Source organism: Abramis brama (assembly GCF_963993115.1).
Source record: "Abramis brama genome assembly, chromosome: 13".
Taxonomy (NCBI): Eukaryota; Metazoa; Chordata; class Actinopteri; order Cypriniformes; family Leuciscidae; genus Abramis; species Abramis brama.
In genome coordinates, this window is record NC_139975.1 from 31874114 (window position 1) to 32117988 (window position 243875).

Here is a 243875-nt window from a genome sequence, read left to right on the forward strand (position 1 = left end):
CCTGGCGAGGCCTGTAACCTGGCGACCACCGTGTATGGGAGCTCATATTCAGGAAGGCCTGGTGAGGCCTATAACTTGATAACCACAGAATGTGGGAGCTCATATTCAACCACAGTATGTGGGAGCTCATTTTCAGGAAGGCCTAGTGAGGCCTATGACCTGATAACCACATTATATGGGAGCTATATTCAAGAAGGCCTGGAGGGGCCTATAACTTGATAACCACAGTATGTGGGAGCTCATATTCAGGAAGGCCTAGTGAGGCCTATGACCTGATAACCATAATATGTGGGAGCTCATTCAACCATAGTATGTGGAAGCTCATATTCAGGAAGGCCTAGTGAGGCCTATAACCTGATAACCACATTACTCCTTGACAGTCAATTCCTGGGAGCTCACCTCAGGGAGGCCCAAGCGCTGTCCGGTTGCAAAATGGGGACGGTCTGGTCAAGGAGGCCTGATAAGACCTACTACCTGACCATCGAAAAAATCTTAGATTTACTTTCTTACCCACAACATTTTGCCCCAGACTCTAAAACAGGAAACGTGGTCTGAAAAGAAACAGAAATATGTTAATTTCACATTTTACAAAAAGACCAGAATTACACCTGCTCTTTTTGTTCACTGCTCATCATTTTAATTCCTTAATTAAAATGCAGCCAAAAACACTGGATAACGCGATCTGGATGATAGGCTGAATTACTAAATATCTAACTTCATAAAAGTCAGATAATATTCCATCATTTTAATTCATAGAATTAAATGCAGCCATAATCACCAGACAATACTGTTTTAACATTTATACGTTCTCGTAGTCTACACACTGCCTCGGCAAGCGCGAGAAACGAGCCGTTAAATATATTTGGCTTTCATCCCTCGAGAAGAAAGTCAACAGGTGCGAGGTTGAAACATCCGACAGCGCACAGATTTTTTTCTTTCTCACGCGCGCCGAGATATTTCTTAATGAACACTGCCAGCACCCTCAGGAACTGACTGTGAACGCCTCGTACCCAAACAGTATTGTTTACACAGATCGCCACAGGGCTCAGATGCTGAACCCTCCTCCCTCGAGAAAAGGGTCAGACGAGAGCGGAGCATCTTTGAATGAAAAACGCTCACAGTTTGCACTCGAGAGAGCCTCCCGCGCTTCAGCGATATTCTCAAAACAGACAAACAGTCCCTGAAGACGAAAAGATGTTGTCATGTGTGCAAGGCTCCCCTTTATACATCCAGGTCGCGCGTTAATCATCAAGCTGATGATTCACGGGCTGTCGCCGGTCAACATGATTGACGTGAGTTGATATTTATTTCAGACACCTGTCACGCCTGAGGCGTTCCCCATAGCGTCATTCTGACGTAGTGTAGAGTTCCCTTTCGAAAGGGAACTGAGATCTTTCTGTCACTCCATTGACAGTCTACACAATTTGCCCAATAACATGCATTTCTGTAAAAAAGCAGAAAGACACAATAATTATTAAATGCTGGGAGTGCATCTGTTTCACCCCAGCCATTATCTTCTGTTTTTACATGTTACCAGTGCATCTTTTTTTTTTTAATTTATGTGAATAAACAAATATTTTTTTTTATACAAAAACAGCTTTTTATGTAAAATTCACTTTATAAAAGACCCACACTTATAACTTTCATTCATGGTTTAGTGTAAGATTTTTGCCCATCTTGTGGAAAATGCTGTTTTAAAAGTTAAAAATTATCACTTTAACCAGTAGATCGCTGCAGAGCTCAACTATTTGCTATTTGACTAACTGAAATAATCTTTTCAAAAGTTTTTCCAGTTGGATTCATGTCTACATATTATAAGATCACAATTATAACAATAAAATTACTTTGTCAAAGGGTAGCATTTTTTGTACTGATATAGCAAATAGTGGAGCTCTGCAGTACTTTTTTACTTTTAAAACAGATTTCCAAAAAATTATACACTAAACCATGTCAAATTATCCATGTTATCCCCATGAATGAAAGTTAGAAATGTGGGTCTTTTAAGTGAATTTTACATAAAAAGCTGTTTTTGTATAAAAAACATTTGTTTATTTATATAAAATTTTAAATGTATAATAAATCCTCCAAAAACTGCACAAATGTGGAGTAAAAACATTAATAAACTGAGTAAAATTAGGCTATATTTTGTTGCCTGGGGTCTCTGGAGACCCCAAACAACCCGAGTGTAAACCACAAACGAACAGCGCCCAAGGGTTAACGTTTGTGGAGCACAATTTGATGGAAGAGCAAAAACTAACAGTTCATTTTCATTAGTTTTTTAGCGCAATTTTCCACCGGACAAAATTGCGATTGTTAACTCATGATTTCTGTTCTGTCTGTGCGCACCAATCTTGCACTTCTATCTCCTCCTCAACCAGACCACCTAGAGACTTCGGGTTTTCGGCATTATGTTAAGGAAGGTCTAATCTCGGGAACGCAAAAAAAAAAAAAAAAAAAAAAAATTCCAGGAAAAGATTAACTATCTCTTAGTGTTGTGATCCCATGACATCAGAAAATTGCGCTAAAACACTCGGTGAGTTTTTATTACTTGTTTTTTGCTACGGGTCATTAGATCTTGCATTCTGCACACTCAGCATTCAGGCAACAGAGATAAATGAGTGTGGTTGGATTACATTTATTTGAATGAATAAACGAGGGAGAGAGAGAAAGATTGTGCATATGTGAATTACCTGTGTCTGTGCAGCATCACTCTAGTGAAGCTGTCAGTTTAATTACTCCAAAAACAGCAACGTTAAGACCTTGTTGCTTAGAAATATGTTTCTGTGTGAGAGGGACTGTATGTGTGTGTGTTAGAGTAAAGCAGCACATTAATTCAGAATGATGATTAATCTGACTGTAACTATCTGTGCATTCATTATTTGAATGCACACCTTCCAGTCAATCAGAATCGAGTATTCAAACAGACTATGCTATAATACAAAAGAAGAGAGTCCACGAGCAAACTGTTGAGAAATTATGTTTAGTACTGTGAATAATTGCTGAGGTAGAACTAGATTTCATTACCTTTCCACTCCTTCAGCTCTCTCTCGGTCGGTTTTTATCCTGAATCTGCGCTAATATTGTAAATCTTCTTTTAGCTCTTTGATTTCATTTTTTCAATCTCAACCTCAATCTCTTCACATCTGAATTCTTTAATGGCTGAGGAAACGGAGGACTTCATACACTTGATTCCTCCAGCATTCCCTTGGTTCCTGAAGTACAATTTTAGTCATTATGTATTCTAAACTATAAAGATAATAGTTTATAAAAGGTATAATAAAGAATGTAGCTTACCATTATTTGAGTGCATCTTTGTTTAAAGGAGAAGTTCACTTTTAAAATGAAAATTCTGTCATCATATACTCACCCTCATGTTGTTTCAAACCTGTATGAATTTCTTTCTTCTGATGAACAGAAAAGAAGATATTTAGAAGATTATCAGTAACCAGACAGTTTTTGGGTCCCAATGACTTCCATAGTAGGAAAAAAAATACTATGGAAGTCAATGGGACCCAAAAACTGTCTGGTAAATGACATTCTTCCAAATATCTTCTTTTCTGTTCAGCAGTCATCCAAAGCGGTCATATAGGGATTGTCAAAGTTTTTTTTTTTTTTTTTTTCGTCATCTACTGAATTTTTTCGTCAACGATACCAGGGACACCGAAACACCGGGGAACATGAAATTTGGTGGGCATGTAGCCCCACTAGACTTTTACGGAAAAATTTCGTTTGGTCCCCGGGGGCCACTCCCCCCCCGCGCTGGGCCCCCCCAAACCCAAAAAATGCAGTTTTTCCTAAATAACTACCTGAACCTTGGCACCGAGGATGAAGAATTTTTTATGGTATGTTGGTCTACTAGACTTTTACGGAAAAATTTCATTTGGTCCCCGGGGGCCACTTACCCCCCCGCGCTGGGCCCCCCGTGAATTTTTCGTCAACGATACCAGGGACACCGAAACACCGGGGAACATGAAATTTGGTGGGCATGTAGCCCCACTATAGATTTTACGGAAAAATTTCGTTTGGTCCCCGGGGGCCACTCCCCCCCCCGCGCTGGGCCCCCCGTGAATTTTTCGTCAACGATACCAGGGACACGGAAACACCGGGGAACATGAAATTTGGTGGGCATGTAGCCCCACTAGACTTTTACGGAAAAATTTCGTTTGGTCCCCGGGGGCCACTCCCCCCCCCCCCCCGCGCTGGGCCCCCCGTGAATTTTTTTTTGGTATGTTGGTCTACTAGACTTTTACGGAAAAATTTCATTTGGTCCCCGGGGGCCACTTACCCCCCCGCGCTGGGCCCCCCGTGAATTTTTCGTCAACGATACCAGGGACACCGAAACACCGGGGAACATGAAATTTGGTGGGCATGTAGCCCCACTATAGATTTTACGGAAAAATTTCGTTTGGTCCCCGGGGGCCACTCCCCCCCCCGCGCTGGGCCCCCCGTGAATTTTTCGTCAACGATACCAGGGACACGGAAACACCGGGGAACATGAAATTTGGTGGGCATGTAGCCCCACTAGACTTTTACGGAAAAATTTCGTTTGGTCCCCGGGGGCCACTCCCCCCCCCCCCCGCGCTGGGCCCCCCGTGAATTTTTCGTCAACGATACCAGGGACACCGAAACACCGGGGAACATGAAATTTGGTGGGCATGTAGCCCCACTAGACTTTTAGGGAAAAATTTTGTTTGGTCCCCGGGGGCCACTCCCCCCCCGCGCTGGGCCCCCCCAAACCCAAAAAATGCAGTTTTTCCTAAATAACTACCTGAATCGTGGCACCGAGGATGAAGAATTTTTTATGGTATGTTGGTCTACTAGACTTTTACGGAAAAATTTCGTTTGGTCCCCGGGGGCCACTTCCCCCCCCCGCGCTGGGGCCCCCGTGAATTTTTCGTCAACGATACCAGGGACACCGAAACACCGGGGAACATGAAATTTGGTGGGCATGTAGCCCCACTAGACTTTTACGGAAAAATTTCGTTTGGTCCCCGGGGGCCACTCCCCCCCGCGCTGGGCCCCCCCAAACCCAAAAAATGCAGTTTTTCCTAAATAACTACTTGAACCGTGGAACCGAGGATGAAGAAATTTTTATGGTATGTTGGTCTTAAGGGCCCACATCAACCTAGCCCATAATCACTCATTTGTGATTTGCGCCCCTCCCATAAAAAATGAAAATGCAATATTATTTTGCTTTAATCGCCCCTATCTTCAGTGGAGATGTTCAGAACTGCACCATATTTCATGTGTATGATTAATTTGACATCCTCTGGGGGTATGCTAAGTTTCGTAGAATTTTATCCATGGGGGGGTATAAAATAAATTAATTTATGTGCACATTTAGTGACTGTACACTCATCGGCCTGTAGATGGTGCTGTTGAGCGAAGGGTTGCTGGTTTAGGATGATACTGTCACACACACACATGCAGGAATACAAACAAATGCAAGCATGCACACACACTGACATCCACAGGCACAGACACACACCCATACACACACATACAAATCCACATGCACAGACACACACACACAAACACACACACACACGCACACACATGAACGCACGCACACATACAGACACACACATACACAAACACACACACATACACACACACACAGACAGACATGCACATACTACTACTTTTTTTAGGTATCAGCCATATACCCGATTTACCAATACCCAATGTGTTATGCTTGGGCAGTATACTAATGACGTGGGTGGGACATGTTTCATGCCATGTTAGATCACATCCTGAGAGTCTACGCTTTCAGAAAATATATAGTTTATATAGTTGAATCAGTTTTCTCTTCATGGTACAGACCAAAATGTATTATGTGTACACTTTTGTCACGGTGTGACAAAAACAATTAGAAAAGAGATTAATAACCCTCGTGAATAGTGTTATTTGGAGACCTCCTGTGGATACCCGTCTCATCACACCGCAAATCTGTTGCTATGGCAGCGAGGCCAATTGCCCGATTGACAGCAGGTGTGGAGAAATTAACAGAGAGCGTTGGGAGAGGAACACAGCTTCAGATGGGGCTTTAAAAAGAGAGAGGAAACAGACTGTCGTGTGGTTCTCCTCCCGTGAGTGTGGTTCTCCTCCCGTGAGTGTGGTTCTCCTCCCGTGAGTGTGGTTCTCCTCCCGTGAGATACTGTGTTTTGTCGGCGGGTTGTTTATATTTGAAGCTGGACTGTGCAGCAGGGCGAAGATTGAAGCCGAGAAATGGAAAGGAGAGAGTGAAGTTTTGTCAACGAAAACCCAAGGGATATCGTCAGCAGTGGGAGAGATGCAAAGTGATGAGTATTTGATCCGTTGTTTATATGCACTGACACTGAAGTGGTGTGGAGAGTCTGGAAAGCGTGTGGCACGAGTGAACTATTACACCGAGTGAATTATTGATCTGTCTCCAACCTTTGTTCTTCCTTCACTGAATGTGACGATTGCTACATCCGTTTTGGCTGTCTCTGAGAGAAGTTGAGCCCGTGTGAGAGACGAGAGTCGATCTGGTGGGAGAAAGACCGGTGGGTGAGTGCTGGCCCGAACGCACGGTGTGCGAGTGGAATGCAGTGCCTGAAGTGACGATTCACACGGTTTGTGTTATGGAGTGAAGTTTATCGTGTGGAGAAGTATTAATAGTCTGCTGTGCACTCTCTTCTATAGTCTTTCACCCGCTGTTTCTGAACGGGGTTTGTCACATCAAGCGCCCAACTTACCATTCGAGACAGCCCCGCTCTGTTACTGCTGCTGATCCATGAATTCCTGTTACATTGTTACAGCGCACAGCTGAACTGGAGCGTCTTGCTTAAAGCATCCTTCCCGTCTGGTGGTCACCACACGTCCCTATCGAAAGCCGCTGCCCTGGTTCGAACGAGAGAAGGTATTGCCGTTGAATGTTTCATCCACTGTTGAATGGTCAAATCCTGTTGCATTGTTACAGCGCACAGCTGAACTGGAGCGTCTTGCTTAAAGCATCCTTCCCGTCTGGTGGTCTCCACACGTCCCTATCAAAAGCCGCTGCCTGGTTGGAACGAGAGAAGGTATTGCAGCTGAATGTTTCATTACTGCTGAATGGTCAAATCCTGTTGCATCGATACAGTGTACAGCTGAAGTGGAGTGTCTTGCTTAGAGCATCCTTTCCGTCTGGTGGTCTCCACATGCCCCATCGAAAGTCGCTGTCCTGTTCGGAAAAGGAAAAGGTATTTGAAATGAACGTTTGATATGCTGTTGAATAGTTAAACCCTGCTACCTGGTTACAGTGCACAGTCGAAGTGGAGTGTCCCGCTCAAGTGTCCTCTCCGCTTGGTGGTCTCCACATGTCCCATTGAAGGCTTGTCCTGTTCAGAACGAGAGAAGGTATTTCAATTGAACGTTCCATATGCTGTTGGAAAGTTAAACCCTGTTACCTGGTTACAGTGTACGGTCAAGGGAGTGTCTCCCTCGAAGTGTCCTCTCTGCGTGGTGGTCTCCACATGCCCTATTGAAGGTTTCCGCCCTGTTCAGAAAGAGAGAAGGTATTTCAATTGAACGTTTCATATGCTGTTGGGAAGTTAAATCCTGTTACCTGGTTACAGTGCACAGTCAAGTGGAGTGTCTACCTCAAAGCGTCCTCTCCGCCTGGTGGTTCCCACCTGTCCCCACTGAAAGCCTCCGCCCTGTTCAGAAGGAGAGAAGGTATCACTGTTGAGCGTCACATCTTGTTGAACCATTGAACCCTGTTGTATTGTTGCAGGGCACAGCCAAAGTGAAGTGTCCTCTTGCCGGGTGGCCCTCCGTGCCCGTGTTGCAAATTGTTGCCGCTGTTCAGAAGGAAGGAGAATAGCTGCGGCACATGCCTCGATCAAAGTGTCGTCCTGCTGTCCACGGTCCCCTCCTGGCCCGGCCCGCTCGCCACCTGCGTCCCTGTGACCCGTCTGAGTTGAGGATCCCCGTCCTCTGGATACTTACCTCTGGGCAGCCTCCGGCACTTGTTCCATTCTCACCGCGAGTATTTACCTGGTTCCAGTCCGAATGGGGTCCGGGTAGCCAAGATTTCCTTGTGAGCCCTGTAAAGAGTACTTACCCAGTGACCTACCTGGATGGTGTGCGTCCTCCTTTGATTCCTCTCCGACGAGCCGCAGGGTGTTCATGAACGTCCATCTCGCTCCGGTCCAGGGGGCCCATCGAATTGCTTCTGGCGACAAGAAGGAAGATTTTAATTAGGACTTTTCAAATTATCTGCTTTTAACTCAATAAAGAAATTGTTATTCCTTTATCCTCTGTTTGCTGTTTGGTTCCTTGACACGCTCCTCGAGGTGGTACCCGGTCTCCAGGGGTGGGTGCAGTCTGGCTTGGCCCACCCCGACCTGTGACAGAACTTGGCGTAGTCGGCAGGATTACCGTCTCGAGTGGAGCGATCAAGGTCCTAAATGGCCGAGGAAGAAGAGCCAGTGGCCAGACAGCCGGTTATGCCCTTCTTTATGGGGGCCCCGTGGGCCCAGAAGTACGGAGGTCCGGGGTCAGAATTAAGCCTGTCAGCATGGAAGGCCCAGGTGGAATACCTGGCAGGGCTCCAAGGGCTGAACGCCCTGCAGAAGGTACAGTTTGTATTAAATTCACTAGAGGGAGAAGCAAGAAGAGAAGTACAGGCAGCACCGGAAGCAACCCGCACCACAGTCCGAGCCATCTTTGATTTCCTCACGTTACAATACGGAGATACCACCCCGGTAGCTGTCCTGAGAACCCAATTCTTTAATTGTAGGCAAGGGCCTCGACAAACTGTTCGGCCATTCGCGTTGCAACTGAGGGAACAGTTTACCAGGCTAAGGGGAAGACAGGACCACGGCCTGGGCGACGAGGAGACCCTACTGCGAGATCAGTTTCTGCTAGGATTACGGGAGGGCCCAGTACGTCAGAGTCTGCGGGTGCAGTTGAGACGAAATCCTGGTCGTTTCGCCCGATCCATGGGTCCACGATTCCAGTGGGATGAACAGGGGCGTCCTATCTGTAACGGTTGTGGAGAAGCTGGACATTACATCCGTCAGTGCCCTTCCAGACGCGCTTCACAAGGGGGTTTTTAGAGTCTCCGGCCACTGTGGGTCAAGTGGTCGGGACCCCCTTTTCAGACCCTTCTTCTCCTGGACTGTCTAAAGAACGCCTGGTGGGCCGCTGTCCGGTTATTACGATCCGAGTCAACAGCAAGAAGGTGCAGTGTTTGTTGGACACGGGGTCGCAAGTCACTCTGTTTGCGGAGAGCCTAGTTCAGGAACTATTCGGCACCCAGGGCCGGCCGACGACTGAGGCCCCCTGGTTAACTCTGCGAGGGGCCAATGGGCTCGATATCCCGTATGTGGGTTATGTAGTGACAGACCTGGAGATCCACGGTATGGTTGTACCCCAGAAAGGAGTGGTGGTGGTTCGTGACGTGTGTCTGGGGTCTCATCACGCCCTCCTGGGCATGAATGTCATCTCCGACTGCTGGGAAGAGCTGTTCCAGCGTGGGCCGGCCCGAGCGACTGTGACACCTGAGGGCAGGGAATGGGAGCGTATTCGGGCAGACTGTCGCCGAGTTTGCCTGGCCGAGCAGCAGGAGGACCGGGAGAGCACTGGGAGAGTGGCTTGCCGTTACGCTTTGTCCGTCCCGGCTCGAAGCGAGGCGATGGTCTGGGTCAGGGTGCCCCCTAGACTTTACCACCCGGAGGAGTGGGTGCTGGTGGAACCACACAACGAAGGTCCTAAGGTGGAGGTGGCTAGAGGACTGGCATCCGCCCAAAGAGGCCGAATTCGGGTGAGAGTTCGGAACACGAATCCTTTTCCAATCCAACTGTATCGTCATCAGTGTCTAGCCCGAGTCATCTCGGTGAAACCGCAGCAAGTGCAAGAGCCAGGAGAAGTCAAGTTCAGCCAAGTAGGCCCATCCGTAGTGGAGGTTGCTTTGGCGCAGACGGGGATGCACAGCAGAGAGGCTGGAGAAGGACTGCCGGCCCACCTTGGAGGTGAGTCCCTACGGGGAGAAGGGCTGGAGGAGGATCAGACAAGGCGGCTTAAGGCTTTCCTATCAAAATGGCCACAGTTGTTCTCCACCCACGATGAGGATTATGGGTGTACTAACATCGTTAAGCATCAAATTCCCACGGGAGGGGCCACACCCAGTAGAGAGCGCTACCGACCGGTGCCCCCGACATTGTACTCTGAGGTTCGTGCTCTGTTGCGAGGGATGCTGGATAGAGGGATCATCCGCGAGAGCAGCAGCCCTTGGGCGGCCCCGATCGTACTGGTGAGGAAGAAGACAGGCGCATGGAGATTCTGTGTGGATTATCGGAAGTTGAACCTAGTGACAAAGCGGGATGCTTTCCCATTGCCTCGAGTCGAGGATTCCCTTACTAGCCTCACACGGGCGGCCTGGTATTCCACACTAGACTTGGCGAGCGGCTACTGGCAGGTGCAGGTGGACGAGCGGGACCGGGAGAAGACGGCCTTCACGACCCCCTTTGGGTTATACGAGTGGGACCGGATGCCCTTCGGCCTCTGCAACGCCCCTGCCACGTTCCAGCGACTAATGCAGCGCTGTTTAGGGAGCCAGCTGATGGATACCACCCTGGTGTACCTGGATGACGTGATTATCTATTCCCCCGATTTTGAGTCTCACCTTCAGCACCTGCAGCAGGTGTTCCGCTCTCTGGAGAAGTACGGGCTGAAGCTCCAACCGGATAAATGCCAGCTTTTCCGGAAGGAGGTAAAGTTCCTGGGCCATATTGTGAGTGCGGCAGGGATCGCTGTGGACCCAGAGAAAGTGTCGGCCGTACAGGGGTGGGCGGCCCCAAAGACTGTGCGCCAGGTTCGATCCTTCCTCGGTTTCGTGGGGTACTATAGGAGATTCATCAAGGATTTCTCCAAGATCGCCAAACCCATGAACCAGTTGCTGGGTGGAACGGGACATGTCCGGGGCCGAGGGTCCCCAGTGGTGGAGTGGGACCAGGCATGCGAGATTGCTTTTCAGAAGCTCAAGCAAGAGTTGTTACAAGCACCCATTCTGGCATATGCCGATTTCACACAGCCCTTCATTCTTTACACGGACGCTAGCCATCTGGGCTTGGGGGCTGTCTTGGCCCAGAAACAACAGGAGGAAGAGAGAGTCATCGCTTATGCTAGTCGGAGTCTACACCCTGCGGAGAGAAACGATGCCAACTATAGTTCCTTTAAGCTCGAGTTACTGGCCATGAAGTGGGCGCTCAGTGAGAAGTTCAAGGACTACCTATGGGGAGCAAAGGTAACCGTGGTGACCGATAACAATCCGCTGGTACACCTGCAAACCGCCAAGCTGGGGGCGGTAGAACAGAGGTGGGTGGCTCAATTGGCCAACTTTGATTATCAGCTTCAGTATCGGCCAGGAAGGGAACATACCAACGCAGACGTGCTGTCTAGGTGGCCTGAAGGAGGGTCGGAAGATCCGAGACCCACGCTGGAGGCCGACCGGGACGAGGGAATGATGGTGGGCATTGTGGAGGCACCGGGGCAGCCACCGGAGGAGCCGCCTGCAAGTTGGGGATGGGATCCACAGCGTTGGAGGATGTGGCAGGGCGAAGACGAGGACTTGTTAATGGTCCGGGCCTGGTTGGAGCAGGGCAATTGGCCGGAGGGTGCGGAACGCCGGGCTCAAAATCGAATTGTGAGAGGCCTGCTGGGCCAGAAGGAGAGGCTCCATCTGAAGGAGGGGGTGATTTGTCGGTCCCTCCAGGACTCTCACTCGGGTGACTCGGTCTGTCAGGTAGTGGTTCCCGAGGGGAGGTGTCATGCCCTGCTGGAGGCTTATCACACCAGGCTTGGTCATCAGGGGCAGGAGAGGACGACGGCACTCTTGCGACGCCACTTCTACTGGCCTGGGATGGAGGGAACTACGAGGGCCTACCTGCGGGGCTGTCCGCGCTGCACCCTGTTTAAAGTCAGGAAAGAGCCTCGAGCTCCAATGGTCCCCATTCGAGCCAAAGCACCGATGCATATCATCGCTATGGACTATCTGACGTTGGGTAGGCCGGTCGACCGTATCCAAAACATCTTAGTGATCACAGACCTATTCACTAAATATGCCTGGGCCATCCCAACTCTGGATCAGACCGCCATCACTACCGCTAATGCCCTGTGGAGGTATGTCATCCAGCCCTTCGGGTGCCCTGAAGTGTTCCATTCGGATCAAGGACCCAATTTCGAATCCAGGGTAGTACATGAGTTGTGTCAATTGTATGGATGTAGGAAGACCCATACGACGCCCTATCATCCTCAAGGGAACGGAGGGTGTGAGAGGTTTAACCAGACGCTGATTGGTCTTTTGGGGACTTTGGAAGGTGACCAACAGGGACATTGGGTGGATAACCTCCCGGCGATGGTACAGGCATATAATAACAGCATTCATAGTACGACCGGCTACGCACCAACTTACCTGATGTTCGGAAGGCATGTGAGGCTACCAGCGGACCTACTGCTGGGGACTGCGGCGGCTGAAGAAGGAGGCAGCGTAACGGGGTGGGTGACCAGACACCATCAACGCCTTCAACTGGCCTATGAACGGGTCTCGGACCGAATCAACCAAGCCGCAGCCAAGAACAAGAGGTTGTATGACCGTACGGCTCGAAGTGCACCGCTACTGCCTGGCGAGAGAGTTCTAGTTCGAGACAACCGACGACAAGGAAAGGGTAAGCTCAGTGATCGGTGGGAGTCCCAGCCGTATGTGATCCAACGACAGCCGCATCTCGATCAGCCTGTGTATGCCATTCGTCCCGAAGGGAGAGCAGGGCCAGAGCGGGTGCTCCACCGCAATCTGATGCGCCCTTGTCCAAATTACCCCAAACCAGCTGTAGAGAGACCGCCTACTGAACCAGTGTGGATGCCTCCCGTTGTGGGATGGGCTGTGGTCCCTCGGAGAGTGGGGATAGGGCCAAGGCCCGAGGAACCTAATTCCCCGCCAAGACGGTCCCAAAGGGAGAACCGGGGACAACCCCCATCCAGGTATGGAGATTGGGTGTCCGAACCGTTCTAGGGACTAGAACGGTTTGGCAGGGGGGTATGTCACGGTGTGACAAAAACAATTAGAAAAGAGATTAATAACCCTCGTGAATAGTGTTATTTGGAGATCTCCTGTGGATACCCGTCTCATCACACCGCAAATCTGTTGCTATGGCAGCGAGGCCAATTGCCCGATTGACAGCAGGTGTGGAGAAATTAACAGAGAGCGTTGGGAGAGGAACACAGCTTCAGATGGGGCTTTAAAAAGAGAGAGGAAACAGACTGTCGTGTGGTTCTCCTCCCGTGAGTGTGGTTCTCCTCCCGTGAGTGTGGTTCTCCTCCCGTGAGTGTGGTTCTCCTCCCGTGAGATACTGTGTTTTGTCGGCGGGTTGTTTATATTTGAAGCTGGACTGTGCAGCAGGGCGAAGATTGAAGCCGAGAAATGGAAAGGAGAGAGTGAAGTTTTGTCAACGAAAACCCAAGGGATATCGTCAGCAGTGGGAGAGATGCAAAGTGATGAGTATTTGATCCGTTGTTTATATGCACTGACACTGAAGTGGTGTGGAGAGTCTGGAAAGCGTGTGGCACGAGTGAACTATTACACCGAGTGAATTATTGATCTGTCTCCAACCTTTGAATTCTTCCTTCACTGAATGTGACGATTGCTACATCCGTTTTGGCTGTCTCTGAGAGAAGTTGAGCCCGTGTGAGAGACGAGAGTCGATCTGGTGGGAGAAAGACCGGTGGGTGAGTGCTGGCCCGAACGCACGGTGTGCGAGTGGAATGCAGTGCCTGAAGTGACGATTCACACGGTTTGTGTTATGGAGTGAAGTTTATCGTGTGGTGAAGTATTAATAGTCTGCTGTGCACTCTCTTCTATAGTCTTTCACCCGCTGTTTCTGAACGGGGTTTGTCACATCAAGCGCCCAACTTACCATTCGAGACAGCCCCGCTCTGTTACTGCTGCTGATCCATTAATTCCTGTTACATTGTTACAGCGCACAGCTGAACTGGAGCGTCTTGCTTAAAGCATCCTTCCCGTCTGGTGGTCACCACACGTCCCTATCGAAAGCCGCTGCCCTGGTTCGAACGAGAGAAGGTATTGCCGTTGAATGTTTCATCCACTGTTGAATGGTCAAATCCTGTTGCATTGTTACAGCGCACAGCTGAACTGGAGCGTCTTGCTTAAAGCATCCTTCCCGTCTGGTGGTCTCCACACGTCCCTATCAAAAGCCGCTGCCTGGTTGGAACGAGAGAAGGTATTGCAGCTGAATGTTTCATTACTGCTGAATGGTCAAATCCTGTTGCATCGATACAGTGTACAGCTGAAGTGGAGTGTCTTGCTTAGAGCATCCTTTCCGTCTGGTGGTCTCCACATGCCCCATCGAAAGTCGCTGTCCTGTTCGGAAAAGGAAAAGGTATTTGAAATGAACGTTTGATATGCTGTTGAATAGTTAAACCCTGCTACCTGGTTACAGTGCACAGTCGAAGTGGAGTGTCCCGCTCAAGTGTCCTCTCCGCTTGGTGGTCTCCACATGTCCCATTGAAGGCTTGTCCTGTTCAGAACGAGAGAAGGTATTTCAATTGAACGTTCCATATGCTGTTGGAAAGTTAAACCCTGTTACCTGGTTACAGTGTACGGTCAAGGGAGTGTCTCCCTCGAAGTGTCCTCTCTGCGTGGTGGTCTCCACATGCCCTATTGAAGGTTTCCGCCCTGTTCAGAAAGAGAGAAGGTATTTCAATTGAACGTTTCATATGCTGTTGGGAAGTTAAATCCTGTTACCTGGTTACAGTGCACAGTCAAGTGGAGTGTCTCCCTCAAAGCGTCCTCTCCGCCTGGTGGTTCCCACCTGTCCCCACTGAAAGCCTCCGCCCTGTTCAGAAGGAGAGAAGGTATCACTGTTGAGCGTCACATCTTGTTGAACCATTGAACCCTGTTGTATTGTTGCAGGGCACAGCCAAAGTGAAGTGTCCTCTTGCCGGGTGGCCCTCCGTGCCCGTGTTGCAAATTGTTGCCGCTGTTCAGAAGGAAGGAGAATAGCTGCGGCACGTGCCTCGATCAAAGTGTCGTCCTGCTGTCCACGGTCCCCTCCTGGCCCGGCCCGCTCGCCACCTGGCCCTGTGACCCGTCTGAGTTGAGGATCCCCGTCCTCTGGATACTTACCTCTGGGCAGCCTCCGGCACTTGTTCCATTCTCACCGCGAGTATTTACCTGGTTCCAGTCCGAATGGGGTCCGGGTAGCCAAGATTTCCTTGTGAGCCCTGTAAAGAGTACTTACCCAGTGACCTACCTGGATGGTGTGCGTCCTCCTTTGATTCCTCTCCGACGAGCCGCAGGGTGTTCACGAACGTCCATCTCGCTCCGGTCCAGGGGGCCCATCGAATTGCTTCTGGCGACAAGAAGGAAGATTTTAATTAGGACTTTTCAAATTATCTGCTTTTAACTCAATAAAGAAATTGTTATTCCTTTATCCTCTGTTTGCTGTTTGGTTCCTTGACACGCTCCTCGAGGTGGTACCCGGTCTCCAGGGGTGGGTGCAGTCTGGCTTGGCCCACCCCGACCTGTGACACTTTCTTCACCTAAATCCATAAAATCCCATTAATTTCAATGGGACATTTACTTAAGTGTTCTACTAGGTACAGTGGGAATGAGTTTAATTTTGTTAACATTGTTTTTTTTAAACTCTGGGACCAGGGCTACAAGATAAAACCACTTTTTTGGGGAAAAAATGTTTTTTATTTCAGTAAAACACAACAAACCCATGCCAGATAACTGACTTTTACCATCAACAGGCACCTCAACCGTTTGGTAGAGGTTTGTATAAATTGAATGGGAGGGTCCTTTGAAAAAAAAAACACACAGATTTTTCATACTTAGTATGTATAAGTATATATACTATTTTGATCCCGTGAGGGAAATTTGGTCTCTGCATTTATCCCAATCCGTGAATTAGTGAAACACACTCAGCACACAGTGAACACACAGTGAGGTGAAGCACACACTAATCTCGGCGCAGTGAGCTGCCTGCAACAACAGCGGTGCTCGGGGAGCAGTGAGGGGTTAGGTGCCTTGCTCAAGGGCACTTCAGTCGCTTTTTACTGTTAACCACTGTTATGGATGTGACGTTTACACATTATGGATGTTAAGTGTCTAAACTAATGACTTTTGATATAAAACTTAAATAGTAATGGCAAATAATTACAAAACTCTAAATTATCCATGATCCACAGGAATACTCCAGACAGTCTTTTAAAATATACAACTTATATACATAAACACGCAATACAGCCAAATTGCTACAAATTGGTACATCTAGTTTTCTGTTGGATTACATTTTTGGTCTTCTGTTTTTAGTTGTTACCAGAGCATTTTCCTGAAAATAGCAATCACACAATAAAAAGTATTTCTAAAAGAAAAATCCTTTTCTGCACATTAATGTCAAACTATTTAACATAATTGGTCAGCATTAATAATGGCTTTGAACACTCCAAGTAAAAGTAGTTCAAGTAGTTAGTTCATCCAAAAACGAAAATTATGTCATTAATTACTCACCCTCATGTCGTTCCAATCCAAGACGTTCGTTCAATCTTTTTGATGAAATCTGAGATCTTTCTATCACTCCATTGACAGTCTACACAACTTGCACAATAACATGCATTTCTGAAGAAAAGCAGAAAGACACGATCATTTTTAAATACTTTGAGTGAATCTGTTTCCCCACAACCTGTGACTTGACAAGGCCAACCTCGCTTATTGAACTTCTTTTCTTCCAGAAAACGCTTCTCTTCCGTTCCACTTGTGAATGACCACGGGTTGTATTTCTGTCATGTCTTTGTGTTTTAATTGTGAGAGTTCACAAATATGAACGTATATGAATGATATCGTCAGTGAATAATCAACCAAACCGTATTTTATGGAGCAGACACTACGGGAAAATACACTGACTGACCCGTAACCCGTTACGAGCATCAGCTGATCTCGAGACTCGTTGTCAGGACAACGACCGCTGGAAGGAAGGAAGAAGAAGAAGATCAGGGGCACGTTCAAGTTCAAAACGGTGCGCAACGTTTTGCTACTGTTTCCGGGTTGAACGTCATGTTTCCTGGAAACGGCGTGCACCGGTGTGCAACGGGGTTTGAGATACGTTTTCTCTTGTTTGGTGGGTGTGTCAGAACTGCAGTCCAATCAGCAGCAACATGCATGTAAAGCACGTGGTATTAAAGTGAACTCGCACAATGGGTTCAAGGAAAGTAATTTACAAATGTGTTCGATACAGCTCGGTATACGCAACAACTGAGGATATTAGAAGACATGTTTGTCGTAAGTTTTATTGTAAAAATATAGGATATCAACATAATGATGTAGTTGTTTATATTTTTAGCTTCATTGCAAGTGTATGACATTTGGTATAGAGAAATAAACAATGGTGGTGTAATATCGTGCTTTTCCTAAAAATGAGAAAGAAAATACAGGGTATTAAAACAGTATGAACTACAAATAAAGTCAGTATGTGAGGCTAAATAGGCCTAGATGTTTTTTAGTCTGAATTAGGTCAAATGTGTGCTTCCATTTCAGTTTCCACAAATCCCTTCACTCGATTGGGATGTTCTCTTTTGTTCTGGGCGGCAAGTGCAGTAACTGTAACATCGGGCATATTTTGTAGCATTAAACACATAATTATACCGACTTCATCAGGCTCAGAAAATTATTCACAAAGAACACAAAGAATGGCCTTCTCAGCTGCCATAGTTGCAACTCATGCGTCATCAGAACAGTGTGTTCAACGCATCACCGTTTCTGTTTAAAAAACGTTGTGCAACGTTTTGTCGGGGCTGAACGCAGCCCTGGTCACGTGCGGGCAATTTATGCGGGTGAAAAAGTTTGTCACAATACAGCATAACTGCAGTACAGATACAAACGGTAGACCTATGAAGACTTAAGATGCAAAAACCAAAAAGTCCATCTGAAGGTTTTTTATTTATTTAAATAAGTTTTTTTTATTATTTTTTTATAAAGCTCCTTTATTTAGGTTCAATAATTTCACTTTAATGGCAACTAAAATGACCTTATTGCCATCAAAATGAAAAAATTACTAAACCTAAACATGTTATAAAAACTTTTTTTTTTTTTTTTGGTGCGTTCCCGAGATTAGACCTTCCTTAACATAATGCCGAAAACCCGAAGTCTCTAGGTGGTCTGGTTGAGGAGTAGATAGAAGTGCAAGATTGGTGCGCACAGACAGAACAGAAATCATGAGTTAACAATCGCAATTTTGTCCGGTGGAAAATTGCGCTAAAAAGCTCAAAAGTCAGATGAGGTTTTTGCATTTAAAGTCTTCTCATGCATATCAGTACATCAGTGTTATTGTTTCAGTCTGGTTTCAATACTTCATTATACTGCAGATCTACAGTTGTACTGCAGTTATACTTCACTATAATTAAGTTGTACTTTTTGTACTGCAGTTTTACTGCTGTTGAACTTCAATGTACTGCAGTTATATTGTATCTATACTTCGTTATACTGCAAATCTACAGGTGTACTTTTCATTGTACTGCAATTATACTGCTTTGAACTAAAGTTTTACTGCAGTTGTACTTCATTGTACTGCAGTTATTTTTTGTAAGCTCTCTAGGTAAAGAAAAGACACAGAGGTTAAAAACGCACCCAGTGAGAGTCTATACGGCTCTCCTCTCCTCTCAGCTGATTTGGAGTAAATTATGTAAGGCACAAATAGATCTGTTTGCTTCCCGGGAATCCTCCCAGTGCCTTCTGTGGTATTAAGTGTGTTGTGTATTTACAAAATGCAAATTGACCTTTCTGTGTTTCCTTATACCCTCCTATGTTACGTGATTATTCTACGTCAACACCGTAGAATTTCAGTGTTGAAATAAAACGGCAAGCGCTGGTTTACGCTTACTCCTGCCTCTCGTGTATTTATCTAGAAAATATAAGAATATATAACATAATTGGCGACGAGGACCCTTCGTACCACGTTAAGTTTTGTTATTTTGAACGTTAGTCGAAGTTTCAAGGCTAAAGATGTTCGTGACGCGGATTCCACACCCCGACCGCGCCATTCTCCATGAGGGAGAGTGAGTGTGGATGCACGCCGAATCCAAAAACAGCCGCGACAGTCGGAACAGAACGAGTTGTCTTCGCTGGAAGGAAATAGAGTGAAAGACAGGAAAAAGAAGTTGACGACGCAACGCAGATCAGGAAAAAAGGGAAGGAATCACAACAGCTGACGAACTGAAACAAGAGGGGAGTGAGTAAAAAAAAAAAAAAAACATGGCTGGATTAATTGGTTGTATTGGACCGTTTGATGAATCAGTAGAGCAGAGGAGTGCTTACACCGAACGTTTTGACTACTTTGTGCTGGCAAAGGAAATAAAAGATGAAACAATTGTGCCAACATTTCTAAGTGTCATGGGTGTGAAAACGTTTAATCTGCTGCGCAGTTTAACTCAGCCACAGAAACCAGGCGACAAATCATATGAGGAAATAGTGGGCTTACTCAAGGATCACTATTCACCCAAAACACTGATTATCGCAGAGAGATTTCGCTTCCATAAAAGAAATCAGCAAGATGGTGAATCCATCTCACAATTCGTGGCTGTGTTGAAACGATTGTCCGAACATTGTGAATTTGGCCAGTCATTGAGTGACAACATACATGAAGGGCTTGTCTGAGGTCTTCGATGTGAGGCTATACAAAACCGACTACTAACTGAAAGTAACTTAACTTTACAGAAGGCCATAGAGATAAGCACGTCAATGGAAATGGCCGCAAAAGAGGCACAACAACTAAGTGCATCCACCCATGTGCACAAAGTGTATGCTGATTCAAAGAACAAGTCAAACTCAGCTGTGGAAAAGTGGGCCACCAGCCTGAAGATTGTTGGTGCAAGGACATGAACTGTAGAAATTGTGGCAAGAAAGGCCACATTGAACGTGCCTGCAAAAACAAAAAGACACAACCAAGCAAAAATGCTGGCCCAAAAAAGAAAAGTTACCAGAAATTTAAACAAAAGCATGTGAACCAAATGGAAAATGCCCGGCACACACACACAGTGATTCTGGATCTGAGGAAGAAGATGCCTTGTGTGTTTTATCTGTTTCAGGAGATGAGCAGGGCTATTGGGTGACTCCTCTTCTAGATGGGAAACCAGTACGGATGCAGGTGGACACAGGAGCTGCGGTATCACTGGTGTCAGTGACGACATTCAATGAAAAGCTGCCACATCTCACACTTCTGCCATCAAACATTACCCTGAAGACCTACACAGGTGAGATTGTTCCTGTTAAAGGGGTAATTGAGGTGACAGTTGAACTAAATATGCAAAAAAAGAAACTACCACTGTACATTATTGAAGGCAATCACCCAGCTTTGCTAGGAAGGACTTGGCTGGAGAGGATTAAGTTGGATTGGCAAGAGGTCCATCCGGTCAGTGAAAATTCAAAACTCCAAGGGATTCTAAATAAGTATTCGGATGTGTTCAGTGACGAACTAGGAAGTATGAAGGACATTGCAGTGAAAATGATGGTAAAACCAAACAGTCAACCAAAGTGTTTAAAAGCCAGACTGTTGGCCTACGCAATTAAACCCAAGGTTGAAGCTGAATTAGAGAGACTAGTAAAGGCTGGAGTTCTGCGACCAGTACACACGAGTGAGTGGGCCACGCCAATTGTGCCCGTCATAAAAAAGGACGGGTCCCTTCGACTATGTGGAGATTTTAAGGTGACCGTGAATCCGGTTCTGACCCCGGAGCAGTATCCCCTGCCTCGTATTGAGGATCTTTTTTCTGGTCTCGCTGGGGGCCAACGGTTCAGTAAGATTGACTTGTGCCAGGCATACTTGCAGATGCACGTGGACCCGAATTCACAAGAACTTCTTACCATTGTGACCCATAAGGGGATGTACCAATATCAGCGGCTTCCTTTTGGGATTACCTCGGCGCCGGCACTGTTCCAAAGAACAATGGACCAGATTCTCAGTGGGCTGACCGGGGTGCAGTGTTACCTTGATGATTTGCTTATCACTGGAAAGGATGAGACAGAACACTTGAGTAACCTAGAAGCCACCTTGCAGAGACTGTAAAGCTTTGGACTGAGAGTCAGGAAGGACAAGTGTGAGTTTTTCTGCCCTTCTGTTGAATATTTGGGCCACGTGATTGATAGTTCGGGACTTCATAAGGCACCCTCGAAAGTGAAGGCAATAGTGGAAGCGCCAGCTCCACAAAACGTCAGTCAGCTTCGATCCTTTTTGGGGTTGTTGACTTATTATGCGAAATTTGTGCCAAATCTAGCTAACAGGCTGAAACCGTTGCACGAGCTACTGAACAAATCCAAAAAGTGGGAATGGACTAAACAATGTGAAGAATCTTTTAATGAGGTGAAAACAGCCTTAGCCCAGTCTGAAGCTCTCACTCATTTCAACCCCGCTCTGCCAGTGCAGCTGGCATGTGACGCATCGCCCTATGGTGTCGGGGCGGTGGTGTCACACATCATGCCATCGGGTGAGGAAAAACCCATCGCTTTTGCTTCTCGAACTTTGAGCAAGGCAGAATGTAACTATGCCCAAATTGAACGTGAGGCACTTGCTATTGTCTTTGGGGTGAAGAAATTTAATCAATTCTTGTTTGGTAGAAGATTTACACTCCTAACTGATCACAGACCTCTCACCTCCATCTTTGGCCCACATTCAGGTATTCTTTCACTTGCTGCCGCAAGAATGCAGCGTTGGGTCCTTCTTCTGTCTGCACATCAGTATGATATCAAGTACAGAAGATCGGAACATCATGCTAATGCTGACGGGCTCTCCCGACTGCCATTGCCCACTACACATCCAGAACCAGCAAAGGCAGAAATGTTCTACTTCAAAGAGGTAGACAATTCCCCTGTAACGGCAGCGCAGGTAAAAAAGCACACACGTACTGACCCAGTGATGTCCAAGGTTTTGGATCTCGTGCTCAGAGGGGAAGTGGGAGAAATGTCTCCGTTCCTAAGGCCTTATGTGATCAGGAGAAATGAGCTTACAGTTGAATCTGGATGTCTACTGTGGGGCTCAAGGGTCATTATTCCACCACCATTGAGACAATGAGTACTGGAGGAACTTCATTCTGGACACTGTGGAGTTGTTCGGATGAAGGAGATTGCCCGTAGCTACCTTTGGTGGCCAGGTGTGGACTCTGAGATTGAAGAAAAAGCAAAAATGTGCAGTGCATGTCAAAAGCTGAGAAATACCCCTCAACCAGCCCCGTTACACCCCTGGCAATGGCCCGAGGAACCATGGGTGAGAGTCCATATTGATTTTGCAGGGCCATTGGAAGACCATATGTTTTTAGTTCTTCTTGATGCCCACAGCAAATGGCCAGAGGTTGAGGTAATGAAATGCACGTCATCAATGAAAACTGTGGAAGCCCTTCGTTCAATTTTTGGTCGGTTTGGCTTGCCACAACAACTTGTCAGTGACAATGGGCCTCAGCTGGTCTCGGAGGAGTTTGAGGCTTTTATGAAGACCAACGGGATTCAACACATTCGATCAGCACTGTATCACCCGTCCACTAACGGTCTTGCTGAGCGGTTTGTCCAGACAATGAAGCAAGCTCTTAAGTCGACACAGGGTAAAGGATCGCTGAATCAACGCCTCAACACTTTTCTACTTTCTTAGAGAAACACCCCACATGCCATCACCAAAGTGTCTCCTGCCACCGCTATGTTCAAAAGACAACTTCGCACACGTCTGGATTTGTTGAAACCCCTGAAAACAAAACAGACCGTTCAAGTGCAACAACACCTTCAGATGGAACGACGTCTAAAAGCAAAACATCGTTGTTTCAGACCTGGAGACAAAGTGCTAGCTCGTAACTATGGGAAAGGTGTCAAATGGCTACCAGCAGTAGTGATTGCACAAACAGGGCCAGTGTCTTACACGGTTGAGCTGGCTGATGGTCATCTCATCTGGAAAAGGCATGTAGACCAGTTATTAGCTGCAAATTCATGTGACAACTCGGGAGAACAGGTGACGATAGATCCTTACCTGGAAATTGCTTCAGAATACCATGATCTGTCTGAGAATTCTTCCACACCAACCCTCGAGAATGCACAGACTGAGACTCTACCAAGTCAGGCGAAAGAGACTGTTCCAGGTACAAGTCAGTCAGTGCCCTTGTCAAACCAAACCCCTGCGAAAGAGACTGTAACTGTGAATGTACCTACTGTTCGGCCATATCCTAAAAGAGAACGTCGACCTCCAAATAGACTGACACTCTAGTTAGTGACAAACCCACAACAATGGGGCAGAATAATCCCCGGGGTTATGTCTGGGAATAGAGGTAGTCTACCCTCTTTCCCTAGTTCGAAAAAAAAAAAATAGATCCTTCTGGATATTGTATGCATCTGAAGCTAAGAGAAAATGTTCCTGTTGAAGTAATGTTTTTTTTTTCTACTAAAAATTTAGGAGGGAGGAATATGTTGTGTATTTACAAAATGCAAATTGACCTTTCTGTGTTTCCTTATACCCTCCTATGTTACGTGATTATTCTACGTCAACACCGTAGAATTTCAGTGTTGAAATAAAACGGCAAGCGCTGGTTTACGCTTACTCCTGCCTCTCGTGTATTTATCTAGAAAATATAAGAATATATAACAAAGTGACCTAGCCCTCAGCATCAACGCACTGTCACACAGCTGGCCCAGGGGTCTGCACAAGTATGCGAATCAGGGAGAAGGACAAGAAGTCCTATTAGTTGCACAATCTGGCACCTGCATCCAGAACACTGGAACCTCCATGTCTGGTCCCTGGATGGGACATAGAGGAATTCAGGGGGCTATCACCAGCAGTGATAGATACAATCATTCAGGCAAGAACCCCCTCTACTAGACGGCTATATGCTTTGAAGTGGCGTCTTTTCACTACATGGTGTTCTTTCCGAGATTAAGATCCACGGAGGCATTGGATCAGTGCTTTCCTTCCTTCTGTGAACTGTTGTGTTAACAGTCAATAACCATTAACATAAACTGTGCTTTGCATGAAGTTGAAGTGGATGTTTTGCAGTTTATATTAGTTTAAGGCCTTCAAACATATATATGAATGGATTAAGATAGGTCTCTGTGGCCTCTCTCTTTGCTTCTGATTTCTTGCCTAAACCCTAGGAATGAGTTTGGTTGTTAGAGTCCACCTGTGACCAATAGGAAGTCCTCTCCTTGGTGGTGGTGGGTGCAGAAGGTCCCCCTTCCTGTCCGGTAAGAGGTATCTGGTAGTTGTCTTATCATCTTATCTGATGTTGCTGAACATTTCATTCACCAAGGATCCAATCACAGTGTGGCACATCCTCTTCCACATCGGCAGTTAGAAGGGCCTTGCCATAAACTGGTCCCTGCAATGCCATCTTAACTGATTTTCACCACAATAGCTACCATGAAAATACTATGTTGTTGTTGTTGTTTTTAAAAGTCAGTGGATCAGTTACACAAAAGAGAGTCAATATTAAAATTAATGATTTTAAATATATTCATAGATTTAATAATGACGGCTGGCATTAAAGATGCTGAAGCAAAGTGTTAAAACTTAAGCCTAAAAGAAACAAAAAAGTGTTATTATCAGTGTCCGGACCACTCATAAGCATTAGAGACCCCCTATAAGGACCAGAACAAATAAAATTAATTGAAAATAGAATACTAGAAACATAAAACTAGATGTTTCTTGTTTTTATTTCATTATTGCTGAAAGATAAGTTATTTTCCACGTTTCTGAACAGATGGGATGCATTTCCCTTTTCTGACAGTAGATGGCAGGGTTGCTCACGCTCTCACACCACACAGTGTATAAACGCGACTATACGCTGACAGACAAGACATAGCAGGATACTTTCGATAAGTAACAAAGTCTCAGCCTTTAAATGTTGTACATTTTATTACGAAAAAAAAAATGCATATTGTGCACGCAATTGTGTACAAATCAGTTATTAAATTAACCTTTAATAATAATGTACCAGCCGAACCACAGAGTTCACAGTATAGTTTTTCCCCTTGAGAAAAATTAACATACTATGTGTATGTATATCCAAATGAATAGATATTGAATCAACATTGATTCACAAACTTGATGCTCACTCCATGCTGAACTGGAAGATGGTGATGTAAGTTTTCCTAAAAAATAAAATAAAAACCCTCTGAATTCAGAAGCACATACTAGTACACTACTCGTACTACATTTACCATATGCTTTTATGGCAGAAATATGAAGAGTAGTATGCTTGTATGCTGTCTAAATTCTGCTAATGATACTGTAACGTGCCAGAGAAAGCAGGAGAAGGTGAGGATCTAAATGCAGTTTTTTTTTTTTTTTTTTTTTTTAACACAAGGTAAATAAAGTAAAACAGATATCAACATGAAAAACTACAAAGGACTACAAAACATGGCACAGAACAGGAAATAACATTAGTCCACACAAAACAAGGGGAACACAAGACAGGAATCATGACAGATACCATCCATGACGCACTTTGGTGGAATATGTCAATGCTTTTCTTTGACCAAAGCATCACACCCTTAGGATGAAGGATCAGTTTCTGGATAACCTCATCCGGCTCATCTCTTTTTTCTTCAACCATCATCTGGAGACTGAGTGTTTCATTTTTATGTTTCCTGTCCTTCATTCTTTGTCTCCAGGAAATGGATTTCAGAACACCTGGCGATGGAGCCTCATCTCGACAGCCAGACTCTACCACAGATTCTTTAAGGTTTTCCATTTTCTTAAGATAGAGAGCCCTTGGTAGTGTTGTTTGCAATTGCTGATTTATTTCCTTTTGGTCACCAGCTCTTATGGGTCGCCTTTGCAGCTCTGTTTTATTGTGAACTACCATGTCACCTCTGAACGACACCTGTGCTTTAAGTGTGTTCTCACTGTGCACAACAACATCAACTTCTACTGGGCAGTGAACAAGCAATTATAGCCAGAGCATTTAAAAGCAGGTGTGTGCCTGGTTGATCCCTGTATTTTAACCCTGTGGCCTGTAAAAACAAAACTGCAATGTGGATGGATTGTGCGAATGCCTGAAGAGATAATGTTAGTCCACTGCAATCCCTTGAAGTGATCCCTTTTTGTTTTTTTATTAGGCCATGTCCACACTAATAGGTTTTTGTTTGAAAACGTAGCCTATATTTTTCTCTCCGTTTTGGCCTTCCGTCCACACTGAGACAGCGTTTTTATTATGAAAACGAAGCTTTTTTGAAAACGGACTCCAAAGCGGATACATTTGAAAACGCCGTTTTCACGTTGTAGTGTGGACTGTGAAACCGGTGGTATTTAAAAACGATGACGTAAATTTAGTCATGTGACACATATTGTACCAATAGATATTCATGTTTATACCAGTATTGTGCCTGTTATGTGCTATTCACTTTCACACTGTTGCTAAAACTATTCTACATTGCACACTCTTCATATCACAGTCCTGCTAAGATGACAGAATTTACTCACATTTGCTGTCCTGCGGCAATACATGAGAGCAGTTTTAGCATTTCAGACCAAACATATGGTGACTGCGTGCGACCTGGACCGCATCAGTGAATGCTGAGATATTTTACTAAATAAAATGATCCTGTCAGAAGAAATGCGCGATAACTTCATGATTTATTTTATAACTATTTATAACTATAACTATTTATTTTTCCATCTGAATCATGTCAGTGATCTTTTGTGGGGTTTTACGCATGCACAGTAAAGGTGAATTTAGTGTTTTCAGGCGTTTTTCAAAAGTTTCTCATCCACACTGATACGTCCGAAAACGCCTGAAAACGCTAGTGTGGACGGAGTGCGTTTATAAACAAAAACGCCGTTTTCAAATGTATCCGGATTAATGTAGACGTAGGTGCAGGAACACTCTCTGTAAAGGATTCATCTTCTTTGGCAAGACTGACTTCATTGTAAGTGTCACTCCAACTGTCTCTGTCTTCCACCTTGGGATCTTTGTTGTGGACCTACAAGAGAATAAACAGTAAAAATAGAAAGTCATGTAATATATCATTTTAAATCATTTCATTTGTGTTTCAACATCTGTGGTAGTTTTCTAAAACAGCATACTTGTGGTATGCATAGTAGTAAATGTGTATAAGTTTAAATGTAAATAATATAATGTCATCCCTTACATCTTCCTCCTGCTGACCATTTTTCATTTCCTGTGCAGTGTCCACTGTTAAATCTTCATCCTCTTGAATTAAGTCCTTCTCCCTCATATGTTCTTTTTCATCTTCCTTTTGAAATGTAGTCATCTCTTGTGTAACTACTTCCTTCTTTGCGCCTTCAATCTCTGGTACATCTTCCTCTCCATCTTCCTCTTTTAGCGCTGTCTTCACCTCCTTTGAGTCCTCTTTCTTTACATCCACTGGCCCAAACTCTTTCTTTCTTTTTTTCAGATTCTTTCTTTCCCTCTTCTGCTTTTAAATCTTCCTCATCTTGTATGATGTCCTTCTCTTTAATATGTTCTTTTTCATCTTTCTTTTGAAAATCATTAATGTCTTGTGTAACTTCTTCCGCTTGTGCAACCTCTGGTGCATCTTCCTTCACATCTTTGTCCGTTTGAACCTTTTTCACATTTTCATCTTTGTATGCCCTTTTTAGTTGATATCTATTTTGGGGATGTATTTGATACAGCCAAATCTGCCCAGAATTTGTGATCTTGCTGAAGACATTCCCACGTTTTTTGCTCAGGTAAGGACTCCTGAAGCTCTTGAATTTGTTTGAAAATATCTTCAAAAAATATATATCGTTTTCTGGACTATAAAAGTAAATTTTTTGGTTGACAAGTGTGTTTTACATACATACTGTCAATAACACAGCAGAAATTTATAGTTTAATATAGGCCTAATGCTAAAAATGCTAAATTACTTCCATTAAAATAAAAACATTATACTATAGTTCTTACCTTTCCAAATGTTTTGAAGACAATTCTGTATATAAAATTGAAATAAAACACACAATTAATGTTTTTCTTTACTTGAGTATTTGAGTATTTTTAACATTTTAAAATTTTATCCTATAATGTGGTTTAGTTGGGGTGCTATTTGATATAGTGCTAGTTACATTAGTTACAGGAGGCTATACTGTACGTTCTCGCACCAGTCGGCTCAGGGAGAGGTTCTTCACTCAGGCTGTGACCCTGCTGAACTCCATACCACAACTCTAACTGCTCCTATCACTCATACAGCACTGCTTCAGTACTTTACTGGACATATTATTTGCACTATTTGTATTTTGCACAGACTGACTGAACACCTGTTTAATATTGCTCTATACATATAACCAACTGTATATGTTGCTATACTCTGCAAACTACATGTAGTCTACTTTGCATAATGACAAAAAAAGTTGAATGTATTCAAGTATGATCTGCAGTCATATTCTCAGGAAACGAATGATAACAATCATATTAACTAGAAAAAAAAGTATGTTGAGACAAACTTTAAGTTGGCTTGAGAAAGCCGGACCAGAGAGTTTGAAGAAGTTAAAAGTAGTTAGAAGTCTTAAGTAGTTTGAAGTTTAAAGTTGTTTAAATTTTGATTGATAAATTAGTTAGAAAGAAAGAATAGTTAGAAAGAAAAAAGATTAGTTAGAAAGAAAAAGAAAGAAAGAAAGAAAGAAAGAAAGAAAGAAAGAAAGAAAGAAAGAAAGAAAGAAAGATGGATTAGTTAGAAAGAAAGAAAGAAAGAAAGAAAGAAAGAAAGAAAGAAAGAAAGAAAGATAGATTAGCTAGAATGAAAGAAAGAGTGAATGGTGGATTAGTTGGTTAGAAAGAAAGAAAGATGGATTAGTAAGAAGAAAAATGGATTAGTTAGAAAGAAAGAAAGATGGATTAGTTAATTAGAAAGAAAGATAGATAAGTTAGTTAGAAAGATAGATAGATTAGTAAGAAAGAAAGAAAGATATAAGTTAGTTAGAAAGATAGATAGATTAGTAAGAAAGAAAGAAAGAAAGATAGATAGATAGATTAGTTAGAAAGAAAGATAGATAAGTTAGTTAGAAAGATAGATTAGTAAGAAAGATAGAAAGACAGATAGATAAGTTAGTTAGAAAGATAGATAGATTAGTAAGAAAGATAGATAGATAAGTTAGTTAGAAAGATAGATAGATTAGTAAGAAAGATAGATAGATACATTAGTTAAAAAGATAGATAGATTAGTTAGAAAGAAAGATAGATAAGTTAGTTAGAAAGATAGATTAGTAAGAAAGATAGAAAGATAGATAGATAAGTTAGTTAGAAAGATAGATAGATTAGTAAGAAAGATAGATAGATACATTAGTTAAAAAGATAGATAGATTAGTAAGAAAGATAGATAAGTTAGTTAGAAAGATAGATAGATTAGTAAGAAAGAAAGAAAGATAAGTTAGTTAGAAAGATAGATAGATTAGTTAGAAATAAATAAATAAAGATAGATAAGTTAGTTAGAAAGATAGATAGATTAGTAAGAAAGAAAGATAAGTTAGTTAGAAAGATAGATAGATTAGATAGAAAGAAAGAAAGAAAGAAAGAAAGATAGATAGATACATTAGTTAAAAAGATAGATAGATTAGTAAGAAAGATAGATAAGTTAGTTAGAAAGATAGATAGATTAGTTAGAAAGAAAGATAGATAAGTTAGTTAGAAAGATAGATTAGTAAGAAAGATAGAAAGATAGATAGATAAGTTAGTTAGAAAGATAGATAGATTAGTAAGAAAGATAGATAGATACATTAGTTAAAAAGATAGATAGATTAGTAAGAAAGATAGATAAGTTAGTTAGAAAGATAGATAGATTAGTAAGAAAGAAAGAAAGATAAGTTAGTTAGAAAGATAGATAGATTAGTTAGAAATAAATAAATAAAGATAGATAAGTTAGTTAGAAAGATAGATAGATTAGTAAGAAAGAAAGAAAGATAAGTTAGTTAGAAAGATAGATAGATTAGTTAGAAATAAATAAATAAAGATAGATAAGTTAGTTAGAAAGATAGATAGATTAGTAAGAAAGAAAGAAAGATAAGTTAGTTAGAAAGATAGATAGATTAGTTAGAAATAAATAAATAAAGATAGATAAGTTAGTTAGAAAGATAGATAGATTAGTAAGAAAGAAAGATAAGTTAGTTAGAAAGATAGATAGATTAGATAGAAAGAAAGAAAGAAAGAAAGAAAGATAGATAGATAGATAAGTTAGAAAGATAGATAGATTAGTAAGAAAGATAGAAAGAAAGATAGATAAGTTAGTTAGAAAGATAGATAGATTAGATAGAAAGAAAGAAAGAAAGAAAGAAAGAAAGATAGATAGATAGATAAGTTAGAAAGATAGATAGATTAGTAAGAAAGATAGAAAGAAAGATAGATAAGTTAGTTAGAAAGATAGATTAGTAAGAAAGATAGAAAGACAGATAGATAAGTTAGTTAGAAAGATAGATAGATTAGTAAGAAAGAAAGAAAGAAAGAAAGAAAGAAAGATAGATAGATAGATAAGTTAGAAAGATAGATAGATTAGTAAGAAAGATAGAAAGAAAGATAGATAAGTTAGTTAGAAAGATAGATTAGTAAGAAAGATAGAAAGACAGATAGATAAGTTAGTTAGAAAGATAGATAGATTAGTAAGAAAGAAAGAAAGAAAGATATAAGTTAGTTAGAAAGATAGATAGATTAGTAAGAAAGAAAGAAAGATATAAGTTAGTTAGAAAGATAGATAGATTAGTAAGAAAGAAAGATAAGTTCGTTAGAAAGATAGATTAGTAAGAAAGATAGATAGATAAGTTAGAAAGATAGATAGAAAGATAGATTAGTAAGAACGATAGATAGATAAGTTAGTTAGAAAGATAGATAGATTAGTAAGAAAGAAAGATAGATAGATAGATAGATAGATAGATAGATAGATAGATAGATAGATAGATAGATAGATTTAGAATGGTAGTTTAATTGAGTCTATGGCTTCAGAGAGTTTAGATTTGAGTTTTTGGCTTGTACACTAATGGGCCACCATAGTCTTGGCTCAATTTGAGCACTCTGCAATGTAAGTCAATGGGATTTTTATGATTTTTAATATTAATTTTTAAGAAAACTGAAATTCAAATCAGTCTGAAAAGATATAGCAACTCAAGTCAGAACAGTCTGAAAGTCTGACCCGAGTTTGGAGTTTGTAGAGTTAAAGCTCTAGGAGGAGTTAGTGTCAGAAAATTTTGGGTCAGAAGAATAATAATAAGTTTAAATAGGATTTCAGTAAGTTGGCTTTCTCAAGCCAACTTAATTAACAAAGAAGCAATAAACATTATTCAAAACAACTACAGTGAAATATATTTGAAATAAGCAAAAATGAACTCATCCATTTTTTCATCCCTTTGTCATTACTTTCTTCTGATCAAGTCAATTTCGCTCGGTAATATTTAGGCCACAATAGCCTTAGGTTTCACAACTAATAGTTTTAACTAAATGTAAATTTGAAAATGAACGGTATTCGTATCTTAAAAGATAAAGTGAAAAATAAGGAGGAACTGTCGTTTAAATTACTTAACTTACACCGTTAAGCAAAGCTATAGGAGTTAAAATATAGTATAAAATATAATAGGCCGGGAGCCAGGTCCACTCCTCAGGATGTTTTTGCTACCTTTTTTTCACTATTATTTCCTATTATCTTAACGGCTTCATGTTTTTACTATTATCTCATTTCATATCATCATAACAAATGGAAACATTTGAAGTAACATGATAATCAATATATTTTTCTCTAGCTTAGTTGTTACTGAAATATTTTGGAAGATTTATAAGCTGCTATGGTTATTGTAATTATTATTTTATGCAGCACTGCGCATAGCCAACAAATAGGCACAACAAACCTGGTGTTCATTATATTATATATTGTTGGAAACATTTATGTGTGTGTGTATGTGTGTATTCTGTGAATTTTAAAAAGCAATTTTAACCAGAAAAATCTAAAATGTATTCCCAAAATCGTGCAGGCCTATAGTTTCTCTTGATATCAGTATGTTCACTTTTTTTTTTCAGGGCCCAGATGCCACTCCTGCTGACTTCAACATTCACATGAGTCTCTGTACATGAACATGGTAAAGTGAAAATCAAACACCTTGGAAATGAAAGGTATGTACAATGTTTTTAGGAATGGCACAAAGGTCTCTGTCTTTGGATAATTGTTTTCAATGAGTGCTTTTTTGTCATTTGTTTTGTATTTTAGGATTATGTTGTGTTGTAAATAAATCCAAAAAATCTAAAAGCCATTCTTTTTTAAATCTCCTCATTCTTTGTGCAAGGTTGCTCAGAATGATAGGGCCTGATAGCTCCTAATAGGGCCGTTAGGGGAGGGTCTTTGTCTTTCTCAGGTTTGAAAAGCTTACATATTAATTATTTCAGTGAGATTTTTTTTTTTTGTATTTTCACAAACCACGCATAAATGTCATTATCTCAAAACAACAAACTTTTACACACATGCTGCTGATATATTATTGTAGCAGAGTTTGTGCTGAATACAGTGTAATTAGACTTTAGCCATGAAAATGTCACAAGTAACAGAAATAAGCACAAATGTCAGAGCATGTCAGAACACCTCCAAGGCCCAGAAAACACCTCAGACCCCAGAGGGTTAAGTGCTGGTAGTCTGTTAACAGCCAGAACCAATACGAAATACCATGTTGTTGTTGAAAAAGGAACAGATTTTTGATCTGATTATAATGACGATATTAGAGAAGCTGTTTCACACCTTAACTGTCAGGCAAACACACTAATTTCACATGAGGCAAAAGTGAAAGGGACTAAATACAAAAAAAAAATATATGTTTCTTGTGCTGGATCAAATTGATGATGGAATTGTGTTTGGCAAAATAAAAGCCATTCTCATTCAGGGAGATTACATCAACTTCATCACAGAAATATATAACTCTTCAACTCTCATTGATCATGGCCTTCATTGCATTTCCGAGAAACCTGCAAAAAGGCTGTGTTGTGTCAGCCAAAGAAAACCTATTAGACTATTATCCCTTGCCCATGTACAAATTGTGTGGCCTGTCAGTGCTTGCTCTTCACCGCTCTTTTCCTTCTCTAGAATGATGTCTGCAACTGTGGGGGAGGAAGTAAAAAAGGTCATTTCCAAAGCGCTTCCTGGTCTTCTTGAAGAAAAGAAGGAACAGTTGATGCAGAGAGTCATTAGCTGGGGTGTGGAGAGCACAGATGATCTAAAGTATGTAGAGGGGGCCTGGAGTGGACCTGTCTGATTTACTCCCGCCCATCCAGATTCGCAAACTGCTAGACAGCTTTAACAGAGGTAATTTTGACATTCTGTATATGTATAAAGTATATTTTTTGTTACACTGTAAATAGTTGTTTTTCTGATAACAGATATATTAGCACAGTTACATAACACTGACTTGGTGATGATGTATTTTCTTTTTCTATTAGCTGGAGAACACAATATATCTAGTGATGTCCCTTCAACAACAACTCCGCCTTCCTCCACTGTCACCTTAGACACAATTAGCCCACCAAGCCTTTCTTCAACCAGGTTCCTTGGAACCAAATGCCGAGCGAATTACACATTGCAGTAACAAATGGAAAGAGACCACCCCCCCCCCCCCCCCCTGATCGCCGCAAAATGATTCACATCATTGTTGATGAAATTAGGAAACATGAAAAGTGTACTGTCCCTGTCTGTGTGTGAGCTAGGTGCGTGAACACAGACTCAACAGCAAGCCAAACTCGTTTCCACGAGCCAGGACGCGAGCGCCTTGCTCCTTTATTTTCCAACGTTGCAAGTGAAAATCGAGTAAAACTGTAATAAACAGAATACAAAATATACTTAGGAGCCTGCCTCACAAGTACAAGATATAACTTTCACCATTTACCAGCTTTAAACAGTCACGTTAGCTTAATAGAAAATGTACAATAACTAGCACACTAACAGAGTATGAGTTAGCTAATTAGCAAAAGACGAACATTAACAACGTAACGTAGCTACTGATATACATTCTCAAGTTGACGTTACATCGTGCTCATTAAGTTTACCTCTACACAAAACATACAATATACATCATCACTCAAGTTAGACACTTACAGACATTGCCGCCTTACGAGTGTGGGACAAACAAGATTCGGGAGCGAAACGACGCGCTTCGTGCCGGTAACATTACGGTTCTGGCAAGCTCAAGGACCGGAAGCTCATGGGATCACCCATACGTAAACAGGAAGGTAATGTCAAAATAAAAGCTCTTTCAAAATAAAGACTCTTCTTACATTACAAAATACCTGTGTCTCTTTTCTTATAATAAACAAAATAATTATCAAGCATGAAATTGAACTTATAGCAAAAAACAATTTACAAACTGAGGACAGAACAAAAAGAATCCAAGCAATGCACAGTGCCTTGCTGTTGTTCTCAAAATTGTCAAACAGTATCCACAGAGCTTTTCTGATTTTGATGATGACAGGGAGGGGTGTTTGTGCCTTAATGAAGGAAACTTACTATTTGCAAAGAAAGACAATATTACCCGAAGTAAACTATCTCTTCTCAATGACCCCAATACAACCAACCACTTCTTGGTTTAAATCTCTAAACTCAGCAATCACAAAAATTATCCACCCTTTAAAAACCAAAGAACCACCAAATTTCGCTTTATACTGTTTGAAAAATCATCTTCAGTATGTACATAGATGGACTCACCCCAATCAATCCAATATCACCTGATTAGACTTAGAACAAAATATCTGCAATAACTTCCAGATCTCAGACCTGCCCTTCCTTACCCCGACAATTAAAAAAAACATCCCTGTTTCAAAGTGACTACAAATTAGCTCTAGTCTGACAGCCTGGTGGAAATTCCACAACATTACTAACACAAAGCTTTCACCTTCGAAACTCACCCCAATTTGGAATAACCCCGATTTCACTTGCAACAACAAAACACTCAACTTTCACACCTGGAAAGACAGAGGCATTACTCATCTGCAACATATTTTTCTCAATGGCATTTTCTCCACATTTGCGGACTTGGTCCAGAAATTTGGCACACCAACACTTCCTACAATACCTACAGATTAAATCAGCAATTACATCAGCAATTAGAACAACCACCAACACTCCAATGGTCAACTTAGAACTTGCCATACCTATCTCGCAGCTAATCAGTATACTATCCTCAAAAAAACTACTATCCAAAATCTACAGAACTGTGACGCAAACAGAGATCACCATAAGTCTTCCCATTGACAAATGGGAATCGGATCTATCTATTCCCATTGATGCCAATTTCTGGACCCAAGTCTGCAAAAATACATTTCTCATGACCAAAAACACTAACCTGCAGCTAATACAATACAAAACTATCCACAGGACTCACCTTACTGGACGCAAATTATTTCATATGGGCTCCACTTCAGACATCTGTCCCCACTGCCCGGACACATATATTCATGAACTTTGGCACTGTACTCCTATAAAACAGTTCTTGGAAAAGATTACTGGGACCCTTTCTACCTTCTTTGGCTGCTGCATACCAATGTCCCCATCTCTCTGTCTGCTTGGAGACATCTCCACAATCAACCTGAATCACCTTAACAGTAAAACTCTGCTAGTCGCACTTGCTGTCGCCAAGAAAACCATATTCATGAACTGGAAATCAAAAAAACAAAGCTCCCTGCCACCACGCCTCCGCAGCCCTCCTCTTCCCCAGTGATTGCCAAGGCCGGCTCTACTCTGTACACCTCACTTTTTAATGCTCCTCATGATAGATGTCCTACACTCACACCCACATTTAAGAAAACAATAACTAAATCAACTAGGAATAGGGCCGGGTGGGGTGCTCTGTGGAGGGCCTGAAGAGGACCTGCACAGGCGTGCCCCACCTCTTTTTTAATGCATCTCATATTAGAGGGGGCACACAATCAATCCATAGGTAGGGCAAGGGCAGTGCCTGAGGGGAGACCTGAATAAGTTTTCCCCCCTGCTCTGCACCTCTTTTAACCCCCTGGGGTCGGCAGTATCGGTATACCAATGTTCTTTTTTTTAATGAATTTATAGCACAGATGGCGTGACCGCAGTCACCAACTGTTTCATTGAAAATAGAGGGTTTTCACGACACGTGAAATCACGAGATTCCGGAAGTTGATTATTGCTTCTGAAAAATGGTCGAGTTTTGGTCTGTACTAATCGGTCGCACCGAGAAAAAACATTTCTAGTTCTATAGACTGCTGAAAGTTAAAGAGAAGAGTGCAAAACACTGATGAAAGATGGCGTTTGTGGTTGAGAGAAGCACAGCATCAGCCACATGTGTAAATGCAGCATTGACTATGGCTAAAATGTTGACGTAAAATAGTTAACTATGGGTACATTCACACTGTCGGTACAAATCCGATTATCTTTGTATCCGATTGGAATATGATCTAAAATGATGTCCACACTGTATCGCAACTGTTCAGACCCGATTTGTGTGTCCACACAGCTCTTTGACAATACGGCAATGATGTTGCGTTGATGGAGGGGTTTGCATTTGCAATATAAATGTTTTCTTATTTAAATTTTACAATATGGAAATGTATAGCCGCCGCGCTGGACTACTGCGTCTTGAGCCTTCAAAATACTTTTCAAAAATAATAATTTTCTGCTCGTCCGGCACTTTGCAACAACACATCCTTGTTTCGGCTGCAACTTTCAGCATGTTCCCTATAACAACTTCTGATGTTTACATTTTACGTGGCGTGAGAAAGTCACATAAACCACGCGAAAGAGCGTTCAGACTGGTGGATTTCCTGATATGTGATTTGAATAGGATTTTAAACCACATATGGATGTAACTTGAAACGGATTTCATGTGCTTTTTTTGGGGTGGCTGACAATCTGAACGTAGCCAATGTCGGGATACGAAATAGAGGGAAGAATTGCAGTAAGGACTAGAGAAGCTAACTTAGCTCGTTCAGATCTTTACCACATATTACCTTAAGTTTGTCAACATTTTGAGCTTACTAAGTCCTTCTCTATATGATTTTGCAGCTTCCATGTGTTTTTTCCGTGGTTTAGACATCAGAAATTAGTGTAACAATGTGTTCAGTAGTACATAAAAAGTGCAATCCATGCCATTGTTTACATTCGAGTACCTCCAATATGGCCGCGCATCCAGGTAACTGACCAAATCGTGACGTAGGTGAAAACCCTCTATAGAATACTAGAAACATAAAACAAGATATTTCTTATTTTTGTTTCATTATTGCTGACAGGATACGTTTTTTCCACGTTTCTGATCAGATGGGATGCATTTCCCTTTTCTGACAGTAGATGGCAGGGTTGCTCACTCTCTCACGCCACACAGTGAATAAACATGCGACTATACGCTGACAGACAAGACATAGCAGGATACTTTCGATAAGCAACAAAGTCTCAGCCTTCAGATTTTGCAAGTTTTATTACTAAATTCAATAAATAGGCCTACTGTTTTGCCACTCTTAATGTGGCATTGACAGATCAACTAGTCAAGTCAAGTTATGTCATCTTCATTTATATATAGCGCCTTTAACAATGTAGATTGTTCCAAAGTGGCTTTACAGTTAAAGTAACAGAGATTGTTTTGGCTTTATAGCAGCTCTAGAATAAAGTTATTGTCCAGCTAAAGTTAGTTTTGATTTATTCACTTCCGTCGCAACGATCATTAGTTATTAATAGGGCTGTCAAAGTTAGCGCGTTAATAACGCGTTAACGCAAAATCATATTAACGGCACTAATTTTTTTAACGGCCGATTAACGCAGCGTATATTTTCTGTTTGACCCGTGGCCCAACCTGTAGTTGGAGAAATGGAGATACACAGTGTTGGCAACTTAGCGACATTGCAGACCACTTTAGCGATTTTTTTTCCTTCAACAAAGCGCCCAAACCTTATTTAGTTTCTGAGAATCTACCGGTACCGCTCTCTCAGCAGGCGCGCACACGCGCCTCTCTCTCTCTCTCTCTCTCTCTCTCTCTCTCTCTCTCTGCCTCTCTCTGCGTCTCACGCGGAGGAGCAGCGCTTTAATTCAGTTAAACAGATATTATGTTGCTTCTCTAATTTTACAAATATACACGGATATTGAGAGACAAACTACAATGTAATAATAAATTACAAATGTACATTTAGCATTTTTCAGAAGAGCTGCCCTGTCATGCAAAAATCTAAACATTTTTTTGTTAGTAAATTGCTCAGTGCAAAGAAAGAGAAGCAATGGGAACATGGTATTTCTTTGTTCTTTCTACATGCATCTAATAGACATGAACAAGTTCTTTGAAAAAACATCTATGAACTTTGAAACATGTCTCGTCTTCATGCTTTATATTGACTATGGTTTCAATAATAAACATACATTTGCATAAAGCATCTATATTTATCCATGCCCACGTTGATTAGAGTATTACAAACTTGAAAAGTATTAATTTAAGGTACATTTAGAACAAATAAAAAAATGTACGATTAAATGCGATTAATCACGAGTTAACTCACGACAATCATGTGATTAATCGATTAAAAATTTTAATCGATTGACAGCCCTAGTTATTAACTTAGGGACCGCTAACACGACACCGTTTTAACAGAAAACTCTCAAGTTCTTTCAACGCAAACTTCAAAAACGAGAACCTGTGAGAACGCTGATGGCGTGCACATGCGTATTACGAGTTCAGTCTATAGGTATGCATGTTTGAATATATGTGCGCAGGCGTGTAGTCCTTCCCTACAAACCAACCCTCAACAAACTACTGGCCTTAAAATGTATTATAAATGTAAGAACACTAGCCCAAGTGAGGGGAATGTACAGTTATTGTTTACTAATTTTCAATTATGAATTATTAGTAAATCAATAACTAATCATACTGGCTATCACTTACATCATTTAAAATCACCCACAAAGGTAATACACAGCCCATGTAGTTGGATCTCTGTATATAAACAATTAATCACAACGAATTACAATTAATTATAAATGTACAGAGGGGCTATATCAAATCTTGTGAATGCCTACCAAATCAAATTGTATCAGATAATCCGTCTGTCCGCCAGACGAATTATGCAATGAACGAGGAGTGGTTTACACCTGAGAATACAAAGTCCCACCCACTCTGCATAATGAGCCATTCATTCAGGTGTGACACTGACTGAGCCAAGAATGAATGCAAGGACAAAAGATATATTTAGAAGAAGACTTATATTGACCATTTAAGATTTTGCTTACATCTATCTTGTAAATATGTTTTGCTATTTTATTAAAAAGGTTACAATTACAACAATAATTACAATTTCAACAATATTTCAAGTGTACTCTTTCTTTGTAAAAAAAATGATTATAGGCCTACATTTTATCATATGTATTCATTAGTTTGAATATAGCCAACATTGGAACATCTAACATCTTAGTTGATGACTTTATTTTTGACAAAAATAGTATATATATATATATATATATATTTTTTTTTTTTTTTTTTTTTGATGTGGCAGTATATTCTACAGTAAAAACTGTACCCAAATCTAGTCAACAAAATGTTGTCTTTCATATTTCGCCTGACTATAACGCTGTTTTTATGAAATATTAGGGCATATAAATGTTAATTTGCAGTTTAATATGTTGCTTATACAGACATTTTATTTCAACATATTTCAGTCGATTTTTACTCATCTCAGTATAGCCAAGCATTTTAGTTGATTAAAGCGGTTTATTCTTTCACACACAGACACGCGATTCATATTTAGGTCAAACAGGCAAACATTCTGTTTCAAACAGGCAAACATTCATTCGCGGTATTCAAACGCAAATTCTGAGAACCTGAAGGGTACATATCTTTACAAATATGTACCCATTTTCAGAAACGCAATTCATCTTTTTGCGGTTAATATAGGCCTACACTAACGTTATTTCATAACGTTATTCCACATTAACACTTGAGAAAAGATAACTTAGCCTACCTCACTCCTCAGCGGGATCTATTGCTCCTCATATCAGCACTGTTCTGAGGAAACTTTTCTCCAGGATTATTAGGTAGGCTATATTATGCATCACTCGCGACGCGCTGTGTTTACAGCTGATGGGCGTTTCACAGGATTGAAATGGTTCTCAGAATTTGCGTTTGAATAGCGCGCGCTCTCCGGGGTGTGGTCACATTACATTTGAATGAGCGCTAATGAGCTCTACTGGAATCGCTCTCTTTTAATACAGATTTCACAAGCTGGGAATATTTGTTTTTTATAAAAATTACTTCATTTAAAAGATGCGATCTCAAGCTTGATGCCCGTGGGTATGTTTGCCTGTTTGACTGAATTTTCGCGGAGTTACAGATCATTTTCGAACGCGTTTCAAATTGGAGTTCACAGACAGAGAGAGTGCAGAACTCGCATCATGTTAATTTTTCTTTATTTGGCAAAAAGCAAAACACTTTATTTTTATTGTGAGTACACAGAAAAAAAATAGAAACTGAACAGGATCGATTGATGTATAACATGAAAATGAAAGATCAAAATTAACAGAGCATTATGAACTTAATTTACATTGCTAAAAAAAAAAACTAGCAAAACGCGTGGGCGCGTTTTTGGTCCCCAGAGGGTTAAGAGGTCTTTGTTCTGTGAGCAGCAGACAGAGACAATCAGGAGTATAATAGTTTTTTTTTAATAGAATGCGATTATGAAAGTAACGTTACAACTACATCTAACAAAGAATGTATATATGGGACAGTAAAATGAAAGTAAAATGAACAGAAAGGGAAAAACAACAGATTACAGAATAGTAAACAAATCACAATGTGCCTTTGAGAACCAGCAAAGTATCAAAATCACCTAGGGAAATGTAATACGCATTTAAGTCTTGGTAAGAGATCAAAAATACTTGCATTGAAAACCTTGTGGTTGAAGGGGGACGGCGAGTAGCCGATGCTTGCATGTCCGTTTGAAGCATTCTTTGGCTCTTCCTGAGTGCGCGTGCACGTGTGAGCTGCTAAGACTTGATTTAAGTTCGTTTCACTTTGAGGTGTAAGTGAATGAACACTAGACTATTAAAATAAGAAGTCGGAGTTACGACTAAAACAAAACAAAGTTTAAGTAAAATAAAATAAAGAGACTCGTACGAGAAAGGAAAATAACGAAAAAGCAGGAACAAAACAAGACGAAAGAAATACAGAACAGAACTGGCTGAAACACGGAGTGTAACCGCTTTTCTAGGATACAGAAATTTCACTCCTCCCTGGCGCTTGGGCCAATTGGAACGCGAAATTCCAGGCGGGAGAAATTTTCTTTGTCTCACTTAGGAGTTTAATTTGCATGTTTTATGGCAGTCTTAGGATCATGTCATTTCTACTTTAAACAATTATAACTATGGTAAAATGCATTTTATCATAATTTGATACCCATATCTTTCCTACGGGTATATAGAGGTTCAATTCAAGACCACATTTGGTATGTTTAAAAGATACGGCCTAGAAGTACCTTCTTACTCTGTAAGATAAGTATTAAAAATTCGACTAACAAACTAGGAATAAGACTAACCTAAAATGTGATGTGCATTGGCAAATGGGAATGGAGATTGGACTTTAAAAAAATACCACATGACATACCTTATGATTTCGCAACAGTGTGCACCTCTGAAACATTATGCCTTTAAGGTTTACAAGAATACAAAAACACATCACAGAGAAGAACAATCGTGGAAAAGAGAAATTCCATTCAGGTTTACATATTTCTTAAGTGGTTATACATATATAATACATAGGATTAACAGTTTCTTTCTATTCTGCTAGCATCTTAGTGGAATTTCCAGCTTGCTGACATTCCGTTTAGAGCCATAAAATCTCTATCAACCTAAGTAAAGGGGGAGGTCTGTTTACCCGAGGATGCTGGTGAACATTCTTAAACCAGAACATTTATGATTCAAGGCTACACATTAGAAAGTCACACCTCTATTATAAAGCAAAACTAATCACACACATGAATATACAGTAGGAAGGTACATACATTAAAAGGATATTTCTGTACTAGGTTACATACAAAGGACGTTTGTGTGTGTGTGTGTGTGTGTGCGTGTGTGTGTGTGTGTGTGTGTTGGTTTTGAGGATTACAAGGTCTTTCCACCAGTTTACATACCAGCATTATAAGGACATTTGGGATTATAAGGACAAAGGACATGTCCTTGTAATTCAAACACCGTCAAATCATCAGTTTGAGCCTGAGGAACAACCTCCTGCTTTTTTATTAGATGTCCCTTTAAGTAGTTTTTTTTTAATAGAATGCGATTATGAAGGTAACTTGGCCTATTTGATATAAAGTTAGCCAATTTTATAGAGATTTTATAAGATATTGTATGCTACCTGCACCAGTGGCTCCAAAGCACTTAGGCCTATCACATAATGCTAATCATTTTAGCAAACTTATATATATATATATATATATATATATATATATATATATATATATATATATATATATATATATATATAAACTGTTCAGGTACACACTACATACAATATACAATGTGTTCTTTTTGTTGGTAGTTGTTGAACATGCTACAGTGCAATGTTAAAATGGTAAGACAATGAGGCTCTTATATTAAATATGTTTTTTCATCTTTCAGGACGAGGAGTGTTCACCAAGCAATTCATTTTAAAAGGGGATTTTGTGGTTGAGTATAAAGGCCTATTCACACAGGAACAAGAATCCTCTGGAGTGTTTCTTTTTGACTTTCCATGGAAAGGAATTGGTAATTTATCCTTGATTGATACTTTGATAACATAATGACAAAAACTCGCAATATAGGCCCTGTCCCTAATGGCACACTTCATGCTCACATGTATCTTGAGGGCTTACAATCGTGTCCGTTAAGTCCACAAGACCGTAGGGTGTCCCATTCTTCATTTGCTCGTGAGTGCCCCCTTTGCGGCTGCTATGCGTCCTCGATTTGCACTTCTGTTGAGCCTGTGAGCTCCACTGCAGACTTCTACCCCACAGTCAAAGCGGAATTACATCATGAAAGTGTGGACTCTGAGGAAGACCGCAAGGGTTTAGGGTGCCATTTGGGACAGGGCCAATGTTCAACATGTTTAGAGTAATTTTTTTTTTTAGAGATGCACCGATTGATTGCCTGGTGACCGGATTTGGCCTATTTTTATGTGATCAGTCTGACATTTTCGGCGTGCATGTTAATCAATGAGCGCATTCACACCGCGAGCAGGAGCAGTGCGTGAGCAGCAGTGAAGTGGGGTTTCGGCGCCGAGTCTATTTGTGCTGCGCTGCTCACGCTCAGTTAAAGTGAAAGCACACTTTTGATGGACAAAATAAATATGATTTCACACAAAAAGTGCCCAAAAATTAAAAGAATTTGTATGTCTAGTGTGTTTTACCAAGAACTGGAGTAGGCTCAGAAAAGAAAATGAAGATTTAAAAAACATTTTTTACCCATTTAAACTTGTTTTTATTATTCAGTTTGGGTAAAAGTATATGGTGGTTTATAAAAACAAAACAAAAAGGGAATCGGCTAAAATCGGCAGGTCAGACTCAATGAGAAATTGGAATCGGCCTAGAAAATTGTAATTGGTGCATCTCTAATTTTTTTGTTTTTGTTTCTTTCTCCAGAAGATGAAGTTCGTACATGTTCATCTTCAAACATCATTGTCATGTTCTACTATTTGTCATTTTATTTATAATGATATGGACCTTTTTTATGCAGCATGGATGCATCTGAGGAGGATGGAAGTCTGGGAAGGCTAGTAAATGACAGTAACAAACCTAACTGCAAAATGAAGGTTGTGACTGTCAATAACAGCCCACACTAGTGCCTTTTTGCTATTTTGGATATTTTTCCTGGGGAAGAAGTCACCTACAACTACGGACTATCAGAATGGCCGTGGAGATCCCAGGTAAAGAATGTTCTCTCCCAATATGCAGTATTTTCAAAGAATCTAGACAATGTAAGATTGTTGTTGTGTACACATTTGTCTTTATATTCATTATTTTGCAGAGTACCATTACTATCACAGCTTGGATGTCTGAATAACATGAAAGATTTCCTTTACATCAAACTTTGCTTCAGTGGTCTGAAAGTTTGTTGATATTGATTTTTAGCGGACCTTGTAGTGTTCTTGCTCAGTTTTCCTTATTTGTTATATCCCTAAAACAAGTATTGTTCATATCAATATCAAAATAAGGTTGCTTCAACCCAGTTAAATAAAAATAAGGTTTATTCAATTCATATTTTAAATGAATAACTTCAACAATAAATGTAAACAGTAAAAAATGTAAGTTACAAAACCATTCAACTGTAGTGTTTGTGCTTATGTGATTATTTTAATATCCAGGTGTTCATTTTACATTATGACCATATAAAAAATAGCATAGAAACAGTCAAGTTTTGTATTGAAGGCAAAGGTGTTCAAGACGTAGTTTCAGTTTGTTGCCACAACCAGACTTAAACATCTACATTTGGTGTTGTTTTTATCCTGCAGCTTCTTTAGCTCTAGCAAATGTCTACAACGGTATTTATTTTCATTCTGTCCTTTACAGATGAATACAGACGTTGCAGACACAACACCCTGTTTGGCAGAAGCAAGTGCAAAACAGGTATTGTGTAGTTTTGTAAGAGACATTAATATAAAAAATCCACCTGGAATACATGTTAAAGTTTGTTCATTATAGTTAAGTGCTTATTATACATCTGCAAAGTAGAAAGTTGATATAGAGACTTGATGTAGAGCCAAGCACTGTGTGAACCTGAAAACACACTGCATTGTGGGGACAGAGCGTTTACTAGGACATTGTGGTGTGTTAGTTTAGTTATGTAGGAAACAATAGGCAAGAGATTGTGTGAACCTGAAAACACACTGCATTGTGAGGACTTAATGGTTTACTAGGACGTTGTAGTGTGTTAGTTTAGTTATGTAGGAAAAAATAGGCCTTATTCGCAAACACCGGAAGTAGCTAACCGTGGCCATATTGTTGATTTGACATCTGTCCTCCCCTTAGCCGCACGCAGATTTGAGTTGAGGGGAGCAGTAGCCTAATGGCTTCATCTTGTCGGTATCAAGAGAAAATAAGCTTGATTGGTGTGGACCCATATCAAATAGACCCAATGGTCTTAAGTAAAGATCTGTCTTTATTGACAGCCATAACTTATCCGGATATTTATCAGAGCTGCCAACTCTCATGCATTTAGCGTGAGACACACGCAATTGACCCTTTTCACACGCTCTCACGCCACACATCCATTTTCTCATGCACAGAAAAATCGCGAAGCAAAGAGGACACGGAGACCGACAGACTAGACAGAGAAGTTACTTATAAAAAAATATCTCCGCTCTCAGGTTCTGTCACTTTTATTACAAAATTCAAACAATAAATATCGTTTTGGCGCTTGTAAATGTGATGTGACAGATCCCTAGCGGCACGTGAACCGATCATATCTAGCTAGTAAATAAACACGAATGAGCAATGTTGAAAGATACAGTACAACTTACCGAAATCGAAATGTATATTCCTCATACATAATATCGACCAATCAATCAAACAAAGGGGTCAATAAAACAGCTGGAGAACAATTATGTCACATAACATTTGGTTTAATGACCATAATATATAGGCTGTAGCAAGTTAGTTGGCTAGAAAAAAAAAGAGTAACAGTTATAGAGAGTATTTTGCTAAATATGTGTACTTTTTTACTTATATCATTAAATAAAGTTGTTATTATAATAATACTAATAAACGCATTATATCTCTCTCTGTATTCTTACAGCATTAGGTGAGTTGTTTTTTTCTTGAGAAAAATGACTGCCTATCTTGTGTAGCCTACCTAATATTTATCCAAATGATAGGATCAGACTTTGCTGTGGGGAAAGTCTCTCCTGCGCTGGCTCAACTCCTCTGTCTTCTTCCCTTCACGTTTTCTGACAGTCGGTATATCATAAAAACTAACTCCGCGGTACTTATTGCTGTTGTTAGAACAGCGGGTATTACACAACACACCATCGCGCTGTTAAAAAAAAAGAAAAAAAAGCGATAATGCCATTGATAATACCGACGCTGATTCGCTGGTCAATTGTCAGACTGATAGTAGCCATGGTTTCTATTGGTGCTTTTCCACTACACAGTACCAGCTCGCCTCGACTCGACTCGGCTCTGTTTGGTTTTCCACTGTGTAAAAGTTGTACCTGTACCTGCTTCCAGGTACTTTTTTTCGTACCACCTCCGGCGAGGTTCTGAGCGAGCTGAGGCGATACTAAAATGTGACGTTAAAACAAGGCAGACTGCTGATTGGTCAGAGAGAATCGTCACTATTCACTGCGTCATCATTGCACGCGCCAGACGGAGTATCCTGAATAAAAAAACAGCAAAAACAAAAACATCCAAAAACAGCATACTCTCGATTTCCTCCAGTGTCCTGTGTGTGTGGGTAGCGGGTGTGTCTTGCGTAAAATATTAAGTCACGGCAGTTTCCTGCGGCTTCGCTATGACGACCAGGTACTATTGTGGAGGTACAATCTGCAATGGAAAACAGAGTGAAAAGCGAGCCGAGCCGAGTCGAGTCGAGTCGAGCTGAGCTGGCACTGGTAATGGAAAAGCGCCATTAGTTTAGTTATGTAGGAAACAATAGGCACGAGATTGTGTGAACCTGAAAACACACTGCATTGTGGGGACAGAGCGTTTACTAGGACGTTGTAGTGTGTTAGTTTAGTTATGTAGGAAACAATAGGCACGAGATTGTGTGAACCTGAAAACACACTGCATTGTGAGGACTTAATGGTTTACAAGGACGTTGTAGTGTGTTAGTTATGTAGGAAACAATAAGCATGAGATTGTGTTAAACTGACGACACAGTAGCAGCTTCTTTAGCTCTAGCAAATGTCTACAACGGTATTTATTTTCATTCTCTCCTTTACAGATGAATACAGACGTTGCAGACACAACACCCTGTTTGGCAGAAGCAAGTGCAGAACAGGTATTGTGTAGTTTTGTAAGAGACATTAACATTTATTCCAGGTGGATTTTTTATATTAAAGTATGTTCATTATTAGGGCTGTGAACCGACATGGTCTCACGGTTCGGTTCGATTACGATTATCAAGTCATTGATTCAGTTCAATTCAGTTCAATATAACCTTCATACATACATATATATATATATATATATTAGGGCTGGGTATCACAAATTTCACAATTCGATTCGATTTCGATTCACAAGCTTGCAATTCGATTCGATTACGATTCGATTCGATTCATTATCGATTATTTTGGATATCAGGTACAATACATAGCAAATCTTCTCAAGGAAAACAAATCTAACTATTATTGTAAACTATGGGAGTCAGTTGTAGCCTACAGGCAATATTGAAGGTAAAAATTAAATTAAAATTTGTATACAAACACTTAAAATACACTTATTTATTTTTATAATAATAAAGTTATGAAATTATATAAAAATGTAAAAGGTGGCTGTCATAAACTTTCCAGATTTATTCAAACATGCATTAAATATTGAAGAACATTAAAAATGATAATGAACATGTAATAGAGTATGGTGCATATATTTAACAAAATGCTCCTAGAGTTAATTTTTCTAGCTGACTAACAAGTTTATGGTCACTGCTGGATTTTTTTTCTGAGGTAAATGTGACGTTACATGATATTGTTTACTAACGTCTTTCCATGGTTGAAACACTGATTGAGCAATTCCATGTGACATGATACGGACTTCGATAAGTTGTACTCTATCTTTTAACACACTTTCAGATGCTCTTTCATGTTTATTTCGCGCTGTAACTGATATTATTCAGGCGGAAGAGAAGATCATGTGCGCTCCGCGTTGCTGCTTCTCCTGAGCTGAGCCAGAGCGATCTCACGCCACAGCGCCAAAACGGTATTTATGTTTTTGAATTTCGTAAGAAGATGGATGTAATTTGAAATCTGAGGCTTTGTTTCATATCAATAATAACAAAGCACAAAGAATATTGCGATGTATTGGATGGGATGCGCACAACAATGTTCCATTCATTCATCAACTGAAAACAGGATGACTAATCGATTCTTGGGATTTAAGAATCGATATCGTTTGGTAAAAATGCGAATCGATTAAAATCGAGAAATCGATATTTTTTACCCAGCCCTATATATATATATATTGGTAAAAAAATTAAAAAAAATAAAAAAATAAAAAAAAATAAAACCTTGGTCATCCAAAACTAACTATAAATAAATGAATATAATAATAATAATAACTCTTTACAAAATAAAATCACAGGTACAAAAAGGTGCTAAACATACTGAGCACAGCCGACAGGGTACCAATCTATATACCGGGGGAGGAAAATAATTACTACCAGAGGAGATGTGTAGTCAGGTGAATGAAGGCCTTTCATTTTCCTACATATCCTAGGAAAGGTCCCCAAATTCTATTGAAATTATCAGAGGATTTCTTCATTGTGTGTCTGATTTTTTCTAGTTTAATAAAATGGAAAATATCTTTAATCCATAAAGAATGAGTAGGAGGTTTAGGCGATTTCCAGTTTAATAAAATTAAACGCCTTGCCAGCAGAGTGACAAAGGCTACAAAGTCAGACTTGAATGTAGGCATATCAAGAGAAGGGGGAAGAGTACCGAATAAAGCAATGAAAGCCAGAGGTTAAATATGATTTGTAAGAACTTCAGATAATGTTTTAAAAATTTGGGACCAATAATTTTGTAGGGAGGGACAGGACCAAAACATGTGTGCAGTAGTTGCGTGGGCCTGGTGACAACGGTCACATGTGGGATCCACTTCAGGATATATTTTTGAGAGTCTGACTTTGGTCCAGTGTGAACGGTGGAGAATTTTAAACTGAATCAGAGAATGTCTGGCACAAAAAGATGAAGAGTGCACACGCCGTAAAATCTTTTCCCACTGTTCTTCTGAAATGTTTTCTCCAATGTCCTCCTCCCACTGAGATTTAATAGTTGCAAGTGGGCATTCACGCAAAGTGCAAATTGCATTATAAAGATATGAGATCATACTCTTCATAATATGGGTGGGCTTGAAAAACAAGTAATAAAAACTCGGTGAGTGTTTTAGCGCAATTTTCTCACCTCATGTTATCACAACACTAAGAGATAGTAAATCTTTTCCGTTTTTTTTTTTTTTTTTTTTTTTTTTGTGTGCGTTCCCGAGATTAGACCTTCCTTAAACAACCTGTTCTGGGGCCGTATTCACAAAGCATTTTATCTTACCACTAGGAGTACTCCTAAATCGCACTAAAAGATTTTAGCTAGGAGTTTTCTCTTAAAAGTTATTCACAACGCCTTTCAGACCTACTCTTAGTAAAGAAAAATGACAACTCCTAAACTAAGAGTGAGTCTTCGTTGCTATGGATGACGTCATTACTCATGCACGAGCTTGACTGAAGTGACCACCTTGATTGGCTGATGATTGTAACGCGGGAATGATTCCAAACCCCTTCCCTACGATGATGAGTGACAGGTCTGAGAATGCGTGCGCTACACAAGTAGTGCGAAGGACGGAAGATGATGAATAACTGAATAAATAGCCTAAATGAATAAAGAGTAAGGCAAAACAAATAGCCTAGTAGCCTAATGAAACATATGGATTGATGCAATATCTTTGCAACATTATTGATTAATCTGTCACTATATGCCTCTGCCTACGTTTGCAAAGAGAAGAACATTTTAATTTGATTCACAATCAAACGTTACGATTAGTTTACATGCAATGAATGAGTAGCCTAGTTTTGGTTGTTGTTGGTGGCGTTATTGCATCCCTAGTTATGCCTACAATGCAAAATTGTTCCCTCGCGATCGGAAGCTCCTGTAGCTCCGCATACGCATTTCAAAACATCGCAACGTGAAATGCCACAAAAAGCGGTTTGTGAATAGGTCTTAGTGAGTTAGGAGTCCTCTCGACTTCTTTTAAGCTGTCCCAGGCTTAGGTGATACTTTTAGGGCTAAAATGCTTTGTGAATTACTCTTAGTCAAAAAAATTAGGAGTCCTAAAGTTACGAGTGACACGCCCATTATTTTTAGGAGTTGCTCCTAAATTCGCCAGTTAGTAGCTACTTTTAGCCTTAAAATTCTTTGTGAATACGGCCCCTGGTGATATTGGTGACTTTCCCCGCTCCCCCCAGCGTTCCCAGGCAGAAAACCAACCTTGCAACTTGTTCACTACCGTCCCGGCAAGATAGAAATTGGAAGTCTCGTGAGAAGCGAGAACTAGAACGAGAACGAGCGCGAAACACAAATTGCTTTACGGCAATTCGACATAAACACACACGCATGTATGATGTATTACCAGATTACCCACCTCGGTAGACATAGCTCCACGCGATACAGTTGGCTTGCTCCGATCAAAACAAACGCACATGAGCAGCGGTAGAGAGCGGGAGGAGGCCGCCGCAAGTGAGTTTTTTACGACTGTGTTGTGAAATATACGCCCCCCCACAGCTGTAGGGGGAGCTCGTGGGGAAAACATGCGACAACAAAAGGGAAAATCAGCAAAGAAGTGACTAGAGTTCGCTAGAGTTTCCGAGTTCTCCTTTAAAAGTTAAAAGCTTTCCCAAAATTTATAATGACAAGTAATCATGAGTCCTGTCCATACGCTACATAAAGAATTTTATCGCTTCTGTGTAGCCACACGAACCAGAATTATCCCGACAACGCTTTATCTGTAGAGAGGTAAAGGGAGGGGAGGGAGGGAGGCCTTCACAGGGGAGAGACTAGTTGACACTTCAGGACTGTGTTGCATCTTTTTCTCTTACTTCTAGTTAAAGTACAAAATAAACATGAATGAACATCAGAAGATATGTTGAAAGAACTAGTACAACCTACTGAAATAAATCATGTCTCGTAATTGCTCGACCAGTGCTTCAACCACTGATAAAACAGCTTGTAAACAATGTGTCAATGGAGGACCCCCCAGTCCCCCCCCCCCTCCACACATACACACACACAGACAGACACACACACACGCGCGCGCACACACACACATTGACAGCCTCACTCTAAATAGGCCAAATATATTTTATTAAACTTATTTTGTTTTACATTATTAAATTATCTTATAATCTTTTTTATGCTACAGATTATCACTTGATTTTTTATCCAGTTCATTGAGTACATAATATGCTTGAAAGCACAAATACAAAAATAAAGATAAATAAAGATAAAACTATACATCGAGTAACTCCACCCTCTTACAAAACCAACCAGGAAGTGACTAGTCATTATTTACTTTCATTTTTACTGAAAGCTAAAACGAGTCAGTGTTGTGAAGAACAGAGGAGGACACATTATATTATAGCATTTTTGTTTATTTCTGAATTAACCCAGATTTTGATTGTAATAGTTGTTTACTCTTTAAACCAAAGTTCAGAAAGTGAAAGTAAATTGTAGATCATTGGATCTTTTACAAGACGAGGAAATGGATTCAAAATCTGTGCAAGAGCTTTCTTGTCCTGTTTGCTGTGAAATCTTCAAGACTCCTGTTATTCTGTCCTGTAGTCACAGTATTTGTAAAGAGTGTCTACAACAGTTCTGGAGAACTAAGGAAACTCAGGAGTGTCCTGTCTGCAGGAGAAGATCCTCAAAAGTTGAACCTTTAGTTAATCTTGCGTTAAAAAACTTGTGTGATTCATTGATAAAGGAGGGAAATGAGAAACGCTCATCAGGATCTGAGGAGATCTGCAGTTTACACAGTGAGAAACTCAAACTCTTCTGTCTGGAGGACAAACAGCCTGTGTGTTTAGTGTGCAGAGACTCAGAGAAACACACCAATCACACATTCAGACCCATCAGTGAAGTGCTTTCATCTTACAAGGTAAGACAAATATCTCTGATTTCATGCTGAATACAGTGCTAAACATAGAGTATTATTTGTGTTTACAATAGACCAGAATTTATTTTTGCTCAGACTAAATCTTTATATCTCTCTGATATAAAATTCTGCTCTAATCTTCAACCGTCTAATGTTCAAATCTTCTTGAATGTAACAGCATTGGCACAAAACATCTTTTGAAAAAAATATTTGCACAACCACAAATTTACAACTGCATGGATATAATAATTAAGAATTGGGCATGATGATTTCTTGATGTTTCTTGATGTCCTGCAATTTTCACACACAAATGCTTCCTTGAGAATGACCCATTCAACATATAAATAATATAACAATAAAAACATCCAAACATCCAATGTTTAAACCTCTTATAGCTGCATAAGTTTCACAGATTTTCATCTTAACCTGTAGGAGGAATTTAATACAGCTCTGACGTCCTTACAAAACAAGCTCAAACATGGAGAACAAATGAAGAAAAAGTGTGATGAAACAATTGAACACATCAAGGTGAGGATATAAAGAGTTAAATACTCAACATTCACACGCAGTTTATTATTGACATTAGTGGAGTGTGTGTTCATACAGCGCTGACTGAAGTGAATGTGATTTGATTTCAGTCTCAAGCTGAGCACACAGAGCGTCAGATTAAAGAAGAGTTTGAGAAGCTTCATCAGTTTCTCAGAGACGAAGAAGAAGCTACAATCACTGCACTGAGAGAGGAAGAGGAGCAGAAGAAGCAGAGGATGAAGGAGAAGCTGGAGGAGATGAACACACACATCTCAGCTCTTTCACACACAATCAGAGACATGGAGGAGATGATGAAAGTCAATGACGTCTCGTTTCTAAAGGTGACAAATCAATCTGGCTTCATTCTCTGTGCATAAAACAACTTGTATAGAGAGACTCATTGACACTGAGAGTGTTTGATAAGATATTAAAATGTTTTCAAACTCTATATTTTCCAGAACTATAAAGTCATGATGGAAAGGTGAGTGAGCTGCTCGTATCTCTTCTCTCAGTGGATCTGAACTCAAATTCACTGCAGTTCTGACTCCTGAATGTTCCTCAGAGTCCAGATCTCACAGCCGGATCCACGGATGAGTTCTGGAGCTTTGATTCATGTGTCGCGTTATCTGGGTAACCTGCCGTTCAGAGTCTGGAAGAAGATGCTGGAAACTGTCCAACACAGTGAGTCTCAGCAACATTAATATTTGATATATTTAATAATTTCCAAGTGAATCTGAACTGTATTTCAGAAAATCATCAGATCATACAGTGAACTCATAATGAAAAGTCTATTCCTCATGGTCTATGTTTATGTATTAGGATACAATAGTGTTTATTGAATACTGATATTAAACCTGAAGCCTCAATCCATTCTGACAGTAACTGAGAGACCATTGTTATGAGAGCATGATTTATGATTTCTTTTAACAAAGTCTTTATGTGTTTTACATTTACATTTCTAATACATCATATTTCATCCTGTAATCTGATGTTATTCTCTTTGCAGCTCCGTTGACTCTGGATCCAAACACAGCAGAACCTCGGCTCACACTCTCTGCTGATCTGACGAGTGTGTCGTTCAGTGATGGAGATAAAACACTTCCTGATAATCCAGAGAGGTTTGACAGGTTTGCATGTGTCCTGGGATCTGAGGGCTTTAACTCAGGAACACACTGCTGGGATGTGGAGTTTGGAGACAATACAAGCTGGAGTCTTGGAATAACCACAGCATCAAACCAAAGGAAGGGACTGGTTTTCTTTAAGTCTAATGTCTGGTGTGTGGATTACAGGAACAGCAAATACAGCTCAAAATCCCCAGAGCAAAGCCACACTGTCTTTACTGTTAAACAGAAGCTTCAGCGTGTGAGAGTTCAGCTGGACTATGACAGAGGAACAGTGTCATTCTCTGATCCTGTAACTAACACACATTTACTCACATTCACATCCACCTTCAACGACACAGTCTTTCCATTCTTATATAATCGCTGTACAACTCCTCTGAGGATCTTACCAGTTAAACTCTTTATTACAGCAGAAAATCACAATTAAATCTGATTCTGCTTATAGATTAATTCAGTTTTGCAAATTATGCTTCAATAACAACACAAAGGGTCACGTTCATCAATCACACTTAAATGTTAAATTTTGAGCCGACTTAACACTTGTGTGTCCTAAAGGACATTTTTGTCTTTTTCAGTTTAGTTTTTTTATGTTCCTGTGTTAATGCCAACTGCATCAATTTTGACACAAGTGTGTAATTTTTTTTGGAATTTTCTTATTTCACCCTCATCTTTTTCATCCACTAATCACACTTTACACTCAGGACCTTACAGACAAAAAATTCATCATTGAAACCCATTAAAATGGCTATTTTAACTACAAAATGATGCAGTCTTTGTTAATGGGCTTTTGTTCTGTTGGAAAGGCTTCAAAAAAAGGTTACTCTTTTTTTACAAGCCGTTTTCTCAGGTTAGGTCTTTAAAGCAAATACTCACTTTTTTCCTGTTTTCTACATCTGCATATTAGAGTCAATTGGATAAATTATTGTGTAATAATTGTGTGCATTTACCAAAAAAAAATATATATATATATTGTGCATGTAATATTTGATCAAGAAAAATTCTACTGTACTATAAATATAGCAAAATCCCAGTGGAGCTTTGCAGGCATTCAATGGGAAAAGTTTGGTACTGAACCCAAACAAACTTTTTAAACTTTTTAACTTTAAATTTGAAACTTATTTAGATTTATGGCTTTGATTTTATAGCAGGTTTGACTTTTCATAAATAAATATTAATAAATATTTGTATCTTCTTTATTTAAAAAACAAAATATATATAATCTGACATGGGTCTTCTTGAAAATGAGAGCAAACGTAAGTCTGTGTTTTCTGACACTTACATTTTTGTCCTCTAAGGACCTCAGAGTAACTTTTTTTAATTGACGCATAAGGGTTAAAAATCTGACTTCTGTTAAGTCATTCTGTTTAATTATTATTATTATTATTATTATTATAAATTCAATAAGTCATATAATGATGTTATAATGAAAGCATGTTTAAATTCACATTTACAATATTTAAGACAACAAAGTAGAGAGACATTTTAGTAATCTTCTTGCCACTGAAATCCTCATATGTTCATATGTACAGGTCCTTCTAAATAAATTAGCATATTGTGATAAAGTTCATTATTTTCAATAATGTAATGATAAAAATTAAACTTTTATATATTTTAGATTCATTGCACACCAACTGAACTATTTCAGGTCTTTTATTGTTTTAATACTGATGATTTTGGCATACAGCTCATGAAAACCCAAAATACCTATCTCAATAAATTAGCATATCATGAAAAGGTTCTCTAAACAAGCTATTAACCTAATCATCTGAATCAGCTAATTAACTCTAAACACCTGCAAAAGATTCCTGAGGCTTTTAAAAACTCCCAGCCTGGTTCATTACTCAAAACCGCAATCATGGGTAAGACTGCTGACCAGAAGGCCATCATTGACACCCTCAAGCAAGAGGGTAAGACACAGAAAGAAATTTCTGAACGAATAGGCTGTTCCCAGAGTGCTGTATCAAGGCACCTCAGTGGCAAGTCTGTGGAAAGGAAAAAGTGTGGCAAAAAACGCTGCACAATGAGAAGAGGTGACCGGACCCTGGGTGACCCTGAGGAAGATTGTGGAGAAGGACCGATTCCAGACCTTGGGGGACCTGCGGAAGCAGTGGACTGAGTCTGGAGTAGAAACATCCAGAGCCACCGTGCACAGGCGTGTGCAGGAAATGGGCTACAGGTGCCGCATTCCCCAGGTCAAGCCACTTTTGAACCAGAAACAGCGGCAGAAGCGCCTGACCTGGGCTACAGAGAAGCAGCACTGGACTTTTGGACAAATTTTGCATGTCATTCGGAAATCAAGGTGCCAGAGTCTGGAGGAAGACTGGGGAGAAGGAAATGCCAAAATGCCAGTGTCAAGTACCCACAGTCAGTGATGGTCTGGGGTGCCATGTCAGCTGCTGGTGTTGGTCCACTGTGTTTTATCAAGGGCAGGGTCAATGCAGCTAGCTATCAGGAGATTTTGGAGCACTTCATGCTTCCATCTGCTGAAAAGCTTTATGGAGATGAAGATTTCATTTTTCAGCACGACCTGGCACCTGCTCACAGTGCCAAAACCACTGGTAAATGGTTTACTGACCATGGTATTACTGTGCTCAATTGGCCTGCCAACTCTCCTGACCTGAACCCCATAGAGAATCTGTGGGATATTGTGAAGAGAAAGTTGAGAGACGCAAGACCCAACACTCTGGATGAGCTTAAGGCCGCTATCGAAGCATCCTGGGCCTCCATAACACCTCAGCAGTGCCACAGGCTGATTGCCTCCATGCCACGCCGCATTGAAGCAGTCATTTCTGCAAAAGGATTCCCGACCAAGTATTGAGTGCATAACTGAACATAATTATTTGAAGGTTGACTTTTTTTGTATTAAAAACACTTTTCTTTTATTGATCGGATGAAATATGCTAATTTATTGAGATATGTATTTATTTGGGTTTTCATGAGCTGTATGCCAAAATCATCAGTATTAAAACAATAAAAGACCTGAAATATTTCAGTTGGTGTGCAATGAATCTAAAATATATGAAAGTTTAATTTTTATCATTACATTATGGAAAATAATGAACTTTATCACAATATGCTAATTTATTGAGAAGGACCTGTATATTATTCTATAACCTCGAGATCTGAAACATATGAATGCACTGTGAGGCAAGCAACTGTTTATATATTTATGCAAAATGATTGACAGAATAACAAGCAAAGTAGATACTTTCTATAGTGTATATATATGTGTGTGTGTGTGTGTGTGTATACAGTATATGTATGTATAGAGCACCATATGCAAACTAATGCACTTCAATTTATTTTAAGTACATCTGCAGTGACAAATATAAGTCATAACACCATGAATAAAACAAAATGTCCACTGATGATGTAACAGGACCCGTTCTCCGCACCAGTGACTTCAGTGCATGCTGGGATTTGGTGACAGTAACATTAACATGACACTGTTATTGAACTGAATGAATCAGTGTTGAACTGACTCAAAATAACATTATTATCTTCTGTAGAGCTGCTTATAGATGAACTGAACTCATTTCAGAGTTGATGATCTTCACACAGTAATTGAACTGAACTGAATCAACACTGAACAGACTTCAGCTGAACAATGACACTGTTGTCTTTTTAGATCTGGTTTGCATCATTGATCATTATTTTCCTGTTTATCTGTAAAGCTGCTTTGAAACATTATGTATTGTATAAAGTGTGGTAAAAATAAAGGTGAATGACCTAAAGTCACAATTAAAAGGAAATAGTGAAACTTTTCTTACATATTGTGACACACATCCAAGTGTAACATAATAAAAAAAGAAATAGTGCAGGGCAGGTTCATCAGTTGTTAATGAATCAGATGTTGAGATGTGGATGTTGCACTCAAAAATGAATGTGAGCTAACAGTCGATTGTAGAGTTTAAGGAGAATAAATGATTGGATTAAATATTACAAAAAGTAAAAAAAAAAAAAAAAAAAAACGTGTACATGGATGAATCGTTTACAATAAGATCTGCGCTTTTTCAAATTAAATTTGATTTTATTATTTATTTATTTTTTTTACTTTTATATGCACTTGTCACAATAATCCTGTGTAAATTAAATTTTTACTGCATAAAAGTTCAAAGTTAAAAGATTTTCTCTACTCTTCCTCTTCCCTGAGTCAAAGGAAAATTGATAAGGAACTTGATATAAGGACATCATGTAAGTATTAACAGTGTTGTTGTCAACTCTTCACTATAAAGTAGTTCTTTTTTTTTTAACTTCGCTCGGTGTTTCACCATGGGAATCGCTTTGGGCGTGACCAACTACGGAAGCTCCTATGCCACCAGTGTTGCCAGATGTACGATAATTATCATATTTGTACGATAATTTTGACCTCTGTACGATGTAAGATCAATAATGGAAAAAAAATCCCATAATGTACGATAATTTCAGAGTTTTCAGTCGTTCGTCCAAACGCACATACCGCTTCTCTCTGACCCTGAATCATTTCGCAGGCTCGCCTGCCTGCACGCAAGCACGTATACACACACACACACCACACGGTGTCGCCCGCACAGTGTTGCCAGATACATCCGATGATGACAGCGACTTATAGGTCAAATTTGAATCTTTCTAGTGTTAATTGTGCACTTTTTTTCTCTCCTTATCATAGTTTAATTATGGTCTAGTTCAAAATGTGGACTGTCGGCATATCTTTTGCACTTTGGCAAAAAAAAAGTTAAGTAGCCACTTCCTCCAGTTAGTGTGAGCGTATTACACAGCTTGTTTAAATTGGCTGTAAAATTATTTGGAAAATAAAATTGTTGGAAAATAGCTATATTTTATGCGTTTGGTTCGTGTACGATCATTTTTCTCAAAAAACGCTAATTTTGAGGTTTTGGTACCATACTTCGAGATTTCTAATCTGGCAACACTGTATGCCACCACGTCTGTCTTTGACAGACAGGTCGATCTGAGATCAGGCTCTGCCCCACCTATATAACTCAGGTCGACCCCTAACAAAGTCATTATTCTCGCTTTCTTCCTGTGAGGGACTACAACAAGTTCTCTCAGCACGTCCAACCTTTTCGCTGATTTCGCTTTTACTGTTCAACAAGCGGACCGTCATTGGATTACGCTACCGAACGCGACATCAGTGGATTGGACTGTGTTAAGTGTCACACCGAATAGTGTACGCGTCAAGGCGAGCTATTCTGTTTGGACTATCGCGTATTATCACGACGGTAGGATTTTCAGTGGTGTCAAGCCACCGTTAGGCTTTACACGTCAGGTGAGCCGCGAAAAGGGCTAACTAACGTTACCCTGTGAACCATCGGACTAACGTGTTGTGACGAGTCTTTGAATCACTCCTTCTCTCTCCAGCCGTTATGTTGACAGTCATTACCCCCGCCAAAGGGAATGAGTCGAAAAGCAAGGAGCCTGCACCCCGCCCGTGTCCATCGTCATGTGGAGCAACCGTCTCGGGCAGGGACCCCCATCCCATGTGCATCGTGTGCATGGGCTCTAAACATGCTCAAACGTCGCTTGCGGACCCACAAACGTGTGTTCACTGTGCATCATTGCCGGTAAAAATTTTGGAGAGAAGGCTGAGAGTCGCGAAACCTAAGGCTACTGACCATCAGCGAGCTACCATGACGAGCTGGGCTGATATGATGGAAGCCGAATCCCCGGATATGCCTCCTCTTTCCGAGGGCCTTCTCACACACGAGGAGGGCGATGCTAACTCTGACCTCCTCGATTTGGACATGGACGACGAGGAGGAGGAAGACAACTCTCTCTTCCCTGTCCAACAGTCTAGACCCCCTAGCGCGACTGACTCGGGCTCTCAGGCAGACGGTAACCTGCACAAGGTGTGCAAGCGAGCAAAACTGGGCCTAGCGTGGCCCGCGGCTCAGGATTCAGAAGGAGCAGAGAGGGACCTTTATGACTGGAAAAGGCTACCGCCTGCTCAAACCACAACGAGACAACTCCTACCCACCGTGCCGGCGTGCATGAAGGAGATGTCCCGCCATTGGAGTAGCCCCTTTAAGAGCAAGACCCTTTTGGCCGTTTCAGGAGAGAGAGCGTTATGGCTGAACCTGTCTGGATTAAGCGACGCTCAAAAAGCGGAGGTGATGGACGCTGCATTCGACCCAACGAAGGGCTTATTCGGACCAGCTCTCGAGAAAATGAGAGAAACCAGCACCCTCAGGAAACAGGAGGATTAAGCTTTTAACTTCTGTTTACCACGCAAGCAAACACACGGCAGGGCTTTGCAGCAGCCGCTGCTGCGAGAGGGAGACAGACGGGGGCTAAGAATGTGAGACCGGCTCCCAGCGGGCAGCAATCTGGCCATCGTCCGAGATCTGATAGCTCCGGACCCTGGGGGAAACATTAATTTGCGTCCGCGGCGGCGAGGAACCGCCCACCCCACCCCGAGGATCGGAAGAAAAAGCGTGCGACCTGACACGCGAATGTTCCCCTGCACTTCTCTCTCTGCCCGTAAAGAGAAGGAGGGAGTCCAGCCCTGTTCTCAGTTCAGTAAGGGCTCTAGCTATACGCTATCAAGGTCAAAATGTTCTCCAGTGTCACCAAGCACTCACACGGGGTTTTCAAACGCCTATCAGTTCAGGGGAATGTTTAATAAAAATTACATTATCGCATCCAAGCCACAAGCTAAGGGCGATATGCTCCCCGAATTCAATAAACACAATAAATGTTTCACTATCGCAGCCAGGCAGACAGCCGAGGGCGATAGATTACAAAAAAATCCAAACATTGAAACGTGTATCCCTAGCCTCTCCGCCGGAGGAAGCGCGCGCGCCTCTAGAAGGGGTCAGCGCGGAGATGGTAATGACATCATCAAAGCGCGCCTGTGTTGGGGAAGTATACAGGGGACCTCTCTCGGCTCGCATACTCAGTTGGCGCGCATGTGCAGCTCATCCGTGGGTTGTAAACACGATTTCACGGGGATACAGACTTCAATTTGCCATGAAACCACCCAGATTCAATGGTATGATAGTCTCAGTGGCTGAGGGAGAATCATCTCGCGTCCTGACGGCCAAGATAGACACTCTTTTAGACAAACGAGCCATCAGAGTGGTGCCAAAGGAAGTGAGCTGTCAGGGTTTTTATTCCCGTTACTTTGTGATTCCAAAGAAGGAGAGCACATCTCTGCATCCAATTCTAGATCTCCGTGTGTTAAACAAACACCTACGGAAGTATTCATTCAAAATGTATTCACACAAAACACTTTGTCGATCCATCCGCCAGAACGACTGGTTTGTGACGATCGATCTGTCAGACGCGTATTTTCACATAGATGTATACCCGTCTCACAGAAAGTATCTCAGGTTTGCATTTCGAGACACTGCTTACGAATTTCAGACAATGCCCTTTGGTCTGTCTCTAGCACCAAGAGTATTCAGCAAATGTGTGGAAGCAGCACTTTTCCCGTTGAGAAACAAGGGGATAAGAATACTGTCATACATAGACGATTATCCGATATGCGCCTCGTCGAAAGAGCAAGCAATCAAAGATGCAGACATGGTGTTAATGCATCTCGACAGTTTGGGATTCAGAATAAACATGGAAAAGATTGCTCCTGTCTGCCTCGCTGCCTGCTGTGAGTTTGTTTGCTTCGGTGCTGTAAGCTCCGTCTTAGCCTCGTATTTCTTTGTTTTGAACCATCATTTACTACAATTTGTAGTTGTTTATACTAAATACAGCTTACCCAACATCTCAGATTAACCTGACATCGCTAGCTTCCGTTACTACTAGCACAACCCGCTAGTAATTCGCTACTGCTAACCTGTTAACGCGCCTCCCGTGCGCTCAGCTATTTTTTTTATTTATTTATTTTTCTCTTGCGCGCCTTTGAGTTCATAAAAAGCTCAGGTGAGTAAGAATCAGTCAACAAACACGGTGAGTAATGTCTTGTCCTGTTATTGTCACCTGCACTTCATGTCACATGTTTAGCATAGCCTTCTCTGTTGGCAATATAGGATTTATATGTGATAAATGCAAGGAGTCAGTTAGGCTGACGGAGAAGATTTCAGAACTAGAAACACGCATCCAAACTTTAATTGAGGATAGTAAGAGTGCTAGAGCTTTAGATACTATTTTGGATGCGCCTAGCGTGAACTCTTTACATGGTGTGGTTCGAGCTGAAGTAGTGCCTGAGCAGCCGGGCAAATGGGTGACAGTGAGGGATCGCTCTAGTCGCGGATCAAAAAAACACTCTTCCGTTCCGATTACCATAACAAATCGATTTGCCCCGCTCAGTGAAACACCCACTGAGAATTCTGTTGATTGTGCCCTAGTAATTGGTGATTCGATCACACGGAACGTGAAAATAGAGACACCAGCCACCATAGTCACATGTTTGCCGAGAGCCAGAGCGCCTGACATCAAAGCAAATTTAAAAGTGCTGGCTAATGCTAATCGTAAATTCTCTAAGATCATTATTCACGTCGGCACTAATGATGTTCATATCACCAAAATTAATATTAAAGAGGTGTGTGAACTCGCAAGTACGATGTCAAGCACTGTAATTTGCTCTGGCCCCCTTCCTGTTCGCAGGAGTGATGAGATAGTTAGTAGATTGTGTTCACTGAATCGCTGGCTGTCTAAGTGGTGTCCACGTAATAATATAGAATTCATAGACAATTGGAAAAGTTTTTGGGGCAAATCTGACCTGTTGAAAAGAGATGGTATTCATCCCTCCTGGGATGGTGCTGCTCTTCTCTCTAGTAATATGGCTCATAGTCTTAGAGCTCAAACATGACAAATTGGGCACCAGGTCAGGAAGCAGACAGACTGGCTAAACCGACCGTCTGCTAGCGGCCTCACGTCACCCAGGTCAGATAAATCCCATCACATAGAGCCTCTTTCACCTAGCTATCATCATATAGAGACTGTGTCTGTTCCCCGAATTTGGAAATCCAAAAAACGTTTAAACCCATCTAAGGTTAAAAATTTTATTGATGTTCAACAAATAAAAATCAGCCATAATACAGATGAGCAAATGCTAAAGCTTGGGTTGCTGAATATTTGATCGCTTACTTCAAAAGAACTCATTGTTAATGATATGATTTCAGATAATAACCTAGATGTGCTGTGTTTGACAGAAACCTGGCTAAAACCAAACGATTACATTACTTTAAATGAGTCCACCCCGCAAGATTACTCTTATAAACATGAGCCTCGTCTGAAACGCAAAGGGGGTGGTGTTGCTGTAATTTATAGTAATATTTTCAAAACCACTAAGAAATCAAGTTTTAAATATAATTCTTTTGAAGTGTTAGTGCTTAATGTAAAAATATATAGTATAAATGATAAAACACATTTGAGATTTGTGCTGGCTACTGTGTACAGGCCACCAGGGCACCATACAGACTTTATCAAAGAATTTGCGGACTTTCTATCAGAGTTAGTATTGGCTGCAGATAAAGTACTAATTGTTGGTGATTTTAATATACACATCGATAATGAAAAAGATGCATTGGGTTTGGCATTTAAAGACATTGTAAACTCAATTGGAGTTAGACAACACGTGTCAGGACCTACTCATCATCGTAATCATACTCTAGATCTAATATTATCACATGGAATAGATGTTGATGCCGATGAAATTCTGCAGCAGAGCGATGACATCTCAGATCATTACCTAGTCTCGTGTAAATTACATTTAGCCAAGGCTGCAAAGCCGACTCCGTGTTTCAAATATGTTAGACCTATCACTTCTGCCACTAAAGATTGCTTTATTAATAATCTTCCTGATCAGTTTCATCATCTTAGCATCCCAGATAGCTTAGAAGAACTTGATATTGCAACAGAAACTTTTAACTCTCTCTTTTCCAGCACCTTAGACACAGTTGCTCCTTTGCGCTTAAAGAAGATTAAAGAAAATAATCCAACGCCGTGGTACAACGAGCACACTCAGGCCCTTAAGAGAGCAGCCAGAAAAATGGAACGCAACTGGAAGAAAACAAAACTAGAGGTATTTCACATTTCATGGAAGGAGAGCTCGATTGCATACAGAGAGGCTTTAAAAGCTGCTAGATCTGCTTATTTTTCAACCCTATTTGAAGAAAATAAACATAATCCTAGGTTTTTATTTGAAACAGTGGCTAAACTAACGAAAAAGAAAGCTTCAAACACAGAAGTTTCCAAGCAGCACAGCAGTAATGATTTTATGAACTTCTTCACTTATAAGATTGATAATATCAGGGACAAAATTATAACTATGCAACCGTCTACTACAGTATCGCATCAGGCAGTGCATTGCAGTCTCCCTGAGGAAAAATTTGATTCATTCGTTGCTATAGGAGAGGAAGAATTTACTAAACTCGTTAAATCATCTAAATCGACAACATGTATGTTAGACCCTATACCGACTAAGCTACTGAAAGAGATGCTCCCAGAGGTCATAGATCCTCTTCTTAATATCATTAATTCGTCTTTGTCTCTAGGATACATACCAAAAAACTTTAAGCTGGCTATGATTAAACCGCTTGTTAAAAAGACGCAACTTGATCCTACAGAATTAGTCAATTACAGGCCGATCTCGAATCTACCTTTTCTGTCAAAGATACTAGAAAAGGCAGTATCTTCACAACTGTGTTCCTTTTTAGAAAGAAATGATATCTGTGAGGATTTTCAGTCCGGATTTAGACCGTACCATAGTACTGAGACAGCTCTCGTTAGAGTCACAAATGACTTGCTCTTATCATCCGATCGTGGTTGTATCTCTCTATTAGTGTTACTTGATCTTAGTGCTGCGTTTGACACCATTGACCACAACATTCTTTTAAATAAACTAGACAACTATGTTGGCATTATTTTTTTTATTTTTTTTAAAAAAAAAAAAAAAAAAAAAAACAACTATGTTGGCATTAGTGGAATTGCACTAGCATGGTTTAAATCATACTTATCTGACCGTTATCAATTTGTAGCAGTAAATGAAGAGATGTCTCATTGATCACAAGTTCAGTATGGCGTACCACAAGGCTCAGTACTAGGACCGCTGCTGTTGACTCTGTACATGCTACCATTAGGAGATATCATTAGGAAACATGGAATTAGCTTCCACTGTTATGCCGACGATACTCAGATCTATTTCTTCAAAACCGAACGAAACTTACCAATTCACTAAATTAACAGAATGCATAGCGGATATAAAAAATTGGATGACTCGCAATTTCCTACTTCTAAATTCTGAAAAAACAGAGATTCTAATTACTGGACAAAAAACTTCCTCACGTAATAACCTAGAATACTGTCTAACACTTGATGGCTGCTCTGTTAAGTCTTCGTCGTCGGTTAGGAACCTGGGTGTGCTCTTTGATACCAATCTTTCATTTGAAAGTCACGTGTCTAGTATCTGTAAAACTGCATTTTTCCATCTTAAAAATATATCTAAATTACGTCATATGCTCTCATTGACAAATGCGGAACAATTAGTTCATGCTTTCATGACACTAAGGCTAGATTATTGTAATGCTCTACTGGGTGGTTGTCCTGCACGCTTAATAAACAAACTACAGCTAGTTTAAAACGCAGCAGCTCGAGTTCTTACCAGAACCAGGAAGTATGACCATATTAGCCCAGTTCTGTCAAAACTGCACTGGCTCCCTATTAAACATCGCATCAATTTTAAAATATTGCTGATTACTTACAAAGCACTAAATGGTTTAGCTCCGCAGTACTTGAGCGAGCTCTTAACGCATTATAGTCCTTCACGTCTATTGCGATCTCAAAATTCTGGCCAGTTGATAATACCTAGAATATCAAAATCGACTGCTGGCGGTAGATCCTTTTCCTATTTAGCACCAAAACTTTGGAACAACCTTCCTAACATTGTCCGGGAAGCAGACACAGTCTGTCAGTTCAAAGCTAAATTAAAGACACATCTCTTTGACATAGCATTCACATAATACATTATAGACTTCTATAATTCAATGTTAGGCTGCATAGATTAGGTCAGCTGGAACCGGGAACACTTCCCATAAATCCTGATGTATTCGTTACATCATGAGAAGAATGGCATCTACACTAATTTAGTGTCTTTGTTTATCCCGAGGTTTTCCCGCAGCCTGCCGGATCCAGGCCGTATCCAGATCTGATGAAGGGCCTTCGCCTGGACCCGATGACAACGCAGTGCTGAAGTGCCACCTAGTCTCTCCCAATGGAGGATCCCTTTCCCACTCTACAGATAAAGCGTCGTCGGGAAAACTCAATTTGCGTATCTACCCCGAATTGATAAAATAAAATTCTGAATCAAAACTATAAGGAAACACTAGTAATTTGTTTAGGCTTGGTTTGTAGGGAATTACAAACCTGCACACATATATTCAAACGCACATAACTATAGAACCAATTCTTAATGCGCATGTGAACGCCATCAGCGTTTCTCACAGGATCACGTCTTGGCGGCCCCTAATTTAATAACAAATGATCGTTGCGATGGAAGTGAATCAATCAAAACTAACTTTAGCTGGAAAATAACGTTATTAAAGAACCGCTATAAAGCCAAAACAATCTTACCTTAAATATTCAGGTTTGATGTTTATTACCATTTTGGATTGACTGAGAGCACTGTGGTTGTTCAATAATAAAATGAAGCCTCAAAAATACAACTTGCCTAATTGTAAGGATTGCTCAGAGTTGGTAAGATCCATTTGCAGCTTTTATTTGATTTAAGCAGACAATAGTAGAAGGGGCTAGGCTAAGAGTACTCAAATACACAGGCGTAGAAGTCCAGGCCAGGCAGAGATTCGTCAAACACGTTAAACAGTCCAGGATCGAGGGAGCCAGAGTATAATCGTAAGCCGGGAGACAGTCCAAGGTCAAGGTAGCCAGAGAGTGATCGGGATATCCACAAACAGTCCGAGATCTAAACCAGCAAGAGAAAACACGTAGATAATGCTCAGTAAGAACGCCAGGGCAATTACAATACTTCACACTGAATGAGGGTAGAGAGCTGGTTATATACAAGAGCAAATGGGATACAGGTGTGAGGGCAATCAGTGGTTAACAGGTGAGTGTGTTTAATCCAGATAGGCTGCATGATGGGAATTGTAGTTGTTAATACTCAGGAGACGGTTCCCTGCGTGGATGTAATGGAGGTGATGTAGGAAACTCCTGCGTTACACTAATAATTGTGCGCACAGTGTATAGAGAGGGAAGCCCTTCATATTTTGCGTGCTATCAGGAGTTACATATAATTAGATTTTATAAATGCATGGATATAATAATTAAGAATTGGCCATTGAAAAAAACATATATGTTTGATGAAAACATGATTTCTTGATGTTCATCTTTTCCAAATTAAATAATTAAAAAATATATCTCCTGCCAATTTCAGACACAAATGCTTCCATGACAATGACCCATTCAACATATGAATAATATAACAATAAAAACATCCAAAAATACAATGTTTAAACCTCTTAGAGCTGAATAAGTTTCACAGATTTTCATCTTAACCTGTAGGAGGAATTTAATACAGCACTGACGTCCTTACAAGACAAGCTCAAACATGGAGAAGAAATGAAAGAAGAGTGTAATAAAACAATCAAACGCATCAAGGTGAGGATATAAAGAGTTAATACTCAACATTCACACACAGAGTTTATTATTGACATTAGTGGAGTGTGTTCATACAGCGCTGACTGAAGTGAATGTGATTTGATTTCAGTCTCAAGCTGAGCACACAGAGCGTCAGATTAAAGAAGAGTTTGAGAAGCTTCATCAGTTTCTCAGAGACGAAGAAGCTACAATCACTGCACTGAGAGAGGAAGAGGAGCAGAAGAAGCAGAGGATGAAGGAGAAGCTGGAGGAGATGAACACACACATCTCAGCTCTTTCACACACAATCAGAGACATGGAGGAGATGATGAAAGACAATGACGTCTCGTTTCTAAAGGTGACAAATCAATCTGGCGTCATTCTCTGTGCATAAAACAACTTGTATAGAGAGACTCATTGACACTGAGAGTGTTTGATAAGATATTAAAATGTTTTCAAACTCTATATTTTCCAGAACTATAAAGTCACGATGGAAAGGTGAGTGAGCTGCTCGTATCTCTTCTCTCAGTGGATCTGAACTCAAATTCACTGCAGTTCTGACTCCTGAATGTTCCTCAGAGTCCAGATCTCACAGCCGGATCCACGGATGAGTTCTGGAGCTTTGATTCATGTGTCGCGTTATCTGGGTAACCTGCCGTTCAGAGTCTGGAAGAAGATGCTGGAAACTGTCCAACACAGTGAGTCTCAGCAGATTTGACACCAGTGCAGAAGATAGTTCACATATAAACACACACAATATCAACATTTGATAGAAATATATTTAATAATCACTTGAATTACTAAGTGAATCTGAACTGTATTTCAGAAAATCATCAGATCATATAGTGAACTCATAATGAAAAGTCTATTCCTCATGGTTTATGTTTATGTATTAGGATAAAATAGTGTTTATTGAATACTGATATCAAACCTGAAGCCTCAATCAATTATGACAGTAACTGAGAGACCATTGTTATCATTTATGAATTCTTTCAACAAAATCTTTGTGTTTAACATTTACATTTCTAATAACATATTTCATCCTGTAATCTGATGTTATTCTCTTTGCAGCTCCGTTGACTCTGGATCCAAACACAGCAAATCCTCATCTCACACTCTCTGCTGATCTGACAAATGTGTCTTTCAGTGATGGAGATAAAACACTTCCTGATAATCCAGAGAGGTTTGACTATTATTCATGTGTCCTGGGATCTGAGGGCTTTAACTCAGGAACACACTACTGGGATGTGGAGGTTGGAGACAATACATTCTGGACTCTTGGATTAACCTGTCACAGTGTGGGTTTTGTGTCTTGTTCCTTGTTAGTGTCTGTCATATTATTCCCTGCTTGTCATGTGATCCTGCCATGTGTCTTGTCATGTTAAGTTGTTCCCCGTTATGTTGATTAGTCTTCACAGGTGTTTCAGTTTACCACGCCCCCTTGTTATCTTGTTTAGCTTGTGTTCCCTGTGTATATATACCCTGTCTGTTTTAGTATGTGTCACGGAGTCCTTGTCTATTTTTCACACCACTTCCGTATTCTGCCTTGTTGCCGGTTTTGTATTTGTTTTATGTTTTGGACTGCTTCTTTGGTTTTGACCCCTGCCTGGACTGTTTGTGAGTAAGGATTTCCCTATTAAACATTTCATACTGCACCCTTGGATCTTTCCCTTCTTCCCGAGTGTGGATCGTGACAGAAGGACTCCGTCATGTCAAGATCCAGCAGTATGTTTACCAGTGCCTCTTCCCCAGCCACCGAGCGGGAGAGGGGGCAAGGTTTTGAGGGGACCCGATTGGTCATTTTTCGCGGGACCCGTGGAGGCCGCAGTAGAGGAGGTGGACGAGAGAAAGACCAACACCACTCTCCACTCTGGCCCCTCTTCGACCCTGGGTTGGTGGTTTCCAGCCCAGTTCCAGTGGTCCCGAGGCTGGTGGTCCCGAGGCCGGTGGTCCCGAGGCCGGCGGTCCCGAGGCCGGTGGTCCCGAGGCCGGTGGTCCCGAGGCCGGTGGTCCCGAGGCCGGTGGTCCCAGAGCCGGTGCCTGAGTCAGTGGTGCCAGTTCCAGTGCCTGAGTCGGTGGTGCCAGTTCCAGTGCCTGAGCCGGTGCCTGTTCCTGGGCCGGTGGTGTCTGTTCCTGGGCCGGTGGTGTCTGTTCCTGAGCCGGTGGTGTCGGAGCCGGTGGTGTCTGTTCCTAAACCGGTGCCTGTTCCCGAGCCGGTGGTGTCTGAGCCGGTGGTGTCTGTTCCTGGGCCGGTGGTATCTGTTCCTGAACCGGTGGTGTCTGAACCGGTGGTGTCTGTTCCTGAGCCGGTGGTGTCTGAGCCGGTGGTGTCTGTTCCTGAGCCGGTGCCTGTTCCTTGGCCGCCCGAGGGAAAGTCTCCGCCCTGGCCGCCCGAGGGAAAGTCTCCGCCCTGGCCACCCGAGGGAAAGTCTCCGCCCTGGCCGCCCGATGGACTGTCTGCTCCGCCCTGGCCGCCCGATGGACTGTCTGCTCCGCCCTGGCCGCCAGATGAACTGTCACTCCCTGTCCCCGTTTCCCTCCATGGACCTGGCCCCCCTTCCCTCCCCCTGATCCTCCACCACTCCACCTCCCACCTGGATTTTTGTTTGGTCTGTCACGTCTTGTAGCGTCTGGTAGCCGCTCCGTAGAGGGGAGGTTATGTCACGGTGTGGGTTTTGTGTCTTGTTCCTTGTTAGTGTCTGTCATATTATTCCCTGCTTGTCATGTGATCCTGCCATGTGTCTTGTCATGTTCAGTTGTTCCCCGTTATGTTGATTAGTCTTCACAGGTGTTTCAGTTTACCACGCCCCCTTGTTATCTTGTTTAGCTTGTGTTCCCTGTGTATATATACCCTGTCTGTTTTAGTACAGTATGTGTCACGGAGTCCTTGTCTATTTTTCACACCACTTCCGTATTCTGCCTTGTTGCCGGTTTTGTATTTGTTTTATGTTTTGGACTGCTTCTTTGGTTTTGACCCCTGCCTGGACTGTTTGTGAGTAAGGATTTCCCTATTAAACATTTCATACTGCACCCTTGGATCTTTCCCTTCTTCCCGAGTGTGGATCGTGACATAACCACAGCATCAAACCAAAGGAAGGGAGATTCTTTAAGTCTAATGTCTGGCGTGTGCGGTACATAAACAGCGAATACACCTCACAATACCCAGAGCAACGCCTCACTGTCTTCACTGTTAAACAGAAGCTTCAGCGTGTGAGAGTTCAGCTGGACTATGACAGAGGAACAGTGTCATTCTCTGATCTTGTAACTAACACACATTTACTCACATTCACATCCACCTTCAACGACACAGTCTTTCCATTCTTATATAATCTCTGCACAACTCCTCTGAGGATCTTACCAGTTAAACTGTTTATTACAGCAGAAAATCACAGTTAAATCTGATTCTGCTTCTAGACTAATTCAGTTTTGCAAATTATGCTTCAATAATAACACTGTAATAAAAGGGTCTCATTGATCAATCACACTTAAATGTAAAATTTAGAGCCAACTTAACACTTGTGTGTCCTTAAGCCGGGTGCACACTGTGCGATGTATAATAGTCCTTTACGATTGTTGCTTGTCAGACTGTACGAACATGATCATCGCTGTAATCCATGTCACACTGTAAGATCGCAGTTGTCATAAATGTCAGATTGTACGACAGTCACAACAGACGCGCTAAAAATGGACACGCAAGAAAACTTGTCTGGAGTTTTACATAATCAATCAATGACCCGTTCGGTGACAGTGAGCTGAATCACACACCGGATTGAAATGGTGACTACAAAGAAATCACAGTTACACTTTATTTTAAGGTGTCATTGTTACAGTGTAATTATACATTTAAGTACTGAGTAATAATAACTAACTACATGTACTTTCTATAGCGTTAGGGTAGGATTAGGATTAGGTTGAGGGTTAGTTGCATGTAATTATGCATAATTTACTGCTATTACTACTGTATGGTAAGTACATGTAACATACATATGTAACAAGGACACTGTAAAAGTGTTACCAAAATCTGTTATGTTGAAAACGAAGACAATATGACGTCCGTCTTTAGGAGAAGCTTTTTATTTCACTCTCATCTTTTTCTTTCATAAATCAATTTTACACTAGTAACACAAAATATTTACACTCAAGACCTTAAGGACAAAAATATCCCCACTGAAAACTACATTTCTTTTATTTTATCCCATGGCCATTTAACAAACAAAAATGTAACATTTTTATTCTGTTGGTAAAGAATTTTTTTTTTAATTTGGACTTTTTTCACAAGATGGCGCCATTTTCTCAGGTTTGGCCTATAAAGCAAATACTCGCTTTATTCATGTTTTCTTCTTCTGCGTATTTGCGTATCAATTGGATAAATTATGCAGATATAATTTGTGTGGATGTCAGTGTGGTTTGTATGCATGTACTAGAAAAATGGTGTGTGTGTGTGTGTGTGTGTGTGTGTGTAATATGCAATAGAGAAAATTTCTACTGTACTGCAAATCACAAATCCCAGCGTTGATTATACCAGTGCTGGCATTTAATGGGGAAAGTTTAGTCCTGAACCCAAACTAAATCTCACTGAAAGCTTTTTTTTTTTTTTTAGATTTAAAACACAACTTGTTTAGATTCATGGCTTTTATTTGGTAGCAGTTTTGAGTTTAACATGTTTTTTTTCACTTTTGTAACTTTTTTCAACAATAATCTTCCAAGAGTTTTCTTCTTCTCGAGGGTCTTCAGAATTAAATTTGTGCTCCGAAGCTTCAAATGTTTATGACAGTTTATTTATTGACACGGAAATTTTTGTCCTCTAAATCCTCCGAGTAATTAAGTAACCATTAAAAGGATTATAAAATAATGAAAGTATGTTTAAATCCACGTTTACAATATGTAAGACAACATAAAGTGTTGACACATTTTAGTCATAGACCCTTTTCAGATTTCCGGGTTTCTCAGAAGCAGAAGTCGTCATATTTGGGGAAACTTCTATAGCGGTGAATGAGAGACTACATTAAATACATTTTTCGTGTTTCCATTTGTTCAAATGGCAAAAGAGTTTTCACAACTTTCAAAAAGAGGGAAAAAATAGAGAGGGATTGATAACAGCAGTCAGAAGAGAGAAAGATGTCAGTTTATCCGTCACTCCCACAGTCACTGCATTAGAAAACCCTCACAGCAGTAACTCTTTTTTTCTTTTCTTTTTTTCTTTTTTGATGCAAAGGTAATATAATACAATGTATAGTGTTATAAATGTAAATACATTAAAAAAAAGGAAATATAAAAAACTTTGCTGGATTTACGTGTCACGGTTGCTCTGTCGATGAAGAGATGAAGATGAAGATGAAGAGTTTCCAAGGTAATACAGACTCTACCAGAGACCAGACAATGGCTGCGTTCCAAACCGCATACTTCCCTACTATTTAGTATGGGAAAAAGAGTAGGCGAGCGAAAAAGTATGTACGAATCCAAAAGAGTAGGCGAGAATTACCTGGGTGACGTACTAATTATAGCGAGATTCGGACTTAAGTGCGTTCGAATATGCCTACTTTCCTACTATATAGTAGGCGAAAACAGTACGTGAAGGAAGCAGTACGTTCGAAACATCAGTATTCATAAAAGAGTAGGCGAGAAGTTCCCGGATGGCTTACTGCTTTCGGCCAGATTTTTGAGTGCTCAACCGATGGATACTCTTCTATCCCAGGAGGCCACGCGAGAGGATATGTCATTATCAAACATCGCAGAGATCGGCGACGGGGGTGCTTTCAAATGTGAGTAAACACAGTTCCTTTTGTTAAAATTGCATGTGTTGAACTACTGTAGAGTAAACTGTTGAATTGTTGAAGGTGTAAAGACGTTACACAGTATAGTATAGTTGTGATTTTGCTGTAAAAACACGTTTTATTATGTATAACGTTAGATTAGCTAACAGGGGAGCTCCAGTAAGGACACGTAAGTTACGTCTCTAAAGTGGATTTACATAAACCATATACATCTTAAAGACGCTTATTTTAAATGTCTATTTACATCTGACAGGAAAATCTTGAAATATCACAACATGAAATAGACATCTGAGTGATGAATGTGTGCTATTATGTAGAACAAATCTATAAAGTAACTAACGTTAAACATAAGTTATCTATTTTATTTGTCCATTAGTAGTTAATAAATTGAGGAACATTTATGTTGGAAAAAAAGTTAAAACAACCTCAACATTTAAATGTAGTGTTGAGCTCATAAATCACAGAGGTAACGTGAATCTTGTCTGGATGTTACAGGGACAGATGAACAGATGTGTGTTTATCCGGTGGAGAGTGGCTGAAGAAGGCTTTGAGTGAGTAAACTACAGAAATGAATAACAACTATTTAAATCTTAAGTTGTAGTTTATTTTAATTATTGTAATTTCACTATTACAATAGCTATTACAGCACCTTTCTGATTCTTGATTTCTGTGCATTTGCTGCAGATCTTTTGTGGTGGAGCAGGACCTGCCAGGAAAGATGATGGCGGCATTTGTGGAAAAAAAGCGTTTTGTCTTCTAAATAATACTGAAATCAAATGACATTGTGTGGTTAAAATTACTGCTTTTGTGTTATGTTTGTGCATTTTGTAGGATCTGAAATGTCAGCAGGCTGGTGTGAGCACTGAGGATGAGAAGCCCAGAGATGAATCCTGGAGATGGTGCCATGGATGAGACCCTCCATCACTCCACTTGCCCTTATGAGACCCTCCATCACTCCACCTGCCCTTATTGGCCTCAGATTGTGAAGCACAACACATCACGCAACAACCTCCGGCACGAAGGCACAGCTCACCTCTGGCGGTCAGCTGAGTCATCAGAATAAAGCCGCAGAATGGGAACCGCTGTGTTGAGATGGTAGAAGGATGTGGTTCAGCGCCTGTAGCCTACATACATGATTGTAGTTTGAATAAAGCTTTGTTTCATGTGTTGACTTATGCATTTGTTTATTGTGTGATGGTGACTTTCATTAATTATTTTACTAATTTATTAATATTTCTCATTGTTGTCAGTAAATAAAATATAATTATTTAATTAATGTTTTATTTAATTGTTTGAAAGAAAATGTAGATATGTTCATTATATACACATCTAGAGTGTATTCAATCATGCATAGCTATGTCATATGACATACATTACATTTTGTTTGTTTTATTGAATTATATAATTTTCAGTAAAAAGTATTATAATTAAGTATTGGTCAGCATTTATCGTTGTTGTTATTGTATGTTTTGGGGTGGGATAGCAATGCAATTCATTCTGAGGTAATATTAATTTTTATTATTAATGATACTTAAATTTTTCGAGTATAAAATAAACAGTTTTCCTCCAAAGGCGAATCTTCGAAAAGCTGCCCTTTGTGGAGACATTACAAACGCTGAGGAAACCCATTCTAGGTAGGGCTGTCGAGTTACTGATGTTATGAGATCTGTAAAAAATCTCATTAAGTATGCAAACCCATAATATATATATATATATATATATATATATATATATATGTTTTGCATACATAGTATGAGATTTTTTTACACAGGAAAAAAGAACCTACAAGGTTGAATATCTTAACATATATTTTCTTAAATAATTAATTATATAATTCAAAAAAAAACATTTTTTGTTATTTGTAGGCCTGAGGGATGAAACGACAGTTAAATTCAACAAGAAAAAGAGGAAAAAATAAAGCAGTTAGCCACTTTTGCTTGTGGATGAAAAGGTTTGGATAAAAAAAATAAAAAATTAACAACATATTCAAGAGATGACAATTTTGGGATTTCGTAATAAAAATAAATAATATCGTTAAGGATAAAACGGTGGGTCACATTAGTAGGGTTAAATATAAGAACTTAAATCAACCCTAAATGTATTCACAAAATAAATGGGCAGCAGTTTCTTCAAAAAGACCACAAAATGAGCAAGTTTAATCAATATCAAGATATTTACAGATAGATGAATTAAACGTGTCGTTCAAATCTTTTAAGTTGTTGCGCGTGTGATAACGCGTTGTAGGTCACATGATAACTTCAACATGGCAGATGTCCGGTTCTCATTCATACTCAACGAGATCTGGCAATAAAGTACCTACTCTTTTAGCGCTCGTTAAGTAAGTACTTATTGAAATTAAGTACCTACTCATTGAGTATGCGGTTTGGAACGCAGCCAATGAACAGCAGACATGCAGGAACTTATAAGTAGTGCAGATAACGAGGTGCTAATTAAACACAGCTGAACTAAACTAACTCATAATGCTCGTGACCATGGAGATATGATGAAACAAACTAAAAGTCCAAACTGTGACATTACGATGCTGATGACTGTTAAAACAGTTTAGAGTCAATTGGATAAACTATTTATTTTACAGAAATCACTGTGAAAACGGTTCTTCTTCTTGCCAGTGAAATCCTCATTATGTTCATATGTAGCCTATATTATCCTATTACTTGACCTCTGAAAATGAATTCACTGTGAGGCAAGCAGCTGTTAATACAGTATATTCATGCAAAATGATTGACAGAATAACAAGACTAGATGCTTTCAGACCGTTATTTAGAACATGTTTAATGTTTTTAATTTAATACGCTCTTGTGTGTAGGACTCATTTCTTATGCCACTCACTTCATCTCATCCCAAGCCTCCATTGCTTTCTCAATTGTTCATGTTAACTTAAGACATAAATGACTCATTTTACTTGAAAATACATGTAACTTTGACTCATAGGTACTGTATGTGTATTTAAACGGTTCAAGCTCAATTAGTTAAGCACTCAGTTCAGTTCTTACACAGTTCTCTTTTGTTTTTTGTTGTTGTTTTTTTGCTGTTGAAGTCTGTTTGACTTTTGAAATAATTGAAATCATGTGGCGAAGTGATATGGAACTGTAGGGGCCGATCACACCTGACGCGTTTTTCAGGTTCGAAAACGCGAGGTGCACAGCACTTTACATTACACAGAACGAGCAGTGCGCTGCGTTTTTTATGTTGCTAGGCAACCAATGAAACAGCTGTCCTGTCAGTCAAGAAAACGTCAAATCAGCCTTTTATTACCTTTATTTACTTTCTGTTAACATTGTGGTAGTTACGGTTCGTGAAGTCGTTAAGCTCCTGGTAACCTGCGAGAGCACCACAAGTTTATCCTCTATCATAGCACTCTCCTGGCGTTCAAGCAACTGTAGTCTCAGCCTCAGACGTCACGCCCACGGAACGTTGGCTAAACGTCTGATGCATATGGTACACTTAACTGGAAACACTTCAGGAATGTCGAAGTCGTCATCTGATTGGTTGAATTTTATCGGATTTCCGGGGGGGGCGCGAGTGTCGCGTTTATTTTCGGTCCGCCGGGAAACAAAGCGCACACGTGTAATTGCGTTTCCTACTGATTTACTCGGTGTTTTGATCAGATGTGGTAATGCAGACGCCATTGTTGTTATACGTGCACGAACAGATCAATGACTTACTGCTTGTTTTCTTCTCCTTTTTTGATTTTCTATGCTGACTGACTTGTTGCACGCCGGTCTGTTGTTGTGGGGACATTTCCACGCAACGAAATGTGACGCTGAACGAAACGAACTGTAATTGGTTGTTTGACATGTCGGTCAAACGGCCTTATGGGCGGGCCTTGGCCAAAGAAAGCTGCTATGAATTCCAGACCTTCAGCCGTCAGTTTCAGCTTTCATCACTTAAACGGAAGGCCCGCCTCTCACTTCATTCGATTGGACAGTGGAAAAAAACGCAATGACGTCGGGCGCTTTTTCCACTCAGAGTTGCTTTTTTTTTCAACTTCAAAAACGTGAGGCGCAGCAGGCGCATAAACAGCGCGCAGAACGCTCGCTGCCATAGGAAACCAATTGAAAATAGGCGGCTCTCACTGCAAAAAACGCGTCAGGTGTGATCAGCCCCTAATGTGGTCAAGACCTGCCTGGAACTACTTTAGCCGTGCATTTCCCTAAAAATAATTGCGCACCTAGAATATTCATCAACCAATCAGATTCAAGATTTCAACAGCTCCATAGTATAAATAAAGATAATTCAGCACAGCACACATTCTATTCTTATTTTACAACAGGGCTGAGTGATTACTGGAATGTTTCCTAAGTTGTGTTAAGTAAGAGTGATCTACTTTTTGACCACAATAATTGTGGTTATTTTTGCCAAAAGCAAAATTTAGTTTTGCTAACAATCACTTACCTTTGCATCTCCTGCTGCGCCGTGGCTGGTCTTACAGGTCTGCTGCTGGTAGGAACAGTAGCAGTAGGCTGAGCAATGGTGTTTTGATGTGACGGAGGTCTTTCCCTTTCACTTTGTATGCAGTTTAGAAGCACACGGACTGCTGACTCAATGTTTGTCTTCTGTTCATTTAGAGAAGTCTGGGTTACATTTAATTAGACGTACTTAGAAAATGGAATCATGTAAATTTTAGTCTTGACTATATAGACACACGATTTGTCTCTGATGCCTAAACCAACATAATTTTAATTGTCAAGAGTATATAAGATCAAATAACAAAGTAAGGAGGCAGGAAGCGCCTGTTTCTAAGTAGTTAAGCATCTGTTGCAGGTCAGCTGATTTGTGACACTGCAGGGCACATGGGAGTGAACTAACTATTCTTAAACTATGTAAATAGTGATTTTATATTTCATGGAACACCAATTTGCAGTAATTTTGGATTTAAAACATGCTTTAAATTGGCTTTATAGAATGTTAATTAACCTGCTCTGTGACTCACTGCAGCTTCCAATTATGCCTACTGGGCAAATAAAATACCTTTACTTTACTATGGTATTCCTATAAATGTTATCATCCACCAAAAACAAACCAAACCAAAAGAAAGAAAAACATTGTACACATTTGATATGATATGATACTGACCTGCGAAGACCCACTCTGTTCTGTCATTTTTCTAGAAGGTAAAGCAGAAGAGAATATAAGGAATACATCGTTTAATGAGAGTATCTTTAATTATGAGACGATTTTTAATAGCAAACTTAACAGTACAGATACGTTAGGCTAGCGTTAGCGTTAGTGTAACTTACATTTCGGGAAACAATAAAGGCTAACCCAACTAAGAAACAATGATGATTACCAACTTAGCCGACCAGAGCACATATTAAAATTACTTAAACAAATGTATAACGGTGAATGATTGCAGGGGGAAGATAAGAAGAAAAAAAAACATACCTTTATTGGTCCCTCAGATCGCCACCGCGGGAAGATGGTCACGTTTTTTTTCCCCTTTCTCGGTCGCGCGCCGACGGCTCAAACAAGCTCTTCTGATTGGCCGAAATTCTCTGCTCTCTGAACAGGGCCTGCCGCTGCCTCACAGATGCACAAATCACTGTTGCTCCACATTTCACGGAGTATATGGTGCAAAAGTGAGAGCGCGCGGAACTTGTCATTTAAAGACGAAAAAACTTCAAGTTTACAACTCCTAAAAATGTTTCTCTGTGACTTCAAATTTATTGATACACATGTGTGGGTATGCTCTACAGCTACAAATTCCGCTCTCACATGTGTTCAGTAGTTTTGCACCAAAAATACCTTCATAGGGTGCGGTCCTGTCCCAGGAGATGGAGGGTGCAGAGCGGCCGGTGCTGTACATCAGTCATAAGTTCTCTAAGAGGGAGACGATGTACAGCACCATAGAGAAGGAGTGTTTGGCCATCAGATGGGCCGTTCTCACCCTCTGCTATTATCTCTTGGGATGGGCCTCTGTTCGGACCACGCTCTCCTGCAGTGGCTTATTAATTATTAGTTATTAATAGCAGTCTGTCCTCGGGAGTGGTAATTTTAAACATGCCATTGTGCAGCCCTTGTTAAAAAAAACCTGGGCTGGATCCTACTGTTTTGGATAATTTTAGGCCTATTTCCAAATTGCCTTTCCTTTCAAAAATTTTGGAAAAGATTGTCTATTCCCAGCTCATGGACTTTATAAATGAACATAAAGGGCACCTATTATGACTCTTTTTACAAGATGTAAAATAAGTCTCTGATGTCCCCAGAGTATATATGTGAAGTTTTAGCTCAAAATACCCAACAGATCATTTTTTACAGCATGTTTAAATTGTAATTTTTTGGGGCTCAGAAAAACGCACTGTTTTAGTGTGTGCCCTTTGCAAATTAACTGCTGCTGCGCTGAATCTGAGAACAGCTCATTCTGAGACAGTGCTTATGATTTATTGAGATTGTAAAAAAAACCACTGGGTGGATTTTTATCATTCTAGGGTGGTTTTGCTCACACACTGCCAACACACATTTATGTTCAAACACCATGTAAAAGTGAATTTTGCATAATAGGTGCCCTTTAATATTATTGAGATTTTCCAATCCGGTTTTAAATCATTACATAGCACCGAATCAGCACTTTTAAGAGTTTTTAATGACATCTTTTTAGCTACTGACTCGGGTCACTGTGTTGTCCTTGTACTTTTAGATTTGACTGCTGCTTTTGATACAGTGGATCATGAAATACTGATTACTCGTTTGGAGCAGTGGGTGGGCATCAGTGGCACAGCGTTAGAATGGTTTAGGTCCTACTTGTCCCAGCGAACTTTCTGTGTTGGCCTTGCTGACTCTGTTTCCTTGACTGCTCCCCTGTGGGGTGCCACAGGGCTCTGTGCTTGGCCCTCTCTTATTTTCCCTCTATCTACTCCCACTTGGTTCAATTCTCAGGAAGCATGGTATTTATTTTCATTGCTATGCAGATGACAGTCAGATCTATGTCCCTCTTAGAAAGTCAGACTCCTACTGTGTTAAGCCATTGCTAGAGTGTTTACATGACATTAAAGGAACCGTATGTAGGATTGTGGTCAAAACTGGTACTGCAATCACTTTAAAAATACTGTAGAGCGGTGTATCCCCTCCCCCTCCCCCCTGACTCGAGGTTGCCAGATAAGCTGCAGGATTCAGCAGAAACGTAGGCTGCTTCAATGAGCTTCCAATGGCAAGTGACGACGAGACGTACACAGTAAGTTTTTTTTCTGTTAATTATGTTTATGCTTCATGAGAGTTATTTTGATAAGTAATTATGTATTTAAAAAATGTACTAATTGTCATTAGTTAAATATAATCGTAAAGATTAAAAAAAACCTCGATTTACAAGTACTAAAGTTTTTGTCATAAGTAGGCTAACAAATAACCAAAACATTTGCCACAGCAATTATAACGCGGGACAAATTCAATATCACCAATGGCTATCACAGGGTTGTTTTCAGTCCCATCAGAAAATATTGTTAGAGTAACTAAATTACATTAGCAATGGTCATACAGGTCAACTTGCAGCATGTGTAACTTAGTCCACGATATACTGTACGTGAAGAACGAATGAAGAATCATTTTTTCTGAGGTAAAGTTAGGCTTCTGTCTCAATTACGTTTCAAATTGCCGTAATGGGCGTGCTAATGTTGTTTTCCTCAGCGTCTCAGCAAAATGACAGAGAAACGGGCTCCTATAATGCATTGCTAATGTTAGCATACGTCCATGTGAGCTAATGTTACGATACTTTGCACGAACATGCATAACTTTGTTCGACTGTCATGAATATATGAAATGTCCATTGACATCAAGTACAAGTTAGCCAAGCATAGATGAATCTTACCTGTCCAGGAGAAAATTAGCAACGTTGGCAACTGTGTTCAAATTCTTCTCCGTTTTCAGCCGTCTCCATCTTTCAAAAGCATCTCCAATACAAATTCTGGTTTTATTTCGGACTTTGTCACGACGAATTTCTGAATTATAACGAGGTCTACGTTAGACATTTTTATCCGACTAGAGTTAGGGTAGGTTAGAGCAAAGCTGGCAACCCGGATCCCGAAACACTACTGACTTCGTGATTGGTAGATAGGTGGAGGGAGGCGCGTCAGGCCAAAACACAAAATGACAACATCAACATCAGTTGAGGGCTGCAAGTCCACTTTTTAAATGACAATATCCTAGCCCATACTACTGTTGTCATTTTATGATTAATTGAAATAGATTTCTTACATACAGCTCCTTTAAGGCCTGGATGTCTCTTAATTTTTTTAATTTTAATGAAAAAAAGACAGAAGTCTGGGTTCCTTAGCACAGTATCACAAGCAAATCATTACTAATCTAGGGATAAAGGTGGACACTGACCTTAAGTTTGACACCCAGATTAAAGCCGTAGTGAAGTCCAGCTTTTTCCAGTTAAGGCAGCTGGCAAAAATTAAACCAGTCCTTCAGAGACAGCACTTTGAGACAGTAATTCACGCCTTTGTGACCACTCGGCTGGATTACTGCAATGCACTTATTTGGGGGTTAGTGGGTCCTCCATTGGCTGTCTGCAACTGGTTCAAAATGCTGCTGCTCGTCTTTTAACTGGCACAAGAAAGTATGAGCACATTTCACCTATTTTAGCTTCACTCCACTGGCTGCCTGTTCATTTTAGGATTCATTTTAAACTCCTCTTATTTGCTTTTAAAGCCTTGAATGACCTTGCCCCACCGTACCTCACCGAGTTGCTGCACCCCTACATTCTCAGCTGCTCTCTCAGGTCAGCTGACCAGCTGCTCCTGACAGTGCCTAGAACTAGGCTTAAACTCAGAGGAGAAAGAGCTTTTGCTGTTGCAGCTCCAAAACTATGGAATGTATTGCGACTACACATCAGACAAACCTCCTCACTGTTTCATTTTAAATCTCTGCTTAAACCCCATCTTTTTACTCTGGCTTTTAACACCAGGTAATCGTGATTGATGTGATTTAAATGTGTTGTGTGGGCATTTTTTTTGCAAAGTCTGTAGCCGGTGAGAGAGGAGGGAGCCGAGCGGTGAGTAAGTAGGTCAAGTGCAGATGATGAACACCTGTGTCTGAGGTCTGATTGCAGTAATTGGCGTGAAGAGACCGCATATAAACCAGCTGGAACGAGAGAGAGGGAGAGAGTTGGACTGGGACCTTGCATGCTACTGCCTGTCGGAGAGAACGGCGAAAGAGAAACTAGATTGTTGTTTTGTTTGTGCTGTGCCTGTCACGGTGAACGCGCTGTCACGCGCCCTTTTTGTTTTGTTTCGAGTATTTTGAATAAAACGCGAGTCCCAGTCACGCCTACCCCTGTCTTCTTCCTTCCACACCACTACAACGCTGAACTATGGGGGTATTATGGTATGCAATATTCCAAATAAATAGATTAATATTCACAAATAAATGTAAAGAGATTCACAAAAATGTATCGAATTCACAAATAAATAGATTAAGATCCACAAATAAATGTAAAGTGTTTCACAAAAAATTATAAAATTCACAAATAAATAAAATGAGATTTGCAAATAAATAAAATATTTACAAATAATTTATTATTTTACAAACACAACTCTGCCTGGCATTTATTTGTGAACCGCTTTCTGTGCATTTGTAAATCACTGCACACATTTGTGAATCGGTTCCTGTGCATTTGTGAATCCCCTCACGCATTTGTGGATTTTGAAACACTTCTAGCGTCAACGTGCAGACAGATCCACAAATAAGTGGACTCCGCCCACCGCCTACTCAAGCCAATCAGATAACGGCCACATCGAGCTGGCCAATCGTAGCACGTTCTCGCTTCAACCAATCACGTTTGGCTTTACACTCGGGGCGGGAACTGATTCTTGCATTCTTGAAAGGAGCAGTAGCGCTCATAGACAGTATAAGAAGGTAGCGCTGAACTGTTTGTGTGGTAAAAAACACTCTGTTTTCAAAAGATTGTTGGAGTTTAAGGCCTCTTTATATTTCCATCAGGATACACTCAGGGAATTATGATAATCAGAGATCCCGAGCATCATGAACAGTTTCTACACCGGCAAGAGGCTCGACACAGCGCGTTAAAAGCAAATAGGCACCATCTATTCACTGCTGCCGTAGTAGCAGTTTCAAATAATGTAAAACTAGCATGTTTGAAATGTTAACACATATTCCCCTATGTGACGTCTGCTTAGCTGCAGACATGTCTGCATAATCGTCCTCTTAACGGCTCGATCGTAGCCTACTTATTGACTAGTGCTGGTTAAAATCATATTTCGTGATAGTGTCCTGGACGCGGGGCATTCATTGATAGTAAACGGATGCCCGCATTTAATCTAGATAGATAGAAGATAGATTAGAAGATAGATAGATTCTTCTAGATAGATAGCCTCGCACGGGGTAGACACGATGCAAGAAATTACAGGACATACGATTTTGCCTTTTAAAGCACAATCGCGGTGACAAATAGCAATAGGACATAAATAAATGTCATGTAGAATACCAAATATGAGCCCAAATGACCACCCAATATGTAACAGTACGAGCCTCAGCATTAGCGTGTGCTGCAAATAAAAATCTTGCAATGCAAATTAAAAACTCGTGTAGCTATTTATGGGTTGAACCCAGTTATTCATTAGTCAGATACTTGATGCTTTTCTGTTCTATCTTGAATAACGTGACGCGTCCATAATGCGTTGTTCCCATAACAGATATGTAAAGGGCTGTTTCTCTGGCTTTTTTCAAGGCTCATAAAAATTGTGGCTTGGCTTGACAAGCAGTCTAATGGTGTAATTCTAACAAAATTCAAGATCGCCGAGTGTAAAGCCAAACGTGATTGGTTGAAGCGAGAACGTGCTACGATTGGCCAGCTCGATGTGGCCATTATCAGATTGGCTTGAGTAGGCGGTGGGCGGAGTCCACTTATTTGTGGATCTGTCTGCACATTGACGCTAGAAGTGTTTCAAAATCCACAAATGCGTGAGGGGATTCACAAATGCACAGGAACCGATTCACAAATGTGTGCAGCGATTTACAAATGCACAGAAAGCGGTTCACAAATAAATGCCAGGCAGAGTTGTGTTTGTAAAATTATAAATTATTTGTAAATATTTTATTTATTTGCAAATCTCATTTTATTTATTTGTGTATTTTATATTTTTTTGTGAAACTCTTTACATTTATTTGTTGGATCTTAATCTATTTATTTGGAATATTGCAACAATAATACCCCCATACTGAACCTTATCACAAAATGTTAATCAGAATAAACTATATTAACAAATATGTTTTAACTGTCAGAACCCCAAATGAGAATTATTTGTAACGCTGGGGGTCCCGCTCCATGTGGAATAAAACATTATTATTATTATTATTATTATTTTGTAGTTTTTCTAGAAGACTAATATGAGTCCTCATCTCATGTGGGTATACACAAGTTTAATTGTATTTGTCAGAAGTACGGTTATTTTTTTATGTGGGATTTTTTTTTATTTTGGAAAACATCACACAATAAGCAATCAAAGTACAGGCAGGATGGCCAAAAACATAAGGAAATTATGTTATTTTGTATTTAAGTATGACGTATTGTCGCAATTTTGCGACTTTGGCGCTTAGAGGGTTAATTTTGGGTGCGATTAATCTCAGTGTGAGGTTAATTCATTAATTTGTTTAATCGGTTGACAGCAATAGTTTCTGCATTTTTGATATGGTCAAAATATTATGTCATCACAACGAGTCCACCTTAGCAGACTAGCTCAGACTAAACTGGTCCTGTCGGGTTGAGATGTCTGAACACTGAGATTCTGCCTGCAGACCAACACACACACGAGAGGGTCTGAAATCAATCTCACACTCACCAAGATACGAGGAATAAACACAACTTGAAGAGGCAGAGGAAAATATGGAGCAAAGACTAAGAAGAGACTGAGTAAAACATTAGTCAGAAAAAGCACCAGCAGAGTGAATATGAACACAACCCAAATATGACGATCTGGTTTTCTGGATGTGTGAGAGTGACGATCAGTAAAATACAAAGCTAAACTAGATATTATCCATGTGATCACTGATATAATGAACACTAAAACATCAACCAAAAAATAATATTGCAACGAATACAAAAACCCAAACAAAAACAATAAAATCTCACTGAGAATGATACAGAGAAACGCCAGTATGTAGAAAGTGATAAAACAGGGTGAAGAGAAAACCAAAGCAGTGTACAGTGGATATTTCACTGAGAGAATTCCCTCTAGCGCCACCAGCTGGTTCAGGAGGAGACCACAGAGTCTTGATGAGGACAATAAAGATACAAAAACACGAAATGTCCAATCTTCATTCCTGTAGAACTTATTTAAGAACAGTTTTAACAGTATATAGGGACTCAAGAAAATCTCAACACAGTCAGTGAGGAGGAGGAGGATGATGAAGGCTGAAATATGGTGTCCATTCTTTCTGTGATGAATTAGATCGCTGGCAGACCAAACAAGAGCTGGTAGACCTGCACACACACCGATGGTGATGAATATGGACCATCTGACCCTTATCTGTTGCGGGACCAGATCCCAGAGAAATAGATGCTTTTCCATATTCCAGTCTGTCTTTGATCTGTTTGCGATATCCAGCTGAAAATATGCAATTAAATAAATGAAAAAGTGAAAAATTAGTATCTGCTGAATAAATGCTGAGCAGCTTTCAGAAGACACAAAGCTCATTCCAGCTAAACATACAACTGAAAATATTCAGACTGTAAATATTAATGCATTCTACCCTTATGAAACAAAAATATATGAGAATATACTGCAAAATATTATGCGATATATTACATAATGCATTTCCATATATGGGAAACTAGTGCTTGTATTTTTCAATATGCTGCAATATATGCACTGACTGTATATGTGTCAGGTTTAGAGATGAGTCAGACAGGTGATGAAATCAAACAGTAGTTTTATTTGGAACAGAAGCACGGAATCATCAGATGTTGTAAAGAATTGATAAATGAACTTAGTTGGAAAAATAACAGAATGTCCTTTGCAGATGGAGGTTGACCAGGCTGGTGAATGGAGGATGAAGGAAATCAACGGTGATGGCAGATGGTAAACAGGAACACTGACTGAAGATGAGTATCGCAGGTAAGTAGAACAGGTAAGTCATGAGAGTGAGTCTTGCTTGTCTTGGTGTAGACGAGACCAGTCAGTGAACTGAAGGAAATGTGGTGTTATATAGGATGCTGATGATGAGGTGAATCAGTATTCAGGGGAGAGTTAACGAGTTGGCGGAGTGTGCAGATCTAGTGAAACCGTGACCCCCCCCCACCCCATGGGCGGCTCCTGACAACTGGGTGAGAGACGATGACGACGAGGTCTATCACGACCTCTGGGAGCTGGTCGATCTGGATGATCAGTGTGAAACTGGGTGAGGATTCCTGGATCTAAAATGTCATCACGAGGAACCCATGAACGTTCCTCAGGACCATAATCCTCCCAGTCGATGAGATATTCAATTCGGGGATGGTAGCAGGGTACGAACTCGGTAGATGGTCTCTTCTTCGACTAGGTTGGGAGGAGGAGGTATGTCGGCAACACCAGGACCTGTGGGAGGAGAGGTGACAGGATCAGTATGAGGTTTTAAGAGTGACACATGGAAGGAAGGTGAAATTCTGTATTGAGGTGGTAAGTTGAGTCTGTAGGTGACCTTGTTGAGCTGCCTCTGCACGGTGAAAGGGCCAATATATCGAGGACTCAGCTTACAGCAAGGCAGGCAGAGGCGGATGTCCCGGGTTGAGAGCCAAACCTTCTGTCCAGGCTGGTAATGCGGGGTCGAAGTACGGCGACGGTCAGCTTGAATCTTGTGCCTCCGCACTGCCTGCTGGAGGTGCAAGTGAGCCGAGTGGAATAGGGAGTGGAACCAGTTTGCCTTCTGGGAGCTTCCTCTGGGTATTGGTAACGGCACAAACTGAACAACCCTTAATTGCTCAGATATCCTGAGGCATGGAGGGCCACCAGTAGCGTTGACATAGGAGTGAGAGGGTACGCCTGCTACCTGGGCGTCCAGAGCCCGGAGAGGTGTGAGCCGAGTCCAGAAGACCTCCCGGCGGAGCAGGGTTGTTGAGGACTGACAATCATGCCTGGAGGGAGAATGGGTTCCGGATGGTTTTCTTCAGGAGAAGGATGATGAAGACGAGAAAGTGCATCAGCTTTGCCATTCTTGATGCCTGGGCGATATGTGACGGTGAAATTGAAAAGGGTGAAAACAACGCCCAACGAGCCTGACGTGGATTCAGTCTTTTTGCCTCTCTGAGATATTCTAAGTTGCGGTGGTCGGTGATAACTTCAAACTGGTGGTTTGCTCCCTCCAGCCAATGTCTCCACTCTTCTAAGGCAAGCTTGATGGCGAGAGGTTCTCTTAACAATGTCGTAGTTCTGCTCTGCCTGGGATAGCTTCTTAGAATAGAAGGCACATGGATGGAGTTTAGGAGGATCACCCTGCCGCTGGGATAGGACTGCTCCAACCCCAGTAGAGGAGGCATCTACCTCGACGATGAAGGGGAGATCTGGATTTGGATGAGCCAGGATCGGAGCAGTCTGAAAAGCTTCTTGTAGCTGCTGAAAGGATTTGGAGGCTTCTGGGGTGAAGGACAGAGACTTGGGCCAGCCTTTGAGGGTAGAAGTCAGAGGTGAGCTGATGAGGCTGTAATTATTTATGAATCTTCTGTAGAAGTTGGCGAATCCTAGGAAACATTGAAGTTCTTCGACTGAAGAAGGTTGAGGCCAGTTCCGGATGGTGTCCACCTTCCTCTGGTCCATCTGGATTCCGTGTTGGTCGATGACATATCCCAGGAACTGGACAGAGGTGGTGTGGAACTCGCACTTCTCTAGTTTGAGGTAAAGTTGGTGAGCTCAAAGTTTCTCAAGGACCTGCGTAATGTGGTGTCAATGTTCAGAGAGGTCTCGGGAGTAAATGAGGATGTCATCAATGTATACCACCACAAATCGATTGAGGAACTCCCGAAATACCTCATTCATGTAGCCCTGGAATACCGCTGGAGCGTTGGACAGGCCAAAGGGCATAACCCAGTATTCATAGTGCCCAGAGGGTGTGATGAAGGCCGTCTTCCATTCATCACCTCGACGGATGCGGATCAGATTGTAGGCACTACGCAGGTCAAACTTAGATAAAGATACAAGCTCCTCTGAGTTGTTCAAGAGCAGACAGGACCAGAGGAAGAGGATAACTGAATTTAACTGTGTGAATTGAGATGACGGTAGTCAATGCACGGCCTCAAGCCTCGGTCCTTCTTGGAAACGAAAAAGAAGCTTGAAGCGGCAAGGAAGTAGATGGACGGATGAACTGTTGTTGCAGGGCTTCCTCAATATACTCCTCCATGGCCTTCTGCTCCGGGATGGACAATGGGTATACTCTACCCTTAGGTAATGTGGCTCCAGGTAGCAGGTCGATAGCACAGTCCCATGGCCGATGAGGTGGTAATTTGGTAGCCAGCTGCTTACTGAAGACATCCTGGAAAGCCTGGTATTCGTCAGGTATCTCCACTTTATGGGTGACTTCAGGACTCTTGACGGAAGTGGAGTTAATGGTGAGATTCTGACTATTTCGAGTTGATGAAGAGGAAGATGAGTTAATGGATATCTTCTGAACAGTGGAGAGACAGGATTGGAAACAGCTTTCGCTCCATTGAAGAATCTCACCAGAGACCCAGTTGATGAGTGGTTGGTGTTGGATCATCCACGGGCGTCCCAGGATGAGATCAGCAGTGGACTCTTCCAGCACCATGAAAGTGATGTCCTCAGAGTGTAGACATCCAATGCGGAGCGTCAGAATGGGGGAGAAGTGACGAATACGACCCTTGCCCAGCGGTTTTCCTTGAATGGTGTGTATACGTAGATCCAGTGAACTTCGCTTCTTGGGTGCATTCAATTTCTGAAGTAGATGGGTTGAGATGAAGTTCCCCACTGAGGCGGAGTCGGTGAGGTCTTGCACTGAGACACATATATCAGAGGTTAAGACATGTAAAGTAGTGCGGGACAGTGTTTCAATTTTAGGAGGTAACTGGATAGTACTCACCGCCGGGCGTTGGGGTCGTACAGGACAGTTGTTGATAGCATAGTTTTCTCCCCCACAGTATAAGCACAGATGATGTTGAATCCGGCATTGACGCTCCGCATGGGTCAGGTGGTAAGCGTCTATTTGCATGGGTTCAGGTGCTGGAAGTGCGACAGATGGTGTCGTGGGCGGAGGACATGCAGCAGAAGGTGGAGTAGCACAGGCAGTGAGGCGTTGGGAAACTCGGATAGTTTTTTGTATGAAGTTTTCAAGGCCCATCGAGTCATCATAAACAACCATAAGTTGACGAATGTTAGCATTGAGTCCATGGCGGAAAGCTGTAAGCAATGCGGTCTCGTTCCAGAGTGCGGAACTGAAGAGCATATGAACATACTGATTGTTTACCTTGACGGAGGTTGAAGAGCTGATCATGTATGGATAACTCAGATGCCGTTTGGCCGAAGACTTCTTTGAAGTGATGAATGAAGTTGGTAAGTGAGTTAATGACTTGAGCGTTAGAATTCCATAGAGATTGAGCCCACTGGAGAGCGCGACCGGACAGTAGGGAAATTATAAACGCCACTTTGGCTGAATCGCTGGTGAACTGATGAGCTTGCATCTCAAAATAGAGAGAACATTGAAGGATGAAACCGCTGCAGTCCTCCGCCTCACCGGTGAATGTCGCTGGTCGGGCCATGGGACTGGCAGAAGTGACTGGCGTACGGCGTGAAGGACATCTGCGGGAATGGTGGGTGGGTTATCAGGAGATGATGGTTGTAAAGATAAACGGACAGCTTGTACCAACTGAGCGAATGGATCACGTTGTGCATCCATTGCTGTTTCCAGGCACGTGCACACATAGACATCAAAGGGGGCTTGAGCACCTGCCCTTTTTATTCCTGGAGAGAAAGTGCCCTTTTTTCTGGGGTGCTTTTTTTTGTTATTTTTGTTATTTTTTGTTATTTCTTGTTATCAAGAAATAACAGACCGCATTCTACATTGGAATTCAACCAAGCCATGTAATAAAATAAGTTAGTAATAAAATAAGCATATATCACCACAAGGTGATATGCTTTAGTTATTTTGTTTATCCTATTTACCTGCATTGCCCTGTCAATTAGATGCAAATGTGCGCATTTTAACTAGTTGACGCCTAATTTGCATACAGAACGTCCCCAGTTAATGACTTACATCAAGAGTCTTTCCCCCTGAAATTTAGAAATCTAAATTGGTGAATTTAGAAGAAATCTACAGATGCAAACAGATGGAGGATACAAAAATGTAGTAAATCTGAGTAACTGCATCTGGTACATTAATAAATAAAACTGAGTAGAAATAAGTTAACATTAAACATTACAAATAACAATATTTATAAATTAACTTTTTATTTATGAGTAATTAATCAATTAGCAGATTTTGCTATCTGTAACAAAATAGCAGCAACAGCCCTCTTCAGTTTAGAGTGAATATTTGTGTTGATTTTAAAGTGTTATGTATTCTGATAACACCAAAATAATTAAAATGATGTAGTGCCTTGTGCAAAAATAAACAAATTATTAGTAAAACACGCCCCTCTGCTTGATGCAGTTATTTAGGTTATTCTAAATATATACTTGAAACTAGTAGCATAGATAATGTTTTCAAAACATGCACATTGTGGAATGGTTTCCTTTGCTGCTCTATAAACCTAGTGAATACTAAGGAGACCATGGTTTCTGTGTGAACTGACTATTTTGTAGACATCTTTTGAAAATGAAACAATTGTGTGAGTTTGAGGAAGATAAAATTAATTAACTTTTTTAATTAATTTTTTAAAAAGGAAGTCAGAGTTGCGTTAATATATACTTTTTTGTTTAAAAAAAAGAAAAAAAAATACGTAATTATGAGAAGTGCCCTTTATTTCACTTGAGCCCCTGCCCCTAAAAATGTCTGTGCACGTCCCTGGCTGGTTCCATGGGGTTCTGCATATGGTCTGGTCTTCTGTCAGGTTTAGAGATGAGTCAGACAGGTGATGAAATCAAACAGTAGTTCTATTTGGAACAGAAGCACGGAATCATCAGATGTTGTAAATAATTGATAAATGAACTTAGCTGGAGAAATAACAGAATGTCCTTCGAAATAACAGAAATAACAGATGAAGGAGATCAACGGTGATGGCAGATGGTAAACAGGAACACAGACTGAAGATGAGTATCGCAGGTAAGTAGAACAGGTAAGTCTTGAGAGTGAGTCTTGCATGTCTTGGTATAGACGAGACCAGACAGTGAACTGAAGGTGAAGTGGTGTTATATAGGATGCTGATGATGTTGAGGTGCAGGTGAGGTGAATCAGTAATCAGGGGAGAGTGAACGAGTTGGCGGAGTGTGCAGATCTGGTGAAACCCTGACAGTATGGCTGTATATTAATACATATAAAATATTTATAAATGAAGACAAAAATAACATTACATGTAATATTCACAAAGTTGTATTGTGTACAAATACTGCACATACATGTTCCCATATATGAATGTATGTTCACACACACACACACACATTCACGGAATGAGTTACATCAGATTTCTAGTTCCCAGCATGCTTTGCTTCTGACTGTTAAAAGAGAGCAAATGTTAAAATGAAGTGTTATTTAATGTGTTTTGAGATCTGCTAGTGTTTAATGCTCTATTATTTTGGAGTTTAAAAGGTTTTCTGGTATGTGTGTGTTTTTGGGGTCATTGTGCTGAAGAGTAGAGCCTGTGGTTCGGTTCACGATTGGCCAAACATTATTAAGACTATAATTATTATATTGTAAAAGTAATGTCTGTGCACTCTTCAACACAGTGATAGTCTCTTGGCTAAATACTTTAGTACATGTAGGTATTCTGGTGCTTTTGAAAATATGAAACATTTATAATGTAAATAATTAAAAAATAATAATAAATATATTACAATATATTTTTCTTTACATATGTGTGTTTATGTTGCATGAGTAAATATATCTGCAATATATTACACATGCAGTACCATATCTGCTCATGTATACATCTATATATTATGAAATGTTTTACTGAATATAAAATACATTATGATTTAATAGTAAATATTTTGTCACATTTTTCGATATATAAAAAGCTGCAATTCCTTATGTATTATTCAATATATTGTAATATATGAACACAACATATTTCTCTGTATATTTTCAAATATACTGTAAAACCATTTCATATATTGATCATTCATATATAGGGAATTATATATTTTCATAAGGGTAGTCTGTATCACATCATGTCAGTTCATTTTTAATAACTAAAAGTGAAGTAAAATAAACAACCATGTCTTACCTAGATATATTCAGGAGATTTCTGCAGCGCTGTGCTCATGGCATAAGAACGTTTGCAGTCTTGCTTGATTTCGTCTCTCGTTATGACTGTGTTTTTGCTCTTTCTTCTCTTTTCTAATGCTGGTTTCTGGTTTATAAGCTGGTTTCTGATTTATCTGCTGGTTTGATCTCAGATCTCACATCTGATCTCTGACTGTGGTTTCAGTAAGAAACACGGATAATATCTACTTAAACCATCTCTACTTAAATGCTTAAAAGCTTTAAGTGAAATTATATAGCACCTCTGTAAATGTAGTGTAGATAAATTAACTCTTTCCCCACCATTTTCTGTTATTCATTAAGGTTTTTTTATTTTTTTATTAAGTTTTATCATCATACTGGGAATTTGTCCTCTGCATTTAACCCATCCAAGTAAGTGCACACACATTAGGAGCATTGAGTAGTGACATTACCTATCATTCTTGAGAATGGAACCTGCGACCTTTGTGTTACAAGTCTGACTCTCTAATCATTAGGCCCCCAATAGAGAAAAGATCATATTAATATAATAGACACAGACTTGTAGTGGAAATAACATTAATTGACATACCCTTGACGTTTAATTGATGTAAAAAAAGGCCTATCACTGAAACCACAGTCAGAATTTGTGAGCTGAGAACTGCAACCACACAGAGTTCAAAACCACCAGATAAAACCACCAGAAACCAGTGGAAGAGCAACACATTCTTACTCTTACATTCTTCTTCTTAAGATGTCAAAAACTGAGACATGGTAAGTGCTTTGCACATCACTATTGTAGTTCAATAGGCAATTCATAATTAATTTACAATTCAGTGAGGGCCACTTTCGTCAAATGTATATTTATTATAATGATGCATACAGTTAGTGTTGGCGGTATAGTTCTGTTATGGGCAAAATCCACGTGCCCGTCTATGCAGCCATCCCTGAACAGAGCGGTGAGAGCAGCAAGTAAAAACCCCTGGGGTAACTTAACACATCCAGTAATCATGCATACATAATTACAATCACAATTTGCACGAGTGTTGTAAACAAGCCAGAATACATGAAAGATGATACAATGAAATGAACTATGACAGTACAGAATTTATTATATTACAGATTCAGCTAGGTGGAGCTGGGGATGGAGGGGGAGTTAGATGCAGCGTGCAGATAAGCAATAGAGAGGCCGAATCAATAATAGTATACATTATACTAAGACTAGTGTAGTATCTAGTAAGAATCTATTCTATACTAACAATGCATTATATCACATTACACATTAACCTGTTAGCCTGCACCCCCACTTCTGAAAAATGCCCAGAAATGGCATACCCAAACTAAAACAGATATAGTTCATGAACCCTTTGCACTAAAAGCACAAGTATGGTCTCATTTGAAAGCTGACACTTGGCAGTGTATTGTAAATTTAGAACTGTAAAACAAAATTGTTATAAATAGCTTCAAAGTTTTGTAAAGTTATTAGAAATATGAAATATCTTCATGAAAATAATATTGAAGCTGGCATTGTATCAATCTAGAAATGCACTGCAGCTAAAGCCACATGTCTGAACATGTTATATTTAAAATCTGTAGATGATAAGTCTAAAACCAGAGGCGGACAGAGTACACAGCTACATTACTTGAGTAAAAGTACAGATACCCCTTGCTAAATTTTACTCAAGTACAAATAAAAGTACTACAGTCAGATGTCTACTTAAGTAAAAGTACTAACAGGGTTCCCACTCTTTTCTTGAAATGATTTTCCAGGACTTTTCCAGGACATTTTCAAGACTTTTTCAGCTGCTACAGTGCGAGTCAAGTTATCACAACTATGGCTGGGCGATATACCGATATTATCATATCGAGATATATTTTGAAACAGAGTGAAACAATGTGATATTGTACCTATACCGTTATATCTGTATTATAGTTGTGCAAAGATTGTTGTCTTTCACAATGCCACCTGCTTTCCTCTACTTGCAATGCCACACTACTAAAACAGAAGTTATTCTCTACTTTAGTTCATACACTGCTATTTTACTTGCTGATATCAGTTTAAAAGTCCAAACTCTCACAGTCAAGCTGTATTCGCAATCAGTCACTAACGTTAGAAAATATTAACTATTATCGGACTTCTAAATTAATTGCATTTGCTCGCACCAAGGCACATTACGCATCTGGTATACATAATGGCATAAACTGATGAGTTATGTGTTTTTGACTCTAAATTATTTTGATTTATCAAATCTTTGTAACCGTTTTTGTCAATTATATTGCTGAAATGGATAGACCTTTTGTAAAGCTAAATGTGTTTAAATGCTGAATCCATTTAGCCTACTGGTGTTGTGTATGAAATGGATCTGAAGTAAAATATTCTGACAAACTAGGGTAAAATACCGGTATATATCATATATCCCAAGCTTTGGAGAATTGCTATTTTCTACAGTTGTACCTTATATTTTGTACATTTAACCAGATTGCTTAAATGTTTATTCATCTCAATCTTTCTCTCTTGTACTTTCTCCACAAAATATTTTATGTTCAATAAATCACCAAAACAAAATTTACGTTTAAACAACTGTGTTCAAATGAACATGCAAGTCTTCAGTTCTCACTGCCTCTTCTCTGCGGTCTGTGTATCTAGCTAAAAACAGCATGAAAAGTTGGGGCTCTGTGCACATACACAGTATTTTGATAGAGCTGAATTCATGACGTTTTTCTCATTCACATGTTTTTTGTTTCTGCTGTCGGACAATAGAACAAGTATGAAATACTGAGTGGAACGTGGCCCGGTAAGACTACCTGTTACCCGTCGCTATCTTGAAGCTGTCATCGTGCTCGCTACGGCTCCACTAAAACCAAAAATATATTTCACGCAAAGGTATGAGTGACGACACGCCCACAGCTCTCCACTGCTCCTCTGTCACTCAACAGAGAGAGGGAGAACAACCTCTCACTCGATATACTGCCATACAGCAACACTCTTTAACAGAAAGTCGCTAGCTTTTGGCAGACTTTTGCAACTCCATTACTTTGCACGCAGTAATTTCCCCATTCACTGGCTAGAAATTGGTTATAAAAAACAAACAATAAAACCTATATTTTTGATTACAATACTTTTAATAAAGAAAATATAGACATTTTGTACTGTACTGGCCACAATCTTTAAATGTTTTTTGCCCTCCACATGGCGTCGACAGTCTGCAAAACAAACACACACACACACACACGCACACACATGTGTGTGAGCGGACCTGCCAGCTTTTGGTAAATGTGAACCGTTACGCGTAAGGTTACTTTCACTGTGGAAACATTCAAGCCGAAGTCTGAAAAAAGAAAAATAAAGTTTTGGGAGGTGTTTTTTCTTAGGAAAATCTATCAATCATGTTCAGCAGCAGACCTGCTGAACAAGTGTGTGTGTGTGCGCGCGTACACATACACACACAGTTTACCTTTTTAAGCCCAGCTGCAGCAAATGGGGAACGGGGTACAGAGAGTGAGGCAGAGCAGTGCCATTGAGTAGAGCGGTGCTGAGGCAGAGGGCAGGAGGAGAGGGACGGGAATGTTACGTTGTAGGTTCGGTAGACTCGTTATTCTCCGCTTTTCTACAATGATTAGCTGAAACTGCTTCACCACGCTGCTGCATCATGTTGTCAGACAGGAGTACCGCACGTGCACATTTGCCACAGAACTCACATGTCCGTAGTTTAGAGGGGCAAGTTTTACCAGCGTACTGAGATGTCAAATTGCATACTTGCTACGCAAAATGTGTACATATTGGCAGGTTTGTGTCACGTGGGCCGCTGTGCTGGCTACATGCAGAAATGAAAGCAGACCAGCGCTCCAGCCCAATATTACCCGTTGAAGGCAGCTGAAAACAGACATTCATGCGTAAAATGTTTAACCCGTTTGCATTCATCCACAAGGAGGGAAAATTATTTTCCAGGACAACCCAAACGTTTCCAGGACATTTTACTTTTTTTCCCATTTTCCATGTGTTTTCCAGGACTGGAAAATTGGTCTTTCATTTTCCAGGTTTTCCAGGTTTTCCAGGACGCGTGGGAACCCTGTACTAAGTATTTTTAAAAGTACTTGAGTATCAAGAGTACATTTTCTAAATATTGCATTACTACTGCCACAGTGCTTACATTGGTAAACAAAGCAAACACTTGAAGCGAAAACTATCATTAACTTGTTCAGAAAATTGAAATAGTCTGGCGAGGTGGGGCCACGGGTTGGCACATTCGCAGGATGCAATATTTTTTTTCCCAGGATGGTAGGGGAAGACTCATGAATATTCATTAGGGAAGTCATCCCTGATTGGTCTGATGACCTACCCCTAACCCCACCCCTAAACCTACCCGTCACTGGGGTTAAGACCAATCAGGGATGACTTCCCTAATGAATATTCATGAGTCTTCCCCTACCATCCTGGGAAAAAAAATATCGCTCCCGGGATGGACCTGCTGCGTCTTCATCCATTGTTTCGTCCATGGTTTCGTCTCTTATCTAAATCTGACCATGGAGTTGACTTTGGTGGAAAGCTGAAGGTGATTGCTGATAGGCTGTCCCAATCAGTGGCGCCTGCACAATCCAATCACATTTGAGAGGGTTTCCGAGATGTTTCTTTTATCCTTTTTTTTTTTTTCAGAAGAAGAAGTAACGGGTACTCACAGTTATGGATAGAAATGTAGTGGAGTAAAGAGTACAATATTTGCCTCTCAAATGTACTTGAGTAAAGTCATGAGCACTCCCCAAAAATGATACTTGAGTAAAGTACAGATCCCTCAAAATTGTACTTAAGTACTGTACTCAAGTAAATGTACTCAGTTACTGTCCGGCTCTGTCTAAAACTCTATATTTAATTAAATTTTTCTAAAGATCATGCACACATCCACACCTCTCCAGCCAGGTTATGGCTGTAAATATGTTTTTCCATGTCAATATGAACAACACACTATCTAACTTTACCCCGTATGTGAGATGTCATACTAGAGAGGAGAGGACCCTGGACCTGCTGTATGCTAACATTAAGGATGCTTACAGCTCTTCCTCTTGTTTTTTACTTCTCCAGTGCTTTCAACACCATCCGGCCGGTCTTGCTGGGTGAGAAGCTGACAGCGATGCAGGTGGACGCCCCCCTCGTGTCCTGGATTGTTGACTACCTGACTGGCAGACCACAGTATGTTCGCCTGCAACACTGTGTATCGGACAGCATAGTCAGCAACACCGAGGCCCCGCAGGGGACTGTCAACAAACTATATTGCTATACTGAGATGAGTAAAAATCGACTGAAATATGTTGAGATAAAATGTATTTGTATATAAGCAACGTATTAAACTGCAAATTAACATTTATATGCCCTATCATAAAAACAGACATATGAAAGACAACATTTCATTGACTAGTTTCGGATAGATTATAAAGTTTTTACTGTAAAATATCTGCCACATCAAATAAGCTTTTGTTTGCCAATTTTTGCTCATATGTTAAATATAGTATGTTTGGTCAAAAATAAATTCATCAACTAATATGTTATTATAGTGTTTGTTCCAATGTAGGCTATATTCAAAGTAATGAATCCTTAACTTTGAAATATGTATGATAAAATGTATAGCCTACTTTAGTTTTTACAAAGAAAGATTACACTTGAATTGTTGTTGTAATTGTAACCTTTTTAATAAAATAGCAAAAAATATATATTTAAAAGGTAGATGTAAACAAAATATTAAAAGGTAAATATAAGCCTTTTCTTTAAATAATTTTTATTGTGTTTTATTAGTGACAAATTTGGGGAGAGGATTCATATTCCAAAACTTTCTGAAAATACAGTATGTGAATTAACTGCACAATTACTAGACATGTTTACCTTGGATATTATACAATTTGCAAGCACAATTTGTGGAAAAAAATTTAGATGCTTCCAACTGTGAACCAATTTTGTAGAAATATATACAGTATATACACTCACCTAAAGGATTATTAGGAACACCTGTTCAATTTCTCATTAACCCTCTGGGGTCTGAGGGATAAACATATTAATGGCAAAGGTGTAATTACACTATTTAGCACAAACAGGGCTACCATAATATGTGAGCAACATGCATGTACATGTTTGTATTTTTGAGAGAATAATGTTATGCATGGTTATTGAAAAAACTAAAAACTAAAGTTTCTGAAATAAGGCCACAAAACACATATTAAATATGTGTCAATAAGACTTTTGACTAATGGATGTCGTTGCCTAGAGTTTCTTCTTCAAAATGATGTGAAAATCCTGCCTAATCATTCACATAAAACAATACATTGATTTAAATCTTGTAAAACACTTTTTGTTTGGAAAGGCAATATGCGCAAAGGGCGTCAACGATCCAACACCATCATGCATATTTAGTGATTCACACCTGAGGAGACAATGGGGCCCGCATACTTAATGAGCCATTCATTCAGGTGTGTGACTGAGCCACAAGAAAGAATGTGTCACGGTACACACACAGGAAACAGGTAGGTCCAATTGCAGTATGTTTTATTTAAGTGTAATCCAATCTCATAGTCATCCAGGCAGGGGTCAAAATCCGTAAAATCAAATCCAAACACAAGAAACAACACAAAAACAGCCAAGGAAAACAGACGACAGACGTGCAGTGACAATATACAAGGACTCTGTAACAAACACTAAACAGGCAGGGTATTTATAACACAGAACTAGAATGATAATGGGGAACAGCTGAGTGCAATGATGATGGGGAACAGCTGAGTGCAATGATACAGTGATGAGTCCAGACAGGGATTGTGGGAAATGCAGTTCAAGAAGTAAATGACACCATGAGGGACAGAGGACCTCTAGTGGTCACCAGGAAAACACAAACCAGACACTGTGACATAACCCCCCCTCTACGGAGCGGCTACCAGACGCTCCAAGACCCACAAAAAACAAACAAAACAAGAGTCCAGGAGGGAGGTGGAACGGTGGAGGATCAGGGGGAGGGATGGAGGGTCAGGACCATGGAGGGGAACAGAGACAGGGGGTGCTGGCTAAGCCGGCGGGCAGGGTGAAGTAGACAGTCCATCGGGTGGCCAGGGCGGAGCAGACAGTTTATCAAGCAGCCAGGGTGGAGCAGATAGTCCATCGGGTGGCCAGGGCGGAGACGACCCTTCAGGCGGCCAGGGCGGAGCAGACAGTCCATCTGGCGGCCAGGGCAGAGACTTTCCCTCGGGCGGCCAGGGCGGAGCGGACTGTTCATCGGGTGGCCACGGCGGAGACGACCCCTCGGGCGGCCATGGAACAGACACCGGCTCAGGAACAGGAACAGGCTCAGGAACAGATACGGACACCTGTTCAGGAACAGGAACAGATCAAATCAAATCAAATCAAATCAAGTATATTTGTATAGCGCTTTTCACAATACAGATTGTATCAAAGCAGCTTCACAGTATTAAAATAAAATAATACAACAAAGTTTGTTTCTAGTGGAATTTATTGATTGATAGAATAAAATTAAATATCCCCAAAATATCCCCAACAGATAAGGGGGTTAAGGGAAAATTTGACAAATGCTGTATATATTTCCCTATGTTGAAAACATTGCATTACCAAAAAAAAAAAAAAAAACACACATACACACCATACACAAACAATTAACACACCATGAAATATTTTTTAATTGACTTGATAACGGGTTAAGGTTAACAACCTTTTTTTTTTACTGTGTATTTGTATTTGATTTAACTATTTCACTACCTGCATGAATGGGCTGTCCTGACTTATTGTTTAATTTATTAATTAAATGTTCTATTTATTGTGTATTGACATGATTAAAATCTTGCATTAAGGCCTGTTTCTATTTCATAATTCCACCTGTAATAGCAGTATTGAGTCTAATTAGTCGTTACTGCTTGAATCACCTAAAGAAGAAACATGAACTGGTTAACTGGAGTTTACTGGAAGTTTACTTTTCTTTTCTGCAATACAATAAGTAGGCCTAACTTTATCGAGGTAAAAGTTTCCCCGCTGTCACCAGACGTAGGTCTAGGAGTGGAGAGAAGAGTGACAAAATCACGGTAGGACTGTGCAAACAAAGTAGGCTATCTGTCTAGCATTGCCATGTCAGTGTATTGATTCATTGTCCCTTCATAGTTTGTAAGAGACATTTCAGGTTGGATGTATTTAATAAACTGAGCAAAGCCTATTCATCTGTTAATATGAAATGCGACTTGGCCATTGTAATTAAGGCTACAGCACATCTTGTACAACTTAAACCCTTGGTAGCTAGGTAACGATAAACAAACTGAAAGACCGCAATTCCTGATTTCGCTTTCGTTCACTAAACAAAGACTATGGAAATTAAACATCACTTTTCCATCAAAAAACGTGTTGTAAAAAACATAACTTATTAGATTTAAGACCTAGGTTCGCTAGCTAGTTCTGTGCCTGGCTGCCTGCCTGTGTGCGCTATGGTGCGCGCTGACCCTGGTCGACGAGAACCCGCATGAGAGATGTGATGCAGGACGTAACCCCGCCCCCCGGGCGAGATGCCCCAAAATTTATGAATCCCCAAGCTCGGCGGCGGCTATCTTGTCTGGAAACACTGGCTTGGCATATGTGACCTGAACGGTCTCTGGATCGGCAGACAGGACCTGAACGGTCTCTGGATCGGCAGACGGGACCTGAATGGTCTCTGGATCGGCAGACGGGACCTGAACGGTCTCTGGATCGGCAGACCTGCTGTGTCTCCTCCAAGCACGCAGTACTGCTACTGCATAAAAGAGGAAGACAGCCTTCTTTGCCGTGGCAGGACTGATGGTGGGTATCTCCGGGATGATCTCTGGGATGACAGCGGGCTGCACGGGGACGACCTCTGGGATGACAGCGGACTGCACGGGGATGACCTCCGGGATGACAGCAGGCTGCACAGGGACTATCTCCGGGATGACAGCGGGCTGCACGAGGACGATCTCCGGGATGACAGTGGGCTGCACGGGGACGGTCTCCGGGACGACAGCGGGCTGTTTGGGGACGTTAGGAAGGCAGGAAGTCTTCCTTCTCCCCCGCCGTCTTCTAGAGTGAGTAGCCGCTACTGTCTCTCCGGAATCCACAGGGAGCACAGTGGTCTCCTCAGTGATTCGAGCCCACAATGCAAAGCACTCGAAAATATTCATACAGGCGGAACCTCTCCAGATTGGGAATTCCCCCTTTGCTGCCTCCTCTCCCTCTCGGTGGCTGGGGAAGAGACATGAGAAACCATACCGTTGGATCTATGCATGACGGAGTCCTTCTGTCACGGTACACACACGGGAAACAGGTAGATCCAATTGCAGTATGTTTTATTTAAGTGTAATCCAATCTCGTAGTCATCCAGGCAGGGGTCACAATCCATAAAATCAAATCCAAACACAAGAAACAACACAAAAACAGCCAAGGAAATCAGACGACAGAAGTGCAGTGACAATATACAAGGACTCTGTAACAAACACTAAACAGGCAGGGTATATATAACACAGAACTAGAATGATAATTGGGAACAGCTGAGTGCAATGATGATGGGGAACAGCTGAGTGCAATGATACAGTGATGAGTCCAGACAGGGATTGTGGGAAATGCAGTTCAAGAAGTAAATGACACCGTGAGGGAAAGACGACCTCTAGTGGTCACCAGGAAAACACAAACCAGACACTGTGACAGAATGCAAGAGCAATATATATATATATATATATATATATATATATATATATATTAGGGCTGGGCAAGTTAACGCCGACAATTTTTTTATCGCACGTTAACGCAGTTTTTTTTTAATTATTATTTTGAAAGTCCGTTGCTCACCGGCTCTGAATACACATAGGCCTATACAGTCAAACCATGGGTCACAGGAGGGGTGGGATGTTGGTCAGCCAGCAAATAACCCTCCCAAACCAGCAGTGGAGGGAGGTTTCGGCAGGTTCTCTCAGGTGAACAAAGGGAGACAGCGCTCCGCGAGTGAACGGCAAACGCTCTATGGATAGTAACCGCATGGCAACGGCTTCATTGCGCAGCTGCAGCCTTTTTAACTTGAATTAAAATTATACATAACTTTACCTGATAGGCCTGCGTTTAGTTTAGCGGGGATGCTCTGCCATGTGAATTTCCTCCTGTTGATGTCCTGATAACTATTTAGATTCTGGAAACTCACAAACAGCGAGGATCAGTCTCTCTTCCAATAATTTGTGCTGCGCGTTGTGTACAAAAAGTTCAAGACAATTCAACTTCGGCAGCGGGCGGGCGTGTGCAAACAACCGCGACAGTTTCACGGGAACGCACCCGCTTGTTGCTGCACCTTGTGTTCGACCACTTCACCTCACTCTATGGTGCCACACCAAACGCGAATAGAGCGTCTGGCGCGACTTTTGCTTTTTACGCGCGTCAATTTCGCTCTGGACGCGCGAATGGATTCAAAATGTTCAAGCGTTCAACTAGACGCGGTAGACGTGAATTTGACACGTTATTCGCGTTTGGTGTGAAGCACATTAATAACAGGGAAACTTGCTACTGAACACAGACTGTTTCTGCTGCTCCCTGATGAAAGATACCTGTTGATACCTGTTCAGAAAAAAACAAGAAAACAGGACTCTGATGGTAACTTGTTTAACAAGCTAGATAAAAGGTAATGCCCTGGCAGTGGCAAATAGCTATGGTTTAATATTTGATTTGATTACATTAATGTTTAAGTTGAGATTTACAAGAAATATTTTATTGCTACTGTGTAAAGGGAATTAGATCAAAAGTGTGCAAAAAAAAAGAAAATCATGCGATTAATCACGATTAAAAATTTTAATCGTTGCCCAGCACTATATTAAACTAATTTTATTTTAGGTTTAGATTTAGATTTTGGCTTCCAATGATTATAAAAAAGAAGATATTTGAAGTATAACCATTAAAAACTAAAGCTGCATTCTGTCTAGCGCAACTTCCTTACCTTCACTGCGGTGCGCTGTCATTTCTCCCTAAAACTCAAACGTAACGTCAGAATCTGCACGATCGGTGATTGTTGTAAAATGTAGTCTATACTGTTGCTAAACTGCGGGACGCGTTTGATAATAAAGTCCATTCTGAAACGCGTCCGAAAATGAACCATAACTCAGCGAATACTCAGTCAAACAAGCATACAGACACACAGGCATTAAGCTTGAATTCTCTTCTTTTAAATGAAGTAATTTTTATTATAAAAAAATATTCTCTGTTTATGTAATTTTTATGAAAAGAGAGAGATTTCAGTCGTTCTCATCTCAGCTCATTACGTTGTAATCTGCCCCGCCCACGGAGAGCGCGCGCTATTCAAATGCAAATGAATGAGGCAATCCATGCAAACTGTGAACGCCTCCCATATCAGCTCGAGAAAACACATCAAGCTTATTCAGATCATTGTACTTGTTGACACTGTCTCGCAGCGCTGTGAGGAATAATAATAATGGAAAATGTAACTCAGAAGTGCTGGTATTTCGAGGAGCAACGGATGGAATACTGTATGTAGTAAGTTTTTTTCATTCTCAAGTAAATCGCGTTTCTGTGTGAATGAATGAACGGCAGAGATGGGCTGTTTATCACAACTCGCAAAAAGACGGTTTAAATTTGAATTGTGTTTCTGTGTGTGAATGAATGATCCACTTTTAGCAAACTATTTTGCTATACTGAGTAAAAATCGACTGAAATATGTTGAAATAAAATGTATTTGTATAAGCAACGTATTAAACTGCAAATTAACATTTATATTCCTTATAATAAAAACGAAAGACCTATGTTACAGACATATGAAAGACAACATTTCGTTGACTAGTTTTGGATAGATTACACATTTTTTATGTAAAATATCTGCCACCTCAAAAAAGCTTTTGTTTGCCAATTTTTGCTAATATGTTAAATATAGTATGTTTTGTCAATGTAGGCTATATTCAAAGTAATGAATCCTTAACTTTGAAATATGTATGATAAAATGTATACTTTAGTTTTTACAAAGAAAGATTACACTATAATTGTTTTTGTAATTGTAACCTTTTTAATAAAAAAATAAATTTACAAGGTAGATGTAAACAAATTTTAAAAGGTAAATATAAGCCTTTTCTTTAAATTATTTTTATTGTGTTTTATTATTGACAAATTTGGGGAGAGGATACATATTCCAAAACTGAAAATACAGTATGAGAACTGCACAATTACTAGACATGTTTCCTTGGATATTATACAATTTGAAAGCACAATTTGTGAAAAAAAATATATATATATTGAGGTGCTTCCAACTGTGAACCAATTTGGTAGAATATATATATATATGTATATATATTTCTCTTGCATTCTTTCTTGTGGCTATAGGTGACACACCTGAATGAATGGCTCATTAAGTATGTGGGCACCATTGTCTCCTCAGGTGTGAATCACTAAATATGCATGATGGTGTTGGATTGTTGACGCCCCTTGCGCATATGGCCTTTCCAAACAAAAAGTGTTTTACAAGATTTAAATCAATGTATTGTGTTTTGTGAATGATTAGGCAGGGTGATTTTCAAAACAAAAAAAACTCTAGGCAACGACATCCATTAGTCAAAAGTCTTATTGAAACATATTTAATATGTGTTTTGTGGCCTTATTTCAGAAACTTTAGTTTTTAGTTTTTTCAAAAACCATGCATAAACATTATTCTCTCAAAAATACAAACATGTACATGCATGTTGTTTACATATTATGGTAGCCCTGTTTGTGCTAAATAGAGTTTAATTACACCTTTGCCATTAATATGTTTATAAGCCACTGAAAAAAGCACAAATGTCAGGGCATGTCAGAACATCTCAAGGACCCCAAAAACCCCTCAGACCCCAGAGGGTTAAATATTACAGACATGTAATTGTTTCACACACACTGACTTCGCCCCAGATAAAGTCTCACCCAAAAGAGAAGCCTCCCCCAGAGGTGCTGCTCTGAGTCTGGGCTCCGAAGCTGAATCCACCCTGTGTGCTTCCATTGTTCTGCGTGGGCTGTGCGAGCAGTCCTGCGATCTGAGACTGCGGCGGGGGGTTTCCGAAGGTCTGGGTCTGGGGTTGGGTAAATGTTTGAGTCTGGGGTTGGGTAAAGGTCTGGGTCTGGGGTTGGTTAAAGGTCTGGGTCTGGGGTTGGCTGGCCCCGAAAGAGAAGCCCCCCCCGTTGCAGGAGCGCTGCAGTCCAAAGCCCGTCGGGGCCGCAGCCGTAGTTTTGGGGGGTCCAAAGCTGAAGCCCCCAGTGCCCGCTTGTCCGAAGTTAAACACCATAGTGCTGCAAAAGACCCTGTAAATGACGACAGGAGGGGGAAAATGTGTGAAATAACAGTAGCTATGTTGTTCATCCACCTATTTATATGCGCATTTTGGAATATCTCTAGCCTGACTTCGTCATACTCATATTCTAGTCAGAATGTGAGTCTGATACTGCTCAATAGAGCTTTGATTATGAGGCGTGTCTTAACCGAACCAGGAAAAGAAAAACTCTGCACTCAGTTGGATAGACCTACAACCAATCAGAGCAACGCAGTAGTAAGTGATGTATGTTGATGTCATGAAAACTAAAGAAAACTAAGGGAAGGACTCAATTGCAGAAAAAGAATTAATAAACAAACTGAAACAGAAATCGAAACCAAAAACCCACAAGGGGGAAAACAAGAACTCAACAAAACAACAACTTTAGAAACAACACATACCAGGGTTACACATGAAGCGGGAGACGTAAACCAGACAACGATCCGACAAAGACTGCAAACACAAAGGAGCTTATAAAAGGGAACAAATCAGGCAGGATAATGAAAGAACAGGTGGGACAAATGAAACCAATAATGAGATAACAAGGAAGGGTGGGGTCAAAACAGAGACAGGAACACAAACACCACATGTGCTACACGAGACAGGACAGGCATGTGACATTACCCCCTCCTTACGGAGCGGCTACCAGACGCTCCACTAGGGACGGGAGGGACGGACCAGGGCGGAATGGGAGGGACAGACCAGGATGGAACAGGGGGAACAGGAAGGACAGACCAGGGTGGAGCAGGGGAAATGGACAGTTCAGGAGGCCAGGGCGGATCACAGAGTTCGGGAGGCCAGGGCGGAAATGTCAGTCCATCTGGCGGCCAGGGCAGAAACTCTCCCTCGGGCGGGCAGGGAAAGGGAAGTTCGTGCAGTCAGCCAGGGCCGAGACGACCCGTCGGGTGGCCATGACGGAGACGACCCCCTCAGGCGGCCATGGCGGAGACGACCTTTCGGGTGGCCACGGCGGAGACGACCCCTCAGGCGACCAGGGCGGAGACGACCCCTCAGGCGGCCATGGCGGAGACGACCCCTCAGGCGGCCATGGCGGAGACGACCCCTCAGGCGGCCAGGGCGGAGACGACCTTTCGGGTGGCCATGGCGGAGACTTTCCCTCGGGCGGCCAGGGCGGAGACTTTCCCTCGGGTGGAGACTTTCCCTCGGGCGGCTCAGGAACTGGAACAGACACCACCGGCTCAGGAACTGGAACAGACACCACCGGCTCAGGAACTGGAACAGACACCCCCGGCTCAGGAACTGGAACAGACACCACCGGCTCAGGAACAGACACCACTGGCTTAGGAACAGACACCACCGGCTCAGGAACTGGAACAGACACCCCCGGCTCAGGAACTGGAACAGACACCACCGGCTCAGGAACTGGAACAGACACCCCCGGCTCAGGAACTGGAACAGACACCACCGGCTCAGGAACAGACACCACTGGCTCAGGAACAGACACCACCGGCTCAGGAACAGACACCGGCTCGGCGGCGGCCATCTTGTCCGAAGACACAGGCTCGGCAGACGTGACGTGAACAGCCTCTGTGGCGGCCATCTTGTCCGAAGACACAGGCTCGGCAAACGTGACGTGAACAGGCTCAGCGTCGGCCATCTTGTCTGAAGACATAGGCTCGGCAGACGTGAAGTGAACAGTCTCTGTGGCGGCCATCTTGTCCGAAGACACAGGCTCGGCAGACGTGACGTGAACAGGCTCGGCGTCGGCCATCTTGTCTGAAGACACAGGCTCGGCAGACGTGACGTGAACAGTCTCTGTGGCGGCCATCTTGTCCGAAGACACATGCCCGGCAGACGTGACGTGAACAGTCTCTGGCTGGGCAGACGTGACGGATCACTGGGGTGGTGCAGGCAGTGCGAGCAGCTCGGGCGGGGCCAGTAGAGCATGACACCTGGGCGGCGCGGGCAGAGCAAGACGCCTGGGCGGTGCGTCAGGGACAGCAGTCACCTCCGGGATGGTCTCCGTGTTAGGAGCCACCGGACTCGGGACCACCGGACTTGGAACCACTGGACCCGGGACCACCGGACTCGGGACCACCGGACTCGGGACCACCGGAACTGGGACCACCGGAAACGGGTCCACCGGAAACGGGACCACCGGAACTGGGACCACCGGAACTGGCATGGAGGAAGTCTTCCTTCTCCTCCTCCGTTTCAGGACCACCGGAACTGGGACCACCGGACTCGTGACCACCGGACTCGGGACCACCGGAACTGGGACCACCGGAACTGGGACCACCGGACTCGGGACCACTGGAACAGGGGCCACCTTCCTGGCCTCCCGCTCCTGAAAGCGAGCGAGACCCTCCACCATAGCCTCAAAGGTAAACCCATCATACGCCCTGCTGAGAACCCAATCCATTGGCTCATTAAGAGCGTAAAAAAAAAAAGGTCCTTAAGAGGCCCGTCATTAAGTATTAAACCCTCCGCCGCTCTAAGGAATTCCCTAGCGAACTTCCTCAGGTCAGTTCCTTGTTGGCGGAGGGCACTTAATGACTGGAAACGTACAATGCGTTGGTAGTGGGGGCACGAGACAGGAGGGCCTGGTGGGTGACGTGACTCTTTCTGCTGAATCCTAGACATGGTCGGATCGTTCTGTCATGAAAACTAAAGAAAACTAAGGGAAGGACTCAATTGCAGAAAAAGAATTTATTAACAAACTGAAACAGAAATCGAAACCAAAAACCCACAAGGGGGAAAACAAGAACAACTTTAGAAACAACACATACCAGGGTTACACATGAAGCGGGAGACGTAAACCAGACAACGATCCGACAAAGACTGCAAACACAAAGGAGCTTATAAAAGGGAACAAATCAGGCAGGATAATGAAGGAATAGGTGGGACAAATGAAACCAATAATGAGATAACAAGGAAGGGTGGGGTCAAAACAGAGACAGGAACACAAACACCACATGTGCTACACGAGACAGGACAGGCATGTGACAGTTGAGCGATGCATTTTTTTTTTTTTTATTGAAAATCAAAAATATTACAATACTTGAAAATTAATAAGGGGGGATACGGACAATATAACATGTAGATATACGGGCAACATAAATCATCATGGTATATCATCACAACAGATACCTTACGCGACGCATAGTTGTCAACAGAGCTCAACTGCACACACGCAGGAAGTAGTAGGAAGTAATGAGTAAAGTAATAATAAAAGAGAAACCACAATGACCACAGGGTTTTCATTGCATCCCATCTTCTTAGAGACCATCGGAGCCAGCTGATCAATTAAACTTTTGCAGAATCCCGTAGGAAGGACGGCAAACACATCTTTCCGATCGACAGATGCTTGATTCTCTGTTTGTCTTTTAAAATTAATCCGCTGTCGATTTCTCTTATAACAGACGCGATAGCGGAATCTAAACATCTCCTGCTGCAGTCAACCCAAGCGCTCTCTGGTGACGTGGGTGATTACGTAACCGCAGATCATCTGTCCATCATCAATTAAAGCCCACCCAGGCAATTTGATTGGCTTGGCCTTCTGCGAGCTGAGCATAATTACTCCTTAATGGATCGAGTCCAGACCGAACTTCCCGACCAAAAAATGTTGTGGGCGGGGTTCGGGCTGGCACCCAGGCTAGAATATCTCATAAAATAACGCTGGATGTAAACACCAAGATGCTCATTTGTGGATAAATTATAAAAGCGGACTGATCTCGTTGCACAGCATCTGAGGCGAAATTATTATATAGTGGCTTCTCCTACTGCAGCAATTTCCTTTTTTCTTGGTGATATTTAGTGCCAGTTTATCAGGAAGAGACAATTTTGTTCTCCTCGGCTCACTGGATGGAAACGATTTGCAAATGTTTTATGCGATATTCCAATTTTGCACATAAGTTAATTTAGCAACTTTGGATGGAAACATAGCTAGTGTTAGCTTGCTTTTCTTACAGTGGACCTGTAAATGACTATAATATGTGCAGGGATTCAAAGTCTCTGTTGTAACAATGAATTCCCATCAATTTGATTGCAGAGAAGATATGTATGAGATCAGTGCTGATCGGGATCATTGGGGCAAAAATGCCACAAAAAAAAGAATTCATGCTTTATGTCCACTTGTTTCTTAGGAAAAATCCACCAGATTAGATTCTAATCTTCAATTCTTCAGTTTTAAGAGTAGTGGTTAAACACCACTGTGTGATAATCAGCTAAGACAGTATAAACATATGCAAGTCAAATGGAAAGCTAAATGTGAAATATATTATGACACATTAGAGTTGCTGAGTCTCAAAACATACTTTAGCTGCCTACCTAGACTGAATGTTTGTATTGGCCATAGTACTGTAGATGTGTGCTGGGTCAACTATTAGCTCATTAACTTAGACTATGATGCCCAAAAATGTTATCTATGTAGTCAGCTCATTATATTACACAGCAAAATGCATCTAGATACGCACCCTGACACTAACGGCACAAAAACGCTGCCTAAGTAGACTAGGCGGTGGGCCGGACCTCGAAATTACGAATTGAATACTTACCTCACAGCTGTCTTCTTTTTTTTGCTTAGGTCATGTAATAAAATTGTATAAGTACTATAGACATTGTTTCCAACTTTGTTGTATGCACATTTGACGCAAAATGTCCTTACAAACTCTTACTTTTTTAAACCGGCAAAGAAGCAGGAGTACTAATCATAACGTTAGAAAACCTCCCGTTTCCTTGACAACCAATGTAAATAATGAACACAGATTCTACAGCGGAGGCATATAATCTTTGTCAGTGACCAGAAAGCTGGGCCATATAGTGAAACTGACGCATAGCTTGTCTAACGGCAGATGAAGTAAAACCGTAAATCTCTGTAAAGTCCTAATCATAAATACAGTGCATGTTCACAATAACGGTTTAAATAAATAAAATAATACATGTTTTACCTCTGATATAAACATTTAGATTAAATATGCCATTCTCATTAATGGTGTTAAACACTTTAACTACATGAAATAATTACTGAGAAGTTACAACATTTTTATATTCAATAAATATAAATATTTGTTGTAGATGCAATGCTTTTGAACACTTCTCCTCTGGCATGCTGTGTTTTAATGTTTGAACTAATTGCTTATGATAATAGCAGATTGTCTGAGAAAATGGTTTCGTGCAAATAATGCACAAGGTCTATTTGTTTCCATTAAAAATAGAAATCAATTAAAAATACTATTTGGCCAGTGGAAAAGATTGAGAAAAAAATTCTCTGAAATGTATTTTACACTATTTGATTTATTCATTCAAAAACAAGGCAAGGATAGGCTACTAAATTATTTGTATTAATAAAATGAGAGCATATGAATAAAGCGGAGCGGTGTGACGCTTAAATATAAGTTAAAAAACTTAAACATACGTTTAATTTATATAAGTTTAACCCCTTACTAGTCAGCCCCAATTTTGGCAAGTGATGCATACATGACATACCCAAAATAAAAAGGTAGCTGCTCAGAAGTCATTCTGAATTGACACAACCAATATATATTTAAAAATCCAACCCTTGAGAGTTTACAATTCAAGACTCAAAATTAACCAGACTGTTATTAATATTGAGATATATAAGCTCAAACATAGAAACGAAAACAACAAATATTAAGAATATATTTATTAAATGTATAAAAAATTTATGTGAATTTAGGATTGCAACTTATAACCACAACTAAAACATGGGGATTTTTTAAAGACAATCATCCCGCACATCCTATTCTATAATAAAATCAGCTAATCGAATATTCGAAAATCGTGACTCATCCCTAATTAATATAGTGTTATTGTGTAAGTGGATGACATGACAAGCAGCAAAAGGCAGTGCAATTTGTGTGTAAGTGGGGTCAAATGTTCATAGCAAATTTCAAAATAAACCAATGTAGCAGCATCATAGTGTAAACTACCAGTGTATTTGTGCAAGAGTCAATCAGCTGCCCTTAGGTTATTGGAGGGTGGGGGTGGAAGGAAGAGGCTCTCTATGATTCCCCTATAGAAAGTTAAGAGGATGGATTTTTGGGAGATGAGCCTTCCTCAACTGTGGGAGGAAGTGCAGAGGTTTTTGGACTTTCTTGGCCAGGTTCAGTTGTTGGTGTCGATAGATCAAGATGGGTCATCTGTGATGTGGATACTAAGCAACTCCGTGATCTTGACCTGGGGCCTGTACCATGAAGGTAGCTGAACAAACTCGGGGTTACAGGATTAGTTTTGAGTTGACAAAACCAAACCGATGCAATCAGGCTTTATTGGTACCATGATGCAGCTCATCAACTTTCTCTGTCAACTCAGGCTTTGATCCTCAAGCTATGATTACTCCACGCGCGCGTGCACATAAAAGAGTGACGTCGGCACTGAACAACCAATTGCGGGTAGAGCGAGAGCGATATATTTTTCCGCGGAGGAACGAGAGATAATCATTCAGAATTACGATGAATTTAAATATGTATTTCAAGCTCGAAACAATACGTTCTCTGCTGCCAAAGCAAGAGAAGACTGTTGGAGAAAGATTGCTGATTCATGTTAATGTGTAAGTTAAACAAATACGTTATATATTTATGTAAAATTATGTATGTGTAGCCTATACGTGTAATATAGCCTATAGCCTATTTTTATAATATATAAAAATGTGCATGGATGTACTAAGAAAGATTAATATTCATTGATTTTTAGATGCAACCCCAACTCCAAATGTTCTTGGCAGCAGATAAAGACAAAATATAAAAATATAATTCAAAGTGGTGATTATTTACTGCAACCTTTTATTACTTTTGTGAACATTTTATCATAAACACTTGTTTGCAGCAAACAGAAATAAAGAGTTAAATTCAGAAAACCAGAATACACTGTGGCGGAGGAGTTGTCTCTGAGTAGGCAATAAGGGACGGCCGATTATGGATGTGATTACAGGTGCTGTACAGTCTGACCCTGGTGCTGGCTCCTCTAAGCAAGTAACACTGGGTACGTGTGCAATACATTACTACTTTTTTAAGTTTTAAATATGGCTGACTGTATGTTCTGCAGTAGAGGGAAATACAGTGTCCCTGTTGAAGCCAGCACACATACACACACACACACACACACAGTCTCCCACACAGAGGTCAGTATGCAGCAAACAGAACACCAAACATAACCTGCTTTACAACAGTTATGCTTTACATTGGCCTATTTTTATTTATTAGGGTGGAGGAAATGAAGACACTCTGTCTGTGTGTTCTCAGACAGTTTCTGATGTGAATGCACTGGGCTTTTTATTATGGCAAACATTTAAATGTGTGGCATAAAAAAGGGACTGGCCCTTACACATCTCTTTTATTGTAGGATTTTTCAGAACCTGCCCCAGAAATGGAGGCCTCTACCTCAATGGGCTTCAGAAGAAATGTGTAAGGATTTAAAACCCTTGACATAAATTACAGTCAGTCCTGTGTTTGTAGGAAGTCAAGGAACTTTTTCTGAGCCTCCAGAAAACTTGTAATGATCATGTTTGTGGTGGAATTATGTTTTAGGTGGAAACAGACTCAGTCAGGGCCCTGTACAAAATGAGTCTTGAACTAGACTGCACACTAAAGGAGTCTTGAACTAGACTGCTCACTAAAGGAGACTTGAACTAGACTGCTCACTAAAGGAGACTTGAACTAGACTGCTCACTAAAGGAGACTTGAACTAGACTGCTCACTAAAGGAGTCTTGAACTAGACTGTTCACTAAAGGAGTCTTGAACTAGACTGCTCACTAAAGGAGACTTGAACTAGACTGCTCACTAAAGGAGACTTGAACTAGACTGCTCACTAAAGGAGTCTTGAACTAGACTGCACACTAAAGGAGTCTTGAACTAGACTGCTCACTAAAGGAGACTTGAACTAGACTGCTCACTAAAGGAGACTTGAACTAGACTGCTCACTAAAGGAGTCTTGAACTAGACTGTTCACTAAAGGAGACGAACTAGACTGGACTGTGAGCTGAGAAGGCTCCAAAAAAAAAAAAATATTGGAGATCAAACAGCTGGATAAAACTGATCTCAGTATGTGAATTTATTTAACCAAGTAACACTTTAGTATGAATATTTATTAATGCAACTTTCTCTTGCTCTTTCTCCCTCCCATCCCACAAAACCAATAAAACAGTTTGAGACCTATCTGCAGTTTCAATGTGCTTTTATTAAGTGTAATATTGTATGGTGATTGCCTCTACATCTGCACCAGCTGGGTGGGCCGCTCTGGTGACTCTGAAGCGCCGAACACAGTTGAAATGTGCCTTTAGGATGCCAAAGGTCATCTCTATCTTCACTCTGGTTTTACTGAGGGCCACATTGAAGCGGTGCTGTGGCCCTGTCTGAGGGTCATGATAGGGGGTTATTGTGTAGGTTTTTCTATCTCAGTTCAAATTAACAGTGTTTTGTACTGTACCAAATTTAACTTGCTTTCCTCAAAGCGCTGACACAACAAAGACTCACGGAAAATTTGTGAGACAAGCACTGGAGCCAGGCCATTTGGCATCCAAACTTGTGATCATACATTCATGACCACAAGTCGTCTGCAGATGAAATGTTTAGTAGATCATTGTTATATCTGTTAATGTTAGGCTACTATTAATTTAAAGATTCATCTCTCAGAAAATAATCATCTCACATATTCACATCATCTCTACTTGAACATTAAGGCTGTGATAGGACTTCCTATTAACATAATCTGCCTCATGTTCCCCTAGAGCAGTGGAGATTGGAGCAATAGACTGCATGTTGCAATGACTCTAGGGAATCCTATCATAAGATTAACAGAATAATAATAAAAAATATTTAAAATAATTCTTAACATGTATTGTATAGTAGCCTACATTTGTGAAATTTGCTTCTTTTAAAAAAAAAAAAAAAAGTGTTCATGTGATGTCACCCTATCAATATATCTTACCGGCAATTTTATAAAAGTCCTCTTTTATGGACATGGTCGATAAATGTCCGGGAAACACTATTAATGAAACTATTAATGTACTCCTGCAGAGCGAGGACCACCTTGCGAATGGTTCGACAAACATATGTTTTCCCCTAGCTTCTGTGCGTCACCCACCGTGCAAGAATGTACCACTTGCAAAAAAAAAAAAACGCAACGCAATATTTGCGGTACAGTAAGTGCATGAATTCGACGTGTTAAATTCTTTATGTGCGGCTCAAGAAGTTCGTAAAGATAAGACATTGCTTCCGCGGAAAATCTGTATCTTTCATACAAATAATTATCAGGAAAGGCAAGGGGATTTTGTCATGCTAAAAATTATTTCTTTACGAAGTACTCGTCTAACAATTTGCGCTGAGATGTCACCGGATTTGGAAGAAAAGGTGAATAAGTTACGTCACCTATATGTTTCTTTGCTCTCAGCTGATTGGTCAAACTTCAGTCTGAGATCTCGAATCCAGAACATAACCTGCCCCGGAGCAGGTTAGCCGTGCAGCGTAAGATACCATGGCAACGAACACCGATTAAAGCCGAGCTACTTTCATAGTACCTAAAACCCAGGGTTGGCGGAAACTAAACTGAAACATAGCTGGCTAGCCACCTAAACCGGCTTCATGGTACAGGCCCCTGCTCCATCATGCTGCTGTTGATGTGATGATTGTCAACGATCACCTCTGTAGTCATTTGGGTGTGAAGAGATATGATGTTGTCCTGTCCGTGTCTGTGAGTTAGATAAACAACTGAATTATATTCAGATAAATAAACACAGAAAGCGCACATTACTCATTTTAAATCACACTTTTCATCTTGACATTTGTATTAAGATGCTAACCATCTTAAACGAGCTTGCCAAGACTACTGCAGTTCTGACCACAAATAATTTTGTTAAATAACTCAAAAACAGCCATCTTTAACTAAAATATTTTTCCACCATACAGTATACCTGTTCTGTTATGTAGGTGAAGCCCAACCACTATCAATCGTGACAATCAACCATAACTGTCTTAAATAACTCCATGACTACCACTATAAAGTTGATTTGAAATCATTTCTTTGTTTTGGTTTGCACTCTTTTTAGCTGATAATTAGTCTAGCTTACTTGTAGCCTAGGTAGCTTGCTGTAACCAACCTGGACATAAGTTACCGTTTACCGTTTACCCCGTGATTCTCCCTTACTAGTCAGACTTATTTCCTGCTGTCTTCCCGTTTAAATATTTTTCCCGTAATTATCCCGTATTTGAATACTCTTTGCTTAGTTCATCGTGTATGTACCGAATGATTATTTTGGATTAGCCTAAGCAACATAACGTTACCGTTAGACCTAACGTCAGCTTTACTGCTCCACTACCCACATTCTTTCGTGGCTAACGTTACTGTTTTCATCAAAAAAACATTTTATAGCTTGCAGTCTTAAATACAACTTATATGAAAAGCATTAAGATATAGGGGTGTATAATCATTGCAAAACAAATCTTACCTTGACGTTGTCTTGCCGAGACACACCGGTCTCTCCAGGGTGGGTTGATTTGGCTTCAGACTGACGCGACGCCGGTTCAACGAATAACGTGATTGGCCAAATCAATTCAACAAGGTAACAACACGAGCGTTGATTGGATGTCACTCCGGCCAACGTTTGTGATCAGCTAGCGAAATTAAATCTATTTTTATACTTTAATGTGCAACAATTGGCGTTGGAAACAATCGGTAATCTTTTTGTGAATTATTCATACAGACAAATAAAAAAAAAAATGAGCCAGACAGCTGCTGGGTAACTGTCAAATCAAAAACTAAACGAGATAGACGGACTTGGCCCACTGCCTAGACAGTTCACAAGGTTTTGCGTCCAAAAAATGTATTTTAGGTTTACTAGGCTTTGAGACTAAAATGAATCATACAGTCTATGAAGGCAAATCACTAGGTTTGGAGAAAACCAGTGTTTTGGTGTCCAACTAACGTTAGCCTCTCTTTTATATTCAGTGATAACATGATATTAAAATCAAATGATAACAAACTAAAGCATTAGATCAGCGTATGTGTTTCTTTAGAGATAAATATGTATAGAGTATAATATTGTTGGTTCTTTAAAACTGATGAATGCGATAAAAGAACCGATACTGTTAAACATCAGTGATAGATACAGCTAACGTTAGCTGACATCTCACTGAACACCCTCTTCTGCACAATCACATCGCCAACGTTCTTATTTTAAAACTATGACAAACTCACTAAATTATGTATTACTAGTGCAAAATGCCCGTGCAAAATCAGTTTTTAAGTGTGTTTTTAGTAATTGTTGGTTTGGTGTGTTTGAGTGCACATTGTTACAATTACACAGCAAAAGTTCAGTGACATTTTTATTTGTGCATGGTAGAAAACAACGTGAATTCCGAGAAAACGCTACATTTTGCAAACATTTTGTGAATAGGCAACTACAAATGATGCCCGTGAAAGAGAATGTGAACGCACTGAAAAGGATATGTTTAGTTGTGAATAGCATTTACACAGTAGCCTAGCGATAACGTTAAGCGCACCAGAATGAAATATAATATTCAGAAGTAAACAGCAAAGCTGACTTATAGATTCAGTTTACATCCACAAATGAATAAGCACGCGTTGATTCAGGGAGCAGTGCAAAGTGCCCGTGCAAAATCAGTTTTTGTGAGCTGATCGCTGAACAAAAAAGTTCAGGAGATATTTCTTAGTGATGGCTGATTTCAACAGTTTCAATATGATAAAAAATAACTTTTATATTGATTCAATGGATTAATTGCATTTTGGAAAAAAAAAGTGTCATGAATTTATTGCATTTTTGGGAAAAAATAATCCGTTTTTATAATAAGTCTTTGAAAATCAAAATCTGGATTTGAATTTTTTATGTTATTATAACCTAAAGATGCTATGTGAAAGTTTGAAACAAAATATTGGTTTTCATCTTGCCACTTTCTTGGTAAAGAAAACACATTTTTACTCAAATTAATCAAAATGGATTTATCACGTTCTGGAACCAAACTATAATATTCAGAAGTAAACAGTAGCTGACAGTGTTTATGTCAGAATGCTTATTTTTAAACCACAACCTTCTTGGGGCTTCTTTGAACGATACAACCCTCTAATGTCAGAATGTTTATTTTTAAACCACAACCTTCTAAAAATGATATATTTAATGATATATTTTGCATTTCTCATCCAAACAACGTCAAACTTGGCACTGCACTTACTCGTGCCCGTGGCAAGACACCTGTCGAATTTGAAATCCATCGGACTAATGGTTCGAGAGATATGCGTTTAACAGACACACACACACACACACACACACACACACACACAGAGACAGACGTTTCTGTAATTTATAGATAGATAAGGTGGAATAAAACACTTCATGTCGGGGGAAAATACAATTAAAACTTACGTACAGGGGTCCGTTCTTCGTACGTCACTAGCTCAGTTAGCTGGATTTGATTGTTGATGATTTGGCATGATCTTGGATTGTTTGGTTCTTCGAAGCTCATCCTGGACTTGCTGTCATAGAAACAGGTACGCAAGCTTAAACCTGCTCAGGAGCAGGCTTATTTCATGTAAACAGGATTAGACTGCGGCTTCATAAGCGGAGCTGATAGGGGAAGTCCAGCGCAGCGCGATAGTACACTTTCTGAGAGATATATTTTTTCTCGTGACTCGTGAGATTGTCGTTTACATTATTAATTTGTTGGAAACGCACATTTATTTTCGACTTGTCGGAGTCGGGCTTTAACTACAGCACAAACTGTTTGCATTGCCCTAAGATTATTTGCAAGTGGCTCTTTCCTTTACACTATTGGAGATGCGGAGAACTCGATGGAAAGTGCTGTCTGTCGTGTCATTCGGAGTTTACTTGGCGCTTTTAGGTTTAAAAAACAGTTTTAGTTTTTTTTGTGGAATTTCCAAGCCACTGAAGACCCAATGTTGTAAAGCAGTTTTTTAAAGCAGTTTTTTATTTATTTATTTATTTATTTATTTATTTATTTATTAGGCTATCATATTTTTTTATGAAGATCATGCAATCATGACCATGCTGATTACAGTAAATGTCACTCAGGCATATAGGCTAGACCATAGACTGCCATCAAGGCCTCAATGAAGGGGATTATGTGAACAGAAAGGGGGTTCACAATGTAAATGTGCAGCCCAGTTACTATTGTGATTCTTAATATTCCAGATTAATAATATTATATCAAATTAAAAAAAAGGCAGTTGACAAATCTTCCATATCACAAATGTGAAAGCAAAATGGCAGGATCTGTGCATGACTTAAGAATTTTCAGAGATTCACATTTATGCACATTATTTGAAAGTGGTAAGAAAAGTTAAATATCAAGCTCACTGTATTACATACACTTATGCTGATCCTAACAGAACTGCATTTTTTCATAGGTGATTATGACATGTTCCTGCCTGCAGACAGGTGTTTTATGACCCCATTCCCTGACCTAAACCAGTTACAATGCAGCTCTAGCCAGGACAAGGGCACACAATGAAATGAACTTTGGCTAACTAAAGGGAAGATTTCAGTGTCTGAAAAGTCTGAGGGTTGCACACCTGACAGGGCCTGTGACATTGTTGCATGTGCCATATTACACAACATTGCCCCCCCAAAAAACACTTTTCATTAAATGTTTAATAAAACACAAATATGCTTAGTTCCTTGAGTTTTATTTCAATTGTTCTTTGTAAAGAGAAGGCAGTGGTCTAGTCAAGTGCCTGCAACAAGAGATATTAGACACATGCCTCATGCAACAAATAAAAAGGAAAAGTTGGCTATACACTGCCCACCTGTAGGCCTATGTCTCCTCTGTCTGTGCAGACTCTTCTATACTAGGCCTTTCTGTAGATGTGGAATCCTGCAACTTATATTGCAGCCATAAAGCATACAAGTATAAATTAAGTAAAGTTATTTATGCACCTGCAGGTAGGCTAGTTCCTCCATATGAAAGTTATATGAGAGGGTTTATTCACTGTCCAGTGCAATGGAAACAAATGGACATTACAAAGTCTTATACTTTCTTTCCTTTGGAAAGTTAGAAAATGTCCACTTACTGCACATATTTCAGCCACCACTTTCTTGGGAACAGATACAAGTGTTGGTGTATTATGTAAAAGTGCACAAAAGAGGAAAACACAATGACATTGCAATGAACTACACTCTGGAAACATGTGATCAATAACTCATGGCAAAATATTTTTACATTAACATAAGTTTCACAAGTCAAAGCAATGCATCATTACTCAAGATTTAACAGTTGAAATGACTATACAGCCTTAATTTAATGCAGCAAAAATTATTTTACAGTGTAGGCTACTAAGATCTTTTCTTTTTTTCAGCCTTTTTCTTGGTTGCTTTTATAAACAGAACACCATTTATTTAACAGTGCCTTTTATAAAAGAGACTATAATATAACTAAAAATTACCATTATGTAGAATATTTTTGTACTCACTTTTATTTGTTCCCATGTTCTAGTGTGGTGATTCTGACATTACAATGAACAAAGTAATTATGCAATTATTAAAATACAAATAAGGCTAATAAGTGATAAAAACATCTAACATGGCCACTTCTAACGGATTTAAATTGTCTGCTACTTTTTGCCAGCCCTCTCTCCTGGCTTTTGCAGACTTTGAGGTGTTCCCTGGCGTTTTGATTAAACATTAAAATTCCGAATAAACTTCGACTATTAGTTCTTGCTCTGCTGAGGAGAAAAACTGAGCGCTCTTTGGCCACGCTGAGCAGCCAATAGCAGCGTTGCTGATCAATGTTTCTACTATCGATACATATCCCCTTTTAAACCAGCGCATGAACGCGCAGTTATCTCAGATACTCAATCCAGCGATACTAATCATCATAAACAACAGGTGAGTTCGAAGAACCCAATTAGCCGGATCATGATTAGCACGATGATATCATCTTGGATGTGTCATTTGATCTCGGATGTAATAAGCAACGTACGAAGAACGAGCCCCAGTACTTCACTGTAGCTCACACGCGCAATATTCGTCGTCACATCACATGCGCTTCCGCTCTGAGGACCTCACTTCAACTGTCTAAAATACTGCCTGATCGAAATTACAGATCTCATCCAGGGGGGCAGCGTTTCATATTATTTTGAAGGTACCCCCGGGAGCCGCCATTGGCTAACAAGCCTTCACCTGCTGTTAGCATCCCATTGACTCCCATTCATTTTGGCGTCACTTTGACAGCGAATAACTTTACATCTGAGGCGTTTAAAGACTCCATTTGTCCATGGTTTATTTCTAAAGAAACACGACAATATATAAAAGGCTCCATTACCTTGTATCTTACGTTATGGCCCCGTAGAAGCAGTTTTTGTAAAAGTAGGCTAACGATTGCGTCATAACCACGCGACTCTCTGGAAATTACCGTAGAGACAGGAAGAGAAGCTCGCAGTCAATCGGGGGGACGTGGAGGCATAAAGTCCGATAAAGTCAAGGGAGAAGCCCATAGAGAGTCATGACGTTGCTCCTGCTCCTAGCTCATGGACAGATCCTACTCACGCCTTCCCACTCTGCAAGATTCGGAAGGGAATGGTTCAGATTTCGTTTGGCACAGCTACTAGAAAACTTACAACTGTCAGGCAGGTTGCTCACGTCACATCCACGTCGTCAAGCTCAGTTTGAGTCTGCGCAGTACGCTCGGCAATCAGGAAATGAGGGCTTCTAATGTGCTTCACTTCTCTCTGTTGAAACCTATGGGGTCGCTGTGTCCAGTTTATATACTGTCTATGATCTCATCTCACACATGCTACTGGCAAGTTAGCCATATCAAACTACAGAGACAAAATAAACTGTCGCACCAGATATCTTTTTTTATATCTTTTTACTTATTGCAGTATTTAGTTTCAGTTATGATTACATCAAAAAGAGCCAAAAGTAGCTTCCATGATAATACTATGTTGTTGTTGTTGTTTTACAACAAGTCAGTATCTACACACAATTTAAGTCAATATTTAAAAAATTACGGATTTGAATGGATTCATACATTGTATAGACAATAATGACTGGTGGTATCAAAGATTATGAAGCAATAATAACTAATATAACTGAACTTATAATAAAAGCCTAAATTAGGTTAAAGTTTTAAAACTTTAAATCTAAAAAAAAAGTTGTTATTATCAGTGTTTAGACAGCTCATAAGCATTAGGGACTCCCTAGGGACCGGAACAAATAATTATATAATATTATAAAATAATAACATAATTATAAAATAATAATACTTAGGCTGACTGTGACCTCTATGCATGAAAGGGTTAAAGAAAAAATGTGATTACTAACTTGTAAGACTAGTTTCAGCAGCACCTAGTTTCGACACCTGAGGCTCCAAAAGATCATCAGAAACTCCACCCTCTTACAAAACCTAGCAGGAAGTGACTAGTCTTTATTTCTATCTTTCATTTTCAATGAATGCTAAAACGAGTTGTGAAGAACAGACGAGGACACATTATATTAGGGTTTTTGTGTATTTCTGAATTAATCCAGATTAGATTTTGATTGTAATGGTGATTTACTTTTCAAACCAACGTTCAAAGAGTGAAAGTAAATTGTAGATCATTGGATCTTTTTCAAGACGAGGAAATGGATTCAAATTCTGTGGAAGAGCTTTCTTGTCCTGTTTGCTGTGAAATCTTCAAGACTCCTGTTTTTCTGTCCTGTAGTCACAGTATTTGTAAAGAGTGTCTACAACAGTTCTGGAAAACTAAGGAAACTCAGGAGTGTCCTCTCTGCAGGAGAAGATCATCTAAACATGATCCTCCAATTAATCTCACATTAAAAAACTTGTGTGATTCATTGATAAAGGAGGGAAATGAGAAACGTTCATCAGGATCTGAGGAGATCTGCAGTTTACACAGTGAGAAACTCAAACTCTTCTGTCTGGAGGACAAACAGCCTGTGTGTTTAGTGTGCAGAGACTCAGAGAAACACACCAATCACACATTCAGACCCATCAGTGAAGTGCTTTCATCTTACAAGGTAAGACAAATGTCTCTCATGCCATATGCTAAATACAGTGTTAAACATAAACAGTTCCCTTTCGATTCGGCTCACTTCGACATTGCGTTTGCTAATGCTTACTCCAGCCTTTGTAACGTAGTTCGTAGTTGTTATGGGAAGAAGGAGGCGAGAACTGGTGAACATATAAACACATAAAGACAGCAGCCCCTCACGGATAACTTCCACCACACATAATAAAACAAAATATCAAATAAAACAGTCCAGGCCTGGTCCTCTCTCATCCTTCACGATCATCGCTCCTCCGTGAGAGACACAAGACCGGTGCGGTGCGCAGGTGTCACTCATCAGCAATCACACCACTTGCCTTGCGCCGTTCTCGGCCTCGTCCTGCTCACCACAGCCTGATTTAATCATTGCAGTAACACTGGCCAATGGTGTTCAAACAAAATATGTGGGGCTTCCTTCTCTATAAGGCGGCATTTGGACGTCATTCATTCTGAATCTTTTCCTTCAGCCAACCTTCTGCAAGAAGCCTATCATCAAAGGGCACATTCCAAATGGTGTTTTTGCACCTTGTAGGGCACCTTATTGTAGGTGACCTTGAAGGGCACCTCGGGCCATTTGTAGGGGTGTTCCAAACGAAACGTGTTCCAAACGAAAGTGAACAACTGGTTTCCTTCACAAAGGGCCCTTCCACAAGGCTGTTATAGTGAAGGGTACATGCGATGATCACTTCAAGGAAGTAATTTTATCATTTATGGTCATGTGACCCAGCGACAACTCATGATTCAAGCTAGATGGCGGGAGAGTTCGAGTTAACTTACAAACAGAGCAATTCAAGTTTCATACATTTTTGTCATGTCATGTTTAAATAAGTTTTAAATAAGCTGTCCCTTCTGCTGCTGCTCGGTGTGAGCATAAACCGGTGGTGAGACCAAGATAGCCGTAGCCGAAGCATCGTCATGGCTCGAAGAGTCAGAGGCCCCGTCCTGACAGGGACAGCAGGCCTGACGCTGTCTCTCAGGGAAGGAAAGCTGCACCCAGCGCTGAAGACGAGCTTCTGAAGAAGTCTGGACGTGGTCAGAAACGGAGAAGTCGTGGCAAAAAAACTGTCTGGATCTCCGTGCCGTACAGCTAGCGCTCGTGTGCTTTCTCCCAGACATTCTCCACCGTCACTTTCTCTTCAGGACGGACAACATGACAGTAGTAGCATTTATAAATCAGCAAGGGGGTGTGAGCTCGCGGCCTCTGCTAGGGAAGGACCTTCTTCTTTGGGCAGATCAACACCTCCTCTCCATTCAGGCTTTACATGTCCTCGGATGCCTAAAAATCGGCGAGGACATGCAATCAAGGGGCTGGGTGATCCACGGAGAGTGGAGACTACACCCTTTGACTGTCAATATGATTTAGAGTGCATTCAGAGGGACAGAGGTGGATCTCTTTGCATCCATGGAGGACACTCACTGCCCGGTGTTTTATTCGTTGACACAGTCTCCCCTGGGGGTAGATGCACTCGCTCACAGCTGGCCAAAAGCACACCACAAGTATGCCTTTCCTCCAGTGAAACTTCTGCCTTGTGTGCTTTGCAAAATCAGAGAGGAGAGAGAATCAGTTCTGTTAGTGGCACTGAAATGATCCAACCAGCCGTGGTTCCCAGAACTGGTGGAGATGCTGACAGCCCCTCTGTGGACTATCCCCCTGAGGAGAGACCTCCTCCTCAAGCACTCCCTCCCTCATGATATACCCCAACCCAGAGTCAAGAAATCTCCATGTCTGGCCGCTCGACGGAGCTTTCCAGCCTCAGATGTGGTCTCTCAGAGCTGTTGAACACTATCTCTGAGCTCAGGGCTTCTTCCACAAGGTGTCTTTTGTTGTGGCAAAATTTCTATTAAATTATCATCACTGCGTGAGAAACACTCTGAATCATATGGTCTTTTAAAAGTATTTATTCTTGCAAGAAGGTTCAGTCTACCACACAGAAGTTACGCTGTAGGGTGAGTGACACACAGGCAGGAAGAGATGGGCCTTTATACCCTGTTTCAAGGTTCCTTCCCAGCGGCTGTTTCTTTGAGCCATATAGATAAGGGACCCGTTGCTGTTCAAGTTTCTATACCTAAAGACACAAACTGTCAGATACTAGGGTCAAAGATCCTGTCCCATATGTTACTGAAGTGGCACACCAAGCCCCTCCCCAGGCACGCACATACATATATCTTGTTTCACACATTTACAATATAGACACGTGACACATTACTTTGCAATATATGTTGAAGATCAATGGAAATCAAATTTTTCCATTACACTTTGCACACGTAAATAGAGAGTTTTCACAAATTGGTGCAGGTCGTGGGTAGAAGACCCATTTAACTGCCCAACACCAATAATTATTGCTTTCCTTGATAGAGGCCGTATGCCATCCACAGTGAAAGTGTATGTGGCCGCTATAACAGCATTCCACGTGCACGTCTATAATCGCCCAGTCGTTAGAAATTACCTAGTGGTACGATTTTTAACTCTTTCCCCACCATTGTCGAAAATTTCTGCCATTTGTTAAAAAAAAAAAAAAAAGCTTCCCCGCCATTGATAGAATTTCCTGATTTCTGTGTTTTCACTGTTATACGCACTATTACGCATCTTCTGAAAGAGTAATGAATCTCCTGACTAAAACATATGCGAAGAAGATGCAGAAACAAAGAAACAAGCGATTTCATATATGCAATCATATGCATATGTAAAATGATGTGATCACCGACATTAAACAGCATATAAATCAAACCTGCCAAATGTTACTGAATGAAATGTCGACCGAGGATGAGGTATAGGACTGTGCAAGCATTAGGGGTGTTGATGGACTCGACGTACTCCATCTGTGTTTTGATCTTCGTTCTGAATCGTCCAGATGTAGTCTTAAACAAAAGCATGATTTTCTCAGCTTTTTGCTCAAAATTTAGCTTTTTTTTATGAAACTTACCCACATTACCCAAGTATTGATAAAAAAAGAATGCATGAAGATTTTTATTTATTTTTTTTTGCATGAAGAAGTTTCTATTTAAAACCAGAGGGTCAGTTCTTTCTATTGATATATTGCATGTTCAGATATTTACAAACAAATTTTCTGGGGGCCATGAAATGTTTGTGAAAATGATCAAAAACACTGGCGAAGGCTGGCAACTTTTTTTTTTTAAACGTTGGCATAGAAAGAGTTAAAGGGAGCAAGAAAGCTGAGCCGCCACCTTCCTCGACAGCCTCTGTAGTCCCATTTAGCCACTTGTTAGCAACAGCCTTTTTCAAGATGTAACAGCTTAAAAAAAAATCACAAGTGGGGTAATACTGATGTATTTTATGTCATAGAATAAAACCTGAAAGTGTCTTGAACTTGTGTTCACCACAGACCTTATTTCAGGCATTTAAACAAAATCCCATTCAAAAAATCCATTGACTTCGGGACGATGGAACCGGAAGTGCCAAAATGCAACTCGCTTCCGCGTTTTGGCCTACAAAGTGTTGTCATACCTGCACCACTCTATTGCCACGCTCATTTCGATCTGTGTGTGAAACTTGACATACTTAGTCGAGCCAGGATCCCTTGCTGTTACACAGTGTGATTTTATACGTTCCCCATAAGCGTTAGCAAAGAGATTCTTATGGGGACCTAACTCAGGATCTTACAATGCCAAGTTGCTTCAGTCAAGATTCTGAATGAATGACGTCCAAGCGCACTGTGTGCAGAATTATTAGGCAAGTGAGTATTTTTTTATGCATTTTTTCCAACTCCAAGCTATATAAACTTGAATGCTTACTGGATTTAAGCATATCAGGTGATGTGTATGTGTGTAATGAGGGAGGGTGTGGCCTAAGGAGATCAACACCCTATATCAAGGTGTGCAAAATTAACTGATTTAACTGACTCTGAAAAGTCAAAAATTTAAAAAAAGTCTTTCAGAGGATTGCAGCACTCTTTAAAATTGCACAGAGCTCCACTCCAGACGACAGCAAGGTGCTCCATCGCATGCATCAATGTACTAGCCAGTAAATGCCTTAAAAATGAAAGAATAATGACCCCATGGCCCCCTTCCTCACATGTTCTAAACCCTATTGATAACTTGTGGGTCCTTCTAAAAACGGGAGATTTACGGTGAAGGGAAACAGTACACCTCTCTGAACAGTGTATGGGAGGCTATGGCTGCTGCACAAAAAATTGATCATCAACAGATCAAGAAATTGACAGACTCCATGAATGGACGGCTTATAACTGTTATTGAAAAGAAGGGTGGCTTCTTTTCAATAACATCAATATTGGTCACTCATTCTTTTCTTTAAATCTCAGAAATGTTTATCTGTAAAGTGAGTTGTTTATTTATTATTCTCACTTTAACAGATGAAAATAAACAAGTGAGATGGGAAATTTTTCATTTTTCTGCATAATAATTCTGCACACTAAGAGTTGCCTAGTAATTGTGCACACATAGAAATTGTCCTAAGAAAGCTAAAACCTCACTTTTACTTCCTTAAATATTCAGGTTTGAGGTTTATTAACATTTTGGATTGACTGAGAGCACTGTGGTTGTTCAATAATAAAATTAATCCTCAAAAATACAACTTGCCTATTAATTGTGCTCACAGTGTAAAGAGAGGGAAGCCCTTCATATTTTGCGTGAGTTACATATAATTAGATAGAGTAAAGGATATGCGTATTTGGCGTGCTGTCCGAGGGGAATTTGGCCTGAACCCAGAGTACTCCCCCATCCCAGGTTTGGGATAGCAGTAAGTGAGGAGATGGGGTGGTGGAGTGATGCTGGAAAACTGTCATAGAATAGTGGTAAAAACTGCTGTATATAACTTAAAACCTCCTGATGTTAATTGAGTTGACTGACTGGATGAACTCCTCCCATGACAATTAGGTTAATTATCTGAACGTGCTTCTCCCGAACTTTGTTAGTAAAACATAATTTAAAAAATAGAAAATTTTCTGGGTTAATAATTTTTTTCCCCATTAATAATATGTGATTTATTACAAGACACACCAAAAAGTGAGTAATACTAGCATTCTTTCACTTTCTGTATTTGTATTTACACAACCACAAATGTATAAATGCGTGGATATAATAATTAAGAATTGGCCATTTCAAAAAACATATTTGTTTAATGAAAACACGATTTCTTGATGTTCATCCTTTCCAAAATTAAATAATTAAAAAATATATGGCCTGCCATTTTCAGGCACAAATGCTTCCTGAGAATGACCCATTTGTAACGATGACTGACTCGGATGAATGTTTGAATCCATATGCAGTGCTTTATTTCACACAGCAGTACAAACAAATAGATAATCAAGGTGAGTATCATAGTCAAAAAATGCAGGGTCGATAACAGTAGAAGCAGTCCAAAATAGCAAACAAGTCCAAATCCGATAATCCAAGAATCGTGGTCACAAACAGGCAATATCACAAAACCAAAATAGGGATAAGCAAAACACTCGAAAGAGACAGGGTAAACGTCTCCGGTTACTATCGTAACCTCGGTTCCCTGAGAGGCGGGAACGAGACATTACGTCACTGAAGTATATGGGAACTCCTTCCTTCTCCATTTCACTGAAATCTTATAGGCTAACGCCAGCTGGAGACAGCTGGCCAATTGACGCGAACATGCAAATGCTGACCGACCGCGGGCAGTATAAATAGCGTGGGCGCGACAATTACGTCAGAATCAAGACTGAACGCTAGCACAGCTGATCAAACGGCGAGCACGGCGGCTGACGTAATGTCTCGTTCCCGCCTCTCAGGGAACCGAGGTTACGATAGTAACCGGAGACGTTCCCTTTCAAGGCGGTCACTTCGACATTACGTCACTGACGTATATGGGAACTGTATAGAATCCCGCCGTGAGCGCAGTGAAGATAAGCCCTGAACGGGGTCAAGCCACACTCCCACGAGAGACAACAGTTCTAAGCCAGCAGCACCGCTAGGAGCACTCGAACTGATAGGCAAAACTAGACCAAGAAACATCTGATCCGACCTTACCAAGTTGCATATCCAATGCAATGAAGCGAAGGCTGCACTGGACAGGGCAGCACAACACCATAAGCATTCAAACACAAGAGTTAACACAGTGTCGACGGCAATAGCGGTGACAGCTGCATAACCTATAGCCATACACAGAGTAACAGTTTATAGAAAACTACTGCGTAATGCGGAAACAGCCGTGAAACCTTAAGTCATAACACAGAGTTAGCAGCAATGGTAACTCCGCATAATGCAGACCACTGCACAGCTGGTGGTAACAGTTCATGAGTACACTTAATAAAACTCACCGAACCCACGACGCTATAGGCAGTGCACCAAAATTGAAACCCTGGCGAATGTGTTCTGAGAAGACAGCCAGCATACCTAAATCCCGTAGGCATTAAGCCAACATTGAAAGCGTCGAATTTAGGAGAAAGTCTCAGTATAAAACAGCACGTCCCTAGTACCATCCACCAAGCACACAAACAGCTAGTCAGACTGCTGCCTAGTGATCCACGTACATCCGCAAAGCCCTTACAGGGCCAACAGCACTCTGAGCATCGGCATCATGCGAGGCTGACGGCTCAGCAGATAAGGCGGGCAGGGATCAAACTGTGCTCTGAACGGTGTAAGCGACTTCGGAACGCAGCTTGGTATCGGATGGGGAGTGACGCTGCAGTCACCAGGTCCGAGACAATGCAACATCCTTCACTTAGAATGAGCGTAGGTCTCCAAAGTGCTTCGCTGGGGCGAGAGCAGGTGGAAGGCCATATTCAAGGAAGCTCTCAGCACTTATTAGTGTGAAGTGTCTTGCTCAACTATGGACCCAGCAGCGGACACACAAGAAGGTTCCACAGCTTGGGGCTGGGGTGCCAATCGTGCCGATCACCTGTAGAAGCAGGACCTTCCTGAGGGGGATTGTCATGGGGGAGCCCCATAACTCTCAGGTCCATGAACCGGGGATGAAAGGCCAGTAAGGGGGTCACAAGGAAACTGACACTCCCTTGTAGAACATAGCCGATGTTCTATAGCCGATGTACGGAAGTTCAAATTAACACATAATTGAATGTACATAAACACAGTGCTAGTGGCCGTAGCGACAACAACTGTGAATATACGCAGTTAGATAATAGCCCCATAATAGCATAGAACCTCAGAAGTACACAAACACAGTCGTAGCCGTAGCTAGAACTGTGAGTATACGAGTTAGTACAGAATAGTCAGTTGCACTGAAGGCAACGGGGCAACATAACAGCGTAGCACATGTACATAACAGCATTGGTCGCTGTAGCGCCAACTTAACGCAGTAGCTCAGTATAGGCACTGAAGGATACGGGGCAACACCGCAGCATGAACACATCCATGTGCAATTAAATGCAGCGCAGGTCGCCGTATATCGACAGAGACTGTGAATATGCACAGTTCGACTGGGATAGCTAGTTGCACTAAGATACAGGGCAACATGACAGCATAACACAAGTGCGCAAGAATAGCGCATCCATGTATGTACATAAATCCAGCGTAGTCGCCGTAGCGACAGAAACTGTGTAGAGACAGAACTGAGATGCACAGTTAGATCAGGATGGCTAGCTGCACTGAAGGAAACAGGGCAGCATTACAGCATAACGCATCCATGTATGTACATACATCCAGAAATTGTGAATATGCACGGTTAGATAAGACAGCTAGTTTTGCACTGAAGGAAACAGGGCAACAAAATAGCAAAAACACATCCTTGTACGTACATAAGTGCAGTGTAGTCGCCGTAGCGACAGAACTGTGAATATGCACAGTTAGATAGGACAGCTGGTTGTTGCACTGAAGGATAGAGGGCAACATAACAGCATAACACATCAGTGTGCACTTTTAAAACATCTGTGTGTATAATGCAGCGCAAGTCGTCGAAGCGACTGAAACTGCATGAATATGCGCAGTTCAAACGCAATGGTCGGTTACGTTGAAGGGCAACATAACAGCATAACGCTTCAGTGTGTACACAGATGCAGCGCAAGTCGCCGTAGCGACAAACTGTGACTATGCACAGCAACAACGACTGTAAATACGTAGTAACCAGAATAGCCGGTTGCACTGAGGATACAGGGCAATATATAACGGCATAAGTCATAGACACATATCAATGTACATAACACAGCGTCAGTGGCATTGCACAGCAACTGTGAATACACAGCAATCAGAATAGCCATTTGCACTGAAGGATACAGGGCAATATATAACGGCAAAATTCATAACACATATCAGTGTGTAGTGTGTACGTATACATAGCGTCAGTTGCATCGCACGACAACTGTGAATACGCACTGCATAGTAATCAGAAAAGCCATTTGCACTGAATGACACAGGGCAATATACAATGGCATAGATCATAGCACATAACAGAGTGCGGTGTGTACGTAACGCAGCACCAGTTGCATAGCGCAACAACTGTGAATACGTAGTAGTCAGAATAGCCATTTGCACTGAAGGATACAGGGCAATATACAACGGCAAAATTCATAACACATGTCAGTGTGTAGTGTGTACGTAAACACAGCGTCAGTTGCATCACGCAACAACTGTGAATACGCACTGCGTAGTAATCAGAATAGCCATTGCACTGAAGGATAAAGCGCAATATACAACGGCACAAATCATAGCACATATCAGTGTGTAGTGTGTCCATAAACACAGCGTGAGTTGCATCGCGCAACAACTGTGAATACGCACTGCGTAGTAATCAGAATAGCCATTGCACTGAAGGATACAGGGCAATATACAACGGCAAAATTATAACACATCAGTGTGTAGTGTGTACATAAACACAGAGTCATTTGCGTTGCACAACAACTGTGAACATGCGGTAATCAGAATAGCCATTTGCACTGAAGGATACAGGGCAATATATAACGGCACAAATCATAACACATTAGTGTGCAGTGTGTACATAAACACAGCGTCAGTGGCGTAGCGACAACAACTGTGAATACGTAGTTGAATGGCCAGTTGCACTGAAGGATACAGTGCAATATATAACGGCACAAATCATAACACATATTAGTGTGCAGTGTGTACATAAACACAGCGTCAGTGGCGTAGCGACAACAACTGTGCATACGTAGTTGAATGGCCAGTTGCACTGAAGGATACAGTGCAATATATAACGGCACAAATCATAACACATATATCAGTGTGCGGTGTGTCCATAAACACAGCGTCAGTTGCATCGCGCAACAACGGTGAATACGCACTGCGTAGTAATCAGAATAGCCATTGCACTGAAGGATACAGGGCAATATACAACGGCAAAATTATAACATATCAGTGTGCAGTGTGTACATAAACACAGCGTCAGTGGCGTAGCGACGACAACTGTGAATACGTAGTTGCATGGCCAGTTGCACTGAAAGATACAGGGCAGCCTGACAACATAAGCTGTAAACACATCAATATGTAAAGTTACGTAGGCCCAGCGTCAACAGCATAAGCGGTAACGACTGCGCAACCCCGTAGTCAAGACTGACTAGAAGGGGGGTAAACACTCACCGGATTGCGGCTGTGCACTTTCCATTGTCAGAGCGGGGCGTCAGAGACTCATAACATCCACACTTCCCTTTTAGACTCGGCCATGCCTTTGCCTCGTCTCTCTAGACGTGCGTCTTGCGCACGACTACCACTTTTAGGACGTTGTGGAAGACGGAGTCTTTCGTGAAGTAGCCTGTTCTTTAGAAGTTTTGGTGGAAGTCCGGCCGCAGCGGGACTTGAACACCGTCATTTCCCTAGACTGGCTAGGAAGACTTGAGTTGCTATAGAAACAGTGTTTGGGTGCAGGCGAGCGGGTTGTACAACGCGCTCGTTGGCTGCTGCTGAGATACCGGGCTAAAGTATCGTCTTGGGCGGGAGAGGGCCCACCAGCGGCCTGCTGGCGGCAGTGGGCCTCATCCCCGCTGATGCCCGGGTTTATTCCTCTGAGGGCGCGCACTGTCCGGCACGTGCCTGTCGTCCTTAAGTGCGGCCTCGGTTGATCCTTGAGGGTGGAGCGAGTCAATAGGACCCGCACATATCTGCATGTAGTAGCAGCCATCGGATGCGGGGAGGGTACGTGGTGAGTAACCTCTATTGCAACTTCCACGATGACTTCAGATAAGACTTCTAGCGTGAAGAAAAAGAGTCTGACGTAATTGTCGCGCCCACGCTATTTATACTGCCCGCGGTCGGTCAGCATTTGCATGTTCGCGTCAATTGGCCAGCTGTCTCCAGCTGGCGTTAGCCTATAAGATTTCAGTGAAATGGAGAAGGAAGGAGTTCCCATATACGTCAGTGACGTAATGTCGAAGTGACCGCCTTGAAAGGGAACTGGCAATACTTCGCAACATGATGTACAAACAACATTGCTTATAACCAGAGCCCGTCTACGGAGAGCCTTGGCACTTCCTATTAGCCCCATTGTATCGATCTTGGTTGCAGTTCCATTAGAATTCCACTGGAGGTGATCGCGGGCGAGTGCAGAATGAATGGGAGTCAATGGGGCTAGACGGCTAAATGTGTCTCTTTCACCCGATTACCGTTGAGAAATCTCAGATTTTATTGTAAATTTTGCAAGTTCAACATGGGTTATAGGTCGAAAGTTGAATGAACGAGTACTTATTTCTTTTCGATTTCTTACAGGTTGAGTTGTTGTTGCCCATAACACGCTAGCATTCTGCTAATGACGTCAGCATTCTGACGTCATTGACATTTTAAAAGACTTTTTAAACCAAATAAGTGACTCTAAAAAATCTAACACCCAGCAATGTGTAATTTCTTTGCATCTCCTTTCGAATACAACATTCAAATTACTAGACAAAAAATTATATCCTGAGAAAATTGGATTTTGAGTTTTTTTTGCCATAGACCTCCATTCATTCTGCACTCGCCTGCGAGCGCCCCCGCATGGACAGAGACGTGTTACTGCAGCCAGTCCAGAAACCGGAAGTAAGCAGAGAGTGCCAATTCTCTTCCTATTAGACATTCTCTGTTATAACTGATAGGAACAGGAAGTGATGTGGCAGTATTCAGTATTCAGGGGATGGCTCCCTCTGGCGGTTGAAGGACTGAATGGCAGATGCAGATGTTACACCATTCAACATATAAATAATATAACAATAAAAACATCCAAACATACAATGTTTAAATCTCTTAGAGCTGCATAAGTTTCACAGATTTTCATCTTAACCTGTAGGAGGAATTTAATACAGCACTGACGTCCTTACAAAACAAGCTCAAACATGGAAAAGAAATGAAGAAAAAGTGTGATAGAACTATTAAACACATCAAGGTGAGGATATAAAGAGTTAAATACTCACCATTCACACACAGAGTTTATTATTGACATTAGTGGAGTGTGTGTTCATACAGCGCTGACTGAAGTGAATGTGATTTGATTTCAGTCTCAAGCTGAGCACACAGAGCGTCAGATTAAAGAAGAGTTTGAGAAGCTTCATCAGTTTCTCAGAGACGAAGAAGAAGTTACAATCACTGCACTGAGAGAGGAAGAGGAGCAGAAGAAGCAGAGGATGAAGGAGAAGCTGGAGGAGATGAACACACACATCTCAGCTCTTTCACACACAATCAGAGACATGGAGGAGATGATGAAAGACAATGACGTCTCGTTTCTAAAGGTGACAAATCAATCTGGCTTCATTCTCTGTGCATAAAACAACTTGTATAGAGAGACTCATTGACACTGAGAGTGTTTGATAAGATATTAAAATGTTTTCAAACTCTATATTTTCCAGAACTATAAAGTCACGATGGAAAGGTGAGTGAGCTGCTCGTATCTCTTCTCTCAGTGGATCTGAACTCAAATTCACTGCAGTTCTGACTCCTGAATGTTCCTCAGAGTCCAGATCTCACAGCCGGATCCACGGATGAGTTCTGGAGCTTTGATTCATGTGTCGCGTTATCTGGGTAACCTGCCGTTCAGAGTCTGGGAGAAGATGCTGGAAACTGTCCAACACAGTGAGTCTCAGCAGATTTGACACCAGTGCAGAAGATAGTTCAGATATAAACGCACACAACATCAACATTTGATAGAAATATATTTAACAATCACTTGAATTTCTAAGTGAATCTGAACTGTATTACGGGAAATCATCAGATCATACAGTAAACTCATAACGAAAAGTCTATTCCTCATGGTTTATATTTATGTATTAGGATACAATAATGTTTATTGAATACTGATATTAAACCTGAAGCCTCAATCCATTCTGACAGTAACTGAGAGACCATTGTTATGATTTATGATTTCTTTCAACAAAATTTTATATGTGTTTTACATTTACATTTCTAATACATCATATTTCATCCTGTAATCTGATGTTATTCTCTTTGCAGCTCCGTTGACTCTGGATCCAAACACAGCACATCCTCATCTCACACTCTCTGCTGATCTGACCAGTGTGTCGCTCAGTGATGTAGGTAAAATACTTCCTGATAATCCAGAGAGGTTTGATGAGTATGCATGTGTCCTGGGATCTGAGGGCTTTAACTCAGGAACACACTGCTGGGATGTGGAGGTTGGAGACAATACATACTGGATTCTTGGAATAACCACAGCATCAAACCAAAGGAAGGGAGTGGTTTTCTTTGACTCTAATGTCTGGTGTGTGTGGTACATGAACAGCAAATACACCTCACAATCCCCAGAGCAACCCGTCACTGTCTTTCCTGTTAAACAGAAGCTTCAGCGTGTGAGAGTTCAGCTGGACTATGACAGAGGAACAGTGTCATTCTCTGATCCTGTAACTAACACACATTTACTCACATTCACATCCACCTTCAACGACACAGTCTTTCCATTCTTATGTAATCACTGCAAAACTTCCCCTCTGAGGATCTTACCAGTTAAACTGTTTATTACAGCAGAAAATCACAGTTAAATCTGATTATGCTTCTAGATTCAGTTTAGTTTTGCAAATTATGCTTCAATAATAACACTGTAATAAAAGGGTCTCATTCACAGTGTTTGGAATAACGCCGTTTAAAAGAACGGCGTTAGGTAACGACGTTATTTTTTCAGTAACGGGGTAATCTAACTAATTACTTTTCCCGTCGTTACAACGCCGTTAACATTACTGGACTTTAAAGTCGTTGCGTTACTATGCATTGATTGAATAAACTGTGTAATCCGAACGCACCCCTGGCTCGCACAGCTAGTGAGGAGGTGGGTTAATAACGAGTTAAGCGATTATGATTGGCTAAGGCAGAGTCATGTGTTTCATGGTAGCCAATCAGAGCCAGTGTTTTTACACACATGCCAGCACACGCGCCACAGAGAGAGAGAGAGAGAGAGAGAGAGAGAGAGAGGCGCGGGCGCGATCGAAAAGGCGCAAAGTGTTTACATTTGTGTGAGTGTGTGCGTGCATGCGTGCGTGCGTGCATGTGTGTGTGTGTGTGTGTGTGTGTGTGTGTGAGGTGCGGACGCGATCGAACAGTGGAAACATAAAAACATACTCCGTAATTTTGTTTATGGATATTCAAACTGCAAAGTGTTTAAGTTACTGCTAATTAAAATTTTAAGGAAAACAAATATAACGTTATTAATCTGAAATGTAGCAAATTAATTTTCAATTCATTCAGGTATAATTACCAAACATATCTCAAGGTCTTTTTGTCTTTTTATTAATTTAATTAATTAACTAATTATATAAAACTATTGTCAGTGCACTACAAATAAACTGGTTCTATGCCTTTACTTTATTAATAAAACTTTTAATAAAAAGTTGAGAGCGGTTGATTTAATTTGCTAGAGTTAAATGCACTTTATATGGTGTAACTGTTTACTTTTCTTACAAAGATAATGCTTGAAGTGCAGGATAAACCTCTTGCTGTCTGTCGACATGCAATAAATATCGAAAGTTATATACAAACACCTGTCTGTTCTACTCATTTCAACTGACTTGTGAAAACTGCAAAAAAAAAATCCAAATTCTTTGACATATAGTAACTTTTTTTTTAACAGTAACGCAAATAGTTACTTTCCCTGGTAATGAGTTACTTTTATTTTATAGTAATTCAGTTACTAACTCAGTTACTTTTTGGAACAAGTAGTGAGTAACTATAACTAATTACTTTTTTAAAGTAACGTTCCCAACACTGCTCATTCATCAATCACATTAAATGTAACATTTAGAGCCAACTTAACCCTTGTGTGTCCTTAAGGTCCTTTTTGTCTTTTCAGATATGTCATATTTTGATATGTCAAAACAATAAAACTGAAAAGACAAAGAAAAGACGAAGACAAAACTGAAAATTAGTTTCCTGTGTTAATGCCAACTTCATAAATGTGTTTATTTTTATTGGAATTTTCTTATTTCACCCTCATCTTTTTCTTCCATGAATCAATTTTACACTAGTAACACAAAATATTTACAATCAGGACCTTAAGGACAAAAATACCCCCATTGAAAACTACATTTCTTTTTTTTTTTATCCCAGGGCCATTTAACAAACAAACATTTAACATTTTTACTCTGTTGGTAAAGATACAAAAATGTATATTTGGACTTTTTCACAAGATGGCGCCATTTTCTCAAGTTTGGCCTATAAAGCAAATACTCGCTTTATTCATGTTTTCTTCTTCTGCATATTTGCGCATCAATTGGATAAATGATGCCGTTATAATTCGTGTGGATGTCAGTGTGGTTTGTATGCATGTACTAGAAAAATGGTCTGTGTGCGTGTGTGTGTGTGTGCACGTCTAATATTTGATAGAGAAAATTTCTACTGTACTGCAAATCAGTGCATTTAATGGGGACAGTTTAGCACTGAACCCAAACAAAATCTCATAGAAAGCTGTTTTTTTATTTTTTTATTTTTTTATTTAAAACACAACTTGTTTATATTCATGGCTTTTATTTGGTTGCAGTTTTTGAGTTTAACATGTTTTATTAAATATACATTTTATATTTATATATATATATATATATATATATATATATATATATATATATATATATTTTAAACCCCTAACTTTTTCTGTTTTCACTTTTGTAACTTTTTTTCAACAATAATCTTCCAAGAGTTTTCTTCTTCTTGAGGGTCTTCAGAATTAAATTTGTGCTCCGAAGCTTCAAATGTTTATGACATGTTTAAATATGTTTATTTTTTGACACAGACATTTTTGTCCTCTAAAGACCTCAGAGTAACTTTATAAACTGAAGCATAAGGGTTAAAAATCTGATTTCTGTATTTTTGTTTATGTTGTTTATGTATTTCTGTATATGTTATTATTATTATAAATTTGATAAGTAACCATTATATAACTCATAAAATAATGAAAGTTTGTTTAAATCTACGTTTGCAATATGTAAGACAACATAAAGTGTTGACACATTTTAGTCATAGACCCTTTTCAGATTTCCGGGTTTCTCAGAAGCAGAAGTCGTCATATTTGGGGAAACTTAAATATGTTTGAATGAGAGACTACATTACATATATCTTTTGTTTTTCCATTTGCTCAAATGGCAAAAGAAAAACTCTACAATAGAGTTTTCACAACTTTCCTTATTTTTCCTTTTACAGAAATCACTTTTTAAGGACTACAACACACGGCTATGACACTGTTGTCTTTTTAGAGCTGCTTTACAGCAGAATTGATTTCTGTTTGCATCATTGATCATTATTTTCCTGTTTATCACTGTAAAGCTGCTTTGAAACAATCTGTATTGTATAAAGCGTGATATAAATAAAGGTGATTTGAAGTCACAATGAAAAGGAAATAGTGACAGATCTGTTCTTACATATTGTGACATACATCCAAGTGTAACAGATTATCAGAAATGTAGGGCAGGTTCATCAGTTGTTGACTGGATGTTGAGATGTGGATGTTGCACGCAAAAATGAATGTGAGCTTACAGTCGATTGTAGAGTTTAAGGAGAATAAATGATTGGATTAAATATGACAAGGATGAAATAAAAATGTGTACATGGATGAATCGTTTTACAATAAGATCTGCGGTTTTTCAAAATGCTTGGAAATTTCACTTTCATTTTTTACTTTTATGTGCATTGATAACAATAATCTCGTGTCAATTTAATTTTACATTAATGAAAGTAAAATACAGTCGTTAATCAACTTGTGAGAAAATAAATCAACACATGAAGAGAAACTTTAAACCATCTGATATGACCATCAGTAAAATAGATGTGAAATAGTTTTGAGAAATCACACCAGTCTCTAGACCAGCGCTGCCAACTTTTGAGTTCAGCTTGGAGTGAGAATTATAGTATTAACACAAATTTCACAAATAGATTCGATAAGCTTGCGGTTTGATTTCGATCTTGATTTCGATTAGATTCAATGTTGATTCATTTTGAAATACTGTATATCATGTACAGTGTGTTATTTTGTTTCTCAAGGAAAAACATCTGTCTAAACTAATGCTGTGAACAATAGCCTACAGGGAACCATGTCAGCCGTACATTATTATAAAAAGCTAAAGGCACAGTATGTAATTTTGGCCATGTTCAAAACAATAACGCAGGTGTAGTGTGGAATCATGGGAGTTGTCGTCTTCACCTCCACTGCCGATGGGAATCAATCCGACGGGACTCAAATCATGTTCATGGATGAGGAAATGAAATATAGTTTTATAACCATTACGTTTGATCACATGATTTTATTATTGCTAAATGACTTTATTTGTCGAATTAAATAGTGGGGTAACACAGCACAGTTGTACATGATAATTCTGGGGATGGTGTAGTGCTCGTTCTGCAGGGGATGGTCGGCCCTTTGAATGGGTGTGGTCCTCCATCTCTGGGTCTGACCACTGTGTTTGGGCATCACAGGAGGGCTTTGATGTAGAGCACGGCTCCTCATCCCGATCCATCTCATCCGACCCATCAAGCTCATCTGAAGGTAACAATACAGTTCACGGGCATCAGAGATATCACTTTATCATTATTGGATTGTGCTGCTAACACATTTAGTTTTTATGATATGCATTTTAGCTTTAGTTTCTGAGAAGGGTCATTCTGTGTCAAATCAACCAAATTTCAGAAACTTCCCCGGCTCAATTTTTTGATTTGGTTAATAATTTTTTTTCTGAAGAAAGACAAACATAAATAGTGATTAAAGTCAAAATATTAAATGTCACATATTTTCTGAGTAATCCACTATTTTGTAGAGGAGGTCAAAATGACAATTTTTCACCTGAGATTAGGAGTCAATTTACAGGGGTGCAAGAATGACTTGAGAAAGATGGCAGCATCATATTATTTTTACACAGAGATTAGTAGGTCTATTAGTTAAATAAATAACAGTGAAACTAGAATTGTTTCTTGTTTCTCTCTATCAAAAACTGCATCAGGGATTTTTTTCTACACACAAATAAACTGTGTACTGTAAACTGTAAACACACTGCACTGCACTCAGTCCATAAACTGCCTTACATTTGAAGCTTTACAGAAAGCAGTAAAACTAACTGGCTGTCATTAACGTTACTGGACAAACACTGCAATGCTGTGTCCTGTGCAGATCTATCTGTGACATTAGTAGATAGTTTTTGTGTAGTCTGCTTGTTGATGATTGTGTTTAGGCTGTCGTAAATGCAAAGCTCATTGGGTCCACAGAAAAGGTTGCTTGCTGTGATCCAGTGGTTGTCATTTACGTTCAATACTTGGACAAATGGTGTCTGTGGTGTCCCAACCACACCTCCTTGGTGAAGACTCCATTACTACTTTAGGACTGTGGATGGATATCTTTGGATAAATCTGTGTTTAGCTTATTAGTAGTAATTACACAAAGATGGACATCACAATATTTAATTTTACATGCTTAACTTATTTTGTGAATTGTTCGCATAGCTAACTTTTGATTGTCAAACTATTATGATTGTACGTGCACACTAAAAAAGACAGTACAGTCAAGTTCACCTCCAACGCATCTTTGTCTTGGCTGTCTGTCTTTGGGTCCTGTGCTGCCACTGATGGTGTTTGGCTGTCAGCAGAAGGTGTGCTGGTTGTCCCTAGAGCTGTAGGCACCTGCTTTATTTCAGGAAAGACATTTGAAAATAGAAATGTATTTGAAAATTGTGTTATTTGTTAAGTAATGTATCCAAATGTGCTTAATGTTACCACTGTTTTTTAATTGAAATGGCTTGTTGATGGAGGTAACAGACTCCTCTCCTGCTTTGCTTTCTTTGCCTCCACTTCTCCTTCAGGATTCGGTGCTCCTATGTGTCACGGAATGAACAGGTTCAGACGAGATGTGAGTGACAATAATCTTTATTATAAGCAGAAGCACGGAACCAGGTGTTAAGCAGGTGAGTTGAAAACTTGCAGAAGGATACTGGAACTTAACTGAAGGATAATACAGCCTCTCTGATGCAGGTAGATGATGGCTGATGACTGGAGATAGACGGAGGACTGAAGAAGGCAGGTGAAGACGGGCTGAAGTTGACTATGAGGATAACACAGGTACAGTAAGTAGTGAGGTGAGTCTGAGTAGAGACGAGACCAGACGATGACTGAAGGGTGAGTGCTGAATATAAAGGGGTGAGATGATGACGAGGTGCAGGTGATGATGATAATTACGAGGGGAGAGTGAGTGCAGGTGCGCCAAAGAGGATCCTGGGGAATGTAGTGCAGACACAGATGAGGAAGAAGGCGGTGAATGTGACACTATGAAATTAAATGTATACATTTACACGTATACATTTGTACAAGTTATTTTTTGTGTAGTAGTGTAGTTACAGTTAATTTTATGAAAGACTTGGAATTTCTGTCCAAATGTCATAGTAATGAGCCAATAAGGCCAATACATTTTTTTTTTTTTTTGCATTACAGTAAGTTGGTGAACAGACAGACAGTTGGACAGATGCAGGGATGGAAAATGCATCCTTAGGCCTGTCTTACCAGATCAGCAATTTATTATGTGTCTGTATTTTGTGTAATTTTAACATTTTTTGAAGCATAACACTTACCAATACACATTTAAATACAATATAATGTTGATTGTTTTACCTTTCTTTTAGTGATACGTTCCGCATCGTTAAATTCTCTTAAAAGTGCAGTGTGCGTGTCTTTGCAGTCATTATGAAGTCAAGTCTGGTCAGTCGTCTTCCTTTAAAGAGAATTTTCTTCAAGTCCCACTGACTCTTTTCCATAATTCCTTGTGTCTTGTTGTCCTGTGTGAAATTCTGATAAGAAAATAAAAACGGCTATAGTATCTTATCTAAGGACTCAGAGTAAAGTAATAGGTTCAGACATTTAAATTCATCCACATTATTCCACACCTGGCACTTTTTCTTTGAAATCTTTGAAAATGTCTTTGAGAATAGATGGTATGGGGATCCTTCACCATGCCTGCCCAGGTCCCCTGAAGATACAGTATAACATATTATTTTTTACATATTGTTTGGTCATGTTTTAGGGAAACTTCTCTGCATACTCTACATCATATCTATACCTACAGTAAAACAACATCTGTACAAAGCTGGGCCCGGTTTCCCGATAACGCTCACTCTTAGCGCTCTAAGAAAGCTCGAAAGATATATCTTACCAAAGTTGTTTATGTTCCTAAGTGTGTTCCCCAAACCATACCTTAGGAAGCTGCTTAAGATATACCTTCTTACGTGCGACGTTACCGGGTGCTGTCTGTGGCGATGCTGCTGAATTGTTTGATATCGATGGCTCGAGAATCAATTATTCTCTCGTGCAGGGTCTGTTTATGTGAGAAAGCGGTGATCTTTATAAATGAAGCACTTCAGAAATAGTTGAAATTGCAATTTATTATGATTATTGGATATTATAAAAAATAATCCAAACTATAATAGCCTATAATAGCCTAGCCTACATATTTTAAAATTGTAACATATATTGCTGCCACAATAACCTTTTCAAAATTTTACGTGCTTTCTTCTCTTTCCCATTTTTGTTCGCTGAGTTGGAGCTGCGATGAAATATTGTTCTTGTAAATACTTTCCAGCATTTCAGTAATAAAAGTTTACATCTTGCGTACGGTGCTCGGCAGTGATCAAAAAGGATTTAAACCGTGAATTTTGAATCTCTTGTAAACTCAGAGATGTGGATTCAGACGGCAATTAAATTACCACACGACCTGTTTGTCAATAAACAGTAGGTTCTAATTTGGCAAGGGATTTTTACGCGGGTTGGGTGAGAAAAACACTGATATTATGGATTCGGACGGCACTAAAATCACCGACTTACCCCTGTAAATGTTTAAAATACCGGACGAGCCCATGAGAAACAATATTAGCATCCGAACAGGACTTAACTGACAGTAGCCTATGCTTTCACTGGCCTTTAAAAGAGCGTTTTAATTAAATTAATAATATTGTATAATAATATAATTAAAAATCTAACAACAATCAGTGTAATGACAATTTTATTCTTTGCATGAAAACACTTGAATTAGCCTAATTTAATACTGTCTGGGTGTATTAAAACTTCAGAATTATATTCATATCGACCTGCAACAGTGATAAGGTAAAGCTAAGAGTGGTCCAGACCAACCTTACGAAAGTGTGACTTACAGAAGATATACTTAGCAAACGAACGTTTCGGGAATCGTGCCATAAGGTTAAGAGAGAGGTTAAGGAATAGGTTAAAAACTACTTAGAGATAAGAACGCTTTGGGAAACCGGGCCCTGAAAGTTATCCCGATGGTGAAAGCAGAAGAAAGGTATTGAGACCAAAACTGACAAGATCCACATCCCTTGAATAATTCATTTGCATAACAAATTTAATGTGAATGTGATTAGTAGATTTTGATATTTGCCTTGGAGCAAGCATTTGATGGGCTGACTATTTCCATGCCTGGCAATGGGCCAAAAGTACTACAGACATCTGACAAACATTCTACATGGTCATGTCAAGTACAACTTTACACCTAAATGATTGTAGTAACCAAATATATGTTTAAGTCTTTCTCTGAGTGACTCTTTCAATCACAAAAAAGTGTAACTGACCCAGCATCATGCTGTCCAAAGAGCTTCATGAGGCAAGAAGTTGGCAGCCAAAGTGGAAATGAATGTCTCACTGTAGGACACATTTGGATCACCTTTTTTATCGAGGGGTGCAGTGCCTATGACCTCCATGAAATGTCTGTGAAAAGACGTCTGACTGAAGGTGTCCTAAAATATGAAATTTTACATGATGTTTACATGAGTGATTTGAATCAAGTTAGCAGAAGACATAATTTGAAGACATTTTTCATGTTTACTGTGTACCTCAAGGTCCTCAGGAGCAATGCTGCTGTCATCAACAGCTGATTCCCCAATGGTGGTCAACAAAGTCTGGATGTTGTTGAAGTGCTTCTCAACATGTTCAGAGCTGCATGGGCTTGAGAAGATGACAGTGCAACTAAGGAGCATTTCATCAAACTCTACAATGGGACTTGCTGTGGTCAAAAGTCTGAAAACATGCATGGCCAACGGTAGTTCTTGTGCACTGAGAGAGCAATAAAAATAACAACATTGTCATAAATCATCATGAATAATTTGTTGCCATTCATTTGATTATCTTTTTTATGAAAACAAATATAACTTACTGCTTTTTACACAGGGATTTAGCATTTTTAATTATATGGCTTAGACAGCGGTGGACAATAGGAAGACTGAAGTCTTCAGTGGTGCCTTTCCCTGTCAATATTTGATAATAACTTTGGAGCAAGGCATTGAGGTTAGTTTGGCTGAAGACGAGTGAGGACCATGGATCCATCACATATTATCATGAGTGAACTGATGTTTGTGTCCATATTGCTTGGCATGATCTGTCTGGAAAGCACTGAGAAAATACATTATAGATGAGGTGGTGTGGTCACAGGTCACATACGAGCTGCTGGAAAAGGAGAGGAACCCTTGTATGGGTTTCTGACCACCAGCTCGTATATGTAAAAAGGACCTGTGCTGTGTTTACTTTTCTTCACAATGCTTCCTGTTGCATCAAGATATACTATGTTGTCTTTACATCTTTGGTGGAATATGTCAATGCTTTTGTTTGACCAAAGCATCACACCCTTAGGATGAAGGAACAGTTTCTGGATATCCTCATCCAGCTCATCTCTTTTTTCTTCTACCATCATCTGGAGTGTTTCATTTTTATGTTCCCTGTCCTTCATTCTTTTTCTGAAATGGATTTCAGAACACCTGGCGATGGTGCCTCATCTCGACAGCCAGACTCTACCACAGATTCTTTAAGGTTTTCCATTTTCTTAAGATAGAGAGCCCTTGGTAGTGTTGTTTGCAATTGCTGATTTATTTCCTTTTGGTCACCAGCTCTTACGGGTCGCCTTTGCAGCTCTGTTTTATTGTGAACTACCATGTCACCTCTGAACGACACCTGTGCTTTAAGTGTGTTCTCACTGTGCACAACAACATCAACTTCTACTGGGCAGTCAGTGAACAAGCAATAGCCAGAGCATTTAAAAGCAGGTGTGTTCCTGGTTGATCCCTGTATTTTAACTATGTAAAAGCAAAACTGCAATGTGGATGGATTGTGTGAATGCCTGAAGAGATAATGTTAGTCCACTGCAATCCCTTGAAGTGATCCTTTTTTGTTTTTGTTTTCTTAGTTTTTTTCCAGGCAGTTTGAGGAATATAAAAGAAGGTGGTGCAGGAACACTCTCTGTAAAGGATTAATCTTCTTTGGCAAGACGGACATCATCGTCAACGCAAAGACGTAAAACACTGAAATACAGCACTCAATCACCTTAACTACTACTAATAACACAGATTTGATCAATAATAATGCCACTGACGATTCTGATTATCGATCCGATTCTTTAACGATTCTTCTTGATAACACTGTGTGGAAAAATGCAGTCATATGCTTTTTTTAAAAAAACAAGTGGTTTTATTTATTTTAAAGCTTAAGCTTGAGTAAGCAAACTGTACTTTTTATGTAATTTATGTAATAAATAGAACCTTATTGTAAAGTGTTACTGATTAGTTATACACCGATTCAGATGTCTCCTGAGTTCACTGCTGGAAAGATCAGTTGTTTTAACCATTCATTAAATAAATCGGTTCAAAGGAGTCATTAGTTCGGGAATTGGACGTGTCATGCGCGCTGTGTGATTATCCCAGCAGTTAGGACATGGACATCCAAGATTTGTGTCAACACAGAAAACATTTCATCACTGGATAGTTTTTTTCGTTTAATTAAAGTGTTGTTTTATGTCAGCTGAATGTCCGGAGCGCTTTTCAGAGAAGATAAGGCAACTTATTTAGCACAATTCACACCCAGCGGTAATTCAGGAGAGAAAAAAATCTCAGAATGCTCCACATGAAACTTTTGGTCTTCCGACCTTTTACCGCCGTATCGATTTATTTTGATTAACATGTGCGAGGGAGAGAGAGCAAGGCAGCGCTAGTTTGGAGGCGGTCTTGTTTACACTTTCGCCTGGCTCCGAAGAAAGAGAGAGCGCGCGCGCAATCGGGTTTCTCTCTCTCTCGCTCTCTCTCTCTCTCTCTGCTCGTTCTTTCAGTTAAACATGCGCTGTCACAAGCGCAGCAGTTCATCTACATTACTCACCGATCAAATAAGACTTTGGCAGGACAAAAATTCACTATGGCGGGCGCTAAAACAAGTTCAATACAGGAAAATTCATGCGTGAATTTAACTGAGTAGTACATGACCATGCACTCGCACAAATGCGACCACATAAAATTTTTAACTAGCACATTCTCAAAAAATGGTTGCAGTCTGGAACCCTGATGATGATTGTTCGTTTGTTATACATCACAAACTCACCTTTTCCGACAATGTTGAGTCTCACCCGACAACCGCGACAATCTAGGGCCGCTCATGCAGGCTCAGCGCAGGTGCCGGTCGCGTGCAGCGCTGCAGTCACATGAACAGAGTTTGGCCTTCCCCTACTGACTTTCACTTTCGGTGCCCGAATGGAATTGAATGAGGCTTTGCGATTTTTTTTTTATCTAGGCCTACGTGAAATTCTGCATCCATTGTACTTTTTATTTTTTTATTTTTTTTCCCCCTCGGAAGGGCAACGTGAGTCGAGAAGGGCATATGGGCAGTTGCCCGGGCAACCTGAGCAACCCCCCTGTGCACGTCCCTGGTAACTAGATTAAAAAGTTTGTCGAGACAAACTTTAAGTTGGCTTGAGAAAGCCGGACCAGAAAGTTTAAAGTAGTTTGAAGTTTAAATTAGTTTAAAGTTTAAATTAGTTTGAAGTTTAAAGTAGTTTGAAGTTTAAATTAGTTTAAAGTTTAAAGTAGTTGAAAGTTTAAAGTAGTTGAAAGTAGTTTGAAGTTTAAAGTAGTTTGAAGTTTAAAGTAGTTTAAAGTTTAAATTAGTTTAAAGGTTAAAATAGTTTAAATTAGTTTGAAGTTTAAATTAGTTTAAAGGTTAAAATAGTTTAAAGTAGTTTAAAGTTTGAATTACCGGTAGTTTTAAGTTAAAAAGTTGCTATGGTGTTTCTAGTGGATTGCTAAAGTGTCCTGGGTGGTTGCTAGGTGGTTGCTAGGGTATTTTGGGTGGTTGCTAGGTGTTCTGGGTGGTTGCTAGGCAGTTGCTAGAGTGTTCTTGGTGGTTGCTATGGTATTGCTAGGCGGTTGCTAGGGTATTCTGGGCGGTTGCTAGGGTGTTGCTATGCGGTTTCTAGGGTGTTACTAGGTGGTTGCTATGGTATTCTGGATGGTTGCTATGGTGTACTAGGCGGTTGCTAGGTGGTTGCTAAGGTATTTTTGGTGGTTGCTAGGGTGTTCTGGGTGGTTGCTATGCTGTTGCTAGGCGGTTGCTAGGGTATCCTGGTTGGTTGCTAGGGTGTTGCTATCCTCTTGAATTAAGACCTTCTCCCTCGTATGTTCTTTTTCATATTCCTTTTGAAATGTAGTCATCTCTTGTGTAACTTCCTCCTTTGCGCCTTCAATCTCTGGTACATCTTCCTCTCCATCTTCCTCTTTTAGCGCTGTCTCCACCTCCTTTAAGTCCTCTTTCTTTACATCCACTGGCCCAAACTCTTTCTTTTTTTCAGATTCTTTCTTTCCCTCTTCTGCTTTTAAATATTCCTCATCTTGTATGATGTCCTTCTCCTTAAAGGGGTCATATAATACAATTTTTGTACAAGCTAATATGATTCTTTAGGGTCTAAATTAAAAGTTTGTAATATACTTTAAAAAATTTCATTAGTATTGTAAGAAAACACTAATTTTACCTGGTCAAAAACAGCTCTGTTTTCAGCACGCCATTTAAGTGCATGTGTCTTTAAATAAATATTGAGCTTTGCTAACCCCGCCCCTCTGTTCTGTGCATACACCATTTCTAACACAATAACCATAACGCATTGTTCATTATAAACGTGGGATTATGAATTATATTGAGAATGTTGTACATAGAAAACATGCCGTAATGTAACGTTACCCTAAGTGTAAACCGCATTCATCGTGAAGCGTGCATCAAGCGATTTGCAAAGATTAATATAAATATTAATATAAAGGTTTATAAAACGTTACACTCACTTCAGTTCTTCTGGAGGTGCAGCAGGAACACGAATAGTTGGTACCGATCCTTTTTTCAGGAGCAGCTTCTTATACTGACCCTCGTTTGTAAAGCAGTCTGGTGTGTAAAATGATTTGTGCAAACATGAAAGCTTTGACGTTGATCGTGGGGAATATTCCTTTCGAAAACAAAACTCAGCCACTGCGTCTTCAGCGGTTCGGATTTAGAAACATCAAAGCGGCTGGCCAATAGAGGGCGCTAGGGCCCTATTTATTTATTTTAAAATAAATAAAAATTAAGTGAATTGATGCTTAAAAAAAGCAAAATTATCTGCCAATGGGGTAAGATTAAACTTAATTCAAACAGAAACAAGATTATTTTTCTTACCCCATTGGCAGATAATTGAACTTTTTTTAAGCATCAACTCCCTTAATTTTTATTTATTTCCCCAGAAAACAAGACTTAATATCTTATGTCATTTTACTCATCTAGTAAATGCATCTTGATTTAAGAATTGTTAGATATTTGGACTGGAAACAAGACAAAAATACTAAGTAAGAGAAGCATTTTTGCAGTGTTGAATCAAAATCTATTCGCAAGCTCGATTCTCACTCCAAGCTGAACTCAAAAGTTGGCAGCCCTGGAAGATGGTGATGTAAGTTTTCCTATTGGCATTAAAAAACAACAACATCTGAATTCGGAAGACCATACTAGTATACTACTCATACTGCATTTACCATATTTCTGCAAGAGAAATAGGAAGAGTATGCTAGTATAATGTTCTGAATTCAGCAACTGATACCATCTGTGACCCCCCTTTACCCCCCCCCCCCCCCCCCCCAATCCCCCAACCCCCACCCCCACCTCCACCCTCTTACAAAACCAGCCAGGAAGTGAGTCATTATTTCTGCCTTTCATTTTTACTGAAAGCTAAAACGTGTCAGTGTTGTGAAGAACAGAGGAGGACACATTATATTATAGCATTTTTGTTTATTTCTGAGTTAACCCAGATTAGATTTTGATTGTAATAGTTGTTTACTCTTTAAACCAAAGTTCAGAAAGTGAAAGTAAATTGTAAGATTATTTGGATCTTTTACTAGAAGAGGAAATGGATTCAAAATCTGTGGAAGAGCTTTCTTGTCCTGTTTGCTGTGAAATCTTCAAGACTCCTGTTATTCTGTCCTGTAGTCACAGTTTTTGTAAAGAGTGTCTACAACAGTTCTGGAAAATTAAGAAAACTCAGGAGTGTCCTGTCTGCAGAAGATCATCTAAAGGTAATCCTCCAATTAATCTTGCGTTAAAAAACTTGTGTGATTCATTGATAAAGAAGGGAAATGAGAAACGTTCATCAGGATCTGAGGAGATCTGCAGTTTACACAGAGAGAAACTCAAACTCTTCTGTCTGGAGGACAAACAGCCTGTGTGTTTAGTGTGCAGAGAGTCAGAGAAACACGCCAATCACACATTCAGACCCATCAGTGAAGTGCTTTCATCTTACAAGGTAAGACAAATGTCTCTGATTTCATGCTGAATACAGTGTTGAACATATTATTTGTGTACACAATAGACCAGTATTTATTTTTGTTTAAATCTCTGTCACAAATCAAGCCTCTGTGGCTACCTCTGATCACCGCCAGAGGGCAACATCGCCTGAGTACTTATCCATTTCACAGACTTAATTTTCCATGATCCTGTACCTGGTGCTGATTATACTCACTCCTGATCCATACACTGTAAAGAGATTGCTGTAAATTTTACAGTAATTTACTGCAGCTGGATGCCAGTAATTTACTGTAAAATGTTTACAGTATTATTACTGTATTTTCACTTACAATATACTGTACCATTTACTGTACTTGCATTTATAGTATTATTACCGTATTTTCATTTACAGTATTAGTATTGAGTTTATTTTATTTTTTTTCATCATTTAAATTTTTTTTTTAAATGTATGTTTACCCCACCCCCAAAAAAATCACAATAACTCACGAACATTTGTCCTTATAATATTCTTTTTAATCGTTGAACATTTTGTTTTAGAAGTACAAATTACAAATCTTGACCTTTAGGAAGCCACTAGCTGAAGAAAAAAGGCAACATCTCCCAAGTCAATAGAATTAATCTCCTGGTGACCATTTGTATCACAAGTTAACTACTGTAAATTGATTTACAGTAGGGAAGAATTACAGTAGTGACCATATATTTTCCCATAATCCTTTGCTGTTTACAGTAACATACTGTATACATATTTTACAGTATCTTACTGTACATATTACAGTAAAATACTGTTCAAATTACAGAAACCCGTTACAGTGTATCCCATGGACTATTTAACCAGCACTCTCACAAGGTCTCATTGCGAAGTTTTGTTTTGCTGTGACTTACATCTCTGAGCGTTTTTCTCTGTTTTTGATTTCCCAGTGTATGACCCTGGACTGTGTACCTTCTTAAGATTCTCTGCTACCTGCCTACTTACAGTACCTGTGCTCTGTCTTCTTGGATTAAGTCTGTACTGTTTGCTGCTTGCCCTGACCCACTGCCTGGTTTGTGATTACGTCTCTGCTCTGCCTTGTATATACCTGTCGCCGTTGACTGAACTGTTTGTTGTACGAGTATCTCTTTTAATAAAGCTGCAAATGCATCCTAACTCTACTGACTCAGCGTTACACTCTGATTTTCTACTGATATAAAATTCTACACAAAACTTTGATCCTCTGATGTTCAAATCTTCTTGAATGTAACAGCATTGTTACAAACATAAAAAACATCCAAACATACATTGTTTAAACCCAGGCCCGGAGTGGGTAATCGGGAGAATCGGGAGAATTCCCGGTGGGCCGCTTCACTTTTGGGCCGGTCCAGGATTTTTATTTTATTTTTTCACATTTGTCACGTTAGTTACATTAGGCTACACACGTTCCGCATTCTGACACCGCAGCCGCAGCGCGCAGCCTCTGAATGGGTTGTACCATGTGAGGGAGTTCTCCCCTCCCCTCCTATAGAGTTGGTTGGGTCCATAGCCCGGCTTTTCCAAAACGTTTTCTCAGGAAGGCTACCGCGGCACCGCCGGCGCCTACTGATAGCTGGGCCGGCCCTACCGTAACGCGTCAGGGAGGATGGATGGGAGGAAGAGGCCAGGAGGTATGGAAGCTTGTTTCCGCCACAAAATAAAACATTTTAAAAGATAATTGCGACTTTTTTATCTCACATTGCGAGTTTACATCTCTTTACATGACTTTATTTCTCAGAATTGCGAGATATAAAGTCAGAATTGCGTGAAATAAAGTCGCAATTTCGTGTTATAAAGTCAGAATTGCGTGAATTAAAGTCGCAATTGCGTGAAATAAAGTCGCAATTGCGTGTTATAAAGTCAGAATTGTGTGAAATAAAGTCACAATTGCGTGTTATAAAGTCAGAATTGCAAGATATAAAGTCCGAATTGTGTGAAATAAAGTCGCAATTGTCTAAAGTGCTAATTGTCAATTGCTTCTAAAGTCTAAGTGAATTATTATTTAACCTTTACATTATTTGTTGAACCATGGTATTAAAGCAGTGCTCGCAAAATCGCCTGCCCGACGTCCCGGGGCTATTGTGTTTTCAAGTCGGGCTACCAAAATGCATAACCGGCCTGCCCGACGGGCTATCTGAAATAGTGTTCGCTTCAGTCTTGTTATAATCAGATTCAGCGCGTTCTTCATCTTCAATCCGCAGCGGCGCCGAGCAGAGCACACGTCAGAAACAGAGGACAGGGTGTGTGTGTGTGTGTTCACCTGAGTCTCATTGGTCTGTCAATGTCCGAATATTTGAGATGACCAATCAAATCAAAGTAGGCGGGCTTTATATACACAGAAGCTGCTGAGCGCGAATTTGAGCAGAGCGACTGACGCTTCAGTTTACGGTCGAGTGCGAGATGAGATGTAAGTTAGCTAAACTAAATATTTCATATTTGACAGCTTTTTTAGGTCATACATGTGAAACAAATGACAAAAATAATCAGACAAACGAATATACTTTTCGCCATTTTGAACTGAAAATAGGCCTATGCAACGTGACTAATAATTACTGTCATTGTGAGGGGACATTAACAGAGCATTAACAAAGCCGTTTTCATCATGTTAGGCAGAAGATTAATAATGAATGTGTACATGTTGAGAATTAATATACATTTTGTAGCCTTCAGTAAATTAAAAAAGTTCAGCTTTAGGAGGGGAAGAGACAGGGCAAGATGAGGAGACTGAGAGAAGAAGAAAGAGTGATGGATAAGAAGTGAGAGCAGGTATTGACACATAATCTACTGCCCGCTGACATGGTTTTAAAGCTATTTCTTATCCTTTTTTGGCCTTCAAACGTCTTGAAATGGACATATCAGAGAAATAGGACCCCCTAATAACCTTAAATGTAGGACCTCTTTGATTATAAAGCCCTGTCTACGGCCCTGTATTAGGAATACGATCAATAATTAATGTGTACATATTGTGAATGAATTTAATAAACTTAGTTAGGCTACCTAGCTTTCTTAGTAGCTTTCAGTAAATGAACGCGTCTGAGAAAATGATTCATAAATCAACCTATTTGTTGACCCCGTTTACTTTCTTCACTGACAGACAAAAATGAAAAGCCTATATCAGTCAAAGCTCAGCTTTAGGAGGGGAAGAGACAGAGCAAGAGAAAAACTAAGAGAATAGGAGTGATGCTGATGAGGAGAGAAAAATAATCAGCTGCCCCTGCACTTGCATGGTTTTAAATCTATTGTTATCCAATTTTTTTGGCCTTCAAAACATCTTAAAATGCACATATGTAGATCAGAGAAATCAACATTTTCTCGGGGGTGCCCCCGGACCCCCCAAACTAGCCTACCTCACATTCGGGACCTCAGTGATGATAAAACCCTGCCATCTGCATGTTAATGAAACTTAATAGTGAGCATTAGACCCTAAACTAAAGTGTTACTTTTTTTTTAATCTTTTTTTTTTTTTATCATACCCTCATTGGGGGCTGAGCCACAGACACAGACTGATTCATGTTCCACACTGATCACACACATTTCAGTTTAGCTAGAACCAGATGCATATGATATTTTGTGTTTTGAAAAAGTTTTTGATTCATTGTTTTGACTCCTAACCAATTTTCTACATTAAAAATTGTCTTTTTATCTGGGCTAGTAACATTCATTTCGGGGCTACCAAAATCTGAAGAGTGCCTGCCCGAAGGGCTACCAGCGATTTTGAAATTCTGCGAGCCCTGTAAAGGGATAGCTACTCCACTTTAAAATGAAAATTCTGTCATCATATTCTCGCCCTCATGTTGTTTCAAACCTGTATGAATTTCTTTCTTCTGCTGAACAGAAAGAAAGATATTTAGAAGAATATCCGTAACCAGACAGTTTCTGGTATCATTGACTTCCATGGTATATATTTTTTCCTACTATGGAAGTCAATGAGACCAGAAACTGTCTGATTACTGATATTCTTCTAAATATCTTCCTTTCTGTTCAGCAGAAGAAAGAAATTCATACAGGTTTGAAACAACATGAGGGTGAGTATATGATGACAGAATTTTCATTTTAAAGTGGAGTATCCCTTTAATAAAAACTACACAATAGTAAGAGCTGAACTATTGCTTCATTTATCCAATTTGGAAAAAGTGCTAATTTGGAATTCCACCGTGGAAAAAGTGGGCCGGTCTTGGGCCTGAAACTCCCGGGCTGAAAAGTGGCCCCACTCCGGCCCTGTTTAAACCTATTATAGCTGCATAAGTTTCACAGATTTTCATCTTAACCTGTAGGAGGAATTTAATACAGCACCGACGTCCTTACAAAACAAGCTCAAACATGGAGAAGAAATGAAGAAAAATTGTGATAAAACAATCAAACTCATCAAGGTGAGGATATAAAGAGTTAAATACTCAACATTCACACACGGAGTGTATTATTGACATTAGTGGAGTGTGTGTTCATACAGCGCTGACTGAAGTGAATGTGATTTGATTTCAGTCTCAAGCTGAGCACACAGAGCGTCAGATTAAAGAAGAGTTTGAGAAGCTTCATCAGTTTCTCAGAGACGAAGAAGAAGCTACAATCACTGCACTGAGAGAGGAAGAGGAGCAGAAGAAGCAGAGGATGAAGGAGATGCTGGAGGAGATGAACACACACATCTCAGCTCTTTCACACACAATCAGAGTCATGGAGAAAATGATGAAAGACAATGACGTCTCGTTTCTAAAGGTGACAAATAAATCTGGCTTCATTCTTTGTACATAAAACAACTTGTATAGAGAGACTCATTGACACTGAGAGTGTTTGATAAGATATTAAAATGTTTTCAAACTCTATATTTTCCAGAACTATAAAGTCACGATGGAAAGGTGAGTGATCTGCTCGTATCTCTTCTCTCAGTGGATCTGAACTCAAATTCACTGCAGTTCTGACTCCTGAATGTTCCTCAGAGTCCAGATCTCACAGCCGGATCCACGGATGAGTTCTGGAGCTTTGATTCATGTGTCGCGTTATCTGGGTAACCTGCCGTTCAGAGTCTGGAAGAAGATGCTGGAAACTGTCCAACACAGTGAGTCTCAGCAGATTTGACACCAGTGCAGAAGATAGTTCAGATATAAACATACACAACATTAACATTTGATAGAAATATATTTAAAAATTTCCAAGTGAATCTGAACTGTATTTCAGAAAATCATCAGATCATACAGCAAACTCATAATGAAAAGTCTATTCCTCATGATCTATGTTTATGTATTAGGATACTATAGTGTTGATGGAATACTGATATTAAACATGAAGCCTCAATCCATTCTGACAGTAACTGAGAGACAAGTCTCATGCATTGGCCGTGAGACACACGCAATTCAATCAGTTCACACGCTCACACGCCACACAGTGTATTTCTCACGCTGAAAAAGGCAATGCCAACCAAGTTGTCCTGCAAGCTTTATATATAACGTTGTATACGAGGCGCAGGCACACAAAGTGAAGTTTCCTGCCGCCAGCACGTACAGTATCTCGGCCAGATTGCGTTCGTTAGGCAACATAGATGCGCGAACACACGGAAGTTGACGGAACATTCTCGGCCACTTTACGTTCGTTACTAGGTAACAATAGGTTACTGTTTGTAACCGCGGTTCTCTGAAACATCGAGTGGAGAGATCCACCTATGGGAAGGGCATCCGCACCTGACCTCTGCAGAAGCATCCAATTGCACCAAGTCTGGCCTGACAGACAGAAGCGCGTGTCCAATGCCTGGCAGTGGTGTAGTGGTAAAAAAAGAGGTGGGTAAACTATAAATTCTGGTGGACCACGACGTGTATCCTGATGACATCGCTATAGGCTATCATTTGATGGTACTACCAAGGGTATCACTGGTTGTTCCCTCATCATAGGTCACACAATCACTATTCAATTCATAGCCTACATTAATCTAAGTTCTTGTTGAAGAGACTCAAAAAGGAATAATATGGTTGAAATCTATAAAGTTTACTAAATGACAAAACAGAGAGATCAAAAATATTTATGAGAGATCGAGAGGGAGGCTTATATCCACGGCTTCCAATGCAATGCACTTGTGCATAATGATTAGTGATTTGGGATTATTTTCATAGTCGATTAATCTGTTGAATATTTCCTCGATTAATTGATTAATTTTTTGGTCTATCAGAAAAATGTGGATCAGTGTTTCCCTGTAGAGGGAAAAGTCTTAAACCTGGTGCAGGCTTGACTCCCTCTGAATCTCTTGTACAGTTGGGTTTTGACATGCTCCCTACATTAAACCAGCTGCCTGTAATGAAATAAAAAAAATCCCTTTTTTGCATTGTTTTAATGATTTCTTGTTGCGGCTGCGATCAAGTTTCATTCTCACGCAGTTTGTTTAGTAACTTCACGAGCGTGTGTTTTCTGCTACGTGTGTGCGCCGTTCTCTTTGTTCCGTGTGTGTGTGTGTGTCGGCGCGCTGCGCTCTCTGCTCCGTGTTTGTGCTACGCGTTCTGCTCTGTCGTTAACGGCTCAAATGCTCGAATCATGTACCGATCGGCGATAACGCACTGGAAAAACAAAGTTCGCTCAAATAACGTGATATTTAGAGGTGGATAAACGCAATGTAGAGGTGGATAAACGCACTTTGGAGGTGGGCAAACGCTATTTCCGAATTTTGGGAGGTGCGTAAACGGCGTTTCCGTGCGTTTAGCCTCCACTACATCCCTGATGCCCGGTAAGGGACCTGCCCCTTACCAAGTGTATAAACACTAGCACGCGCTATCTTACCTCAGTGAGCATATTCACTTCTCGTGCAGCAAGCGGGGCAAGCTTGGTGGATCTCTCCACTCAATGTTTCAGAGAACCGGGGTTACGAACAGTAACCTATTGTTCTCTTTCATCATCTCGTGTTCGAGATCCACCTATGGGAGATATGGACAGCTGCCCGATTGCCCAATTCCACTACAATGAGGCCCTGAAAGCCAGAGGACCGTCACCTGGAAAGGCGGTGCATGACACGCCACACGAAACCCACCACACACAGTGAGGAAGACACATAGCAGCAAAGAATGACATGTGGTAACATGCATTCATGAATAAACCTGACCACACTCATAATGGTGAGTAAATGGTGCCCGGTGCAGGTTAGAAACATGCTTAGTGACTTTAAAAAGGCTGGACTAAGCAGCCCAGGCTAACTTAGGGGTAGAGGGCCTAAGAGCACAAAGCTACAAAGAGCCAACACCCAGGACAGAATGAGCTACCGGAGTTCTGGTGACATCGAGCCGGTAGTATTTGACAAACGTATGGGGAGAGACCCAGCTTGCAGCGGCACATATGTCCTGCAAAGAGACTCCCTTAAACAGAGCCCAAGAGGCAGCCATACCTCTAGTGGAATGAGCTCTGATGCCGTCAGGCGGCTGCACTCCCTTAGATTCATATGCCAAAGATATAGCTTCCACAAGCCAATGAGAAAGGCGTTGCTTGGAAATGGGGTTCCCTGAGTACGGGGGGCCCCAAGAAATGAAAAGCTTTTTGTCACTTTTCCTAAACGAGCTGGTCCTGTCTAAGTACACCCACAGGGCATGAACAGGACACAAAGCATTCAGCTTCTGATCCTCTGTGGAGGAGAAATGACAGGAAGCATTTTGGCATAATGGCTGGGTTGGGCCTGAGAAAAACCTTATCTCCACTGAGAAAGAATTAAGTGCACGAGGGATGAGAAAGTGCATGGAGATCACTGACACGCTTGGCAGATGCCAAGCCAGGAGAAGAGCTGTCTTGAAAGACAAATTCTTCAGGGAAACACTTCCCAGGGGCTCAAACGGCTGTTGAGACATTGCCTCCAGCACCATGGAGAGGTCCCACTCAGGAACTACTTTCCTGGGAACTGGAAGAGTGCGGCGTTCACCCTTCATAAATCTACGAATAAGTGGGTGTTGCCCCACCATAGCGTTGTCGAACCCCACATGACATGCAGCGATAGCCGCTAAATAGACCTTAATAGTGGAAAAGGATCTTCCCTTATCCACAAGGTCCTGTAAAAAGCATAAAATATCAGTGATTGAGCACTGATATGATATTAACTGTCGCCCTTCACACCATTCTTTGAACAAACGCCACTTACAGTCGTACAGGAACCATGTCGAAGAGGCTCTGTCACACTGAATGGTGGCCACAACACGTGGGGGGATTTGCCACCCCAGACAAAGTCCTTGCCACCCCTGTTGCCACCCCGCTGAAAACATTACACTGTTTGATTTTTACGAACATTTCCCAAATCTCCCAGCGCAAGCGTGCACAAGCGTGCAGCGTGCTGTTGCTGCTACACTTTTCATTGGTTAAGCTGACACCCAGCTCCTTCGTGCTTCAAACGGCTCCAAAACATAACGCGGCAGCACACACAGGATCGATGAAGAGCGTTTTGCTGGTATGTACGGCTTTTATTGGTATTAAATTAAACGAAGTACTGTTTTAACGGGAAGTAAGGGAGACGTTGCACTGTAGTGCTTAGCATTAATACTTCAATGAGCATTACTAGTCTCGTGAAACTGACTGACTAATACTGTCACGCCTGCGTGAAGATGCTTAAAACATGTCGTTAGCAAATGTTTAGCAACAATCACAGACATTAGGTAGGCTTATTCATATTGGCACGTGTAATGCAGCATATTGAACTAATCTTAATAAAACCACCGTGGAGATAGTACAGGGATGCAAACAGCGCGCTTTTCGGCGCCTCGCAATTTTTTCACGGCAGTTTGGGTGACTTGGGTCTGAGAGGGTCTGATTATAATTTCACAAAGTCATCTGAAGCCATTCCATAGCTTAATGTGAGGGACAGAAGTCTATTTACATCATTAAATTCAAGTTTACGGAAACTCGTTTTCCCTCCTCTGCGGCTGTCAATCATTCTCCATTCAGTATTCAAACAGCGTGCGCCTCGTCCGGTTACAGCAGGATGCACGGTAAAACTCTCCAATATGATATATTCACACTATAATGCTTGATCTGTAGATAAAAAGGCTGTGGATTTGCATAAAATGACTTTATTTTGTGTATTTGTATTTCATATTTGTTGTTGTTTTTAACGACTCGCTACCATGTGCCTGCTAGATCACACACATCACAAGGACTATGAATCGGCATCAAACCCACAATAACTGGAATTTAAAACTGTGAAGAAACAAATGATCAATAAACTGTTGGACAGATATACACTAGGATTTGTGCGCTCGACATTTCTTCGCTTTGTGCCGTGAACTTTTAAATGCGCACTTGTGCAGCGCAGCGCTGCACACTGTGACTCCATGTTGCTTTGAGCACATTATTCTGCACCCGCGATGCGCATACGCGCTTTGTGTGCTCTGTTTTGAAGCGTTTCATATTATCATGGTTTTGCGCACTGAAAGATTATTAAAAGCCTATATTTTTTATACCTAGCCTACACAATACATTTAAAATAAGCATTTCTTATTCTTGACATTCATATATAAATATAAAATTGTGAAATGTATGATTACCTGATTGAATTTTATAAGAGTACTAATAGTAATTTGTTTTTATTAACATGTTTAGATTTTATAAAGTTACTGTGCAGATTTTTTCAAGAATTACTATTTGCTGCTCATTTATACACTCACTAAGTTTAATAAAAATGCATAATACATTTGTGTAATATTTAAAGGTGTTAACTGTAATCTTACACTGCAAAATGATAACTTACAAAGGATTAAATGCATCATAATTATGTAAGTATCTGGATATTTACCGCGGGGCGAGGGCTTCGATAACCTCTCTCTTTTTTGACCATACATGTGTTTGCATCCCTGATAGTAGATGTGACTGTAGAGATGTACTGAAGTACTGAAGTAAGTTTGTGTAGACATACAATTTATTAGCACTTTAGACGTCTTTAAGCAATTTTCCTTGTGTATTGACAACCCAAAATAATACCTTGCCACCCCTTTGCCACCCCTGTTTTAAAAGTCTAGCTCCGCCACTGCCCAGAGGGCCACCCTGTCTGGGTGCGGGTGGTAGATTTCCCCATTCGCTTGGGACAGAAGGTCTGTGCGAACTGGCAGGGGCCATGGCTGGGCATACAGCAGAGGGATAATCTTTGAGAGCCACGGTGCCCTGGGCCATCTGGGAGCGATAAAAATCATGGTCAAGCCCCGTTCCCTCACCCTGGCCAGAGACGGCGTTATGAGGCAAAGTGGAGGAAATGCGTAGAGCAGCACGTTGGGCCACGGATGGGCCAGTGCGTCCACGCCGAGGGGGGCGTCCTCGTCCCGTAGCGAGAAGAATGTAGGACAATGGGCGTTTTCGCGCGAGGCAAAGAGATGCAAAGAGATGCCTGGCCGAACCTCCCCCACAGTAGACCCACTATCTGAGGGTGGAGACGCCAGTCCCCATAGAGAGGGTTTCCCCTTGACAAGAGGTCTGCGCCCCTGTTCAGTATGCCCGGGACATGGGTCACCCGTAACGACAGAAAGTGCCGCCTGCTCCATACTAACAGCCTGTGAGCGAGAGTATGCAGCTTGGAGGAGCGCATCCCCCCCGGCGGTTGATATATGCTACAACTGTCATGTTGTCGCAGCGCACCAGCACATGATGCCTCTGCAAGCGGGGCAGAAAGGGATTCAGAGCTTTCCACACAGTGAGGAGCTCCAAATAATTTAAATGGGCTGAGTGAAGTGTGCTTGGCCACACACCATTCACTGTTCTGCCCTCTTGCGTGGCTCCCCATCCTGTTAAGGACGCGTCTGTCATTACTACTTTCCGCAGCATAATCGCCCCGAGAGGGGTCCCATGCGCGTAAAACTCTGCGTTCCTCCAGTGGCACAGCGCTAATGTGCACGAGCGTGTCACTGTGACAGAGCGGCGGAGATCGCGCAAAGGGCTGAGATGAAGAGATAAAACCCACTTCATGAAAGCCCTCATTCTCAGAAGGCCCAAAGGCAGGACATGTAAAGCCGCAGCCATAAGACCCTGTAACCTGAGACATGCGCGATAATGTACTCTCGCTCCTTCTCTGAATTGTGAGAGGCAATTCATTAAGGAGAGAACGCGCTCTTGTGAGAGACGCGCGCACATTGTAACCGAATTCAGCTCCAGACCCAGAAAAATAACTCTCTGCACGGGAGTGAAATTGCTTTTGCTCACGTTCACTTTGAAGCCGAGCGCTGTGATGTGAGCGATTACACGAGCAGTGTTTTGCATGACGATCTCTCTCGAATCGGCTATAATCAGCCAATCGTCTATGTAAGTCAGGATTTTGAGCCCCGCTAATCTCAGCGGGGCTAACCCTGCCTCCGCACACAGACAAACACTCATTGGGCTGAGCACTAGACCAAACGGAAGCACTGTGAACTCGTAACATATGCCTTGGAAGGCGAAACGAAGAAACTTCCTGTGTGGAAGATAAATGCTTATGTGGAAAAAAGCATCTTTCAGATCGATCGATGTGAACCAATCGTTCTGTTTTACTGCACGAGAGAGAATGTTGTGGGTTAACATTCTGAAATTGTATTTTCCTTAAATGTTTGTTCAACACTCTGAGATCCAGAATAGGACGAAGTGAACCGTCCTTCTTTGGAATCAGGAAATAACAGGAGTAAAAACCCTGATGACACTGATGCGGAGGCACCACTTGCACCGCCCCCTTCTCGAGAAGAGAAGAGAAGAGATCTCGTTTTTCAGAATGTGAGCGGAGCTCTCTTCTGTGTGAGAAAAGATAACTCTGCTGAAACGTGGAGGTTTTCTGGCAAACTGAAGTCTGTAGCCCTTCATTATGGTGTGAATCCCCCATTCTGGAGCTGCCACAGACTGCCAGGCTGTCACGTGTGCCGTGAGAGAAGCCACACTCAACGGAGAGTTGCCTAGGGCTGGCAATACAACCGGATCGTTCATTTGTGATACAATGGCGCCATCTAGTGGACAACTTAAGGGCGACATGTAGGATTTCTGACAAACAACAGCACTCGGCAGAGCTTTCACTCTGTGTTTGATTTTTTTTTTTTTTTTAAACACACACAGGGGTTTGAACCTTTATTGAATGTGTGAGAGGTGGTTTGTGCAAACTGTGAAATGACTGTGGTTGAGCACTTTTCAACAGTGGTAGGGCACTTTTTGACAATGAAATTCCCCCCAGTCCTGAAACTGGAAGCTGGGAGGGGAAATTTTTTATGGACCACACCTGAACTTGTGACATGTCCATGTTGAACTGAGGTTGGGCACCCGAACGAGGGAAAATGGGCGCTTGAGTTAAGAACTTCCTCTTCTTGGGTGAAGAGGGGGAAAAACTCAAACTTGTGTCCAATGGGTTGGTCACCCGAAAACCTGGACCAAGAAGCCCCTGGAGCTGAACATCAAGTAGGCCTCTTCCTCTTCCCGTCAGACGGGGTAGAGTTAGTGGGCTTTTTGGCTGTGGCTGCAGCGAAAGACATCTTACCCCAGGGGTAAGTCTGAGGTCTGAGGGGGGCTGATGTGGAATGGCCTTTCTAGGCAGGCATAGTTTAAACGCCTCATCCTCCTTTTTCTTATCGTCGCACCGCTGCTGCATAAGGGCAACAGCAGGGCTGAAAAGAGCCTGGCCTGGTTCCACTGGGGCTCCTGCTATGCGTCTCTTCTCGCTGTCGGGCAGACCAGAGAGATTGAGCCAGAGGCGTTGCGAAGGACCAGGTCGTTAACAGTAATGATCTCCTTCCACAGCGTCGGCGATGACACGCCTTTCTCCAAATGTGAGCTCATGTCCTCCAAAAGCTCAGCCTGGTAGGCCGAGAGGAGGGAGGAAACATTTAGAGCCCACACCGCGAGAGCTGAGGCCTTGAGGTCTGGAAAACAGATGCTGAGAAGCGGTCCATCTTATTAGGGAGGACTGGCTTAGGAGGGGCCAGTAACCCTCCCTGCGAGGGGTTAAGGTGTCTGGCAATCGAGGGCTCGATGGTGGGAGGGTCGCCCATACCACACGCTGCCATATCCTTAACCTCTAGACCCGCCAGACCGTGCTTGAGATCTAGTGGGTCTCTCCAATAGTGACGCATGTGCTTAGCGCACGCGGGGAGAACAAGCATGAGCTGCTTCCTAGGACCGGGAGGAGGGCCTAGGAGTTTGCCATCATACACATCCCTCTCTTGGTCGGCGGCATTCTGGAGGGCCGGCCATTCAATGCCGAGACGAGCGGCCGCTCGCTCACACACCTCGAGAAGGACCGCGTGCGGCAGTGTAGCCAAGCCGCTAACCGGGGGAGCTTGGGCGGACGGGATGGTTTCCTCGTCGTCCGAGCCATCAAGTATAGCGGGGTCCTCGTCCTCGCCTGAGCCGGGCGGCTCATAGTCGAGCGAGGAAATACCGGGAAGAATTTCCTCGAGTAAGCCCTCGTTAGACTGGTCAGCCCAAGTGAGAGCAGGCATGCTCTGGGAGGTCCCCGGATCTGCAACGCTTTCACCTACTCCAACATCCGAGTCGTATTGTTCATCCGTGTTTTGGGTGGACGCAACCTTAAGTATACGTCGAAGAAGCTTCCTAGGCAGAGCGAGGCAGTGGCTGCAGTTCTCAGGAAAAGAAAGAGCTTCTTCCACATACTTTAATCCCATGCATACCACACAAAAAGGATGGGTATCCCTCGCGGCAATGAGTGAACCGCAGACGGCAGGGCATGTACGCGACTGCGAGTCCGACGAGTTAGTGGGACCGGAGAGCTTGTGATCAATGGGAGAGGTGAAAGCTAAGAAAACAGGCGGGCAGCCTGAGCAAATCCAGGTAGCGAGTGTGGGTGGCTTGCAACCAGAAATAAATCGCAACTAAACGTAACCGTCTGACAATCATGCCTGGCGGAGGCCTATCGAAACAGATATTTCCTCCTGTTGACTGTGGTGAAGTCAGCGAAAACCTGTAGAGCTGCGAAGCAAAGAGGTCGCGAGAAGTGAATAACAACTGAGGTAAGATATTGCGTGCTAGTGTTTATACACTTGGTAAGGGGCGGGTCCCTTACCGGGCATTGGACACGCGCTTCTGTCTGTCAGGCCAGACTTGGTGCAATTGGATGCTTCTGCAGAGGTCAGGTGCGGATGCCCTTCCCATAGGTGGATCTCAAACACGAGATGATGAAAGAGAACCAACAACATTGCGCAAACACATGTCGTGATGGAGAAGGTAAGTTGGAAGAAAGCTTGTTTAACATTTTTAGGCTAGAGCATTTAATATAGCCCATCGTAAACATTATTATTGATGCAGTCAAAAACTCTACAACTACTTTGCAACCAGGCCAGAAGCTTTGGCTCAGTTTGGCTAGCTTACGTTATCTGAAACTAAGTAACTTAATACTCTAATATGTCATTTGTTCACAATGTCCCACCACACAATAAATCATTATACCATTTCGACTAGACACATTCAAAATGCAAAAAGATTTGTTTTTCCAAACTGTTTGGAGCAATTTATATTTTTGTAATTTTTGTATATTTGTAATTTTGAAATATAACATTAAAGAGTATATTTTGATGTGATGAATTGCTCTGTCATTTATCAGATTTACCAATTGTTATAATTTCAATTTGTGCTGGTTAATTATGAACAATGGGTAAAATTGGGGGGTGGGGCTCCATTAGGGCTCCTCCCCTAACCGCATGTGATCTCACTCCAAGCTTTTGATAAAACTTGAGAACCCTGTGATAGCATGATATATGATTTATGAAGTCTTTATATGGTTTACATTTACATTTCTAATAACATATTTCATCCTCTAATCTGATGTTATTCTCTCTGCAGCTCCGTTGACTCTGGATCCAAACACTGCACATCGTTGTCTAACACTCTCTGCTGATCTGACCAGTGTGTCGTACAGTGTTGGAGATAAAACACTTCCTGATAATCCAGAGAGGTTTGATGAGTTTGCATGTGTCCTGGGATCTGAGGGCTTAAACTCAGGAACACACTGCTGGGATGTGGAGGTTGGCGACAGTACACTCTGGATTCTTGGAATAACAACAGCATCAAACCAAAGGAAGGGAGATTTCTTTGACTCTAATGTCTGGCGTGTGCAGTACATGAACAGCAAATACAGTTCACAAACCCCAGAGCAAAGCTACACTGTCTTTACTGTTAAACAGAAGCTTCAGCGTGTGAGAGTTCAGCTGGACTATGACAGAGGAACAGTGTCATTCTCTGATCCTGTAACTAACACACATTTACTCACATTCACATCCACTTTCAACGACACAGTCTTTCCATTCTTATATAATCGCTGCACAACTCCTCTGAGGATCTTACCAGTTAAACTGTTTATTACAGCAGAAAATCACAGTTAAATCTGATTATGCTTCTAGACTAATTCAGTTTTGCAAATTATGCTATATATATTGTTGGGTGAAATATGCAATTGATTCTGTTATAATTAATGCCTCATGTAAACAGGCTCATATTAACTATAATTGTAACTTTGTGTAATGGAAAGTGTTTTACATTAACCCTGTATTATTATATAAGAAAACACCGTAAAGAGGTTTTTATAAGAAAACCTTTATATAAGAAAACACTGCAATTATTGTTGTAAAATCATTTATTGAGAAAATGGTTTATAAAGAAAGACATACCACACTGAATGTTGTAAGCATTTATTAAGCATATGGCAGAGTAGAGAGAAATTGAAAATGTATTAGAAAGAGCTTTGCCAAATAAAGAAGAAAAAATGCAATTATTACCGTCTATGTGTTGCGGACGAGATACAGAAGATACAGCGATGAAGAAAAGGTCCAGAAGAAGTAGGACAAAGAGGCAAAGGCTTTATATGGACAAGTTTTAGGGAGTTTCCAAAGAGGGGATTTCTGAACATGTCAAAAAGTTTGATGGACTTTTAAAAGGACTGTAAAAGAATGTCCAGGCAGACGTTGATTCACCAAGGACGGCCTCTCCGGTGTTAGTTGCCTTGCCATTGCTCCTCATGAAGATGAAAGCTTGTAAATTATTTGGTTTTGATTTACTTTTATTTTTATTTTATATATTAGTACCTTTTATGTAAACTAGTTAACCTGTATTTAATAAAAAATATAAATAATTGAAATTAAGAAGCTCGCCTGCCATAAGTCTCTGTTTTACAAAAAGATTGAGCTGAACTGACCACGGAGAAGTCTTCTGTGATCTAAATATTGTAAGTATGGAAATTCAAATGCTTATTATTTAGGACAGATTTGACTTACTTTAACTAACCTGAGAATAATTAAAATAAGGTTAAAGGTGTTTAAAAATACGCACCATAAAACAATATATATATATGCACTTGTCACAATAATCCTGTGTAAAATTAATTTTACTGAAATAAAAGTTCAAAGATTTTCTCTACTCTTCCTCTTCCCTGAGTCAAAGGAAAATTGATAAGGAACTTATCATGTAAGGTTATCATATAAGGACATCATGTAAGTATTAACAGTGTTGTTGTCAACTCTTCACTATAAAGTAGATTCTGTTGACTATAAAGTAGCACTCTGTTGACGAAGGCTGTCCCAATGTGAAGGCTCCTCCAAATGCGTCCTTCGTTTCCAGTGAAATAAAGGATACAACAGATACAACAGCTCATTCGCAGCCTGGCCTACCCCAGAATACATTTCTTTGAGAGAAATTGCTGGATTACACTTTTAACCAGCCTTTGAATTTGAATTGGGGCACAGTCTGTGTGTGTGTGTGTGTGTGTGTGTGTGTGTGTGTGTGTGTGTGTGTGTGTGTGTTACCAACTCCCTCTGCTGGACAGGCTCATGTAGTGTAAGGGAGGATGCTGTTACACAGTATTTCCCAACCCTGCAGCCCAGGTGAGAAAAACCTATACCAAAATATGTTTAAAATACATTTATTTCACTCTAAGTATACTACAAACCCATTAACATATTTACTGACATATTGTTTGAGACTTACTGGTATAAATATTATAAATAAACTTTATTTGGAGTACTTCTTTATTGCACAATGCACATTTTTTTATTTTAAGCCCAAAATGTTTTAATATCACAATTAGTAAGGATAGTATGATTTCTGTATAATATCTGTCTTTAAATACAAGATATTTAAAGTGTGCCTAGAGTTTACTTGCACTAGTTCCATTTAAGCACAATCAAATATACTTAACTTGACCTGCAATTAATGATTAAAGTGAAAAAAAATGTGAACACACTTTCTATTTAATTATCAATACAATAACTTTTACAACTGAATGGCACCAACAGAAACTACTGCAGGATATTTCTGCCCCCAAACACAATAGTGAATTATTTTACTGAAAGATTAGTCAAATTCATTAAAACGAGTAACATGCTTGAAAGTGAATTATTAAAAGAAGCTGCTCAAAATTAAGCACAGTGTCATTTCTGGCGCGTCACTTTAGCACATTAGAGCACGTTAGAGTCCTATACTCAGCTTATCCACGTCTACCTATAGGAATACGACGCCTATCACTGTATTCAAATATAAGTTCCTTCAGTATTATCAGCAGATATCGCATTCCTCAGGAGCTCATTACCCTCCTCCATCCCCAGCTCCTCCTGTCCAGTCAGGATTTGGCATTCTGATTCCCCTTGAATCAGAATAAATTCTCGAATTATGTTGTACTTTAAAATCTTGAATTAATACATTCATGTTGGTTTTGTTCTGTTTACCCTAAGGGGGGTTATTGCTGCTCTTATCCATGCTAGACTGCATGGATGCGCAGGGAGTTCTTGCCCAGAACAGAACCATACAGCCAATCCAAACTGTATGCTAATTGTCAATCGTATTTGACGATAGTGGTCCTGACAGAATTATTCATTTGTGAATCGGAGACTGTGTTTGTTTTTGCATGCAGCTTGCGAGGACAGGTCATGTGCATTATTTTATCATCAAATTCAGATTACAAAATTACATTCACAAATCAGGTAAATATTTCCATGATATTACCATAAATCTGTAGCATAAGGTAAAGTAGAGTGTGAGTAACGCAGCTAACACTGGCACAGCTGTGAAAGAAATGTTAATCAGAATAAACTATATTAACAAATATGTTTTAACTGTCACCACCCCAAATCACAATTATTTGTAAATCTGGGGGTCCCGCTCCATGTAGAATAAAACATTATTATTATTTGTAGTTTTTCTAGAAGACTAATATGTCTGGAGTCCTCATCTCATGTGGGTATAGACTAGTTTAATTGTATTTGTCAGAAATACGGTTAATTTTTTTTGTGGGAATCTTTTTATTTTGGAAAACATCACACAATAAGCAAACAAAGTACAGGCAGGATGGTCAAAAAACGTAAGGAAATTATGTTATTTTGTGTATAACTAAGGTTTGTTCCATGACATTTATAAATATAAATGAAACAATTCCACATGTATACTAACTGTTTTGACAGCTATAATTGTTGTAAAGTGTTCATATATTATTGCTATTGAGTGGTCATTAAGACTAGTACAAGGTTCTCTCTTAAAAGCAAGTGCTCAGAGTTGGATGTTGACCTCACTGTGTGTACCATCACCATCAATAGTGCTTTCATTGCCATCCGAGAGGAATCCGCTTCCAGAGTGATGTGTCCTACACTCCAATGCTGTAAGTCTCTGCTTCAGCCGCTGTTGAGTAGCTGTGTATTCAGCCAGTAACCGAGCAAACCGAGTCTGAAGTATTTCAAGAGAACCTTCCAACCTCTCCACTTTCTCCTCAACCCGTTCTTCTCCCATTCCACCGGCCTCCAACTCCTCCAGCAGACCCTCTTTCAGGAGAATCTGTCTTCCCCTCTCTTCCAGAACTTTCTTAGCATCCGGATACTCCATTACAGCCTCCATCAGGTCATCCTTCGACAAACAAAAGAGGTCAGAGTAGCCAATGCTACGGATGTTAGCTGTGCGACGGTTGCCCATTTTGCTCCCTTTGATGTTGAGGATGCTAATCTCTCCAAAGCAGCTGCCGCCCGTCAAGTGTGCATACTGGGTCACCCCATCATCAGCCACAACAGCAAGGCGACCCTCTTTAATGATGTACATCTCTTTTCCTATGTCTCCCTTTCGGCAGATGTAGTCTCCAGGGCTGAAGACCTGTGGCCGCAGCTTGAGCACCAGTTTCACTAAAAGCCCTGCCTCACAGTCCTGGAAGATACGGACCTTCTTCAATGTTTTTAAGTACACATTGACTGCAATCTCAGCCCACAGTTTGTTTGGCAGATTCTTTAGGACACATGTGTCAAACTCAAGGCCCGCGGGACTAATCCGGCCCGCCACATTATTTTATATGGCCCGCGAGAGCATGGGTGTCTTAAAATTAGGGATGCAACGAAATTTAGGCTGCCGAAAATTTTCGGCCGAAAATAACATTTTCGTTTTTTGGCCGAAAGATACTAAAAAGCCGCCGCGCCCCTCCGTGTTCGGAGATGGTTTGACTCTGGCTCAGCATGTTTTATGACTTTGCGTGCGAGTCCGCTTCCGAAGATGCGTAACTTCTAAGCGCGTTCCGCTGTGTGTGCGCGCTGTGCTCTCCGCTCTGTGTTCACAACGCGTTCTGCTCAATGTTCCACAAGCAACCTCCGTGTGTGTGTGTGTGTGTGTGTGTGTGTGTGTGTTGCGAGCTCTGCTCACGCTCACCCTCACCGGAAAGGCAAAGTCCGCTAAAAAAAAAAACGTGCCGACATGAAATTTCTCTGGACTTGTTTCTTTTTGCAATAGCACTACTGTGCTGTAACATGGTGTGTATAGCCGTGCTGGGCAACACTGGTAAAATTACACGAATCACGATCCTCTCGTTCTCCCTGCTCTGCTCATGCTCTAATAAAAATAGCTTTGTAGGACTATACTTTATTTTGACAATTGGTCAAAAAATAAATCTGTTAAATCTGATTCTGCTGCATAGAACTGATTATAGAATAATATATTGATATTTTATATTATTTTAATATAATAATATATTTATTTAAATATATTACATAATATTTAATATAATAGGTACCAGTATTATCCTTTTCACCATTTGTATCACTCCGGTTGTCTGTGTTTGCGCCACTTGCATCATTAAGCCAGTAGGTGGCGACAAGTGACTGTCTTTATGGGTGAACAATTGAACTTTAAACTGATCAGTGCCAAAAACATTGATTAACTCAGGAAAGAAACAAGTTGCTGAAACCAATCTTTAATGCTAATATAAATTGCTCATTTGCCTCTGGACACAAAAAGATTGCACTGGTTTTTGATTGAAATGTAACATCTATGCACAATATCTTGACAAATAATTTATGCTACTGCCCACTGACATGCTTTTAAAGCTATTGTTATCCAATTTTTTTGGCCTTTAAACACCTTAAAATGCACATATGTACGTCCGAGAAATACAAATTTTATCGGGGGTGCATATCCCCGAACCCCCCTAACTACCTCACATTTGAATACGCATGACTGTGTGGTAATGTGTGCTGGTGTGGCTACAGTGCCAGGGCTGAATTTTTGAGCCAGTTTGCCTCTGCATAATAATAATACATTATTCTCTGTAACAAATCATTATTACCCAGCCCCTGATGTTTCGGGCTCATCCCCTGATGTTTTTAAAACCTAGAAACACCCCTGCAAATGCATATACAATGTAATAATCAAATAAAGAGACAATATATTAGCATTTTAAAAGTCTTACAGTTACAACCGGCCCTTTGAGGGCAGCCATAATGCTGAAGACAAAAAAAGATACTCCTCACCCCGCACCGGAGCTGGCATTTCCCCAATGGTCGTCAAAGTGAGGGTTGACCAATAGAGGCAGTAGACATATCCTCGCGTGAGAGTCCCAAACTCAGGGTCAGAAATGTTTGGGTAGACCCACTGGTCGGATCCAAAGCCCAGAGACTTGGAAATGGCAAAGTAGATGCAGGCATTCCAGTGAATGATGACTAGGATATAGAGCACCAAGATGCAAATGCGGAAAATGTTGGGGTAATTTGTGCGGGTCTCTGTGCGGTCGAAGAACTCGAACAGGCGTGAGAAGCGCATCAGCCGATTGAAACACAGCTCTGGTACGTGAATGCCAATGATGATGTAGGCTAGATCCGTGGGCAGTATGGATAGGAGGTCTAGCTTGAACTGCAAAGTATGAAAGTAGCTTTCTCTTAACTTGGTAAGGTCCTTCACCAGAAGACCCTGCTCAAGGAAACCTATAGTGAAGATATACATTGTCAATTCTTAATGATTGCTCATATACACTTAATTTTAGCACCAAAGCACCTATCTAATTAATAGTGTGAAGTGTTACAACAACTCTTTGAAAAACATGATAGATGCTAAAAGATTCTGACCTGTTCTCAGTCTCGCACAGGTGTCCAGTATATAAATGACATCAGAGAGATAATCCAAAACCAGCCACAGAATTAAGTTTCTGGTTTGAAGCTCATCAAAGCAGGCTCTGTGTTTGGGATATGAAAAATGAAACACCATCAGCTTGAGTCAGGACTAACCCTTTCACATATGGCACAACAACACTTATTTACATGAATCATCATCAAAATGAGTGCCTAGATCACACACTCTTGCTCATGAGGTCTAATTATACCGCTTGGACTTAATGGACGAAAAGCTGCTACAAATAATTTCCTCACAGGCCATATACATGCAGTGTTCAGCATGCAAAATTAGTAGGTTTATTATTTCTTCCGCTTACAGTATTCAGATTAATTTACTGTATAATTTGCTGTCAAGTTTTTCATTGGAATCATTGGATTTATTTTAGGACCTTAGCTAAGAAATGCTATTGATGTTCAATATATCAGCTTTAAACTCCAAATAAAATGATTAGTGTGTAGATAAATTAACATATCTTTTGTCTTACCTAGCCACCACAAAGCACCAGTTGTACAATACAGCTGTGGCAATAACAAACAGCCAGCGGTAGTACAGGTCATCAGCAGGTGCCAGTATGAAAACATCAGACTTTTTCCTGATAACCAAATGCATTTCATAATTTTATGTGGTTGCATGTTTGTTAAAAAGGGCAATGGAAATTTCATACAGCCATGTATGAATGGTGATAATGGTGATAATGGTGTGACAGGACAAACTCACTTAGTTTTGGTGCTGTTGTTCCCATCATGAGCATCAGATCTACTGATGCTTATCCGAATGGGAGCAACTTGAAGTTCAGGTCCTCGGAAGCGCTCTAAAAAAGAATCTGGCCTTTCCTCCTCTTCCTGAAGGCTCTTATGGGCCCAGTCTCTAAGAGTGACTACCATACTCACCAGCCTTGGAAACAAAGGGAAATAATGAATCAAAGTGGAAATACCCATTGTGAGAAATTGACCAGAACTTAATTTCAAGAGTTCACCTTCCATCCAAGTCTAAATTGGAAAGACTAAATAGCCTTCTAGATGTTCCATAACTTCATATATGGAGAACTTTGAAAGGTACTGCAGCTTCCCAAAGGATCTCAACAAGAGTGCCCTGTCCTTTGGTTCTGGGGAGTCCTGGGAGAAATTGCCTGATTAATTTGGTTCAAACATTCTACTTTACCAGGGTTCCTAAATGCTGTAGTTTCTGCTGTATTTAAGGATGTGAAGCTTAGGAAAATTACAGATCTTTAAACAATGCACAGCTATGTGCTTCAGCGGTGAACTAAAAGAGTTCACCTCTAAAAGAGCAACACAGTGAATACCGTCTTTTAAAAGATGCCTTTCTGTCTGTTTTCTTTTGGATTTGGCTGATTTCTCTCTCCTTCAGATGGCCACAATCGCTGTCTTGAATGCCTGGGTCGAACATGAACATGGCCATGAGTACGGTATGTATTGTAGCGCTCCACTAAGGGGAAAGAGGAGAACAGACATGTAATGCAGTGTAGCGTCACCCCGGAAGGCGTCTTTATTTGTTCTAACAGTGAGAACTTAGGTGCAATCAAACTCAGTCTGTGTTTAGTGCAGGTGAAGTGTTTCGTAGTAAGAAGTGAAGTTCCTCCTTGTCCAGCGAAGAGAGGGGAGATTAGCCAATTAGCTGGGTGATCCGCACTCACTTGGGGAAGTCAATCACTCTCTAGGCAAAGAAAATACACAGAGGTTAAAAACACACCCAGTGAGTGTATATGGCTCTCCTCTCATCTTCCTTGCTGGAGTTTTTATCCCCCTCTGAGTGATTGCCTCATCGTCATCACCTGGGATCGCCAGGTGTTCCCCATGATTAGTGTTGCCAGGGGTGACGAGTGGGGAGCCAGTGATTTCTTGTCACAGTATATAAATCGCCAGGGTGGTATCCACTTTCGTTGCATGTCACAACTCGCCCGCCATCTCCTGTGGAGTCAGCAGCGTCTGAAGTCACTGCGAGCCACTCATATCCTAGGCGATCTCAGTCTCGCAGTGGAGACTCCGTCCCCAGGAGGATAAGCTGATTTGGAGTAAATTATGCAAGGCACAAATAGATCTGTTCGCTTCCCAGGAATCCTCCCACTGCCTTCTGTGGTATTAACTGACTTAGCCCTCAGCATCAAAGCACAACTGGCCCAGGGGTCTGCACAAGTATGCGAATCAGGGAGAGGGACAAGAAGTCCAATTAGTTGCACAATCTAGCACCTGTGTCCAGAACACTGGAACCTCCATGTCTGGTCCCTGGATGGGACATGGACGAATTCAGGGGGCTATCACCAGCGGTGATAGATACAATCATTCAGGCAAGAACCCCCTCTACTAGACGGCTATATGCTTTGAAGTGGCATCTTTTCACTACATGGTGTTCTTTCCGAGATTAGGATCCACGGAGGTATGGCATTGGATCAGTGCTTTCCTTCCTTCAGGAGGGCCTAGATAAGTAGTTATCCACTTCCACCCTTAAGGTGTATGTGGCAGTGATGGCAGCAAATCACGACAATGTGGGCAGTAGTTCTTTCAAAGGCATTGAATATTTGAGACAATCAAAAAATTGTCAAGTCATTGTTCATGCATTCGCTTATCAGTTATTAGGTCTGTCCTGAACTGTTGTGTTAACAGTCAATGACCATTAACATAATCTGTGCTTTGCATGAAGTTGAAGTGGATGTTTTGCAGTTTATATTAGTTTAAGGCCTTCAAACATATATATGAATGGATTAAGATAGGTCTCTGTGGCCTCTCTCTTTGCTTCTGCATCTAGGAGGTCCTGAAGGAATTTTTTATGGCGGTTCTTGCCTAAACCCTAGGAATGAGTTTGGTTGTTAGAGTCCACCTGTGACCAATGGGAAGTCCTCTCCTTGGTGGTGGTGGGTGCAGAAGGTCCCCATTCCTGTCCTGTAAGAGGTATCTGGTAGTTGTCTTAGCATCTTATCTGATGTTGCTGAACATTTGTTTATGTTCATTCACCAAGGATCCAATCACAGTGTGGCACATCTTCTTCCACACCGGCAGTTAGAGGGGCCTTGCCATAAACTGGTCCCTGCAATGCCATCTTAACTGATTTTCACCACAATAGCTACCATGAAAATACTATGTTGTTGGTGTTGTTGTTCTTAAAAGTCAGTGGATCAGTTACACAAAAGAGAGTCAATATTAAAATTATGGATTTAAATATATTCATAGATTTAATAATGGCGGCTGGCATCAAAGATGCTGAAGCAAAGTTTTAAAACTTAAGCCTAAAAGAAACAAAAAAGTGTTATTATCAGTGTCCGGACCACTCAATAGCATTAGAGACCCCCTATAAGGACCAGAACAAATACAATTCATTGAAAATAGAATACTAGAAACATAAAACTAGATGTTTCTTGTTTTTGTTTCATTATTGCTGACAGGATAAGTTATTTTCCACGTTTCTGATCAGATGGGATGCATTTCCCTTTTCTGACAGTAGATGGCAGGGTTGCTCACTCTCTCACACCACACAGTGAATAAACATGCGACTATACGCTGACAGACAAGACATAGCAGGATACTTTCGATAACAAAGTCTCAGCCTTTAAATGTTGTACGTTTTATTAAGAAATAAAAAAATGCATATTGTGAACAAATCAGTTATTAAATTAACCTTTAATAATAATGTACCAGCCGCACCACAGAGTTCACTGTGTAGTTTTTCTCCTTGAGGAAAATAAACATACTATGTGTATGTATATCCTACGGAAGCGTATTGCATTCACTTGAGGAAAAAAATCTACTCTGTTTTTCTGAATTAACGAGTTAATTATCTCAGAATTACGAGATAATTTTTCATGAAAAAAAAGTTTTTGCTCTTTTTTTTTGAATTAACGAGTTAATTATCTCAGAATTATGAGAATAATCTTCATGAAAAAAATTATTTTGCTCTGTTTTTCTGAATTAACGAGATCCCTCAAAATCCTGCGAGAAGCTCTCACCTGCACAAAGTAACGTAAGGCCACAGTTGCTGATGCTGATCAGCCTGACCCTCCAACAACAACAGTGCCAGGCCTACATGGGTTCAGTGCAGGTAAGATAGCTAAGTTATTATAGTTACATGTTAATGCCAAATGATGTCTGCTAACTGTTCGCTTGATGACATGTAAAACGAGGTTAGAATAGCTGTTTATAAACATGTAACGTTAATGTTACGGGCATATTTTTTACTAACTACTTTAACTTAAGTTACACGGGACATGTTTACTTCCATGCAATCCAGCTAAAATAGAGCTCCTGGCAGGATTTTGAGGGATCTCATTAATTCAGAAAAACAGAACAAAAAAATTTTTTTTATGAAAAATGATCTCATAATTCTGAGATAATTAACTCAATAATTCAGAAAAACAGAGCAAATACATTTTATTTCAAGAAAAAATTATCTCATAATTCTGAGATAATTAACTCGTTAATTCAGAAAAACAGAGTAGATTTTTTTTCCTCAAGTGAATGCAATACGCTTCTGTAATATCCAAATGAATAGATATTGAATCAACATTGATTCGCAAACTTGATGCTCATCCATGCTGACCTGGAAGATGGTGATGTAAGTTTTCCCACCAGCATTAAAAAATAAAATAAAAACCCTCTGAATTCAGAAGCACATACTAATACACTACTCGTACTACATTTACCATATTCATTTATGGCAGAAATAGGAAGAGTATGCTTGTATGCTGTCTGAATTCTGCAACTGATACTGTAACGTGTCAGAGAAAGCAGGAGAAGGTGAGGATCTAAATGCAGTTTTTTTTTTTTTAAGGTAAATAAAGTAAAACAGATATCAACATGAAAAACTACAAAGGACTACAATGGCACAGAACAGGAAATAACATTAGTCCAAACAAAACAAGGGGAACACAAGACAGGAATCATGACAGATACCATCCATGACCTATCCCCAACCCACACACACACACACACACACATACACAAACACAAACACACACAACCACACACACACACACACACACACACACACACACACACACACACACACACACACACACACAAACTCCACCCTCTTACAAACCTTACCAGGAAGTGACTAGTCATTATTTTTGCCTTTCATTTTTACTGAAAGCTGAAACGAGTCAGTGTTGTGAAGAACAGAGTTTATATATATAATATAAACACATTATATTATAGCATTTTTGTTTATTTCTGAATTAACCCAGATTAGATTTTGATTGTAATAGTTGTTTACTCTTTAAACCAAAGTTCAGAAAGTGAAAGTAAATTGTAGATCATTGGATCTTTACGAGGAAATGGATTCAAAATCTGTGGAAGAGCTTTCTTGTCCTGTTTGCTGTGAAATCTTCAAGACTCCTGTTATTCTGTCCTGTAGTCACAGTATTTGTAAAGAGTGTCTACAACAGTTCTGGAAAATTAAGAAAACTCAGGAGTGTCCTGTCTGCAGGAGAAGATCCTCAAAAGATGATCCTCCAGTTATTCTAGCGTTAAAAAACTTGTGTGACTCATTGATAAAGGAGGGAAATGAGAAACGTTCATCAGGATCTGAGGAGATCTGCAGTTTACACAGTGAGAAACTCAAACTCTTCTGTCTGGAGGACAAACAGCCTGTGTGTTTAGTGTGCAGAGACTCAGAGAAACACGCCAATCACACATTCAGACCCATCAGTGAAGTGCTTTCATCTTACAAGGTAAGACTAATGTCTCTCATTTCATATGCTGAATACAGTGCTAAACAGAGAGTATTATTTGTGTTTACAATAGACCAGTATTTATTTTTACTCAGACTAAATCTCTGACTTTCTACTGATATAAAATTCTACACAAAACTTCGACCTTCTGATGTTCAGATCTTCTTGAATGTAACAGCATTGGCTGTTGTACAACAATGTATTTTTTTCATTAATAATATGTGACCCTGGACCACAAAACCAGCCTTATGGGTATTTTTCTTTTAAATGAGATTTATATCTGAAAGTTGAATAAATAAGCTTTCCATTGATGTGGTTTGTTAGGATAGGACAATATTTGGCCGAGATACAACTATTTGAAAATCTGGAATCTGAGGGTGCAAAAAAATCGAAACATTGAGAAAATCACCTTTAAAGTTGTCCATTTATGTTCGCGATTGTGCTGCATTCACTTACAAAAATCATTTTTTTTATTAATTTAAGGTAGGAAATTAACAAAATATCTTCATGGATCATGATCTTTACTTAATATCCTAATTATTTTTGGCATAAAAGAAAAAGCGATAATTTTGACCCATACAATGTATTGTTGGCTATTGCCACAGATATAGCCGTGCGACTTGTGACTGCGATCCAGGGTCACATATGTGATTAATTACAAGATGCACCAAAAAGTGACGGATACTAACATACTTTCTCTTTCTGTATTTGTATTTGCACAACCACAAATTTACAACTGCATGGATATACAGTAATAATTAAGAATTGGCCATTGCAAAAAACACACACATTTGTTTGGTAAAAACATGATTTATTGACGATCATCCTTTCAATATTATATAATTAAAAATATATCTCCTGCCATTTTCAGACACAAATGCTTCCATGACAATGACCCATTCAACATATAAATAATATAACAATAAAAACATCCAAACATACAATGTTTAAACCTCTTAGAGCTGCAAAAGTTTCACAGATTTTCATCTTAACCTGTAGGAGGAATTTAATACAGCACTGACGTCCTTACAAAACAAGCTCAAACATGGAGAAGAAATGAAAGAAGAGTGTAATAAAACAATTGAACACATCAAGGTGAGGATATAAAGAGTTAAATACTCAACATTCACACACAGAGTGTATTATTGACATTAGTGGAGTGTGTGTTCATACAGCGCTTACTGAAGTGAATGTGATTTGATTTCAGTCTCAAGCTGAGCACACAGAGCGTCAGATTAAAGAAGAGTTTGAGAAGCTTCATCAGTTTCTCAGAGACGAAGAAGAAGCTACAATCACTGCACTGAGAGAGGAAGAGGAGCAGAAGAAGCAGAGGATGAAGGAGAAGCTGGAGGAGATGAACACACACATCTCAGCTCTTTCACACACAATCAGAGACATGGAGGAGATGATGAAAGACAATGACGTCTCGTTTCTAAAGGTGACAAATCAATCTGGCTTCATTCTTTGTGCATAAAACAACTTGTATAGAGAGACTCATTGACACTGAGAGTGTTTGATAAGATATTAAAATGTTTTCAAACTCTATATTTTCCAGAACTATAAAGTCACGATGGAAAGGTGAGTGAGCTGCTCGTATCTCTTCTCTCAGTGGATCTGAACTCACATTCACTGCAGTTCTGACTCCTGAATGTTCCTCAGAGTCCAGATCTCACAGCCGGATCCACGGATGAGTTCTGGAGCTTTGATTCATGTGTCGCGTTATCTGGGTAACCTGCCGTTCAGAGTCTGGAAGAAGATGCTGGAAACTGTCCAACACAGTGAGTCTCAGCAGATTTGACACCAGTGCAGAAGATAGTTCACATATAAACACACAATATCAACATTTGATAGAAATATATTGGTAACACTTTACAATAATTGCACTGATGGCATATTACTTAACAATTAGTTAATAGTCATGTGCCTCAACAAGTAAAGTCATAACATAATGATACATTTGCAAATCATTAGTTAATGATTAATTAAAGCAGACAACTGGAAGTTGAAGTACATTCCCTTGACCAGCTGTGGTAATTAATTAATTTACACTTTTAGTTAATAAAATAAGTTATTAAGGAATTAATACATTATGACACATTTAATTAATAACAATTCATATATTACTTAATCTATTAATCATTTAGAATCTTTATTAGTTGCTGATGCAGTAATCATTAATTAATGGTTTAGTTCTTCATAATGTAGTCATACATTAACTCATGATTATCTGTGCATTAGTTAAACATGAATTACTGCATATTAGTGCACCCGTATTGTAAAGTGTTACCAATATATTTAATAATTACAAAGTGAATCTGAATCTGATTATTAAATATATTTCCAGGTGAATCTGAATTGTATTTCAGAAAATCATCAGATCATACAGCGAACTCATAATGAAATGTTTATTCCTCATAATATTTATTTATGTATTATAATAAAATAGTGTTTATTGAATACTGATATCAAACCTGAAGCCTCAATCCATTCTGACAGTAAGAGACCATTGTTATGATTTATGATTTCTTTCAACAAAATCTTTATATGTGTTTAACATTTACATTTCTAATACATCATATTTCATCCTCTAATCTGATGTTATTCTCTTTGCAGCTCCGTTGACTCTGGATCCAAACACAGCACATCGTTGTCTCACACTCTCTGCTGATCTGACCAGTGTGTCGGACAGTGATGTTTATAAAACACTTCCTGATAATCCAGAGAGGTTTGACAGGTATCCATGTGTCCTGGGATCTGAGGGCTTTAACTCAGGAACACACTGCTGGGATGTGGAGGTTGGAGACAATACATACTGGATTCTTGGAATAACCACAGCATCAAGCCAAAGGAAGGGAGAGGATTTCTTTAAGTCTAATGTCTGGTATGTGCAGTACTGGAACAGCAAATACACCTCAGAATCCCCAGAGAAACCCGAGACTGTCTTTACTGTTAAACAGAAGCTTCAGCGTGTGAGAGTTCAGCTGGACTATGACAGAGGAACAGTGTCATTCTCTGATCCTGTAACTAACACACATTTACTCACATTCACATCCACCTTCAACGACACAGTCTTTCCATTCTTATATAATAACTGCACAACTCCTCTGAGGATCTTACCAGTTAAACTGTTTATTACAGCAGAAAATCACAGTTAAATCTGATTCTGCTTCTAGATTAATTCAGTTTTGCAAATTATGCTTCAATAACACTGTAATAAAAGGGTCTCATTCATCAATCACACTTAAATGTAACATTTAGAGCCAACTTAACCCTTGTGCGTCCTTAAGCCGGGTGCACACTGTGCGATGTATAATAGTCCTTTACGATTGTTGTTGTTAACACTTCCTAAGGACATTTTTGTCTGTTTTTTAAAATAAATTTTTCCTGTGTTAATGCCAAATTCATGAATTTTGGCACAAGTGTTTATTTTTATTCGAATTTTCTTATTTTACTCTCATCTTTTTCTTTCATGAATCAGTTGTACACTAGTAACACAGCATATTTACACTCAGGACCTTATGGACAAAAATATCCCCATTGAAAACTACATTTCTTTGTTTTATCCCAGGGCCATTTAACAAACAAACATTTAACATTTTTATTTTGTTTGGTAAAGATACAAAATTTAAATTTGGTATTTTCCACAAGATGGCGCCATTTTCTCAGGTTTGGCCTATAAAGCAAATACTCGCTTTATATTATTCATGTTTTCTTTTGCGCATATGCAATTATTTATGTTTATTTAAATATGTCTATTTATGTTTTCTTCTTTTGCGTGTATCAGTTGGATAAATGATGCAGTTATTATAATTCGTGTGGATGTCAGTGTGGTTTGTATGCATGTACTAGAAAAACGGTGTGTGTGTGTGTATGTGTGTGTGTGTGTGTGTGTGTTTGCTGTGTGTAATATTTGATAGAGAAAATTTCTACTGTACTGCAAATCACAAATCCCAGCGTTGTTTATACCAGTGGAGCTTTGCTGGCATTCATGGGGAAAGTTTTGTACTGAACCCAAACTAAATCTCACTGAATTCTCTCTCTTTTTATTTTTTTAAATATATTTTTTATTTAAAATAAAAATGGATTCATGGCTTTTATTTGGTAGCAGTTTTTTATTTTATTTTTTTATTTTTATTTTTATTAAATATACATTTTATATAATATATATATATATATATCATTTTCATAAATTTAAGCCTCTAACTTTTTCTTTTTTCACTTTTGTAACTTTTTTCAACAATAATCTTCCAAGAGTCTTCTTCTTTTTGAGGGTCTTCAGAATTAAATTTGTGCTATTTGTGAGTTTATTTTTTGACACAGACATTTTTGTCCTCTAAAGACCTCAGAGTAACTTTATAAACTGAAATATAAGGGTTAAAAATCTGATTTCTGTATTTAAAAAAAAAATGTTATTATTATTATTATTATTATAAAATTGATAATTAAGTAACCATTAAATAACTCATAAAATAATGAAAGTATGTTTAAATCCACGTTTACAATGTAAGACAACATAAAGTGTTGACACATTTTAGTCAGAGACCCTTTTCAGATTTCCGGGTTTCTCAGAAGTCGTCATATTTGGGGAAACTTCTATAGCGGTGAATCAGAGACTACATTAAATATATTTTTCATGTTTCCATTTGCTCAAATGGCAAAAGAAAAACTCCACAATAGAGTTTTCACACCTTTCAACAAAAAAATAGAGAGGGATGAAATAGAGGGATTTATAACAGCAGTCAGAAGAGAGAAAGATGTCAGTTTATCCGTCACTCCCACAGTCACTGTATTAGAAACACCATCAGCGTTAACTTTTTTTTTATTTTTATGAAAAGGTAATATAATACAATAGTGTTATAAATGTACATATTTTTTTTAAAATGGAAATATAAAGTGAATTCCTCATATTATCCTATTGAGCTCTGAAAATTATGAATTCACTGTGAGGCAGCAGCTGTTTATATATTCATGCAAAATGATTGACAATAACAAGACTAGATGCGTTCAAACCGTTATTTAGAACATTTTTAAATGTTTAAAATGTTTAATGTTTTTAATGTAAGGTTTAAGTTGGTTACAGTGTGACAGATTTTCATCAGTCAAAAATGGGATGCACAAAACTGTCTTATGTAACAGGTGTTGAAAAAATATATACTAAAGTTATGATTAAAAACATTATAATACTAACATTATAATTTAAAAAAACACCATACCAGATGCAAAATGATGCACTTCAATGGATAAAGGGGTCCTTGATTATGATTTCATGTTTTTAACTTTAGTTAGTGTGTAATGTTGCTGTTTGAGCTTAAACAACATCTGCAATGTTACGACACTCAAAGGTCAAATCAAATGGAGATATTTCCTTTTACAGAAATCTCTTTTTAAGGACTACAACACACGGCTATGACACTGTCATCTTTTTAGATCTGCTTTACAGCAGAATTGATTTCTGTTTGCATCATTGATCATTATTTTCCTGTTTATCACTGTAAAGCTGCTTTGAAACAATATGTATTGTATAAAGCGTGATATAAATAAAGGTTATTTGAAGTCGCAATGAAAAGGAAATAGTGACAGATCTTTTCTTTTTCCTCTGAATGGTCCTGATGTCAGGCAGAGGCATATTCATGGCTTGGAGGGTTTTATATCCTGTAGTGCCACAGCAGAACCTAATTCTAATTGCTTTTTTCACGGTTTCTTTCCCCCACCGTATTCCCCTTTTTTTGAATGCCCAAGTGCTCTAATTTGGTCTGTGTTGAAGATTGTTTTAAACTTTTGATGAATCAAATTGTGTTTTTTTCTTAATGCCAAATTAATCCTTTTCTGTTTTACCAGAGCCCTCTCTGCTCTCCTTCTGAGTAATCTCTCCATTCTCAGTTGCCTCATTAGATCCTCCATGTGAGCCCGGTCATATCTGGCCCTTGGCAGTCTGGACCCTGGAGCACCTGACCCTGGCAAACTGGCCTCTTCATTGCTGACCTCTGACTGACTGGCCCCTGTAAGTATGCCGACATCTGTTTCTCTCTCTGTCTGTTATGTCCCTTTCATTCCCTTGGATCTCCACCTCAATTTCTCCCTCAATCTCTGTAACAATAACAAGGTATTCTTGCTGTTATATGTATGCTGCCTTCAGATTTGCACCTATTGTCATTTAAGGGTAAACTACACTCCTATAGTGACATTCATCTAAGTTAATATATTGCCAATGGTAAAGTATGAAGAAATCTGTAGATTATCTACATGTGGTGTATGAATCTTCTGGAAAATCCCTGAACTGTTTTGAAGCTGTATGTACTAATCTGAAGGTTGCATTATGAGTGTAGTCTATCCTTGAATTATATAACATGGGAAACATTGTTAGCTGCGTATATCATACCGATGTTTGATGTGCCATAATAGGTGTGGTCATTATTCCTGACATTAACAGCTGGAGGCATACTCCTTGACGTGGCTTTCCTCCTTTTTGGCTTAGGCCGATGTATAAATACTGTTGGCACAGCATCTGGCCTCAACCTCAAATTTCCTCCTGATTTGTTGGCAATAAATTGGTCATCTTCAAAGTGTACCTGTAGGTAGGCTTATAAAATCAGTTTCCACTATACACTTCAAATGTTATGGAAGAGTCATAATTCTCTACACTTGGAAATATGATGCCCTTTAAATTGTCATGTCACCTCTGTGAACATTACTTACATGACAGAGTTTTCTGCTGTTGTTGTTGTCTTCTGTCAGACACAGGTTCTGTCTTTTAACCATTGCCATCCACCTCTGCCTTCGCTCTATGTCCTTAGGGAAGCCATACATACAGAACCCCTTATTGGATCGATTAGAGCATCCAAATGCTGCACATCCAACCATGGTATGACCACTGATCTATTAAAATGTCAGTTGTACCCAATAGCCATCAGAACTCAGACATCATTGAAAATCACAGAGAGCGGGTGACAACTTCTCCCCAACCACTAATGTCCCTCTGACTTGGATTAGGTAAGAGGTCAGAGTACATGACCAAACCAGGATCCTCCTCTCTCACTCTTCATGATGATTTGAGTTCGCTTAGGGCTGTTATAATGATTGCTGTTGTGGTAATGACACAATGTACAGTATGTTTGTGATGTTCGAATATGTTGTGATTGGGTTGTCCCAAGTATATAGCGCTACCTGCTATGTCCTCTGTTGAGTCTGCTTTTAACTGTATTCTCTCCCCTTATTGACCACTGTCCCTATTCTTACTGCTTTATAGGGCCCAGGAAACAGATGAGAAAAAGGATGTCCCTTTCACAAAGGAACCCTTGTTTGTTTGTTTTTTTCTCAAAATGGTTAGGCTCTGGGATGCCCTAGAGTTCTGTAAATTACATTTACATTTAGCTGACGCTTTTATCCAAAGCGACTTACAATTTCTATACATGTCAGAGGTCGCACGCCTCTGGAGCAACTAGGGGTTAAGTGTCTTGCTCAGGGACACATTGGTGTCTCACAGTGGATTCGAACCCGGGTCTCTCACACCAAAGGCATGTGTCTTATCCACTGCGCCATCACCAGACCGAGTTAGAGTTACCAAATAGACCAAATAGAGTTATTTTTTTGTAAATAAGTTTATTTATATAGCACATTTCATACACAATGGCAATTCAAAGTGCTTTACATAGAAGAAATTAAAATAATAAAAAAGAAATAATAATTAAAACAGTTTAGAAAAATAAAATAAAATACAGTACAGTACAAACAGTCGGACGAACAGTGGCACAGTGCTCATTCAGTAAATGCATAGCTAAACAGATGTGTTTTGAGTCTGGATTTGAATGTGACCACTGTAGGAGCACATCTGATCTCCTCTGGAAGCTGGTTCCAGCATAATAGCTAAAAGCGGACTCACCATGCTTAGAGTGAACCCTTGGTATTTCTAGCTGATCCTAGTGATCTGAGTGATCTGTTGGGTTTATATTCAGTGAGTATATCTGCAATATATTGAGGTCCTAGGCCATTGAATGATTTATATACCAGTAATAATACTTTAAAATCAATCCTAAATTTAACTAGGAGCCAGTGTAAAGACCTGAGGACTGGTGTGATATGTTCATATTTTCTGGTTCTGCTCAGAATCCTGGCGGCAGCGTTCTGTATGAGCTGCAACTGTCTTATGGTCTTTTTGGGAAGGCCAGTGAGGAGTCCATTACAATAATCCACCCTGCTGGTGATGAAAGCATGAACAAGTTTTCCTAAGTCTTGTCTGGAAACAAACCATCTAATTCTTGCAATATTTTTCAGATGATAGTATGCTGATTTAGTTATTGCTTTGACATGACTACTGAAACTAAGGTCTGACTCTAGTGTCACACCAAGATTCCTGACTTGATGTTTAGTTGTTTGACCCCTAGAGTGAAGGTATGCGTTCACCTTGAGAACTTCATCTTTGTTTCCAAATGCAATGACTTCAGTTTTGTCTTTGTTTAACTGAAGAAAGTTTTGACACATCCAACTGTTGACTTCATCGATGCATTGGCACAGGGAGTCAATGGGGCTGTAATCGTTAGGCAATAGGGCTAAGTAGAGCTGTGTGTCGTCTGCATAGATGTGGTAAGCAATTTGGTTCTTTCTCATTATTTGGCTCATTGGGAGCATATACAGGTTGAACAGGAGTGGCGCAAGAATTGAGCCTTGAGGGACTCCGCATGTCATGGATGTCCACTCAGACTTATGGTCTCCTATACTCACATAATAACCTCTCCCTCCTAAGTATGACCTGAACCATTTTAGGACTATCCCAGAAAGCCCCACCCAGTTTTCCAGCCTGTCAAGAAGTATGTTATGATCGACAGTGTCAAATGCAGAACTGAGGTCGAGTAGTACCAGCACTGATAATTTGCCTGAATCAGTATTTAAGCGAATATCGTTTATTATCTTTATGAGCGCTGTCTCCATTCGAGCATAAGAATTTGTTCAGCTGATTGAAGACAACTTTTTTTAATGATCTTGCCTATGAAAGGAAGAGTTGAGATCGGTCTATAGTTGCCTAATATGGTCTTATCCAGATTGTTCTTTTTCAGGAGGGGCTTGACAACTGCAGTTCTCTTACGAGAGTCCTCTCGTACTGCGTTTTTTGTAAAAACGCTACGGGAAAAACTCTTTTTTCACGAAATACTGAAGCAAAAAATTATCCTTAATTTTCCATATATATAAAGCGCGTTGCAGCAGTACACAGCTATGGCGAGACAGCTTGCTCGCTCATTGGCTGTTCTGCGGCAACTGCATAAGCCTATCGAGCGAGGCCTGAAGTGACGTCAGGCCAATGAGGGCGCTTTGCGCCCTCCTTGCCACTTCCCGCCGAGACGGGTGTGGCTAACCTCTATAAAAGGAGCTCGAAAAGGCTGATTCACTTGATTTTCATCTCTTCAGCGAAGCTCACGCATCGCTGGATCACGAGGAAGCATGCGTCGTCTGAGGCAAGCACTTCAGCGGGACGAGCCCTCGAAGCCGCTGGCCAACGCCGCCTTCTACCGCCGTACCTGCTGCGCTTTCCGACGCCATATCCTTTCTTTTATTATTGTTCTTGTGTGTGTGTGTGTGTGTGTTCGCCTTGCAACACTCACCCCCTAAAAGAGCTGCGTCTTTCTAAAGATGCCTTCCTGCGGCTCGTGCCGAGCCCCACTCACCGAGGGAGACCGTCATGTCATCTGTGTCTCCTGTTTGGGTGAGGATCATGCAGCGCTCGCGCTCGCTGACGGCGGCTGCCCTCACTGCGAGCTTCTGCCGATGGTGACTCTGAGGACTCGCCTGGCATTTTTCTCAGAGCCTGCACTCCCCGCCACGCTGCCGCGCCGTAAGAAGCGCTGCTCGCAGCGGGTCCCGGAACCTGCTCCAACCCGACCAAGCTCGCCGGTTCGCCCGCCTGCTTCACCGGCTTCCCCTGAATCACTTCCTGATGCTCAGCGCCCGCAGTCTGCCGCCGCTTCATCAGAGGAAGTTGTTTCCGAAGCCACGTCGGGGGAGAAAGATTCCTGCTCTCTGCTAGCTTCAGGCAGCGAGGACTGGGCGAGCTCCGAGGATCTCGCGCCTCCTGCCCGTAGGCCTTCGACAAGAGCTAGCATCGAGAAGGAGCTCATGCGAGTTGGACAGATGCAGGGATGGAAATTATACACATATTACACTATACCCTCACAACATCACCTGGAGTAGATAGAGTCTATCCAGGCTGAACACTACACATCATACGAAGATCTGTCTTACCATATTAGCAATTTATTATGTGTTTGTATTTTGTGTAATTTAAAAAAAAAAATTTAAGCATAACACTTACCAAGACACATTTAAATACAATATAATGTTGATTGTTTTACCTTTATTTTAGTGATACGTTCCGCATCGTTAAATTCCCTTAAAAGTGCAGTGTGCGTGTTTGTAGGTCATTATGAAGTCAAGTCTGGTCAGTCGTCTTCCTTTAAAGCGAATGTTCTTCAAGTCCCACTGACTCTTTTCCATAATTCCTTATGTCTTGTTGTCCTGCGTGAAATTCTGATAAGAAAATAAAAAAGGGCTGTAGTATCTTTTCTGAGGACTCAGAGTAAAGTAATAGGTTCAGACATTAGACAATTATTAAACATTAGATTGCATATATTCATCCACATTATTCCACACCTGGCGTTTTTTCTTTGAAATCTTTGAAAATGTCTTTGAGAATAGATGGTATGGGGGTCCTTCACCATGCCTGCCCAGGTCCCCTGAAGATACAGTATAACATATTATTTTTACATCTTGTTTGGTCATGTTTTAGGGAAACTTCTCTGCATACTCTATATCATATCTATACAGTACCAAAAACAACATCTGTACAAAGCTGAAAGTTATCCTGATGGTGAAAGCAGAGGAAAGGTAATGAGACCAAAACTGACAAGATCCACACCCCTTGATTAATTAATTTGCTTGGCATTAAAGTTTATTCTGATTTCCTGCTGTGCTAGTTTCTCTTATATCACTCAGTGCCATCTCACAATAAATGATCTCAACTATAAGTAGAATAATGTACAGTCAGCCAGTCACTGCAAAAAATAAATTAAAATAAACACCTTCATTTGACTCCTTACCTTTAGCTTTGTGTTATGGTCCTGATCACACTTTTGGGATTTGTTTTGTAATAAGGACTGGATGATGGAACATTATCTCTTGCCTATTAATGCTCTTCCACCACCAAACCAAGCTTTAGTGAATTAGTCAATACACACTGAACCTTTTAATCCAAGTAAAACATTGATTACCTTCGTTGATCCAGTTTCACTTTCTCCATATCTTTATGTAAAGAAGTTATCTAGAAGAAAAAGAAAAGAAAATTGACTGACTTGTCACTGGAAACCTGTTCAGGCAGTGTCTCATCAACAGGGTTGGGTTTACAGTTGGTCAAGTTCACTTCATTCATGCCAAAGAAAACAGCCACCTGTACATGCATGAACACCTGCAACTCACTGATGAACTTAGTTCATATACACTGGCAGTCAATAGTTTGGATTTATCAAGATTGTTTAATGTTTTTCAAATGAGTCTCTAATCCTCACCAAGGTTTTATTTATTTGATGAAAAACTATCTTCTCATAGATTATAATAAACATCACATATCTAAATTCCCTTTAAGCATATATTCAAGCCAGCCTTTCACGATCTCTCATTCGTCGAGGTGTCTGGGCATCAAGTCGATGCTTGTTCTGTGTTTTCTTATAGTCTGCACTGAAATGTTGTTTCCCAACTTTCATCAGGTCATCAGTATATCAAGGGTTTTTCTCGGCTGCTCTTTTCCAACATCTTGTTCCCCTTGATGAAATTCTTTGCTCTGGAAGGTTTTTTATGGTACCACACGATTTAAACGTACAAACGAGGCTGCCAACTGGGTCTGCAGGAACTTTGAGCGTCTTGGAAATGTTCATGTAGCCTTTTTGATGTAATAAAACAACATCTTCTCGTAGCTTCTGTGAGAGCTCTTTTGTCTTGGCTATATCTGCATATAACATGTTTGAATACACCAAGCCGTCAGTAGGCCGTCGGGGCCTTTTTGAGCGTCGGCCGACTTAGATTTTTCGGTGTGTTCTGCACCATTGGGTCCAGTCGGACGTTGTTGTTTTGGGTTTTTTTCTCGTCGGGCCATTAATGAGAGAGAAAACTCTGATCGGCAGTTCAGTTTAGCATACGAGTCAGTGCACGAGAATAACAGCTAAAGTATGAAAGCGAGCCAAGACGGTACAGACAGAAAGCTTTTATAATTTTACGTCAACTTACTTGAGCAACACCGCACAAATATTTTCAACATGTGGAGTGGAATAGAGAACGTCATCAGCAAGATTTATATTCAAAACGTTAAGCAAGCGCAGTTTTGTTGATGGTTTGTATTCCTGCAGTCTTAGTTTCACTTTCCCTTTTTAAAGGCACAATATGTATTTTTTTTTGCTTTAAAAATATAAAAAATCACAATATCTATGTTATATATTTTTTAAAGTTGTGTATTTACATTATCCCGACAGTTCCAATTAACTTCTAAATCCAGAGAAATTAATATTTTAATTCGAAGACACGGACCGTGTCTTTATTTCCGTTATGTCGCAGTCAATGGCGTCATATCCGCGTTGTCCCTGGTTTCCGCTCGTGCTGCCATGGTAACCAGAGCTATGAACCAGAGCCCTCTGATAGTAACCAAGACGACAGACGTGGACCACTGTAGTTCGCAATGTCTATCTGCACACTGTTGTTGTTTCGTTCAAACATTATGGGCCATGGCAAGCAGACTTTGGATAAAAAAGGAGAACTAAAACGAGAATCAATATCAGCGCGGTGTTTTCGAGATGCCGAGAGCTCCCATAGACAGTATATAAACGAGAGCTCCACGTCCGAGACTTCAACCGCTCCTACATGTACTTTATTAAACAGGTGAGCACATTTACATAAAACTAATCAATGTTTTATAGTTCAACAATGATAAAATGTCAGAATATGATCTGTATGTTATTCTAATGTTGATCTAGCTTAACGTTACTGCTAACGTTAGTCTCGTACAGACAAACTAACACATAAGTTACATTTCAACACATTCAAATGCAGTTTAGTGTGATAGTGTAATGTTAGACCAAGTGAAACAGCGCTGCGTTACCTCACAAGTTTAATTTGTCTAATAAACTGACCTGTGAGTAGTAATTCTGCGTGTAGTTCGGTAGAATGAAATGTCCATATTCCTTTTATATCCGTGGGACTCTCGTCGCGTTTGGAGCGGTTTGGAGCTGATAGCTGTCTCTTAGCAATCCCGAACTGCTTCATATCACAGTCATGATAAAAACATTGATGTATTCAGTCATCCATAAACATTATTAGATCGGTCGGCTTGACGTTGACGACAAGATCCATAATTCTTAGCAAATGTTGCGTCATCAAACTACGCCTTTGTTATTGTAAATAGGTTAGCGACCCCTAGTGGAGAAAAAATCCCATACTGTACGTTTAAATGACTAATATAGACAAATATATCTGCAGAAATAGACAATTTTCTCATTTACACTAGGGCTGGGACGGTATGGATTTTTTCTTACCGCGGTTGAAAAGCAAGAAATTACCGCTTTAAACCTCAACCCACCTCCCCACCCTCCCCCAGTTTTTTTTTTTCTGCGACGTTGCGGCTGGAACAACAAACAAAGTGTGTCAATGATAATCTCAGGTAGTGTATATGTGCTTTATTTAATGTTAAAAGCATGCAATGTGACTTTGAATATCGTTTAGTGCTCCAGCTTTGTAGCTGTAAAAGCAACAATGGATAATTCACCTCAGATCTTGAAATTAAACAAATGGAAACAAGAACGTTCAAACTGTGAACATACAAGTGTATTCTTTGACAAATATTGTTTTAGTAACTCATAGCCTATGTATTTTTAATAATGTTTAAATGGTGTAATATTTGTGAATTTGATTAGCCTACTTATCCATTTTTCTTGCAAGTGCCGTCAAGATTACTCTCTGGTGCTGTGAGTGTGCACTTGCCGCGACTCCGCGAGGGTTGACAAATGCGGTCTTCTTCATGTGAGAGAATTGTGTTAAATAAGCACGTGCAATTAAAAGCTGAGGTCCTGCTTTTACTTTTTTTTTTATTTATTTACGGTGCGGCTTGGACGCGGCGTCCGTCGAAAATAGACTAGGCGCCTATCTTTAGCGAAGCGGCGCGGTGAGACGCTTCTGAAACGCGCCGCGTCTATGGAGATATTCTTGTGCCAATAAAAATGAACGTAGCTTTTCAAGAAACTAATGAAAATATAAATTGAAACTAAATAAATTATCTCTAAAACTGAAAAAGAATAAATCGCAGGCAAATTTTTTTACTTCGTTTTTAATACACTGCATGTTTTGCTAACTGTTTCTCATATTTCAATCGCTGATCTGAACTTACAAATGCCCTTCCAGAGTTTTCATTTACGCTTCTGAAGTTTTTGTTTACGCTCCCAGAGTTTTCGTTCGCCGTTCTGACACATTTCTCTCGTGGGGGCGGGGCTAGTAGCAGTGTGTTCTCATTGGTTACTGAGCTTTTGATTGATCGCTTCGTGACCTGGAAGTGAAGACGTCAGTGTTTATGTGTGGATGTGAGCGTCTGTAATCGCAGCTTTCTATTTTATTTTAGTGATGTTAAGTTTATATCTGTATTTATTTGCTGCTACACTATATTGTTGAGATGATCTCTTATAGAAGGAATAGTAGCCTACAGACGAATGATATTTTTCATTAGTCATCGTCGCTATATCAGGAGGATACTGGATAACGTTAGCCTACTCGTGGTAAGTCTGATTTTTGTTTTGTTTTTAATACTATACTAATACTATTTATAATACAGTACTGGCTTTTTTCAGGTGGAGAGGCATTTTAGAGCTCAATGAGAGCCCATAACATTATACAGCTGAGCTGTGTTGTCTTGATTTAACTGTTAGCCCAATCATTACATGACTTGTTTATCTACATTCGGTTACAGTCTTCGATTAGATCATATTTTCTTCGATTAGATCATATTTCCCCACAGCCACCCCAAACAACATTGAGCTAGAGTACTGTACAGTAGCCTATCTGTACTGTATCAGTCAATGACTGATGCCATAGGACGAGAGCGCTGTCAATCACTGCCTGATTCAACTTTGGCAATGTAAAGCCTTTTTTTACCATGCCAATAAAGCTATTTAAACCTGAATTTCTCAATTGCTGATTAATTTGCGATGCAAAGTTTTTAAAAGAGGAGAGACACGACTTGACCACAGACCACGTCTCTGTTCGTAATATGTAAAATCAATTATTTTGAAGTATCGCCCTGGTTGCAATATTTAATATAAAATATTAAAAAATGAAAATAGAAACCTGCGATTACAGACGCTCACATCCACACATAAACACTGACGTCTTCACTTCCAGGTCACGAAGATCAATCAAAAGCTCAGTAACCAATGAGAACACACTGCTACTAGCCCCGCCCCCACGAGAAAAATGTGTCAGAACGGCGAACGAAAACTCTGGGAACATAAACGAAAACTTCAGAAGCGTAAATGAAAACTCTGGAAACGCATTTGTAAGTTCAGATCAGCGATTGAAATATGAGAAATAGTTAGCAAAACATGCAGTGTATTAAAAACGAAGTCAAAAAATTTGCCTGCGATTTATTCTTTTTCAGTTTTAGAGATAATTTATTTAGTTTCAATTTATATTTTCATTAGTTTCTTGAAAAGCTACGTTCATTTTTATTGGCACAAGAATAGCTCCATACTGTTTAACCTTGGTGTAAGGTGATTTTTGTCAGATCATGTCACAGTTATAAATCAGGATTTTAGCAGGTCAGTGAAAGTGATTGCTGGTATAATGGGTCGCGTTTATTCACTATTTATATTGTTCTAACAGAAAATCAAAAACGGCTTTATTGGGGATTCAGTTTATTATTAAATATAGTATGTGACAATTTAGAGAGTAGAATGACGTCACGAATATTGTTATCACGTGACATCCTTCTAAATGTAATAAATAAATAAAGAAGGGGATTTAAGAACTACATTTATGTATAAAATATTTTTAGCAGTATTTAATGTCATTTGATTAAATAAAACAAACCACAGAAGTCCTGGACTATCCTGTACAATATGTATTGTAAATTAAAGGTGCTCTAAGCGATGTCACGTGTTTTTAGGCCAAAACATTTGTCACATACAGCAAACTTCTCCTCAGTATTTGCTAGCTGCCTGTCCCCTGAACACACTAAAAAAAAACAGTTGACAGCCCAGGCTCCACAAGCGGCAAGAAAAACAAACAAACTGGGCTAATCTGCACCACGAAACATAGCAAACTGTTCCAGCCAATAACCGACAAGAAGGATTTAAGGGTGGGGTTTGGGGGGTTAGTGCACAGATGAGGAGGAGGGAGGGTCTAGCTAGCCTCAGTTTTGTTTGACAATACTTTGAACGTCAACAAGAAGTGTCACCCAACATCGCTTAGATCACTGTTAAAAGAGCATCAGCAACCACCTCTTTCTTTAACAGTTGATCCTGTATTGTTTTTCAAAGGCAAAAAAACTACATGAAATATGTTCCGTATGTTCAGATTGGTTAATACAGAAGTGGTTTCACAGAGAAGGTCAAAAGATGTCAAACGCATTAAAGCAATGTGTGTCAATGAAAATCAGTTTTGCACACTGTACATTTGAAGTAGCTTTTTTGTTTTTTTGCCCAACATGACCTCAGTCATCATCAAACTGAAGCACAATCGTCTCTGCAGGTGATATTTGCTTGCACAGTACCTGATAGAGCCGCCTATACTGAAACACTGATATAGGAGATCGGGAGTAGTTTCAGACACAGCTGTAGTCTCACAAATTCCTGTGGGATATCTATGTAGGTCTATTAAGGTCCTAAAAACTTCTGTCATATGTTCAACTTTATTTTTCAACATAGCTGCAGTTTAAACAAAGCATTTTTAAAATGTCATTGTTATGGGTTAAGTTTACATTGACATTGTTTTCAAATTTACAGTTGAAGTAAATAGACTTTTGGCAAGCTATGGAGCAGAAGCAAGCAGGAGACCTTAAGTCGTCGTAGTCGTTCTGCAAGACCTCGCAGCAGCTTCACAAGACTTTTCTGCTGCTTAAGAAGCATGACACAGTGTTGTACCAACAACGTTTGAAAGGGAGGAACTGGAAGCTACAGGACTTGGAGAGAAAAAAAGTTACATTTTTTTGGTGGGTATTGTGTAAGTTTTTGTTTATAGACAAAAGTTTTTAAACAAAAGTTTTGCTTCTAAAAATGTTGCTTTATCTTTTCTTTTTTACAGGTGATGAAAATAATGCAGAAGATTTCAAAAACTACATTCTAACGACATATCCAAAACTTGGTGACTGTGGGGGATTTGAGATTTTAAAAACATCAGACATGACCCGATCTAGGAATCTGGTGGTGTTGCCTTGCCCAAACACAGGGTACACAATTAAGACTCTAAAAGAAAATATGGGACATGCTGTCATCTACATACGTCCTATGCAAAAAGACATAGAACTGTCCAGTTCTGTAAGTTGTTTTTTGTTTTTTTAACTACAGTAAATTACTTATTTGCTAAATTCTATGCTTATTACATTTTAGGCAACACATGTTTTTATCGTAATGTACTAAGTTTATTTTCATTTACAGTTATCTAAAATTCTGAGATTGCTTTTTTAATTTAAGGTTGTCTGTGAATCTCCCATGCTTGGGCCAATGGAGAGATGTCTTGCCTGTGAAAAACAGTTCAATTTCAATGAACTTAAGGTTCACATTGAGAGCTGCAGGTATGGAGAAAATTGACTGGTCATAATCTTGATTTAATATTCAGTTTCTTATTAGGAAAACAAATTTTAATTTCATGTTTTTGAAGGCCTAGGACTGAATGTTCCAATCACCTGCCACCAACATTAGAGAACGAACACCTAAATGCACATACTTCAGACAGTGATTCGCACATACTTCAGACAGTGATTCACTCCTCAACCAGTCACCCACTGAGGAAAATACTGACCAACTGTTCATCCATTTAACAGATGAAAAAACAGACATGGTAAATTTCAAGTTTGCATTGCTAAGAGCTTGTGCTACCATCAAACATTTTCTTCTGCCATAATATCAGTTTGTAGGTTCACAATATTAGCATTTCAAAACGCTTCTTATTTTTCAAAAAAATATATTTTTGCTACTTGTTGTATATAATGTTCATCAAACTGAAGAAGAGAGTGGTCTTGTGGATCATCCACATTTATTTGGTACAGTTTTTATGGTAGATGCTCTTAGGAGTGTCTTTAATATTTCTTAATTTCCTATCTCAAAATATTGCCAGGAATCTTTAAGTGAATGGCGGAGGATGCGTGAGGAGCAGGATGAGGAATATAACCAGTCTTTGATAGCAGATCAAGCCAAAGTATGTAGGGTAAACTTTATAACAGACATCCTCTGATGACATTGTGTAATCTTTCTGTCTGCATTACAATCTGAATTTGTAATTTGTTTCAGGAACTTCAAAAGATGAATAGCGAAGAATCTGAGAATAGACGCAGAAAGGTAAGTCTAAGTTAAGGAAATCAGGATGCTGCTGCCTTTTTAAGACCTTATACATTTACTTTTTGTTTACCATTACCGTTTGATTTTGAAACTTGCCTACATTATTTTAGGCTATAGATGAGAGACGAGCGCGAATGGCAAATTTACCTGAACTTGCTCATGGTGTGCCACTAAAAGTAAAATATCCAAGCGGCTTAATGAGGACTAGGAAATTTATTTTAAGTGAATCAATTAAGGTTGGTAAGGTTTATTTTATTTTATAGTTGTTGTTTTTTTGGTGTGCAAAGTCTTCTGTGTTTAAATGTGAAATAATCAAAATGTCTAGGCACTGTTTGACTTCGTTGGAGAGGTGGAGGACGCTACAGAATGGTTCCATATTCAGGAAGCCTTATCACCACCACTTAGAAATGACCTCTGTGGAACCATTTTTGAAAGAAATATCAGAGGGCCAACCACACTTTTTGTCCAGTGGATTTCCTCGGAAGATGCAGAGGTAGATTTACAAAAAAAATGTTTTGTTTTGTTTTTCAAATCTTTCTTAGCTTGTCATTTACTGTTTTATGTAATTCATCAGTTTATGCAGACCATTCTTACACCTGATGGCAATGACAACTATGATAAAGATGATTATAATTCTGGGACTGTCAGCCCATTGGATCAACCTAGCACCTCTAATGAACATCTGGCATCGTTCTCCCCTCGATCAGAGCAGGAAGAGACTGTCCAGAAGTATGAATTAAAATGTTATAGTACCAGTTAACCCATAGTCACCTCTATACCTGTATCCCATTTGATATACAATGTCATCATTTATCATTTGCATTCATAATAATATTATTTTCCAGGACCAACCTCCAAACAATACTGAGTCTCCTTTCAGCCAAGATAGATGATGATAGTCCCACTAGTAATCAGATCAATGTTGTAAGGGATTATAAAGGCAATACCCACAACATACTGAGAAGCACTGTTCAGGCTTTTAGTCGGCGACGATTTAACCTCGGAGCAAGACTGGATGTGATTTTTGTTGATGATACAAAAGCGGCAGAGGGGGCTGTGGACGGTGGTGGTCCAACTAGAGAGTACCTCAGATTACTCCTTAAGGCTGTCCAACAGTCTGGCATATTTGTGGGCCCTGAAAATAGTAAGAGGTTGCGGCTTGACAGTGAAGGTAAGCATTTGAACTAAAGGTCTTATTTAAAATGATTTCATAACATTAAGTCATTGTAGTTAATTAAAATATTTTGGTAATTTTCTTTGCACAAAGGTCTCTACAGGCAGATATCTCAAATGATATCAGTTTGTATAATTCATGGAGGAATGGGGCCACATTTCTTTTCAGAAAAGCTCTTTCTCCAGGTTTGTGGTAAACCCACCCGTCCTGCAACCTTGGATGAAGTAGATGATGAGACCTTTAAAGAAATGCTTTGCAAAGTAAGCATTTTTCTTAAACTGCAGCGAACAAAATTTGGAAGTTATGCTGGAAGAGTACCCCATTAAAGGAATAGTTCACCCAGAAATGAAAATTCTGTCATCATTTACTCTCCCTCAAGTTGTTCCAGACCTGTATGACTTTCTTTCTTCTGCTGAACACAAAAGATATTTTGAAGAAAGTCGGTAACCAAACGACTGATTGACTTCCATAGTAGGAAAAAATAATACTATGGATGTCAATGGGGACCAGCAACTGTTTAATTACCAACCTTCTTTAAAATATCTTCTTTTGTGTTCAGCAGAAGAAAGAAAGTCATACAGGTTTGGAACAACTTGAGGGAGAGTAAATGATGACAGAATTTGAATTTTTGGGTGAACTATCCCTTAAATACAGTGTTTTTTGTATTTTAGCTGCAACATGACGTTGACGTTGATGTTTTGTTTTTTCAGATAAAAGATTTTTTTTTTTTTTTTTACATATTTTGTCCTATAAAGTTTTATACACAGCTTCTGTATTCACTATATATTTACATGTGATTAAAAGTGTGATATTGCTTTTATAAAGTGGTTCATCCAACAGGTTAATGTAAGTGACATTTCACACAAATATTGAGATCTTACCTCTATCTCGGTTCCAAAAGAAGAGAGCCGTTAGAGATGTCATTGCTTGTCTTAAATAACAGTATTAATACTAAATTAGATTTCAGACACACTTGCAAATTTTGCATTTGTGCTCTGTCAATACTGAACCATTGCATTTCTCAAAACATTGCACAGTAGCATGGTTTCTCCTGAACGAATCACATTTTTAACGAGTTACATGGAGAATGATTACTTTATTTATTTATTTATTTATTTATTTATTTATTTAGTTAGTTATTTGTATATATATACAATTATTTACTGAAAATGTGAAATACACACCACCAATACACTGTCAGCTTGTTTGGAATGGCACAAATAGTACAGTTGTTAGACTGAATTTCTACATGTGTTACAGATGAAGAATGTACACCATTGACGTTGGAGAATGTGCTGGAGTTTACTTCAGGGTCTTCAGCCATTCCACCCCATGGCTTTCTGCAGCAGCCCAAAATCGAATTTCTTCATGACGCACCAGAGAAAATATTTCCAGAGGTAAACACTTGCAACATTGTGTTAAAATTAGGGATGTCCCGATCCGATCACGTGATCGGAAATCGGGCCCGATCGCGTGTTTTCAGACTCGATCGGAATCGGACGTTACCTCCCGATCAGGACTCGGATATATATATGTATTTATATTCTCATTATTTTTTAACACCTCTATTATGCGGTGACACAGAGTTATGGCGGTTTCACACTGCACGCGTTAGCAGAGCATAAGCAGGCAGGAGCAGTGCATATGGTGAGCAGGAGCAGGACACGCGCGTTTTGCTTTCATACTGGCAGCGTTTGTCACGCGCGGCTGAACCGCGGGTTGTGTACAGACAGAGTCTATAATGGATAAGTTGGCATTGCTTTTTTTCGTTTTCAAATACATTTAAGAGAAAAGACTTGTCAAGAAGCTTATTTTATTAATAATTTCATTTATATAACTTTTGGTTCATCTTTGTTTTTATTGTTATGGCAACAAGTTTGTTTTTGGACATTTGTTTTCTTTTTAAATTGCTGTTGGTCATTTGATTGACTGTTTAAAACACAATAGATATCATCAATGCACTTTTTGGATAAAACTGCGGTGTATTTTGGCCATGATCAATGTATTGTCACTTTAATTCAGCAAAAGCGGCGCAGCAAAAATAGACTCGGCGCCGAAACGATCACGGCACTCCTGCTCTGCTCTGCTACGCACTGCCGCGCCACCTCTGCGCGCGGTGTGAATGCTCTAAAGCCTGGTTTAATCTGTTAACATGGGCGGCGAAAAAAATACGCGCTGCACGCTCTGCTAACAGTGCAGTGTGAAACCGGCGTAAGAGTTAGGAGTGCAGTTACTGTTCCTAAAAGCACATTACTGGCTTTGCAAACACTGTGGCACTTTTATTTTTTATTTGTTTACATGCCTGCCGGATATTTTAAGTTGAGGTGCTATTTGTTTATATATTAGACTTTTTTAAATATTTACTGTTGCACTAAAGTCCAAAAGTGAAGAATTTATTTATTACTTGATTGTTCAAGCTACCTCACAGAAGTGCTCTGTTTGTTAACAGAGTTGTTGAATGTTAAAATAAGGTGAATTAAATAAAAAATAAGGGACATCCTGGATCTGTTTTTTTCGCTCTTCTTTATTCTTTTTTTTTTTTTTTTGCATTATAGAAGTATCGGATCGGGACTCGGTATCGGCAGATACTTAAAATCAAATGACTCGGACTCGGACTCGAGGGCAAAAAAACCTGATCGGGACATCCCTAGTTAAAATTGCCCATCCATTACAATTACGAGTCATTCAAAACACACATGAGCAATGGCATACTGTGGGCACCAACATTTGGCGTAGCGTAGTTCAACACGTGCATTAAAGGGTTACTCCACTTTAAAATAAATTCTGTCATCATATACTCACCCTCATGTTGTTTCAAACCTGTATGAATTTCTTTCTTCTGCTGAACACAAAGGAAGATATTTAGAAGAATGTCAGTAACCAGACAGTTTCTGGTCTCATTGACTTCCATAGTATATTTCCAGACCAGAAACTGTCTGGTTACTGACATTCTTCTAAATATCTTCCTTTCTGTTCAGCAGAAGAAAGAAATTCATACAGGTTTGAAACAACATGAGGGTGAGTATATGATGACAAAATTTTCATTTTAAAGTGGAGTATCCCTTTAAAAAGGAATAGTTAAACCATGAATGAAATTTACCCCATAATTTACTCACCCTCATGCCATCATAGGTGTACAACATCTTCCTTTCTTCAGCCAAACACATGTGGTGTAACATTTAACAAAATCCTAGCAGTTCATATTGAATTGTTTATCACAACAGTGCCATCACAAAGCTATGAACAGTCAGAATTGTATTTATTACTCCAATTGTGTTTGGCTGAAGAAAGGAAAACGTCATACACCTAGGATGGCATGAGGGTGAGTAAATTATGGGGTAAATTTCATTAGGGTGGAGTTTAAATGCATTGTTGTTTGAAAATACTATGTTTTTGACAACATGAAATGTTACAGTTTTTCAGCTGTTTTATTGTTCAGTGACAATGCACTATAACCAGTCAAGTTCATACTACAAGATTTGTTCATTGCTGAAAGCATTAGCAAAAAAAAAAACCTAATGTAAACATTAACACATTAATAATTGATGCATGACAGTTAATCTCGTCATACTGACATTGTTAATTCCAACCTTTAATGAGTTTAAAATGTTGTTTACAGCGTGTTAACGCATAAAAAAAATTAAATGAAATGCTTTTTCAGATATTACTGTGTCTGTGATTCCTGATCAACAAATACAATGTCTTTCTGATATGCACATATACAATATCTCTGCCTAAAGTATTTTAAACCTTTAAAAGAGAAGACTATGATTCACCAATCATTTGTTTTACAGCAAGAACGGTTTCCATGTAGACAGATAATGCATCTGAGAAAGGTACATCTGGGTTTGGTAGTGTTGCCAGCTCTTCTTCGGTCAAGCCTCGAGGCAGATCCAACTCAGGAACATGAACACCTTCTGCTTGTTGCCCTTGAATATCTTCCCTGACTTCATCATCAATGTCAATCTACAACAGTTTCAATATGAATAAATCATTTAGAAAACTTAATTAAAAACAACAATTAAATTAATTGATCAGTACTTAAGTTTACATTTTTACTCAGTGAAGAAATTATCAGTGAAGAAATAATAAATGAAAAAAAAAATAAAAGCAAAGTATAAAAGCAAAGTAGTTAACTAAACCCACTGCATAATTACCTGATTTGAGCCTTCCTTCTCATGATTTGACCAAAGCTGCAGTGAAGTTCTGTTGCCAGCAGATCTTAGACTGTGACTATTCCAGGCACTCTGAAATTCTTGTAGATGCCTCTGAATTTGTGGCATGTAAGACCAGTGCAAGGCAAACAAGTCCACTTCCTGGTCCGGATTATGCCATCCTTCATCTTCCAACCGACGAAAGGTGGTGTAGAAGAGGTCTGTTACTTGGTCAAAGACATCTCTCCACAACCGCTCAATTCTTACATAAAAAAAACAAACTTCAATTTAAATCAGTTCAGTGAAGGAAAACGCTATTCATGTGGCTACAAGTTAACAAGCCTACCTCTGGTTGTGAACACTTCTTCCTGTGATGTGTGAATGTCTGTTTGCTCCTCTGGTTCTTATCATGAAGCGGGCAACCATTACATTTTCTCCCCCCTTGTCAGAACGCACTCTAGAGGGAACACCATATATTTGTACAGCAGACAGGAAGCTTTGCAGCACTGTTTGAGCCTTGTTGTTTGTGGCAACTTTTAAGTACGCCACAAGCTGGGAAAAGCCGTCGATTCCCCCATGGATAACAATTCTCCATCTGCAAATTTAAAGCCACACCGTGTAACTTTTCAACCTTCATAATATATTTCCAAGACCCTTGTGATGGTACATCGACTTACAATAGGTTGAATGACACGTCTGCCATAGCCTGACGGGGTCTGTATCGCTTTTACTGGCACTATGTAACTTCGGGGTTCGGGTAGTAACCAGACCACAAAAAGAACTACAAAATTCGACTGCTTTACGGCATACGTCACTTCCCCCACCACTTCCTCAAATTCGGACGTGAGCGTTTATATACTGTCTATGGACGTGAGATGCCAACCAGCGTTTGTTTTCGGCTTTCGTGCGTATGTTTTTGTCATGGGGGCTGTTGTGTTTAGACCTGGCCACTTCATGCGTTTTCTCAGATCGGATAGCTATACGATCGTGAAAAGACCAGGTGTAAATGCCCTCCGAAACGCATTCAAGACGGATTTGAATCCGATCGCTCAAACCACTTCAGGAGGAGGTCTGAGACGCATTCCAGACGAAACTGGACAAGTGTGCATCTGGTTGTTGAAACCACATATGCAAATTGTACTCCTCCCAAAAATGCTAAAAAATAAATAATAATAAAATAAACGTGTGAGAGCGTGTTATAGGCTATATGTTATTGCCAGATATGACGACGCGCTGGAACACGCATCACCGCAGATGAGAAGCTGAGCATCAATTCATCAAGCCAACGTGCAAACTATCGCAAATCAAAGTGAAAGTAAGTCGCAGATGCTTAACACACAATCATCATCATCATTAAAAGTAAAGAAATGAAATGATCTTTCCAGGGCTGTTACTGCTCTCTCTTATTGCGGTCTTTGATTTTCAAATTTCCGTTTCGCAAAAACACATTTATGTGACCAGGTGTAAATAGAATCGTTTTGATAAATCTGATAGCTATCCGATCTGAGAAAACGCATGAAGTGGCCAGTAAATAAATCTCTTATTTGTAAACTTGTTTGCATTCTATGTTGTATGTTGTTGCGCTTGCTTGTAGTATGTCATTTTTTTACATGCTGTTCATTCATCCATTGCTGATAATTAGACCAGTCCAATAATTTCCACATATGTCTAGCTAGCTTTCGATTATCAGAGCTGTTAACAGACAACAAACACTCGTTCTCTTACGTGTTTTTTGCGTTATGTTTTATTGCCTAGCTTGCCTCACGAACTAGTTTGCCAGCTGAACTCAGGTGTTGTGAGGTGTATTTATCACGTAGTCCTGAGGGATATCAGACGACGCTGTTGACGTTGATTCCTGCGATTATCATGAGAACAGTTTTCAATATCTCACATAAATATCAGGACATAAATAAGCCTAACGTAGAGGTTGTAAATAAACAAGCACAATTTGCAAACTATTATGATAAATTGCAATAATCATGTCTTCGGAGTCTGCGTGCCTGTTCCATGCCCGACGCAGGTACCGGTGTACAGGGTGGGAGGTAGGGGGGTGGAGGAGTATTTACGACAGTGCAAGTATTCCACAGCGACTGTTTGACAAAAACACAAATTCTCCACAGCGTGCCTTTAAGTATTTAAAGTTACTCATTTAAGAATACAACATGTATTAAATAACTTGTCCCACACAAGCACACAAAAACTATGCAATGGCTACAACATTGAACATCCCAGATAGCAATTACGTTTGGGCCACATGTGGATATTATCTGGCACATATGGCCTAGATGTGGCATGGCTGAACAGATATGGGCCAAATTGTAGCCATATTTGTTTTGCCATAACTTTAAAATCTGCGGGAAAGGCTCTCTTGGTTCACAACAGATTTTGTATAAGGTATATGGCCCAGATAACAACAAACACATGAGGACCATATGTGGTTGAGCTATGGCACACAGTGAGAAACACCGACTTGTGGTAAACATTTGGCTTATACGTGGAAAAACACAGGAATCCTGAAATCAAGTGCGGCAAACATCCGCAGTTCCACTAGTGATGTGTCATGCGCAAAAGATGCGGCTCTGAGAGCCGATGCTTTGTAGTGAATCAGAAGAGCCGGCTCGCATCGAGTGAGAGCCGGCTCCCAGTTTTTTTCCTTTCTCTGCTTTCCTCAAGGCAGAACTTTGTTTTGATTGGTCAGCAATCGCATCGCGGCCAATCAGATGTGAGGATATGGGATCATACCATTATGTAAAAACAGAGAGGTGGGTGAAGCGAAGCAGCACTCCACTGCAAGTTAACGAGTCGTAACAACGTTAAAGGGTTAGTTCACCCAAAAATGAAAATTCTGTCAGTAATTACTCACCCTCATGTTGTTTCAACCCCGTAAGACCTACGTTCATCTTCGGAACACAAATGACGATATTTTTGATTAAATTTGAGAGCTGGATCACTTCTCCATAGGCTTATAAGGGATTGAAACTTGCTGGCCCAGAAAAGTTATTAAAGAGATCGTTAATATAGTCTAAGTGACTACAGTGGCTCAATGTTAAGTATATCAAGCGACGAGAATACTTTTTGTGCGCAAAAACTAACAAAAATAACGACTTTATTCCACTATTCATTTCCTTCTCTCTGGGCCTCGAGTTAGTTCACGTAGTGTTTTTGCGCAGCGTGTCTGTGTTACACGTCACCACGTAGGCTCACTATTGGCCGACGCTGGTCATGTGTGTGATGCGTGTGTCGTACAACACTGACACGCTGCGCAAAAACACTACGTGAAAAGACTCGAGGCCCAGAGAGAAGGAAATTAATAGTGGAATAAAGTCGTTATTTTTGTTTGTTTTTGCGCACAAAAAGTATTCTCGTCGCTTTATATAGGATCCCTAGGTTTAAAAAACTTGCATTCAATGACAACAGAGCTGTTTATTTGCTGTTTTGTTGTTAATTTGTGCAATAAATGCATAAAAACACTGTACATGAAAGGGTTTTCAACACACAAACCATTAATTTTTGCAAAGTTATGGTAAAATAAAGGCCTACAAAAAATCCTAAATTAAGAGCCTTTCGGGAGTCGAAAGAGCCGGCTCTTCTTTGGGAGCTGAGCCAAAAGAGCCGGCTCTCTGAAAAGAGCCGAACTTCCCATCACTAAGTTCCACACCTCAGGTTGCTCTGCATCTTCCCTCCTATTGGTGGAGAGAGACTACGGCGCGAGTTTGACTGCGACGCTGGCCAGCTGACGCCATTTATTCTGCTTTCCTTACGACTGTGTACATTCAGGTAAGTGATGTTTTGGCATTTTAAAGTCATATAATTGAAATACGCAGCATTATGTGTCAATATTGCATGTTATTATGCGTTTAGTTATTCATTTCATCGAGGAAGGGGTTGAACTATAGCTAATATTTTCCTCAGTTTACTGTTATAACTTACAATAAAGTTGAATGTAGGCTATAGCAGTTCGCTGGTTTGCCGTTTTAAATTATGATATTTTTGTTTATAAATCAACAGCACACTGTCGTACACATATAAAATAGTATAGTTTGTCATGTAGCCTATTTGTGAATTAAGGCGACGCGGTCCAATATGTTGGTGTTATGTTTGTCAAAAAACCCAAATCCTAATTTGTGTTCAGAATCATTCAACTAATCATAATAATATAAAAATGCCAAGAATAAACATATTAATATGTGTGCATTATTGTATGTATCTTTTTATTTAACTCTGAAATGATATTCAACCAAGACTTTTTCTCATGACTTTTCCCTCTTTAAAATTAAAGTTGCAACGTTAGGCTATTAGTGTCAAGTCACAATACCAAAATTATGACTTTCCATACAATACCTGATTAAAATACCTTGTTAACATGAACTAATAATGAACTGCACTTCTACAGCATATATTAATGTGTTAATGTTAATTTCAACATTTACTAACACATTCAAATTAAAAAAAATTAGTACTTGTTAACTTTAGTATGCACTGTGAACTAACATGAACAAACAATGAATTGCTGTATTTCTGTTAACTATCAATTAATGGAACGGCCATTCACTGCCATTATAAAGCTTGGAAGAGGCAGGAAATTTTTATAATTACTCTGATTTCTCACAATATAGTTTATATACCATGCTATGGTATACTGTCATACCGCCCAGCCCTAATGTGCGGGTGGGGCAATGACAATAATTTCCATATTAAAAACCTAGAAAATATGGTTTCAGATGGAGTAAGTAATAGTTTATAGTTCATTTTACCACTTACACAATGTTTTTTTTTTTTTTCACAATGTATCAGATTACCTATCTGGGTCTGGTTGGTGGCTTTGACCTGGATAACACTGTGTGGAGAGTGCTGAAAGGCACTTTTACAACTGCTGTGGCACGTTAGTCAGTGGGAAGATTGGTGTCCAAGGCCTGGTCGTAAAGGAAGTTGTCATTGGTGAGACCTTTTTTAGAAGTTACTTTTATTTGTATAGCACTTTGCACAATACACAACTTTTCAAAACCGCTTTTCAGAACATTGCATTTTTATTTCTGTTATCTCAGTAATAGTAATAGTCACAAATTCATGGTTCAGAGCTTAAAGGCACGGTTCGGAGTAAAATCAACCTATAGGGTTATTTGCACCATGAGATCGAGCCAAAGTTTTATGTTTTGTTTTTAAAGAAAGTTATTTTTTATATATTGCGAATCATATCGTTTCAATCATACATTTTAAAGCTGTAATCACAATATAAGATTATCATTCTGTCAAAGTCTCATACCAGCGCATGCCTACAACTATCTGTATTTAGTTCATTATCACTGTGTATTTAAAGGGTTAGTTCACCCAAAAATGAAACTTACTAACCCAGTAATTACTAACCCATGTTGTTCCAACCCCGTAAGACCTTCGTTCATCTTCTGAACACAAATTAAGATATTTAAAGATAAATAAAATATTAAAGATATTTATGATGAAATCTGAGAGCTGTCTCACTCCTCCATAGGCTTCTCTGTTATTGAAACTTGCCAGCCCAGAAAGTTAGTAAAGACATTGTTAAAATAGTCCAAGAATACAGTGGCTCTACCTTAAGTTTATCAAGTGTCGAGAATACTTTTTGTGCGCAAAACAAGCAAAAATAACGACTTTATTCAACTCTTCATTTTCCTCTAAGTGAGTTCACGTAGTGTAACAGCGCAGCGCTTCTGTGTTGTACGTCAGAACGTAGGCTCACGATTGGCCAGCATCCCACACATGACCAGCGTCGGCCAATAGTGAGTCTACGCTCTGACGTACAACACAGAAGTTGGAAAAACTTGAGGGTAATTACAGACAGAATTTTCATTTTTGGGCGAACTAACCCTTTATGTTCCTCCTTGCATTCAGTACTTGGCCCATTATTGTTTGTGTGTTTCTGCTTCCAAATTGTCTCGCATCATTGCGGGTTATCTTGAGTTTATTTTGTGTTAGTAAAAACACTTCTTTTTGTAGACTCTGTCTTTGGACTAAAACATGACATTAATGCTATCTGTGTTGGTGTGTTTTTACATTAGAGTGTGCATGTCTTTAAAAAAAGAAAGCAGAATACATGAAGTGCTGTAAATTTTAACCGGTTATTGGTGCAAAAGTATTCTAAAAATCTAAATAATTTGTCATAAGGAATTATGGTATAATTCTGGCCCACATATTGAAAAATACAATTTGCAATTCCTTTTGAAATTTCATAGAGTGGTAATTCAGAGGTGTTTAATTTGTTAATAATTGCAATTAAAATATTAAAGGATATTTACATTAATGATGTTTTTCATTCTCCTGCAGCTCTAGCTTCCAGGTTGTATTGCTGCTAACATTATTTAAATTCTTCTTTATTGCAGGTGCAGTCAGGCAGAATCCCCTTACTGGAAAAGATCAACACATTGCCGACCCTCATTGGAGACTTCTCTGCACATCAACACACTTCTCAACTCTTTACCTTTCAAGTTTGCTTTAACTTTCTCAATTTCTCTTTAAAGTTCTCTTTACCAAGTTACTGTGATTTATTTGTCATAGACTCTCATTAGACTAATTGAACATAACATTAATACACGCTTTGATCGAGTGTTTTGAACTTGTGTAAAAAATTAACTTTGAATGCTATTATATTTATATTAATTTGTATTCTTAAATGTTTTCAGCTGAATTCTACTTAAAATAAGTACAACTGAGTAGCTGTAATTCTATGTGTTCTTAAATGTTTTCAACTGAATACTACTGTAATTATTAAATTCAACTCTGTTGCTGTAATTATATTTATTTTTATGAAATGTTTTCAACTGAATATTACTGTAAGTACAACACTTTAGCTGTAATTATTTAAATGCTTGTCAAAATAAATAGTTTTGAGTACATTTGTTGTTGAGTGTTTAATTTACCTGTGAGTTAATAAGACTTTAAATACTGTCAGCTGCATGTGGGCCACATAAGGACCGTTAGATTTGAACAGAACTCAACCATACTCAAGTTGCATACCAGGCTCACATATGGGCCACATGAAATTGTAGTATTTGGCTCATGCTTGGTGGAGTTATGGCAGTCCTTTGGTTCAGTTCTGGCAAAGGAGATGTGGGCCATATCTGGGCCGGCAAACACAAACTAATCTGGGCCACAGCTCAGCTGTTTATCTGGCCCACATCTTTGCCAAAGGAAATTTGCTGACTGGGATGCTTTTGTGTCCAATAGTACAGGAAAGGTTTTAAGGAATGTCTTTCTTCCTAAACCACATATTCACTTATGTTAATAAAAGCATAACATGAAATCATAACATATAACAAGTAGGGCAAGATCAAGCATGCAGACTTTTTTGCATGTATTCTTTCAGATCTATCAGAATATAAGACTATTACACTATAATTGGTAGCTGAAAACATAAAACAAAACAAAATATTTAATAAATAAAACTTTGTGACTGATGGGAATTTTATTTTGTAGACATGTGTAAAGGATTATATTTAGGTGTGTAAGAGAGCAGATTATGTGTGACCCTAGACATTAGCAACATTATCCATTAACTTTACCAAAGAAATGCTTAACACCAACCGAATAAGTTTATGATTCCCATCAATGTGCCACACACTGTTGGGAGCTGGTACACTGTAACGTCGGCGTCGGGCCGTCCTAAGACGTAACCTGCGCAGTTCCATTCCTTCCGGATCTACTCGTCTTAATGATGCTAAAACCCTGTGTTCTGCAACAGATTATAACAATAATATTCATATGTTAGATCTTGCATTTTTTTAAGAGAAACTGCACATTTTGGATGCCTTTTTAAGCAAGTTTTACATAATTTAAATCTGACTCAAATGAACTAGCGGCGCATTGTTATTTCTTGCGTAGTGATGGCTATCTATGTTAAAGTACATCAGATACATGCAGATGATGTGCAATTAGACTGTATTTAAAACATACAGTATATGACTCACGCATTGAGTAATTGCGCTCAATTTGTGCTGGTTTGATTTAATCTTCCCATTAAAGTGAAACATAACTTGGCAAGTGATTTGCTGTCACTGTGATTTTTTTCACCCACATTTGCCTGCCCAAAACACAATAGAAAATTGAATGGTTTTATTGGTTATAACGGAAACTATAATGGTGCCTACTGGTATGTGATGGATACTATTGGTGGGATGTTTTCTGGCAGATGGGGACCAATGAAACACCATTAAATCCTATTTATCGGATTATATAGGAATAATGCCCAAAACATACAAAAAGGAATTTTGTAAAGGTTTAAATGGAAAAAGCTAATGGTGGGGATGCAACAAAATTTCAGCTGCCGAAATTTTTCGGCCAAAATGGCATTATTGGTTTTCAGCCAAAAGAAAAAAGGCCGAAAATATCTGTTATTTTCAAACTTGGATGTTTAAAATGTTAATATTTGCTACGTTCCTACTTTGAATATGAAGTTGCCTGGATCTTATGTGTCCCAAGATCATCTTGTAGCCAGCATTGGGGTATCTGTGGTGTATTTCCGCCACTATTCTATCCAACTCCTCATTCGTAATGGAGGTGTACAAGTCACGTTTCCTAAAAACAAAGCATGTTTTAATTATAGTAAGGCATTACACACACAAGTTTTACATAATACAATTATATTATAATATTTTAACAAATTAAGACTTCACTGCCCTTTAAAGCACTCACATACATTCGAGAGTCGTCTCACCACATACCTTAAGCCATCACGTGCAAGTTTTCGTCGGACTGTCCTTAGCGACACACCGATACATCTTGCCGTCTCTTCTGCTGGTACATCCAACAACTGGTGTTCAAGAATGCTTGGAACTGCAATAGCGTGACGGCTGCTACAGTCCGAGGGACTCAGACGTCAGACAGTCTGTGCCTCATCAAACATAACCCAAATCCTTCCATTTATTGTACAGCCACAATTATCCGCTGCGTTTGCAACTGTGCCTAACGTACTGTGAAACTCTCCTATATAGAAAATGATAATCGAGAGGAGAATTTCTTTCGCAGAAATCAGCTAAAGCTAGCAAATCATCCACAATCCCTCTCCAAACACGATCAGATCCACCGGACATTTTTGCACAACAATTATACCGTTCAAGAATGGCGCCACTGAAGCCCACAGAAGTAAATTAAAGCGGGATAAAGCCTTGATCTCGAACTGTCCAATGACAGTTTGGCGCTTCAAATTGAGGCGAAAGTTGATTGGTTGCTCCCACGTGTGTACTGTCCAATGGCATTTTTTAACTCGATTGACAAATGGATAAAGAAAAGCATTTGGCAAAACGACAAAGAAAAGCATCTGGCAAATAGAGAGAGAAAAGGTTTGCCAATTGCTTTAAAAAAAAAAGCAATTTAACATGTGCATTTAAATTATTTATTAATGTACTTTTTATTGTTTTATTAATCCACGTTTAAAAACATGAATTAAAAAAACGATTTTAAATGTGTCTATTTATTCATACATTTAAAATGTTTTTATTTATTTATTATTTTATGGTTTTATTAAAATACATTTTAAAACATGAATAAAATAAACAACTTTAAAAATGTCTATTAATTTGTCCATTTAAAAGTGATTTATTTATATACATTTTTATGTTTGAATTATGAAATTGATAAATTGATTCTTCATTTTATTTTTAAGTGGCACTCCTGAAAACACGCTAAACACTAAACACAATAAACACGATAAAAACACAAATGCTACGTTTATTCGTTAAAACAGTCGGTATTTCCCACAAATGCTTCTGCTTTGCAGCTGCTATTGGCCTACGTCACGATTACTAAGCGCTGCTATTGGCGGACGTAATGTTTACGTCCCGATCATTAAGTATGTAAGGCGAACGGAACGGAACAGTTAAAATGACAATAAATTAACATTGTGAGCTACATTTTATAAACAATATTGTCAATATTGTTTGTTTTCCCTCTATTTTGCTGACGAGAATTTCAAAATAAAGCCATACCAGAGTCTCAATGCAACAGACATCGATTGAACCGAACCGTGAATTTTGTGAACCGTTGCATAATCCTATATAATTCTAAATTCAATTGTTATAATATTTTACAATATTAGCCTGCTGTTTGTTGTTGGATTTTTCAAAACTTGAAACTTGTGTGTGGGTTATAGCCTAGGCTATAAACAGCAGTATTGTGATATATAATATTACAATTTGAAATAACAGTTTCTATTTGGACATATGTTAAAAGTATATATATATTTTTTTTCTTCCCGATTTCTAATTTTAACGATCTCAAAGCTTTATTTATGCAATTGTAAATGCAGTGAAAATATATTAATGCCAGATCGGATGCCGCTTCTGTGTCACCTATGCACTGCAAAGATGGATTTTCATTTGATGATTTAATTTGACTGGTAACAGTGGTATTGTGTAATTATTAATTGAATTCGTTAATTAGATAATTATTTCTTGAATTCATTTATTTATTTATTTTTTTGCCTCTGTCACAGTGTATTCTTAACCTGAATTAGCACTGTTCATATAGAGGTACGGTAGGCAACACCAATAGGTAGCCTATCATGTAACACAAAATAAACATATTTTTTCTTCATGATATACAGGGCATAATCTGTATATGCCGTTTTTATTTTGTTACCATCTGCGGACATCACTGGGTTTTAATTTGAGGTATAAATTAATTTGAGGTTTAGTTCGACTGCTATCTACATTTTGGTCGGCAGGACCGAACCGAAATCCAATAACGGTTCGATACGAATATATAATTATAATTTATTTCTGTGATCAAAGCTGAATTTTCAGCATCATTACTCCAGTCTCCAGTGTCACATGATCCTTCAGAAATCATTCTAATATATGAATAATGGTCAAAAAGCATCCATTGTTATTATCAATAACAGTGATAATAACTATTTAACTATTTTAGCTATTTAACTTTTTTTTTTTTTTTGGATGAAAGATAGAAAGATCTTTTTTTTTTTTTTGTAGAAAGCCTTTCTTTAAAGTGAATTTCGTTTTGTATAAATTGTAATCTTAATTTTAATCAATGTTTCATCCACCGGTTGCCTGCATGGACTTAATAAATTAGAAGGCAAATATAGCAGATCATGGTTGCGGTTGCATTGCCTGTGAACTGAAGAAGTCGAAGCTGGTGAACTGAAGCTCATCTCGACGTGCGTGCAGATTCAAAATAGTTTAAATTATTGAACGGCTTTATTGTGTTTTAATGTTATATGAAATGTTACCAATAGTTATTTTCTCATTTTATGTCATTATCATGAAAAAGAAAAAAGAAGAAAATAAAAGATTAGCCTACAATTCAGGCTGTTTATAGAACGGCGGGCGACTCGGAGACTCCATGCGGGCTAGCAGGTGCCCGCGGGCACCCACCATGTTGGAGACCACCGGTGTACAGTATACATTTCTTGGACTACTCAAATAAAATGATTAATAAAAAAAAATCAATCAATCAATCAATCAAAAAAAAAAAAAAAAAATGTCACCGAGCTGCGGCGAGAGCGTGCCCGCCCAGATCAGCCGATCCATCTAGCGATCAATGGGTTGGGGTCAGCCTGCTCGCTCGCTCTCGACGACAAGTAGTGGGAGCGCGCGACGGCTATTTATAGGGCAGACTCGACCTGTCTTTCTCCTCGACGGTAACTGGAAATTCAAGCTGCGATGTTTCACGCTGGATATACTCGCGCGATCAAATATATGGATGTGCTAAACACGATAAAAACACAAATGCTACGTTTATTCGTTAAAACAGTCGGTATTTCCCACAAATGCTTCTGCTTTGCAGCTGCTATTGGCCTACGTCACGATTACTAAGCGCTGCTATTGGCGGACGTAATGTTTACGTCCCGATCATTAAGTATGTAAGGCGAACGGAACGGAACAGTTAAAATGACAATAAATTAACATTGTGAGCTACATTTTATAAACAATATTGTCAATATTGTTTGTTTTCCCTCTATTTTGCTGACGAGAATTTCAAAATAAAGCCATACCAGAGTCTCAATGCAACAGACAGCGATTGAACCGAACCGTGAATTTTGTGAACCGTTGCATAATCCTATATAATTCTAAATTCAATTGTTATAATATTTTACAATATTAGCCTGCTGTTTGTTGTTGGATTTTTCAAAACTTGAAACTTGTGTGTGGGTTATAGCCTAGGCTATAAACAGCAGTATTGTGATATATAATATTACAATTTGAAATAACAGTTTCTATTTGGACATATGTCAAAAGTATTTTTTCTTTTCTTTTTCTTCCCGATTTCTAATTTTAACGATCTCACAGCTTTATTTATGCAATTGTAAATGCAGTGAAAATATATTAATGCCAGATCGGATGCCGCTTCTGTGTCACCTATGCACTGCAAAGATGGATTTTCATTTGATGATTTAATTTGACTGGTAACAGTGGTATTGTGTAATTATTAATTGAATTCGTTAATTAGATAATTATTTCTTGAATTCATTTATTTATTTATTTATTTATTTGCCTCTGTCACAGTGTATTCTTAACCTGAATTAGCACTGTTCATATAGAGGTACGGTAGGCAACACCAATAGGTATCATGTAACACAAAATAAACATATTTTTTCTTCATGATATACAAGGGCATAATCTGTATATGCCGTTTTTATTTTGTTACCATCTGCGGACATCACTGGGTTTTAATTTGAGGTATAAATTAATTTGAGGTTTAGTTCGACTGCTATCTACATTTTGGTCGGCAGGACCGAACCGAAATCCAATAACGGTTCGATACGAATATATAATTATAATTTATTTCTGTGATCAAAGCTGAATTTTCAGCATCATTACTCCAGTCTCCAGTGTCACATGATCCTTCAGAAATCATTCTAATATATGAATAATGGTCAAAAAGCATCCATTGTTATTATCAATAACAGTGATAATAACTATTTAACTATTTTAGCTATTTAACTTTTTTTTTTTTTTTGGATGAAAGATAGAAAGATCTTTTTTTTTTTTTTGTAGAAAGCCTTTCTTTAAAGTGAATTTCGTTTTGTATAAATTGTAATCTTAATTTTAATCAATGTTTCATCCACCGGTTGCCTGCATGGACTTAATAAATTAGAAGGCAAATATAGCAGATCATGGTTGCGGTTGCATTGCCTGTGAACTGAAGAAGTCGAAGCTGGTGAACTGAAGCTCATCTCGACGTGCGTGCAGATTCAAAATAGTTTAAATTATTGAACGGCTTTATTGTGTTTTAATGTTATATGAAATGTTACCAATAGTTATTTTCTCATTTTATGTCATTATCATGAAAAAGAAAAAAGAAGAAAATAAAAGATTAGCCTACAATTCAGGCTGTTTATAGAACGGCGGGCGACTCGGAGACTCCATGCGGGCTAGCAGGTGCCCGCGGGCACCCACCATGTTGGAGACCACCGGTGTACAGTATACATTTCTTGGACTACTCAAATAAAATGTTTAATAAAAAAAAATCAATCAATCAATCAATCAATCAAAAAAAAAAAAAAAAAAAATGTCACCGAGCTGCGGCGAGAGCGTGCCCGCCCAGATCAGCCGATCCATCTAGCGATCAATGGGTTGGGGTCAGCCTGCTCGCTCGCTCTCGACGACAAGTAGTGGGAGCGCGCGACGGCTATTTATAGGGCAGACTCGACCTGTCTTTCTCCTCGACGGTAACTGGAAATTCAAGCTGAGATGTTTCACGCTGGATATACTCGCGCGATCAAATATATGGATGTGCTAAACATGATAAAAACACAAATGCTACGTTTATTCGTTAAAACAGTCGGTATTTCCCACAAATGCTTCTGCTTTGCAGCTGCTATTGGCCTACGTCACGATTACTAAGCGCTGCTATTGGCGGACGTAATGTTTACGTCCCGATCATTAAGTATGTAAGGCGAACGGAACGGAACAGTTAAAATGACAATAAATTAACATTGTGAGCTACATTTTATAAACAATATTGTCAATATTGTTTGTTTTCCCTCTATTTTGCTGACGAGAATTTCAAAATAAAGCCATACCAGAGTCTCAATGCAACAGACAGCGATTGAACCGAACCGTGAATTTTGTGAACCGTTACATAATCCTATATAATTCTAAATTCAATTGTTATAATATTTTACAATATTAGCCTGCTGTTTGTTGTTGGATTTTTCAAAACTTGAAACTTGTGTGTGGGTTATAGCCTAGGCTATAAACAGCAGTATTGTGATATATAATATTACAATTTGAAATAACAGTTTCTATTTGGACATATGTCAAAAGTATTTTTTCTTTTCTTTTTCTTCCCGATTTCTAATTTTAACGATCTCACAGCTTTATTTATGCAATTGTAAATGCAGTGAAAATATATTAATGCCAGATCGGATGCCGCTTCTGTGTCACCTATGCACTGCAAAGATGGATTTTCATTTGATGATTTAATTTGACTGGTAACAGTGGTATTGTGTAATTATTAATTGAATTCGTTAATTAGATAATTATTTCTTGAATTCATTTATTTATTTATTTATTTTTTTGCCTCTGTCACAGTGTATTCTTAACCTGAATTAGCACTGTTCATATAGAGGTACGGTAGGCAACACCAATAGGTATCATGTAACACAAAATAAACATATTTTTTCTTCATGATATACAAGGGCATAATCTGTATATGCCGTTTTTATTTTGTTACCATCTGCGGACATCACTGGGTTTTAATTTGAGGTATAAATTAATTTGAGGTTTAGTTCGACTGCTATCTACATTTTGGTCGGCAGGACCGAACCGAAATCCAATAACGGTTCGATACGAATATATAATCATAATTTATTTCTGTGATCAAAGCTGAATTTTCAGCATCATTACTCCAGTCTCCAGTGTCACATGATCCTTCAGAAATCATTCTAATATGATATATGAATAATGGTCAAAAAGCATCCATTGTTATTATCAATAACAGTGATAATAACTATTTAACTATTTTAGCTATTTAACTTTTTTTTTTTTTTTTTTTTTTTTGGATTCTTTGATGAATAGAAAGATCTTCTTTCTTTTTTTTTTGTAGAAAGCCTTTCTTTAAAGTGAATTTCGTTTTGTATAAATTGTGATCTTAATTTTAATCAATGTTTCATCCACCGGTTGCCTGCATGGACTTAATAAATTAGAAGGCAAATATAGCAGATCATGGTTGCGGTTGCATTGCCTGTGAACTGAAGAAGTCGAAGCTGGTGAACTGAAGCTCATCTCGACGTGCGTGCAGATTCAAAATAGTTTAAATTATTGAACGGCTTTATTGTGTTTTAATGTTATATGAAATGTTACCAATAGTTATTTTCTCATTTTATGTCATTATCATGAAAAAGAAAAAAGAAGAAAATAAAAGATTAGCCTACAATTCAGGCTGTTTATAGAACGGCGGGCGACTCGGAGACTCCATGCGGGCTAGCAGGTGCCCGCGGGCACCCACCATGTTGGAGACCACCGGTGTACAGTATACATTTCTTGGACTACTCAAATAAAATGATTAATAAAAAAAAATCAATCAATCAATCAATCAATCAATCAAAAAAAAAAAAAAAAAAAATGTCACCGAGCTGCGGCGAGAGCGTGCCCGCCCAGATCAGCCGATCCATCTAGCGATCAATGGGTTGGGGTCAGCCTGCTCGCTCGCTCTCGACGACAAGTAGTGGGAGCGCGCGACGGCTATTTATAGGGCAGACTCGACCTGTCTTTCTCCTCGACGGTAACTGGAAATTCAAGCTGCGATGTTTCACGCTGGATATACTCGCGCGATCAAATATATGGATGTGCTAAACACGATAAAAACACAAATGCTACGTTTATTCGTTAAAACAGTCGGTATTTCCCACAAATGCTTCTGCTTTGCAGCTGCTATTGGCCTACGTCACGATTACTAAGCGCTGCTATTGGCGGACGTAATGTTTACGTCCCGATCATTAAGTATGTAAGGCGAACGGAACGGAACAGTTAAAATGACAATAAATTAACATTGTGAGCTACATTTTATAAACAATATTGTCAATATTGTTTGTTTTCCCTCTATTTTGCTGACGAGAATTTCAAAATAAAGCCATACCAGAGTCTCAATGCAACAGACAGCGATTGAACCGAACCGTGAATTTTGTGAACCGTTACATAATCCTATATAATTCTAAATTCAATTGTTATAATATTTTACAATATTAGCCTGCTGTTTGTTGTTGGATTTTTCAAAACTTGAAACTTGTGTGTGGGTTATAGCCTAGGCTATAAACAGCAGTATTGTGATATATAATATTACAATTTGAAATAACAGTTTCTATTTGGACATATGTCAAAAGTATTTTTTCTTTTCTTTTTCTTCCCGATTTCTAATTTTAACGATCTCACAGCTTTATTTATGCAATTGTAAATGCAGTGAAAATATATTAATGCCAGATCGGATGCCGCTTCTGTGTCACCTATGCACTGCAAAGATGGATTTTCATTTGATGATTTAATTTGACTGGTAACAGTGGTATTGTGTAATTATTAATTGAATTCGTTAATTAGATAATTATTTCTTGAATTCATTTATTTATTTATTTATTTTTTTGCCTCTGTCACAGTGTATTCTTAACCTGAATTAGCACTGTTCATATAGAGGTACGGTAGGCAACACCAATAGGTATCATGTAACACAAAATAAACATATTTTTTCTTCATGATATACAAGGGCATAATCTGTATATGCCGTTTTTATTTTGTTACCATCTGCGGACATCACTGGGTTTTAATTTGAGGTATAAATTAATTTGAGGTTTAGTTCGACTGCTATCTACATTTTGGTCGGCAGGACCGAACCGAAATCCAATAACGGTTCGATACGAATATATAATCATAATTTATTTCTGTGATCAAAGCTGAATTTTCAGCATCATTACTCCAGTCTCCAGTGTCACATGCATGATCCTTCAGAAATCATTCTAATATGATATATGAATAATGGTCAAAAAGCATCCATTGTTATTATCAATAACAGTGATAATAACTATTTAACTATTTTAGCTATTTAACTTTTTTTTTTTTTTTTTTTTTTTTGGATTCTTTGATGAATAGAAAGATCTTCTTTCTTTTTTTTTTGTAGAAAGCCTTTCTTTAAAGTGAATTTCGTTTTGTATAAATTGTGATCTTAATTTTAATCAATGTTTCATCCACCGGTTGCCTGCATGGACTTAATAAATTAGAAGGCAAATATAGCAGATCATGGTTGCGGTTGCATTGCCTGTGAACTGAAGAAGTCGAAGCTGGTGAACTGAAGCTCATCTCGACGTGCGTGCAGATTCAAAATAGTTTAAATTATTGAACGGCTTTATTGTGTTTTAATGTTATATGAAATGTTACCAATAGTTATTTTCTCATTTTATGTCATTATCATGAAAAAGAAAAAAGAAGAAAATAAAAGATTAGCCTACAATTCAGGCTGTTTATAGAACGGCGGGCGACTCGGAGACTCCATGCGGGCTAGCAGGTGCCCGCGGGCACCCACCATGTTGGAGACCACCGGTGTACAGTATACATTTCTTGGACTACTCAAATAAAATGATTAATAAAAAAAAATCAATCAATCAATCAATCAATCAAAAAAAAAAAAAAAAAAATGTCACCGAGCTGCGGCGAGAGCGTGCCCGCCCAGATCAGCCGATCCATCTAGCGATCAATGGGTTGGGGTCAGCCTGCTCGCTCGCTCTCGACGACAAGTAGTGGGAGCGCGCGACGGCTATTTATAGGGCAGACTTGACCTGTCTTTCTCCTCGACGGTAACTGGAAATTCAAGCTGCGATGTTTCACGCTGGATATACTCGCGCGATCAAATATATGGATGTGCTAAACACGATAAAAACACAAATGCTACGTTTATTCGTTAAAACAGTCGGTATTTCCCACAAATGCTTCTGCTTTGCAGCTGCTATTGGCCTACGTCACGATTACTAAGCGCTGCTATTGGCGGACGTAATGTTTACGTCCCGATCATTAAGTATGTAAGGCGAACGGAACGGAACAGTTAAAATGACAATAAATTAACATTGTGAGCTACATTTTATAAACAATATTGTCAATATTGTTTGTTTTCCCTCTATTTTGCTGACGAGAATTTCAAAATAAAGCCATACCAGAGTCTCAATGCAACAGACAGCGATTGAACCGAACCGTGAATTTTGTGAACCGTTGCATAATCCTATATAATTCTAAATTCAATTGTTATAATATTTTACAATATTAGCCTGCTGTTTGTTGTTGGATTTTTCAAAACTTGAAACTTGTGTGTGGGTTATAGCCTAGGCTATAAACAGCAGTATTGTGATATATAATATTACAATTTGAAATAACAGTTTCTATTTGGACATATGTCAAAAGTATTTTTTCTTTTCTTTTTCTTCCCGATTTCTAATTTTAACGATCTCACAGCTTTATTTATGCAATTGTAAATGCAGTGAAAATATATTAATGCCAGATCGGATGCCGCTTCTGTGTCACCTATGCACTGCAAAGATGGATTTTCATTTGATGATTTAATTTGACTGGTAACAGTGGTATTGTGTAATTATTAATTGAATTCGTTAATTAGATAATTATTTCTTGAATTCATTTATTTATTTATTTATTTATTTGCCTCTGTCACAGTGTATTCTTAACCTGAATTAGCACTGTTCATATAGAGGTACGGTAGGCAACACCAATAGGTATCATGTAACACAAAATAAACATATTTTTTCTTCATGATATACAAGGGCATAATCTGTATATGCCGTTTTTATTTTGTTACCATCTGCGGACATCACTGGGTTTTAATTTGAGGTATAAATTAATTTGAGGTTTAGTTCGACTGCTATCTACATTTTGGTCGGCAGGACCGAACCGAAATCCAATAACGGTTCGATACGAATATATAATTATAATTTATTTCTGTGATCAAAGCTGAATTTTCAGCATCATTACTCCAGTCTCCAGTGTCACATGATCCTTCAGAAATCATTCTAATATATGAATAATGGTCAAAAAGCATCCATTGTTATTATCAATAACAGTGATAATAACTATTTAACTATTTTAGCTATTTAACTTTTTTTTTTTTTTTGGATGAAAGATAGAAAGATCTTTTTTTTTTTTTTGTAGAAAGCCTTTCTTTAAAGTGAATTTCGTTTTGTATAAATTGTGATCTTAATTTTAATCAATGTTTCATCCACCGGTTGCCTGCATGGACTTAATAAATTAGAAGGCAAATATAGCAGATCATGGTTGCGGTTGCATTGCCTGTGAACTGAAGAAGTCGAAGCTGGTGAACTGAAGCTCATCTCGACGTGCGTGCAGATTCAAAATAGTTTAAATTATTGAACGGCTTTATTGTGTTTTAATGTTATATGAAATGTTACCAATAGTTATTTTCTCATTTTATGTCATTATCATGAAAAAGAAAAAAGAAGAAAATAAAAGATTAGCCTACAATTCAGGCTGTTTATAGAACGGCGGGCGACTCGGAGACTCCATGCGGGCTAGCAGGTGCCCGCGGGCACCCACCATGTTGGAGACCACCGGTGTACAGTATACATTTCTTGGACTACTCAAATAAAATGATTAATAAAAAAAAATCAATCAATCAATCAATCAATCAATCAAAAAAAAAAAAAAAAAAATGTCACCGAGCTGCGGCGAGAGCGTGCCCGCCCAGATCGGCCGATCCATCTAGCGATCAATGGGTTGGGGTCAGCCTGCTCGCTCGCTCTCGACGACAAGTAGTGGGAGCGCGCGACGGCTATTTATAGGGCAGACTCGACCTGTCTTTCTCCTCGACGGTAACTGGAAATTCAAGCTGCGATGTTTCACGCTGGATATACTCGCGCGATCAAATATATGGATGTGCTAAACACGATAAAAACACAAATGCTACGTTTATTCGTTAAAACAGTCGGTATTTCCCACAAATGCTTCTGCTTTGCAGCTGCTATTGGCCTACGTCACGATTACTAAGCGCTGCTATTGGCGGACGTAATGTTTACGTCCCGATCATTAAGTATGTAAGGCGAACGGAACGGAACAGTTAAAATGACAATAAATTAACATTGTGAGCTACATTTTATAAACAATATTGTCAATATTGTTTGTTTTCCCTCTATTTTGCTGACGAGAATTTCAAAATAAAGCCATACCAGAGTCTCAATGCAACAGACAGCGATTGAACCGAACCGTGAATTTTGTGAACCGTTGCATAATCCTATATAATTCTAAATTCAATTGTTATAATATTTTACAATATTAGCCTGCTGTTTGTTGTTGGATTTTTCAAAACTTGAAACTTGTGTGTGGGTTATAGCCTAGGCTATAAACAGCAGTATTGTGATATATAATATTACAATTTGAAATAACAGTTTCTATTTGGACATATGTCAAAAGTATTTTTTCTTTTCTTTTTCTTCCCGATTTCTAATTTTAACGATCTCACAGCTTTATTTATGCAATTGTAAATGCAGTGAAAATATATTAATGCCAGATCGGATGCCGCTTCTGTGTCACCTATGCACTGCAAAGATGGATTTTCATTTGATGATTTAATTTGACTGGTAACAGTGGTATTGTGTAATTATTAATTGAATTCGTTAATTAGATAATTATTTCTTGAATTCATTTATTTATTTATTTATTTATTTGCCTCTGTCACAGTGTATTCTTAACCTGAATTAGCACTGTTCATATAGAGGTACGGTAGGCAACACCAATAGGTATCATGTAACACAAAATAAACATATTTTTTCTTCATGATATACAAGGGCATAATCTGTATATGCCGTTTTTATTTTGTTACCATCTGCGGACATCACTGGGTTTTAATTTGAGGTATAAATTAATTTGAGGTTTAGTTCGACTGCTATCTACATTTTGGTCGGCAGGACCGAACCGAAATCCAATAACGGTTCGATACGAATATATAATCATAATTTATTTCTGTGATCAAAGCTGAATTTTCAGCATCATTACTCCAGTCTCCAGTGTCACATGATCCTTCAGAAATCATTCTAATATATGAATAATGGTCAAAAAGCATCCATTGTTATTATCAATAACAGTGATAATAACTATTTAACTATTTTAGCTATTTAACTTTTTTTTTTTTTTTGGATGAAAGATAGAAAGATCTTTTTTTTTTTTTGTAGAAAGCCTTTCTTTAAAGTGAATTTCGTTTTGTATAAATTGTAATCTTAATTTTAATCAATGTTTCATCCACCGGTTGCCTGCATGGACTTAATAAATTAGAAGGCAAATATAGCAGATCATGGTTGCGGTTGCATTGCCTGTGAACTGAAGAAGTCGAAGCTGGTGAACTGAAGCTCATCTCGACGTGCGTGCAGATTCAAAATAGTTTAAATTATTGAACGGCTTTATTGTGTTTTAATGTTATATGAAATGTTACCAATAGTTATTTTCTCATTTTATGTCATTATCATGAAAAAGAAAAAAGAAGAAAATAAAAGATTAGCCTACAATTCAGGCTGTTTATAGAACGGCGGGCGACTCGGAGACTCCATGCGGGCTAGCAGGTGCCCGCGGGCACCCACCATGTTGGAGACCACCGGTGTACAGTATACATTTCTTGGACTACTCAAATAAAATGATTAATAAAAAAAAATCAATCAATCAATCAATCAATCAATCAATCAATCAATCAATCAATCAATCAAAAAAAAAAAAAAAAAAATGTCACCGAGCTGCGGCGAGAGCGTGCCCGCCCAGATCAGCCGATCCATCTAGCGATCAATGGGTTGGGGTCAGCCTGCTCGCTCGCTCTCGACGACAAGTAGTGGGAGCGCGCGACGGCTATTTATAGGGCAGACTCGACCTGTCTTTCTCCTCGACGGTAACTGGAAATTCAAGCTGCGATGTTTCACGCTGGATATACTCGCGCGATCAAATATATGGATGTGCTAAACACGATAAAAACACAAATGCTACGTTTATTCGTTAAAACAGTCGGTATTTCCCACAAATGCTTCTGCTTTGCAGCTGCTATTGGCCTACGTCACGATTACTAAGCGCTGCTATTGGCGGACGTAATGTTTACGTCCCGATCATTAAGTATGTAAGGCGAACGGAACGGAACAGTTAAAATGACAATAAATTAACATTGTGAGCTACATTTTATAAACAATATTGTCAATATTGTTTGTTTTCCCTCTATTTTGCTGACGAGAATTTCAAAATAAAGCCATACCAGAGTCTCAATGCAACAGACAGCGATTGAACCGAACCGTGAATTTTGTGAACCGTTACATAATCCTATATAATTCTAAATTCAATTGTTATAATATTTTACAATATTAGCCTGCTGTTTGTTGTTGGATTTTTCAAAACTTGAAACTTGTGTGTGGGTTATAGCCTAGGCTATAAACAGCAGTATTGTGATATATAATATTACAATTTGAAATAACAGTTTCTATTTGGACATATGTCAAAAGTATTTTTTCTTTTCTTTTTCTTCCCGATTTCTAATTTTAACGATCTCACAGCTTTATTTATGCAATTGTAAATGCAGTGAAAATATATTAATGCCAGATCGGATGCCGCTTCTGTGTCACCTATGCACTGCAAAGATGGATTTTCATTTGATGATTTAATTTGACTGGTAACAGTGGTATTGTGTAATTATTAATTGAATTCGTTAATTAGATAATTATTTCTTGAATTCATTTATTTATTTATTTATTTATTTGCCTCTGTCACAGTGTATTCTTAACCTGAATTAGCACTGTTCATATAGAGGTACGGTAGGCAACACCAATAGGTATCATGTAACACAAAATAAACATATTTTTTCTTCATGATATACAAGGGCATAATCTGTATATGCCGTTTTTATTTTGTTACCATCTGCGGACATCACTGGGTTTTAATTTGAGGTATAAATTAATTTGAGGTTTAGTTCGACTGCTATCTACATTTTGGTCGGCAGGACCGAACCGAAATCCAATAACGGTTCGATACGAATATATAATCATAATTTATTTCTGTGATCAAAGCTGAATTTTCAGCATCATTACTCCAGTCTCCAGTGTCACATGATCCTTCAGAAATCATTCTAATATATGAATAATGGTCAAAAAGCATCCATTGTTATTATCAATAACAGTGATAATAACTATTTAACTATTTTAGCTATTTAACTTTTTTTTTTTTTTTGGATGAAAGATAGAAAGATCTTTTTTTTTTTTTTGTAGAAAGCCTTTCTTTAAAGTGAATTTCGTTTTGTATAAATTGTAATCTTAATTTTAATCAATGTTTCATCCACCGGTTGCCTGCATGGACTTAATAAATTAGAAGGCAAATATAGCAGATCATGGTTGCGGTTGCATTGCCTGTGAACTGAAGAAGTCGAAGCTGGTGAACTGAAGCTCATCTCGACGTGCGTGCAGATTCAAAATAGTTTAAATTATTGAACGGCTTTATTGTGTTTTAATGTTATATGAAATGTTACCAATAGTTATTTTCTCATTTTATGTCATTATCATGAAAAAGAAAAAAGAAGAAAATAAAAGATTAGCCTACAATTCAGGCTGTTTATAGAACGGCGGGCGACTCGGAGACTCCATGCGGGCTAGCAGGTGCCCGCGGGCACCCACCATGTTGGAGACCACCGGTGTACAGTATACATTTCTTGGACTACTCAAATAAAATGATTAATAAAAAAAAATCAATCAATCAATCAATCAATCAATCAATCAATCAATCAATCAATCAATCAATCAAAAAAAAAAAAAAAAAAATGTCACCGAGCTGCGGCGAGAGCGTGCCCGCCCAGATCAGCCGATCCATCTAGCGATCAATGGGTTGGGGTCAGCCTGCTCGCTCGCTCTCGACGACAAGTAGTGGGAGCGCGCGACGGCTATTTATAGGGCAGACTCGACCTGTCTTTCTCCTCGACGGTAACTGGAAATTCAAGCTGCGATGTTTCACGCTGGATATACTCGCGCGATCAAATATATGGATGTGCTAAACACGATAAAAACACAAATGCTACGTTTATTCGTTAAAACAGTCGGTATTTCCCACAAATGCTTCTGCTTTGCAGCTGCTATTGGCCTACGTCACGATTACTAAGCGCTGCTATTGGCGGACGTAATGTTTACGTCCCGATCATTAAGTATGTAAGGCGAACGGAACGGAACAGTTAAAATGACAATAAATTAACATTGTGAGCTACATTTTATAAACAATATTGTCAATATTGTTTGTTTTCCCTCTATTTTGCTGACGAGAATTTCAAAATAAAGCCATACCAGAGTCTCAATGCAACAGACAGCGATTGAACCGAACCGTGAATTTTGTGAACCGTTACATAATCCTATATAATTCTAAATTCAATTGTTATAATATTTTACAATATTAGCCTGCTGTTTGTTGTTGGATTTTTCAAAACTTGAAACTTGTGTGTGGGTTATAGCCTAGGCTATAAACAGCAGTATTGTGATATATAATATTACAATTTGAAATAACAGTTTCTATTTGGACATATGTCAAAAGTATTTTTTCTTTTCTTTTTCTTCCCGATTTCTAATTTTAACGATCTCACAGCTTTATTTATGCAATTGTAAATGCAGTGAAAATATATTAATGCCAGATCGGATGCCGCTTCTGTGTCACCTATGCACTGCAAAGATGGATTTTCATTTGATGATTTAATTTGACTGGTAACAGTGGTATTGTGTAATTATTAATTGAATTCGTTAATTAGATAATTATTTCTTGAATTCATTTATTTATTTATTTATTTATTTGCCTCTGTCACAGTGTATTCTTAACCTGAATTAGCACTGTTCATATAGAGGTACGGTAGGCAACACCAATAGGTATCATGTAACACAAAATAAACATATTTTTTCTTCATGATATACAAGGGCATAATCTGTATATGCCGTTTTTATTTTGTTACCATCTGCGGACATCACTGGGTTTTAATTTGAGGTATAAATTAATTTGAGGTTTAGTTCGACTGCTATCTACATTTTGGTCGGCAGGACCGAACCGAAATCCAATAACGGTTCGATACGAATATATAATCATAATTTATTTCTGTGATCAAAGCTGAATTTTCAGCATCATTACTCCAGTCTCCAGTGTCACATGATCCTTCAGAAATCATTCTAATATGATATATGAATAATGGTCAAAAAGCATCCATTGTTATTATCAATAACAGTGATAATAACTATTTAACTATTTTAGCTATTTAACTTTTTTTTTTTTTTTTTTTTTTTTGGATTCTTTGATGAATAGAAAGATCTTCTTTCTTTTTTTTTTGTAGAAAGCCTTTCTTTAAAGTGAATTTCGTTTTGTATAAATTGTGATCTTAATTTTAATCAATGTTTCATCCACCGGTTGCCTGCATGGACTTAATAAATTAGAAGGCAAATATAGCAGATCATGGTTGCGGTTGCATTGCCTGTGAACTGAAGAAGTCGAAGCTGGTGAACTGAAGCTCATCTCGACGTGCGTGCAGATTCAAAATAGTTTAAATTATTGAACGGCTTTATTGTGTTTTAATGTTATATGAAATGTTACCAATAGTTATTTTCTCATTTTATGTCATTATCATGAAAAAGAAAAAAGAAGAAAATAAAAGATTAGCCTACAATTCAGGCTGTTTATAGAACGGCGGGCGACTCGGAGACTCCATGCGGGCTAGCAGGTGCCCGCGGGCACCCACCATGTTGGAGACCACCGGTGTACAGTATACATTTCTTGGACTACTCAAATAAAATGATTAATAAAAAAAAATCAATCAATCAATCAATCAATCAATCAAAAAAAAAAAAAAAAAAAATGTCACCGAGCTGCGGCGAGAGCGTGCCCGCCCAGATCAGCCGATTCATCTAGCGATCAATGGGTTGGGGTCAGCCTGCTCGCTCGCTCTCGACGACAAGTAGTGGGAGCGCGCGACGGCTATTTATAGGGCAGACTCGACCTGTCTTTCTCCTCGACGGTAACTGGAAATTCAAGCTGCGATGTTTCACGCTGGATATACTCGCGCGATCAAATATATGGATGTGCTAAACACGATAAAAACACAAATGCTACGTTTATTCGTTAAAACAGTCGGTATTTCCCACAAATGCTTCTGCTTTGCAGCTGCTATTGGCCTACGTCACGATTACTAAGCGCTGCTATTGGCGGACGTAATGTTTACGTCCCGATCATTAAGTATGTAAGGCGAACGGAACGGAACAGTTAAAATGACAATAAATTAACATTGTGAGCTACATTTTATAAACAATATTGTCAATATTGTTTGTTTTCCCTCTATTTTGCTGACGAGAATTTCAAAATAAAGCCATACCAGAGTCTCAATGCAACAGACAGCGATTGAACCGAACCGTGAATTTTGTGAACCGTTACATAATCCTATATAATTCTAAATTCAATTGTTATAATATTTTACAATATTAGCCTGCTGTTTGTTGTTGGATTTTTCAAAACTTGAAACTTGTGTGTGGGTTATAGCCTAGGCTATAAACAGCAGTATTGTGATATATAATATTACAATTTGAAATAACAGTTTCTATTTGGACATATGTCAAAAGTATTTTTTCTTTTCTTTTTCTTCCCGATTTCTAATTTTAACGATCTCACAGCTTTATTTATGCAATTGTAAATGCAGTGAAAATATATTAATGCCAGATCGGATGCCGCTTCTGTGTCACCTATGCACTGCAAAGATGGATTTTCATTTGATGATTTAATTTGACTGGTAACAGTGGTATTGTGTAATTATTAATTGAATTCGTTAATTAGATAATTATTTCTTGAATTCATTTATTTATTTATTTATTTTTTTGCCTCTGTCACAGTGTATTCTTAACCTGAATTAGCACTGTTCATATAGAGGTACGGTAGGCAACACCAATAGGTATCATGTAACACAAAATAAACATATTTTTTCTTCATGATATACAAGGGCATAATCTGTATATGCCGTTTTTATTTTGTTACCATCTGCGGACATCACTGGGTTTTAATTTGAGGTATAAATTAATTTGAGGTTTAGTTCGACTGCTATCTACATTTTGGTCGGCAGGACCGAACCGAAATCCAATAACGGTTCGATACGAATATATAATCATAATTTATTTCTGTGATCAAAGCTGAATTTTCAGCATCATTACTCCAGTCTCCAGTGTCACATGATCCTTCAGAAATCATTCTAATATGATATATGAATAATGGTCAAAAAGCATCCATTGTTATTATCAATAACAGTGATAATAACTATTTAACTATTTTAGCTATTTAACTTTTTTTTTTTTTTTTTTTTTTTTGGATTCTTTGATGAATAGAAAGATCTTCTTTCTTTTTTTTTTGTAGAAAGCCTTTCTTTAAAGTGAATTTCGTTTTGTATAAATTGTGATCTTAATTTTAATCAATGTTTCATCCACCGGTTGCCTGCATGGACTTAATAAATTAGAAGGCAAATATAGCAGATCATGGTTGCGGTTGCATTGCCTGTGAACTGAAGAAGTCGAAGCTGGTGAACTGAAGCTCATCTCGACGTGCGTGCAGATTCAAAATAGTTTAAATTATTGAACGGCTTTATTGTGTTTTAATGTTATATGAAATGTTACCAATAGTTATTTTCTCATTTTATGTCATTATCATGAAAAAGAAAAAAGAAGAAAATAAAAGATTAGCCTACAATTCAGGCTGTTTATAGAACGGCGGGCGACTCGGAGACTCCATGCGGGCTAGCAGGTGCCCGCGGGCACCCACCATGTTGGAGACCACCGGTGTACAGTATACATTTCTTGGACTACTCAAATAAAATGATTAATAAAAAAAAATCAATCAATCAATCAAAAAAAAAAAAAAAAAATGTCACCGAGCTGCGGCGAGAGCGTGCCCGCCCAGATCAGCCGATCCATCTAGCGATCAATGGGTTGGGGTCAGCCTGCTCGCTCGCTCTCGACGACAAGTAGTGGGAGCGCGCGACGGCTATTTATAGGGCAGACTCGACCTGTCTTTCTCCTCGACGGTAACTGGAAATTCAAGCTGCGATGTTTCACGCTGGATATACTCGCGCGATCAAATATATGGATGTGCTAAACACGATAAAAACACAAATGCTACGTTTATTCGTTAAAACAGTCGGTATTTCCCACAAATGCTTCTGCTTTGCAGCTGCTATTGGCCTACGTCACGATTACTAAGCGCTGCTATTGGCGGACGTAATGTTTACGTCCCGATCATTAAGTATGTAAGGCGAACGGAACGGAACAGTTAAAATGACAATAAATTAACATTGTGAGCTACATTTTATAAACAATATTGTCAGTATTGTTTGTTTTCCCTCTATTTTGCTGACGAGAATTTCAAAATAAAGCCATACCAGAGTCTCAATGCAACAGACAGCGATTGAACCGAACCGTGAATTTTGTGAACCGTTGCATAATCCTATATAATTCTAAATTCAATTGTTATAATATTTTACAATATTAGCCTGCTGTTTGTTGTTGGATTTTTCAAAACTTGAAACTTGTGTGTGGGTTATAGCCTAGGCTATAAACAGCAGTATTGTGATATATAATATTACAATTTGAAATAACAGTTTCTATTTGGACATATGTCAAAAGTATTTTTTCTTTTCTTTTTCTTCCCGATTTCTAATTTTAACGATCTCACAGCTTTATTTATGCAATTGTAAATGCAGTGAAAATATATTAATGCCAGATCGGATGCCGCTTCTGTGTCACCTATGCACTGCAAAGATGGATTTTCATTTGATGATTTAATTTGACTGGTAACAGTGGTATTGTGTAATTATTAATTGAATTCGTTAATTAGATAATTATTTCTTGAATTCATTTATTTATTTATTTATTTATTTGCCTCTGTCACAGTGTATTCTTAACCTGAATTAGCACTGTTCATATAGAGGTACGGTAGGCAACACCAATAGGTATCATGTAACACAAAATAAACATATTTTTTCTTCATGATATACAAGGGCATAATCTGTATATGCCGTTTTTATTTTGTTACCATCTGCGGACATCACTGGGTTTTAATTTGAGGTATAAATTAATTTGAGGTTTAGTTCGACTGCTATCTACATTTTGGTCGGCAGGACCGAACCGAAATCCAATAACGGTTCGATACGAATATATAATCATAATTTATTTCTGTGATCAAAGCTGAATTTTCAGCATCATTACTCCAGTCTCCAGTGTCACATGATCCTTCAGAAATCATTCTAATATGATATATGAATAATGGTCAAAAAGCATCCATTGTTATTATCAATAACAGTGATAATAACTATTTAACTATTTTAGCTATTTAACTTTTTTTTTTTTTTTTTTTTTTTTGGATTCTTTGATGAATAGAAAGATCTTCTTTCTTTTTTTTTTGTAGAAAGCCTTTCTTTAAAGTGAATTTCGTTTTGTATAAATTGTGATCTTAATTTTAATCAATGTTTCATCCACCGGTTGCCTGCATGGACTTAATAAATTAGAAGGCAAATATAGCAGATCATGGTTGCGGTTGCATTGCCTGTGAACTGAAGAAGTCGAAGCTGGTGAACTGAAGCTCATCTCGACGTGCGTGCAGATTCAAAATAGTTTAAATTATTGAACGGCTTTATTGTGTTTTAATGTTATATGAAATGTTACCAATAGTTATTTTCTCATTTTATGTCATTATCATGAAAAAGAAAAAAGAAGAAAATAAAAGATTAGCCTACAATTCAGGCTGTTTATAGAACGGCGGGCGACTCGGAGACTCCATGCGGGCTAGCAGGTGCCCGCGGGCACCCACCATGTTGGAGACCACCGGTGTACAGTATACATTTCTTGGACTACTCAAATAAAATGATTAATAAAAAAAAATCAATCAATCAATCAATCAATCAATCAAAAAAAAAAAAAAAAAAAATGTCACCGAGCTGCGGCGAGAGCGTGCCCGCCCAGATCAGCCGATCCATCTAGCGATCAATGGGTTGGGGTCAGCCTGCTCGCTCGCTCTCGACGACAAGTAGTGGGAGCGCGCGACGGCTATTTATAGGGCAGACTCGACCTGTCTTTCTCCTCGACGGTAACTGGAAATTCAAGCTGCGATGTTTCACGCTGGATATACTCGCGCGATCAAATATATGGATGTGCTAAACACGATAAAAACACAAATGCTACGTTTATTCGTTAAAACAGTCGGTATTTCCCACAAATGCTTCTGCTTTGCAGCTGCTATTGGCCTACGTCACGATTACTAAGCGCTGCTATTGGCGGACGTAATGTTTACGTCCCGATCATTAAGTATGTAAGGCGAACGGAACGGAACAGTTAAAATGACAATAAATTAACATTGTGAGCTACATTTTATAAACAATATTGTCAATATTGTTTGTTTTCCCTCTATTTTGCTGACGAGAATTTCAAAATAAAGCCATACCAGAGTCTCAATGCAACAGACAGCGATTGAACCGAACCGTGAATTTTGTGAACCGTTGCATAATCCTATATAATTCTAAATTCAATTGTTATAATATTTTACAATATTAGCCTGCTGTTTGTTGTTGGATTTTTCAAAACTTGAAACTTGTGTGTGGGTTATAGCCTAGGCTATAAACAGCAGTATTGTGATATATAATATTACAATTTGAAATAACAGTTTCTATTTGGACATATGTCAAAAGTATTTTTTCTTTTCTTTTTCTTCCCGATTTCTAATTTTAACGATCTCACAGCTTTATTTATGCAATTGTAAATGCAGTGAAAATATATTAATGCCAGATCGGATGCCGCTTCTGTGTCACCTATGCACTGCAAAGATGGATTTTCATTTGATGATTTAATTTGACTGGTAACAGTGGTATTGTGTAATTATTAATTGAATTCGTTAATTAGATAATTATTTCTTGAATTCATTTATTTATTTATTTATTTATTTGCCTCTGTCACAGTGTATTCTTAACCTGAATTAGCACTGTTCATATAGAGGTACGGTAGGCAACACCAATAGGTATCATGTAACACAAAATAAACATATTTTTTCTTCATGATATACAAGGGCATAATCTGTATATGCCGTTTTTATTTTGTTACCATCTGCGGACATCACTGGGTTTTAATTTGAGGTATAAATTAATTTGAGGTTTAGTTCGACTGCTATCTACATTTTGGTCGGCAGGACCGAACCGAAATCCAATAACGGTTCGATACGAATATATAATCATAATTTATTTCTGTGATCAAAGCTGAATTTTCAGCATCATTACTCCAGTCTCCAGTGTCACATGATCCTTCAGAAATCATTCTAATATATGAATAATGGTCAAAAAGCATCCATTGTTATTATCAATAACAGTAAAAAAAATTTGTTCACTCAACTTACATTTTTTAGTTATTTTTTTGCTTTGACTCAGTTAAGTTTTATTGACTTAATCTACTAAGTATGTTCAACTTAAAAAGTTTAGTTGACATAGTTAAAATAGTTGAGCCAACAACTTATTTCAAGTTACCTGGACTTGTAAAGATTAGTTGAAATACAATAACTTACATTTTCAAGTTACCTGGATTTGTAAAGATTAGTTGAAATACGATAACTTACATTTTCAAGTTACCTGGACTTGTAAAGATTAGTTGAAATACGATAACTTACATTTTCAAGTTACCTGGACTTGTAAAGATTAGTTGAAATACAATAACTTACATGTTCAAGTTACCTGGACTTCTAAATATTAGTTGAAATACGATAACTTACATTTTCAAGTTATCTGTACTAAAGTGTATGTTCATTGAACTTAATTTAGCATATTTTCTCAACTTGCAATATAGCACACTCAACCAAATAAATAACAGATTTTTCCATACAAATGGTTTTATTGTTCCTTACAAATCAATAAATGTTAAGAACAAACTGTTAACATATTCAAAGGAATACAATTATATCACAATTGCATGAAGTTTAAAGATAAAAATGTATTTGAAAAATGCATAGAAAGTGTATTCATGTGGGATTTTTTTCATGTTTGTACAAGTTTTCAGCATTGATGACCTGACATGCATTCTCATTGCTTAATTTTTTAAAATTTTACTTGGCTAAAACATATATTAAGATTTCATGTGTTTTAAAGTTATTTCACAAGGGGGTGTATTTATGTGAAAAATCTTAAAGTCTCAGTTCACACAAAAAAAGTTGCTCACCTGTTAATACTTTCCATTGTTGGTAGACAAATGAAGATCTTTTTAATAAAATCGGTGAGCTTTCTGTCCCTCCTTTGACAGCCTAAGCAACTAGCACTTTCAAGGTCCAGAAAAGACATCCTTAAAGTAATCCAAGTGACTCCAGTGGTTTAACCTAGGTTTTATGAAGCATTGTCAGTGTTTCATTCCATTTTATTTATTAAATAGTTTTCTCCATCAAATGTTTACAAGAACATAGCAGCACATGATTCTTGTGTCGACGCGAAAGCTGACACTGCTGCATGTAAACAAATATATAAACCACTGACGTCACTTGGATTACTTTAAGGATGTCTTTTCTGGACCTTGAAAGTATTAGTTGAATAGGATGTCAAAGGAGGGACAGAAAGATCAAAGATTTCATTTAAAAAAATATCTTAATTTATGTTTCAAAGATAAACAAAGGTCTTTTAGGTTTGGAGCAACATGAGATCTAACATCTAACAAAATAATTTTAATTTAGGTTAAACTAACACTTTAAGATTTTTCACATTAATACTGTGAATTTAATTTAATTTTACTTTAACTGTGAAATAACTTTAAACCACATGAAATCTTAATATATGTTTTAGCCAAGTAAAATTAAACAAAGTTAAACAATGAAAATGATGTCAGGCCCTTGATGCAGAGAACTTGTAAAAACATGGGTAAACAAAAAAATACAGATGAAAACACAGGCTCTTTGTAGAAATACATACCTTACCTCAACAACATCTTTAATTCAACAATGTATTTTTAAGAGAGTGCACTCTTGCACTGCAGGTATCAGCTCCAATGTTCATGAATCACCTCGAAAGTGTATCTGAGGTGTTTTCTGGGGTAGTTTATGTTGAGAGCATAAAGCAATGTCATTTGTATGTCACCAAATCCTTGCAGAACAACTGCTTCCTCGATTACAAGGGCCACATCACTAGAGTTGCATGGAATTGGGTCTATCACATCTTCCACCACTGCGATGATTCCTAGAGTCATGCCCCGATCATATCTTCTTCGGAATCTGTGTGCTGTATTAAAAAATGACAAACTTCAAAATGTGCTTTCACACATACAACACTGAAGCTCAACCACTTAAACACAACATGAGTACACCAAGTCTTATTTAGTGTTCCGAAGAAGATTAAAGGTCTTACAGGCTTGGAACAATATGAGGGCGAGTAATTGATGAGAGAACTTTCATTTTTGAATGAACTATCCTGTAAAAAACCTTTAAACTGAGAGACTTAGGTCAAATACTATACACTGTGAATAAACGGAGGCATTTTGCATCTGTACACTAAATGAAGCATTATAAAATGTTACAATCAAGCTACAATATTTTAAGGCCTAAAGAAATTGATTTCACAGGGGACTTTTTTCTTCCAAAATGTAATTTTGATTATCAAAGATAAAACTTAATATGTCATTATAAAATGATTGACTAGAAGGTGACTAATTTTAATTTATTTTAAATACGCATTAACAAATGACATATTACTTTTTTCTTCAATATTTTGCAGCACTAATAAAAAATATGCACGACAACAGAAATGGCAAGAAAGGAAGTGCCCATAATGTTTATGAAAAAAGTACAGTAGAAATATATGTACTTACATTTTTATCTAGGCTGTCCATTATGGTCCTCATTTCAGCAATGTCAGCAAAGCGCTTGAACGGTAGACACAACAGTTTTGGTAGATGCCAGTCAAGACCCTCATAAAAGGACTTGCTCAGGTCCAGTGAAATTAGCATGTTGAATTCTGCACTGATCTAAACTAATATTAAATTACACAAACATAACAGCAGCATGTTAAACAACACTGCAAAATAATATATCTACATATTCATCTAAACACCATTTTCAGCAGTGTAGGACTTTACCTGTCTCTCACAAAAAAAGAACCGGCCACCTCTTTTTCCATATCAGATACTGGAGGATCCTTTTTTAACTCTCCTGTCTGCCTGTAATGCCACAGGTCTCTGAGAAAGCATAAAGATCACAGTTCAACGTAAAAGCTGCAGCACAGAGCCGGACAGATTGTGTATGGTCCCTGGACAAATGTTGTTTTTAGAGCAAACTCAGTTCTAAATGAACACACACAGTCTTTATAGATGCAGGGAAGCAGACAGTTACTTACATGATGGCAGTGCTTCAGCTTGTAGTGCCTTCTGACAATGCGTTCATTGGTTGTCTTGAAAAAACAGAACTTGCTGCTCCACTTTATTGGTCAAGGGCAAAAGAAAAAAACAATTAAGTCAACTAACATTTAATAAACCGAGTACACATACACAATCAAGATCAAGACTAGATCAATAATAATTTATCACCAAATTTGTGGATATATATTTATTGACATTACTATTAAGACCTTATTAGGACAGTATTAGCTGCTAAGCATTTCACTAGTTCTGGGGAAAACACTGTGATGGTTAAGCGGTTGCTATAGTTACATAATCTCCCACAATAAACTAAACATAACTGACCACAGTCTTTTAAGTTCGACATTTAATAAGTAAAACTAGACAGCTGTACAACAACTTTTCAGTTATGGAGCGTCCATCTCGAACACCGGAGGATTCTGATAATCCTGCCGCATCACTCACACAGTTTTACATTAAATTAACGTTACATTATTTGTCAGCTCGTTGTTGTCGTAACTTACTCACGCGTCGACGCTGCTTTGCCTGAATGGTGATTAGACTTGCTGATTTTGGCGCAAATAACTTGAACATGAGAGTGAACAAACATGGTAGAAATGCGTTATTTTTCACGACATGCATTTCCCGCTCTCTAGGCTATTTTAGCATTCATCCATATATCAGTCTCTCTCACATAATATATATATATATATATATATATATATATATATATATATATATATTAGCCTATGTAACGTTAAACTGGTAAAACTGGATTAGCAACGGTCCAATGTGATCTAGAAACGTTGATATTGAACAATACATGGATGATTACTTCATATGTCATTTTACAAGTTATTACATCATATTAACGAATATTTACTTACCATATTTGATGATAGTGGAAGAATTAAATCATCTGCCGATAAACTCTCCAGCAATGGCCGATGAAGGAGTCAAGGCGAGAGACCTGTTTGTTTCGCGCTTCACGTGATCTCATCTCGCGATAAAAAATGAGAACTAACCTTACTGGCTCAGCATATGTTTTTAAGTTGAGGCAGCAAATACTCTAGTTATGTCAACTTGCAGACTAGTTGAGACAGTGAAAACTTAACATGTTAAGTTGAATTAACAAATTCAGAAACCACAAGTTGTATCAACTTACAAAATTACATTGAAACAACTAAAATGCGGAATCATTTTTTACAGTGTACAAGGGCATAATCTGTATATGCCGTTTTTATTTTGTTACCATCTGCGGACATCACTGGGTTTTAATTTGAGGTATAAATTAATTTGAGGTTTAGTTCGACTGCTATCTACATTTTGGTCGGCAGGACCGAACCGAAATCCAATAATGGTTCGATACGAATATATAATCATAATTTATTTCTGTGATCAAAGCTGAATTTTCAGCATCATTACTCCAGTCTCCAGTGTCACATGATCCTTCAGAAATCATTCTAATATATGAATAATGGTCAAAAAGCATCCATTGTTATTATCAATAACAGTGATAATAACTATTTAACTATTTTAGCTATTTAACTTTTTTTTTTTTTTTGGATGAAAGATAGAAAGATCTTTTTTTTTTTTTGTAGAAAGCCTTTCTTTAAAGTGAATTTCGTTTTGTATAAATTGTAATCTTAATTTTAATCAATGTTTCATCCACCGGTTGCCTGCATGGACTTAATAAATTAGAAGGCAAATATAGCAGATCATGGTTGCGGTTGCATTGCCTGTGAACTGAAGAAGTCGAAGCTGGTGAACTGAAGCTCATCTCGACGTGCGTGCAGATTCAAAATAGTTTAAATTATTGAACGGCTTTATTGTGTTTTAATGTTATATGAAATGTTACCAATAGTTATTTTCTCATTTTATGTCATTATCATGAAAAAGAAAAAAGAAGAAAATAAAAGATTAGCCTACAATTCAGGCTGTTTATAGAACGGCGGGCGACTCGGAGACTCCATGCGGGCTAGCAGGTGCCCGCGGGCACCCACCATGTTGGAGACCACCGGTGTACAGTATACATTTCTTGGACTACTCAAATAAAATGATTAATAAAAAAAAATCAATCAATCAATCAATCAATCAATCAAAAAAAAAAAAAAAAAAATGTCACCGAGCTGCGGCGAGAGCGTGCCCGCCCAGATCAGCCGATCCATCTAGCGATCAATGGGTTGGGGTCAGCCTGCTCGCTCGCTCTCGACGACAAGTAGTGGGAGCGCGCGACGGCTATTTATAGGGCAGACTCGACCTGTCTTTCTCCTCGACGGTAACTGGAAATTCAAGCTGCGATGTTTCACGCTGGATATACTCGCGCGATCAAATATATGGATGTGCTAAACACGATAAAAACACAAATGCTACGTTTATTCGTTAAAACAGTCGGTATTTCCCACAAATGCTTCTGCTTTGCAGCTGCTATTGGCCTACGTCACGATTACTAAGCGCTGCTATTGGCGGACGTAATGTTTACGTCCCGATCATTAAGTATGTAAGGCGAACGGAACGGAACAGTTAAAATGACAATAAATTAACATTGTGAGCTACATTTTATAAACAATATTGTCAATATTGTTTGTTTTCCCTCTATTTTGCTGACGAGAATTTCAAAATAAAGCCATACCAGAGTCTCAATGCAACAGACAGCGATTGAACCGAACCGTGAATTTTGTGAACCGTTGCATAATCCTATATAATTCTAAATTCAATTGTTATAATATTTTACAATATTAGCCTGCTGTTTGTTGTTGGATTTTTCAAAACTTGAAACTTGTGTGTGGGTTATAGCCTAGGCTATAAACAGCAGTATTGTGATATATAATATTACAATTTGAAATAACAGTTTCTATTTGGACATATGTCAAAAGTATTTTTTCTTTTCTTTTTCTTCCCGATTTCTAATTTTAACGATCTCACAGCTTTATTTATGCAATTGTAAATGCAGTGAAAATATATTAATGCCAGATCGGATGCCGCTTCTGTGTCACCTATGCACTGCAAAGATGGATTTTCATTTGATGATTTAATTTGACTGGTAACAGTGGTATTGTGTAATTATTAATTGAATTCGTTAATTAGATAATTATTTCTTGAATTCATTTATTTATTTATTTATTTATTTGCCTCTGTCACAGTGTATTCTTAACCTGAATTAGCACTGTTCATATAGAGGTACGGTAGGCAACACCAATAGGTATCATGTAACACAAAATAAACATATTTTTTCTTCATGATATACAAGGGCATAATCTGTATATGCCGTTTTTATTTTGTTACCATCTGCGGACATCACTGGGTTTTAATTTGAGGTATAAATTAATTTGAGGTTTAGTTCGACTGCTATCTACATTTTGGTCGGCAGGACCGAACCGAAATCCAATAACGGTTCGATACGAATATATAATCATAATTTATTTCTGTGATCAAAGCTGAATTTTCAGCATCATTACTCCAGTCTCCAGTGTCACATGATCCTTCAGAAATCATTCTAATATGATATATGAATAATGGTCAAAAAGCATCCATTGTTATTATCAATAACAGTGATAATAACTATTTAACTATTTTAGCTATTTAACTTTTTTTTTTTTTTTTTTTTTTTTGGATTCTTTGATGAATAGAAAGATCTTCTTTCTTTTTTTTTTGTAGAAAGCCTTTCTTTAAAGTGAATTTCGTTTTGTATAAATTGTGATCTTAATTTTAATCAATGTTTCATCCACCGGTTGCCTGCATGGACTTAATAAATTAGAAGGCAAATATAGCAGATCATGGTTGCGGTTGCATTGCCTGTGAACTGAAGAAGTCGAAGCTGGTGAACTGAAGCTCATCTCGACGTGCGTGCAGATTCAAAATAGTTTAAATTATTGAACGGCTTTATTGTGTTTTAATGTTATATGAAATGTTACCAATAGTTATTTTCTCATTTTATGTCATTATCATGAAAAAGAAAAAAGAAGAAAATAAAAGATTAGCCTACAATTCAGGCTGTTTATAGAACGGCGGGCGACTCGGAGACTCCATGCGGGCTAGCAGGTGCCCGCGGGCACCCACCATGTTGGAGACCACCGGTGTACAGTATACATTTCTTGGACTACTCAAATAAAATGATTAATAAAAAAAAATCAATCAATCAATCAATCAATCAATCAATCAATCAATCAAAAAAAAAAAAAAAAAAATGTCACCGAGCTGCGGCGAGAGCGTGCCCGCCCAGATCAGCCGATCCATCTAGCGATCAATGGGTTGGGGTCAGCCTGCTCGCTCGCTCTCGACGACAAGTAGTGGGAGCGCGCGACGGCTATTTATAGGGCAGACTCGACCTGTCTTTCTCCTCGACGGTAACTGGAAATTCAAGCTGCGATGTTTCACGCTGGATATACTCGCGCGATCAAATATATGGATGTGCTAAACACGATAAAAACACAAATGCTACGTTTATTCGTTAAAACAGTCGGTATTTCCCACAAATGCTTCTGCTTTGCAGCTGCTATTGGCCTACGTCACGATTACTAAGCGCTGCTATTGGCGGACGTAATGTTTACGTCCCGATCATTAAGTATGTAAGGCGAACGGAACGGAACAGTTAAAATGACAATAAATTAACATTGTGAGCTACATTTTATAAACAATATTGTCAATATTGTTTGTTTTCCCTCTATTTTGCTGACGAGAATTTCAAAATAAAGCCATACCAGAGTCTCAATGCAACAGACAGCGATTGAACCGAACCGTGAATTTTGTGAACCGTTGCATAATCCTATATAATTCTAAATTCAATTGTTATAATATTTTACAATATTAGCCTGCTGTTTGTTGTTGGATTTTTCAAAACTTGAAACTTGTGTGTGGGTTATAGCCTAGGCTATAAACAGCAGTATTGTGATATATAATATTACAATTTGAAATAACAGTTTCTATTTGGACATATGTCAAAAGTATTTTTTCTTTTCTTTTTCTTCCCGATTTCTAATTTTAACGATCTCACAGCTTTATTTATGCAATTGTAAATGCAGTGAAAATATATTAATGCCAGATCGGATGCCGCTTCTGTGTCACCTATGCACTGCAAAGATGGATTTTCATTTGATGATTTAATTTGACTGGTAACAGTGGTATTGTGTAATTATTAATTGAATTCGTTAATTAGATAATTATTTCTTGAATTCATTTATTTATTTATTTATTTTTTTGCCTCTGTCACAGTGTATTCTTAACCTGAATTAGCACTGTTCATATAGAGGTACGGTAGGCAACACCAATAGGTATCATGTAACACAAAATAAACATATTTTTTCTTCATGATATACAAGGGCATAATCTGTATATGCCGTTTTTATTTTGTTACCATCTGCGGACATCACTGGGTTTTAATTTGAGGTATAAATTAATTTGAGGTTTAGTTCGACTGCTATCTACATTTTGGTCGGCAGGACCGAACCGAAATCCAATAACGGTTCGATACGAATATATAATTATAATTTATTTCTGTGATCAAAGCTGAATTTTCAGCATCATTACTCCAGTCTCCAGTGTCACATGATCCTTCAGAAATCATTCTAATATATGAATAATGGTCAAAAAGCATCCATTGTTATTATCAATAACAGTGATAATAACTATTTAACTATTTTAGCTATTTAACTTTTTTTTTTTTTTTGGATGAAAGATAGAAAGATCTTTTTTTTTTTTTGTAGAAAGCCTTTCTTTAAAGTGAATTTCGTTTTGTATAAATTGTAATCTTAATTTTAATCAATGTTTCATCCACCGGTTGCCTGCATGGACTTAATAAATTAGAAGGCAAATATAGCAGATCATGGTTGCGGTTGCATTGCCTGTGAACTGAAGAAGTCGAAGCTGGTGAACTGAAGCTCATCTCGACGTGCGTGCAGATTCAAAATAGTTTAAATTATTGAACGGCTTTATTGTGTTTTAATGTTATATGAAATGTTACCAATAGTTATTTTCTCATTTTATGTCATTATCATGAAAAAGAAAAAAGAAGAAAATAAAAGATTAGCCTACAATTCAGGCTGTTTATAGAACGGCGGGCGACTCGGAGACTCCATGCGGGCTAGCAGGTGCCCGCGGGCACCCACCATGTTGGAGACCACCGGTGTACAGTATACATTTCTTGGACTACTCAAATAAAATGATTAATAAAAAAAAATCAATCAATCAATCAATCAATCAATCAAAAAAAAAAAAAAAAAAAATGTCACCGAGCTGCGGCGAGAGCGTGCCCGCCCAGATCAGCCGATCCATCTAGCGATCAATGGGTTGGGGTCAGCCTGCTCGCTCGCTCTCGACGACAAGTAGTGGGAGCGCGCGACGGCTATTTATAGGGCAGACTCGACCTGTCTTTCTCCTCGACGGTAACTGGAAATTCAAGCTGCGATGTTTCACGCTGGATATACTCGCGCGATCAAATATATGGATGTGCTAAACATGATAAAAACACAAATGCTACGTTTATTCGTTAAAACAGTCGGTATTTCCCACAAATGCTTCTGCTTTGCAGCTGCTATTGGCCTACGTCACGATTACTAAGCGCTGCTATTGGCGGACGTAATGTTTACGTCCCGATCATTAAGTATGTAAGGCGAACGGAACGGAACAGTTAAAATGACAATAAATTAACATTGTGAGCTACATTTTATAAACAATATTGTCAATATTGTTTGTTTTCCCTCTATTTTGCTGACGAGAATTTCAAAATAAAGCCATACCAGAGTCTCAATGCAACAGACAGCGATTGAACCGAACCGTGAATTTTGTGAACCGTTACATAATCCTATATAATTCTAAATTCAATTGTTATAATATTTTACAATATTAGCCTGCTGTTTGTTGTTGGATTTTTCAAAACTTGAAACTTGTGTGTGGGTTATAGCCTAGGCTATAAACAGCAGTATTGTGATATATAATATTACAATTTGAAATAACAGTTTCTATTTGGACATATGTCAAAAGTATTTTTTCTTTTCTTTTTCTTCCCGATTTCTAATTTTAACGATCTCACAGCTTTATTTATGCAATTGTAAATGCAGTGAAAATATATTAATGCCAGATCGGATGCCGCTTCTGTGTCACCTATGCACTGCAAAGATGGATTTTCATTTGATGATTTAATTTGACTGGTAACAGTGGTATTGTGTAATTATTAATTGAATTCGTTAATTAGATAATTATTTCTTGAATTCATTTATTTATTTATTTATTTTTTTGCCTCTGTCACAGTGTATTCTTAACCTGAATTAGCACTGTTCATATAGAGGTACGGTAGGCAACACCAATAGGTATCATGTAACACAAAATAAACATATTTTTTCTTCATGATATACAAGGGCATAATCTGTATATGCCGTTTTTATTTTGTTACCATCTGCGGACATCACTGGGTTTTAATTTGAGGTATAAATTAATTTGAGGTTTAGTTCGACTGCTATCTACATTTTGGTCGGCAGGACCGAACCGAAATCCAATAACGGTTCGATACGAATATATAATCATAATTTATTTCTGTGATCAAAGCTGAATTTTCAGCATCATTACTCCAGTCTCCAGTGTCACATGATCCTTCAGAAATCATTCTAATATATGAATAATGGTCAAAAAGCATCCATTGTTATTATCAATAACAGTGATAATAACTATTTAACTATTTTAGCTATTTAACTTTTTTTTTTTTTTTGGATGAAAGATAGAAAGATCTTTTTTTTTTTTTTGTAGAAAGCCTTTCTTTAAAGTGAATTTCGTTTTGTATAAATTGTAATCTTAATTTTAATCAATGTTTCATCCACCGGTTGCCTGCATGGACTTAATAAATTAGAAGGCAAATATAGCAGATCATGGTTGCGGTTGCATTGCCTGTGAACTGAAGAAGTCGAAGCTGGTGAACTGAAGCTCATCTCGACGTGCGTGCAGATTCAAAATAGTTTAAATTATTGAACGGCTTTATTGTGTTTTAATGTTATATGAAATGTTACCAATAGTTATTTTCTCATTTTATGTCATTATCATGAAAAAGAAAAAAGAAGAAAATAAAAGATTAGCCTACAATTCAGGCTGTTTATAGAACGGCGGGCGACTCGGAGACTCCATGCGGGCTAGCAGGTGCCCGCGGGCACCCACCATGTTGGAGACCACCGGTGTACAGTATACATTTCTTGGACTACTCAAATAAAATGATTAATAAAAAAAAATCAATCAATCAATCAATCAATCAATCAATCAATCAATCAATCAATCAATCAATCAAAAAAAAAAAAAAAAAAATGTCACCGAGCTGCGGCGAGAGCGTGCCCGCCCAGATCAGCCGATCCATCTAGCGATCAATGGGTTGGGGTCAGCCTGCTCGCTCGCTCTCGACGACAAGTAGTGGGAGCGCGCGACGGCTATTTATAGGGCAGACTCGACCTGTCTTTCTCCTCGACGGTAACTGGAAATTCAAGCTGCGATGTTTCACGCTGGATATACTCGCGCGATCAAATATATGGATGTGCTAAACACGATAAAAACACAAATGCTACGTTTATTCGTTAAAACAGTCGGTATTTCCCACAAATGCTTCTGCTTTGCAGCTGCTATTGGCCTACGTCACGATTACTAAGCGCTGCTATTGGCGGACGTAATGTTTACGTCCCGATCATTAAGTATGTAAGGCGAACGGAACGGAACAGTTAAAATGACAATAAATTAACATTGTGAGCTACATTTTATAAACAATATTGTCAATATTGTTTGTTTTCCCTCTATTTTGCTGACGAGAATTTCAAAATAAAGCCATACCAGAGTCTCAATGCAACAGACAGCGATTGAACCGAACCGTGAATTTTGTGAACCGTTACATAATCCTATATAATTCTAAATTCAATTGTTATAATATTTTACAATATTAGCCTGCTGTTTGTTGTTGGATTTTTCAAAACTTGAAACTTGTGTGTGGGTTATAGCCTAGGCTATAAACAGCAGTATTGTGATATATAATATTACAATTTGAAATAACAGTTTCTATTTGGACATATGTCAAAAGTATTTTTTCTTTTCTTTTTCTTCCCGATTTCTAATTTTAACGATCTCACAGCTTTATTTATGCAATTGTAAATGCAGTGAAAATATATTAATGCCAGATCGGATGCCGCTTCTGTGTCACCTATGCACTGCAAAGATGGATTTTCATTTGATGATTTAATTTGACTGGTAACAGTGGTATTGTGTAATTATTAATTGAATTCGTTAATTAGATAATTATTTCTTGAATTCATTTATTTATTTATTTATTTTTTTGCCTCTGTCACAGTGTATTCTTAACCTGAATTAGCACTGTTCATATAGAGGTACGGTAGGCAACACCAAT

The 243875-nt window shown here is 39.4% G+C and overlaps 5 protein-coding genes, 4 long non-coding RNA genes and 1 pseudogene across 13 annotated transcripts; 6 read left to right on the plus strand and 4 right to left on the minus strand.

Annotated features, from left to right (window-relative positions):
- Positions 1–27318: 27318 nt before the first annotated feature.
- On the plus strand, positions 27319–33501 carry LOC311094719. The gene is made up of 4 exons (XR_014608713.1): positions 27319–27695; positions 31996–32088; positions 33047–33265; positions 33400–33501. It is a non-coding gene; the product is annotated as an uncharacterized lncRNA (long non-coding RNA).
- A 17675-nt stretch (positions 33502–51176) lies between these two features.
- LOC311094703 (nuclear factor 7, brain-like) lies at positions 51177–54593 on the plus strand. The gene is made up of 6 exons (XM_084132827.1): positions 51177–51774; positions 52204–52299; positions 52410–52640; positions 52758–52780; positions 52862–52980; positions 53306–54593. Exons 1-6 carry the CDS (start codon positions 51379–51381, stop codon positions 53845–53847), a joined length of 1407 nt encoding a protein of 468 aa, XP_083988953.1. The 5' UTR covers positions 51177–51378; the 3' UTR covers positions 53848–54593.
- Positions 54594–121731: 67138 nt separating this feature from the next.
- LOC311094701 (nuclear factor 7, brain-like) lies at positions 121732–136274 on the plus strand. Its single transcript, XM_084132825.1, has 6 exons — positions 121732–122340; positions 133540–133635; positions 133748–133978; positions 134096–134118; positions 134200–134318; positions 134697–136274. Exons 1-6 carry the CDS (start codon positions 121945–121947, stop codon positions 135239–135241), a joined length of 1410 nt encoding a protein of 469 aa, XP_083988951.1. The 5' UTR covers positions 121732–121944; the 3' UTR covers positions 135242–136274.
- A 2348-nt stretch (positions 136275–138622) lies between these two features.
- LOC311094718 lies at positions 138623–188003 on the minus strand. The gene is made up of 4 exons (XR_014608712.1): positions 187531–188003; positions 186914–186996; positions 186616–186790; positions 138623–139218 (listed from the first exon to the last, which is right to left on the minus strand). It is a non-coding gene; the product is annotated as an uncharacterized lncRNA (long non-coding RNA).
- Positions 148692–199070, plus strand: LOC311094709 (E3 ubiquitin-protein ligase TRIM35-like). 4 transcript variants are annotated; one of them, XR_014608709.1, is made up of 7 exons: positions 148715–149289; positions 153573–153668; positions 153781–154011; positions 154129–154151; positions 154233–154351; positions 156183–156386; positions 198997–199070. XR_014608709.1 is itself a non-coding variant. In XM_084132833.1 (6 exons), the coding sequence occupies exons 1-6, from the start codon at positions 148897–148899 to the stop codon at positions 164574–164576; spliced, it is 1401 nt and encodes a 466-aa protein (XP_083988959.1). In that variant the 5' UTR covers positions 148692–148896; the 3' UTR covers positions 164577–165335. The 4 variants fall into 4 exon arrangements, 2 of the variants coding, with proteins under 2 accessions (XP_083988959.1, XP_083988960.1); XR_014608710.1 differs by having other exon boundaries at positions 198994–199028; XM_084132833.1 differs by lacking the exons at positions 156183–156386; positions 198997–199070 and adding an exon at positions 164038–165335 and having other exon boundaries at positions 148692–149289.
- LOC311094817 (cyclic nucleotide-gated channel alpha-2-like) lies at positions 167477–171533 on the minus strand (annotated as a pseudogene). Its single transcript has 5 exons — positions 171313–171533; positions 171080–171187; positions 170550–170656; positions 169898–170408; positions 167477–168617 (listed from the first exon to the last, which is right to left on the minus strand). The product of its transcript is annotated as a cyclic nucleotide-gated channel alpha-2-like (transcript).
- LOC311094705 (E3 ubiquitin-protein ligase TRIM35-like) lies at positions 175633–180369 on the plus strand. Its single transcript, XM_084132829.1, has 6 exons — positions 175633–176275; positions 177275–177370; positions 177483–177713; positions 177831–177853; positions 177935–178053; positions 178889–180369. The coding sequence occupies exons 1-6, from the start codon at positions 175880–175882 to the stop codon at positions 179428–179430; spliced, it is 1407 nt and encodes a 468-aa protein (XP_083988955.1). The 5' UTR covers positions 175633–175879; the 3' UTR covers positions 179431–180369.
- LOC311095374 (uncharacterized protein) lies at positions 194645–197529 on the plus strand (the record flags this gene model as incomplete). Its single annotated transcript, XM_084133866.1, has 7 exons — positions 194645–194701; positions 194794–194841; positions 195167–195334; positions 195416–195570; positions 195687–196012; positions 196109–196275; positions 197276–197529. 7 exons carry the CDS (start codon positions 194645–194647, stop codon positions 197294–197296), a joined length of 942 nt encoding a protein of 313 aa, XP_083989992.1. The 3' UTR covers positions 197297–197529.
- An 8560-nt stretch (positions 199071–207630) lies between the features above and the next one.
- Positions 207631–209171, minus strand: LOC311094720. Its single transcript, XR_014608714.1, has 3 exons — positions 208863–209171; positions 208583–208716; positions 207631–207874 (listed from the first exon to the last, which is right to left on the minus strand). It is a non-coding gene; the product is annotated as an uncharacterized lncRNA (long non-coding RNA).
- A 23751-nt stretch (positions 209172–232922) lies between these two features.
- LOC311094717 lies at positions 232923–235537 on the minus strand. The gene is made up of 5 exons (XR_014608711.1): positions 235399–235537; positions 234511–234591; positions 234254–234352; positions 233987–234147; positions 232923–233400 (listed from the first exon to the last, which is right to left on the minus strand). It is a non-coding gene; the product is annotated as an uncharacterized lncRNA (long non-coding RNA).
- Between the last annotated feature and the right edge of the window lie 8338 nt (positions 235538–243875).

What these genes read in the sequence shown, in the direction of transcription:
- LOC311094705 (XM_084132829.1), top strand. Translation starts at nt 175,880, where the DNA reads ATGGATTCAAAATCTGTGGAAGAGCTTTCTTGTCCTGTTTGCTGTGAA. An exon ending in AAGTGCTTTCATCTTACAAG is followed by an intron (nt 176,276 to 177,274) that starts GTAAGACTAATG and finishes CTTAACCTGTAG; the next exon opens with GAGGAATTTAATACAGCACT. An exon ending in TATAAAGTCACGATGGAAAG is followed by an intron (nt 177,854 to 177,934) that starts GTGAGTGAGCTG and finishes AATGTTCCTCAG; the next exon opens with AGTCCAGATCTCACAGCCGG.
- LOC311094703 (XM_084132827.1), top strand. Translation starts at nt 51,379, where the DNA reads ATGGATTCAAAATCTGTGCAAGAGCTTTCTTGTCCTGTTTGCTGTGAA. An exon ending in TATAAAGTCATGATGGAAAG is followed by an intron (nt 52,781 to 52,861) that starts GTGAGTGAGCTG and finishes AATGTTCCTCAG; the next exon opens with AGTCCAGATCTCACAGCCGG. An exon ending in GCTGGAAACTGTCCAACACA is followed by an intron (nt 52,981 to 53,305) that starts GTGAGTCTCAGC and finishes TTCTCTTTGCAG; the next exon opens with CTCCGTTGACTCTGGATCCA.
- LOC311094701 (XM_084132825.1), top strand. Translation starts at nt 121,945, where the DNA reads ATGGATTCAAATTCTGTGGAAGAGCTTTCTTGTCCTGTTTGCTGTGAA. An exon ending in AAGTGCTTTCATCTTACAAG is followed by an intron (nt 122,341 to 133,539) that starts GTAAGACAAATG and finishes CTTAACCTGTAG; the next exon opens with GAGGAATTTAATACAGCACT. An exon ending in TATAAAGTCACGATGGAAAG is followed by an intron (nt 134,119 to 134,199) that starts GTGAGTGAGCTG and finishes AATGTTCCTCAG; the next exon opens with AGTCCAGATCTCACAGCCGG.
- LOC311094709 (XM_084132833.1), top strand. Translation starts at nt 148,897, where the DNA reads ATGGATTCAAAATCTGTGGAAGAGCTTTCTTGTCCTGTTTGCTGTGAA. An exon ending in AAGTGCTTTCATCTTACAAG is followed by an intron (nt 149,290 to 153,572) that starts GTAAGACAAATG and finishes CTTAACCTGTAG; the next exon opens with GAGGAATTTAATACAGCACC. An exon ending in TATAAAGTCACGATGGAAAG is followed by an intron (nt 154,152 to 154,232) that starts GTGAGTGATCTG and finishes AATGTTCCTCAG; the next exon opens with AGTCCAGATCTCACAGCCGG.